Here is a 260,258-nt window from a genome sequence, read left to right on the forward strand (position 1 = left end):
AACACCTGATTAAAGACTGAGTTCAGAAAGCTGTGGAAAAAGGTTCTCTTGTCTCCACCATAGCAATTTTCTCATAATTAACATTTTAGCAAGGTCATTGCCTCCGTGCGCCACTTGATTTAACAGCACTTGTGTTTTCAAAGTCTTTTAAAAGAGAGGTGAAACACTTCCCATGTCTTTTGTTGTTGAAGTCAAAGGTTGTGCGTCATATCAAATATACTGTATTTTGGTAGAAACTTATCAAAATTGAATGATGCCAATATGGACATGACTTCATCTTCGAAAACCATCTAATTTTCAAAATGATTAAAGGGGTCCTTGATTATGATTTCACTTTTTTAACTTTAGTTAGTGTGTAATGTTGCTGTTTGAGCATAAACAACACCTGCAAAGTTACGACGCTCAAAGTTCAATGCAAAGGGAGATATTTTCTTTTATAGAAATCGCTTTTAAGGACTACAACAAACGGCTGGTAAGGACTACAGCAAGCTTCTTCCTGGGTTGGTGACATCACAAACCCTAAAATTTACATAAACCCTGCCCCCGAGAACAGGCAACAAAGGGGGTGAGGCCATGTTGGGCTGCTTTAGAGAAGAGGAAGAGTTGTTGTAGTAGAGTGTTGTTGCCATGCCGTCATTTTACGCCGGACTGCTTCACAAATGAGGGTCAATTCAACGCTGGATTTACACAGAAGATTAACATGACGGCACATGCTAGTCGATGAGTTGAATCAACTCCAGAACAACTACATAAATTCATCCACTAACCATTCAGAGATGTCCAGTTTCATTCTAAAAGTTGTAACTTCTTCCTGAGTCTCTCCATCAGTGTCCGACTCCGGTTTGAACAATGTAAGGCTGAACACCGTTACTGACAATCCTCATTTTGGTTGCGTGAGATTCTCTTGCTTTGTTGTTTCTGAGCAAACGAAGCGCGAGCTGTTAAAGCTCCACCCTCTACTGGAAAGCAGCTCATTTGCATTTAAAGGGTCACCCAGGTGAAAAAAAGTACACTTCTATAATGTACTTAAAGTACTCTATTTTCACACACTAATTTTGTACTTAATATACTAAAAATTCTTCTTTAGTGCTTCTTAAGATAATCTTAAGAACATCTAAGTGTACTCAACTGTGCTATTTTGAGACACCATGAAATATGAACTAAAATGTGCTTTTAATATACTATCTCTGTATTAAAATGTATTTAATTACCACTTGTAGTACACTATGGGTTCAAGTGTACTATAAGTGGTAACTAAATACATTTTTCAAATAGGCTACAGAGATAGTGGGGTATTTTGAGCTGAAACTTCACAGACACGTTCTGGGGACACCAGAGACTTAACAAAGTGTTGTAAATACTATAATACATACAGTATACTACAATTTACTATAGTGTGGTTCAAAAACACTATAGTATTTACTATAAATTACTATAGTATTTTTTTCATGTGGGATCAAATTATTTATCATATAATAGGCCTATACTTTTCAATAACATAAATAATGTCAAAAAAGAAAGAAAGATATGTGCTTTAAATATCAGTACGTTGTAGGCTACATCAAGGACGTTATGTCGCCGGAAATAGTCTCCAATGTGTAGTGAGTGAAGTGCCTGAATTCGTGAACAGTACACTATATACTTATTCGCGACCCAGATAGACGGAGCTGTTTTGAGACGCACCCATTATTTGTCTGCCCTCTAATACATCGCAATAGGCTTTGTTACTTTTGATATGCAATAAAGTCCTTCAAATTCGGTCAGATTTATCATGAAATTCAAACAAATAAATGTCGTTTTTTGGCGCTCTTTAATGTGGACGTGACAGACCGTTGTGGCGCCTCAGTTCAATCGAAGCGGCAGCGCGCAGCTCACGTGAACTGATCATCTCTTCCCCTTTTAGTGACATTACAGCACGAGATAAACATGGATGAACATCGGAAGGTAAGCTATGCTGAAAGATATGCTGTACGACCTACCGAAATGATTCATGTTTAATGTAATAGCTCAGTGGGTGTTTCAAAAGACGTCAATAAAACAGCCTGAAAACAATGTCACGTAACGTTGCGTATTTACCTCAGGAAAGCCATTCAGTGATCATAGCTTGATTGATACCAAGAAAAATTAACACTAGAGAGGATCATTTTGCTAAATATATGCACTGCATTACATATTTATTATATTTTTACTTAACCTGTTAAATAAATCTGTCATGAAAACACGTTTTTAAGAAAGCCACCGTTTAAATGTTTATATTTCAACAATGAATTGGAGTTGAAACATAATTATATCATAAAGATGTTGATATAAAAAATGCCTTGTGTACAATTTAAATGTTTATATAAAACTTTGTTGTGTTGATTAGTATATCTTAAAAAAAGTAACTGAATTTTGGTGAATATTAACCTTTAATATTATAGTAGTCTAATGCTACCAACTGACAGGGTTAGTTAAGAGATTGTTTTCCTTAAGAAAAACTGACATGTACCATATACCGCTTGTAAATCATAATCAAATCGACTGATGAAATCTGTGTTAATACCCAGCCCTAGTGTTGGGTCACTACTTGATGTCCAAAGTAAAATTTGGGTCCTGAAGCAAAACTAGTGGAGATCTGATGTAGATGATTCAATCGACTCAATTCCACCATGTTCTGCAAGATTTTCCATCTAATGTTTCTCTTCGGGCTCGTCTTCATTAGTGGCTGTTTTCATGTGTGCTAACAAGCTCATCCGTTTCGTTTCCAAGTCTGAATAGATGCAGTCCAGTAACACACAACTATCCCAGAGGTCTTGGCAAAGGGCTTTTCACTTACCGCCAACTTTTTAATGAGATGACCACTAAATATTTTCTCCATACAGGTCTGTTTTGTTTCTTAGAACTTGATTTGGAACAGTGGATGTCACACTTTTTACCACCTAGTCAATACAAAATAACATCTAATTTTGTCGGCATTGACATGTGCATAATACTACTGATGATCCAAATGATGTAACTGGCATTGGGAACCTCATCAGTTTTCCTCATTAGGCCTGAGTTCCAGTTTAAATTAACACTCTTGAGCTAATCGTCAAACAGGTGCTGTGTGGAGGCCAGATGAAAATAATGTCACTTTAACTGAAACAATGACGAAATTACCATGATGAATAGGCCTTGCTTAAAGCATATGGGTTTCCCATAGTAACCCGTGCTTTCTCTTTAATGACATGACACATTACTCAAATTGATCCGTTTCGAGGTTTGTGGAGTCTCATTGTCGTAAACTAATTACAGAACGTGCTCGTCTGCTATGCTAATGGCTCGACGTATTCCAGTCACACTAAATAAACAGCACGGCGTAATTGCAGCACTAAGGATTGGCAGACGTGATTAATAATATTCAGAGTGCTGGATTCTTATGTTAATTGAAGATCATGTTCTGTATTTGTTTCGCAGGTGCGAAAGTAATGATGGAGTGGCTTACGAGTGGTAAAGCGGCATAAAGAACAGAAATGCATATGGTTGCTTTTAAATAAAGTTTCACAGTTGATATGCTTTACTTTTATTTTTATTTACTATTTTTTTTGTAGATATGCCTTTTTAAATATCTTAAATAGGTCTGGAATGACGCGTAGACGTAATCGATTATGTCAGTTACATAAATTAGTTGATTTGCGTGGAATGCGTGGATTTGAAACACTGTATATGTTCCCCAATGATTCCGGCTCCCGGACATGCTGATCTAAATAGACTGATCTAAAGTGTGGAAAATTTTTAAACAGAGACCAAATAAAATGCGAAATAATCATTAGATTATGCGATTAATCGAAAAAATTATTGATAAATTAATCGTTAGTTCCAGCCCTAATCTTAAAGGCCCCATGGAACCATTTAAAGTCACCATCAAAATTGACAGTTCTTATTTTTTTTTAAAGGAAATATTGCAGTGTTTTTTATAAATAATTTATCCGTGCACATCATAATTCATGTGCCCTCGTAATCTTTCATCAAGTTCAAGTTCAAGTTTGGTTTATTTCTAAAGCACATTTAAAAACGGCCACAGGCCGGCCAAAGTGCTGTACAACAATAAGAAGAGAAATGTACATAAAGTATGCAAGAAACAGTTAAAAACAAAAAAAGCAGAGAAATAAACACACTATATACACAAAATAACTTCCCCTCCTTATTGCAGCATCTTTTCTTCTCTTCTCTTCTCTTCTCTTCTCTTCTCTTCTCTTCTCTTTTCTTCTCTTCTCTTCTCTTCTCTTCTCTGATGATGTGTTTACTGGCGTGAGGGCGGGGCAACCTGTCACTCACATGAGATCCACCAATAGCAAACCACAACCATTCAATCCATTCCCGATGGAAAAAAAAAAGAAGCCGTTTCACTCAAATATTTATCACAATATGGGAAGAAAAGATTATTGTAACTAATGACATTAATGCTGACTTTAAAGGGTTAGTTCACCCAAAAATGAAATTATTTTTTTGTTTTTGCGCACTAAAAGTATTCTTGTTGCTTCATAACATTAAGGTTGAACCACTGTAGTTACGTTGACTATTTTAACAATGTTTTTACTACTTTTTTGGACATTGAATGTGGTAATTTTGTTGCTTTCAATGGAGAAAATAAAAATTCATCAAAATATCTTAATTTGTGTTCGGAAGATGAACGAACGTCTTACAGGTGTGGAACGACATGAGGGTGAGTAATTAATGACAGAAATTTCATTTTTGGGTGAACTGACCCTTTAATGTACATATTTCCTATTGAAACAGGAAGTTAAAGGGTTAGTTCTCCCAAAAATGAAAATTCTGTCATTAATTGCTCACCCTCATGTCGTTCCACATCCGTAAGACCTTCGTTCATCTTCAGAACACAAATTCTTTTTGATGAGGTCTAAGAGGTTTCTGTCCATCCATAGAGATCAAATGCAACTACCACTCCAAGGTCCAGAAAGGTAGGAAAAACTTCATTAAAGTCCTCCATGTGACTCCAGTGGCTTAAACTCAATTTTTATGAAGTGATGCGAATAATTTGTGCAAAAACAAACAAACAAACAAACAAAAAAAAAAACATAATTTATATGGCTGGGTAAACAATATCGATTTCTCGATTTTAATCTATTCTCATTTTTACGAACCGATAACGATTCTTAAATCCCAAGAATCGATTAGTCTAGTCTGTTTTCAGTTGATGAATGAACAGAACATGTAGCGCGCCTCCCATCCGTCAGCGGTTCGGAGCGCCAAAGTCACGTGATTTCAGCAGTTTGGCGGTTTGACACGCGATCCGAATCACGATTCGATACGCTGATTCATTACGCTCCGAAGCTTCCTGAAGCAGTGTTTTGAAATCGGCCATCACTAAATAAGTCGTTATTTTGTTTTTTTTGGCGCTCCAAAAATATTCTCGTCGCTTTATAATATTAATATTGAACCACTGTACTCACATGAACTGATTTAAATATGTTTTTAGTACATTTATGGATCTTGAGAGAGGAAATGTCATTGCTCCCTATGTAGGCCTCACGGAGCCATCGGATTTCAACAAAAATATCTCAATTTGTGTTCCGAAGATGAACGAAGGTCTTACGGGTGTGGAACGGCATGAGGGTGAGTAATAAATTACATTATTTTTATTTTTGGGTGAACTAACCCTTTAAAAGAGAATTTTGTATGTGGAAATCTGCTAAAAGATGAGTTGCATGGTGGTGACCTCAAAACCATACAGACATGGAGTAAAAGCCACAAAACACCCATTTTAAGGCTTGTATATTGTTCCAGTTACATGAACTCTAAACAAACTTGAGAAAACTGAATTTTGTCATGTGATTGTGGAAAGCAAGGATGAATTATGGTCTCGTAAGGCCCCAGGGCACCAGCCAGCCTGATGCCATTTTTCTAAATATAAAATATTTTCCCCACATGTAAAGCCTGTAAGTCATACTGCTCAGACTAAGCAGTCGTCCATTGAGAAAATGTATTATATTTTTTTATATCGGAATTTATTATTATATTTATTATAATAATTTTTATAGATTATTATATTATTATTAATATAATTTATTATATTTATTTTATATTTATATTTAAAATACAAATACTTGTTTTTTATTTAATTTAATTATACAGTATTTATCATTTATTGAACCAAATTTAATTTAATAAGTTAAATAATTTATTAGATAATTTTGCAGTGTTATTTATGTATTATTTTTATTTATATTTTTATTTATTATTATTTATATACTATAATTAAATGATATAATTTATTTAATTTATACTATTCATGTATTTAATTGATTAAATGATATTATATGATTGTACAGTGTATATATTTTTTATCTTCTATCTTTATTTCTATCAGTGTATTTATCTCACATTTTAATTAATCAGTTTATTTTATGCTTGTAATTTTTTAATTCCTAAAATAGGCTTTTAATGTCAATGAAATCATTGTCTTCGTCTATTTTATAACGTCAACATGATGGTGTGTGTGTGTGTGTTATTTTTGGTCTTGGATGTGTTTGCAGTGGCAGCAGGCCCATCTAAAGAAACCGTGTATAAAGAAGCGTTAATGAATGTGCTGTTTCGCCCTGAAGGACGGAGTCAGTTATTGAATTTGTGAGCATTTTTTTGTAAACAGGTGATAAGAATAAGATCTTTTATGGTTGTTTTCATAGATTTTTGTTAAGATTAGCAGAAGGATGGTGGCTGAAATCACCCAAGGCTCTAGAGTCTTTGATGTTAAAAAAATCCACCTCGCAACCTGCCGAGAGAGTTTACTGATGTTGTCTTCGTCAGCGTGTAGCATTTGAGCTTAGACATTAAGTTTGTAATGCCTACAAGGTTACCAAACGGTCCTACCTGGGACTTTCAGATCTCACATCTGTACTGCATGTTCCCAGCATGCCAACTACTGTTGAAGTGAGAAAAATAGTTGCCAGGAACATAAAGTCCTGAGAGATTGAATAGGTGCTGTAACTATCTGTCCTTGTGTGTGAATGTCTTCATGAAAACCTACATGAGAAACTCAAGTATGCACTTAAGGACACATATGTAACATCTTTCCAGTTTGGGCAAGAAAACCATTGGTGATCTTGGCAGTGGATGACTGGATGAAGTATGGTGCACAAATACATAAACTGCACATAATATGTAAGATGCTTAATTTTTTTTGTTGTAAAACGTGCTTTTAATAGTCTGTGTTTAATAGTCAGCAACAAAAAAAATTAAGCATCTTACATATTATGTGCAGTTTATGTATTTGGATGATCAAAATGATTATACAACCAACACTAAACGTTTTTAGAAACATTGTGGTTTTCATGCTCTTATCTTGTCTTAATTGTATTAATTATTCCTCAAAAGTTCTAAGGATCTTCAGTAGAATCGTTAAGGGACTGAAATCGTTACATTCCTTGCGATTCCTGTCCATACAGTATGTAGCATGTTGATTTTGTAGCTCCAAAATCAATAACCTGAGCTGCTTGTGCTCCATTGAAAGTCTTGCAGGTGTGTTTGACAGGAATACCAAGCCTTGACGCTCCTGGTCAGTACTTTTGATGCATTTTTTATTAGTGTGTTTTGGCTTTATTTTTGACCTTGGATCACTGCGGATCATTTTCTGGTTTGTCAGAACATATCCAACTCTTTTAGATTATAAACTCTGCCTGGTTTATGCTTTTTGAAACTTGGTTTTCATGAGTTTAATAAACTCTACACAGATCCTAATCCCAGAGACTTTCACAGAGCAGTGAGATGGTGCTATACAGGAAGACAGTGGAGGCAGGAAAGGAAAGGAGTGAAAGAGAAATCTCTCTTCAAGAATAGCTCCAGAGCGGAGTGGCTTTTCCTGCTATAGGAAATCTGGAACGGGAGGGTGAAAGCTTTGCTGAAGCATTTGCTGACAGAAATTCAACTGTAATGGGAAAAAAGCACACTTCTCACAGCCATTACATGCCACTTTTCAGGAGGCTCAGCCAGACTTCCTGTTTCCTCCTGAGATACTTCCTGTGGATACCAACAAACCGCTCTACACATTTGAAGGGGTTCCCACCTCTTTTTGGCCCTATGTTCTGTTTTTCTTTCACAAAAGATTGGATCTTTATCTCCATCTGCTTTCTCTCTCTCATGCCCTCCACTTCCTCTTCCTAGATGTGCCCTGTATCAAGCGTTCATCTTTCTTCCGGACTCTACCATTCTGTGTTTATGACTTGTCTCTTTTTTTCCTCAGCATGTAAAGGGTCAAAGGGTCGGTGTCAGAGTTCATGGGAAGGAAGCTGAACCCGTCAGTGCAGGTGGCTGTGTTAGGCATTTAAAAGCACGACATTATGATTATGGATGCAAATTAAACATATTTTAAAATTAAGTTATATTATTACTATTGCAATTACATATAAAAAAAATATAATATTAATATAATACATAAATAGTTACATTAATACTTTTAGACATTTATTTTTATATATATTTATTTATTATATTTTAATATATATATATATTTTTTTATAATTTGTTTTTAACTCTTTCCCTAGTGTTTTCTTTTTTAAAGTTGCCAGCCACTGCCCGCATTTTTGTTTTATGAATATCTGAACATACAGTATACCAAAAGAAAGAAGTCTGCTTACTGTAGACATCTGACAGAAATAAAGTCAATCTGGTTAGTAATAAGTGAAGCTGGTAATGCTGTTTGTAGAGTTTTTTTAATCAGACCTTGAGAGATTTAATGTCTTCTTTTATCTCCAGTTGATTTCATCTAAGGCTGTGGCTTAAGTCAGTTGTAGCTCTTTCTCTTTTCTTCAGTGATTCTGCTTGTTAACAGCAGGTGTTCATCACTAATGCTCAATCATCACTTAATCACTTAATTATGTCATTAACTTTAACTCTGCTTCAGTGTTACTTTAACTATTTAGAGAGGGACCAAATGTACTGAGCAGAGTTGATTTAACTCTGGGGACTTTGTTGTGTTCTTTTTTTATCAACACTTGAATGTATGTTTCATTAAAAAAAGCAACAATTTGAACAAAAAGCTGAGAAAATCATGTTTTTGTCAAACACTACATCCGGATCGCATTCAGAACAATGATTAAGCCTAAAACATAGATGAAGTAGTTCAAGTCAATAAACACCCCTGAAGCTTCACAGTCCTAACCTCTTCCTGTGTCGACATTTCATTTGGTAACGTTAGGTAGTTCTGATTTATACGTATGATGTTTAACGATTGATGATCGCGCTATTTTACATGTGCATAAGCAATGCTTTTATCACTTCTTTCTGCTTCTTCTTCACCTGTATTTTGATCAGGAGATTCTGAATTCTCAAAAGATGTGTAATAGATAAAAGATAGCGCCCCCTATCGTATAACAGTTAAAACATGGATTGCTGGAAAAAATTCATCAATGGCGGGGAAAGAGTTAAATGAATAGTTCAGAATATTTCAAAATGAAGCTCTTTTGCATACATCAGCAGTTCACAATGACCACATTTGTCCAAAAAAATCTCACTAAAAAGGAACATGAAAGTAGTTCAAAATTATCCCTATATTCCATAGGTTATAGTGTGCCTTGTGACCAAAATGCTATTGACGTTAACAAACCTAGCAACTAAAATGTATCGAATGACTTCAGAAGAATGGAATAAGTCACCTGGACCACTTTTATGGTGCTTTTTTTGACAGAATTTTCATTTTTGAGGTAGTGGAAGTAAAAACAGCAACATGCATTATGTCCATATACTGCATGATCCCATTGTGTTTCTATTTTCGCTGGCCTAATTAAAGAGCTTGAGGCTACAGGAAATGGGAATCTGTTTCTGGTAAGATACTGAGTTATAATCTTTTTGTTTCTCAGTGTGTCAGTCTTGGGTTATGTAGATTGAGTCTTAGGCGGGTTTCATGCTTGGTTTGATTGATTGATTCAAAAAAAGAGCCTCGCAGGTCCTTTTTCAAGTTGTATTTTTACGTTCAAGCCATGGTATGTTTACCTTGTCGATGGATGTGAGCACTAGTGCCAGCTGTTTACTGATGAGAAACTGCATTACAGAATGAGGAATGTGACCAAGTGCATGCAAATGCAAATATGCAATTGTAGGCCTATGTCATCAATACTGGTTTGCTTTGCCATTTATGACCAATAGTTTTCATGCACATTGTGGATGAAAACTGCATCCCAAACCAAAGACACTCGGGTGTAGTTTGCTGGTGTTCAACCAAATTCGGAAAACTTATACACTAACCAAACAAACTGAACTCTGACAAGTCATGCTTTATCAAAAAGACGGATCAAACAGACAACATCAAAAATCTGTGGTGTGAAAGTTCACATAAAGGTGAAGCATATCATTCTCACAATGAATGACTTTTTCCTAGTACTCTCTTGTAAAAAAAAACAACAGTTTTCACTTTGTTTATTAGTTAAATGTTGATGCATGTTTACATTAATATGGAAAAATATGAATATATGTATTTTTTAATTTCTCATCAACTAAAATGTTCTTTTCATTGACTAAAATTACATCTAAAACTGGAAATAAAACTTAATCCAGAAAATGATTCCATGATGGGAGCCTGTTAAAGTTTAATATGAAGCACCAGATGGAACCCTTTAAGGTTCTATATAGAACCTTTTCTTCTCAGAGTGTAAGACTAATACAAAAAACAGTGTAAAAAATTAACACTGTTCTTTGCCATGCCATTGGTCAGAAAAATAGATAGCCACACCCACAATTTACTCTATTGGTTGAGCTAGTATTGCTGTGTCAGGCTAGTCGGGCTCAAACAAACAGCAACAGTCCCAGTGTTAAATGTCTTAGTCACTGCATTAGACCGGAATAGATGAAAGACATTGGGAAAAATCATCTTTATACAAAGTTCTGTCATGAAACTCTAGATGGCGCAGGCTAATAGGTTCTTAACTCAATCTGGTTGCAATCACATCATTCTCTATAGGGCACAGCTGATTGGTACCTGCTGTATCAGTAGCCAATGAGCTTGCTGCTCAACCTACAAATACTGGGTCAGCATTTGCTGTAGCAGTTGCAGTGCGCTTTCAGAAACCCTCCACCTTCCCTAGCTCCACCTGTATAGATCTGCTACAGGTAATTCACGTACGCTATATTGTACAGCAGCAGCATGTCTAACGGCTGATTCACATGGGGCGATGGCATTAACGCTTCTCATTTACTTTGAATGGGTGACGTCATGCATTGCCGAACCGAATTGTAGGTTCCGTTGCGTTGCATCACTGGCGTTGCTTGCGGCAGAAGTTGAAAATTTTTCAACTTATCAACCGCAAACACAGGCGCCACCTTATGCAAATACCCTAGTGCAGAAGCTAGCCAATTGCGTTCATGCAACACAGGAAAATAAAGGAACATCAAAATGGAGGAAAAGCTTATCACTGCGGTGGGTAGCACACTACAACATGGAGGCACCAGCGTGATCACTTGCATTTTTTTAACTTAAAATACTCATTTTTTTGTCATACAGATAATAGTAATACAACATTCCGGACAGTAAAGGGTCTACTTTTATTTGTACTTTTATTCGTCCCAAAACTTTTGGCAATATAGTGTATCTGTTATTCTTTTTGTAAAGTTGCATAGTACAGTAGGCTCAACGTATCCAATACCGAATCCCCTTAAACAAATGTACTTTAAAAATGTATCTTTAACACACACACACACACACACACACACACACACACACATGCACACACTATTTACTGTGAGAGGGGGGCATGTTTCTGCTGACAATCCTCTTGAGTTCTTTATTGAGGGCAACAGCTGGTTGTTCCCTTTGCCCATATCTCACACCCAGACACACCCTCCAGTGACTGATCTCTCTGTTTCTGTGCCTGTTTTTTCCTCCCTCCACATGGACTCTCAGCCCCACATGAGTGCACAAAGAGAAGTCTATTTCCCTCCAAATTAGATTTGCCAGAGGAAAGAGCTTTGCACTGTTGAAGCTCACCCAGACTGCAGTAATATTTAGCTTTCATCCATGTGTGTTTATAGTTCTGCGACATATCTAAACCTTCACGGTATACAGCGAACGATGACTAGTGTCAGTTTCGGTTTTAGCAATCTAGCAAACTGGATGCTGGAAGGTGCTGAATATTGCCACTTTTAACCTCTCATGATAGACTCTGGACTAAAAATGGACTTGAGCTCATGTTGTTGGAGGCTGAGGTGTTGTTCGGTAGGTGTCAGTTTATATTTATTAAGTTATTTGTGGAAGTTGAATGAATATTAAAATTGTATACATTTTTTTACTATTGTAATTAGATATATTAATTATATAAATACATAAAAAATAGTTACAATTAATTCCCCTGTTTTATATAATACTTTTTTTATAATACTTTTTATAATTATTTTATATACTTTTTCCCATGTAACTATATATTCATATGAATATTGTTGGCTCTGTGATGAATTGCTTTGTTCCTCTATTGTAGTTCGCTTTAGATAAAATCGTCTTCTAAATGCACAGGGTGAATTCAGGTTGATTGGGAGACTTTTTGCCTTTGAGATGACATGAAAAAAGTGTCCCAAACAAGCTGAATTCACCCTAAATGTAAAAATAAATGTAGAGTTTCTGATAAAATCTTCATGAAGCACTTTTGCATACACATATCAGCAGTTCACAATGACAACGTCTGTTCAAATAAGTTCCCAAAAGGTCAAATAAAGTACTACAAAAGTAGTTCAAAAGTAGCGCTATATTCAAAGTCATCTGAATTTAGTTCACTGGGTCTTATGCGACTTGTGACCAAAACACCTCAATCAAACCTAGCGACTTACATGTTGGTCTTTTCTTCACCACATACTTTCAGAAGACTTTGAGCGAATCAATAACGTGTGAATAAATTATCAACTTTTTGGCTGATCTGTTCATGTAATTCTGGCTTAGGGGATCTTGATATATCTAGTTGGCTGTGTGTTGCATTCATAAAAGAAGCATTATGCAGTGAACGGTATGCAATGTGATTTGCTAAGCAATTTACAAATGAATTGAAATTAAGTGTATATAAATTACGCACACATTAGCAGTTCCGCTGAGATGCGGCTCATAATCACATGTGATCATCTGAAGTGGTGCTGAAAACCACAGAAGTTCCCCTAATGGGAGAAACTGTGACTCAAGTTTCCCAGATTTTGTTGTGCGTGGGGAGCCGTCTGTTGTGGATTCCTGTGAATGGCAGTTGTCTGAAATAGCTGCAGGTGTGGGCCGCGCGCTGTGAGGAGAGCTGGCCCACTTTTGTTGTTTAATATAGACAGGTGGTGTAGACTGAAATGAGACTACAGCTGTTCCCCAGCCTCTCGACTTAATGCACATCTAATCTCATGTAAAGCGCGAGTGTGTGTGTGTGTGTTCGTGCATGGATGTGTGAACATGTTGGAGGCACTTAGGCAGCCGTTTGCCCTGGCAAATTCCTGTATTTCCCAGTGGAGGTCTTGCTGTGGGAATGTGCTGCTTCATGCTGATGCTAGCGTCTGCTGTCTGCTGTGGTAATCTTGTGGAGAACCGACCAGTCAGTCAATGCAGCGCTAATGCAGAAATTGCTAGTAAATTTCACAAATAATTCCAAAGAAACTGCGAGTAACACATTGAATTGAACATGACATTTTGAAGTAGAAAGACTGAAATTGTGTTTTCTTGTGAAAGGTATGCCAATAATCTATGCTTTGAAAAATAATTTGGTAACACTTTAGTTTAGGGTCCAGTTCTCACTATTAAAGGATTAGTTCACTTCTGAATGAAAATTTCCTGATAATTTACTCACCCCCATGTCATCCAAGATGTTTGTCTTTCTTTCTTCAGTTGAAAAGAAATTAAGGTTTTTGAGGAAAATATTCCAGTATTTTTCTCCATATAGTAGACTTCAGTGGGGTTCAATGGGTTGAAGGTCCAAATGTCAGTTTCAGTGCAGCTTCAAAGAGCTCTACACGATCCCAGCAGAGGAATAAGGGTCTTATCTAGTGAAACGATCGGTCATTTTGTAAAACAAATAAAAATGTATATACTTTTTAACCACAAATGCTCGTCTTGCACTAGCTCTGTGATCCGCACGCATGACGTAATCACGTTACAAAGGTCACACGTGATGTAGGCGGAAGAACCGATCCAGTGTCTACAAAGCGAACGTGCAATGATTAAGCCAAATGCACTTTACCAAAACAAAGGTAAAACAACGATATTGGACGATTTTGAAGTTGGAGGAGAAAATTAGATGAAGTTTTTTGCCCTACCGCAGTACTTCTGCCTATGTCACGCGTGACCTTTCAACATAATGCATGGCGCATCGCAGAGCAGTGCAAGACGAGCATTTGTGGTTAAAAAGTATATAATTTTTTTTTTTTTTTAAATGACCGATCGTTTCGCTAGATAAGACCCTTATTGCTCGTCTGGGATCATGTAGAGCGCTTTGAAGCTGCACTGAAACTGCAGTTTGCACCTTCCACCCGTTGAACCCCACTGAAGTCCACTATATGGACAAAAATACTGGAATGTTTTCCTCAGAAACCTTAATTTCTTTTCGACTGAAGAAAGAAAGACATGAACATCTTGGATGACATGGTGGTGAGTAAATTATCAGGAAATTTTAATTCTGAAGTGAACTAACTAGTTGCTTTTTGGTATGCATATTACTAGGATATTGGCTGTTTATTAGTACTTATAAAGCTCATATTAACGTCTTATTCTGCATGACCATATTTTATATCCCTTAATCCTACTCAATACCTAAACTTAACAATTACCTTACTAACTATTAATAAACAGTTATTAGGAGTTTATTGAGGCAAAAGTCTTAATTAATAGTTAGTTAACAGTGAAAATTGGACCCTGAACTAAAGTGTGACCAAACATTTTTACAGTGAGGGCAGTGAAGGATTGCATCTTTGGTGTTTTAAAGAGCCATGGTGACTTTCTGAATTCATGTAAAAATTGCCATGTCATGCAATTTAATTAGTTACTGGATTGGTAAAATATTGTTAATCTAATAATAATCCTGTATTTTAAACAGGATTTATTGGAGAATGAGTTTCACAAGGGATATTTATAACAAAAAAAATCTAATTTTTTTATATTATTTATTGCATTTATTTTACCAGTAACTTTAATATATAATATTAGCAAATATTATTTTTTATAATACTTATGTATATTCAGTAATGAAAATAAAACCAGTCATCTAAAATTAGTGGCATTGACTGTTTGCTCTGATTAACTTTGTGTTAATTTGGATACTTGTTTAATCTTTCAAAAGTTTGATACTATTATACTTTCATGCTTATTTGTTTAGTTGTTTTTCCCACCAAATTTGATGTCATTTCCTGGAGGATGATGTCATTAAGCAACTGGCTTTTGGCAGGATGGAAAGTGATGAGGAGATAAACTATTAGAACCATATTTAGAAGAAAATATGTTTTGTTTGAAACATTTTTATTTAGAGAAAGAAAAAAAAATATTAATAAATTTACTTTTTTTATATTATTGAAGTTCAACACGTCAAATTTGTGGGGGAAAAAGGGGTAACACTTTATTTTAGGGTCTTTTAACTAGTTGCTTATAAGCATGCATATTACTAGAATATTGGCTGTTTATTAGTAATTATTAAGCACATATTAATGCCTTATTCTGCATGACCTTATTCTACATTCATAATCCTACCCAATACCTAAACTTAACAACTACCTTACTAACTATTAATAAGCAGTAAATTAGGAGATTATTGAGAGAAAAGTCGTAGTTAATAGTGAATACATGTTCCCTATTCTAAAGTGTTACCGAAAAAGGTAATATCATTTTAATCTAAGTTTTATCCAAGAATAAAACAAATACATTAGCATTCAAAAATGTGGGGTCAGTAAGATTTTTTATGTTTTGGAAAAGTCTCTTATGTTCACCAAAGCTGCACATTTATTTGATAAAAAATACAGTAAACAGTAAAAATATTGTGAAATATTATTACAATTTAAAATAACTGTTTTCCATGCGAATATATTGCAAAATGTAATGTATTCCTGTGATCAGAGCTAAATTTTCAGCATCATTACTCCAGTCTTCAGTGTCACATGATCCTTCAGAAATCATTCTAATATAATGATTTGATGCTCAAGAAACATTTTTGATTATTATCAAAGCTGAAAACAAAATAGAAAGTTCAAAAGAACAGCATTTTTTGAAATAGAAATCTTTTGTAACATTATAAATGTCTTTACTTTTATTTTTGATAAATTTAATTAATTGAACAGTATTTGATCATCTTTATTATGCATCCTTGCAGAATAAAAGTAATTTCTTACCAAGAATACCAAACAATTTAATAATCAGAATATTAAATTCCATCCCTGAATATATTTTAAAAGATGCTGCCTGTGTGTGTGTGTGTGTGTGTGTGTGTGTGTGTGTGTGTGTGTGTGTGTGTGTGTCTGTGTCTGTGTGTGTACACAGGAGAAGAATTCAGACAAATTCAACCTTAATCTCTTGGAAAATCCCATTCTATAAATGTCCATCTGTGCTCTAGAGGAGGTCAGTAAGTGAGTTTTGACGTCACGCCCCTGCCTCTTTATAAAACGTCTTTGTCGGTTATGTGTTACTGAAGTATATGCATGTGTGTGCACATTGATTTCTAGCCAAAATTGTAGCGACCATCTATTTATCCTGTCCGTTTTTGCATCGCATTCCTATCAAACATTTGGTTAGTGTAAAAATATGAGTGTGTCTGAGTCTGCCCAGCATGACGGCGCATTACGGAACAAATTGGCCACTTTGGGACACGTCTAAATGACTCCCTCCGCCCCGCATTCACCACGCACACACTAAATAAGCGCTGCTTTTTGAAACGGGGCCATTAGTCCTGAGGACTGACCATTACCCACGCTGCAGCAGTGAGTTTTCAGTGCTCCCCCGCCTCGCTCCGCTGATTTATTACCACCAGTGATATTGACCTTGTGGTTGTATGGGTTTAGATTTGTGCTGGTTACTTGCTTTATCTCGACTCTAACTGAACTATTAGGCATGGAGGGTGAGGTAAGTGTGATATTGCAGTACTTTTTAATGAGTTACATGGCTTGGTAACCATAGCCATATTCAAAAATGGCCCTCTTGGTGCTGTTTTGGGATCAGGAGTCATCTACAGGACAAAATGCAAAGACCTTTTAGCCTTTAGATCCTGCTGATTCTTTTAATTAAGCACCTTATGTAATCAGTCTCACCCTGTTGAACTGATGAATGATGCAAACTTGTAAAAGACTCTAAGATCTCTCAAGGCGGTGTGTGTGTGTGTGTGTGAGTGAGAGAGAGAGAGAGAGAGAGAGAGAGAGGGAGAGAAAACACTTGGCTAATGTCTCTATGTGTTGTCTTGTGTAGCTTGCTTATATAATGTAGTTCTTCCAAAACTAAAAGTTTGTTTACATGTCGTTCCAAACCTGTATGACTTGCTTTCTTTCTTGGAACAAAATAGGATTTTTTTAAGCATCTTTACAAGCTTCAAAAATGACACCGTAAAAAAAAAAAAAAAAAAAAAAAAATATATATATATATATATATATATATATAAAAGACTTTTTATCTCATAATTTCAACTTATGACATAACAATTATGATAGTCATAATTATGACAAAAAACTAATGACATAAGTCGAAATTGGTTTAATTTGAATTATGAGATAAAAAGGCATTACATATGTCAAAATTATGGCGTCATAATTATTTTATGGCATAATTATAACTTTTTATGCCTGTAATTGAGATAAAGGCAATTATGAGATAAGTCTAAATTTAGACATGAGTTGAAATTATGAGACAAGTCATAATTATGACATTATCACTTTTTATCTCATAATTTCAGCTTAAGATAAAAACAATTATGACAAGCCAAAACGGTATTGAAAAATCATAATTATGTCAAAAAACTAATGACACAAGTCGAAATTGGTTTAAATTGAATTATGAGACAAGACATTACACAAGTTAAAATTGTTATGACAGTCTAAATGTTTATCACAATTATGCTTTTTTTTTGGTCATAATTATGACAAAATTAGGTATTAGATACTTTTATCTCATAATTATGACCTAGTATCTTTAGATTTGGTATCTTTAGACTTAGAATTTTTCACTTTTATGTCATAATTAACCATTTTTTAATGTGGTGTAAATGGGCTTCCATTATATTCCATGTCTTCTGAAGCTGTATGGTAGCTTTTCTGAGAAATACATCTTCAAAATGAACCCATTATTTTCATCTCCTATGCCAAAGATTTGAAATATGTTTCATGTTTGTGTTTAAAAAGTGTTGCACCATGTTTGATGTCATTGACTCAGCGTTTCAGACAGGCAGAATTGGAAAATACATTTTGAAAGCTGCAGTAAATAACCTTAAATGGGGTGTTGTTCTTTATAAAAAGCTGTTTTCGTGGCTTCAGAACATTTGAAATATAGTGAATGAGTTATTATAGACAATAATTTATGGCTTTTTTGGAGCTTCAAAACTGTGGTCGTTGTAAACTCGTATGAAAAAGTGCAACACTAAGATTAAAAAAAAAAAAAAAAATCTCCTTTGATTTTTTCTCAGTGGACAGTTTTGGAACGAGATGAGTTTGAGTAAATGATGACAGAATATACATTCATAGGTGAATTACCCCTTTAACTGGATACATTTCCTCAGTTCATTTGCAGAACCGGAGGCACTTAGACTCGATGTGATCTTGGGCTCAGATAGCGGCGTCTGTTCAGCCAATAAGCAGATGTGAAACAGATAGACTGTGGCCGCATCGATCCAGCACTGACATGAATGATAGCCGGGCTACTTTTTACCCGTTAAGAAGGAGCTCGAGATTCTGGTTTTCTGGGTGTGCGATTGAGTTTACAATCACCACTTGCTATCTTTCCCGCCCACCGTCTCAGGGGGCCACGATCCAGAGACGCCCCAGAACAACGTGTAAACTGGGAGTTTTCCGCTCTGAGATCAGTGAACTATGATAAGTGCATGAGGGACTGGCCGTGGGAAGACGATTGGCTTCGTACACGTCACATAAACAGACGTTTTTTGATGTGGTGCGGGTTCATCTCAACATGAGGTCTGAAGTGCCCCGCTAAATGATGCATTCATATTTCTCTTTATATAGAACCTTTTTGGCATAAAGGGTTCACTAGATCCCCACTGAACCATTTTTCTAAGAGTGTACTGCTGTAGTTGTGCTTTTAGATGTTGGAATGGGTCAGGATGGCTGACTAGTCATCCAACAAATGACTAATCAATTAGTAAGATCGGCTAGTTCTGATATTTGTAGTGGCAATGCTTTAAGAGGGCGGAGGCAGTGTGATACTTTGGGCAATGTTCTGCTGGGAAACCTTGGGTCCTGCCATCCATGTGGATGTTACTTTGACACGTACCACCTACCTAAGCATTGTTGTAGACCATGTACACCCTTTCATGGAAACGGTATTCCCTGGTGGCTGTGGCCTCTTTCAGCAGGATAATGCGCCCTGCCACAAAGCAAAAATGGTTCAGGGATGGTTTGAGGAGCACAATGAGTTTGAGGTGTTGACTTGGCCTCCAAATTCCCCAGATCTCAATCCAATCGAGCATCTGTGGGATGTGCTGAACAAACAAGTCCGATCCATGGAGGCTCCACCTCGCAACTTACAGGACTTAAAGGATCTGCTGCTAACATCTTGGTGCCAGATACCACAGCACACCTTCAGGGGTCTAGTGGAGTCCATGCCTCAACGGGTCAGGGCTGTTTTGGCAGCAAAAGCGGGACCAACACAATATTAGGAAGGTGGTCATAATGTTATGCCTGATATATCTGGAATATTTTTATTTTTTTTATTTTTTATTCTTTATTTTGTTTTGTTTTGCTTTAATTTTACAAGGCCATATTTCTACACAGTAAATTACTTGCACCCCAGTTTAAAAGCCCCTGGTTTATCACATCACTGCTCTGATTGGACTCGTTCTCCTCTGTACTCTTGCCTTTAACATGACTCATCTCATTTTTATTCCCATCTGCCACTGAATATGTGAATGAGTGACCATGCGTGCGGCAGGTTCGCTGTTGGTTCATTTATCATCCTCATCCATTCACCTCCTGGTCTTTTTCCTCTTTGCAGGGAACAAGAGATCCCGTGTTTCTCACTGGAGGGAGTTTCCCACCTGACTGGCCCGTCTACAGTGAGACTCTCATCAAACTCAGTGTCTACGGTGTGAATGACGGCCACCAGCAGACGGTGAGTGAAGAGACTGCTCTCAACATCAATCTGAGCAAGAGACTCGTGTTACGGCTCTTCTCGTTGTTTTGCAGATCTCAGTTTCTGGTCCGTGTGTATTTGTTGCGGCCCTGTCATTGCTGATTTGGTTCATGGGCGGCACTGATGGCGGCTTCTGGGACCCGAATGTTGTTTGCTAAACCCTGAATGTTTTTTTTTTTTTCTTGTAATTACCTGCATGATAATTTCTGTCACAAAATCATTCAGAGATGCAGCTTTAGTCTATAAATCAGACGTCGTCTTGCAAGTCACGTTTGATTATTTTGCGTAAAATCTGGCACATTGATGTTTTATTCTGCCACATATTGACAGCTCATTTAATTTCTGTCACAGCGGTCCATTCTGCAGACAACTCTGAAGAAATTAGATATTATTTCACAGACAAAATCTGAAAACAAAGCAGGATATGCAGATGCGCTGAAGAAATTTGCCAACTTTAAGACACGATGTGGACACTTTTCAAAGATCTTTTGTTGAGACATGATGCTGCGAGCCTCACAAACTTATTTTATCCATTATTAGTGCTCATTTTAACAACTTACTGACTTAAAAAGTCAAGTCACCTTTATTTATATTGTGCTTTTATACAACAGAGATTGAGAATGAGCAACACATTTCTATCTGGATATTTTAGATAGGTCATGGGCAATTTTTTGAGATTGTCCAATCAGAATGCTAGCAGCCGATCACGTGACTGGCTTGGAGATTTCAGAAAAAATTTAAACAAGATGGCAGCCTCTCAGCTGCAGTGGAGCTCAGAAAAGGAGAGTAAACGTATATCTTTTTACGCTCATTTAATGCTTAAAATACCAACAGGTGTCCAATTTAGTGTGCAAAGGATGTAATTTAGCCATCAAATGTTTTCAGTTAAATACTAAAAAGACGCATTCTGATTAATGTCTGTAGTGGCGTAGGCTGTAGGGCGTATGGCTCGTAAAAGTAGCTTTTGACGCAATTGACGCAGGTTCAAATCCGCTTTTTGCCGAACTCGCTCTTCTCCCTTTTCCTATCACAAATCAGATCAGAAAGGCATTTATATTTAATAAAAAGTGTTTATAATAAAGTATTTATTGGGTTGGCAATAGATTTGCTCCTCTCTGATTGGTTGCTGGCTGCCAACTGTCCATTACCCTAATTAGTTGCCCTGTGTCTCACCAGGTTGCCCGTTGACGGCAACATTGCCCAGCAACACTGCTCAAAAAGTTGCCCCATGTATCATCACCTTTACTGTGTTCTAAACCATTCCTGGCCAGTGCTGTGTGTGTGTACAGTATGTCTTGTTTATTTGCCCCCCTGAGAGAGTCGGGACCCTCATTATATTTACAAGGCTGTTAACTGAAAGGTTGTGGGTTTAAATCCTGAAGAGGAATGTTGAGCTGTCATCATTTTGCCCTTGAGCAAGACTGTTTGATTCATTTCCCTGAATCAGTTCAAACTGTTCGTTTCAGTGACTCAGTTCCAGTCCACTTCATACTGCCAAGCTTCAGGAAGCAGGACATTAGCAGAAGATGCTTAATGAGAGCGAGAAAGAGAGTTTTTGACATTCTGAGCAGATCCTTCAGGCTTCATTTGAGCATCAATTCCTCGCCCGCCTGTAGCTTCACACTTTAGTATTCCTATACGAGTCCTGCTTCACCTGCATGAATAAGAGAGCAGGAAGAGCGATGGGCAGACGGAAACACTTCCTGATTGCTCTCACTGGATTTGATCTTGCCGGAGGGCATGAAGTCAGAACGGACAGGTGGACTGCATGGCATCACATAAAGATAAAAATAATACCAGGGTTATTTCTGTTATGCTCTACCTTACAAATATAATTTGCAAGCTCAGGCACTTCAACTTTAATTACTGTATAACTTAATTATTTACATAATGGCAAGAAAATTAACATGATTTTTCATGGCCGATTCCGATTCTCTTTTTTTCTTGCAATTGCGAGATTTAAACTCTTAATTGCTCTTAATTATAATGTCAGAATTGTGTGTTATGAAGTCAGAATATTAGCCTACTGTGTATTTTTCAGACTTTATATCTCACAATTTTGACTTTTTTTCTCAGAATTGCGTGATATAAACACAATTGCGAGTTATAAAGTCAGCACTGCATGATATAAATTCGCAATTGTGTCTTAAAAGTCAGAATTGTGAGATATAAACTCACAGTTCAGACTTTTTTCTCAGAATTTCCATTTTATATCTCGCAATTCTGACTTTTTCCTCAGAATTGTGAGTTTATATCACAATTCTGACTTTATAACATGCAGTTGCGAGTTATAAAGTCAGAATTGTGATATAAACTCACAATTCTGAGAAAAAAACATGTCTTTTTTCCCTTACAATTGCAGTCGCAATTCTGACTGTATAACTTGCAATTCTGACTTTGTATCACGCAATTCTGACTTTATAACTCACAATTCTGACTTTATATCACACAATTCTGACTTTATAACTCGCAATTCTGACTTTATATCAAGCAATTCTGACTTTTTTTATCAAGCAATTCTGACTTTATAACACGCAATTCTGACTTTATATTGCAATTTTGACTTTATATCGCAATTCTGACTTTATATCAAGCAATTCTGACTTTATAACACAATTATGACTTTATATCACAATTCTGACTTTATATCTCGCAATTCTGACTTTATATCAAGCAATTCTGACTTTATAACTCGCAATTCTGACTTTATATCATGCAATTCTGACTTTATATTGCAATTCTGACTTTATAACTTGCAATTCTGACTTTATATCACACAATTCTGACTTTATAACTCGCATTTCTGACTTTATAAAATGCAGTTCTGACTTTATATCATGCAATTCTGACTTTATATTGCAATTCTGACTTTATAACTCACAATTCTGACTCTATATCGCAATTCTGACTTTATATCATGCAATTCTGACTTTATAACTCGTAATTCTGACTTTATAACTCGCAATTCTGACTTTATATCTCACAATTCTGACTTCATATCTCACAATTCTGACTTTATAACTTGCAATTGTGTTTATATCTCGTGATTCTGAGAAAAAAGGTCAGAATTGTGAGATATAAACTCGCAACTGAAAGAAAATGTCAGAATTGTGAGATAAAAAGTCGTAATTACCTTTTTTATTTTTTATTTCATGGTGGAAACAAGCTTCCATAATTACATGCCAAACTGGCCTTAAACAAAAAACATCTGTAGCCATTTGAAATTAGAGGCAACCACTACATTTTAATTATGATCCAAATAAAGATGCCACACATGTAACATTAGCAGTTGTGTTTTATTTAAATTATAAATTTAAATTATATTTCAAGATTTAAAGCAAAAGCAGACTTTTTTTGGTCTGACTTTAGCTTTGTGAAATTATGCTACATAAAATATACCTTCACGTAACAAAAACAGCAGACACACTGAATGTAATTGCAAATTCACTCTTTGTCAGTAGGTGGCGCTTATGGAACAGCAGCGATGTAGTGTTTCCTTGGTTATTGCTGTACACAAAGCAGCACTGCGCTTATTCTACAACTTTAATAATACTAAAAAAATACTACTTTAAAAAAAATACTAATTTAATAGTCATTATATGAAGGTAAGAGGAAAAGAAAATGCCATCGAAACATTTCTGAAGACAGTCAGTTCCCTTCAGAGATACGTTTATATAACCCCTATGTATAAATCCCTAACCCCCAGTACATCAGTATGTACTAATCTAATGCATCTTTCATGTTTTGCATCTTAAAAAATGAAGCTCAATGTTTTGTCTAGTACAGTTACACATGTAACTACACAGTGTAACATGAACGACCCACAGAACTACCAGAACACAATATTCTCAAGAGGTTGAAATTCCAGAAATAGGCTTTGTTTATGCACTATATAAAACTGCAAACTTCTGAACCCGCATGGTGGGGGGGAGGGGGTGTTTGGAGTCATATGGGCTCTGTTACTGTCAGGTCCAGCTCTGCGGTCTGAGTTTACTCAAGAGATTGATGTCTATATATAATGGCTTATCTGAAGATCAAAAGATTCCAGTCGGACATATTTGTTTTTGCTTCATAACTGAGATGGATCACATGGATAGATCTCCATGTTTTTAAATGCACAGCTTTCGTTTATAAATGCAGAACATGCCTCCTTATCACTCTGCATAAAGAAACTTGGAAAATTATGGAATGTTATTTTATTTATTTTTTTTATATTCTAGTAGCTTGTTTGTTTTAATATTGCATCTTGTTGATCTCTTTGCTCACTGGATATTAGTTTGAGTAATTTTTCATCTTTAAATGTCCGTTTAGTTTTGGTGGTTTGTGTTCTTTGGTAACCAGTCATTTTTAATCTTTTTGTAGTTTGGCTTGTAAATTTTCTTTTACTTTGTTGTTTTGTTCATGGATTTTGAGGATTAGGGATTGCCCATGTTGGCATCTCTCTGATTTGTTTTGTTTCTACCAAATGTAGAAGTTCATTAGCCTATTGATTTGACATGGTTTGACATGGTGTTATGATAGTTATGCACAATTATATGTTCAGTTGCATATTATTATTTGCATTTAGCATTATTTTTTCCCCTTTTGTCCATGACCCTGTCAGAACTGACCTGCGTTCCACAAGTTTAGTGTATTGACTTAAATTTTTGAACTCTCTAAATGATTGGAGGTCACCTTGTGAACAATCACAATTCAGTCTGAGATACTGTGGAAAACATAATGAGGCAAATAAAATGAACTTGATGAAACTGCATATTGCACATTGTGTGGGAGAGAGAGAAAAATAAGTGTTAGAAATGAGCAGGAGCATTCGGCCAATGCAGATAAGACTTCTCATATCTTATAGCACTTATGTACCTGATTTAAGAAGCACTTTGAGAGGCAAACTAATAGCTGAGCTACAAGTTGCCTGTCAGGAGAAAGTAATTATCTACTGTCCGCTGGACTACTGAACATGTCATAGCTGTCGCAGCAACGCCGCACTAGCTAATCAAGCGCTCCTTTATTTCCATTCACACTCAGAAGGAACGCGCCACCAGATAATGAAAGAATATTTTTATCACTTAGTCTTCATAAACCCGCCCCTTAATTTGATTGTCTTGATGCATGGAGGCGCTCATGGGAGCAAAGAAGTGTTCGCATAGTCACTGATTTTCCTAAACATGTTGAAAAGTATAAAAACTAGTTATTAAAGTTATTAAATGTGCATACAAATATGTATTCAGAGAGAGAAATGGTTAGGGACGGAGTCCAAAAGTAAATTTTTGCTATGTGCAAATAGTGAGTAAACTGTGAGTACATTTACCAGCCATGAAACTGGAATTTTGCAGTATGTATGTATTCATTTATTTATGCATTTATATACACATTTATGCATTTATTTATTTTAGCATTCATGCATTTATTTATATTAAAGTTTCCCTACTATGCTATTTTAAAGGCTCCTAATTTTGTTTTGAAGTCTCCTACAATAGTGATGGCCGATTTCAAAACACTGCTTCATGAAGCTTCGGAGCATTATGAATCTTTTGTCGAATCAGTGGTTCGGAGCGCCAAAGTCACGTGATTTCAGCAGTTTGGCGGTTTGACACGCGATCCGAATCATGATTCGACACGCTGATTCATAACGCTCCGAAGCATCATGAAGCAGTGTTTTGAAATCGGCCATCACTATAAAAGTCGTTATTTTGTTTTTTTGCCGCACCAAAAATATTCTCGTCGCTTTATCATATTATTAATATTGAACCACTGTACTCACATGAACTGATTTAAATATGTTTTTAGTACATTACTGGATCTTGAAAGAGGAAATGTCATTGCTGGCTATGCGGGGCTCACTGCGCCATCGGATTTAAACAAAAATATCTTAATTTGTGTTCCGAAGATGAACGAAGGTCTTACAGGTGTGGAACGGCATGAGGGTGAGTAATAAATGACATTATTTTCATTTTTGGTTGAACTAACCCTTTAAATAAATTGCCAGGTCTACTTAGGTAAATGGAAACCCTACTTAAAAAGGTTGTTCCACATTATTAAGCAAGTCATAGTTCTCATGCAATATGGGGAGGAAGAAAGATCTTTCTGAAGATGAAAAGCATGAAATGGTGCAATGTCTTGCAAAAGGCATAAAAACAACTAATATTTTGCAAAAACTGAATAAAGACTGTCGAACTGTCTCAACGATTTGTGAGTGATTTAGAGCACAAGAGAACTCGGTCAGATAAAGGCTTATTAGGGGAAGTTTCTGTCAAACAAATTAATTAAATTAAAAGGGCAGCAATAAAAAAGCCACTGTTGAGCAGCAAAGAAGTATTTGAAGCTGCTGGAGTCTTGAGAACCTCTCCATGCAGGCTGGCACTTGTGTATAAAGTTGCATTTCTGCCACCTCTAACCAAAGCTCACAAAGAGAAACATTTACAGTGGGTTTAGAAATACATTTTCAAACAGTTTTAGTGTTTTTAGATGTGTTTTTGCAGCATGGGATAGTGCATTGTCCTGAATGAAAATTCTTGTATTTCAGAAGGCACTATCCTTCTTTTTATACCGTAGCAGAAAATGGCCAGTTAGAAACTCCACATATCTTCCAGATGTCATTTTGACACCCTCAGAGACCCTAAAGGGTCCCAGTATTCCAGCCCAAGTCATCACCCACTAGCTCCTTGCTGACGTTACAGTCTTGTTGAAACGTGGTGGCCACTCACTAACCATCCAGAAATCCATCCATCTAGACCAGGGTTGTCCAATCCTGCTCCTGGAGGCCACTGTCCAGCAGAGTTTAGCTCCAACCACAATTAAGAGTCAAAATGTGAAGCTTGAGTCTTAGATCTTTTTAATGATGTATAGTTTGTCAACTGCACGTTAACACTTAGGCTATATAATATAACAAATATATTAGCCTATATGAAATGCCATAGAGGTAGGAATGTTCAGACGCTTTGCATCACAGAAATACATTATATTTTAAAGTATATTAAAATAGAAAACCATTATATGGTTAGAGACTTAAGACTTCTTTTTAAAAAATGTGTCTAATCTTTTGACTGGTACTGTAATTTAACATAGGCCTATACAAACTTTTCTTCACTTGATGTGCAATAATACGTGCATGCATGAGATCACAAAAATCATGTTTTTTTTGTCAAGAGTGGACATTAATCCTCTTATCAGCATGATCACAGAGGGTTTTTTCACAGCCTACCTGACTGAAAGAGCTCATTATGCGAATCTTTTGTCTTCTCAGGTGTGAATCACGGCATTATTCATGAAGATTCACGCCTCCATGCATACTGTGTTTCTTGACAAAAAATGTCTTAAAATTTAAATCTCTCTATTGTTTTATATGAACGAGTAGGCAGGATAATTTTTACATCATTTTGAAGCAAAAACTCTAGTCTACAACCTCCAATACCCAGAAGTCTTGTGAACACAGATTTAATATATATATTTTTGGCCTTATTTCAGTGACTTAAGTTTTTTGTTTTTTCAATAACCACGCGTAAACGTTATTCCTTCAAAAACACAAACATGTACAAACATGTTCCTCACATATTATTGTAGCCTAGTTCGTGCTGAATACAGTGTAATGACACTTTTGTCATTAATATGTTTATGAACAACTGAAAAAAGCACAAATGTCAGGGCATGTCAAAACTTCTCCAGGGCCCCAAAAATCCTCAGACCCCAGAGGGTTAAACACACCTGAACCAGCTAATCAAGCTTTTACTTGGAATACAAGAGACTTCCAGGCAGGTGTGTTGAGGCAAGTTGGAGCTAAACACTGCAGGACAACGGTTCTCCAGGACCGAGTTTGGACACCCCTGATATAGATCATCCATTTTAGTTCGACATTCGTCAGTGAATAAAACTATTTAAAAATGAGTCTGCAATGTTTTACTAAACCCAATGTAAATGTTTCTCTTTGTGGCCTTTGGTTAGGACTGGCTGAAATGCAACTTTACGCACAACTGCCAGCCTGCATGGAGAGATTCTTGAGACTCCAGCAGCTTCAAATACTCTTTTTATCGCTGCCCTTTTAATTCAAATAATTTGTTTGACAGAAACTTCCCTTAATAAGCTTTTATCTGACCGAGTTCTTCTGTGCTCTAAATCACTCACAAATCTTTTGAAAGTTCGACAATCTCTATTCAGTTTTCAGAAAATATTAGTTGTTTTCATGCATTTTGCAAAACATTGCACCATTTTGTGCTTTTCATCTTCAGAAAGATCTTTCTTCCTCCCCATATTGCATGAGAACTATGACTTGCTTAATAATGTGGAACAACCTCTTTAAGTAGGGTTTCCATTTACCTAAGAAGAGCTGGCAAACAATTTAACAAACCTGTCTGAGATTGATACCAGTTATCTAAAAAGATATAGAGAAATAAAACAAACACTTTCTTTGGAAAACTAATATCCGAATGTTTATTGTACTGAAATCCTACTGATATGTCACTTGCATAATAATTTGCGACAGTGTAGTGTTGCAGTTTTATGTTTCTCCAACTTCACGAAACGATCGCACCTTTAAATTTAGAATGATTAAATACATGTCTTTATTAATGAAGCCCAAGTAATATAATTTCACTTTTAGTTGTTTTGCTTTGATTCATGCTCAGTAGGCTAAGTTATCCTCAAGAGTCTTTGTAAGCCTGTAGTGTTGTTTGATGTTTCATAGTCATATCTGAAGTGTTTCGGTGTGTCTGGTTTGGAGGGATGAGTCCTAAGTGCTGTGGATGGAGACACATTTCAGTCCTGTCACCCGTTCCAGGGGTCATTGTGCTCCAGATGGTCCTGGATCTTCTGAGTTTGTGCCATCTCAGCTCCTCGTCTCAGCAGTTGGGTAGTTTATAGCTACTTTTAGCACCATTTTGTTGCCTCATTTAAAAAAACTTGCATAAATAAAAAGCGGAACTTACCGTTTAGCCAAAGCTTCTGAGTAGGAGCAGTGCTTCAAGTGTTTCTGTATCAGAGTAAGCTAATTATCTGAGTAGATATCATATATTGATACTTGTTGTTTGTTATATTATATCTGAAATGAATTTCAATCATGACAACTCTTATAGCCTTAGCATGCTATTGAATATGCCAGTGTTGATGTATTTGGTCTTGGCAGACTAGATCTGTTGCTGTAGATTATTGCTGCTGCAGAGCAAGTATGGACTTGCCACTGCTAATAGATACACAGACATGTTGCTGTGAGCATGTAAGATATGCTGCTGCTGCATAAATAGACACACATGAATCCTGTAGCAGATCTAGGCAGGTGGAGCTGGGGAGGTGGAGGGGTTCAGAGGAACTCTGATAGCGCACTGTAGGACTAGTTTACGGCAAACACTGAACCAGACTATTTAAATGTTGAGCAAGCAATCTCATTGGCTTCAGGATCAGCAGAGGCCAATCAGCTTGTGCCATGCGGTAATGATGTGATTGCTTGTAGATTGCATGTAAAAGACCTATTAGCCTATGTCATCTAGAGTTTCATGACTGAACTAGGTATTTATTACATTAATTTGTATCATAGGCCTACTCAAAACCATTGATATTCAAAAAGAGCAATCTAAAGTACAAGCTAATTTTAAAGTGCATGAGTGAACTGCAAAACAATTTCTTCTTAATGAGTTTTTAATTAGCCGTTTTTGACTTGGCCAAGATGAATTTACTTAAAGTAATAAGATATTAAGATTTGTTTTCATACATTGCATCTAGAATGTAACTATTTTTTCACTTGTTTTATCTTGCTTATACTGGAAACAAGTAATAAAATCTGTCAGAATAAAACAAAATACATGTGTTTTCAATATGCAATCTAATGAAAAACTTCTTTATATCTGTCCAGTTAATCTTGTTTTAAGTATTTTTAATTGGAAAATATTTATTTATTTAATTTACTTATCTATGTTTTATCTATTTTATTTATGTGTTTATTATATTTGTGGTTTTTTTTTACTTTTTGATAGAATTTTTCAGAAGGCTAAAGAATTTCTAGATCTTACAAGAGCAAAGAAGCGTGAAAATAAGGAGAACAAGCTGACAAAACTGTGGATTAATTAAATGTCTAACTTTTTGTTGCATTATTTTAACTAGAAAACAAGACAGAAGTACAACAATATGACTTCTTTATTCATTCTTGCTTTTTAATAGAAGTTTTAGAAGGCTATAGAGAATTACAGCAATAGAAGTACAACAAAAGGATTTTATTTTTTTTTTGATAGAAGTTTTTAGAAGTCTATGAATTTCTTGACCTTACTAGAGCAAAGAAATTGGAAAATAAACCAAAGTGGGCTGAACAAGCTGACAAAGCTGTGGATAAATTAAATGTGTAACTTTTTATTGCATTATTCCCAATTTCATTATCTTTTGCATTTCAACAGATTTTCAGTGTCAGATTTTTTAATCTAATTAGATGAACTTCACGTTATTCTCCTGGTGATTGTTGTCAAAGGATGACATAAAGCTCTTTTTCAAAGCCGTCAATGGAGAAAGACGCCCACATATGGTGTGGTTGCGTCACTTTTAGCGTTAGCAAACACTAACCCCATCATAGAGCTCTCTGAAGTTCACATCACACGCTCATGCTACTGTACATGTAGACCAGATCTGATCTGTTCAGAGCAGCATGAACACGAAACATCTGATTATCTCCAGAGACGTGACCTGTCAGAATCCATACATTTCTTTGACATCACATCTCATTTCATCATCCTGTTTGAAAATGATGTCGTCACGACTGCAGATGAAGAAGAACGTCAATTCCCATCCTTGCCCTGAAGGCGAGGCGTCTTTAATCCGGAGAGAAGCACAGATCAAAGCTGTACAAAGAGATAAAGATGAAACAAAGGCGGATCTGGAGCGAGACATCCGCATGTTTACACTAGCAGCTTCTGGATCTGTTTCAAACAAGGCACAGATAGTAGCCGCAGCCAGCATGAGTGAAGACAAGCACGCTGGTCTCCCACTGTGATATCCCAGCATCCCGTCTGCTTTTGGCCTGTAATCTAATGGTGTGCACCTGAAGACCTTCCCAGCATTCTCTGCAGGGAACCATCTATCCGTTTATGCGTGCAAGCAGCATACTGACTATCAGCACCTGCTCATCATGTGCAAGAAACAGCAAATGTGTGTTTTTCTGGCTCTGTTTCCGCCCAGTGCTACAAAAGACAGCAGGAAATCATTTATTTGCACAGCCTGTGTGTTTGGCATCCCTTTTTCAAGCATGCGCCTGTGTTTGTGTACTTGAGTTAACGAACAGACTTGTGGGTGGTCCCAATTTGAGGAAAAAAATGTATAAGCCAAAACATAACCAGTCACAGGTGAAGCGAATATCATTGATTATCTCCTAACAAGGCCACATATTAAGGTCTGGGTAAATTAGATGAAAAGCAAACAATCAGTTCTCATAATTATCATATTGGATGCAGGAGAAATGGGCAGGAATAAAGATCTGAGTGACCTTGACAAAGGCCAAATTGTTATGGCAAGACAACTGGGTCAGAGTATCTCTGAAATGACAAGGCTTGTGAGTTTCTCTCTGTCAGCAGAGGTGAGAATTTACCAGCAGCGGTCCGAGGAGGGACAAACCACAAACCGGCGACAGGGTGTTGGGTGCCTAAGGCTCATCGATGTACAAAGAAGCTATCCTGTCTGGTCCGATCTAACATAAGGTCTACTGTGGCACAAGTCACACAAAATTTTAATGATGGTGTGGCAAGCAGGGCGGGGCTGAGAGCTGTGGGAGCGGAGCAAGGATTGCTAATGAGCATCACCTGCACGCCACACCAGCCTAGAGTCTCACGGTAAGAGATCCGGAAGGATAAAAGGAGGAATGGCAATGGTGCAAGATGAGAGAGGACAAGGCCTGGACTTTACATTTTGTTTTATGTTTGTGTGGCAGTCATCTGTGATGGGCTGCTGCTTTCCTTTCCTTTTGTTGTTTGTTTATTTTGATCATTAAGGCTGATTTATACTTTTGCGTCAAGTGTACGCCGTAGCTATGGCGTAGGCTGTTTGTACCGCACGTAGCCAACGACGTAGCCTGACGTGAACCTCTTCAAAAATGTAACAACGCGTCAATTCTATGCGGACTGCAAGTGCTGTGATTGGTCTGCTAGAACCCCTCCCTCAATTCAAAAAACTGGCACGGAGCAATAGGAGAAGAGCGAGCTTTTTCAACTTCCATAGGAATGAAAAATGCTCTGTTTCAGGGGACACATACAGTCAAACTGCAACAAAAGTCGTTACCTATTTGCTGCTTCTATTTGTAAGCTTCTCTGACAAGGTACATGACAAGCTGCTGCTTCTTCGGCTTTTGCCTTGATACTCAACGGACACTGCCTACTAGTGGTCTGCATGCACATCGACGTGGACAACGACGCAGAAGTATAATTGAAAACAGATGCATAGCCTACGGCGCAGAGGCTCCGGCTTAGGCCTGACGCAGAAGTATAAATCAGCCTTTAGTTACTTTGAACGTTCTCCGGTTCCCGCCTCCTTCTTCCCTGAACTTTAAACCTTGTTACAGATGGTTATGGGAGGAATGTGTCACAACACACAGTGCATCACACTCTGCTGTTTAAGGGGTTGCATAGCCACAGACCAATCAGAGAGCCTATGACCAATCAGAGAGCCTGTCCACTGTTGAAAGAGCCTACAATGGGTAAGCGGGCGTCGGAACTGGACCTTGGAGCAGTGGGTTACCTGGTCCGATGAGTCCCATTTTCTTTAACACCACGTGGACGGCCATGTACGTGTGAGCTCTTTACCTGAGGAAGTGATGGCACCAGGATCACTGTGGGACGACGACAAGCCGGAGGAGGGAGTGTGATGTTCTGGGCAGTGTTCTGCTGGGAAACCCTGGGTGCGGCCATTCATGTGGACATATTTGACATTTGACTACCTAAACATTCTGTCAGACCAGGTACACTCTTTCATGACATGGTGTTCCCTGGTGGAAGTGGCTCTTTCAGCAGGGATAATGCACCTGCCACACTGCACACATTGATCAAGAATAGTTTAAGGAACATGATGAAGAGTTCAAGGTGTTGCCCTAGCCTCCAAATTCCCCAGATCTCAATCCAGTTGAGCATCTGTTGGATGTATTGGCAACATGCGGAGAACCAACAGCATATTAGGCTCATATTTTTGCTCACTGGTGTATATATATTTTGAGAGAGAGATATCTAAAGTTAGGTGACTGACGGATTGACGCTTAGCCTGTTAATTTTGATCATTTTACACCACCAAATGTTATTACTTTATTTTATATTTCTCGAGTTAGCAAACAGATTGTGGGCTTTGAATCATTGTATGCAATGTGTACAGTAGAAGACCTCTTTTGCACTTCTGTTCCATATATACTATATATAGATCTCACATTTTTCTGTAATTAATCGCAATTAATCATATATAACATTAAAAATTGTAATATATTTTTATATTGTACTGCATAAGTTCACAAATCTACAAATTAATGTAGATACAGCATATTCTATGACGCCAACATTTTACATACCAGTGAAATTTTACATTTTTAAAGAAAACAGTCAGTAGTGAAATTAGAACAGATAAACAAATGACAAGCGATAGCACAAATAAATACAACAGAACAAAAATACAAATCAAATAAATGGTGCTTTTTAGATTTTAGACACTGCGCAAACAATGATGTTGCCAAGATAAATTTCCTTAAATTTCTTTAGAGCATAAGACATTAAAACTTTCATTTTATTTGAGTTAGCAAACGTTTTGTGGGTGGTCTGTGGATACTTTGAATCACTATGAATGCTGCATGATTCAATACAGTTTAAGCAATGTGTACAGTAGAAGTCCCTTCAGGTCTTACGGATGATTCGTCATGTTCCTGACACACTGTACCGTCTCTCTCACCTTCCTGAAGGAGTGACTCAAGTGTCATGGCTCTCCTCTCCCGTAGGACTCTTCTCATTTTTGCCGATCTGATGTTGTCTGCATTCATTGTACGCATTCAAGCAGAGGATGATGTACGGGAGGCAGCCGGATGAATACAGACTACGATGCTGCAGACTGAATATAGTTATAGCAGCATCATAGAACTTTACAATAGAGCAGTAGTGAGATATTTGAATTGGCTGTTTGCCAAATTCAATCACTGACATATTTTATTTTTGCCAACTGTTTACACTTTCTCTTATAAAAATGTAAAGTATTTTGTATATATATTGGAGGCAGGTGGTATTAGGGAGATTGTCATCATAGAATTATAAAGAGCATTTTATTAGATCATAATATGCTCTTACGTGCAGAATGAGTCTTCAATATTTTTGGTCCTTGAAGAGAAAGACTGTACATTTTAAATGTTAATATTTGCCTTATTTCAAATATATTAGCCTCAAAGCTAAAAAATGTCAGTTTATATTTCATGAGGTCTTAAAGAAACTAGCATTTGCTGGTGGGTTGTAGGTCTATTTTTTCATCTTTTAATTTATTTTTTATTTTATTTTACAGTGATTTTTTTAGAACAGCTGTTTGAACTGAAGCACATCAGTATGTGATATACCTGCGGAGATTAGCATGGCACCAGTGGCATCTGAACCGGCTCCAGTAACAGGTGAACGGCCTGTCAGAGATTCCCAAGACGATCAGAGGAGGGTCAATGGAAGCAATTACAGCAGCGATGACTGCCGGGATCGGCTTTGGTTGCGCTCCGGTTTTCGGCACTGACCCTCGCGCAGGTGCTCCACGCTGATAACGCCGCCCTGTCAATCTAAATGAAAAGCCACCTCTCCCTCTTCACCACCCCTGCGCTCAGTCCTTCTCCAGTTATATTTGTATTTTAAGGCTGGAAAGAGAAGCAAAGGGCTTTAATAAAAGACCAGGACGAAGGGTTGACAAGTGAAGAGATTTCGGATGACTGCAGAGTGGTGTTTGTATTTCCTGCACGCTTCGGCCAGTGTGTGTGTGTGTGTGTGATAGACAGACAGAGAGATCATTAAGATGTCCCGGGCCACACACCATGTTGATTAGTGTGTTGTTCAGCGACAAGCATGGCGTCATTTCAAAACAGTCCTTGAAATATCCGAACTCAGCTGAAAGGGAATGCTTTATGAGCACGCATTTCTCATTCCCGGCTGCCAGAGTAATTCCGTGGCCGTCGCATTATCGCTCATTTGTTTATGCTAATTTTATGTTAATGCTCTGTCATTCAAAGGATTCTGGTGGAAGAAAATGGCACCGCGGCCGCTGGTTGCCGAGCGCTGCATGTACTCGTGTTTGTACGTGTGGAATCATTTCATATTCTATCATATTTCTCTGCCAGACCAATGACATGTTGTAAGATGACGAAGGGCCTGGGCTTCCGGTGAATTTCGTCTTAATTGTTCATGCCTTTATCTTGACAGGGTTTTCTACCTTCGTGGAGTAGTTTAAACCATTTCACTGTCATTATTTATTGATTTTCATGAATGTTTTAATTTGAGAGTGAGTTATGGCTTCAGGCAATTCAGCATACAAAGGAATCATATGGCTTCAGAAGATCTGTCTGGCATAAACCAGAGGGTTTCAAACTTGTCAGGGACCCCCGGATATGATGATTATGTTACTGCAAAAATATAAAGGCATCTATACATTTTAAAGTTAAAAAATTATGTAAATTGCACAAGACAGGTTTTGCATTAACTTTTAAATCTAATTATAAAATTATTACTCCAATTCATTTTTGAAATATAATCATTTACACAGTTACTGTCATAACTTGTTTTCATGACAAATTTATTTAAACATGTATTAAATAATTAAGACATTACTAACAGGTTAAGTAAATATAATGAATATATAAGCTAATATAGTGCATATATTTAGTGAAATGCTCCATTTAGAGTTCATTTCTCTAGTGAACTATCATGCTGTGGACACTAAATGACTTGCCTGAGGTAAATGTAATGCTACGTGAGATATTATTCTCAAACTGTTATATTGATGTCTTTCTGCATTTGAAACACTGGTTGAGAGATTACATGTAAACATATCTATGCACAGATTGTCTGTTCTTCTTCTTCTGCACTTTTTCCTGTTGTGGGAGTTAGTAAACATCGTTGACAGAAGACAGACCTACTGTGAGCTGCGAAGTTAGGGGCTTTCGCACTGGAGGAACCTTTTCATAGTTCCTAGAACTATTGGCTGAAGTACTCGGATTTTGCCATGTTCGCACCACTGGAACTAGGATTGATGTTGTAGTAACTCCTTTTGGGGTAACTAAATTAGTTACCAATTACTTCAGAGTAGGGTCTTAACCAGCACTATAGGAACTATCAGTGATATGAGCGTACGTTGATTGGTGTCAAAGACATGGCATGCGGCATTTTTTAAAAGCTGTGTAAACATATTTACTTCACGAACATGGAAAACAGCGACATTTACCTGTTGTCTGCAGAGTTGTGTTCTTTTCTCCGTCTTGATGATATGTAATACTGAAAGTTGTCATTGGAGATTTCGTCTCTTAGCCCCACTTTTTGCTCTTTCAGTCTCGTAAATTATGAATTTACATTTCATCTCTGTTATCACGAAACCCATCTACCGGTTTTTAGCATTGGTAAATGCAACGCTTAAAGACGCCACTGTTGGCCACTTCAGAGGTCCCATTCCCGGTGCGAAGACAACCAGGAACACGGCCCGGGTAAGAAATGAGTTCCCAGGGATCTATCCTAGTGTCTAGTTCCTATAACTAAGTTCCTAGAACTATTCAGTGCGAAAGCCCCTGTTGTTAATCAATGGTATTTGCTCCTGCTGAAGCCGTCAGCCTGCATGTTCAACAGTGGAATTCCTGGTATAAAAAAAAAAAAAAAAACTACATTACCCATGATGCTGTACAGAAAATCCCACCAATTAGAGAGTCGAAAAAAGCAGGACGTGCCAAAATAGCTCTTTAGCTCCGCCCACTCCCATGAAGCAATGTGAATGATGTAATCGAGCCGATCTCTATGCTTTCAAAATACTTAAAGGGTTAGTTCACCCAAAAATGAAAATTCTGTCATTAACTACTCACCCTTGTGTAGTTCCACACCCGTAAGACCTTCGTTCATCTTCAGAACACAAATTAAGATATTTTTCATAAAATCCGATGGCTCAGTGAAGCCTCCATTGACGACAAGACAATTAACACTATCAGATGCCCAGAAAGCTACTTAAGACATATTTAAAACAGTTCATGTGACTACAGTGGCTCAACCTTAATGTTTTGAAGCGACGAGAATACTTTTGTGCACCAAAAAAAACAAAACAATGACTTTATTCAACAATATCTAATAATGGGTGATTTCAAAACACTGCTTCATGAAGCTTCAAAGCTTTATCAATCTTTTGTTTAGAATCAGTGGTTCGGAACGCTTATCAAACTGCCAAAGTTACTCCCCCCAGTGGTGAACCATTGAAATTTTGAAACACTTATGACGTAACGAAGCCTCGTTTAAAGAAATCACGTGACTTTGGCAGTTTGATACATGCTCCGAACCACTGATTCGAAACAAAAGATTCGTAAAGCTTCGAAGCTTGAACCACTGTGGTCACATGAACTGTTTTAAATATGTCTTTAGTAGCTTTCTGGGCATTGAAAGTGTTAATTGTCTTGCTGGCCTTACTGAGCCATCAAATTTTATGAAAAATATCTTAATTTGTGTTCCGAAGATGAACAAAGGTCTTATGGATGTGAAACAACATGAGGGTGAGTAAATAATGACAGAATTTTAATTTTTGGGTGAACTAACCCTTTAAATGTTTGTGTGTATGTGTGTATATAAGTACACAGTCTTGTACCTTTGTCTTTTTGTCTGATTTCCAAAAACATTTTTTGCTTTAAATCAAAGTATGTATTGTTGTGATTCACCTCGTAGCTGATTGGTTTGGTTCATGGCTTATAACCCTTTCTAACAAAGACTTTTTTGACATCCCTATGGGAAAAATGAATGAAAAAAATACGTGCTGAAAAAGGGGGCGGGCACTAATGCACTCTGTAGGGGTCCATGGACATTAGTTTTGAATCTTCTGGTATAAAGTACTTTTATGGTGTTTTTTTTTTTCTTTCCCTTTTTTGGGCTTGACAGATGTGGTCACTATGATCTTTTGTTTGGGTGTGGAACACAAGAGCAAGTAAATGACAGATTCTTTTTGGCTGAACTATTCCTTTTATAAAAGCTTCCCCTCTGAGCGGTAATCACTGAACGGCCAGTAAACACTGTCTCCATGAAGCTGTGGAGGTGAAGAGTGATGAATTAGGTTGTTAATACAGTGCCATTGTAAACGGTCGCAGGGTTTTATACAGCGCTGAATATTAATAGCGATTTGGATGTCTGCTTCTTGATTTTATAGCGGTGGAAAGTGGCAAAGCGCCAGAACGTGAGCAAACTTGGCTGACTGGTTGTTAGACAAATGAAGCAGTCAAATAAAAGAAAGCAGCTGCTGAATTTTACGTGCAGACGGGAGTTAGTGAGAGGTGGCTTTGCGGCATCTGTTGTTTTAGCGCCGTGTGAAGTCTGTCACAGTTATAAAAGTGCCGAGGCGCCATGACAAGGGTGGGTAAGATAATATGGATGTGGCATTTGGGAACAACTCAAGGAGCCTTAAAGAAGCATGATGGAGTTCCATCATAGTCTGGCATAATGCAGCAAGCCAATTATTCTTGTATATACTGTAGCAATGATAAAATGATAAAAAGTGCATAACAAAACGACAAAAAATTAACATGAATCATTTAAAATATGAATAAAACTAAAATAGCACTGGTTGCCACTTGATGTCCAAAGTAGAGTCTGTGTCCTGAAGTAAAAGCCGACTCTTTTAGGGAAGCAAGCGCTTCTGTCAGGTATTGATGGACCCGTCTGGAGGTGCTGTGGTTTAGTCAAACATCACAAATCTTTTTAGAAACTCATTCTTCAGTCGTGCTCTTAACTGCTCCAGTCATCCCTTCCCTTTATAATCCCATTCCAGGTTCTACAAGATGGGATTTGTCCAGATCAATTTTGTAATGCGTTTTTTATTTTGAAATGTAATTAAGGTGGTCTCTCTTCTACCTCCCACTGATCACTGATTCATATTCTGTCACCTGGTTGTGCAGATTTGTATTAGTGGGTCAAGGGTGAGTTCAGTGCTTGGCTACCTCTAATCTCTCAATGTAAAACTGGCTTACTGTTACTTTAATATCCATGGAATTCGGCTCATGGCAGCTTTCTTTTGAAGTAGGGGTTATTCCACTGCTCAAACAGCCTCAGCCTTAGAGTTTGTTCAAGGTCCACCTGATGCGTTTTACACAGGCAGCACTTACCAAAATCTCTGATCTGATTGTGTTTACAAATCTTCTGGGATTCAGGGTCGCAGGATCAGTGCTTTTGAGAAAGAACAGAATTTGATTGCTCTATTTTATTTTTTTATTTTATTTTATTCCTGTCCTTGCACCGGTGCAGGCATTTTAAATTTAATTTTCTTTTATTTTTTATTTTTCCTTTCCTTGCACTGGGACAGGTTTTTGCATATGGACCTTACAGGGTAATCATTTCCTTAATCCATTGAATATCAAAGTCAGGAGAGGATCTTAAATCATTTATAATTGTGACATTATAAATTAGCTATAAAAATAAATCCATGTACGTCAATTCAGTATAAACTGAGTAACACGCCTCTCACATACAGCTGCTGATTTTCTTCATCAGATGTTTTAAAATTGACACACCAGGTGTCAAAACAACTTGTCTTACCATGTGCAATAACACTAATAATATCTACCAAGATTTTATGCTTGGCATATGCATGTGTTGACAGCATTGTTTTTTTTTTTTCTGGTCACAAGCATTATACAGACGGATACGTTTTTTAAAGGGGTCCTAATATGCTTTTTCACTTTTTCAACATTAGTTAGTCTGTAATGTTGCTGTTTGAGTATAAAAAAGATCTGCAAGGTTACAAAGCTCAAAGTTCACTCAAAAGGGAGAAATCTTATTTAACAGAATCCACTTTTCAAGAGCTACAACAAATGACTCATTTGGACTACAGCACACTTTTTCTATTCTTGTGAAGTCACAATGCTACTCATTTAAATAATCTCCGCCCATGGAATATGTTCTGTTGTGCTTTCTAGTAACAGTTCCAACCTTATATTGTTGCTACGATGTAAACAAATGGCGAAGCTGTTTGCCTAGCCTGCTAGCTAACATTACAGTGTTGATATAGTGTTTAGTGTAGCATTTGTAAAATTTGAGATTTTTTAAGATTGTTCACCGCCCCTCTGGAAAATTAAGCATTGTTTTGTGATCGATTACAGTTTTGTATTCAGGGCCGGTGGAAGCACTGGGCAAACTGGGAAATTGCCCAGAGCACCAGACCACTAGAGGGCGCCACACGATGAAGAGCACGATCGACAAAGTCTTTTCTGGGAGTTTGATTGACAGCCAAACTAACCAATCATAACACTGAATCCGCCGTTATGTCCGACAAAGCAGTCAGGAGAGTTAGTAGATTAACGTCGGTGGACTTGAACTTGAAAAATGGTGTACTGACATCTTTCCGTGGTTGAACCAACATTCCTTCTGATGTTCAGTCATGTTTATTTGATGCTATAAATTAACTAGTAGGAAGAGATGATCGGTTCACGAGCCGTTTGAACTGAGGCACTACCTGTCTCGACACATTAAAGTGCCACAAAGTGGTATTTATTGTTTACATTTCTTTAAAAATTACAAAATTTGAAATTTGAAACTTTGTTTCAACCTGCACTCTCTTCTCTGTCGACGCGTTGTCAGTGTTCTCTTTGCTCCGTGATGTATTTTTCACTCAGTGAGAACATGACGTGTGGTACGGGAGCGGCATGGCTTGTCGGACATAGCAACAGTAACTAAAGGGGGCGGGTCTTTGCGAACGGTCAAATTGAGCACCAAATCTATCACAAATTGGATTACTCCAAGATAGTTGAAGAGTTTGCAGCAGCCCAAGCAAGAAAGGTCCTCTTTTAAATTGCGAGTAAACTGTATTAATTCATTTCTCCTGTCTTAAGTCATCAGTAGGGGTCAATATGATAAATTGGCATTTTTTTCTCTTAAAAATTTGAACGTGGGGGCGGCATATTCGTATTTTGCCCAGAGTGCTGGATTGTCTTCCCCCGGCCCTGTTTGTATTACCATAGTTTTACGACAAATATCATGATTAAATGGTGTATAACATTGTATCTAAAATGTTGAAGAAAATTACAAAACAAAAAGCATACCACTCTGAAATGTCCTGTGAAATCTGTTCTGCACGATCCTTTTGTTCGTTAACATTTTCAGGGTCTGAATGTTGCTCGTATTGGATTCAAATTGATGCCATCCTTAATATTTACACCTGAGCAGATGAAACTCGTGGTTGTGGTAAGGGGCTTGGCATTTCCTGACTAACCGATCACAGGAAATTTCGCATTTTGGAAGGAAGGCCTTCATTAAACCAGAAACGCTGTGTTTGAGACAGACGGAAGAGAGGTGCTGTAATAATGGAAAATATGTGAAAAATAATGCGTTTTCTGAACAATCAAGCATGAAAACCTATTCTAGTACACCCCAAAAACAAAACCATGACTTCGTAAAAGGGAATAATAGGACCCCTTTAAAGTTTGAGTTGCAATTACTCATCTGTGATTTGATGTACTCATTTGGACAGATTGGCATCTTTGTAGTTAATGTTAAGGCTCATTGTGGGTGTAAGGTCTAGTGCTTATGTAGGCAGCATTTTAAATCACAAAGGCTGTTTTCAAAAGGTAGGCAGCATAATTTAACAAGCTCACTGAAAAATCCATTCAGACAAAGTGAGAAATGTTGATTTGTAAATCACCCAATACCAAAAAGTATTGCTAAAACAGATCTAATAAAAACTAGTATGCATCATTTTTAGACTATTTTACCTTATGTTTGAGTATGCTGTGTATTTTTATGGTTAGAGTATTGCGTCATATGCGTATCAACATGCTAATGCCAAATTACGGATCAGATGTGAATCTCCTGTTTGCTTCACGAGACGTGTATTTCTATGTTGCCGTATATGTGGTGTGTTCCATTTCAGTCATGTTGCCTATGTAGGCAGCTCACTAGATTTTAGAACAGAGCCACAGCACTTCCTTAATTGGACTTCCTGCATGTCAAAGAGACGCAGCATGATAGTGTCACCCGGAGGCTTGTGTGTTTGATGGCTCTTTCCTGACCAGCATCAATAGCGATCCCCCCTCCCCACACACACTGTTGCTTGGGTTATTTGAGGTGCATTCATTCAAGTGTATGACTGCGTGTTTGAGTGACTGTAAAATGACCTTGTGCTTAAAGTCTTCAAAGTTAAAGCGTATCACAGAGTTACTACAGATGTGTCAACCAGCCAGAAGCCAATCTGTTGATGTTGGTCAGCCAAATGTTATTTCTCATCGAGTGTAGTTCTGTGAAACTTTACACTGTGCTGTTTGTGATCTCTCTGCACTCGCTCTGAGATGATCAAGCCTGTGCATCTTCGTGTCATTGTCATTTTTATCTGCGAGCCACCCACCTGCATGCTTCAAAGAGACAGGAAGACGAGGAACGGGCAGAGGTGCGATTGTGAAACAAACTTATCAGTTTCTGTGACACACAGTATGTAAGTGAGTGAGATAAGAACCCTCAAACTCTGACCTTTGACCTCTGAACCAAACAGCCTCTAACTGATTTAATCATCTTGCCACGCTCCTGTTCTTAGAAGTGATATAATGAATGCTGTACCTACAACATAACAATATAAACTGCAGATAAAACATAGATTGAATAAAGATAGAACTAAGATTTTAGATTGAAAGCAGAACAGTTATATTAACCATATATTGGTTGCATGTATATATATATATATATATATATATATACCAATCAGGCATAACATTATGATCACTGACAGGTGAAGTGAATAACACTGATCATCTCTTCATCTCGGCACCTGTTAGTGGGTGGGATATATTAAGCAGCAAGTGAACGTTTTGTCCTCAAAGTTGATGTTAGAAGCAGGGAAAATGGGCAAGCGTAAGGATTTGAGCGAGTTTGACAAGGGCCAAATTGTGATGGCTAGACGACTGGGTCAGAGCATCTCCAAAACTGCAGCTCTTGTGGGGTGTTCCTGGTCTGCAGTGGTCAGTATCTATCAAAAGTGATCCAAGGAAGGAACAGTGGTGAACCGGCGACAGGGTCATGGGTGGCCAAGGCTCATTGATGCACGTGGGGAGCGAAGGCTGGCCCGATCCAACAGATGAGCTACTGTAGCTCAAATTGCTCAAAAAGTTAATGCTGGTTCTGATAGTGTGATGCTTTGGGCAATGTTCTGCTGGGAAACCTTGGGTCCTGCCATCCATGTGGATGTTACTTTGACACGTACCACCTACCTAAGCATTGTACACCCTTTCATGGAAACGGTATTCCCTGGTGGCTGTGGCCTCTTTCAGCAGGATAATGCACCCTGCCACAAAACAAAAATGGAATGGTTTGAGGAGAACAACCACGAGTTTGAGGTGTTAACTTGGCCTCCGAATTCCCAAGATCTCAACCCAATCAAGCATCTGTGGGATGTGCTGAACAAACAAGTCCGATCCATGGAAGCCCCACCTCGCAACTTACAGGACTTAAAGGATCTGCTGCTAACATCTTGGTGCCAGATACCACAGCACACCTTCAGGGGTCTAGTGGAGCCCATGCCTCAACGGGTCAGGGCTGTTTTGGCAACAAAGCAACCATCACAATATTAGGAAGGTGGTCATAATGTTATGCCTAATTGGTGTGTGTATATATATATATATATATATATATATATATATATATATATATATATATATATATATATATATATATATATATAATGTGGCATGAGGTGACTCAAAGTTCAGTTTGATTAGCTCTGTGGGATCACCAGGACCCTTCGAGGTCTGGCACTGGAGTGGGACTTCCAGCCGGGGACTCGATTCTGATCAGTCAGTTGTGTCATTCTGCAGTGAAGTATTTCTGTATAATGATGTTAAACTGCCTAATTGACTGATTTTCTACATAGCTGTGCTAGGTTTATGTCTTTCATGTCACTCTGCGGTCTCTTTCTTCCAGCATAATAGTTTCAACTCAAATCAATATTGTCCATTTATTTATTTATTTGGTAAGAAGAAGAAGCAGTGAGCAGGATAATGTACAGTCAGAGGGATGTTATGGCGAAATAAAGCCCTTTAGGGTGAGACCAGATTAATCCTGATCAGCCTGTCAGAGTTTGTTTTGTGATAATGACCTGCTGATTACATCATCCCTCACTGATCTACCCATGAGCTCTGTGGTTATAGTGTCTATCTCATCTTCAGAAGATCACTGAATAATGAAACAATGATGAACAATAGGTTGTGTGCAGTTCATGCATTTCCCATCATTTAGTTCATTGTGCTTTACATTTTACTTCCAATATTAAATAGGATGTAGAATTGTAATGCTATGAAATTCACTACTGTAACACATTTCATTTTCAGTATTGCACATAACCATGTTGTCATCATACAACATATGGGAAATTTCCAGAAACAGTAGCTAATATATATAATTAATATATATATATATATATATATATATATGAGTATTTATGTATATTTTATCATATTGTATATTATATTAATATTTACTAGTTATACTAGTTATTATATTATTAAATGTATTAAAATATATATTAATTTTAAAGTCAGTGTATATTTTTATAAAGTGACGACAATGTGTAATTTTTTTTAAAAAATCCACTTTGAAGGCTGATCATTGTTTTGACGCTATTGAATTTTATCTAGTGAAATGTTTAATCAGAAAAATATTTTGAAAATGTGTTTTGTCTGTGTTTAAGATAATGAAATTCCATTGAATTCATGAATTCTTCCTGTTCATGAGTTGGAAGGGAGCCAGTTCTTAAATTTTGACTTGTTCATCGCTGGCTGTTGTAATTGGCTTGTAATGGTCATGTGGAGGTTTGGGGCGAGCATGGGCACGTTGTGGAATGACTCTACACAACTGTTTTTTTCTTGTGTTAAGAGTTGTTCACTCACTTGTGTTTTAGTGCATGGAGTAAGTCTGATCAAGGATAAATCTACTGTATGATGCTTTAATTCAAAGGCCCGTTGCTGTTTATGAAGTTAAGAAGCATTATTGGGTCTGAAGCTCAAGTCGGTAGGTCACTCTTCATGTGTTTGTGCTGAATCATTTTGTTGCAATCTCTATACCATACTTGGTTAGTTGCTAACCATACTAACCATGCTCAGTAGAAGGTGTGTGCAAGCTGTGTTTCTCTGTTGAGTTGTAGACTTATATGTATACATGTATTAAGTAAATACAACCAGACCTTCAAGAGAAAGTGCACATACTCACATGACCCCACTGTTGCTTAATTGTCAAGATGTTAGTCTAGACAACATTATACTATATAAGAGCTTATGACTGTTTCTGTCCATGTGTCATGTTCAGTTACATCAGGTCATGAAGAGAAGTTCAGTCTCAATTGCTCATGCAGTATGTTGGTAGTAAACAAATTCCTACAGCATCTGAAGTATGCTCTTTGAACTCAAAGATGCGTTATCATTGTAGTATACCTGAATTTAGTTATTATGACTCTGTGTGTATGTGTGTGTGTTTTAAAAGTTGCTTTCAGTTTAAAGGCTGTTTACAGTAAAAGACAAAGCAGACTGAATTGACCAGATTAATCTTAAACAAACATGCCGGTATTGAAATTCTAGGCCTAGTGATGTGTGACTCACAGATATTAAATATCGGTTACATTTTATTTCGATGGTTCACTTTAGACACTCTACTTATATATGCAACTACATGTCAAATAAGTCTCATTATAGTTAGGTGAGGGTTAAGTGTTATGGTTCGGATTAGTAGAATAATTTGACATGTAGTTGAAAAGTTACTTATAGTTAGAATGTCTAAAGTGGATTTTTTAAATAAAGTGTTACCCAGATATCTGTATTACCCAGATGCTGTTGAAGCGACTGTCGAGCGCAGAAATTAAGAAGTTATTTTTTAATAATGTAATGTAAATTTGTCATCATGCAGTTCCAGTAGTGTAAAGGCTGATTTATACTTCTGCGTCAGACCTACGCTGGAGCCTCTGTGCCGTAGGCTATGCGCCTGTTTTCATGTATGCTTCTGCGTCGTTGTCCACGTCGATGTGCATGTAGACCACTAGGAAGCAGTCTCCGCGGTCATGTTGAGGATCAAGGCAAAAGCCGAAGAAGAAGCAGCTTGTCATGTACGTTGTCAGAGAAGCTTATAGGCAAATAGGTAACAACCTTTGTTGCAGTTTGACTGTATGTGTCCCCTGAAACAGAGCATTTTTTCATTCATATGGAAGTTGAAAATGCTCGCCTTTTCTGATTGCTCCGCGCCAGTTTTTTGACCTGAGGGAGGGGTTCTAGCAGACCAATCAGAGCGCTTGCGGTCTGCGTAGAATTGATGCGTTGTTACATTTTTGAAGAGGTGCACGTCAGGCTACGTCGTAGGCTACGCATGCTACACACAGCCTACGTAGTAGCTACGGCGTACACTCGACGCAGAAGTATAAATCAGCCTTAAGAGGTTATGTAACAGTTTTGTGCCGCCAGACATTTGATCATCAGACTGTACTGAATAAGCAGCTTATATTGGTTTAGACCCGTCCACTTAGACCAGAGGAGACAGTTTGATTGACATACATAGTGGCTAATCACAGTTTGTTTTGCTTTTACATGCAGTTTTCAATGTCAGTCGACAGTCATTGGTTTCTTTCATGTCCAGTGGGGTTTGTTAAACTCATATTAGATAAAGATGAGCAATTTGCAAATTTTTTTAAACATAATAAAAAAAAAATCTTAACTTGCATTAATTTATCAATAAATTTCTATTTTTGAATTTTGGGAGCGCTCTCTTAGCAGCTGCTGCAGACGATACACTACCGTTGCAACAGGTTCATGTACGGTAAACCAAGCTAATGTTGGTGTGAAACCTCAGTGTGAAGATGTAAGCTGCACTGAAAGATGTGTGTAGTATTTTTTTGTCTGAAGACACTAAGCCCTGACCAGTCTGCGAAGTTTTATCTATTTTGTTTTGACATCGCATCAAAGATAACTACAATAATGTAGCTTTTATTTGTTACTACTAACATTGTTCACATATTATTAATATTCACCTTCTTTTCAGACCATTAGTCATCAAATTATCTGTAAACACTGAAGCTGTCATAATAAAGGAGGTGCAGGTTTAGCTAAAAAAAAAGTGAGCTGAAAAACCAGCTCCCTCACAGATCATCATTTCAAGGTCATCACGATTCAAACGTGACCAAAAGTGGTGTTGCCTGAGTGGTTAAGTTGTTTACTCTAATTAGTCCATCCATTTTCACTAGTTTGACCTATTTAGACTGATTTTCAGGCTGTATGATCGTATTGACAGGGTAATCAGCCAATCACAGGCACTTCCTCCTCTCATGTGACCCTGCACTGGTATTTTTCCACTACATTTGCCACTGTAACATTAATAATAATTTATTAGTCTTAATCCCGACCTATTTCAAAGAAAATAAGCAATGCAGTAAACCCAGAAATCACTTTGTTCTGTACAGACTCTTTTCATAGACTGTGATGGCACGTTTCCACACTTATTATTATGCTTTTTCGTATATATTACCTTTCATGCAGTGTGTAATATAGCTGTTTGTTAATGTAAAAGTCTGCAAAGTTTTAAAGATCAAAGAGCACGACAAATAAAGTTATTGTCTCCTAAAAGAAAGAATCAATTCTGAACTGCTGAAATGAGTCTTCAGTAATTCCAGCCTTACTTCCTGTTACTTCCTGTTAGGTTTGTAACACATTTGCATAATGCCAGTCTATGGTCTTCATAGGCTGCCCGTGAAGAACGTCTACTTTGACCCTCAAACACTGTAAAAGATGTAGCTGAGGCTAGAAGAGTTTAGTTTGTGTTGTCAACATGTCGCGTAGATGCTCTTTTCTGCAATGCAAAAGCAAATCCACTTTTCATGCACTTACAAAGTATGAAGACTCGAGCTCTAATTGATATGGTAAACCGACGCCATTGTTACCATTTGTATCACTGTGTATCAAACGCTGAGGAAAATTTGGAGTTCAAATTCAGATACGGTAATGGGCATTTGGTATTCGATATGCGCTGTAAGCGCTCGACCAATCACAACAGACTGGGCCATCTGACCAATCAGAGCAGTCTTGTGGAAAGGAGGGGTTTAGAGAAACCCAATCCTTCATCAAACTGTTTCAGACACTGTGAGAAAAGAGCTGATGCTGCCATGTTTATTATGTAAAAATGTGTTTTTTGACCTTGGATGGATGTAAATCTATTGGAGGAGACTACAAAACAACATTAGGAGCCTTTAAAATAGCATAATAGGGGCACTTTAACATTGTAAATCTAGCAAAGATTTTTTGTATTTTCATTTTTTTTTTAAATTTAATGTACATTTATTGGACAGTGTTACATTACCATGGTGTTAAATTACAAAAAAAAAAAAAATAATGTGTCGTGAGTGTTTCTAATACAAAGACTAAGGGAGTGATTTGATCCCTTTCTCTTTTCTGACCAACGTAATCAATCTCTCGATATTTTGTTCCCTTTTATAAAGGCCTAATAATGCTATTGTGTAATTTTTCTTTTGCTTTTGGAGCAAACGGAAACGCAAACGTTATATTTGTTGGAGTTTCTCTTCAGCACTATAGAAGTTTCCCCAACTTTAATGACTGCCCTTTAAATAAAATATGGTTGATATAGTATTTAATCTAATGTTTTGTAATGTTTCTTTTGCTTTCGTCAAATATTTTATCAATACAATATATATTTTTGAAGAGGCACAGCCTCCTTTTTCCCAGAAAACATGGCTCTGGTGCATGTGTGTGTTTGTGGATTAGCTGTAAGCCTATAAAGCCTGTGAAACTGTAATTCCTCCGACTGCAGAGCAAACACACACAAATATCAGACTATACGGACCATACGTCATTCACACACACACACACACACGTTACCGCACAATCAGCGTCTGTTTGTGTGTGTTAATTTAAGTAGCTGTTGAGTCACTGACCCCTGTCACTGCTTAACCCGTGAGAGGTCTCTTTCTGTCTCACCTAGTTTTGCTATCGCGCTCTCTCTTTCACACAGTGTGTGCGCTCTCTCTCTCTCTCTCTGTTCCTTCCTTAATCTCTCAGTATTACACGCCTCCCCAGTCTTACTCCCTCCCCTTTCTCTCTCTCTCTATCTCAGTGTTTCTGGCGTCGGCTCAGAACTGCAGTGGTTTATTCAGTCGTTCAGTCGGGTCGTGTCGCTGCTCTGCGTGCGAGTGTGTGTGTGTGTGTTTGCTCGCTCCGGCTGGTATGCATAGACGTGAAGGAGGCTGCAAATGTACCAGTGCGCAGCTTATTCAGAGGAGATGTGGAGTCGCGCAGCAGCCCTGTGAGGCGGTTCTGCCCCGCGACAGCTTCACTAGGACACTTCCTCTGTGGACCTCTAAGTGCCAGCGCTACTCTTAACAAGTGAGTCTGCTTTCAAGATATCAACACGCAGCGTTTAAGTGTGTCTATGCAGGTATGGACATGCATGAGATTGTCTTGAGGGGTCTGCGCTTTGTCACACAAAGCAAAATTAACCCAACTCACAGGTGGGATGGACTGGTTGGTGCTGGACTGACATTGGTATGATCCGTGTGGGAATTGTGTTGGAAATAAGTGCTTTGGCTTGCGTTTGGGGATTTGGAGCGTGAGATGTGTCATCTTTGAAGAGCCACATGTGTGTTTGTTATAGTTTGGGGACAAAATTGTCCTCAGACATGAGCTAAATATGGCAAATTCTCCCTTTGGGGATGTTGTCAAATGATTTATAAATAAAGTGCATAATGTTTTTTGAATGCTAACATGCAGAAAGTTTCTTTCACACCGTTGGGTTAGTCTGGAGTTATAATTAGTTTGATATAAACAGCAGAAGTCTGTGGTATGTCTTCATTTAGACAGCAAGGTAAGTGTGTGTGTGTGTGTTGCATGCACACTTCCTCTGGTGACGAGGTGAGGGCATGTTCAGAAGTTTGTTTTTAAGCCTCCGACACAGAGAGAAAGTGACAGCAGCCAAAGATCATAACTCATTATGAATGTCAGGAAACTTCGCTTATCGTATTTTTCTTTCTCTCTTTTCACTGATCTGATCTGTTTGTTCTTGCAAAGCTGCACAATGTTAATTTTCCTCAGACATTCTGGTAACGTTTGTTCAACACTTGATATTAAATTACTGGATTTAATTCTGTTTGAACTGTTTAATGTTCTCCATTTAAAATGTATTTTGTCAGTAATTTCAGTGTTGGCTTTGCTAAGTATTAGCGGTCAAACAAATTTACATCAGACCAATATATCGGTGGCAAAATTGTTTTAACACAATGTTTACTTTATTAAGTATTATTAAAATGAAACAAAAATATTTGCATTATAAATGTGTGTGTGTATATATATGGTTGATTATCACTAGAACTGATAGATTTGGCCCAATATAGGCTGATTAAGTGGTCTGAACAATAATATTGGTCGATAAAAATCATCTCTCAAGTATTTTTGTAAACTTTATACCTTTTTTTTTTAGAAATTTGAGATTACATTTTGAAAATTTCCCATTGACTTACATTGATAGAATATTCAGTGTTCAAAATGTATCCAGCAGTGATGTCACTGCGATATCTATATGCACACTGATTGGTCTTTCTTGCATATATGTAACTGTCACATATGTTGTTTCTCATGTGCAGCTGATCAGATGCATGATGTGTCTGTGCTGCGTGACGTGACGGTGACAGAGCGTCTCTGATGCAGCATTTCATTCACACCGAATCAAAGACTAACACATACACTCACCTTAAACCATAACATCTTTTGCTGCCTTGATCATGCTGCCGTTTCCTTCAGGAAATGCTCATCAAGGTTTATGTTCGTCTGCTTGAATGACGAGCAGATTGTTCTACTCAATCTGGCTATAAACTATGAAGCTGAGGGGATGCATCTCCACTGTTTCTGCGTGTGTGTGTTTGCATCCATGCACATTTATTGCTTAATGCGCTGTATGTTTATATGTTACATAGATTCTGTGTGTTTTTTGTAGTATAAATGGCTTTAATAGCTTGTTTTTTGATGTAGTTGGTTTATGCACATGCATTTTGTGTTCATGGGTGTTTTATATTTGTGTGGTTATCTTGCAACGCACCCGAAAAGCTGATCTATTTGTGTAAAAACGCTGAGGAAGGAAGTGTTCTTGTAGAAGAGGTCAGTGCAAAGGATGCCCTTTAAAAGCAGAAAATTCCTCCACCAACAGTTGGAAAAGTACACGAGATAAAAACGCTCTCGCATGTGACTCATTCTTAGACTGAGACTATTTCTGCGGTGATGTCTGGTCCTTCATGAGTCGCCTTCAGCACGGAAAGAAGGAAGAAAGAGACAATACAGCATGACAAAAACTGTTACGTTGCAGGTGGTTTGTTATCAAGATTTCACACTGTTGTGTCTGTATGCAAGTGTGTTAGGAGGAAGAAAAGCAGGGTAACGCATGCAAAGTATTTATAAAGTACAACAGGGCTAAAGGCCGTCTGAGGTAAAAGGTCAGCTTGGGTTTTATTATTTGCTCTAGAAACACTAAATAGAAACTAAAAACCACCAAAGCACTTCCCTAAACACCTGTCTCTCTCAATGGATTACAGATATGGCCATATCAATGAAATGAATACTTGCTAAAGGCCTGGTTTTGAGTTTCATGTTGAGAATCCCTGATCACATATTTTATGAATTTCAGGGTTTTTTCAAGGTGATAAAATCAATAGTTTTTCAGGAACTATTGAGTAATAAAAGTTGGTAGAAAAGCATGAGAAAACACACTGTGGCCAAAATGCCACCAAAATACTGTTAGCAAAGGAGTAAGATGAGAACACTTGAAGTGCAATTCTTTCCTACCATTTTGAAGATAGAGATGTAAACCATACTGTACTTACAGCAAAATAATACAGGAGATTATCTTATACAATGAGAGGTTGTGAAATGTCAAAACTGGTTAGAACAGAAAAGTAGTCAAAGGGGTGGTTGATTATGATTTCACTTTTTTTTTATCTTTAGTTAGTGTGTAATGTTGCTGTTTGAACATCAACATCTGAAAAGATATGACGCTCAAAGTTCAATGCAAATGGAGATATTTTCTTTACAGAAATCACTGAACTACAACAAATGGCTGGTAGGGACTACAACAAGCTTCCTCCTGGGTTAGTGACATCACAAACCCTAAAATTTAGAGAAGCGGAAGAGTTGTTGTAGTAGAGTGTTGTTGACATGCCGTCATTTTACGCCGGACTGCTTCACAAACGAGGGTCAATTCAACGCTGGATTTGCACAAAAGATTAACATGACGGCAAATGCTAGTCGATGAGTTGAATCAACTCCACAGCAACTACATAAATTTATCCACTAACCGTTCAGAAACGTCCAGATTCATTCTAAAAGTTGTAACTTCTTCCTGAGTCTCTCCATCAGTGTCCGACTTCAGTTTGAACAATGTAAGGCTGAGCACCATTACTGATTCATTTTGGCTGCGTGAGATTCTCCAGCTTTGTTGTTGTTGAGCAACCGAAGCGTGAGCTATTAAAGCTCCACCCTCTTCTGGAAAGGGGGCCGGGAGCAGCAGCTCATTTGCATTTAAAGGGACACATAAAAACAGTGTGTTTTTGCTCAGACCCAAATAGGGGCAAATTTGACAAGCTATAATAAATGATCTGTGGGGTATTTTGAGCTGAAACTTCATAGACACATTCTGGGGACACCAGAGACTTATATTACATCTTGATAAAAGGGACATTATAGGTCTTGCTGAGGTTTTTATTTCCAAGTATGTACTTAAATGTTGCTATTTTTTAATTTAAAGTATTTGCATATGTTGTCATATCATTAATGCACCTGTATCTAGAATAAATATCACTATAATGTGTATTTAAGGCGAAGGACGGACACATTTACTCGATTTTGCACAATGAAAGAAATCTCATTGTCATATACAGTAGTAAAGGTGATCTAAATAAGACTGTTTGAAACAGTTAAAACCAGTGAAAGTGTTTACAAGCATGAATTTTGCCTATGCACTTATTGGCATAGTTATATGCAGATAACTAGCCTCAGCGGATGTATCACTTTATCTCATTGCTCTCTGAAACTGATTCTGCTGCATGGACAGAGTTTTTTTTGAGTTGCGCGACTGATCTCTCTTTCACACTTAGCATACTGTTCAGCATATTTTGGGGAGTAATGACGCCTGAGATTGTGTTCCTCAAGCACTGCCATTTTGTCAGTTTTGAAAAGAGACATAGACCAAGACAAGCTAGAAGAGTATTTGTACACTGAATGATACAGTAGGTATAGTGTTCAGGGTATATGTACAGTATTTAGCTATTATCTCGACTCACATCCAGCTCTTTCACTCAAGTCTTTGTCAATACTGTGAATTGGCCCGTAACCTTTTCAGCACATGTAAAACATCAATAAATCACTACCCACTCTGTTTTAACCTCCCATAGAGTGGCTAGTGACCTTCTTATTTAGCCAAATTAAAGCGATGATGATGCTAAACCAATTCCTGCTCAGGAATAAACGCTCTTGTTCCTAATTATCCCACGTCTCTGTCAGAGCAAAGCTGTACACAGTATTCCCACGCATTTCATCATGTCACGCACGACCGTGAGATCCCGTCTTGATCTGTGACAACACTTATGTCTTGGTAAACACCTTATGCATGCCGTTACAAGTAAATCTTTATTTAAGAAAGGCAAACGGCAGGAACATTTAGTGCTGCTCATGTTTGCTTTCCAGTGATTTTAAAGTGAGTTGGATTTGTGGAGGTGAGGAACAGTAGAGGAATGTTGTTTGAAACACAGTCAAAACTAGGGTTTCAAAACAAAGAACATGATGCTTTCAGCTACCAATAAGAGTATAATGACCTGTTCAGAACTTGTTCAGAACAGACCTGCTTTGTTCTGAAACAGGACTTAAAGGGTTAGTTCACCCAAAAATGAGTGATTGCTTGCAGATTGCATGTAAAGGACTTATCAACCTGCGCCTTCTAGAGATTCATGACTGAACTATACACACACACACACACACACACACACACACATATACATATTAAACATGTGTACATCAACTTTACAGCATTTCTGTTTGGGCCTGTCTTTACAGTGAAGAACGTGGCACAGTAATTAATTTTTGAGAAATGTCGAGGGATTCCTGTGTGTGTATGTGTGTTGTAATTACTAATTAAGGCAGCGTAGAGGGCTGCATGTCCTTGGTATGACCGGATCTCTCTCAGCGGGAAAAAAACCAGAGTGATGAACACATCCAGTCCACATTTATGTCTCTGTTTTCTCATTATGTTGCTTGACAAAGCAGTTGTGCTTAAGCTGCTGTATCCTTCTGAGAGCAGACATTTATGAACCGTCACTCCTCCTAGAGCTTTCAATATAGCACGGGATCTGTCTGTCAGCCTCCGTCTGTGTGTCTGTTTGTGTAGCTGCTGCCTAGTGCACTGGCACACTTTAGAAACCATCTCACAACTCCTTAGCAACACTATATAAACCAGTATGAACAATTTAGCAACCAAAATCTGTTTTTCTGACTGTACAGCATGTAAAAGCTTCAAACTTCCAGCTAAGTTTCTGCTTTTTGACAAAACTTTGATTGTTCTTGTTCTCTCTCATCAATATCTGTTTCTCTCACTCTTCAACTGTCTTCCTTTCCTTTACCAATCTATTTTCTGTTTCCTGTCCACTCTGTGTGTTTGTGTGTGTGTTTATTGATGGCTTGCTCTTGCTGGTTCTTTCCTTCAGTATGTGTTTATGCATGCTCACTGCATCCATCCATCCATCCATCGGCCTATCTATCCATCCACCTGCCTATCTATCCATCCACCTGCCTATCCATCCACCCGCCTATCCATCCATCCACTATTCCATCCATCCATCCATCCGAATTTCAATTCTGCTTCATTACATTCAAAATTCGAATTACAGTTCTACATCCTGTTTGCTACCTCAAATTCAGGAATTGATTTGAAATTTAAGTCAATTGTAACACTGAAGGTCGTAGTACAGTTTAGACAAAGTGACGTCTTTAAAAGGGTATGTAGTAGACTTTTATGATGCACGTGTTCAACAGGAGATCTGTACAGTTGGGTGACGTCTGCGTTCATTTCATTTCTGTGTTTCCTCTTTAGAGCAACTTCTTGGGAAGTAGCAGCTTCTCCGTGGCTGATCTCCTCCAGTCCAAAGACCAGCAGCTTTCTCTCAGCCTGAGGTGAGTTGCATTGTGTGCTTTATCTTTCTCTGCAGCGCTGTCGTTTTATGGTGCAAACTTCATTTGGCGTGTTTCGTGCACATGCGATGAACTCTCTGGAGGTAGATGATGTCAGGCGCACACAGCTGATCAAACAGGGCTGAGACTCCAGTTGAAAACAGACCATCTGCTCCTGTTTTTGGCACATATTTAGTTGCCACACAGCTCGGTCTGACTGTGCAATGAATGCACAGCTTGAGTTTTTATTGTATGGCAGGACTGGGTGGGTGGTAGATTCGTTTATGTAATTACGTAACATGCGAAAATATGGAGTAGGACATTTCCCAGAACTGGTTAAGACATAGAGAGTTTAGTTGTTATTTGGGTGCAGAGAACCGTTGCACGTTCCTGCTATTTTACAGCATCTTTGAATAAACACTCAGAACTTTGAATTCAAATCTTTGAATTTAGACTCAGAACTATCAAATTTAAGATATTATTTTTACTGTTTTGATGATTTTGTTGTTAAAGGGTTAGTTCACCCAAAAATAAAAATGTTGTCATTAATTACTCACCCTCATGTCGTTCCTGAGACCTTCGTTCATCGTTGGAACACAAATTAAGATATTTTTGATAAAATCCGATGGCTCAGTGAAGCCTCCATTGACAACAAGACAATTAACACTTTCAGATGCCCAGAAAGCTACTAAAGACATATTTAAAACAGTTCATGTGACTACAGTGGTTCAACCTTAATGTTATGAAGCGACGAGAATACTTTTTGTGCACCAAAAAAACAAAATAACGACTTTATTCAACAATATCTAATGATGGGCAATTTCAAAACACTGCTTCATGAAGCTTTGAAGCTTTACGAATCTTTTGTTTTGAATCAGTGGTTTAGAGCATGTACCAAAGTGCCAAAGTTGTCCAGTGGTGAACCATTGACATTTCGAAACACTTATGACGTAATGAAGCCTTGTTTACTGAAATCATGTGACTTTGGCAGTTGATACACGCTCCAAACCACTGATTCGAAACAAAAGATTCATAAGCTTCGAAGCTTCATGAAGCAGTGTTTTGAAATCGCCCATCATTAGATATTGTTGAATAAAGTCGTTATTTTGTTTTTTTGGCACACAAAAAGTATTCTCGTCGCTTTATAACATTAAGGTTGAACAACTGAACCAACTAACCCTTTAACTTGAGTGACGTGAAGCTGTTTTTGTGGACTCATCAGTTTATGAATAATTTTATTTCATCCATCAAGTTCCAAATATAAGGAGAAAATAATCAAATGGGATAAAGTATCTGTCATTTGTCATTTAATTCAGTGTAATTTAATTCACTGTATTATACAAAAATAGATATTCAACACATTTTGATTTAATATGTGAACCACTGTTTTGTTGAATTTTCCAGCAAAAATGACAGTATTAATATATTATGTTAATATAAAATATTTTAGTAATAGCGTCCATCCTTAATGTATACCAGTTTGGATAGTTTTGATGAAGTTAAGGGGCTGGGCTAACATGAAAATTGGGTAGTGTGTTGTGGATAAAGTCAGGTAGAGGACATTTTGTGGTATAATGGTTATACAGTAGATCTGGTTATGCAGTCTAAACGATTGTAGGTTCAAAGCCCACAAGGTTTGATTCATGAATGATGATCACCATTGTGCTCCTCCCAGTGGGGCTGTTCCTGTAAATGTACTGTAAATCATATTTAAGCACCAATTAAATGACAAATTGGTATTCAGAGCTAAATTAGTACAGATGGTGCAGGCAGGACACATTCATATCCAGAAGCCTCTGCAACATGCCAACAGGACTTTAAACCAACAGTTTTGTTGCCTTGTTGTCATTCACTAAACAATTTCCTATTCAAACAGCTGCTCCAGTGCAGTTATTCTTTCCTGTGTACACGGACACACTGGATTTGCTCCAAAACTTAGTGAGCTGACAGCATTTTAAAGCTCTACCAAACTGCTACCTTAAAAGATACCTTGTTTTGGCCAAATTGGAGGGTTGTTTGCTTAGTTGCTGTCTGAGAAAAGCACCCTCATAAGTCTCTTGGCCGTTAGGATGCTTTGTAGGCAATACACATTAAGAAAGCTTCCTGTGTTTTGGAGCAGAACTGGTGTGTCTCGACACCAGCGAGGATTGCTGCTTAGTCATAATTGATAGTGTTGTGTTTGTGAGTGACAGCCGGAGGGATTCCCTGCATACCGCAATGTGGAATTCTATTATACATCAGTATTAATATTGATTGTTGTTTCCCTTTAATTGGCCTTTTGGTCATGTTACGGTGTAGACACTGGCCCTTGCTTCTTGTTGTTTGTTCTGTTTCGCTGTTTCTGGCTGGCTGTTTGCTCTCTGTCACTCTTTCTGTCTCCCTTGATGCTCAGAATAGCGCTTCTCTTTGGTGAGGAGCAGCAGAAGTACAAAAGCACTGCGCTGTCTCTTGTGTAGTGCAGCAAGACGTACAGTGCTTGGGGTCCAAGAGTCTAGGGCTGCCAATGACTAAAGATTTTTCTATTCAACTATTAGTCATTCATGTAAGCCATTAGTTGACTAATTGTATGTTTATATTAATTTAATTACTTAAATATATACTGAGGAGATTACTGAACCATAATGAGCGTTTAATATATTTAGGCGTAATGTAGCCTAATCAGTGCTTAAGCACATGCATAAAGCTTGCCGCAAAGCACCAGCAAAAGTAATGATTATGAATGTGTCAGGGGGAAAATAGCAAGGAGGCTTTTTAATTATTTATTAATAAACTAGTGTTTTCTGAGTCAGTGTTGGTGAAGTTGATGATGCTGCCTCGCGCCATCTTCGCAGTATAGTGAACGCTTTTATAGAGAGAAATGCACCTTTCATACGGATTACATAAGCAGAGAGTATTTATTTTTTACTTGAATTGGTTCATTTAAAAGTAGATGTTTCAAGCTTTCTATAGATCTCATGTCTATGTTTTGGTTTATTTTTTTGACGCGTTCAAGTTCACAGAGACCGAGACAGCAGAAAGCACATGTATTATCTTATCTGCATGACCAAAAATGACAAAGTTTTTTAAGTTGTTTCCGCTGTTATCAGAAAAAATGCAAGTGATCACGCCGGCGCCTACATGTCTTGCAGTAATCACGCTATACTTCATCTTCCACACTCCGCACAAACACTTGGATATGCGCCTAATAGTGCACATTTATCTAGGTTAACATTAGAGCGAGCAGCCATGTACAATTGCTACTACTTGTTTAAAATGGTAACCCATATTTGAGGTCGATGGATGATATCAAACGTTTGGATTTCCTGCCCGACATGCTGTTATTACCACAAGGACCCACCATTAGCAATCTGTCCTTCACATACTGCATGACTTTGCCACAAGGTTTTTTTTTTCTGCGACTAACCGACTAATAAAATTTTTATTGACTAAGCCTCTTCTTGTTGACTAATGATTAGTCAACTATTAGGGGGCAGCCCCAAAAAAGTCTGAAGCCGCTTGCAAAAATGCCATTTTTTCCATATTGTTAGAAGTTGGATCGGAAAAATTAAGATGAATTTCAGATAATGACAGCAGCACTGAAACTCAAGCATGATTTTCCAAAGAGCATCTTGAGCTTCAGTGGAAGAAGAGTCTTTTTTTAAGTATTTAAATAAAAATAAAGTTTTAGATTTCTGAAAATGCACAAAAAATTTCAAGGTCACTAATCAAATAAATAAATAAATGTACTCATTTTATATATGACCTTGAAATAATGTAGATATTTTTTGTGTGTGTGTGTGTGAATTTTTTAGAAATCTAAAAAAAAATTTTCTATTTAAATACAAAATAAATAAATAAATAAATAAATAATACCTATGTTTAAAGTGGTCAGACTTTTGGACCCCACTATATATTGCATTTGTTCACATACAGGTTTTTTAAAAACATTGGTCATACATTTTGTTCTTCATTTATCTACATTTAAATTTATCTACATTTAGATATTTTGTAATAAATTCAATTAATATTTTAAGTAGTTATAGCCATCATTTTTTATAATTTTTATTTTATTTTTTATATAATATTTTTATATATTATATTTTATATTTTTTCACTGCATACATGTTACATTTATTATTTAGTTTATTATATTTTTATGTTTTATTTTCATATTGTACCATCATTGCTGATTCGATTGTATAATTTGCATTGCTTTATTAGTTATATTTATCAGTTTATTTATTTATTAGTTAGTAATTCTCATTGCTTTATCATTGCTATATTTAGTTAATTAATTAAAGATTTAAAGAACAGAGTCTATTTACCGTTGTTGTTTTTTCCAGATTTTTCGAACACTAACTGTTTCAAATCAAATGTTATAATATTGTGATTTATCTCAGAGCTTTGTTTGGATTGTGGCATAGAACTGGCTCATTTTCTGAAATGCCTTTGAAGAACAATGGAAAACTTTCAGAAACAAAGCTGCTGAAAAAAGTGGGCGGCACTCTTGAGCTCTACATCTTCAAATGTTCATAATCAGCACTTCCTTTTAGTGTCTAAATGGAAAAAGAGCTTTTCAGCGAAGATTTCGACTCGAGTTGTTTTTGGTGTGAAAATAATAGGAAAGCAATGTATCCGTAACGTGTGTTTGTGACTCTGTTGCTCGCTCCGGCCGAGACCTTTCACACAGTTGTCAGGTTTGCAGTGCTGTGTTTCAGGAAGTCTTGTCTTTCCTCTGTTCGTCCCCTCACAGGTCACCTTTTCATGTCTACCTTATCTCTTTCTCTCTCTATATCATGACACATTCAGTTATTTATAGATCCTTATCCAAGCAGTCTTAGATGCTCGGAGTGTAGGGCAATAAACAGCGGTCTGCAGTAGAGATCTTTGAGTATTGAATTCAATCACTTTACAGTCGGTGTATTGATTGAGAAAGAGTTTATGGGTAGGCTCTCTTTGAGACGTGCCGTACCCATGGCGAATGAAATCTTGCGTCCTCTAAATGTTAGCAGGTTGGTCTTACACTAAATGAAATTTCTCCTGCACTTAATGAAAGTTCCATCATGTGTGAGTTTAGGCTGCAAAATTACTGATTTTTTTCTTCACCTGCTAATGCCAGCTGAATTTTTTTTAACTATAAATATTTCTTAAATATAAAAATAACACTATACAACAAGGTCCCATTATTTAACATTAGTTAATACAATAACAAAAATTAACTAACAATGGGCAAAACTATGCGCTTGAACCCGATAATTGCTGCTCGCAGCTATATTTCTATTATATATTTGCAGCAAACATTTCCTATACAGTCTCACTATGAAACCCCACAAATCACAAAATCATAGAGACCCATAATTTAGTTCTTCATATTTTTGTTTTGGTGGTTAAATTACTAGTTGGCTAGTGACATTTATTTTATTTGCCTGTTTACCTGCTTGTTTTTTAGATTTAGATATTTTGTCACTTACCACTCTTATAAGAAAAGGTTCTATTTAGAACCTAAAGGGTTCTGTCAGACACTTCATATATACAGTCTTTTAGAGGTTCCATCATGGGGTCATTTTATTTATTTTATTTAGTTATTAATAATTAATTTGGTTTTAGTTCATTTTTAATTGTAATTACATTTTATGAAGTAAACAGCTTGTAAACATTTTATCACTAGAAAAAAAAAATAGAAATAACCTGTTAAACCTGTTAACCTGAGACATTTCTCATTATATAGAACCTTTCTGGCATAAAGGGTTCTTTAAAATTGAATCATATAGAACCCCACTGAACCTATTTCTAAGAGTATATTAGCAACTGTAGTTGTTTTTCTGTGAAACTTCTCCTTTCACAAAAACTGAAGAAGATGGATTGTGTTTTTGATAGTAATATGTTCGTTATGGTGGCTTAATGTGAGGAATACTCTACATGAGTTGACATTTAGACACTCCTTCTTGCTGTTTTCTTTCATTTTAATTTCTTATAATTCGACTTGCAGGATGCTAAAGCCAATTTTTCAAAAAAAAAAAGAAAAAATAATAATAATAATAATTTGGCACTTACAACTAGCATCACACAAAAATGTGAGACATTTTATTTCATGTCAGTGTGGGTGATTTTTTTTTTAAAGTACCAATCATTTTTTTTAGGAGTAAAACTTTTTTTAATGAAGAAAAAAATGACTAAGTGCAGCTTTAATTATGGACCCTGTGTGGGTTAGATTAAAAGTACATGAGAACATTTAGAAGAGAAAAGTGTCTGGTATGCAAGTATTTAAGGGGACCGATTATGTCTTTTTACAAAGTCTTGATTTGGTTTTGGGGATCTACTATAACAGGTTTTAATGCTTGAATGTTCAAAAACGCATTATTTTTTACATATTCTCCATTGTTGCAGCACCTCTCTTCCCAGTCTGTCAGTAACGCTCTGTTTAGTTCCTGTCTCTATTAAGCCCCTCCTTCAGAAAAGCACAATGTGCTCTGATTGGTTGGCTGGATCAGTGTGTTGTGATTGGTCGACCACTTCGAGTTCATTTTGGAAGTGTCATGCCCTTTAACATAAGCGCAAGTTTCAACACACTACTAACTAACTCAACCAGGCCTCGCCTCCTTTCTTTGCGTATGCCTTGTGCGGGAATTATTTCTATAAGGTATATTGTGACATGTTATTTCGCAAAAGAAAACTCAAGATTACAATCAAGGCGTTTCAGGGAGTTCAGAAATAGTGTTACTGATATAGAGCATAACTTCTGCTGGAGTGACTTTGTGCTTTTTTTTTTTTTTGCACACCTTTTTTCTCACCTTTTTTAACTTAGCAAACCTTTTTCATGCTCAAACATCACACACTAAAGAAAGCATAATAGTCCCTCTTTAAAATTGCAGTAGGGAGTCCAACCAGAGGCCGTTTTTTAATGGGTGTCAATAGAGGAGAGGCTTCACTACGCTGAATAAACTGCTTTTGTGCTAAAACAGAGTAACATTTAATGAACCGACAGTCCATTGGCTAATTTTCAAGATGTTTGCCTTTCAACATTCATTTTGGATTGATCTATTTTTACACAAAAAAATTCTGTTTTATAAGAGAAGTCAGATAATTTTGCTACATGTTGGATTCAGTTTACAGCACTTCTCATTCATTTCTATGGTATCTGCAAACAGTGATTGACTGTCGTACAACTCTGAATGAAATTCAATGACGTCAAGGCTGTAATGTGATCGGTTATCAAGGCATGCTTGATCCGGGTTGACCGTTACGCTTTCTCCAATGGTAGAGACACAGACCCTCACATCTCATAAAAATAAAACCATCTCTGCCAGTTAATGGATGATCAGGAAGGCAGTTTTCTGATCTTATCCCATGCTTTGCTCACCTCACATGACCCTGTCCCTTTCATTCCAAATTGTCATTAGATAAATAATAAGTAACGTTAACCCTCATTTTATTAGCACTTAACCAATCATCACTCAGCATTGCTTTGTTCACACAATCATCTGTTAGTGTGTATAAGGAAGGAAGTGTGCTTTGATAAATGAGTGTCTTTGGAAGTTCATCCGGGTCACCAGAGGATTTCAGGAAAAAGTGTTCAGAAACATCTCGGGCTGATTTATAAAACGCACGTATGATCAGATTTGACGGGGAGCTTGAGAAGACAAGAATAATTTAATACGGTCGTATTTCAATTATGCACTTGTCACATAAACACCTTGTTTTGCGTCTCTCCTGTAGGTGAATATTTATGCATATCTGTGAGATGTGCAAGATCAGCTGGAATATGTCAAGCACAAGGAGGAGAGAGAATCATTTACAACCTTAAATAAAATGAACATAAATCAGTATGCAGATGAATGAAGTCCCGTAACAGGCTTGTATTTAGAAGGGTTACTGGCCTACATTTCCCCATTCATCCTTTAGCCTCTCGTCTGCTGTTGTTGAAATGAAAATGAATGATTTTATTAAATTAGTCTGCTAAATGCAGCATAATAAATGCCAAGAGCAAACAGAACACAGTACAGGGAAGAAAACATTGATGTCTTGGTTTGTTCTGGATCTATTAGCATGTGTACGGAGTATTGCAGTAGCTGAACCTATATTTGGACTAAATGTTTAACAGGAATATGGACTGTGATTGGAAAATATGCATTTATAATGCATTGAATCACAGATTAACAACTAAACTTTTTGTATGCGTTATATATTGCATTCTATATAGGTGGAGTGATAAAAAAAAAAAAAGATATTTGCAATTAATAATCATTTGTGCGTACAGACGTTTTTAAAATTCTTTGTAGGAATAAAAATAAAATGTAATTGGTCTTATTTTTGTCTTTCAATGTTATGAAAAATATATATATATATATATATATATATATATATATATATTATCTCACAGAAGTGAGTACACCCCTCACATTTTTGTAAATATTTTATTATATCTTTTCATGTGACAACACTGAAGAAATGACACTTTGCTACGATGTAAAGTAGTGAGTGTACAGCTTGTATAACAGTGTAAATTTGCTGTCCCCTCAAAATAACTCAACACACAGCCATTTTCCAGCACTGCCTTAACCCTCTTCGGCATGGAGTTCACCAGAGCTTCACAGGTTGCCACTGGATTCCTCTTCCACTCCTCCATGACGACATCACGGAGCTGGTGGATGTTAGAGACCTTGCGCTCCTCCACCTTCCGTTTGAGGATGCCCTACAGATGCTCAAAAGGGTTTAGGTCTGGAGACATGCTTAGCCAGTCCATCACCTTTACCCTCAGCTTCTTTAGCAAGGCAGTGGTCATCTTAGAGGTGTTTTTTGGGGTCATTGTCATGTTGGAATACTGCTCTGTGGCCCAGTCTCCGAAGGGAGGGGATCATGCTCTGCTCATTCATGGTTCCCTCAATGAACTGTAGCTCCCCAGTGCCGGCAGCACTCATGCAGCCCCAGACAAAGACACTTGACACCATCTGAACCAAATAAGTTTATCTTGGTCTCATCAGACCACAGGACATGGTTCCAGTAATCCATGTCCTTAGTCTGCTTGTCTTCAGCAAACTATTTGCGGGCTTTCTTGTGCATCATCTTTAGAAGACGCTTCCTTCTGGGACAACAGCCATGCAGACCAATTTGATGCAGTGTGCGGCGTATGGTCTGAGAACTGACAGGCTGACCCCCCACCCCTTCAACCTCTGCAGCAATTCTGGCAGCACTCATACATCTATTTCCCAAACACATCCTCTGGATATGACGCTGAGCACGTGCACTCAACTTCTTTGGTCGACCATGGCGAGGCCTGTTCTGAGTGGAACTTGTCCTGTTAAACAGCTATATGGTCTTGGCCACCATGCTTCATGTTTTAGGGTCTTGGCAATCTTCTTATGGCCTATGCCATCTTTATGTAGAGCAACAATTCTTTTTTTCAGATCCTCAGAGAGTTCTTTGCCATGTGGTGCCATGTTGAACTTCCAGTGACCAGTATGAGAAAGTGAGAGCGATAACACCAAATTTAACACACCTGCTCCCCATTCACACCTGAGACCCGGTGTCATGTGACACTATCGAGTCACATGACACCGGGGAGAGAAAATGGCTAATTGTGCCCAATTTGGACATTTTCACTTAGGGGTGTACTCACTTTTGTGGCCAGTGGTTTAGACATTAATGGCTGTGTGTTGAGCTATTTTGAGGGGACAGCAAATTCAGACTGTTATACAAGCTGTACACTCACTACTTTACATTGTAGCAAAGTGTCATTTCTTCAGTGTTGTCACATGAAAATATATAATAAAATATTTACAAAAATGTGAGGGGTGTACTAATTTCTGTGAGACACTATATATATATATATATATATATATATATATATATTAGGCTTGCTACGGTACTCTGTGTTACCGGTGTTACCGGTGTTCAGTCGCAACACCGGTTTCATCACTTGCCCACCGTGGCACCGAGGTTAATTTTTTTCCCATTTTAACGCGTAAAAAATATTTGCATTTAATGCAATTAACGTAGTATCCATTTTCTGCATTATGTGATCAAGCTCTTATTCATGCTAATGCTTTTAAACCATTCAAGCGCGACAAGGCAAAAGAGAATGCGCTGTCTGTGAATGTCCTGCCTATGACACACACACACACACAACGCGCGCGCCAGTATCGAGTTCTCTTCTGCTCTTAACGAACCATAACACACACAAATTATGCCAAAATGTCCGTTTTATCAAGTGTTTTTCAGTAAGAGTAACCCACCATTCAAGCAATTGCCGTTAAAAAAATTTGAAAGTGAAAGTCGGCCTTTCCGTAACAAAACATCGAAAGCTCAGCCGAACAGCTGATCATAGCTATACAGGGCGGGTTTTTATTTTTCATGTCAAAAACATTCCTTATCGCGGAGAGCGCAGTTCATGCAAAGACTATAGTCTTAAAGGGACTTTGGTTCATGGTTGCATAGCAATGATAGACGCCACAGGAGCACAAGCGCTTTGGAAGGAGAAAGCGACGTGGCCGCGCTTTCCACGCATTTTTAGACGCAATATGTGAACGGCCCCATTAAAAAAAAGAGGTAGAGGCCCCGCCCCCCGGTGACACCGGTATTACCGGTGTTGTCACATGTCGATTAACCGGTGGGAAAATTTTCTCACCGTCACATCCCTAATATATATATATATATATATATATATATATTTATCTCACACCAGCTAGCGTACCATACATATTCACACATATCTACACCAACAAATAACACATTCAGTGTTATTTTTATAACACTGTCTCTCTCTCTTCCACCCTCAATAAACTCAGAAGAACATAACCTGGGTGTAAACAAGATGTTGGGTCTGTTATGTGCCGCGGTCAGTATAATTTCATTGCTTTTCCAACACTGGCCAGAATTAGACCATAACTTGGTGAGTTTTAAGCCCTAATAAAACCCATGATGTGTTTGGGTGAGTGTTGATCTAGTGGTTTTGGTTTAGAGACCTTTTACCTGTCTGGCACTTTTCAAATAACCCCCCTAAATGAAAGTTTGATTAGACGCACAGCCTTTGATGTCAACAACAAAAGAAATGAGAGGCGTTTTCTATTTTTGAAAAAAGTTGATAAGCCTTATTTTGCAGGTCTGGACTATGATTATATTATTTAAGGTTACTTATGGTTTTATTATTTGTATTTAACAGTTTTTCTGCTGTTCAGGACCCCATCAGATCAGACCTGTGACCCATTTACAGGGTGCAGCCCACCAGTTGAGAAACACTGCATTAAACACAATGAATTACTCTAAATGCTGCGCGTAATTGTATTTTTGTTTGGTTGCAGCTAATGTGTTGCTTTCAGTCCCTATAAACACTAATTTATATGAAATGAAGCTTGAAAAGTGACATCTCTATCAACATTGTTAAAATGAATGTAATTTCCTGAATAAATCAGCCTGTTGGTTTTGTCTGTGATGTATGTTGATGCGTACACACTCCTTGGGTGACTTTGACATTTTTGAACTTAAAACATTAAAAGAATACAGTCTGGTTAAAATATGTGCTTTCAAGACGGCTCTGTATTCATTTAACGCAAACATTCTGGTCAAGGATTGTTCTCTGACAACCAGTATTAAACTTCTGCAATCAGTTCAGCCTGAATCTAAAGGCTTCTTCTGATTTTGTTTTGTAGATAGTTTCAGTCTTCACTGGGCTGTTTTTGTTTTTTAACATTGTGCTTTATAAGAAATGTAACAGTTAAATTTGAAAATCTCAGATTGACTTTAATAAGCATTCCAAAAGGAACTACAGTGATGATGTCATTGTGATATTTGAATTCTGAATTGCGACTGGTTTACTTCTTTGCGTTTATTTGCATACTCAACTGTGAACAGTTGTTTTTCTTCTATTTAAAGTGCAACTTCACCGATTTTCAACCCACTTTATATTGTTACAATGTCAGAAGTATATGTAAATGAACAAGGTCAACTTGTTCTCTGTTCTACCTTAAAGAGAAATTCACATTTATTTGTCAGCAAAAGTCTTTTGACAGCTCCAGGGCTTTCGTGAAAACTACAGATTGTATTTCCGCATTTTTGTATCCCCGCCCACAGACAGTCAGATCAGAAGAGGGTTATTATCAGAAGAGTTATTGTAATCACTGAAAATTGAATCGTTCTCTGTCTACTCTTTACGGTGACTGCGTATTGCTTGGGGGGTTGTGCGGAACAGACAGAACAACCGTTTCTTTCAGTTTTTCCCCTATTTTGGCCTAAAACACTGTTCATGGTCATCTGGTTTGAAGTGCTGACTACAAGCTAAGTGCGTGTTCACACTTGGTGTTTTTTTGAAGCTGCCAGCATCTGTTTTACATTATGATCCTATGTACCGTGTTTTCAAAAAAGCACTTTTTTAAACACCATCACTGACATCTTTTTCTGCAGCTCAGAGTGTCTTTTCAAGTTGAAAAAAAGTCAAGCGCCTTTTTGACACCTGACCAATGACAAACAAGTAGCGAGACCTGTCGTTTCCATAACAACAAGAAAAAATGGAGAAGGTGCCAGTAGATGGACTTATTGTACTAGTGTCTGTGCAATGATTTGTAGCAGGTCTTCAAATTGACTTTTGTTTAGTGTAAAATATGCCGCAAACCATGCATCATCCAACTGGATCTCCTGGACTGAATTATCGTAAGCACCATACTGTTTCCTTCCCCATATAATGTCGCACACCCACAAACGTCATTGTAAACCGACATTCTCCTCCCCGTTAACTTCAAAAACCAACGCAAGAGCCAACTTCCTCTTCCTTGACATTTATCTCTGCACCACACAGCACTCTTGTAGCAGCTGTTGTTATAGCAACAAAAGATGCCCTCGGCTGCTATTTGGAACCTAACGTTGCCAGACCCTTGTCAACTTTTTATTGTCAAAAAAGACGCCAAGTGTGAACACACCCAAAGAGGTTTTTCAGATTTTCCGTCACGCCGTTCTCTCCATATTTACGAATCTTTGCAGCTTTTAGCCGCTGCCTACAACGTGCTGGATCCTTTACTGAAAACTGTAACTCACTCCTGTTAAATGTTTACTCTTTGAATTCTTGCACAAGTCAACACCATTATGACTAAAAGTTTGCTAAGCAGTATTTCCTACTAAAGCGAGGCATTATTGGCTATGGTAAGCGCATCCATAGTAGACTGGTGGGAGTGGCCTTGAATGGCAACATGCCCAGTGCATTATGGGTGTTGAAGTTTTCCTACCAATTTGGCAAAAGTGAAAACCACTTTTCTCTAGTCACATAGCACCTTTTTTTTTTTTTTTTAAATAGCCTTCCTACTGCATTGGCAGCAACGTTTTATTGAAAGCCTATTTTTCCAGTGGTGAAATACCCCTTTAACATCTGCAGAGTCGCTCACATTGTGTTGATTCTCATGCACAGCGTGATGACAGTGTCAAACCAGCTCTGAAGCAGCATTTTGTTTAGGCCTGAAACATAAACTTATTAGTAACATTTTACTATAAGGTATCATTTGTTAACTACATCAGTTAACGTGAACTAATAATGAAATATACTTCTAGCATTTATTAATCTTTTTTTGTGTTAATTTCAACATTTACTAATGCATTTTTAAAATTACAAGTTGTATTTGTTAACATTAGTTAATGCACTGTGAACTAACATGAGCAAACAATCAACAATTGTATTTTTATTAACTAACAAAAAAAAATGAATAAATGTTGTAAACAAGTATTGTTCACTGTTAGTTTATGTAAGTTAATCCAAAACAAATGAGACCTTATTGTGAAGTGTTACCAACTTATTTAAAACTTTTGCACTTTTTTTTGCCTCCGTGCTCACACTGCCATTTCCTTCAGGAAATGTGCATCTTGTTTCAATCTTCAGAACTTAATATAGAATTTGTAATTCAGTAATCCTAAACTCGAACTGGTTAAAGGTCTGAACACTGCAGCAAGCGAGTGTCTGTATATTTGTGCTCCATATACCGAGATTAATCTGAGAACTACTTAACTCTTTGCCTTGGCTTCTACTAGTCTGCCTATCACAGCACTGCAGCATCTCACACACAAACACACACACACACACACACACACACACACACACACACACACACACTTAAGGCCAGGCTTATTGCCACGGTGATGGAAAAGCCATCAAGTATCTGATCCAGTGAAATACGGAGCCCAGCAGAAAAAGGGATAGGTGCTGCTGTGCTAGAGAAATACTGACATGTCGCACTTTACTTCTGATGCTGCAGTGTGTGTGTGTGTGTGTGTGTGTGGCTTTCTCATCTCCCTCCCTGCGTTATCTGCTGCTAGTCACCACTTGTTACACACCGCAAGCTCACAAGCATTCACTGAGAAAGTAATATCCATGCTGGGATGCAAGCAGAGGGCCGTTGCTTTGCTTGGGTTTGATGTTGTGGGGTTTCATGCAGCGTGCAGACAGGGGCGGCTGATTCCAGCCCATAGCTGAAGTGTTGAGATTTGTGATTTGTTATATGACACTTGCATATGTTACTTACTGGATGGATTAGGCTGGTTGACTTTACCTCATTGTCATTTAGTGCTGGTTTTCATGGATTGCGATGGAGCTGGAACTATAATTCGTTGACACAAATTCACATGTGCACATTATTCTAGACGGGCTAGCGTGAGATTCACATGCTTTCTAGATCATGTAACATATCTTGTTCTAGCTGTGGCCTTAAAAAACTTTCATGTTTGAGACTGTGGTTTCAAAACCTATATAGACAGCATTAAAAGTAGTTTTGCACGCTCCTGATGCCGAAATATAGGCAGCATAAGTATTTTGCATTAATTATTTTGGTAGGCAGCTTTGCCTGTATGTTTTGCAGAGATGATAATCCCATAATGCATTGCAAAGAGCGAAAAGAAATATTAAGTCTTAAATGTTAAAACTAATTTTAATATTAAGTATTAAATATTAAAACTTATATTAATATTAAGTATTAAATACTAAATATTAACATTAAATATTAAGATAAAATATTTGGAATAATACTTAATAGTGCTTTTCATGTTTTAAATAATTTTTTCTATTTTTAATTTATTTATTTTTTTTACTTAAATGTCAGGATTCAATTGTGCATAATATTAAAATGCAATAATTGTTTAATTATAAAAAAATAAAAATATAAAATATATTTTACAACACTCTCTTGAATCTGATCATTCATAAATTTCTGTATAATGACTGTTTAATTGCATATTTTAACCCTCTGTCAGGGTTTATATTATGATAATCACAAGTTGATTGTACACATAATCATACTGATTATTCATTGAATCATTAATATACATTAAATATGACTAAATAGCAATGCTGTGTATTTTTTATGCTTATTGGAGTGTTGTTAGCTAATGCCAAACTAGGTTTTAGCGTCTGTATCTGCACCATACGCTGTTGTTACGCTTAATGAGTTTCTGTTCATAACAGTTTCAAAGTGCAGGCCGCTCGCGTGGATTACATGGTAAACAAACAGCGACCTGTTTATTGAGGTGAGAGAGCAGGCAGCAGCCGATCCCGCTTTGACATTTAGCCCCCGGCGAGCGCACTGTCAGAGGAGCGGCACCATTTTTCATTGCTCTGACATTTTTCTCATTGTTAGTCTGGAGGTATTAGACAGAGCTCCTCCATGCTGAGTTAAAATGGCTGACAGAGGAGATTGTGCGGAGGAAGTGGGCTCTGACACCGGAGGGACAGGGATAAGCTTGGCTTGTCACCGTCTGACACGTGGGCCGAGTTCGAGGAGCAGCTTACTGTTTTAATGACCACCAAATGAGAAGCCTTTGGTCGACAGCGTGGCACGCGCATTCATGTCTGCAGTGTTTTTGGGAAGAAGTAGTCTGTTTCATCTCTGACAGAGATGCAACGCGTGGTGATTTGTACAGAGCGGATTAGAATGGAAGCAAACAGGCAATCAGGCCTCTAATGATCGTTTTAGAAGCAGCAGTGTTTACAGGAACAGCCATTAGACGCTTGATTGCATGTTACACTACTAAAAATAAAGGTTTCTCATAGGTTCTGTATACAGAGTTCCCACGTTTATGGAAAACCTGGAAATATAAGAGAATTTAAAAAACTGTGTTAAAGCAATGAAAATATTTATACTAAATATAAACCCTAAAAAGTATTTGGATACTTTTTGACACTTAAAGGGTTAGTTCACCCAAAAATGCAAATTCTGTCATTATTTACTCACCCTTGTGTCATTCCACAGGCATTCGTTCATCTTTGGAACACAAATTAAGATATTTTTAATAAAATCCAATGGCTCAATGAGGCCTCCATTGCCAGCAAGACAATTAACACTTTCAGATGCCCAGAAAGCTGCTAAAGACATATTTAAAACAGTTCATGTGACTACAGTGGTTCAACCTTAATGTTATGAAGCGACGAGAATGCTTTTTGTGCACCAAAAAACAAAACAAAATAGCAACTTTATTCAACAATATCTAGTGATGGCGGATTTCAAAACACTGCTTTATGAAGCTTCGAAGCTTTACGAATCTTTTGTTTCGAATTAGTGGTCCAAAGTCACATGATTTCAGTAAACGAGGCTTCGTTGCGTCATAAGTGTTTCGAAATTATATATATAATTTTTTTTTTTTATATTCATCTATTTTATGCAATCCTTAGGCAATTTAATGGCCAAATATAAAGCACATTAAAATCATCATATTGCGTAATATTATTGCAAAAAAATAAAAATAAAATCAATTGTATTTATTTTTAATTAAAGAAATTATTGTTATTTATAATTTATTTAGTGTTTTAAATAAATTATTTTAATATTTCAAATAAAATAAATCATTACAAATATATTTTGAGTATTTAACATATCGTGTGTATTCTTGAGATTGTTTTCTAAAGAACTAGAAAATACAAAGTTTTTTTGTGAACATCAGGCTATAAAGAGACTTTTTTTTAAAGATTATCAAGAGCTGTTGTTTCTGCGGTGTAAACGCCCACGTGTTCATGTTTTAGTCATGTACCCAATCCATAGTCTTTTGTCTCAGTAGTGTGTGTTATAATGAGAGTGGCCTGCGGATTAGTGGCAGTTGTCGGAGGGCATCCCTGTTGCAGTGCTGGGATTGCATCAGCTCTGATGAATCTAATCCTGGTGACTTTCAGGAGCGAGCGGGCGGAATGCTAACAGCCCAAACTGTCAATATCAATGACTCACATCAACATCCCAAATCCTTCCTGCCTGAGCCCAGTTGGCCCACAGCGCACCATATCCACACGTCAGTCTTTGCACTGCCGATGAGACACAGATGACACTCTGAGCTTCTGTTTGACTGGGCTTATGACAGACTCACTGCAAGCTAAAGTGGTTTACATGTACTAGTAAACAGACAAATCGCATAAAACTTGTCAAGAAGTTTTGTCGACTGTTGTGGAGTGACATTTTACCCCATAATCAAAACAAATGTCTTATACTATTTTAAATATTATTTCAATTATATTTTATACTTTATTATTATTATTATTACTATTAGGACTATCAAGATTTTTGTATTATTATTATTATTATTATTATTAGGACCATCAAGATTTTTTGCATTGTGACATTTTCATGACAAACTAACTGAATTTCTCCCATATACTTATTACTTTAATGTAATAAATGAATTATAAATAAATAAAATGATATTGTTGGTATTGTATTAATACCTAATGATGTTTTGTCTTGTACTCTGTTTATTTGATCACAGTAATGAGAATCATATTTGAGAAGAATGGGAGTTACAAACAAATTCTGGATGTATTACAGTATGAGATTTTAGGGAGGAAATATAATTAACATGAAAATAATGTCAAAAGCATCTTTATTGTCTTAAATAATTGTCCTAAAAGGCTTAACTTAATATAGCAAAATATAGTTTCTTATTTCTTCTTTTGGTATTTTAGGCTAAAATAAAACATGGACATCATGAGATTCACTCTTTTAGATTATTTTGCATACAATGAAAAATGATGTGAACAATTTGTTATTTAACATGGTAAACTTAGTTTCTGTATTTTATATATTCTCAGAACTTTGGCTAATGTTCTGGCAAGGTTATGAACAAACACTCTTCCAGTAACGTTAATTGAATGTTCATTCAAAGTTGTCTGGTCTTTAATAATGTTCTCAAACTGTTAGCACAAAAACATTATTTATATGGCGTTCATGGATTCGTTGAATGTTCGTCTAACTTTTTTTAAATTTTACCACTCATTTCGTAATGTTCAGAGAACGTTAAAAAAAAAACCCTTCCTATAATGTTTGCAGAATGATCAAATAGAATGTTCCCTTAACATTCGCATAACCAAGAAAAAAACGTTAAAACGTTTTGAACATTCAGAAATAATGTTTTCACAACATAATGGGAACATTAGCAAAACATCCTTAGAACATTTTTTTAGCATTAGGCCCTGTTTCCACCTGGTATTAAGATACGTTTTGGTCGATCGGATCACAAGTGGATGATGCTTAATACAGGTGTAAACGGGGGGTAAAACGTTTTGAGCTTGTCCACTTTCAACCACTTCCAGAGGTAGTTGAAAACGTATTTGACTGGATTGCTTTTGTAGTGTAAACACTCATGTGTTCGAACAGCCACTAAAGATCGCCTACTGACCATAGACTGAAAAAAAAAGATGGACGACGCACCTTCACTCTCTTCCATTGTAGTAACTGAAGCCGCTAGTGTGTCTATATGGCGCTGACATCTGGAGCCTTGAGTCTGCGCATAGTGAACTTGGAGCCTGAGTCTGCGCAGTAGTGAGCACGATATCAAGGTCCCGCCCAAACTCAGAAAAACTTATTATGTCGGTGTGAAATAAACAGTTATGGAAATGTAGAAATTAAAGTTAAAGCTCCAATCAGCTCGCGAAGATCCAGAAAAAAGTCTGTTTGCACTTCAGTGACTATTTCACTCAGAGAAGCTGTCAATCTCAGCTGTCAATCATGACGTCACACCCCTGTTTTTATAGCATAAAATAACTAACTAAAACCTTTTTTAAAGAACGAACATCTGAACTAACACCAGCATGATGAAAACTGCCTAAAATTATAGAAATTGTCTTTGAAAAAAAAAATTGTTCGAAGTGTAATTTGATTGTTTAGTTTGTCTCACGTCCCATTACATTTCATGGAGAGGGCGGTGTTTATAACCTATACTGCTTCCAGCCACCTGGGGGCGATCGAGACGCTTTGGTTTCATTTGAGCGGCACGCTTGCTACTGACCTAATGCATAAACATTATGGGATGAGAGCTAGCTGGACGAGATTTAAGCTGAAGACCCAAGTTTGGTTTGAAGACAAAAATGTACCAAACACAATGTTCTCTCACCAAAACAAAACAAAAAAAAACATACATTTACCCGCCCATAGCCCCTGCCCTTGAAGAAATCAGGACAGAAGTGGTTGAAAGTGGACAAAAGAAACCAGGTGTAAACGGTATGTGTCTCCCTCGTCCACATGTGATCCAATCGACCAAAACACATCTTAATACAAGGTGGAAACAGGGCCTTATAATTACATAAAGATTCTGAAATTTTCTTACCCCGTTTGAAGCAGATCCCTTATTAATTCTTATGGTTTTAACAATAGTACTACACTACTGTACAAAAACAATCTAGCTACTGTGTTATTTTGGTGGAAATTGTGGTTAACACTGACCCACATGTGACATGTTTAGGACAGCTTACATATAAACCGATAATGACTGACAAACGTTTCTTTTGTAGGTGTCTTGTACTTTCCATCACACAGAGCGTTTTGAATGCTTCATTATATATGTGTGGGTGAGGTTTAAAATATTAATACTTTGGTTAGAGGCATTCTTCACAGACACTAAGGCTTTTAGAGTTTCGAAAAAATGCCATGTCCCGACCCGCACATCTCAAGCCTTATTTTTAAGACAGAGAGCTTACCTTTAAGCTGTTTCCGTCCAGCCCCACAAAACAGGGTATTTATAGTCTCTGGTACCTTTTGCTCTCATTGCTCTGCAGGAAGCTTGACATTTTGACTGGCCTGAGATACTTTCACATTCACGACCACAGGGCAGGACCTTCAGCTGTGAGGGTGAGCTTGTTATTTGCATCTTCAAGAGTCGAGCGGTTCAGATATAAAAGGGTGCTGGTGGTCTCAGTGGGTTTGGGAGAGATTTTGACGTTTTCTTAGCTCTGTGTTGGACTTTTTAGATGTTTTCGACACAGAAGCGCTAGAGGATAGAGATGTTGTGGAGTGTGGTCTGAGGGAGATAGACTGTCACGGTTGTGTTCTGTTTAGTCTATTGTGAACTTGCTGAGCTGATAGAACAACTAACTTGTGAAAACACATTTTCTGCAGCGTTGACAAACTGTGAAGAGAAACATGCAAGGCGTCTTTTCTCAAGGGGAGCTGCTGAAACATGCAGTGATGAGTCACTGAATGTCAGTAAGAGTTCAGTGATGTTCCAGAGACTGTTGGTGATGTGGGCGTGTCCACTTACACCTCATGCAAATGAGCGGGTGATGTGCCGACTACCAATAAGCTATTATTATTATATAAGCTATTAATTTATTATTTATACACCACCACTGAAATGCCATAAAATGTTCTTGTGATCGCTTTGTTCACAAATAGCGGCAAAACTTTTCTGGCAATTATGTAATTCCTAAAGCCGGCAAACTGCGGGATCTGATTTGAGAGCATTTTGACAGCGGTCCTATTCACACTAGTGTTGCCAAAAGTACTGACTTCGATATCAAGTCAGTACTGAAATTTTAAAAATGTGACGCTTTGAGTGCTGTTGAGCGGATTTGTAAACACCTCTGATTGGCCGTTGTGTTCACGCGCTCATCAGATATGTCTGTGATTGGCTACAATGATCAACGCACGGGAGTGCTTGAAAGCACACGGAAAAAAAAGTGTTTGAAAGTGTTTTGAAAGCAGGAGCGGGGGCGTTTGAAAGCAGGCGTCTATCAGCAGATCGGTCAAATGCTCCCGTGTGTATCTGTGTAAGCACTCGGTAAAAAGCGTCAAAGATGTCTATTTACAACATGTTTTTGAAGCATTGATCATTGTAGCCAATCACAGACATATCTGATGAGCACGTGAACACAATGGCCAGTCAGAGGTGTTTAAGATTCTGCTCAACAGCGCTCAAAATGCTAGGGAGAAATGCTGGTATGGTCACATTTTCAATATTTTAGTACCAAAGTCGGTACTTTTGACAACACTAATTCGCACATGACCTACTAACAAATGTATATGAAAATGGTTATCAACCAATATTTTTTAATATTATTTTATATTTTATTCTATATTTTATACTATTATTTATTTTATTATATAACATCAATTATTTTAATATTACTATTTTAATGTTAATGATCTATTTTTTATATTATCATTTTTTTTTTAATATTTTATATTATTATGATGTTTTTTTTAATGTATCACACCATTTATATAAATATTATTATTTTGAGGTTATCAGCTGGTATTTTTAGTATTACAGTTTATTTTTATATTTTATTTTATATTTTATATGGTTATTTATTTTATTATATATCACCATTTATATTAATGTTGATTGAAATTTTTTATATTACAATTTTTTTTACATTGTATTTGATATTATTATTTATTATAATATATCACATGAATTGTTAATATTATTATTTTAAGGTTATGATTCTATATTTTAAATAATATTTATACATTTTATATATATATATATATATATATATATATACACATTTTATATATATATATATATATATATATATATATATACATATATATATACATTTTATATATATATATATATAATTATCATTCCAATCATGTTTATTTTTAAATGCTGGAAAATAGAATTGCAAAAATTATTTCAATTTTTAGTTTTGATTTTGGATATTTTGATTTGAGCAATTGTCAGTTAAACTTGTTTTTTTCCCCATTAAATGACTAATAACTGCTCAAGCAGAAAATTAAGAACATGAGTAAAAATATGGGTCAAGCCAATTATCATTTTAATTATTTTGTTGAGTTTATCAAGCTAGACAGATTGCACATCTCTAGAAATACTCGACCCTTGACTGTTTATGAAAAATTTAAAAATATTTAATATAATTATTTTGGCTAATTTGATTGTGCTTTCAGCTACCAATAAGACTGAAGTACTCTCTGCTTGGTTTAACACATTTTACCATTTTTTAATACATTTTTAGAATTACAGATTTTTCTACAGATTGGCCCAAAAAAATGGAGAAAATGTGAGAAAGTCATCGTCATATTCCATCTGGACCTCCTCATGAGCCAATTCACAGCTCGCTTTTGAACGTATTATCTCATAACGAAATAACTGAATAACACAGAATTACCAGGTACAGCAAACGTACGATTCTAGTTGATAACAGAGCACAATTACTGCGCTGGATTGTGATGAGGTCAATGACTGGCTTCCTGTTTTCTGCATCAGTGACTGGCTCTCTCATTCGATTGTCATTGATTGGAGCTTGCCTCACAAAATGCCTTTGCAAATTGACTCACAACCACAAGCAGGGCGTACATAACGAACCTTTATGGAAATGAAAGACTGCACCAAACACAGAGCCTGGATTCATGAGCCTCAGTAGAAGCTGTGCGACATAAGATTCTCAAAGAGAACGGATTGTATTGCCGGGGGAGTTTAATCTCTAAATGTTTACCTTAATTCACAAGTTTATACACTTCATTTTAGCATGCGGTGGGCGAGTCTCATGAAAACATGTCCAGATCACATTTCCCCTGAGAATCAAACACAAAAAGAAAGTTGGTTTTAAAGACCATTTTAAAAATACAAAATATTCTTGCTAAATATAATTTCTTATTTATTTTTGGGGTTAAATAACTTTAAAGGGGACATTTTATGAAAATCTGACTTTTTCCATGTTTAAGTGCTATAATCAGGGTCTCCGGTGCATCTACCAACCCAGAAAACGTGAAAAAGGACAACCCAGTAACTTTGTTTTGGTAAGCCTTTCTCTGCAAGCATGTGAAAAAACAAGCCGCTCAGATTTCGCTCCCCTATTGACGTAGGAAGGGGATCACATTACCGTCTCTTAATCTGCACGTTTCCACCCATGGCGCCGCCATTTTGTTTTCGCAAGAGAGGCAAAGCTGCAGATGAAGAAAGCAACTGAAGCACGAGCTGTTAAAGCTCTGCCCTCTTCTGGAAAGGGGGCCGGGAGCAGCAGCTCATTTGCATTTAAAGGGACACAAACAATGTGTTTTTGCTCACACCCAAATAGGGGCAAATTTGACAAGCTGACACCAGAGACTTATATTACATCTTGTGAAAAGGGGCATTATAGGTCCCGTTTAAAATTGTTTTAGGATTAAATAACTGTACTTTAAAATAAAAAAAAACTTTTTCTTATTCCTTCTTTTTATTTTTTATGGTTAAATATGACCCAGACATGTTCTTGACAGCTTTCATATTCATCCTAATAATGATCACATATACACACACTGCCCTATTTCTCAATTACCCTTTTTAAAAGATCACCACCTTTGTAGAATGAAACAATGGTCTGTAATACACAGTTATAGCACTGAGTCTTCAGACATGAGCTTCATAACATGACCTCGTTTGAGGCTGAGATTTTAACAGCCCTCGGAAATCAAGTGACGAATGACCTTTCACAGCGCTCAGCAGCATCCATCAGCCGCCGCCTTAATACAGAATAATACTGAGCGGCCAGATAAACCGCCGGGCAAAGGCCTCTCGACGGAGCCTGCAAATGCTGCATGATTTTTGAATGAATTCAATTAATTTTATATGTTCTGCTGTAAAAATAGCAAGGGAGTTGGTTGTTCATATTCATCAATAGCCGTTGCGTAGCGTCTGTTTAGAAAGGACTGGAAATGCTCCAAAACAAGCATCTGCTCAGTCGATCTCTGCCGCTTTCTGTGCAGAAGCTCAGTGTGTCGACTAGCTGATTGAGACAGCCATCCAAATACAATTACTGCTGAGTCATGGGAAAAACAGAGGGAAGAAAGGGCTGGTTCATTTACAAGGATCCAGAGCAGCTCTCGCTCATCTGCTCTCCACAATTGTGCCAGCATTACTCATAGAGACAATCATAAAACTGCTGAGCTATTTTTAGCGCCGTCCAGCTTTTTATGTAGGTCAAAAATCGGAGGATTTCTCCTCAGGTGGGGTGAGATGTATGGGGTATCTCATCAGGGCTGAACTTGAGGGAAAATAAGGCAGAACAAGAGCTTCACAACTGCTCCATTTTGACTGATCATCCATAAGAGGACTCGACTAGCAATGTCCGATTCATGAATGAATTGCTCTTTTGAGTCGGATCAAAGCACTCAAGAACTCAAGCAGTTTTTTGAGTGAACTTGTGAGGGGAAAGAGTGAGAACAACGGTCTCTTACAAATGTTTCTGATTGAGTCAAGAAACAAAACCAAGAATCAAGACTGTATGACAGTTTTATCAACATGTGTAAGAAACAAGTTGGTTTTAATAAACAGTATTTTATTTAAACATGCTAAAACTTTTTCAGTCAAGGATGTAAATGAATGTCAGTATTATTGTATTTACTTTAAATGTATATTAGGTGTATATATATGGGTTTTTAAATCATTTTATTTTGAACCTGACTGGAGCAGCTCATATATGAACAGTATATATGTTTTATTTTAAATTTTATTTTACTTTTACTTTTAGTTTATTTATTTATTTTTTTAAATTTAATTTTGTATTTAATTTGATTTTTAATTAAGCTTTGTATTTTATTTACTTTATTTTATTATTTAATGTAGTTTTGTATTTATTTTTAAATGAATGTCAGTATTGTTTTATGTACTGCAAATGCATTTTAGGTATATTGTTTTTTTTATGATTTTTTTTATTTATTTTTAACCTGACTTGAGCAGCTCATACATTTTCATACATTTTATTTTATATTTTATTTTATTTTACTTTATTATTATTATTTTTTATTTAGTTTAGTATTAATTTTAGCGTTGTATTTATTTTGTTTTAAATTTAGTTTTGTATTTAATTTGATTTTTTAAATTTAGTTTTGTATTTTATTTATTTTTTATTATATAATTTAGTTTTGTATTTATTTTTATTGTTTTATGTACTGTAAATGTATTTTAGGTATATTTCGTTTTTTTTTTTTTTTAAACTGACGAGCAGCTCATACATTTTATTTTATTTTCCTTCATTATTTTTTTAATTCCATTTTGTATTTTATTTGTTGTTAAATTTAGTTTTGTAAATTCATTTATTTTATTTTATTTTGTATTTAATTAAATTTTGTTTTGCATTTTGTTTTTTATTATTTTATTTTATTTTTTTTATTCTTTGACGGCAGTCAGGGAAAAATAAACTGTGAAACTCAGTGACCTTAAGCAAAGACAGCAGATTGCAAATGACATGCTTCATCCGAGAAACTGCATGGGAATGCTAACGGATGACTCTCTCCAGGTATTACAGACCCTTTGGTTGACACAGACCCAGAGTGTCGGCAGGTGAAGAAGTAAGGTTGGTTTCGTGTATTCCACTCAAGTATTTCTTTTCAATATCACTCTTCATTTAGCTTTTCACAACTCTTGAATATCATGTACAAATTCAACCTCCTTCAGTCCTTTTGTGAGTGGCAGCACTATCAGATCCTGTCTGTGTGGAAAGCACCGTGTCCTTGAGATGCCCTCTAGCTCAAAATAAAGACATGTATGTATTTTTGAGAGAAAAATATTAATTTTACCTCTCTTAATTGACTGTGCTGTTAGTCACAGTGGGAAATAGTGTCACAGTCAGCTGTGAGTTTAAAGGCATCATAAATCATCAAAAGCCTTGTGATGCTGTATGTGAAAAGATTTATGATCCTCACCACTGCTGCTTTCCTTTGCCCCTTTTTACACTATGCAGGACTTTGGTACATAATGCGTGTATATAACTAACTTAAAGGGGACCTATAATGCCACTTTCACAAGATGTCATATAAGTCTCTGGTGTCTCCAGAATGTGTCTGTGAAGTTTTAGCTCAAAATACCCCACAGATCATTTATCATTTGGTGTGAGTAAAAACACACTGATTTGTGTGTGTGTCCCTTTAAATGCAAATGAGCTGCTGCTCATTGCTGCTTTCCAGAAGAGGTTGGAGCTTTAAGAGCTTTGAGAATCTCACGCAGCCAAAATGAGGATTGTCAGTAACGGTGTTCAGCCTAAAGCCTGGATCACACCAAGCCGACAGTCACCCGACTATAATTTCTCAGTGTGTGCCGCACCGTCGGCTGAAGTTGGTCCTCGTCGGCTTTTTTCGGCCGATTCGACATGTTGCGACTGAATCACCGTCTGAGCTTGTCAGTCAGTCGGGCCATCTGATCATTCTGATTGGCTGTTCAGCTACTGCCACCTGCTAGTACGGAAAGGCATTTCTTCTTACACAGGCGCAGAAGAGACGTGCTATTTGGCCACTGAGTGTCGAGCGTCGGGTTGGTGTCAGGGCAACTTTGGACCCAGACGCTGCCGACGTGAGCCAACCCCGCAGTCTGCTTTCGTCGCCACTAGTTCGCCGGCGTCGGCTTGGTGTGTACCGGGCTTTACGTTGTTCAAACTGGAGTCGGACATTGATGGAGAGACTCAGGAAGAAGTTACAACTTATAGAATGCAACTGGACGTTTCTGAATGGTTAGTGGATAAATTTATGTAGTTGCTGTGGAGTTCACATTAAGCGTGCAACGACTTGGGCTATTTCTGAGAAGTTCAAAGTAACAAAGAAGCAGCAACACTGTGTGATAATAATTTTATACAACAGGTTAGTGAACAAAAACTTAATATTAAGTAACTTACATTTTAGATAGGCTAAAATATTGCCAGATACATTTTTTTTTGTTTATTTCTTTGTTAGTTTCATTTTTTCTTGTAGTTTCTGAATGAATCAGCGTTTTGAGCAAATCGGTTGAATGAATGATTCAGTGACTCCCTCATGAAGACACTCACTTGATTCGTTCCTGAGTGAATCTGTGTTTGATAACGAATCAGTTGAATCAGTGATTCAATTATGAACACAGTCATATTACCAACTGGCGTAACAATGTGACTTTTCATCCACGAGTCATCGACTATATAGTATATGTGTGTAGCGTTCAAAAGTACGTTTTTCTAATTATTTTTTGAATGAAGTCTCTTCTGCTCACCAATGCTGCATTTATTTGATCAAAAATACAGTGAAAATGGTAATATTGCGAAATATTATTACAAAATAAAAGAATTTTCCATTTAAATATATTGTAAAATGTAATTTATTCCTGTGATGAAAGCTGAATTTTAAGCATCATTACTCCAGTCTTCAGTGTCACATGATCCTTCAGAAATCATTCTAATATGATGATTTGATGCTCAAGAAACATTTCTTAGTTTTATCAATGTTGAAAACAGTTGTGCTGCTGCTTCATATTTTTGTAGAAACTGTGATACATTTTTTTTTCAGGAAGATAGCATATGTAGTGACTCTGACTTTGAGATAAAAATGCAAGCTAGTAAAAAATAGTCCACAATGTCATAACTTGCACTGCCTCTGAAAGGACTAGCATCATAAATGCCTCTTACTTTATAAACCCCTCAAACCATCAAGCTCTATTTTTTGCTTCATAATGACTACATGTCTCTCTCCAATTAATCCTCAATGGATAAAAAGTCCCTGCATTTCTTTCAATCATTAAATATCCTGTTTCACTCAGAAATGTGTCACATTACAGAAGTAAAATGTGTTGCTAACGGCGTCTCATTCAGATCTATTAGCATACACTGCTAGCTCTTCTCATAACAACACTCTCTGATTTACTGTTGTCATAAAGAGACCCAGGGCCAATTAGATTTGTCTAGGTCATGTTCATGGATGGGTAATTTGCCAATGTACCTCTTAAGGCTGACTGGATGTCTTTTTCTCTCCTCCATGACTCAGTCGAGCATCAAAGTTAATTTGAGGTCAATCATAACCTCAGATATCAGACACACTCCAAGTCTGCTGGCACGCAAACAGCCACAGCTGGGGTTTGAGCTACTTGTGCCAAACCTGTGGCTGGTAACTACTGAGAAACTGAGTAATCTTCCTTAATCAATGGTAATGTCTACAGGATATCAACTACGGGTTTAGGTACCTTAGTGAGGCTGCAGCATCTCTATCTGAGTCGTTTACATGAGATTTTTTTATCTGATCAAGCTACACTGTAAAAAATATCCCTGCAAAGTTTACGGTAAAAAAACGGAAGCTGTGGTTTCCAGAACCTTACCGTAAAAAATACTTTAGCAACATTTTAGGTTTTACGGGACAGCACTTGGTTTACTGTCTATTTTACAGTTCAAAACCGTATAATTTAAAGTTTTATATTGTAATAATTACCGTTCATAACTGTTTATTTTACACACTGTAAAAAAATAATTAAATTTAAAATTTACGGTAAAACAAACCCGGCAGCTGTGTTGGCCAGAAATTTACAGTAAAAAATACGGTAGCAATATTTTACGTTTTACAGATTTAACTTAAATGTACAGTAAAAAAACATTTCATGAACTGATATAATGTTAATTTACCAACCTATTGAAGTACTAATATCTGTTTTGAACCTATAAAATACACTGACAACCACCAAACACAATGATAATGAGAGTCACATGATGAATCAAAGCTTATCACAGGCTGCTTTACCACAAGCTGAGAAGGACAATACTAATATATGAAAGGTGCACACAGTATCATTCACACAAACACTGAACACCATCATGGTAACTCGCATGAAATTTTAAAAATGCAATAAACATGAATTAACAAGATTAGATGTAACATAAAACCCTAATGTACATAACTGATTAGACAAAACCAAGAAAAACTAAGAAGAAACAGAGTTTTTTCAACGAAAATACATCAAATGTGAAGTGTCACGCAGGAAATTGCGGGAATGTCAAATTATGTTTTTTCACTGTAAATTATACAGTGACTTATTTTTCACTTCCAAAAGCTGTAAATTTAATGGTATTTTACTGTAAAATTACATTAAATGTTCCATTAGATCTATTACAGTTATTCACCGTATATAGTACGGAAACTTTCTGTAAACCAGTTAACTGTTTTGCACCGTAGCATTTTTACAGTCTTTTACCGTTAAAATCACGATATTTATTTACAGTGTAGAAATTAACAAAAAGAATATTTTGCTTACATTCCCATTAAATGTTATTTCTGAATGTTCTTAGAATGTTCAAAAAGTCCTTTTTTTTTCATTATTTAAAAAAAAGAAATCTTGTTTATGTGAATGTTAAGGGAACATTCCATTTGATCATTTTGCAAACATTATGGGAATGTTACTTTTGAATGTTCTCTGAACGTTCTAAAATGTAGTAATGTTTAAAAAATGATGAACATCCAACTGAAATGATGTTTCAGAAAAAAACATTCCATGAAGGATGTATAAATAAAGTTATTTTTTAAACACCAGAACAAATTTAAAAACCAGATAACTTGGAACGAACATTATATTAATGTTACTGCAAGAACGTTTGTTCATAACTTTGAGAGAACCTTGCCAGAACGCCAAAGTTCTGAGAACATTTCTTGTTAGCAAATATACAAGACTAGAAAATGAATTGGATCAGATTGTAAGGATCGAACTAACTTCTTGCTCTAAAATGTGGAGTTTTAATATGCTTTAAGACAAACCATGTGCAAATTCATCTGTCAACACCATTGCTGAGTATTTTCTCCAGTTTCTGCAGTAATCTAAAGACGGTTTCAAAAACACTGATGAAACTGTCCGTTTTGTACCATTACAAACAAGTAACCAATCTCATTAACATGCGGGACAGGGCTTTTCCCCACTGACTTTCAATGATGTTGAAAGCGTTTCTAAGGATGCTGATTTTTAGAAGGCAGCTGTCTGACTCTGAGATGGTGAACGGGAACATGGTTTGGGTAACATTAGCAACACATTATTAGCTGTTTGATAACATAGTCGAGCAAAAGGCTAATCATGTTATTTACTGTTATTTGACATTGTAGAGAGCAATACATAAAATGTGTTACCATTCTGATACATCGACTTGTAGACGAGCCTGTATTATTCACTCTTCCACTTCTTCTGAATCAGTTTCTGGTTCAATCATATACGACTGAATTAAACCAATATTTCCACTTGCTACTGTGTAGCATTTACTAAAGTTGACCAAGTGGATCAGGTTTGCATATTCATGTATCCACGTTTACTAAATGAAGCAAGGGTGTAGAGTTACATTCAAGCTATTTTAAGGCAGGAAGAATTTATTATCACGGGGGAGGAAAAAAAATGTTTAAATGTGTAATTTTAGTGATCAAAGATGAGTTTTAAGGGATAAAATTATTGACTGCAGGGGAGCTTCAATATGAAAACATCTGGACGTTGTGATTCATGTTCATATTAGCTTTAAGCCCTTGACACAGGTGTACCGAGACTCATTTGTCATTGTGTTGCTGTGTTTCAGGACAGCAGATGATTCAGCGACAGTGGGCACAGTGGTGGTGAGCCGGCTGAAGATGGGTGAGATTGAGGATGGCGAGGTGGACCACATAACCGCCGACATGCACCAGAAGGTAAGTTGTGTATTACTAGCTACTAGCTCAACAACACTAGTAGTTCAACTACTTTCAAAACACAGTTTAGCTTTTAAAGAGTATATAGGCCTTATATACAGATATTTATTGTGGTCGCACCATTCACAGATCAAATAAATGATTAATGATTTCATTTAGTCTTCTTTAAATGCAATGTTTCAATGTTGTTTGTATATTACAACACGACCATAGTTAGCATATTTACTACATGCTAACTATGTTTTCGAGAGATTCGCTTGAATGTAGTTGAACTACAGTAAATTAAAAGTGGCTTGTGTCGTGGGAAGTTGTCTTTTTTTGTGCATGTGCATGCAGTTTGTAAGGGGTGGTAATGGAAAATCACCTCTCAGGACATGTCTCCAGTCAAAGAGGGAAAGCAGAGGGAATATTGAGTGTGGCATCCCTGAAATTCAATTGCACAGTTGACTGAAGAGGTAAAGCATCCGTTTGGAGAGTGTTTATAGTGCATTTATACACACACATTTCAGCTCTGCAGTACCTCTTGAACCTATTGGCAATGTCACTTCCTCGAGGATGATGTTATCAGGTTCACTTAGTTGTGCTATTGTGATTAAAGAAAAACAAAATGATTCACATCCTCTAAAATTGTTAGTTGAATATTTTATCCAGTATATTTAGACATGGGCATGTGGATATGAGCCATATGTGTGTCTTCAGACTTTGCGGTCCTGTGTGTCAGGGAGAATTGAGCATTACTACGCTGACAGACAGCACGACACCCTTCATGTCCCCTTAACTCGTTAACTTACACTGACACGACCATCAGCAGAACCCTTTAACCTTCATTAATCAGCATGAAAGAGACTGGCAGAACATAAGGAAGAAAACCAAAAGGGTGTGAGTATTATGGAGATGGATGTAGGGCATGAGAAAGGAAATGGAGGGTATTTAGACTATGAACCATTAAGATTTGAATAGAGAACGCCTCATAAATTACAGTTCTATTCCTGAATTTGAATTAAGGCATCAAACAAGATTCAGAATTTAAATTTGACTAATTAAATGAAATGAATGGAACTGGTCATTTTTAACTTGAAAAAGAAAGATTGTCAAGACAAACTTTGAATGTTAGATTGACCAAAGCTTCACACCGGAGGAACCTTTTCATAGTTCCTAGAACTATTGGGGGAAGCGCCCGGATTTTGCCATGTTTGCACTGCAGGAACTAGGAACGATTTTAGTTCTAGGAACTACTTTTGGGGGAACCAAATTAGCTCCTCCTTCAGAGTAGGGTCTAAACCATCACAGTAGGAACTACCAGCGACGCAAGTGTATGTTGATTAGCCGAACGCACGCGAAACACGGTACCCTCCATTTTTTTAAATAAAGCCACGTACACACAGTTTATAGCTTATATATTTACTCCACAAATTAACTCTACAAACATGGAAAGCAGTGATAGCTGGACCTCTCAACCTTTACGCTAAGGAGAAAATCCAACGCAACTTTGGACCAAAGCAAAACATGATTATGTACTTCTGCTCAGCTAGCGACATTGGGCATCAACCACATGGCAAACGCAAATCATTTTCAATATACTGTCTATTTTCTTTATATAACAGTTCTATCTAATAACGTATTAGAAAGGACTGTTCATAAACAAATGGAGGATGTGAGCACTGTGTACTCAGGCTCAGGCGTTCTCACAACAAGAAGCGTGGATTTCGTCACTTCCTACTGCCGGTGCAAATGCAACCAGGAAAACGGCCCTAGGGGAATGTTAGTTCTTGGGGAACCACCCTGGTGGCTAGTTCCTTTCTATAACTAAGTTCCTAGAAAGCCCCTATAATAACACTTTTAAGTTTTAAATACCCATAAACACATTGTCTGTTTTATCATACACGAGCTTTTTAAGTAACATTTGTTTGTTTGCTTGTATGTTTGTTTATTTATAGTTTTGTATATTTATTTTTATATTTTTATTTAAACATTTATTAGATTTTTATTATTTACGTATCATTATATATATATATATTTTTTTTTTTTTAATGAACTACAGTGGAAGAACAATTCATTTCCTTCAATTCCCGGAATGCCTTTACCTGTTTCTTGCAATTCAGTAAATTAAACCGATAGATAGATAGATAGATAGATAGATAGATAGATAGATAGATAGATAGATAGATACACACACAGATAGATAGATAGATAGATAGATACACACACAGATAGATAGATAGATAGATAGATAGATAGATAGATAGACACAAACACAAACACAGATAGATAGATAGATAGATAGATAGATAGATAGATACACACAGATAGATACACACACAGATAGATAGATAGATAGATAGATAGATAGATAGATAGATAGATAGATATTTCATTCAAATTGGAAAATAAATTGCACAATAAGGTCTTTTTGTTCTTTACTGTAACAACTGTCTGTCTGTTTATTGGCTCAGAGCCGTTGTTGTTTTATTTGATCTGTGTGCTTCAGAAGTGATTCACTTTGTTCTTCATGAGGGAATGTGGGTCAGGGCTGATATATGTTTGAGTAGGATCTGATCTGCCACAGAACATGACTGTTCATAAAACATGGACCAATTGCAACTCTCTTTTTTGGGGGGCTTTTTTTTTTTTTAGCTGTATGCCAAGAACAGTCTGGAAACTCTCATAGACCCATTCAAGGTCATGAGACCTAATGAGACGTGAAGACTCATCCGTCATCACACTAAACCCTGATGCGGGGTATGCATTTCAAGTGATTAGGCCACAAGCGCCGTGGGTGATGTTGATGGAGGATCGTGTTTGTCTTGAGCTGCCGTGAGGGTCTCTCCTCTCCTGTATTGCTTACATTGGCGCTCTGGGATACTTGGAGAACTCCTCTATTATCTGAGCAGTGGTGCAGGTGACAGCTTGTCACCATTCGTTCGGCTCATGAGACGGAGAGAGAGAGTCACGGGATGCTGTCGCCAACTCTCTGATGTCGTTGGTCGTATTTAAAGTAGTAGTCATTATGTTGACGTCTAATAATCAGTGACAAATGACCTTCAATCTCAAATGCACAATCTTGTTTTTTTCCCACAGTGCACGCTGGTGTACGAGTCGTCGCACGGAACCAATAATGACAAAGATAACGGACCAATAATGAATGCTGGTGAGTTAAAGAATGCTTTATATGTTATGGTTTTTGGCTTTTTGTGATTTAATATGGCATTATTTTCATCAGCGCATTATTGTAACGCAAAAGCACATCCATGTAATGCGTGAGCGTGAATCTCTCCACTCGCTCTCACACAAAACCGGATGTGCGCGCTCAAATATTCAGTGCTCTCTTATGAAATATTGCTCTCTTACTGATATTGTGTGCTCAAACTGTGTCCTGTGCACTTGCAAATCTCTCCATGCTCTTGTACTAGAAATAATTCGCTTCTGGACCGTCAAACACCTTCAGAAGTTATCAACCAATTTCAGAATAGACGACTAGTCGATGAAAATGCTACGTGGAATCTTATTGGCTTAGAGTGAGCTGCACCTGGAATTCTTTTGACAATCAAAGATCTAAAGAACCTTTTTCTAGGTTCCATAGATGTTTCAAGGTTCCATAGATGTTAAAAGGTTCTTCATGGAACCATTGATGCCAGTAAAGAACCATTATTTTTAAGAGTAGAGTATAATGTAATGGAATCCTTCCAATTTATGCCATTAAGATGTATTTCAAGATGGTCATCAATGGTGAATGGAGATGCTTTTTGCAGCCATCAGCGGTTATTGGGTCATGCTAACCAGCCAAGCCTTGATCCCATAATTCATACAGAATTCACTAATACATATGATATAATTTTCTATATAGGAATATTTTATTGCTCAGGACTGGTTCTTCACTTTCTTTCAAAGAGTTATATTTCATTTATGAATCAACTTTGTCTCAGACGTTTCTTGTGGAATTCTTTAGAAGAAATACAAAATGAGGCAATTGTTGAAATACAGTCGAGCTATAGAGCTATAAATGAATGTGGATAGCAGCTCAGATCATTCAGGCTTCAGAGAATCTGATGAGAAATTTATGAGTTCATATTGAGTTCGTAGGCTTTTGTTTTGGCAGATTCGAGCAGTTTGTGATCTGTTCTGAAACTCTAGAGATGATGCATGAGGCCTTTTTCTCTGGAAAGCAGGAATAAACATCTCCATTTGCTCACTGTTTCATCTCTTTGCCGTCGAGGAAGCATCTTACTGTAAAATTTGGTTATGATTGGTTATGAGTATGTACACCCAAGAAGTGACTCTTTTTAAAGCATGATGAGAGGACGAGTAAATAATCTTGTTTCGTTTTCTTAATTTTAACACAAATTGTAGTGTCAGTTCGCCTACGTTCTTTAGTGTTTATTCCTAGACTTTTTCAGGCTCAATTTTCCAAAAATTTCCTTTTGTTGGAATAAACGGTACTTTAATAAAGAAAAAGACTGAATATGTAATCAAAAATAGTGTTGTTTTAAATTAACATTTTTGTTTATTGTATTCTTGGGTCCAATTATGCGGGCGAGCAATGAAATAATCAGTAATGGAATCATTAAGGAATTGTTAAGTAGAATCGGAAGCAGAATTGTTCAATTCCATTTGATTCCCATCCGTATTGTTGAGATCATGAAGTGGATTCGGTGGCGTCTGATTGCCGAACGGTGTGATTGCTGTGCTTAAATAACTGCCAGCAGTGGTGTGAAGTGCGGCTCATTAGCTTAATTACCTCAGGTAACGCAGCAGGATAAACAGTATTGGGAGAATTGTAAAAGACATCAGCTTTTATGCCATTTCAATTTAGTCAATGTAAATTTTTTCACAGTAAGAAAAAGAGAGTTTGAATGTGTCGAATTGTTTCAGCACATTATTAGAGAGTGAATAGACCCAAAGTCTCTGAAAGTTCCCTGAGAAACAAAGACTGTAGAAGGTCATTTCTTTATTTATGAGCTGCTGTGATGTGATGGATGGAGGTGAAGTCGGGAATGGCAGACGGATCTCTCCAGAAGTCCAGGGTGTTCAGTGTTATCTTTATATCTGATGTTTCACAGTGTTTATTTGCTGGTGCTGTAACCGTATTAAATGTCATTGCGGCGTTGTTGATGGCTGTTGTTTTAGTCATGCAGCTTCTTGTCAAAATATGTTAGTCTCTGCTACTTCTGTAAGACTGACTAATGAAATTTGTGCCCATCACCCCAACCCCTGGACATCCGCTGTGCTGCAACACTAACGCAGCGCAAAGTCATTTCCCTAAGAGCTTGAGCAGGCAGAGATGCTGCAATCCGATTGGCTGTCGGATTAGAGGGCAAACAGGAGGGCGGAGTCAGAGGTTAATCCTCTTCTGTGAAGAACACAGCGCTGGATGGGGGAGTTTGTGTCCAGTTCTCCTCCTCTGGAGGTCACACGTCCATCTGTCTTCACTCGACATCCTCAGCGTACTACCTCTCTGTACTTTCTGCTTCCATTAAGGACAACTAACACAATGTTTTGGTGGTCATGAACATTTTTAAGTAAAAAGGAAAATACATGTACGTTTCCAGAGAGAGCTTTGGTTTGTTTTAATACAACAATTTTCATTAGTTAAAAATGTAAAAGTTTTAAATAAACATGGTTTTTTTTTAGTATTTGGTGTGTCCTCTTTTTGCACTTAAGCAGAGGTACTGTCACAAATTTGCCTAAATAGTGCAAAATCTTGAAATATTTGAAGAATTCCTCTTCATTTTACTATGTCTGAAACTTTTATTTTCAGGTTTAAAAAAAAAAAAAAATCCCAGATTTTCAGTGAGGTTACAGACTTTCGGATCCCAAAATATTTAGTTTAGTTAGTTCACTCAAAATTAAAAAATTGTCATCATTTACTCACCCTCATGTCGTTCCAAACCTGTAAGACTTTCGTTCATCTTCGAAAAACAAATAAAGATATTTTAAATTAAATCAGAGAGATTTCTGTTCCTCCGTTGACAGCCTACGCAACTACTACTTTGATGCTTCAAAAATTTCATCAAGAGATCGTAAAACTAATCCATATGAATTGAGTGGCTTAGTCCAAATCTTCTGAAGAGACTCGATCACTCAAATGTGCTGCGTAACACATGAGAATGAACCTCATTGGTTCTTGTGGAAGAGAATGAACCTCATTGGTTCTTGCAGAAGCTCAAACGTGCTGCGTAACACAGGAGAATGAACCTCATTGGTTCTCGTGTGTCAAGCAAACATGTTTGAGCTTCTGTTTACCATAACTGATGTGTGAGTTGATGAATGTTTATATGTGAATAGAAGCCTAAATGAAATCTGTTCATCATATAAAGCATGGTAACATGGTTGAATGGGTGAGCTTGATTAATTACAATTTGTGCAAATCTGAGAATTTGAGATTATTTGCTGTAGACATGGTCCGAATGATGTCACTTCCTGGCACAATTTTATGTTTATTATCCTTCTTTTTTTTTTTTTTTTGTGAGAGAGAAAATTTGTTAACATTAGTTAACTATATATTATTACTCTTACTCAATGGCAATTTCAACATTTACTAATACATTTTTTAATCCAAAGTTGTATTTGTTAACGCTAATTAATGCACTGTGAACATACTTAATGAACAATCAGATTTTTACTAACTATTGTTAACAAAGAATAATAAATGCTTTAAATATATATTGCTCATTGTTAGTTTGTTATCTAATGCATTACGAATTAGATCTTATTGTAAAGTTTTAACAAAATAGGTTAATGCAATAAATACAGTAAATAAATGTTAATACAATAAATTAAATATAAATTAATAGATTATCTCAACATTATAACATAATAGTAATTAATAGAGTGGCTACAGTACAGACTTGTTTACAATTGGCTACCATTCATGCTAGGTTCATTTTATGATAGTTTTATTTTTCTTACTGTTTAGCCAATTTTTTAATGCAAGTCAGACTTTTCCACTGCATACAGTATATACCCACATTATGTATCAAAACCCCTCGTTTAAGCTCTTACTGGAGTTTTCCCCCCCTGTGTATTTCATAGGAATCTCATGCTACAACCATGACGATCAAAAATGGTGAAAACGGCCCCTATTTAAGCAACTCTAGCATTAGAAAAAAAGTGTAGAGTAAATGACACTTGCAGATTTCCTCTCAGAAATGAGTGCACAGCCTGCTGGGTGTGCGGCCTGCTCCGTCGACTCGCTTGTGGAGCGAAGCCTTGACGAGAAGCATGATTTCATGCTGTAGAGGAAATAACTTCTCCTGCCACCGCCTCACCGCTGATAAGAACATTAAACACGTTCTGCGGTCTCATTCACGGCTATCTAGAAATGTTTTCTCACCGTCTCTCTTCATAGGACTTAGTTAGCAGGTCTTAAAGCAGTCTTAATAGCACAGTGGAAAGTAGAAGGCACACTTTAAAAGCTAGGAAAGAGTATAAACAGGTTTCGACGACAAAAAATCACCACGAAAGTGTGCACACGTGTGCTATATTCCCAAGTCTTCTGAAGTCATACAGTGCTTTATGTAAGGAACAGGCTGAAATTGACCCTTCGCCGGGAGTTTGATTGACAAGTGATCTAACCAATCATAACGCCGAATCCGCCATTTTGTCCAACAAAGCAGCCAGGAGTTAGAAGATTAACCTTGGTGGACTTGAACTTGAAAAATGGTGTGTACTGACGTCTTTCCGCGTTTGAAACAACATTCCTTCTCATGTTCATTCATGTTTATTTGATGCTATAAATGAACTAGTAGGAAGAGACGATCGGTTCACGAGCCGCTTGATCTGAGGCGCTACAGCGATCTGTCACGACACATTAAAGAGCCACAAAACGTTTTTTATTGTTCGAATTTCTTAAAAAATTACACAGTTTGAAAGCTGGGACTTTGTTTAATATCATAAGTATTGTCTCTGTATTGTCTATCGACGTGTTGTCAGTGTCCTCTTTGCTCAGAGATGTATTTTTCACTCTGTGTGGCGTGACAGCGCCATGGCTTGTCGGACAAAGCAACAGTAACTAAGGGGGGCGGGTCTTTGCAAAGGGTCAATTGAAGTCGTTGTTCACTGTACTTTGTAAACATCTCTCACTTAATGTTTCTTTCTCTCTCTCCATCAGTGTTTAAGAACGCGGTGTGTAAGGTGTACAGGTTTCAGACGGTGGACAGTAAATGGATGTTGGTGCGGGAACAGATGGCGGAGTGCACACTGTCCTTCAGCATCCCGAAGCAGCTCATCGCCCTCTACATTCAGGAGGACACCTGCAGGTAAGATTCAGACCGATGAGAGGACTGCTGGGAAACAGGACAGGAGGAAGTAGTGAAGGAGGCAAGATCATTAAAGCCGCACCAAAAGTTTTACACCCAAAGAAACAAGTCTTGGGTGTAACATCAGGAGTTAAAGTGCCTACTGTATAAACATCTGTTCTAGATGTTTAATGCAGTATCTTGACAGTGACAGTGTAGTATTACTGTGAAATTAATATATTGAAAATGTGGAAGAATCAAACCTACTGTATTGAAGTACAGGAACAGCTTGTACTTGCATTTTAATAGTGACATTTTTAGCATTTGCAGTGCAGTGTAAATCATATGAATGCCTCACTGCAAACAAAATGGCGGCTAAAGTATTGTGACCTTGTTGTCTCGTAAGATCCCTGGCGATTCCCGCTCCTAGAAGAACCGGTTCAAGTGTAGGTTGGGCGAAGCTGGAATTGTTTGGAAGAACGAGTGCGACACAAAAGGCAGTAGGAGTGAGATGCCGTGTGCTCGTCGAGCGAGGGTTTATTTCAGAGATGGAAATGGCTGTTTTAGAGCTATACTTAGCCTGCACTAAATTATTCAAGGATGTTTAACACTTCAAAGGAGAGCGCCTGTCCTCTCTCTCGGAAACTCAACCACCTCTCCCTCTCTTGCTTTTCTTTCATTTTACCTTTGCTTTCTCTCCTGCCTCCATCTCGTTGCGGGAGCGTTGTTACCTGAGCGTTAAAGACAAAATCTAAAAGAGAATCGAGCCGCGTGGAATCGCAAGGTGAAAAGAACAAGGGCGCGTCGCGGGAAACCTTCAGTGGAAAGGTTTCTAAAGCACAGCAGTCAATAATACACTCCAACACAGTGCATAGATGTTTTTTAAGAACACGGTTCCTATGCGGTTCAATCAGATGAATGTGTGATCACACAAACATCTGTGGAAGAAAGTGGACACAGAGTGTGGTTGCAGTCGATGTTGCTGTAGAACTAGCATGTCTTCATATGGTGCAGCAGCAGATGTTTTGCCGTTTATGATGATTTTACTGACAGCCGATGGTAGACAGAATGCGTTGTCCGTGTGCGCTCGGACGTGTGATCGGAACTGAATTGAGAAGTTCCTTTTTTATTACATATTAAGACCGTAGTTTGAAAGTAGGGAAATTCATATGTCTACAAGTATAGTATTGTGTTTATGATCATATACACACAATAATCATCAACACTAATTTAAGATATTATAAATCAAATTTTAATTTAAAAAATGCATCAAAAATAAGTTTTATATATATATGCTTTTTTCTATATTTTTAGTTATTTAATAATATTTAAATGTGTATTAATATTATTATATTAATATTTTTATTTATTTTTATATTATATTTTTTAAGTATAGTATTGCATTTCTGAGTATATATATATATATATATATATATATATATATATTTGTGCTGTCAAATGATTGCGATTAATCACATCCAATATATATATATATATATATATACACACATACATGTATGTGGGTTTATTTATATATACCTAATAAATATACACACATACTGTATATTATGTAAACACAAACTTTTATTTTGGATGTGATTAATCGTTTGACAGCCCTAATATATATATATATATATATATATATATACACACACACACGCACATGCACACACACACACACGCACACACACACGCGCGCACACCTTTATGTATTTTTGCTTTTTATTACTTATTTTTAAATGTTTTATGTATTTAATAATATTTAAATGTGTATTAATATTATTATATTCATATTTTTTATTTATTTTTATATTATATTTTTAAGTATATTAAAGTAGGCTATTGGATATTGGACTTAAAATATGCCTAATTAGAAAACATATGTTCTGCGTATCAGAGGATAAATAGGCACAATTAGTAAAATGAATTACATACTAAAGCTTCTGTGTGATTGCGCGGAACTTCTTTGAATTGAAATTCAATGATTTCCACTTCCTGTCATCCTAGTTCAACATCCTGTTAGTTACGTGACCAGTTGAATTCAAATTAACATTTGTAAATTGAATGGAATCTGTTCTTACATTCAGGGTTTTGTCTAATCCTAGCACTAAACCCCAGACAAAAACTTTGACAACTGTAAAGCATTTGTGAGCTTGTTTCTCACTGCAGAGCAACATGCTGAAAGATCTCACTGCTTAATTTGCTCTTTGTTTCCTGCTCGCGGTCTTTCCCCAGAGCTTCTGGCTTTATGCACATGCAAAACACTTCTCAGCACGCACCATTATCTACAGCAACTTCCCCAAAGTCGACAGATATTAGCATAGACATGTTTTCATCTACTACAAATCATTGTAAGCCGGACCAGGACGTGTGTGTTTGGCCATTGAAGAATCTGAGATCATTAACTCGGCGAGACACACATTCCCAGACTGGAGCTCCCATAGATCAGACCCTGCTAAGCAATTATCATCATGTGTGCATTATTCAGGGAGGCTATTTGGCCTCAACACCTGCTCTCGCTGCTACAGACAGGTAACTTAAGCAGCCATCTCTATCCCTAGACATCTAATTATCGGCCCGAGCACCACATTCACCTTTCAGCTGCTTTTGTTGGCTCTGGTTTAACCACAATTGCATACAATTCACTTAAAAGAGGTTCAAGTCGCAATGTGTTTGAAGAAAACTAAGAAATCTCTGATATTGTATCATTAGTGTTTTTTGCTAAGCATCACTGTTTCTGTTAGTCATACTCAGGGTTTGTGACTGGCTTCCTCCCACAGCATCCTAACTTCATAGCACTGAACATTTTTTTCAGCAATTGTAAAAAGCTAGTGTTTATTTATTATGAATGAGAGACCTTTTGTTTATCAGTGTTTATTTGCGCTTTCATCGGACTGACGTCCATGCAAATTCACTGTGGAATCTGCTGTCATTCAGTGCATGTGTCCTTCAGTCAACACGACGTCCAAATTGAACTTATTTACTTGCTTAATGCACATTCCTGCTCTTATTTATTTTGCATGATTCATCAGTGCACCTCATTTAAAAAAAAGTTTTCATAATCTTCATATGTCTTCATAGATTTTTATCAAAAACAAATAAACTCTTCACCTCTGAATTGACAAAAAGTATTTTGTCCATTCAAAAGTTGAGCTAAAGTAGCCACGTATTCTGAAGAAATAAAATAGATAAATTTTTTATAGATGTTTTACTAGTGTCTTATATTTGTCTGTCTGTCTATCAATCTATCTATCTATCTACACTCCATCCATCTATCTACACTCCATCCATCTATCTATCTACACTCCATCCATCCATCCATCCATCTATCTATCTACACTCCATCCATCCATCCATCCATCCATCCATCCATCTATCTATCTATCTACACTCCATCCATCTATCTATCTACACTCCATCCATCTATCCATCCATCTATCTATCTACACTCCATCCATCCATCTTTCTACACTCCATCCATCCATCTATCTATCTACACTCCATCCATCCATCTATCTATCTATCTACACTCCATCCATCCATCTATCTATCTACACTCCATCCATGTATCTATCTACACTCCATCCATCTATCTATCTACACTCCATCCATCCATCCATCCATCCATCCATCTATCTATCTACACTCCATCCATCCATCTATCTATCTACACTCCATCCATCTATGTATCTATCTACACTCCATCCATCTATCTGTCTATCTACACTGTAAAAAAGAATTGTTGGTTTAACTTAAAAAAAAAGTTAACTGGTTGCATTAATTTTTGCGGAAGCCTTGAACCGCATGGTGGAAGAAAAAAAAACGTATCTCGTTATTTCGACATAATAATTTGTTATTTCGAGATATTAAGTCGTTATTTCGACATAAGTCGTTATTACGGCATAATATCTTGTTATTTCGAGACATGAAGTCATTATTTTGACATAAGTCATTATTTCAACATAATATCTCGTTATTTCGACATAACTCGTTATTTCAACATAATATCTCATTATTTCAACATAACTCGCTATTGTATATCAAGTTTAATAAAAGACACAATTCAGCGTCTTCAGTGGCACAACATTTATGTTGAGATATTACATCATAATAACAACTTTGAATTAATGACTAAATATCTCGAAATAACGACTTAATATCTCGAAATAACGAATTATGTGGGGTGGGGAGAAAAAAAAGAAGAAAACTTATCTATTTTTACTATTTCAGCATAATAAGTCATTATTTTGAGATATTAGGTTGTTCTTTCGACATATTATTTCGACATAATAACTCGTTATTTCGACATCATAACTCGTTATTTCGACATCATAACTCGTTATTTCGACATATCTCGTTATTTCAACATAATAACTCATTATTGTATATCAAGTTTAATAAAAGACTCACACAATTCAACGTCTTCAGTGGCGCAACATTTATGCCGAGATATTATGTTGAAATAACAAGATATTATGTCGAAATAACGACTAAATATCTCTCGAAATAATAACTTAATATCTCAAAATAACGACTTATTATGTCATAATAATGACTTATGATGTCGAAATAACGAGATAAGTTTTCTTTCTTGTTTTTCCCCCACTATAAGTTTTTTTTTTTTTTTTTTTTTTTTCACCATGCGGTTCAGGGCTTCCGTAATTTTGAGTTCATTGAAATTAAAAATTTGAGTTAATACAATGAAGGCGATTGGTTTAATCAACAGAAACTCAAAATATTATGTTATCTGAACCACATCTATCTATCTACTTGTTTTTTTAAATTGACTTATTTTTTTCCCTGTCTGCTGTTTTTGAAAAATTTGAGCAATGGACATTTTTGTCACATCATTTGGCATTTATCACCCAATTTATATATTTTTTTCCTTTGTTTTTAAGTCAATTAACTCCAAGGTCAGTGTATTTTGTAGTTCCATCATCAGTGTATTACTTTATCAACCTAAAATAATGTTTTTTTCCCCCGCTAACCTTAATATCAGTGCTTTGGAATGACTGCCAGACAGATGAAAATCATCAGCTTTTCTCTTGATGTAGCCGAGCATAAACTCAAGTGTCAAATGTGTCCGCAGACGAATAAGAAACGTTATTATACAAGCGAGTGCTCATCAAGACTAGTCTGCTTTTACCGCTAGTGTCCGTCACTTGAAGGTACAGTTGTTAATTACTATTCCCTTCACATTTCTGGAATTGACAGCAGACACAAAGCCTCCGGTGATTTAAAGTGAACGGTGGTCATAACGCACCATGAAATGAAGGCTTCTGAGTGGCTGCTTCCTCGACGGCCCGCCGTACCAACATCTAGGCATAATTCCAGTGTTCTCCTCTCTTGTCTGCCAAAATATTGTGTTTTTTTTTTTTACTCCAATACCACTCTTAGATCTATTGTTTCAGCTGTGCTCTTTATCAGTGTGTCTTTCTTCCACTCAAACCCCAATAAAATATAAAACAGAAGTTTCCTCCGCTTCCTCTCCGTGTGCGTTTTTTCCGCTACAAATCTCTCTTTTATTATCGCCGCCGCTCCACCCAAAGCACATTCTGATAAAGCGGCATTACAATTCAAGTCTGAGCTTTTGAACAAAACAAGATGGTAGATATGATGCTTTTTTAAGTGGCTCGACAACTTCGGCACAAAATCTTCTCAGATTTTTAACAGCTTGGGCTCGGCATGAAGTAATAACAATTCCTTTTCACCTATTTTCCTTAGATAACCATTGTTTGACAGTGAGAACGAGACCAGAATAGATCATTCTGAAGGCCTCTGGGTCTATTGAAAGAGTCTGACTGATGGCTGAAGCAGAAATCTTTAAATAACCTGCAGTAATTTGTACTTGTAATAGCCGTTTATCCTGTTAAACCTCAGTTGAAACCATACATGTCATTTCAGCACATTTTTGAAAACGTCTCTTAAGCTGGGTGTACACGGTACGTTTTTTGCTGTCATACGAGCTCACAGTCAATTTTTTTCTCTCCGGAGAAATGGCATGGAAATCATTAATGCTCGTATGGTCGTGGCTCACAATATGTGAGAGGAATTACGAGCCAAGCTGAGTACCTTACGAGCAGGGGTTGACATTAACTTTTTTGCTCACCAGCCACTGTGGCTAGTAGTTTTCCAAAGTTACTAGCCACTCAGAATTTTCACTGGCCACAATTTTGACATCGATATCATGGGGAAAAACTGCCATATAGATATTTTTAATATTATCTCATAATTTGGCAGCAGGTATATTAGGCTGCTGTCATTTTAAGACCTGACGCACGGATCCATTATACTGTTACACATGCGTTTTCTTTCTCAACTTCACTTAAAACATAACTGACTGTGTTTACGTGAATACTCGCCAAGACCGGCATTTTGATATTTTGTGTGTATTTGACTGTTTAAGCGCAATAAGCAGCGAAAAAGAACTCAATTTAGTTTTGAGAGGCGGTTTTATATGCGCGCACTTCAGGTGTGAGCACAAAATCTGTTTGAATGGGTAAAATTATGCGAAATACGTGCAGCCCCTCTCCAAAATTCAAGCCCTGTAACACCAACAATATTCATCCTGAGCAAATGAAAAGTTAGTGAGGGGAGGCGGGTTTGTGTGTCAACTCACTGTTGTAGGGCCCTTTGAAATCCGCTTTATTTTTTTGCCAAATTACGTTTTATTTTTTCCCAAATTACGTTTTTTTTTGGGTTTTTTTCTGTTTTAATTTTTCTGGATTCTGTTTTTTTCCGTTTTATTTTTTTTTTTGGACTCCATTTTAATGGTTAAATTAAATTTTAGTAATCAAAAAGCATGTCTAATTAATTGAAACTTATCCAATTTACCAACAATTTATTAAAAGTTTAACAAAAAATTACTTTTTTTTAGGGCCCTATGATATACATCTTTCTTTCTCCTCAAATTCGGTTTTATTTTTACCAAATTTTCTGGATTCCATTTTAATGGTTTAATTACATTTTAATAACCAAAAAGCATGTCTAATTAATTTAATTCTTAAAAACAACAAAATTTATTAATTAAAAATGTGTTTTTATGGTTTTTATGAAATGGTTTTTTTTTTTTTTTTTCAGAAATTCTATTGCATGTTTGAATTTTTTCGACAATCAAATGAACGCATACCATTTAATTTATCTTTTAACCATGAAATTAAACTTTTTTGCCAAACAATGTGCTGCACAACAGAGCTTTACTGTTCAAATTAAAACATGGAAGAAAAACTGAGATTAAAAATATAGTTTTAATAATTTATTATTAAATTAATTTATCTAAATTCTACTGTACAACACTGATATGTTTCTGTCAAGTTAAATCGAACTTTTATTTTGAAAGGTTGCCTAGAGCTTTGAGTTTCTCTGCGTTTATGAGGATAGTTTTCTCAAACGTAGCGGTTAAATGCTGATGAAGTGACTTTCAGAGTGGCTCTGGAGATGAATTTCGTGCGTTCATTTCCTCATATAGTGAGACGACAGAGGATGAAAACACCGCAAGCGTCGCATGTGCTTCTGTGTGTGTGTGCGTGCGTGCATGCGCGGGTGTATGTGTGTGTGAGGTAAATGAAACAGCGCGCTTCCGCGTCGTTCATTTCAGAGGCACACAGACATGCAGGATTCATATTTAAATAGTCTTTTTGCGTTTTAACATTCACGGACACTAGTCTATATAGCGATTTGATTTAAGTGTACTGACCTGCTTTTTATTCATTCATCAAAAATTTGACAAATTCCGTGACATTCCGCGTATACTAAATTCCATTTTTATGACTGGATTCCGCGATTCCGTCCACGTTTTCTGCATCGTGGAAATCATAGGGCCCTGCTGTTGGAGAGATGAGAGAGAGAAAGTGCAGCTGGTATCATGTATATATTCTGCAGAAAATGAGTATTGGAAGCGTTTCAGATATTTCAAAATCTGAAAAATCGATTTTGACCAGTGTATAGGTTGTTCCCTATTGCCAAATCATACACAACTACGTCACTTAGGCTATATCTATGAATATTATTATAGCCCAGTTTCTGCAACTCTACAGAGTGCACATACTCTGACAAACACACACACACACACACACACACACACACTCTAGTTGTTTTGTTGAAAGCAATTGCTGTGCAATTCCAAATCTTTTGCACACTAGTCTTTTTATTTTCTTTCTTTTTCTAACTGAAGCTATAGCAGCAATATTGAAAGCTCCAGTCTCTGTGTTTAGAGCGAAAGCTCATGCGATTGCTGGCGGCTCAACATGTGCAGTACAGTCGTGCCATGTACCAGCTGCTTCAACACCATTATCAGGTTAACTGATAATGAAAATATAGTTCCAAACCTGTATGACTTTTTTCTTCTGTGGAACATAAGTCTGTGATACTCCAAGCCGACCGCCAGCCAACGTCAGGGCCATCGATGAGAGAGAGCACTCTGATTGGCTGTTCAGTTTAGCGAACAAGTCAGTGCATGAGAATAAAAGTGATGAAAGCGAACAAAGAAGTCAAGACGGCACAGGGATGTTCTACTTTTACATCATCTTACCTGAGAATTTCAATGCATGAATATTTTCATAATAACATGAGCTGCCTGGAATGAAGAAAGTGATCAGCATGATTGATATTCAAAATGGTAATCAAGCGCTGCATTGTTTACGGTTTGTATATTTGCAGTCCTAGGTTTGGTTTCCATTTTTGAATGACAAAAAATAGATTCATTGAGATATAGACAGTTATTTACTTAAATGCAGGCGCAGAACGCTCATGCTAGTTGACAGTCACCTGTAGTCCTTCTGCTGTGTTCAAGCACAGATTTTTGGCTGAAACTCCAAAGAATCGAGGTGACAACACAGTCAGCTTTTGTCGCTGCTAGTTCTTTTACGTCGGCTTGGTGTGTCTCAGCCTTAAAAAAAGATATTTTGAAAAATGTCTTTGTGTTTTTTTTTTTTTTTTCATGTTCATAGAATGAAAGTCAATGGGGTCCAATCTTGTTGTTTTGGACCCCATTGACTTTCATTGAATGAACAAAAACAGCTGAAACATTCTTTTGTGTTGTGTGATAAATGACAAAGTCTGACATAAACTTAGATCCAGTCTTACCCAATGGTGTTTCCAGGCCCATATGTACATTTCAGACATCAGACACACACTGTGGATTACGTTTGCCCCGTTAATCAATGCTTAAATCACATTGTTGCACATTACTTTAATTATGAATTGAAATGACATTTGCAACTTTAATTGTGGTTAGGGTGTGGTTGGGATAAGAAAAGCATATAAAATTGATTATAAATTATAAATGTCTTTGCTGTCACTTTTTATCAATGTAATGTCTTTGCTGAATACAAGTATTGATTTCTTTAAATACAAACTGTAGTTGTGCACATATATGTTGATATATTGAAAGCAATTATAGAGAGCGGGACTCTCTTTGGCAAAAACAATTATCATTATCTGTTGCACATAAACCCCACACTTAGGCTTTAAAATGTAGAGGATAAGATCCAGGATTATTGGAAAAAAATATTGGGACCTGCTCTTAACAGAGTTCAATAGAAACAATAATCTCTATTTTCTGCTCATTTCTTTCAATTCTGCAGCTCTTGTCACCTTTGCTTCCTTTTGAAGATGCTAATCACATTGCTGAAATTATTATTAAAGTATCACAGAGACTTTGAATTTACATGAAAATGAATGATTGTTCCCTTTGGAAATTCCCTCCACAATTAAAGATCCCTGAGCCTTTTATTAATGAGACCTGGCTCTGTCAGTCTGTGTGGAGAGATAAGAGCCTGTAACGTATTAAAATCTACCGTAGTGTTACGCAGCAAATAGCTGAAGACCTCACATGACAACATGAAAGACACAACAATTACTCCAACACACAGTAAGTCAAGCAAAAGAACCTCTCCGCATGACATGAGAGACGCAGAGAAAGTCTATGTATAATTGCTGTTGAAGAGAATTTCACCTGATGAATTGCTCAAGGGTACAAAAATAATCTGTGATCCCTTTGAAAGACCCCATGAAAGAGTTTCGTGGCTTTTAGTCCCTGCATATACAGATTTGAAGGGGTCATATGATGAGGAATTTGCTGTTTCTTGGTTCTTTGAGAAAACATACTGTAGCATTCATTACTCAAAACTACTTCCCTAGTGAAAAATAAGCATTTATTGAAAGTAGGCAGCAGAAACGGCTCATTTTGTACTTCTGCGACTTTTTGATGTCAGAAATGCTAGTAAAGTTGAATTGAAGCTTATTTTTAACAATATCCCTGATCGTTTCAGTCTGATCTTAGCAGTTTGAGCACGGGGTGTCTGATGAATCTATTTGAGCGTGATGCAGGTTTTAGGATGGAGCAGTTAAAACTATATCAGATCCAACAGCGAACCCGCAAATCACGATTTAGTGCAGTAAAGCGTTTCACATGTTTTCATAGAAGCCTTAACAGCAAAAAAAAAAAAAAAAAAAAGAAAACTCAGAGAGAGCGTAAAATATGTGTGAAAACCTAAAATATGGCAGTAGCTTCTGTTAAAGCTCAAGATGCTCAACATCTCATGCTCGAGCAGGTTTTGATCATGTCAGCTCCAGTGCTTGTCATTACAGCAAAAATTAGCATTTTGAATGCAAAGTAGAGGTTTACTCAGTGCTCTCAGACTTTTGGATGTTGTATTTTGAACTGGAACAGTAATTGTATGAGCATAGTTTAAAGACAAACTTGATGTTGGCTTGACAATGCCTTGTCTGAAAGTTTAACTTTTAGCAGCTTGAAGTTTTAAGGTTTTACTCAGAGAAAGTCAATGAAATGTTGTTAGCATGTTTTCGCTCATTGTTAAAATGTTTTACCATGGTGCTAGTATGTTTCTATCTTGTTTAACATGTTGCTAGCACATTACTAGCATGTTTAGCACATTACTAGTATGTTTCTAGCATGTTTTACCATATTGATAGCATTCCTCTAGTTACAACACAGTTAAAGTTTTAACATGTTTCTCATATATTTTAGCAAGTTATGTTTACCTTTTTTAAAACGTTTCTAGCACATTGCTAGCATGTTACTAGCATGTTTAACGCATTACTAGCAGGTTTGTAGCATGTTTGAGCACGCTGATAACCTGTTACTAGCATGTTTAATGCATAACTAACATGTTTTAGCACATTGATAGCATGCTTTAGCATGTATTAGCATATTGATAGCATGTTTAGCAAATTGCTAGCATTCCTCAGCATGTTTAAACACAGTTAATGTGTTTTAACTTTGTTATCATGTTAAGCTTGTTTCAACATGTTACTGGCACATTGCTAGCATGTTACTAGCATGTTTAACACATTACTAACAGGTTTGTAGCATGTTTGAGCATGCCAATAGTATGTTACTAGCATGTTTTGCACATTACTAGCATGTTGATAGCATGTTTTAGCACATTTCTAGCATTCCTCTAGCATTTTTAACACAGTTAATGTTTTAACATGTTTCTAACATGTTTTAGCACATTGTTATCATGTTTAGCTTGTTTTAGCATTACTAGAACGTTGCTAGCATGTTTAACACATTACTAGCATGTTTGAGAATGCTGATAGTATGTTACTAGCATGTTAAGCACATTACTAGCATGTTTTAGCACACTGTTAATGTTTAGCATGTTTCTAACATGTTTTAGCACACTGTTATCATGTTAAGCATGCTGTTAACATATTGCTATCATTTTTTATGCACATGGCTAACATGTTTTAGCATGTTGCCTTACATGTTTCTAGCACATTGTTGTAGGCTAGTTGTTGCTTTGTATGAAAGTTTTCACCCCCTCAATGAAAGCCTATGGAAATTTGGGCCTGTTTGGATGTCCGATATGGGAATACTGTAAGTCAAGCCAACAAAATCGTGATTGATTTATGTTGTGTCTTACAGGATACAGGAGCTGAAAGATCTGGGAGAGCTTTCTCCACACTGGGACAACCTACGGAAGGATGTGATCTCTCGTTACAACCAGATCATCAAAGAATACCAGGACACGCTGGCGGAGCTCGAGAAACTTACTGGTAAAGGCTTCTGATGCAGTGAAGCATGCCCTCTCACATACATAGCCAAACACATAATATTCTGCCTTCTCTCATTTTGCATGCATGAGAATTTTTTCCAATGCAAACAGTTTCCGCAATTTGCATGCAATCACACAAAATTGATCAGCAGTGCCATCATGTAGAAGCATGAATATTTTTTTTTATCCAGCCGCATTCATGCAGAATTTCTTAGTTCATCAAATTTTTATACGCAGCTCACAGTTTGCTGTCACATTCAATGCGATGTTAAACTCGCATGGTTGCACATGTTGTAAAGGAACAAGCAGGCATAGAGGTGCGCTTTTATAACTGCATTCTATTGCATTAGAATGTATAAAGCCTGTTTACAGTAAACACATATTTGTCACTTTCAATAATAAGACGTACTGTAGTGTTGCGATTGCATGCAATGCCTTATTTTTTTGCGCAGGAGCAATGCAGCCATAGAAACTAAGTTAGAATTGACTGAAAAAAATGGACAAATGGACTGCTTTTCAGATGCACAAACACACACAGCGCCTAAGCCAAAATGACAAATAAGACGTTGCCGCAGTGCGTTTTGCAATAGCGATCGCCATATAAACGTGATATGTCTCTACCAGTTGACACATTGCTACTGTCGCACGGTATATCCCGCCCGGCTCTAGCCTGAAAACATGATCTATATCATTGGAGAGAAAATAAAACGGAGCACAAAATGCCAGTATTTGTCAGCCGTGTCGCGCCTCACACCAAGCAAAAATAGTCATTGATGATCTTGCCCTTCTAATCAGTCGTGACAGGCTGAAAAAACTGATCTGCCTGATCGATCGGCCCATTACTGAGGCTAATATTCAGGGATGAAATTCTGAAGGCTTGTGTTTTGCCAGCTGAGCGGTGTTGACGTGTCCGTCCCTGAAGGAGGAGAGGAGAGATGGTAAGATCTTGGGTTATTCTGCCTCTCGACAGCCCGCGAGTGCCCAGCTGCTACATTGGACTCTAATCTTGTTTGCCGTGTAGCAGACGCCCTGTTCCCTCTCAGCCGTTCCCATCTTCCCTTTTCTTCTCGATACGAGGGATATGCAGAACTATTTATTTTTTAAATCCATCTGAGTAGTCAATCTTTTCATTTTGAATTCTTAATATGCAATTGAAATAAGCTATTTGTAGGTTGATAACGGGAACTTCGTTCACAGCAATTGATTTGTCAGTTGTTGTCTTGAAATTTGTTGAAGGCCATGAATTTGTTGTTTTGATAGCAGTGGTGGCTAACGCTAATGCTAAAGCCCCACGAAATCAATAGGCAATTCCAGTTTACTTGATAACTTATTTTCTCTTGAAACAGGAAGTTTGGGTGGGATATATCGTATCAGCTTGTCTCTTCTTTGTGGACTTGTTGCGTCACAGCAGTGAACCTTGATTTGCTACGTGCTAATCGGCTACAGGGTTGTTATATGCTGAATCCCAATTAACCTACTTATACTACACTCTAAAAGTATGTACTCTTTTTGTGAAGAAAAAGTACATATTTTTGAGTGTGTATCAGAAGAGAATGCAAGCTTTGGGACATACACTACTTCGTCATCTTTAACGGACAGCTCTGTTGCTTAGTTACATGCATCCTGTCACCGTTTAAACCACCCTGTCAATCATCTTGTCACAGTTAAAATCCTCCACATACAATTTAATTTAATTTCCTACCCTTTCGGAAAGAAATGTAGTAGCTTGTTGATCTGCCAGTCCTGGGTCTTTCATGCCGAGAACTCTCTTCATGTGTTTGCAATTTAAATATAATGATGCTTTTAAAAGTTCATGGCCAAACATATCATTACAAAAGTTCACAATGCTGTTGCAGATGAAATATAATGTGGATAACATTGAATAAATATCTTTTCTTCAGGTTAGATACTGATAATTAATCACTCAAACCCCTTTATCTTAACCGCTCTGCTTAACCGCCGGACTCACACATCTGCACTGTTTATAGTTTGTAGTTCTAATTGAATCCTCGCCCAACATGCAGTGGGTTGTGGGCTAATATTGTGGGCAGTATTAGCCGTTGGAATACTAATTTTAACATGTTACGATTTGGGACGTACTAATTCTATTTTCGAATACTAAGGACTGATAATATGCGAATTGAGAAATACCGATAGTTATCTAAAGCTAAATCCTTAAAAAACATACTTGAAATAAAATAAATGTTAACTGGAATAAAATAATACATATATATATATATATATATATATATATATATACTGTATTTATATATATACTGTATATATATATACTGTATTTATATACCTAATTCAAAATATGAATAAAAACGATAATAGTAGCTCAGGGGTGAAGGTGGCTTAAGTGTGAAGGAGATTCTTGAGAGCATTTGATTGGTCAAAAATCTTTTTAGTGAAGGTTGAGTCATCAATACCTTTGACCTGTTTTCCTGGATTTTAAATTTGGCTGTAAAATGCATATATGCACAGCAGCATTTAAATAATCTCAGATACACATGGACTGAAAGCCTCAAAACTCCTTTTGAGTTTGTGGGGTGTTTTAGTGACTTCAGAGAGTGATGTCATGTTAACATGCTAACACAGGGCATGCTAAAACTTCTGCATCCTTTTTTAAAGCACTGTAGCTTAAATATGAAATCTTAAAAATGAAACCTGTAAACTAAGCTAGTCAATGTCATTAATGGATCATTTTCATAGAAGCTGTGTATGTCCTGTGGGATGTTGTCATAATCCGCACACCGCAGTGCCACTGCAGAGTATTAATTATTGATATCTAATGTTATCAGTTATAACAAGGTTGGCGACTTGTGGCTTGAGAGGGTGTTTGGTTTTCAGCAGTCATTTCTCAAAAGGGGAGATCCGTTCTTCCATCGCCCTCTTCACCTCGGGGCGGGTATTGCAGTCGTTTGGCTCTGGTCTAAATTAAAAAATAAAAACTTCTGTGGTGTTTAATTCATTTTTAATTAGACAAGGCTGACTCGGGATACTTCAGAGTGTGTTAACTAATGAATTAATCATTTTGTGTTAGCATTGTTTGCAGCCGGTGGAATTAGAGGCACTGAGAGCTAATCCTGTTGTTTGTCAGTCCTCCAGCGAATTGTGAAACCCACATACTCACTCGCCCCATCAGAGAGAGCAAAGCAAGACCAATCCAAGCGAAGACCGCACCGAGCCACGGAATGAGTAATTAAAATCATTAGCGAAGAAGCTTTCTGGACTTTTCTTTAAAGGAAAATACGGTCATCATTTACTCACCCTAATGTCAGAGCAAACTGTTTTTTGCTGTGGATCGCAAAATGAGACATTTTGAATCATTTTAAACATCTGTTTACCATATAGTGACAGTTCAAAGTGAATTAGTTCATCTGTCAGGTTCTAAAAAGTTTCTAAAAAAAACATAAAACACCATAAAATATCATTAAAATAGATATGCTGTATATACACTACAGTTAAAAAGTTTTATATTATTTAGCCATCACAGGAATAAATTACATTTCAAAATATATTCAATAAGAAAACAGTTATTTTAAATAATATTTAACAGTATTTCTGTTTTCACTGTATTTTTGATCAAATGAATGCAGGCTTAATGAGCAGAAAAGACCAAATAAAATCAAACAAAGACATATGACAGCTTTATGTGAGGAACAGAAAGAAATGTATTATTGATTTTATTATTTATCAATAATCTTCCTAATTAAATGTATTCAGATTCAAAAATGGCACATCACGGCAGATTTTAAAGGTGCAATATGTAAGAATTTTGCAGTAAAATATCCAAAAACCACTAGGCCAATGTTATATATTTTGTTCACTTGAGTACTTACAATATCCCAAATGTTTGCAACTATTTGTAAATCGTGAGAAAATTGCAATTTTAACCAAGGCTCCAGGACGTGTGAGGAGTCGCCTGTCAATTGCGTCATGCCCGCGTTACCCTCGGTTTCCGGTTTTATTTTGTAGAAACCATGGAAACACCAAAGATGCTTTAATATAAATAATTATATTACATGTTTTAATAGACAGGGGAACAACTGTTTTGATGTATTTATAGACAGAAAAACGAATTATTGTTATATAGCTCAACACGTTTAGTCTTATTGTTTAAATCTAATTTTCTTGATTTTTTGTGAGTACCATGCTTTACCATGCCTCAGAGAAAAACACTATTTTGTGAAGTAGCTAACATAGCATAATCAGATGCAGCTTTATTTTTAGTAACAGTAATACAGAATTTTCTCCATCATACAATACATTTTAAAATTAATTGCATGCTATTTATCAACACAAGCCATCCGGTATTTAATATGATATTCTAAAATCGATCTATCTTACTGTGTAACAGTGTCTCACAGCAGCCGCCGAGCGAACGCACAGAGTAACATTATAAGATTTTCAACACACTCAAATGTATCTAATATGATAAACAGAGCTGCGTTACCTCATACTCATGACCGGAAAAGCGGAAGCGGCGCCGGCGACTGTGACATAATAAAAGCTCCAGCGCTCGCGGCGTGTATTGCTCAATCGCTCCAGCGGCCTCATTCAGCTCCCACAACACTCGGTCCTGCTCTGCTTCATACTACAGTAACATTAATAATCACATCCATGAACATGATTTCTTCCCGAGTCCTATCCCAATTGTTTTCCACCAACCGTTGAGGTGAAGACCACATGTCCCAAGATTCTGTGCTCAAACTTGGCGTCATCAAGCTATGCCTTTGTTTTGAATAGGCCTCTAGCAACCTCTAGCGGACAGAAAATTCTACATATTGCATAAAGGAAGGTAACATTTTCTGTCAATTACGACCTAAATTTCAATTTTTTACTCACTCAAAGCTGTTGCTTGACTTCAGAAGACTAAATATTTTACTCTATATTTTTATGATACTTTTATGGTAATTTTGGCAGCCTCTGGACACTGTTTTTTAGCGAATTCCCTCTTTAGCAGACATAAAAGTGTCTGCTATATGCATAAATGTAAATATGATTTTGTTGTTTGGAAAAGAGCAGTTTGGACATTCTGTTAAACATCTCCTTTTGTGTGCCGTGGAAGAAAACAAGTCATACGAGTTTTGTAACAACATGAGGGTGAGTAAATGATGACTTTAGCTTCCTTACATAAGCATAAAAACAGTTTAATAAGCCTCAGATGCTGATTTGTTTCCCAGAACCATTGAAAAACCACAGGCCGTCTGCGCTGTATGAGCCTCCAGGCCGCAGACACCACAAGTTACTCCTGCTGCTGTTGTCCTGGGATTTTTGGTGCCTGTTTGACGGGAGGAAAACCCTGATAATGCTGGCATAAGAGACCTACTGCGAAGCAGGAGAACATCTGAATCAGTCAGAGGTGTTTGTGCCGACAGCTAGTTTGTGTATCGCTGTGCCGGTCGGGAGACATTTGTCTCAGTACTTTCTGAGATTGAAGCAAGGAAACATGCATGATGGCACTCGGCACCAGGGTTATTGTAGTTAAAGGTAGGGTCGTTTTCAGAGAGGCTAGCAATAGCAAGCTAGCTTGGAAAGCATAAGTTCACACCCTCCCTTCAGAGCGTCTCCAAAGCCACAGCCCCTCCAAAACGCATGAACTTGTACAACAGGGAGCTAAAAAAAGCGCGACAAGACGAGAGACAGCGTTAAACTACCTCATGTCTCAAAGTGGTACTGATCTGTACCACCTGACTGCTGCAGATTCATTTTGAAGACTCACAGCCCATTTTCCAAAATCGATGAAAAGCAGAGGAATCATGATCGGCTGAATCAGCTGATGCTTTATTTTGAGGTGGTTTGGGCGTTTACAGGTTAGCGTGCCTCGCACATGGACGATTTGTGTGTCAAAGGCTGCGTTGCGCATGGGTGTGGTCACATTACAGATAATGAGGCCAGGCAGGGAAGATTGTACCTCTCGTTGGTTTCATACAGATTACATAAACGGAGAATATTTGTTATCAATATGACTTAATTTAAAAGTAGACACTCCAAGCTTTCTAAAGACATATCTCTCATGTCTGTGTGATAAGTATTAGCTGAGTTTCAGTTCATTATTCAGACATGTTTCAGAAAGTTTCTTGCATTTTCTTTATTTTACAAAAAAAAGTTTTTTTTGTTATTGTGTATACACAAATAAAAGTAGACCCTTTATATTTTATAATGATGTCTTACACTAATCTGTATGGCCAAAACTGACAGAGTATTTTAAGTTGTTTTCGCTGTCATAAGGAAAAGTCCAGCAGAACGCGCCGGCACGTTCACCGGGCTCAGAGGGTTAAAGGGGACCTATAATGGCCCTTTTACAAGATGTAATAAAAGTCTCTGGCGTCCCCAGAATGTGTCTGAAGTTTCAGCTCAAAATACCCCACAGATCATTTTTTTTAACTTGTCAAATTTGCCCCTATTTGGGGGTGAGTAGAAACACGCCATTTTTGAGTGTGTCCCTTTAAGTGCAAATGAGCTGCTGCTCCCGGCCCCCTTTCCAGAAGAGGGTGGAGCTTTAACAGCTCACGCTTCGGTTGCTCAGCAACAACAAAGCTCACACTCACGCAGCCAAAATGACGATGGTCAGTAACAGTGCTCAGTAAATTTATGTAGTTGCTGTGGAGTTGATTCAACTCATCGATTAGCATGTGTCGTCATGTTAATCTTTTGTGCAAATCCAGCGTTGAATTGACCCTCGTTTGTGAAGCAGTCCAGCATAAAATGACGGCATGGCAGCAACACTCTACTACAACAACTCTTCCTCTTCTCTAAAGCCTCACCCTCACCCTCTTTGTTGCATGTTCCCGAGGGGAGGGTTTATGTCAATTTTAGGGTTTGTGATGTCACTAACCCAGGAAGAAGCTCGTTGTAGTCCCTACAAGCCGTCTGTTGTAGTCCTTAAAAAGTGATTTCTGTAAAAGAAAATATCTCCCCTTGCATTGAACTTTGAGCGTCGTAACTTTGCAGATGTTTTTTTATTCTCAAACAGCAACATTACACACGAACTTAAGTTAAAAAAGTGAAATCATAATCAACCACCCCTTTAAAAGAACCATTTTTCTTAGTGTGAAGAACATTTAAATAATCTAAAGAACCTTTTTCCACTATAAAGAACTGTTATCCATTTTGTGGAATGGATAAAGTTCTTTGAATGTTAAAGGTTCTTTATTTTTAAGAGTGTAATAAGGTATTAGTCATAGTGTCCATCCTTAAACCGTGTGGACGAGTGGTCAGTTTTCCCGGGGTTTCCTTCGACAGCACCTGTACGGGCAGATGGTGTGTGTGATGGGGCTAATTCCTCCGCCATGCCTGGCTGGCCCACCTCCATTAGCCCGTGTCCCAGGAGACAGCACATCTGTCAGACTGACAGACCCATCTCATGACTCATGCTCAGAGCTTCAGATGCCACACAGAGCATTCATGGAGATAACGCTAAACTGCCCGTAAGTGCTCAGCATCAGTGTCGCTTAAAGATCATTCATTGTCCTCATTAGAAAAAATTGTACACAATAAATGAAGAGCTCCTTTGATTAATGTATATTTAAATGATGCACCGCATGTATACAGTACATGAGATTAAAACTCCAGACATATGAGTGGCCTAATAAAAGCCGTTTTATTTTTACACGAGGCGGGTTGCTTTGAAATTGTAGTTTACTAGGCTACAAACTACTCTTAATTTAAAGTAGTTAAAGTCAACATGAAGTGCAGTTTATGTATTTTGTACTTTAATGTACTTTAATTTAAAAATAAGTTTTTAAATTATTTTTTAAAATATACCTGTCCAATGTCCAATTATTTTATTTATTTTATTATTTTAAGAGCAGTTCTTAAATTAGTCTTAATCTTAGAGTGATTGCATTAAACTTTTATTAACATTTACACTGAATAAAACTACTGTATATAAAACACTCTAATTCGGTTCATATTTTTTCAGTATAGATTTTTTTTCTGTGCTTCTGGCTGCCGTTTCTACCCACCCAACATAATGCTGTGGAGGTGTAGTGAATTTATGCCTTGTTAAAAGTTTCACCATGTACATTTTCATCTTAACAAGGGTCAAACTTGCAGAAGTGATAAAATGTTTGGGCAAAGGTCATGTTTCAGTGTGGATAATGCTCTTTATTTCTTTACTTTCTCCTTCCTCAGTATGTTTTGTTATAAATAAAAAGGGCATTTTGTCAAAGCAGTGTCAGGTCTAATCTATACTTGCATGTTATTGAGCAGTATCTGAGCTGTTGTTGTGGCCGCTGAGATGGGAAGCAGGTGAATTGTGCTGTTCAGTGGGCTGTGGTGGGGGTGGATAACCTTTCATTGATGTTCACAGGCTTTTTAAGCACAGAGCCTTTGAGTCTGATCACATGTAATTATCACCATACTTCACTTTTTCAAGAGTCAATTTGTGCTTTTGCTGTTGATTGAGAATCTGCTGTTACATGTTAAAGTGTTCACACACTATATGGGTGAATCCCTCATCATATTTCACACCAGAAATATCTAGAGGAAGAAATTATATCTTTGCATCAAATTAAAGGGATAGTTCACCCAAAAATGAAAATTATCCCATGATTTACTCACCTTCAAGCCATCCTAGGTCTATATGACTATCTTCTTTCAGACGAACACAATCAGAGATATATTTAAAAATAAAAGCGGTTCTTAGTCCTTCAAGGTTTATAATGGTTGTAAAATGGGGGGCCGTGTTTTGAAGTAAAAAATAATGCATCCATCCATGAAAAAAAGTACTCCATACAACTCCAGGGGGTAAATAAAGGCCTTCTGAAGCGAAGCGATGTGTTTTTGTAAGAAAAATGTCCCAATTTAAAACTAAATTCAAATAACTAGCGTCCGGTGGACGATCGTATGAAGAATGTGAAAGTTGACTCGCGCCAAATGTGTAATCCTCTGACGCGATGTATGACGCAGGATGTAGGAGTATTGTAAGCTTAGACGCCTCTCTCGGTTCAAACAAATAGAGCTGTGCAACAAATTTAAGCTCTTCTTCTCTTATATCGAAATCCTTTGACATTTCTTTTTAAAAATTTAAGACTTCTAATTTGTGACCGGTGATTTGTTTTGTTTTGCTCTATCCTCCTCGCATACGCATTCATCATTACTTTGTGCGTCAGGTCAAAGGATACTCTTCCACCGCAAATCGACTTGCGCATTCTGCATTATTTGATTTTATAAAGTTTTAAATATGGGTATTTTTCTTACAAAAACGCATCGCTTCGCTTCAGAAGGCCTTTATTAACCCCCTGGAGTCGTATGGATTCCTCCCCTTCACTACCATTATAAACCTTGGAGGACTAAGGATATTTTTAAATATATCTCAGATTGTGTTTGTCTGAAAGAAGATAGTCATATACACATAGGATGGCTTGAGGGTGAGTAAATCATGGGATAATTTTAATTTTTGGGTGAACTGTCCCTTTAAATAAAAGGCTGTTATCAAAATGAAGCCTATTTTAAGGCCATCACAGATTTTTGCTTTGTGTGCCATTATTTTCATGACAATTTCCTCCAATTTATTAGTTTAAATGTATTTATTTATTTATTTATTTACTTGTTTGTTTGTAAAGTGCTTATACATAGTAGTAGTACTCATTTCATTTAAAAATGTCAGTATTTTTGTAAAATAACTGTATTACAGTAATGAGAATCACCATTGAGAACATATAATTAATTTATGCTTAATTCCTTTTTGTTTTGCATCAAATTAAATGAAAAAAAGTATTTTATCAAAATGAAAATTTCCTATTTTAAGACCATTACAATTTTTTTTGTATTGTATATTTGTATATTTATTTTTGTGTCATCAGTTTCACACAATTTAAATATGTATGTATGTATTTATTTATTTATTTATTTATTTACTTATTTTTAAGTATTTTTGTAATATAGATAAATACTGTATTACGGTAATGAGAATTACCTTTGAGAATATGAATTATGAATTATGAAAGCAAGATAAAGTAAGGGATTACTCTTAATTTCTGTGTAATTTAATGACAGTTACTTCTGATGTAATTGCATTAAATACTGTATAGACTTAAACAATAGTGGATTTAATATCAAAATGTAACATCTGATGTTAAAATGTATGTTTTTAATGTAACCTTCTCCCTTAAGTTTAAGAGTAATTTATGCAATTTTATGTTATTTATTTGAAATATCTACCCTTGTTTTGTTCAGCTGGTCGAGGTTGACATGGGATTGAGAAAGTAATTAGTAATAAATAATCCAATACTTTTTAATGGGAGAAATTAGTACAGTAATGTAATCATACTGTTGAAAATGTACTTCGTATCTAGTAATTAATTACTTTTTTAGAGTAACTCAGCCAACACTGTACTTAATTCATTTTAGTACTTTTGTGATATAGAAATAAAAAGCTGTATTACAATAATGAGAATGACCATTGAGAATAGAATATAAATTTGGAGGGGAATAATACTTATCATAAAAAGCTTGCAAAAATGCAATATTTATTTTTGTAGCTGTCTTTTGTTATATGAACCCAGCATTTTTACACTATCATTTATTTATTTATTTATCATCAGTTTATTTATATTATTTCTTTGTCTACTCTTAGCACAGTTGCTCAGATAATTTGTAGAGTGTGAAAGTTCTTAGGAGTGCTGATAACGTTTCAAAGAGTCTTTGTTGGCTATATTTGCATATATTACATTGAAGGGATCAAAAGCCTGCCGTGTGTCGCTGGGCGATATTTGCTTCACCATAGGAGCTTACAGTATCCGTTTCTTAAGATTTTAATTGGGTTGTTTTTGTACAAGGCAGGTGGTGCCTAATTTCAGCAAAATCCTGTGCTTAGTGGATTTTAAGAATAAATGAGCTGATATTTGGGAGAGGGATATTTGCAACAGCCTGGTCTGTGATCAGATTGTGATGTTTTGATGCAGCGGTGCGGCTCTCAGCGGTCATTACTACAGCCCGAGTCACTCAAGGTCATCCAGGATTTCTTTCATGTGTCCTGTGCAAAAGACGCTCCCTTCACACGTCTAAATGAAAGGCCTTGCGTGAAGGCTCTTTGCTTTGGCTCTCGCTTTTAATTGATGTTTAATTGCCTTCTTTTTATTAATTTAATCAGGCCAACATGGCATTCATTTGATCAGGTCGTCGCTTTGTACTCGAACGCATTCAAATGCGCCCCTATAATGCATCGCAACCAATGCATACAGACTCAGAATAATAGTAAACAGAGCTGTAATTCAATAGAAGCAGATGGCAGAGCCCGCGCTGTTTGTTTGTACTCTTCTGCCTGTTTGTTTTGTTCTTGAACGATGACTAAACCAGATTATATTTAAACGCTTGGCTTTTCGTGATCTTTCCCAGGCCCGTCGTTCAAGCCCAGCTGCAGCAAAGGCCAGAGATATCTGGAGTTCATTCCCATCAACCTGCACACACAGAGAATGCGGGTGACATGTCCAAGAAAAACAGGTGCGTCCCATGCTTTCTTATTCTCTCTGTTCATATTCTCGGGCTGTGTTTGGAATTGACTACTAGCAAGTGTACTACCTGCTGCATACTGAATACACTCTGTACCGCTTACATATTAATATTTATAAATATTTCAAACAGTACTATGCTTCTTTTGTCACATGATCTCATCCCATTGCATATTTGGTTTAGGGAGTTATCTATTTAACAAAAGAATAATTTTGTTTATTTATAAAGTTTTATATTAACATACACTACTGCTCAAAAGTTTGGAATAATTAAGATTTTTTAATGTTTTTGAAAGAAGTCTCTTCTGCTCATCAAGGATGCATTTATTTGATCAAAAATACACTGTAAAATTGTGAAAAAATATAACAATTTAAAATAAATGTTTTCTATTTGAATATATTTTAAAATGTAAATGATGGCAAAGCTGAATTTTCAATTATTGCTCAATTATTATCAGTTAATATTGGTACTGTTTTTTTTTTTTGTTTTTTTTTTTAATTATGAATTATTAGTGTTAAAAAGCTTAATATTTTTCATGGTTTCCACCAAAATATTAAGCATTACAACTGTTTTTAACATTAATAATAATCATAAATGTTTCTTAAGCATCAATTCATCATATTAGAATGATTTCTGAAGGATCATGTGACACTGAAGACTGGAGTAATGATGCTGAAAATTCAGCTTTGATCACAGGAATAAATTACATTTATTTTACAAACAGTTATTTTAAATGGTAATAATATTTCACAATATTACTGATTTTACTGTATTTTTGATCAAATAAATGCAGCCTTGGTGATCATCTTCATTCCAAATCATTAAAAACCTATTGCAAACTTTTGACAGTTGTGTATATTACTAAAATAATTAGCATTTATATTTGTATTTATGTATTTATAGGTAATTTTATATATATATATATATATATTTAGAATATATATTTATTTCCTGTTTATATGTCATGTAAGCTCAGGTTGAGAGCATTGCATTGTGGTATATGGTATGCAGTGTTGTATACTGCACAGATTGGTAAATGCAGTCATGCTATACCTACTGTGCACTATATAAACTATATACAGCAGTAGTAGTTAACGTAATATGTTAGTATGCGATTCCGAACCTAGCTTCTCTTTCTCTTCCTCCCTCTGTATCTTGTTTCTGGCTGTTTATTTTGTTGTGGGAAGCAGTGCATGGTGGTCCCAAAGATCAGTACATCACCCTATTAGCAAAGTGCAGTTAGCCCCGCCGCCCTGTGATGCTCCATTTCACACGTGTCCCAGTGGCAGGTGGTGGTACAGTCAGTAAGGGGTCAGCAGGGAGATGTTGACAGGTGCAGACGTGCACTGAGACGACTAAATGAGGATATGACAGCAGTACACTTTCAGCACAGCAGGAGACTTAGTCCTGATTGGACAAGATGCATGGCACAATAATAGCAAGCACTTCAATTGTGAAGATGTATGGATGTTTTACAAGTACTGTCAATGCATCAAGCTTGACATATCGATTTTAAATGCTTAGAGTAATGAACCTCTTTATTTAGTCATTTAAAATAATTAATATATATATATATATATATATATATATATACTTTATAAAGAAAAAATGTAATTATGAATAGGTGATTGATCGCTAATACTAAAATTATGAAATTATTTAAAATTATTTATGTCTAGAAGAATGTCTTTTGAAATGCACAAAACTTGCATCTTCAGCCCTGACAGAGAGTCTGATACTGAACAGCTGAATGACAGAATGAACGTTTAAAAGCCAGACATCATCTCCTGATTCAAATGCATTCATGTTGTTAATGGTGGTGCGGCTTTAAGGACACAATCTCCTAGAAAGCGGTTTTGTTTATAGCCCTTAACAGAAGTCCTGAGGTGACAGTCATGGACAGCACTTTACAGACTGGCCTTCAGCGTTTGCTTGTTACCAACAAAATGCCATGGATGTTTTTCTTTTTGTTTTTCTTTTTTGCCTAGTGGTGACAAGCCACTCAGCTGCTCTTAAGTACCATAACATGTCAGATATATAAACCTGTTTTGAAATGTTGGTTTTTAGAAATATGGAAGTGTTTTGTAATCTTTCTAAAGCTATTCACACATTCAAATGTCAAATTCCACCTTACGTTTATCATTGAATATCCAATTTCTCTTCGAAATACGTTGCATTATAGAAGATTGAGGTGCAAAAACCATTTCACATTGACTAGAGCTGTCAGTCAAATTAAAATGGTTAATCTAATTAATTACATGTAATTATTAATTATATAAATAAACTAATTGCAATACTGACAAAAAGGCCAGAAACATGTTGTGTAAAGATTAATGTACATTGCAACAGACCAAGTATTGAATTGACATTATGAAAAGTGACTTTAGATGTCAATATATTGTTTCATATTACAAATTAATATTCTGTCATAACCATTTACTCACCCTCAGGTTCAGTGTTTGGGGTAAGGCATTACAAGGCAAAATTATGTATATTACTTTTTTTCAAGTAACACATTTTAAATTTACAACAAAATATCTGAGTGACTTTTTCAAATAAGTAACACAAGGTACTTTATTTTCCCATGTATTGACTGACAGCTCTCCTGTCCACATGCTGAGAGAAATCAGGAGGAAGTGCAGAGCGTTGTGTGCTCTGTGTGAACATTGTGGGTATTTTAGTTCTAGACTATCAGAATATTACGCAAACCTGCAACCATACTAATTAGCAAAAGTGACTTTAGATAACTAACATTAGGAAAAAGGCATAATTTCAGTTTGGGGGGAAAGCTTTTGGCTTGTCTCCTGAGTCCACAAGAGGGCACAATTAGCAAAATATTATGCAATGAAATGAGTTTTGTATACATGACTCTCTGTATACAAAAAAGTGCCTAACATTTAAAATAATGTTTCTAAATCAAATATAATTTCATAAATTGCATAAACAATTATGAACAAAACAGCATCATGTGTTAATGCATAGTTTAATACAAAGAATCAAAGCGCCTTGAGACATTTTATTTAAAAGTTAAACTTTTAACTTTATATGGCTTTCTAAACATGTTGCGAGATGTGAGAGCAATGGTCAAAGATGTCCGTCTAGCGCCTGTTTATATAGAAAACAAAGAAAAAGCAGCACAGAAAATGCGTTTTGTGCAGAAAATGTGGTTTTGATGCAACCAAGATCATCTTCACATTGAGCTTCTGTATTTCTGCAATGTTTTAAGTGAACAACACAGCAGAGCCGCATCAAGTAGGTTCAATTGGATAAGCTAAGACAAACATTAAAATGCAACAACTCTTACATCATCATCGCATCTTGATAAGGCTGCCTGACGCACACATAAAACTCAAATGCACCATTTTTTTTTTTGTATTTGAATGTGCATTTTTATTTAAAATTTTGATAAATATTAGAAATTTTAATTTTAATTTGACAGCCCTACTGCACTCTCTACAGGCATGAAATTGCCTTTCCTTTTGAATTTTTTTGTTATCAAAAAAACCAAAACAAAGCAAGCCCAGCCCAAGTGAGAAAAAATAATGCAAATGTAATGTAATTACTTTACATAAAATGTAACTAAGTAATGCAATTAGTTACTTTTTAAGGGAGTAACGCAGTATTGTAACACATTACTTTTAAAAGCAAATTTTAAAAGGTTGTTCCAAACCTGTATGCATTTCTTTCTTCAGCAGAACAACAAAAGAAGATATATTGATGTAAACAATGATGTAACCAATGTTAGTAACCAAACAGTTTTAATTCCCATTGACTTCCTTTGTGATTTTTGCCCATTCAATGGAAGTCAATGGCAACCAAAATTATTTAGTCATCAGCATTCTTCAAAATATCTACTTTTATGTTCCACAATAAAAAAAAAAAAAGAAATAACTACATACTTGAGGGTGAGTAAATGATGACAGAACTATCTTTTTGGGTGGACTATCCCTTTAATGGCATAGTTGTATATATTTTTTGCGTATTTTCGTACAGTAAGGAATTAATCGGAATAAACTAATGTGTTGAATTGACAGCCCTACTTTAAAGATTTGAAGTCCTCTGCAAACAATTCATCTCCACCACTGAGAGACACAGGTTTCCTGAGCCCCTCGGATCAGAGCCTCCATTTATAGAGACTGCAAGAACCTGCACAAATCGCCTCCAAATTGGGCCATGCGTGACGGATGATCCTGACCCGTATATATGCCACTGTATTCATCGTGTGGGTACACTGTTGTGAAACAGCCAATTAGATGCTCCTGAATAGTCCGGGGAGAGCCGAGAGCGTGAGGGTGGGATGTGAGTTGCCACACGAGAACCTCGTCGTCATTAGCGAAGGAACGAAGCAGCCAAGGAGGTCGTAGCACGGCCGGCGTCACGATCCCGGTGTTTCAGGGTCAGCGTGTTTGAAGGGGCCTGAATCATTATTTGCCATTTAATGTTTTGCGCTCACTTCCCGTGGAGCCGATTGACTGACCTTGCATATATCTAGCAGAAATACTGCAGATGCAGTGTATGACCTCCACAGTGACCGCACAAGATATTTCACATTTATTTTCTCCATAGGTGGCTTTGGCAATCGAGGTGAAATCATGAAAATGGACCACAATTGGTGTAAAAATGGGTGTAACAATAAAATCACTGCAAATTTCATGCGTGATTCATTTTGTCACCACTTTCTTTCTGTGCATATTGGGTGATAAATGTCAGGAGGTTGTGATATTTTTTCATATTCTCCACCGCAGCACATTAAGGCTTTAAGTACACGCCTATATAGCTTGTACACTTTTAAAAATAAAGGTTCTTTATTGCCATTGATTGTTCTATGAAGATCTTTTGACATCCATGGAATCTTAACATTCCACAAAAGGTTCTTTATAGTGGAATAGGGTTCTTTCCATTATTGAACTGTTCTTTGGGGAAGAAAAGTTGTTCTTCTAAAACATTGCTTTATTTTTAGGAGTGTAGGACACAGAGGCCCTGTAAAGTAGAGAGTTTTAGGCCTCGAACCAAAGCAATCTGGTCTAAGGTGAATCATTGGAATGAATCTCATAATGTCTACGTGTTCATTTGTTCAATGAATTGTATTGTCAGAACAGTTGCAACAAACACAACCACACATTTTATAGGATATAAAATATACAAGGAATATATTATTGTCACAGTTATTGGTTCATGGAGTGACCCATTTGTTCCTCATATCTAGCATACAGCGCTGGATGTTTAGTGGACTAATGACGCCTGAGATTGTGTTCCTGGAGTACTGCGAATTTCTGCTGAAGAGACCATGAGCTGGTTTTGATGTAATGTTCAGACAATATTTAAATAAAAATGACTAAAATACAAAGAAATCAGTTCACATATGGTATTCAAAATTTAAACAAAGTGGTTTTGTGTGTGTGTGTGTGTGTGTGTGTGTGTGTAAAATAATTATAATAATATATTATTAGTATTGTTTAATGTAAATTGTTTGTAAATCAGATTTAAACTAAACTCTTAAAGAGATAGTTCATTCTGTCATCATTTACTCACCCTCATGTTGTTCCAAACCTGTATGAGTTTTGTTCTTCTGTTGGAGCCATTATTTAAAGTTTGAGAACTATGAATTTTGTGTAGTATTTGTATCTGTTTGACTATTGCTTCGAATGTTATGAATGGTGACTCTAATTGGGGTTGTGTAAAGAGTATTTAGAAAGGGTTGTAAGGGTTAAGCGGGGAGTCCAGAGTTAGGGGGTGGATTCAGTTTTCAGACCGTGTTTGGTAGGAAGACAGCTATGGCACGGCTGTTTGTGCTTTTGACATTTTATTCATTGTTTTTTTATTCTCTCGATTGAATAAACTTCAAAAAAGCCTACCCTACAGAGTCACACGTCTATTATCATGTGCATTTTTCAAATTTATGCGCATCTTGCCATTTCCATCCAGCATTTTTTTATGAGTTATCCCAAAATGTGCATAAAAATATGTGGATTGAAACATAGCTACTAATGACACAATTTTCATTTTTGGGTGAACTATCCCTTTAAGGGACTGTATAAAAATAGCTTGTGATAGATATTGTTCAGGATTGTGGGTAGCGTAGCACTGTGTAGTTACTGGAAATTTGGCTATAAAATGCAAGTTTTCTGATCATATTGAAGCATATGCAATCGTCTAGTTCATATCACTGGTGATATTCAATAGTATTAACTCTGGAGCCTTCCTGTTGCGCAGACTCTTTCCATACTTGAAACACATCACACATTTAAATACGTCGTTCCACACTGCACCCTGTTTAATATATGTATCACAGTTCTTCAGCTGGAACAGGCTGTTTGGATCTATTCACAAAACAACAGGAAGCACATAAAACAAGACGAAATATAGACGTAAATCGTGCGCCGTGGGCTTGTTTGTGATTTGTGAGGCCTGTTGAAGGATGTTTTCTGTTTCCTCCGCAGATTCCTTCTATGATGTGGTCACAGTAGGAGCTCCGGCAGCCCATTCGCAAGGCTTCAAGAACGGAGGCTTGCAGAAACTGCTCAGCAAATACGAATCCGAGAAGAAGAGGTCAGTCTCCACACGTATGCACACACCATGTTCATGTGTATCACTTCTGATTTTTTTTCTCTTTTCTTACACCTGTTTTAAACCATGAAAGCCTCCATCTGTGCATCAGACACTCACCAGCATCCTCCTGTAGAGATATAAACTAGGGAAGATCGCTTTTTGAACACAAAATATGTCATTTACTGTATGTCATTTGCGCAGATACGATTTTACACAAGATTAATTTGTCAACACGAGACCACTGAGGAGTTTTTTCATTTAATGAGATATTATAATTTCATGTAATCCTTGTCATCCGTGTCTTTATTCTGAGAAACGAAAGATTGGATATTTTGAAGAACATTATTTTGAGACCACATGATGTCAAGCTCAGAGTAAAGGGTGGCAAAGCACTATAAAAACACTATAAACATATTGCATATTGACTTTGTGTGATGCACATAGTGATAGTGATGAGTCTCAGTACTGTGTAAATTGATTATTTTGATAGAGAGAAATATAAGCCGCATGAGCTGCAGCACATTTAGATGCGTTTCTAGGGAATTGTACGAAGGTTGCATCATTGGGAAGCAGAACGCTAATCCACATGCGCACATTTTTATCTTTTTGAAGTTAATATTGTTGATGTTTTTTTTCCTTTAGGCTCAAGTATTTTCCCTCATTAAGACTCTTTAAGTTGATCAATCGGTTAATCCGGTCAAATCCAGTTGATTTCACAATTCCACACACATTCCAGTTGCCCTGATCCGTGAACCCGATAGCACTATGATTTTCTGCCATATTGATTTTGAATGAAGTCTGGACTTACAGTTAAGCTGGGATTTCACATTCATAGGCACACTATCCGAGTAGAGGAAACTTTTGACCGTATACTGCACAATCACAAGAAACACATTCTGGAGGGGAATGGACTTTGAAACTTGAAAAGTTGAAAATTGACATCATTTACTCACCCTCATGTCGTTTCAAGCCTGTATGCATTTCTTTCTTCTGTGAAGCACACAAGAAGATATTTTGAAGAACTTTGGAGTCCAAAACAACTTTGAACCCCACTGAATTTCATTGTATAGACAAACAAGGGTTTTTTTTCTTTTTTTTTCCTGAAATAAATGGATAAACAGTTTACCAATCTGTTTCTAATATGGATTGGTAAACTGTTCCAAACATTTAAAAAAACAAGCAATAACACTTTTAAAATCAATTCTAATGCGGACTGGGAGCTAATGTAAAGACATTAAAACAGGAGTAATATGTTTGCGTTTGCGAACACCGGTTAAAAGTCTTGCAGCCACATTTTGGACCATTTGTAATCTAGATAATAAAGAATTGTTTCAAAGTGCTTAAAAGAAAGGAAAGTCTTCACTTGAGCCAGCACTCTTAGTTGGTAAAAACTTGATTTGACAACTAAATTTATTTGCCTATCAAATTTAAGTGCACTATCAAATAAGACGCCCAGGTTTTTTAAACATGATTTAACTGAAGAAGATAAAACACCAGAATTTAAATGACAAATGTTTGGGATTTCAGAAGAGCCAAACATGATAATCTCTGTTTTACTCTCATTTAGATAAAAAATTTAACGACATTCAGGCTTTGACATCGGAAAGACAGGCACAGAGGGAGTCTAAAAAATTTTTGTGCTTCAGGGGCAAATAACGTTGAGTATCGTCTGCATAGCAACGATAGTGCAAGCCATGCTTTTCAAAAATAGAGCCTAAAGGAAGCATATATAGAGAAAACAAGAAAGGGGCCAAAATAGAGCCTTGGGGGACCCCACAAGTCAAGGGGACCACACCCGAATGGCATCCTCCTATGTGTCAAATCTAAGGTGTTCTGAATGGTTGAAAGGCAGTGTAGGTGGTTGCTAGGGTAATGCTAGGTGGTTGCTAGAGTGTTCTGGGTGTTTTATTTGTGTGTGTGTGTGTGTGTCTGTGTGTGTGTGTGTGTGTGTGTGTGTGTGTGTGTGTGTGTTCTGGGTGGTTGCTGCAGTAGATCAGCCTTTATAATCTTTACAGTGGTCTTGCTTGAAATGGCTAAAACCACTTTGCAAGTCTGGATGTGCAATGATTGTACTGTCATGAGTAATCAGTGTTCACTTGTGATTGCAGAAGTTTAGCTTCAGTTACATTAGCATAAGTTTCAAATTGTTGGTGCTCTTGGAATATACAGTAATAGTGGTCTTGTTATTTCCCTCTCTGGAGTCTTTAATGACTTTAATAACTTCAGAGTCTGACATTTTCTCAGTTGGATCCCATTGGCACAGCTCTGGAGTCTCTCCCTGACATGTTTGTCACTCTTAAATGAATTGTGACCGTCTTTCTCTCTCTCTCTCTCTCTCTCTCTCTCTCTCTCTCTCTCTCTCTCTCTCTCTGTCATCCATCTCCCACTCCTTCTCCTTCATGTTCTGTTCAGTTTGTACTCACAGAGATGTTTAATCAGAAAGCTCATGTCTTGACTGTAGCAGTCTGGCAGTGGCGGTCATTGAGCAGTTTGTCTGTCCTTGCCGTCACACCAAACAATTAAAATGTGGGTGTTTTTTATTCTCAGCCCTCTAAAGAAGAAGGAAAAGCATGTCATTTCAGCCCCCTTGTGAAATCCATCAATAAAGAGGAGTTCCACAACACAACTTTCTTTTATTCAGTTCTTTGCATTTTTGTACTTTGTGAATGATCACAGCTGGTGTGGATGCAGTCTTGGAGTCTTAGGGGGTGATTTTGTCGACGCGAGGCTGATCATGTGAACGTGTCCATTTTTTATCATTTGAGTTGTACTCAAACCCTCTGAGGACAGACTTGTTAAAAACCATGCAAAGTCCAATTATTTTCTTTACAGTGCCTGGGTTTTTTATGTTACTGAGCCTGACCGACAGAGGAATACTAGTACGAAGAAATTCAACATCAGCCTCCAGTGGAGGGAAGATTTATCAGCCGAGTGCACCACTGATATGAGGCAAGGACATTTGCCTTTTCTACCAGGGAGAAATCAATTTCTGAAAGAGCGTTCGCGCTGCACATTAATCCAGGCTGATACGGGCCTCATTTTGTTTCCTTTCTGACTTGGCTAATGTTTTACTTCATGCTCAGATTTTCCTTTTTTACTGCCTCACTAGCTGAGTGAGTCCTTCCTTTTTTAGAATTCTTTCTATTAAAACAGGGCTGTATTAAATTTGCATATAAAGTTAAAGATGGCTGTTAAAAGGAAAGTTCACCCAAAAATTAAAACTGTCATAATATACTTGGTTACACTTTATTAAGGTGTCCTTGTTACAGTGTAATTATACATATAAGTACCGAGTGATATTAAGTAACTACCTGTACTTACTATAGGGTTCAGTTTGGTTTAGGGATAGTTGCATGTAATTATGCATAATTTACAGTTATTACTATAATAACAACATGTAACATGTGTAACAAGGACACTGTAAAATAAAGTGTTACCATTTACTCTCCCTTATGATTTTGGAATGTAAAATGTGTTTTAAAGATTGTACTTTTACGTGCAATTGCAATGAATGAAGACTAAGACCTTTGAGTTTGAAAAAAGGTGCAAAAGGGTACAATTCGGCTAAGCAGAACTATGGCAGATAGAGTTTCGGTTTCAGACTTTAAATTTGGTCTGTTGTACACAAAAAGCTACTTTCAAAGACTAGGCTACTTTTCATGGTACTTTTATGGTAAAGGATTAGCTCCCTTTAGAATTAAAATTTCCTGATAATTTACTCACCCCCCCCCCATGTCATCCAAGATGTTCATGTCTTTCTTACTTCAGTCGAAAAGAAATTAAGGTTTTTGAGGAAAATATTCCAGGATTTTTCTCCATATAGTGGTCTTCACTGGGGTTCAACGGGTTGAAGGTCCAAATGTCAGTTTCAGTGCAGCTTCAAAGGGCTCTACACAATCCCAGACGAGGAATAAGGGTCTTGTCTAGTGAAACGATTGGTCATTTTCTAAAAAAAGGAAAAAAATGATACACTTTTTAACCACAAATTCTCGTCTTGCACTTGCTGTGTGAAGCACCACGCATTACTAAATCACGTAGGAAAGGTCACGTTTGACGCCTTTACAAAAAAGGGGTAAAAACAATAAAACAACGATGTCGGACGATTATGAAGTTGGAGGAGAAAATGAGTTGGAGTTTTTCACCCTACCGCTGTACTTCCACCTACGCGTGACCTTTCCAAAATGATTTTGTAATGCGTGGCGCACCACAGAGCAGTGCAAGAAGAGCATTTGTGGTTAAAAAGTATATCATTTTTATTTATTTTTTTTAGAAAATAACTGATCATTTCACTAGATAAGACCCTTATTCCTCGTCTGGGATCGTGTAGAGCCCTTTGAAGCTGCACTGAAACTGACATTTGGACCTTCAACCCAGTGAAGTCCACTATATGGAGAAAAATCCTGGAATGTTTTCCTCAGAAACCTTCATTTCCTTTCGACTGAAGAAAGAAAGACATAAACATCTTGGATGGCATGGAGGTGAGTAAATTATCAGGAAATTTTAATTCTGAAGTGAACTAATCCTTTAAGTTCTTTTTGAAGCCTAAAAGTTCTAGTCATCATTCATTGTAGCTGCATGGAAAAGTGTGACCAAAGGCATTGTTCAAAGTTTTATTTTCTACTGAAGAAAAAGGTTTTGAATGACACAAGGATAAATAAATAACGCAAAATTTTCATTTTTGGGCGATTGATCTCTTTAACTTCCATTCTAGGTTGTTGTTTTTTTATCTCTGAACACATAAAGGGGGAGTTCACACAATATTCAACAATGACAAAGTAGTGCAGCAGAACTCGTGTGCGAACGGACAATGAGAGATGACCTCACGAGCAAACCCATATTCACGCACACATCCGCCCAAGCCTTCCTGGAAAGCAACCTTTTAACTTTTTCTTTGTTTAGAGGACAAATAATAGGACAGACGTGATTCTTGGCCATTATTAATGTATCACAGGAAAAAGGGTGCTAGGGAAAAAAGGACGCTGAGAGCGAAATGAAAGAGCCATCTGTCTTTTCTTCTGCCTATAAGAGCGAAGCAGGGAAAGTGGCCAGGGAGCGATCGGACTGATCCATCAGGTCAGGGGTGGACGCGCGGCCCAATGTAATATGCAGCTACAATGGCTTTGATTGGCCTGCTATGTGAGCGCCAATCAATATCCATTTCTCTGGTTCCCTGAGGCCGCCTCCGAGCCTAAGCATTTATTTCTCTTTAACATCCACAAGCTTTTTATTTGCCTTTAATTTGAGCGGGTCGGCATGACTAGAATGTTCTGTCGTTTAGCAGTCGATTTGCTTTCTGTACAATGATAATCGTCTTCTTCCAGATGGCGGGATCGGGTGTTTTTGTGGTGGATTTGAGTGTGTACTTTGACTACATCCCAGCTAACAGGGAACGTTCTCAGAACACTGGCTAATGTTCTGGCAAGGTTCTCTGAAACGAAAGTTCTGAACAAACGTAACTGTTCCAGTAACATTAATAGAATGTTTGTTTAAAGTTATCTGGAAAAAGTCCCCATGAAATCAAAATTGAAGTTTTTAGTATGAATATGGTAGCCTTACTGTTATTTATAAGCAAGTGTACTCCAAAACGAAGTCAAAATTCACATTTAGAAGATGTAAATGTTCAAAACTTAAAGTCTCATCACTTCCGCCAATATGGATCAATGATTTTGATGACATCACATTGCACTTCTCATCAGATTTTCTGTCCAATCAATTCAGACTTTTTTCAACAATTTTTCCTCTTCCCTGTCAGTCTTCTATGCAGTTGATGCAGTGAATGCAGTGCAGAGCTTCAGTGTTTACGTCCGAACGCCGGTTTGTAAGGCCTGGTCTGATGTAAACTCTTGCCCTGTGGCGTAAATGTTTCTCTCTCTGCCTTTATTTTTGTACATTTAATGAGAGATACACCAGAGACGTGGGCCTGATTGCACTGAGGGGCATGGCGTTTCCTTTTTCTCTCATTAGCATCATTTCTATTTCCATTGATCATTTATGAATATCCAGACTGCACATTTACAGATCTTCATGATCTGTTTATGGAGGATGTGGGTAATGCTCTCCTTTGAAATGTTTCCTGCTGTTCTGTGGCGAAATTTCCCCCCATGCTGCGTGTGTTTGATGCTGCGGTGTAGATTATTTTAGGCTAGTTACGCACCCTTTTGAAGAATTGTAGTTGCTAATAGACTTTAGAGTAGACAATATATTTAATTTAATGACAATGAGGCTTTGGGGAAGATGCTTTAATGCTAATGCTATAATTTAATGTTAATGCTAATGCTACTGGTAATTTAAAGTAGTTCAATCTAGAAAAAAATAGTTGGTCTCAATACAAGCAAACAAATGTAGCTAACTATGCTATAGTTACAAAACAGACCATATCTTGTAGATGATTTAATTATCAGATTTTATGATTGTTAAAAAGGGCAGTATGTATCTGGCACAAACACAATAAGGATATCAGTACCCTTAAAAATACATTAAATGTAATGTTTTTAATTTACTCTTACCTAAGAAAACCTTTTTTTTTTTTTCTTTTTTTTCTTTTTACATAAGATTATTATTAAAAAAAAAAAAAAAAAAACTTTCTGTATCACAATTGACTGGCTATTGAATTGGTTCTGTGAATCATTATTTTGAATCATTTAATTAAAATGAACCAGCTGAACGAACTGACATGCTAAAATCAATCTGACTACTGTGCTAATCAGACTATGCTATTTGCTATATCTCTCAATGATATTCTGAGTATTGTCTCTGCCTTGTTTTCAATATGCCATCTACTTTGCCCACTTGTAAATGAAAATGCAAAAAACATCTGCAGCTTCCGCCTGGGCTTTGAGATTGGAAACAGTGGCTGGAGGGCTTGTGATGAATGAGTCGAGTGTGGCACAAATGCTGTTTCTTGAAGCCAGGTTGATAAAGAACCTCTTCAGACTAGATCGGGTCTGGCTCTCCTGAGGTGTACGACCAACAAGTCATTAGCCATCGTGACAGGTCTCAGATGGCATTATGTCCCTGCCACTTCCTGTGAATCACATCCTAATAAGTGTTGTGATGAAACGCCACACCCTTTCTGCCTTTCATTTGTTTGATTTATAGGATACTGCCATTAATCGATTTTAAAATGGCCTTGTTTCATCAGTATCAGAGTTGTTCTGCTGTCACATTTTGTACAGCTACTCAATTTAAAGTAGTTGCAGTGAAGTTAAGTAGTTACAAATTAAAAGTATAGCTAATGGCACAAAAAATAGGATCTGATTTTTTTTTAAATAGTTCTATATAATGTATATTCATGCATTGTAAATATTGAAATGTTTTACTAAATATGTATTGTGCTACCAAACAATTAAATTACACTACTACTGTACATGACTCAAATGAATCTGTGAATCTATTTTTAAACTATATGAATGAACTGAATCACTAAATCAGCAAAGCAACTTGTTGAAATGAACTGTCTAAATGAACCATTTTGAACACATTTAAGTGAAGACTGAAAGTAATCGGCAAATCTTTTTAAACCAACTTATAAACAAATGAGCTGCCTGAATGAATCGGATTTGATCAAAACAAACTCAAATGAATCAAATTTTGTAAACACTATAGCAACATTGACTCAAATCAATTAGTGAATCTATGTTTTGCCCCAGTTCTTGAAAATGAACCGTCTGAACAAATTATTTCTCTAAGACTATTTGCAGAATCTTTTGTGAATACTATTAGTTGATTAATCAAAAGAATCAGTGGTAATCAATTAATTGGTTCAGTGAAACAAATTGTCCTTACCAACCGATTCACTGTAAAGAAGTAGTGTTTTGTCAAGTTGTACTGCTAAATTTGTTGGAAAAACAAAAATGTAGTTAAGTTAGTGAAGTTGTGTTACTACTTTTAGCTATTTGCTCCCCCACACTGACATTAACCATCAGTTTGACTTTTTAGCCTTTTGGAGCATATTCCCTGCTGTGTTGTGTCATTATAGACCTCCTAAATGAGTCCGGTGGCTTGTGTTATTGATGTTCTCTCATATATTTCACTCTCCTTTGGTGTGCGGCTCGTCTCTTTAAGCAAGGCCTTTTATTTGCTCAGAGCCATGATGGTTAGAGATCCTCCCGGGAGCCAATTATCTGAAGCCATGAGCCTCAGCTCTGTGAGTCTCGCCCGGATACGCTGATCCAGGATCAGGAAACTAACGCCATCTCTAATCTCCAGCATCACAAACAAACTTACAGACCGACTGGTGTCCAGCTGAACGAGCAGGAAAGACGGATGTCACCGCCCGGCGAGACCGCACAGCTTCTCGTCATTATGCACTTGGCCTTTTCACCTTGTCGTTCGAGTGTGGATGGCGTTCTGTGTTTGATGCCATCTAAATAAATCTCACGACTGCCATTAATACTGGACATGAATTGGATACTTGTGTTAGAGGCGCTTTGTCTTCAGCCGCTAGAGGACTTTCTTCAAGGCCTTATCTAACATCCAAGCACTTATCTTCATGTGTTCGTTCAAGTGGACACATTTATGACTATATTGTGAGAAACTGGAATTGTTGCGACTGTTGTGACGGTGCCGCTGTAGCCGGTTGAGTTCAATACATATAGCAGAGCTCTCATTTATGGAGAAATATTTTCAATGGCAAATTTATTATAAATGAAATCCAGATGGGACTAATAACAGTAAAGTCATTTGCACCCTTTGTATGGCTGAATTGAATTATCATAAAAGCACAATAAGTGTGATTATGAGTGAAACACGGTCTGTGAGTGTCACAATAGAGAATTACGCTTATAATGTCAAATTATGCAATTTAAGGTTAATCGTGTTAATCGTGTTATTCATTTGTAAGAAATTTGATTCATTAAACATGTTTAACAAATCAAATTTCTTATAAATGAATAATTTACCTACTGCATTATATTATATTACATATTATAATGATATATATATATAGTTTTCTTTACCAAGAAAGCGGTAAGATGAAAACCACTATTTTCTGTTTCAAACTTTCACATAGCATCTTTTGCTTATAAAACATTAAAAATTCAAATCTAGATTTTGATTTTCAAAGGTTTATTATAAAAACGGATAATTTTTTCCCCAAAATGCAATATATCCATGACACGTTTTTTTTTTTCAAAATGCAATTAATCCATCAATATAAAAGTTATTTTTCACCGCACGGGTAAAATAAACACATTTGCCGAGTACATTGGTATTAAAAAACGGCTTTTAAAAACTGTCCATGATTCAGTTTTGGGGACCGTGACAGAAGTTTGATGCTGTCGTGGAACAAGCAACAGCCGGCATTTTTCCTCCTCCCGACTCGAGTGCCTCATCTTCTTAATCTTCTCACGTAAATGATTACATTTCGATGACTTGCGTTTCTTCCCCACCGCAGAAACCACCACAGGTTCATCAATGTCGTCAAAATTATTCATTTTTCTGTTTTTGTTGATCACAAAGTACAAAGCAGATAAGGAAAACTAGGAAGCCGGGTGTATTCAGAGCACCGCCATTACTGTTTACAGTGCGTGGAATGGTGCGCTGTGATTGGTTGAGCAGATATATCGCATTCTGCAGAGAAGGGAGACTGGCGTTTGTCGTGTTTTGGAAAGAAAGGGAGAAAACATGACAGAATAACCTGACGGATATCACATTTTACGCAAAATTAATTATATTAATAATATTATAATATATAATAGATATAAATATAAAAAATAAAAAATAGTTACATTATTTATTGGAATATTTTTAGTAATATTTAATATTAATATTTTAACATTTATTTTAATATATACATATTTATATTGTTGTCACGTACTGTTTAATGACTGGTAAGTTGATAAGTAATTCATGTCTGGCATCATTCACTTTCAGTACATTTTGAGACATGTCATCATATTTGCAGACAGAAGTCGTATATATAAACATCCCGAGGGTCAGAGAGAGTTTAATGCATCATGAAAAAGTAAATTATGACTTTTTTTTGGCAACAAACTGTGTAAGTGGCCATCAGGGGGAAAATGACCAGCTAAAAATGCATGATATATTCCTTTTAAAAGAGCAATTTCTATTGCCTACCAGTGTCTCCTGAGCTCAGATGAAACACAGGCCGTGATGTTCAGGAAGTGAGCAGTATTCACGCAGGGATTATAATTGGTTCGGCTGGGTTTATTAGATATATTTCCCGTTCAGATTGCTGCATTGATGTTGTCACAGTGTATTTTGTGCACAGTGCTGTAATCACACCTGTTTGATGATGAGCTAGATGACTCTTTTCATCTCCCTGCTGTTATTAATTCAGTCTATCTCTCTCTGTTGTTTCCCTCGCTCCTGTTCGATGTCCACCAGCTACAGCACAGCGTATCAGTGCATTTACTATCCTCCAGATCAGACGGCCAAGGCCAGGGAGATCCTGTGTGTGGTGTCCCAGCTGCAGCCTCACATCTCTGCGCTGGCCGATCAGCTGCTCCAGGCGGCCCAGCACTGCTGCACCGATGCTCTGAGGGACATTCTCAAGAGCCTGGAGGAGAAGGTGAGACCTTAGTCTGTGTCTTCAGGGAGTTATATTGACCGAATGTGACAGGAAAGACATTTATAGTGTTACAAAAGATTTCTATTCCAAATAAATTATGTTCTTTTGAACTTTCTGTTCATCATAGAATCATGAAAAAAAGAGTTAATACAAAAATATGAAGCAGCACAACTGTTTTCAACATTGATAAAAATCAGAAATGTTTCTTGAGCAGCAAATCATCATATTAGAATGATTTCTGAAGGATCATGTGACACTGAAGACTGGAGTAATGATGCTTAAAATTCAGCTTTGACCACAGGAATAAATTACATTTTACAATATATTTAAATATAAAGCAGTTATTTTAAATTGTAATAATATTTCACAATTATACTGATTTTACTATATTTTTTGATCAAATAAATGCAGCCTTGGTGAGCAGAAGTTTCAAAAACATGTTTCAAAAACATTTAAGAAAAATTCCTACCAACTTCAAACTTCTGAATGTGTGTGTGTGTATTTTAGCTTTATTATAGTTAATTAAAACTGAAACTACAAGCAACATTTCTCGTTTTAATTTATTTTAACTTGATGTACTAAAGTAACTAAAACTAAAACAGAAATAAATATTTTTAAAAAATAATAAAAAAAATAATAAAAAATCTAAAACTTTAAATAAAATTAAAATGAAAAGGGAAAGTATAAAAAATGTAAAAAAATTATTTAAAATATTAATAAATATTAATTATAGCCTTGTGGGTAGCGCGGTGACATATAGCGCAGTTGCGCCTTCAGCAACCCGAGTTCGTTGCTGGATTTATAAATTCGATTTATAAATTCGTTCTCCGATTTATAAATCATGCGCATGATTTAGTAAATCGAGGGAACAGTTAATAAATCATGCGCACGATTTAGCCTACTATTTTTTTTCTGCATGTCATGTCCAAGGCTCCGTAAATAAAGGCACACACACAAAAAAAAAAATAATAATGAAAAAAAAAAATTAATAGTATCTCAGTAATACTAAAATAACACTATAATTATTTATATATTTTATAAATATATAAATCATTTTAATATAATATAAAAAATAATTACAAATATTATTATTATACTTGTTATATTGTATATTAATAATTATCTTATTATAATGACATATAGTTAATTATTATTTAAATTTTTTCACAGTGTTTTTTGGGTGTGAGGTATAGGTAACGATTCATCATGACTCATCAAAAAAATCTTTGAAAAATCTTTATGTGAAGTGTCCTTGAATACCCGAGTCAATTAGGAATTACATAAAGTTTTAAAGCAAAAGTAAAATTTAAATCAAGTATTAATCTTCAAGTCAGTGGAGTTTGGGAGTATAAATGTAAAATGAGTCTGAATCATGTGGCTGATAGTGGGTCTATTAATAGTCCTGCAAATGTTCATGCTTTAAGGGCAAATATCTTTTCTAATGAAATACATTACTGTCACACTCAATTTATTCATATTCTGAAGCTGCTGGTGAATCAGTGACAGAAATGTGTTTCTGCCAGTGACTAACACTCACCGTCTGTGTCAGACAGAAGTACTGCGGCTGTACCGTGGTGCAGGAATTGTATCAGATGGTAATACCATGGTGCTTTGATGTTTATTGCTCTACTGTATAATTACCATATTCATACAGCATAGTTGTTTTAATGGCATTACTATCATGGAAAAGCCTGAAAACATGGTATTACCATGGTACAATGAACAAAAACCATGTAAACCATATGCTCAATCAGTACAGCACTGAATCTGCTCTGTTGTATCACGTGTTTCTGTGGACAAAACCAGATTTTGCATCAGCAAACACAGCATGTTCATGTCATTAAGCCATGTCGTCCCGTTCACTGAGACCACCAAGTCTTGGCCTGAAACGGGTCAATTTGCAAACATCGAGGCTCTTTGACAAACGGCCATCGGTCTGTCACGTTCCCCTCTGCCAAATCCAACAGAAGCCACCAGGCCGAGTGTCTCGTTTGGAGGCCTTCATGTTTTATGTTTGTAATTAATGAATTACATCTGGTGCCGTCAGTGTGCAATCTGTGACACAGAGATTGTTTCTGCCACAGAGGAGTATCGGCAATCAGCCGCCTTCATTACTTAATTCTCTCTGCCGCCTCTCTTCACCTCCTTGATTAGAAGTGTGACGGCCACCGCATGATCAGACGCTGAAGCTGCCGCGCTTCTGCTGATTGAAATCTCCAACCGTGAGCGAGTGTTTGTGTGGGTGCGTGGTGATGTTGCATTAGATCTCTACATCTCTGCATGCACATAGTCTAGGGCGGTGACAATTATTTTGTTTTATTTTTTATTTTATTTTATTTTATTTATTTTACTCCAAACAACAATTTACAACCAATTTACAACAACTAATTTATTTATTTATTTATTTATAGAGCTATCTATCACATTGACCAAACATCAACTGTAACTGATTTGTTTAAAAAATGTTTTCTTTTGTTTTTCTTTTTTTTATTATTTATTATTTTGACCAAACAGCAATTGTATCTAAGTTTGTTTAAAATGTTTAGGAACTATGTAGTTTGTTTGTTTGTTTGTTTGTTTAGAGCTATCATATTAACAAAGCAGCAGTTGTAACGAAGCTGATTCAAAATATTTTTATATAATTTTATTTTATTTTTTCATACCAAACAGCAATTGCTTTGTTTTATTTATATTTTTTTTTCATTATTTTTTTATTTATTATTTCAACCAAACAGCAGTTGATTCAAAATATTTTTTATTGTTTTGTTTTATTTATTTTTTATTTATTTTTTTATTTTTTACAACCAATTTACAAACAAGTTATTTATTTATTTATTTATTTATTTGAGCTATCACATTAACCATTAATTTATTTTTGTTTTTTCATTATTTTTGTTTATTATATTTATATATGACATCACATATATATATATATATATATATATGTATATCATTTTGACCAAACAGCAATTTTAACAAAGTTGAATCAAAATATTTATTTTATTTTATTTTATTTTATTTTATTTTATTTTATTTTATTTTATCATACCAAACAGCAATTGTTTTGTTTTATTTATACATTTTTTCATTATTTTTGTTTTATTATTTATTATTTTGACCAAACAGCAATGGTAACAAAGTTGATTCAAAATATTTTTTGTTTTGTTTTGTTTTATTTATTTATTTTTTAGTATGTTTTTTATTTTATTATTTTATTTTATTCCTAGGATTTACAACCAATTTACAAACAACTAAGTTATTTATTTATTCATTCATTTATTTATTTATTTATTTATTTGAGCTATCACATTAATCATTATTTTATTTGTTTGTTTGTTTTTTCATTATTTTTGTTTTATTTATTATTTTGACCAAAGAGCAATTGTAACGAAGTTGAATCAAAATATTTATTGTATTTATTTATTTTTTTTTCCATTATTTTTGTTTTATTATTTATTATTTTGACCAAATAGCAATTACATTGCTTCAAAATATTTAATTTTTATTTTTAAGGTTTCTCTAATTTAACAGATGTAAGAGTGATTTTAATCATTTTCATTTTGAAGTGCATCTAGTAGTTAGGAACTGTTAAATTGGTGAATATAAATGAAGATAAATCAAAAGTAAAATGTTTTCATGTTTATTTTCTTAATGTATGGCAGGGAGGAGGCAAACTTTGAACATTTATTGAAGTGGCAAAAGAAAGTCTGCGTATCTGAGCTCTAAACCCCTATGATAAATGTCAGAACAGCTCTAAACAAGTCTATTCACCTTTCGTGCAGCTGTTGTCACTGTTGCACACGTCTGAGAATGAACGCTTGGAACAAATTCCTGTTCTCAGGAATGTGGGTTTTCATTATGACACGGAACATTCAGATGCCGAAGCGTGATGAGGCATCACTCACAATGACACTGACAATGAAAAATCATCCTGCAGGAATGCCACCTCGCTGCCAGTAACTCAGAGCGGAGAACGTGAAGCCGACCGGGCTTGTTAAAATGCCATTGAGCTTAAACATAGCTGCATTAAAACATACCGCCATTTCAGACAGGTGAGAATCCAAACAGAAGAGTCGTAGAAGTACATTGCTGGAGAATTTGATGAATTGTGGGATGTGATTATCATATCTACAATAATGATTGGTGGGGTCGAGAAAAGGTAACAGGAGTGTTGATTTGGTGATATGCAAATGTCCCATTCACTGCTATTAAAGTAACAGCAGCATCTGTTCAATTCCCCCTGAAAAATGAGCTCACGAGTAAACCTTACTGGTGACGGGTGGCGAATTACATTGGAAAAATAAGCGAGGCCTAACTGGGTTCTTTTCTGCTTTTTTAAGCAACGCCACAGCTCTTTGAACCCCAATAGTGCACCTTTAAAAGTTACATCTCAAAGCGCTTTACAAGAAGCAAAAGTGAAGTTAATCTTTAAAGTGAAGCTAATCTGTCAGAATGGGTTAGCACCTGCAGTGTGACAAATGTGTCTTTGTCATAAATGAAGTTATTATAGCAGTATGCATAGTAATTATAAAATAAAATTGGCAAAATCATATTAGTTTTAGATGGTTAACTTCCCAAAAGTATTTCCTGTCCATTAATATACACTTGTATTTTTATATATATAGTGTACTATTTGTTATATGTTAAAAAATGTATATACATTTGTAGTGTTTGTACTGTAGTTTTATTAATACTAACAGCATCTAAAATGGAAGCACTTGAACTTTAGAGATGTCTAAAACTTTTGAGGTTCATAGAATAATTGGTGGATTTTATTGTACTTAATTAAACAGATTAATATGTTTAACAGTTTACGTTGGAATATGTTTATTTATTGAGCTTTGATAATGAAATTGAGTCACATCTTGATTTCATTTATAAATAAATTTGACATTAAAAAGTTCTTTCTCAGATACAGTTTCTCCATGAATCATAAACAATGAGATTTTCATTGTGAAATCAGACTTTTGGACTTTTAGATGTTGCCTAGATGTGTCAGTTTCTCAAAACATACAAAAATATACATATGTACAAGTACCTACGAATATGAATGAGGTCGTCCTGCTCTTTCTGTTTTTCTTGCGATCTTTTCAATATCCCAGCGCTTCTGAAGATTAATTGAATCATATATTGTTGTTGTGCTGAGACCTTGTTTCAGAAGAACCGGCGCGTCTTTTGTGTCTCTTTAATTCTTCTTCCTCTTTCTTCTGCATTCTCATACTTCACTCTTCTTTTTCTATCGACTGTGCCATCACTGTTTGCTCTTGTCTGCTTATTAGTTTTCTGATATGCTTCTCGTCCCCGTCCCTTTAATCTTTGTCACACACTCTTATGCTCCGATGTAATTTAATGAAATGTTGGTTATTAAATGCTGGGTTATCAAACGCACCTCTCTCTCTCTCTCTCTCTCTCTCTCTCTCTGCAGACGGATCAGTTTGTTCACGCTCTGAAAGATGAGCTGGTGAAGAGCGCCCTCCTAGCGCTGCATGCTGCCCGTCCCGGCTACGTCAGCAAAAGTCAGCCCACCACCAAAACTTCTACTCCGTCCAGCCCACCCAAGGCCGACTCGCACCCAGGCGTGACTGAGGAGCCGCACACCGTCTGCAATAATGTTGATGGCACTCAGACGCCCCCGAAAGAAAGCAAAGCATCTCCTCTCCGCTCGGACTCCATCCCGCACCACAAAGAGTACGACGAGGAGGAATGGGCAAGTCTTGTTCACTTTTGTGTGTTTATTTGTTAGATAGGGTTTCAAGTCAATCATTTTTAATAGAAGAGAAGTAAATAAATCACTTTTAAAAAAAAATTTAGAAATTAGGGCTGTCAAGCGATAACTTTTAATCGAATTAATAACCTTAAATGTGCTGATTAATTAAACTAATTAATTGCAAATTAATCACACATCAATTGTGTTAGATGAGAAAAGCTTTGAATAGACATTACAAAAAGTAGCTTCAGAAAGAAATGTTTTTTTCAAAAGCTACATCTGAAATGGCATTTAGACAGATTTACACAGGCTGTTTAATGTAGCCCAGAAATGGTATGAATATGAATGAAAAATGAAATGACACACTAAATATGAAACTAAAGCTGCCAGAAGGTGGCAGCAAGTCACTGTCTCAAAGGATTAGTTCACGTTGAAATGAAAATTACCCCAAGCTTTCCTCAAGCCATCCTAGGTGTATATGACTTTGTTCTTTCTGATGAGCATAATCGCAGAAATATTAATAAATATCCTGATGCATCCAAGCTTTATTATGGCAGTGATAGGAATCAATGAGTAAGAGCTGAAGAAAGTGCTTCCATCCACATCCATCCATCATAAATATGTGCTCCACACGGCTCCGGGGGATTAATAAAGGCCTTCTGAAGCGAAACAATGTGTTTGTGTAAATATCCATATTTAAACTAGTTATGAAGTAAAATATGTAGCTTCCGCCAGACCGCCCTCCGTATTGAAGTTACGAAGAAAGTGTAAACTGGCATCACGTCAGTTACACTTTTTCCGTAAGTTGAATAGGGAAGGCGTAGGACGAACCGTAAGCTTTGTGAACTGCGAGAGTTTTACACTTTCTGCGTACGTTGAATACAGAAGGCGGCTCGTGTGGAAGCTAGATATTTTACTTCATAACTTGTTAAATATGGATTTTTTTTTTTTTTTTTACACAAATGCATTGCTTCACTTCAGAAGGCCTTTATTAATCCCCCAGAGCTGTGTGGAGCATATATTTATGATGGATGGATGTGGATGGAGACACTTTCTTCAGCTCATACTCGTGAACCCTGTTCACTGCCATTATATAGCTCAGATGCGTCAGGATATTTATTAATATTTCTGCGATTATGTTCATCAGAAAGAAGAAAGTCATATACACCTAGGATGGCTTGAGGGTGAGTAAAGCTTGGGCTAATTTTCATTTTGAAGTGAACTAATCCTTTAAAGAGTGAGTCATTGAATCATTCATTCAACCGATTCATCCAAATGGCTGATTCATTCAGGAACAAAGCAAGTGAACATCTCTATTAGAGCTGCAGGATTAATCGTTAAAAGATTCAAACACCCATGCAATCTCATTCCTAAATGACAATGTTGGCGCTGCCGCTGACCTAGAGAGTTGGATCATATATACAGTTGTCATATACAGGTATGAAACAGTTTCACAAACAGTCTTTTCAACCACGCAGTATCATTATTTCTGTGTTACAAGTATTCTTATTATTATAGAAGTACTGGGATAAAAGTTTATAGTTCAGATATAAACACTGATGTGTACTGTAGCGATCAAAATAGAGCAAATCACATTTTGAAAGTAACTTGGAGCTTCAAATAACCATTGTATCAATACATCGTTTCACCAGTAGGTGGAGACAAGTGACTGTTAAGAAGTGTATTTGTCATTGAATCATTCATTCAAGAGATTTGTTCAGAAACGCTGATTCATCCAGTAATGAAACAAGTGAAGTATTTATGAGTCATTGAATCATTCATTCATAACTATTTTTTTTAATAACTCTTTCAAATTAATTAAACGTTTTTAAATAGACAGCATCAATTACCATTTTGTCAGAACCTTTTGTTTAATTGTCTGTTCAGAATCGTGGGAGAATCACGATCTCTATTTGAAACAAACAAACAAACAAACAAAAAATCGTAAATCTAAATTTATCCAGAATCATCCAGCTCTAGTCTTTATGAATGGGTCACTGAATCATTGGCTCACTTGATAACCCGATAACCCATACTGGAGCCTTTTTTGCCCTCATATCTTGAATTTTAGTGGCACTTTAACTGCATTTTAATAGGCTTCATCACGCAGTCAGTCATTGCCTTGCATCATGTTCTACTACTGCATGAAATGACAAGATGACCTGCCGGTCTAGGCATGCAGCGGGGTGTGTTAAAAGACTTATTAATTTTTAACTTAGTAATTTTGCATGGGCAAATACCACAGATTGTCTTCAGAAAATGTATACTAGTGAATGAATACTAATACTATATAACTACATTTTGTTCATAAACACTGTTTTAAGTGGTGTTTGCTAAGACAAATAGCACTTTTACTATTTAAACAAACCCTATAGTATTAAACTGAACTGGTTCCTTTTGTAAACTGATATTAGTTTCGAGTCTTGCTCCTCATGTGCTGCTTGTCTCTGCAGCTCTTCACAGAGAATGACAGAAGCAGCTGTGCTCTGATGTATTTGATAGGATTTTGAGAGGTTGAATCATTCCACAGGACTAGAGGCGAGACAGGGATACGGTTAACAACCAAGCCAGTGGCATTAGCACATGCGGCAAGCCACCATTAGCATCTGTTAGTAGAAACCTTTACCACAGTAACTGAAGGATGACCGCAAACTACAACCTCGTATTAAGAGGCTCAAGAATGTGTTCTGTTTGTTTAGTCAATGCTGGATGAATTGCCTTCAACATTGTGTGTGTGTGTGTGTGTGTGTGTGTGTGTCATAACCATGGCTAACAGGAGAGGATTAGAGGCCAAGATAAGACAAGCATCTCTAATCAATGACAAAATAACTTGTGTTCCCTTGAGCTCCACTCACAGAGGGAAGGAAAAACGAAGCCTGAAGTTTGCTGTACTTTAAGCTAGACTTCTCCCAATATTCATAGCGGATGTATGTTGTCATTTTTCTCTCAGCCAATAGAAGTTGCAAAAACAACTTCGCATAAACGTAGTAGCGAGCAGCAAGTGCTTAGTTAAACATTATGAGAAGTTGTTTTATTGTCCCTATCTCTCCATAAATAGGTACAATAAAATGGAAAACGCAAACTCTTTTTTTTTTGGAGGATATTTTACTTCAAAGGCTCAAATGCACTTGTTTCTTTTCCTCCTGCATCACATCTTTTTTCATTTTGGTGCAAGACAATATTCCAGAGTGAAAAAATAGTTTTTGTGGTAACCAGCAACATATGAGCTCATGTTTAACTTTATCTGACAGTCCGAGCAGTACGTTTGTGTGTGTGCAGCTTCTACAGTGTTTTTTAATGAGACCCCGAGCCATATTACAGAAACATCCTGACTTTGTAACCATGCAGAATTTCAATTAGGATCTATATACGTTCTGTTGAACTCATCTAGATCTTAATTTAACATTTAAGATAGGAAGTTTCTGCAATAAAGCTCCAGAAGTTGAAAACAGGCGAACGGAAATATCATCTTTTGGTTGTTGAAGAAACTTGTGGAAAGGAGTGAAGCACAGGTTCAGAAAATACATATCTAAAATCTAAACAGTCATTAAAATCCTTAAAATGAATTAAGCATATAAAGTAACCTTTCAAAGCTAATCTGTTAAATATTAACATTTTTTTTACTTGTATATAAAATAGTGTTTACCTTGCTGAAGTATGCATTAATCAATCATTAGTATAAATAATAATAAAATTATAATATATAATATATTATAATATATAAATGATATAATACATATAAGTATACAAAATAATTTAATTTAAAATTTTTGTTACATTTAATAAATATTTAAATGTTTTGTATATTTGTGTGTAACAAAATTAAAATCACATACAAAATTATATAAAAATATATTTAAATATTATATTATATATGTGTGTGTGTGTGTGTGTGTATATATATATATATATATATATATATATATACACACAAAGGTACAGTATGTTTACATTTTAGAAGTTTGAGTCCATCATCAGTGTAAATGATACAAATAATTCTACTAATATAATATATACGTTTTATAATACAAGGAGATATACAAAGTATACGAAGTGAAATATACAAATTAATTTATTTTAATATTTTAGTCATATTTGCAAATTTATAAATATACAAAATATGCAAAATAATTTATTGTAATATTTTAAGTATATTAAGAATATTAACATTTATTTAAAAAAAATGTTTTTAATACTTTTTTTTATTGAAGTTATATTGTTGTCACATACTGTTTAATGACTAGTAAGTTGCAGGAAATTAGTCAAAAGACATTTTCCTGTCGGACTATGAATGGAGGCCTGAATTCATGTCTGGCTATTTTTAATTTTGGGGCCTTTTGCCCCAAAAAGATACCAAAAATAAAAAAGTCTGCTAATGTTTGCTTTGACTCTTCTAGGACAGGGTCTGGGCCAGTGTGGCGAAGAGTTTGAACTGTGTCATTGCCATGGTGGACAAATTACAGGAGCAGGACAACAATAACCAGGAATCAGCGCCCTGCCACACGCTCGCTGACGTCATCACCTCACACAGTCCCGGTACGTCTCTGTCCAACGACAAACCAATGCTCAAATACCCAAATGGTCAGTCAGAAGCTCAAGACTGCTTAAAGGGCACCTATAATGCCCATTTTCACAAGATGTAATATAAGTCTCTGGTGTCCCCACAATGTGTCTGTGAAGTTTCAGCTCAAAATACCCCACAGATCATTTATTACAGCTTGTCAAATTTGCCCCTATTTGGGTCTGAGCAAAAACACGCCATTCTTGTGTGTGTGTCCCTTTAAATGCAAATGAGCTGCTTTCCAGAAGAGAGTGGGGCTTTAACAGCTCACGCTTCGGTTGCTCAACACCAACAAATCTGGAGAATCTCACGCAGCCAAAATGAGGATTGTCAGTAACGGTGTTCAGCCTTACATTGTTCAAACCGGAGTCGGACACTGATGGAGAGACTCAGGAAGAAGTTACAACTTTTAGAATGAAACTGGACATTTCTGAACGGTTAGTGGATAAATTTATGTAGTTGCTGTGGAGTTGATTCAACTCATCAACTAGCATGTGCCGTCATGTTAATCTTTTGTGCAAATCCAGCGTTGAATTTGTGAAGCAGTCTGGCATAAAATGACGGCATGGCAATAACACTCTACTACAGCAACTCTTCCTCTTCTCTAAAGCAGCCCAACATGGCCTCGCCCCTTTTGTTGTGTGTTCCAGAGAGCAGGATTTATGTAAGTTTGGGGGTTTGTGATGTCATTAACCCGGGAAAAAGCTTGTTGTAGTCCCTACCAGCCTTTTGTTGTAGTCCTTAAAAAGCGATTTCTATAAAAGAAAATATCTCCCTTTGCATTGAACTTTGAGCGTCGTAACTTTGCAGATGTTGTTTATGCTCAAACAGCAACATTACACACTAACTAAAGTTAAAAAAGTGAAATCATAATCAGGGACCCCTTTAAATATTAAAATAATAAATCAGATATGCCAAACGGATGCTGGAATGATCAATTAACTGCTTAAAGGTGATTTAATTTCCTTTTATGGTGAAGCATAAACTGTGAGAAAAGAAAAACAACCATTTAATTAATTTAGTTATGACATTGCTCGAGATTGATTATGAAAAAAAAAATGTTACACTTCATGCTCCCCCATTATGAGGATTTGAAATTGCATTTGATTTATCATTTGAATTTTGTTCTGAAAAAAGAGAACAGTGAAGATGAACCTCTCAAAAATGATCATTTTGTTCCTCAAAATTTGAATAGTAATAATATTCCATGTTTCGCCAACTTTAGGCATGCTAGATAAGCTTCTGATGGCAAATTTTCCACTTTGACTCGAGACTGTGAACATTTTTCACTATACTTTTCACTGGTTTTACTCTTTTTTTCACACTTTAATAACAACCCATGTCTTTTTTCCCAAGCACATGTCAGATCTGTCAGTTGAGAGATGACTATTAGCAGCATCCACGGATCTTCTGTCAAACAGGAATAGTTAAAAGCAACTTCTGACACCCAGTGCTATTAAAGTGTGAAAAAACTGTACAAGCGATGACAAGCAGTGCAAGTGTGCAGTTTTTAATACAGTCGATGCTGCCATCATTTGGACACCATCTGAAACTGCACTTTGATGTACTTCCTGCTGCAATCCACAGTAAATGAATTTACATTTTCTAATGAATTTATAGATTAGCAATTACACGTTTTGTTATTCTAAACTCATTTTAAACTTAATTTCTGATCATTTTCCATATATTTATAATTTAATATCTCAGTCTTTAAGTAAAGGTTAGAATTCTAAGCTAACAGGCTAAACCTTCAGAATTGGTTATTGATTCTTTATGATGTAAACAGTTTAATTTTCACTTAAGAAATCTTGTGTGCTTTGTTAATGTCTAAAGTAACATAACTACTGAATCGTTTGTTTATAAGAATGCAAATGTGTGCTAATGTTTTCTTCTCACACAAGATTGCATCTTTGCAAGATCTTTCACAGCAGTATTTACATTTTGTGTGACAATGTTAACATTTAATTGCAGTATAAAATGCTATTGTGTCATGTGTAAATACTTCACATTACACAAGGAATTGTCTTTCCTTCAAAGGCATGATGAAATGACGTCGGACCGGTTTAGGTTGATGCCTCATGTCATGCACATAAACAATTAATTTACTGAGCAGCAATTCAGATCAATAGTGCGAATACACCCAGGGTGGAAACAACACTATTAAAGTGACTCTGCTTTTGGGAAATGGGGTCAATAAAAAAAGTAGTTCAGTGCAGATGAGTATAATACTGCCAACAATCTGATGACTAATGCAAAACACATTCAAACACGGATCTTGTTGCAAAACAAATGCTCATGAAAGCAGTTGAAGTGCTTTTTTCATGCACTGATTTATTATGATTTACTGAGATGAATGACAAATGGCAAGAATGACAAGCTAGTTCATGTGTATGTGCATTTTTTTATGAGGCAAGTGTCTTAACATGTCTTTCCTCTGGTTTCACAGACAAGGCTTAAGCTAGTCCTAGACTAAAATGCATGTTTGAAATAATTTTCACTGACTTATCTTAAAATATGTCAGTGCATTGTTTTGGCTCAAGACTCAAACTAGTAATCAATTTGCACACCACAATTTTTTTCTAAGGCATGTTTATAAAAGTTACTTAAATGTCCTAACTGAACTAAGGCCTAATCCTGGCTTAATCTAAGCCTGTCTGTGAAACCAAGCCTTTATTAAATAGTTCTTTTACATTGATTAATAAAATCATACATATAATGTTAATTTATATAAATAAATATCATCATCATTTGTATTTACTGTGATTAGTGATATATAAAGCATATCAAAATATATAAAAATATTACAATTCATGAGCAAGTCGTTGAATCATTTGTTTACCCAGTTCGTTCAGAACTGCTGTCTTTTTGAGCGAGTCATTGAGCAATTTGTTCAGAAGTACTGATTCATTCAGAAATCAAGGAAGTGGCTGCCTGTACGAGGGAATCATTGAATCATTTGTTGCACCGATTCATTCTGCAATGAATTAAGTGACTGTCTTTATGAACGAGTCACTGAATCATTCAACCCATTCATTTCAATGTGCTGATTCAGCCAAGAACAAAAAAACAAAAAACAAAACAAGTGGCTGTCTTTATGAGTAAGTTGCTGAATTATTAATTTAACCGATTCATTCAAAAACATTGATTCAATCAGGAATGAAGCATGTGACTGTCTTTATTTGTGAGTCATTGAATCATTAATTCAACCGATTTGTTCAAAAACATTGATTCAGCTAGGAATGAAGAAAGTGACACATCTTTATGAGTGTGTCTTTAAATCATTTGTTTAATTGATTTATTTATTATTTAAGTGAATGTCTTTATAAAGGGGAAATCAAATTGTTCTTTCAACTGATTAATTTTAAACGAAGAAGAAAGTGACTGTCTTTATGATTGGGGCATTGAATAATTTGTTCAACCAATTTGTTCAAAAAGTTGATTCATTTAGGAACAAAGCAAGTAACTGTCTTAATGAGTCATTAAATCCTTATTTCAAGAGAATCGTTCAAAAACAGAAACAGCACTATACTGTGTTTTGCTTGGAGACTCTATACTGTGTGTAATATGTACCATGTACTCTACCAAATTCTTGTTTATTGATCTGTCAAATTGAATTATAAAACAGCTGTTGTTTGAACCCAACTTTTGGGAAGTAAATTGGCACAAGATGTTTATATATTCCAGACCACGTTCAGACAAGCAAGCCGAGACTTGGTTCCCAGTGACCCAGAGATCATATCTGTTAACTTTGGTCTAATTCTGTCTCATGGCTCTCGAGAATTTGATAAGAGATGTAGTTCTTTCAGTCTGTAATTTAGATAACAAACAGACTCGTGAATGCTGCAAGCATTAAACGCAGCTTATTCAAATGCTCTGATCCGCTTTATGCTGTGTGCTTTTTAATTGCATTGTAGTCTTTACAGCAGGTAGGCTATAGTTTTTCATTCCTTTACAGAACAAACTCTCCCTTTATGTTGTTTTAATTGCAGATTATAAAACTGCATTAATTGTAGATCATAAAACTTTAACATTGAATTCACTCCCAAATATAAAACCAGCAAGGAAACACAATGCTAAATGCAAATAATACAATGCAACTAACCATGTAGTTTTGCAAGCATAAATAAACCGGCTTATCAACTTTTATGAAAAGGAAATGAAAACGCTTCCCATGTTTTTTGTTTGTTTGTTTTTGTTTGTTTGTGTGTGTGTGTGTGTGTGTGTGTGTGTGTTATCTGTCACTTGGTAGAGGAAAGTAAGATTAGACAGACATAAACATGGATTGGTTATGTGACATGGCATCATCCTCAAAAAACATTTAGCCACTTGCTAGCAACTGCCTTTTACAAGACAAGTAAGAGCTTTAACAAGAGGGTATTACTGATGTATTTTATATCATAGAATAACCCATGAAAATATCTTGAGCTTGTGTTCGCCACAGACCTCATTTCAGGCATTTAACCAAAAACCCTTTTACTTCAGGACAATAGAACTGGTGCTAAACTGTTTTCCTGGGTTTTGGCTTACAGAAGTACGTCATCCCTGCAGAACTCTATAGCTTAATGGCAAATATCCAGTTCTGACACACAGCCAGTCACTCTAAATTGTCTTTTGGAAAGGCAACTGGGAACTAGGAAACTGGGTCACAAATGTCCTTTTTTTCCTCAGATCGTCCCCTGACAGTTGTGGATGGGCGGGATCAGCTCAGTGTCCTGGTTCAGTCCCTGAAGGACTGTGTGGCAGCAGTGGCGGAGCGAGCCAGGCGCTCGGTCATCTTCGTGCTGCTCCAGGAGGCGGCGTGCAGCACAGCACAGGGTCTGCAGCTGCAGCAGAGACGAGACACGGTCTTCAGCCAAGCTGTGAGTGACCAAAACAACAAACTCTTATCTCATAACAGACTTATTTAAAAGACACGTAAAGGTCAAATATGGACTTTTTTTATGTTAAAATCCATTCTCTCAACCTAGTTTATTGTTCATTGACTACTATTAATATGCCATTCAAGGGTTTATCTCCCCCAAAAGTATAAACATTGAGCCTCCTAAGCACCATCTAAACATTGAGGGTGGTCCACAATCTGTCAGTCTCTTTCCAGCTCAGCCTTAGCACAAGCTCAGCATGAGTTTGGGGCATGGCTACTGTAGCAGGCTGAGTGCAGACAAATAATAATAATAATAACCTTTATTTTCTATAGCGCCTTTAAATGTACATCTCAAAGGGCTTTGCAGAAACAAATAGAACAACAATAATACACCACACAATATAAAATTAAAGTTAAAGCAACAAAATACACCATATAAAATAAACACAATGAAAAATTTATACAATTATTAAATTAAAAGTTACCCTAAAAAATGAGTTTTAAGGTGAGATTTAAAAATGCTAAGAGATTTAGCTTTCCTTATCTCAATCGGTACAGAATTCCAAAGTTTTGGGGCTAATGAAGAAAAAGCCCTATCTCCCATCAATCTTAAACGAGGGAACAGTTAAAAGACCAGTTTCAGATGAACGAAGGTCACGCGTTGGAGTATAGGGAATTAAAAGCTCGGACAAATATTGAGGTGCCAACCCATGTAAGGCAGGGCTCCAGACAAAAAAATTCATTAAGGAGCCATTGGCCAAATATTTTTTTTAAGAGCCACACAACAATGAACTTAAAATTTTAAATCACTTACTTTTAGTTGTGTTTATGTCCCTTTTACAGTTTCAGCTTTTTCATCTTGTGACTTTTCTAGGAAATGAATGTGACTATTTTCGATTAATACTATTATAGTTTTTGTTAATATTTTGAATCCGATTAGATTTTTATATTTTCTGGTTTCATTTTTTGTTAAGTTTTAATTTTTGTTTTTAGTTTTATTTTTTGTTTTTAAACATGTCTATTTAGTTTGTATAATAGATTTTTATTTTAGTATTAACATTTATTTCAAGCAATAAAAAAAATGTTTTTAATGGTTTTAGTTAACTATAATAACCCTGATGCTAGTAAAATCTTTATATTGAATAATATGTGTCAAATAATGTTCTTAGTCCTCCCTTTCTGAAGTTACAACAATTTACTTTGAATCAAATGAAAATAAATATATGGAAATAAATATATAAATATATTAAATTTGGTTTGTGTAACCAAATAACAAACAGGGGCAATTGATATACATACTGCTTGACTTTGATTACTTTGAAATACAGCGGGACTCTTATTTTGAAATGTCTGTGCTTTACTTTTGCTGCTCATTCAAGTTCAGATGAGGATTAAAAAATTACGTTGGTACAACCGTTTACAACACAATATAATATAAATAATATAAAGTAAACTTTGTGATAATTGATCAGCATTAGTTCATAAGCAATCGGTTGACAAATGTGCGCTAATCATTGAATGCGAGCTGCTCTGAAGAACGCGCAACAGCGCCATCTTTTGACTTTAAAACATGCAGCGCTCACATTTGTTTAATGAAATTAATAATAATCACATTAGGGAGTATCGCAATTTGTTTTTCCATCCACAAAATATAAGACACCTTAAAATGATCGTTTTTACTCTTGTTATACTGTTTAAGGCACTGAAGACTTTTAATGACCTTAAATTTATCTGATGAGCATGAGCGGAGTGGAATAATTAAAGTGATCAGCATGATTGATATTCAAAACGGTAAGCAAACGCTGCATTGCGTGTGTATCTGCAGTCTGCAGAGCCGGTTTCCCCTTTTGAATGCCGAATATAGACGAATTTATATGAAGAAATAGCCAGTTGTCTAGCAGAACGGTGTGTTCAGATGCAGCTGTTTTGCACCGATGCAGGCGACAACACAGTCGGCTTTCATCAGCTCTAGCTCTTTGGTGTCTGTTTGGTGTGTGAAATTTTTCCCTACCTGTTTTCGGCGCTAACTCAGTGAAACATTCACACGCAACATCTCATTTAATTACATCAACACAGCAAATGATGTGGTAGGCTACTGGTCACGGAACACGCAAATAACATGCAAATTTTACAGTCATAACGTGTGAATTTGTATGGTCTCCAATGGCGACCTCAGCAAAAATATCACTCGCAAATTAATATTTTTAGTCGCAAATGCGACCGTTTTAGGCGCAGTCTGGAGCCCTGTAAGGCCTTGTAAGTAAGCATCAAAATTTTAAAGTCTACCCTAAACCTGACTGGGAGCCAATGCAAAGACTCCAAAATGGGAGTAATATGATCTCTTATCCTAGTTCTAGTAAGGATTCTAGCAGCCAAATTTTGCACTACCTGCAGTTTATTTAAGATTACAGTAATCAATACGTGAAAACACAAAAATGTTAATCAGTCTCTCAGCAACAGTAAAAGACAGCATTGGACGCAGTCTGGTAATATTTCTAAGATGGAAGAAAGAAGTTTTAACAGTATTTTGGACATGTGGCTCAAATGATAAATTAGCATCAAAAATTACCCACAGATTCTTCAATTTTGTTTGAAACTCCACATTTGAAACAACAAGAGTTAGAGTGACCGACCCAGCTTTGCGTAGTTGGTGGGGTGAACCAACAAGAATAATCTCTGTTTTTTCACTGTTGAGACAAAGAAAATCCAATCTTTCATCTTAGAAATACATTCTGAAAGAAAATCAACAGGCACAATTTCATTAGGTTGAAAAAAAAATGTAGATCTGAGTATCATCTGCATAAAAATGAAATTTTAGACCATGTGATCTCAAAAGCCGGCCAAGTGGGAAAACATAGATATTAAAAAGCAGAGGACCCAAAACTGATCCCTGAGGGACGCCAGATTGCACAACATCAACCTCAGACCTAAAACCACCCATGGCAACAAACTGCTTACGATCATTGAGGTAGGACTTAAACCAATTAAGAACAGTATCAGAGACCCCAAAAACAGTTTCAAGACAAGTAATTAAAACCAAATGATCAACAGTGTCAAAAGCGGCACTGAGATCAAGAAGGATCAAAACTGAAAGACAATCTGAAGCAGCCAACAAATCATTGGTGACCTTAACCAGAGCTGTTTCTGTACTATGGAATTTATGAAAGCCAGATTGATTTTTTAGGTACTGGGGTAATCGCAGCCGTTTTAAAAGCTGTTGGGACAACCCTAGTACACGGAGAGTCATTTATAATGCTCAGAACAATGGGACACAGAGAAACAAAACATGACTGAAACAGACCAGTCAGTATGGGATCTAGTAAAGAAGTGGCTGCTTTCATTTGAGAGACCTCCTCTAAGAGAGAATATGAGTCAAGTGTACAGAATTTTGAGAGAATAGTACCAGAATAAAAAGGAATATAAACAGCATAAGAAGACAATGAAGAAGAAGCACAAAAACCGCTATGTACATTATCAACCTTAGTGTGAAAAAAATCCAGGAACTTATTACAGAGATGATCAGAAGCAGTAACATGAGAGACAGTTTTATGATTCAGCAATTTGTTAATAGAATTAAAAAGTTGTCTTGAATTTCCTTGATTGTCATTAATCAATTTAGAAAAATAATCAGATCTGGCAGAAACAATTCCAGCCTTATATTCTTGTAAGCAGTCTTTCCATGCTTGGTGATGAACAGTCAGACCTGAGAGACGCCACCTACGCTCCATTTTATGGCAAGATGTCATCATACGCAAATCCTCATTATACCAAGGAGCAGGACGAACAAATGAAACAGAACGTGACTTTTAAGGAGCAAATAATTCCAGGCCAGAAAAGAGTACAGAATTTAACATAGAAACCTTTGTCTCAAGAGGATTAGATGGAGAGAAACTGCTTAATGAAGAGCCAATAAAAACAGAAAAGTCAGAAGGGTCAACTGATATCCATTTCCGGTATGTCAAGATATGAGAGGAGGCAGTGTTGGCAACAAGTATATGCATATCAAAAAAGATTGCTAGATGATCAGACAACCCTAAGTCAATGGTATACAACTGAGACACAAAAGATCCATTAGATATCACAAGGTCTAAAATATGTCCTTTGTTATGTGTAGAACAGTCAACAGATTGATTCAAATTAAAGCACTCCAGCAAAGACAAGAAGTCCTTTGTTAATGCTGAGTCTTTTTCGTCCATCTGGATGTTAAAATCCCCCCCAAAAAAACGCCGATTTCAACAGGCGCGTGGACTCAGAAAACACCCATGAGTGGTCTTTGTATGTAAGCGCAAGCGCAAGACAAGTTGTTATAGTTAATCCCAGCAGGTCTATACAGCAGCCTGGCTTACGAAGAAATGCAGGATAGGAAACAACATCAGATGATGAATATATAAAACTGCGCCTTGAGGAGCGATGTAAGTAGCGCTTACGCCGGAGTATTCCAACATCTCCACAGTTAGCATAGGTATCATGTGCCAAATAATAGTTCTGTTTTAATTTCAACAGTTGGCAAGCAGTGTACCTTAGAGCCATGCAGGAGGAATCCACAATAGCAGTCTCGCAGAAGTGTAAGTCCTGAGCAGGGCAACAGGACAGTTGGTTCCAGCAGCAGACTCTCAGAATTAGGAACAATAAACCAACGGGTAAAACGTAATCCCACATCGCAATACAGTAAAACAAAAGATTCTTCAATCTTCAAATGCTCCAAAACCATTGTCACACAGTAGCATTGATAATTAAAACAAACCATCAAAGCGGGAGAAAGGAGCGGCAGCCAAACGCGCCAGCGTACCCCTTTAAAACCAGATATCCCCTTCGTGCTCTTTGAAAGTCCCTTTCAAAGAAAGTCTGTTCACTCAATGACCATATTTTCAACGCCTCTGGGCAGCTATTTCGGGCATCCAAGACCAAGTTCTATATCTCTTTGAATGGAGGAATCCTGAAGTCTCAAAAACTGCTTGCCGAACTCTCAATTAAATAACATATTTCACATCAGAAATGTTGTTTCTTATGCTCAAATAGCGTTAAAAAAGCTTATTTTTCAGTCTAGAGAAGTCTAGCCAATGCACATATGCAGTCCTAAGCACAAAAGACCGCCTACTCTCCGCCTACTGACCTAATGCGTAAACATCATGGGAAACGCGCTAGCCAGACGGGATTTAAACTTTATCGGCTGAAGACCCAAGTTTGGTTTGAAGACGAAAAATGTACCAAGCACAATGTTCTCTCACCATTCCTCATTTCTAACACACGCTCACTGTGTTCTGCCGGTCTTGCAGCTATCAGAGCAGAAATGAATGCTGATGCTCTCCGTATGTTTTTCCATCTTCTCCGGTCGCATTCATATGTAAATTGCGTATAAATTGCGTGAGCTTATTATGTTAGCTTATCAGTGGTTTAAGCATTTTCAACCCAAGCCATCAAACTGACGTCATCAGGGAAGGAACGCCATTCCAGACCGGAAGTAACTTTTCAGATTTTGATTAAAGATTACCACAACAAACAATTTTTTTCACATAACAAAAAAGAAGGGGTTAGACTATAGACAAGAGAGCACATGGCACATGGAAACAAACATGACAAGCTCACACCAAACAAAACAAAAACACGAGCACAGGGCCAGCGAACACAATCACAAGCCATGTGCTCAAACAAAACAAGACACAAACACACAGCTAACGAGAACACTCATAAACCACGTGTTCAAACAAAACATAATAGGATAAAACACAAGCCGCTTGCTACACAGAACATGACAACACAAGAGTGCCTGTCCATTGAAAACAAACACAGCATGGAACCTGTGCGCTCACACGAGAGAAAAAACGCGGAGCATGAGTGTCCGAACCCTGCCACGGAACCCGAATCCAAACTAGACATGATTCAGATATAATATATGTGGGACAAGAGAGCGCATGGCTCGAGCACACTTGAAACCGCATGCTCACACACAGACAAGACAACATAGGAGTGTCAGGGCTCTGAACAATACCACACTGTAAAACTCAATAAGTTCAGAATACTCAAAACATTTGAGGAAACTTATTAGACACAGATGTCTCTCATTAACAATCACGTCACCGGCATCATCCCACTCATCATAATATTAAATCCCCCTGTAGTCAATAATTTAATCCCTTAAAACTCATCTTTGATCACCAAAAAGACATATTTAAAGTTTTTTTCCATCTAAGTCTGCCTTCTAAAAATCAGCATCCTTAGAAACATTCCTTTGAACAACTCAGAACGTCAATGGAGAAAGGCAGATAGTTCATCATAACATCTTAATATACATCATACACCCGCTATATTGCTAAATCTACCCGATTGCTCATATCAACAGAAAAATATACCGGGATATATTCTCTAGAGACTCTCCTGCTTCAGAGTGGTCATGGTTAATGATATGCTAAAGCCCGCCGGCACATTGACATTATTGGTTACAAGGTAGTTTGTGACGTCAGAAACACCAGCGATTTCCAACCGCGGGTTTGAGACTGTCTTTAGATGAGTGCCATGTTAAAGAGAAATTACTCAGCAATGGTGTTGACTGAATTTGCACATGGGGTGTTTTAAAGCATATTAAAAACACCACGTAGACATATAAACAACAAAAACACTTGATTTTCACCACAGGGAGACTAATTACATACAGTTCATTTACATAAACATCACATTCAGATCTTGATTAAATATAGATGTCAAATAACATGCTATTATAACTAGAGACTGTTATTATAGACTTGCATGTATAGAATAAAACAGAGAATATATGTGGTTTAAAAACTTTTGCAGCCCATCCTCAACCTAACCAAAGGCTCTACTCTTCACCACAATGGTAACCCTAGAAAACTAACATAACAGAAGCCCCTGTAAATCCCAACATAACACAACATTAAACAGTAACTTACTGTATGTCTCCCTAAGTTCATCTTGTGCAAAAAACACACAAAATAACACTTAATTTCTACATTTATTTTCCTTATACAGTCTGATGCAAAGTATGCTGGGAATTAGAAATCTGCTGCAACTCAATTATATAAAGTTCAGCTTACTACCATCAAATTTTGAGTTCACACAGCTTTTTTCTATTAAGTACAATGAACTTTCATTATTATTCGAGTGAAACGAATTAATTAAACTATTTCGTTTAATTAATTTCACTGTTCGGTTTTACAGTGCAGAGCGAAGTGACTGAACCCTGACACTTATATCTGAATTGAACTCGTTTCAAAACTGACGAACTTTGCACTCGTACTGGATCAACACAGAACCGACTTGAGCTGATTAATGACACTATTATCTTCTGTAGAGCTGCTTTATTGTTGCTTTATAGCTTGCTTCAAAACTAATGAACTTTGCAACACTGACATCATCATTGAAGTAAATTAAATCAACACTGAACAGAATTGAGCTGAATAATGATATCTAGAGCTGCTTTGCAGCTGAGTATGCATTCATTTCATAATTGAAGAACTTTACAATATAAAAACTGCTATTTTCTTATTACCGTGAAGCTACTGTAAAGCGCTATGTAAATAAATGGCTGTTCTTTTAGTCAAATGTGTTTGGGGGAAAAGGGAGTTTTGTTCTGACTTTAATGCAAAACCGTCTAGAACAGTTTGTTATTGTTTTGTCCATGTCATTTTGGTGATAATGCAATTCCGCTAATGTTAAAAAATCTGTGACACTAGCCTGGTAACATTAAAAGTACAATTTGACAAGAAGTTTTTGTTTCCACATCTTATTTTGTAGATTTGTGGATTTGTCATGTGACAAGGCATTTGTAAAGATATATGTGTGTTGTGTTCACAGCTGGCTGCTCTGGCGTGTGGATTTGTCATGCGATTATACGCAGGTTTGGAGGACAAGGGCTTTCTCAGACAGCTGCATGCGGTCGGACTGGTGGCCCAGTTTGAGAGTCTGCTCAGTACTTACAGTGAGTGTCCTTCATCAGATCATACTACTATTCAAACATGATCATGAATATTAATTGTCATATAAATGATTGTGATTAACAGTTTCGTTTTGTTTTGTTCATGTCACTTACATTGTAAGCCTAATACGTGATTTTTTTTTTTTATTTTTTTTTTTACGTCTAATCATATATATTATAAAATAATAATGTAATAAAATAGGCCCTTATGATTTATTTAATGCTTTGAAATTTAATAATATAATATAGTATAATATAATGATTAAACTCACAAACCTTTCATTTATTTCATATAAATATCTTTGTGTAAAAACAGTTATATATATATATATTCTTTATTCCTTCACCCGAAAAGGAACCATACTATTGTGCATTTTTATGCTTTTTCTGTAAGCGCTTAAATTTCCTTTATTTGGATGTCAAAATGTAATTGATATTTAAACTGCACAATTATTGTAGTTATCTCAAATAACTGCAATTAGATTGATTAATAATAGTGACAAGCCTAGTTGAGGCTAGATAAACATGCACATACAGTATGAACATACATTTCATATTAAATGCCAAGTTGCTTTGTTGCTTGGCAAACAATGTTAATTTAATGAAATATATTACATGTGATTATTATTATTAATAATAATAAATATATACTATTTATTGCAATTTGGCATACAATAGGATACAATATGGTATTGATACTATATTGGATATTAGACAATATTTTTGAGTTTTCATTTAAAAAAAATCGGTATCAGGTGATATTTAATTGTGTATTCTCATTTCTCTTAGATGTAGATTTAGACATTTAAGACATCTAATGCTCACATAAAGTTATTACATTTTATTTTAACGATCTAAGCACATGGTCTAAAGCACACGGTGCAAGTGCACTTAGGGCGTGTCCAAATCCACTTTTGCTAGTTTAATGATGGGAAAAATGGTCAGCGCTAGGCACATGGTCTAAAAGGGTTGTTCCTATTCTCTTAATGAGTAATGGGTGTGTTTTGGGCGTAACGTGCAATAAACCAATCGGAGTCTCATCTCCCATTCCCTTTAAAAGCCAGTTGAAACGGGGTGTGTTCATGTGCATTGTTAGCGTGTTACTATTCTGAGGCAACTGAAATAGACTGCGCCATTGACAAACTGAAACCTGGTCTAAAGTCAATGCCGCAGTCTATTTCAGTTGCCTCAAAATAGTAACACGTCAACATGCCAACAATGCGCCTGAACACACCTCGTTTTCAGACCAGCATGCCCATGGGCGCACAAATGGGTGCAAATGCATTTGCTATTTAAACTACGTGGCGCTGGACGTGAAAATGATAACTGCGTCGGGCTGAAACTAGCAAAAGACACTTGCGTCATGCCTGGCGCCGCATTGCGACGGGTGTATGATAGTGCCCTTAATCTTTAAAAACATAATGATTAAATAAGATTGATAAATGTAATCTTTACCAAATCTCAAACTGAGTATCCATTTTTCATACTGTACAAAACAATGTTGTGATGCTGAAATTCAACTAAAGCATTATTTCAGTTGTTAGAGTTTTGTTTTTAGTTTATATAACAAAATAGTATAGAAACTTTATTATTAGTTAATATTTATATTAATATATAAATATGTATATTAAAATAAATATTTATATTAATATATAAATATGGTAACACTTTAGTATAGGGAACACATATAAACTATTAACTATGACTTTTCTCTCAATAAACTCCTAATTTACTGCTTTTTATTAGTTAGTAAGGTAGTTGTTAAGTTTAGGTATTGGGTAGGATTATGAATGTAGAATAAGGTCATGCAGAATAAGGCATTAATATGTGCTTAATTAGTACTAATAAACAGCCAAAATTCTATTAATATGCATGCTAATAAGCAACTAGTTAAAAGACCCTAAAATAAAGTGTTCCTATAAATATTTATATTAAAATAAATGTATATATTAATATATAAATATTAATATTTATTGGTTATTGGTTGGGCATAACATGAAAGCAATTTTCAACTTATTGGTATCAGCCAGAATTGTAATATCGGTGCATCCCTATTTTACATGTTGCTATTAGACGTGTTTTATTGAAACAATAAGCCATTTGAGGCTGTGTTCATGGTTTAACTGACTGTAATGCAGCTGTGAATAGTTTATTGCTCTGTCTTACGCTGGAATCTTAGTTGGTATAATCATTGCATGGTTATTTATATAGCTGTTTCCCACAGCAACCAAACTTTGAAGTAAACACTTCCAGCTGCACGCGCTCTTTACAGCTTGTACCTGCATCTCAAGGCGATAAAGATTTTGACCTAAGTTCACTGCTCTTGCCGTGTTGAAGACCTCGAGGCTGTTTTGATTGTTTGATGAAGTGTATGTGAATGACTCATGAATAATTGCAGTTGTTTGCAACGCTCAGGGAAAGCGAAGTCATTGCTGAGATTATTGTGTCAACAGTGTACCCATGTAACAGTTGAACAAATGTTTAAAGAATTAAATGGGTTACGATAAAGTACAGCATGTTCTAGGATCAGCATTCCTACCAGCTGGTCAGATGGGGGTTGTTGACAGGAATGTTGGAGTTAGGCAGTGTTACTGGATTTGATATATTAGTTATTTTTTGTGTGTGTGTTGCTTATCTGCTGAAGCATTCGGTTAGAGCATTACTGAATGTTATGATCATGGGTTCCCAGGTGCACAAGTACTGGTAAATATTTTGGAGGAAGTAACATGTAAATGTTAACTTAGCTTTACTTTAGGGACCAAATTTACCCCTTGAGTTAGTGAAACCTGACAAAACCTCCCTATGGACACGTCCTCAGTGGTAAAAATGATTAAAAAATAAAACAAACAATGGCTCTGTTCCATATCCTCCAGCTATCTATGTAGGCAGCAATCTCATAATGCATAAAAATTGTAAGAGAAATGTTGATTAAAAATGTATGCCACCTTATAATTCAATACTAAAAAGTATTGATATGTACCATACAATTTATGTAATTAAGCATTTGTACAATATACATTTCCATTTGGATGCTTGTATTGACTATATTGCACATCAGCTTTTAAGTTTTGTAACATAATTGCAACTTTATACATACACTATTGCCAAAAGTATTGGGACATCCCCCCAAATCATTGAATTCAGGTGTTCCAACCACTTCCATGGCCACAGGTGTATAAAATCAAGCACCTAGGCATGCAGACTGCTTCTACAAACATTTGTGAAAGAATGGGTCGCTCTCAGGAGCTCAGTGAATTCAAGTGTGGTACTGTGATAGGTTGCCACCTGTGCAAAAAGCCCATTCGTGAAATTACCTCACTACTAAATGTTCCACGGTTAACTGTTAGTGGTATCATAACAAAGTAGAAGCAATTGGGAACAACAGCAACTCAGCCACGAAGTGGTAGGCCACGTAAAATCAATAGCAAAAGTCAATAGCTACAGATCTCCAAACTTCGTGTGGCCTTCAGATTAGCTCAAGAACAGTGTGTAGAGAGCTTGATGGAATGGGTTTCCATGGCCGAGCAGCTGCATCCAAGCCTTACATCACCAAGTGCAATGCAAAGCGTCGGATGCAGTGGTGTAAAGCACGCCACCACTGGACTCTAGAGCAGTGGAGACGTGTTCTCTGGAGTGACGAATCACGCTTCTCTGTCTGGCAATCCGATGGACGAGTCTGGGTTTGGCGGTTGCCAGGAGAACGGTACTTGCCTGACTGCATTGTGCCAAGTGTAAAGTTTGGTGGAGGGAGGATTATGGTGTGGGGTTGTTTTTCAGGGGTTGGGCTTGGCCCCTTAGTTCCAGTGAAAGGAACTCTTAATGCTTCAGCATACCAAGACATTTTGGACAATTTCATGCTCCCAACATTGTGGGAACAGTTTGGGGATGGCCCCTTCCTGTTCCAACATGACTGCGCACCAGTGCACAAAGCAAGATCCATAAAGACATGGATGAGTGAGTTTGTTGTGGAGGAACTTGACTGGCCTGCACAGAGTCCTGACCTCAACCCGACAGAACACCTTTGGGATGAATTAGAGCGGAGACTGTGAGCCAGGCCTTCTCGCCAACATCAGTGCCTGACCTTACAAATGTGCTTCTAAAAGAATGGTCAAAAATTCCCATTAACACACTCCTAAACCTTGTGGAAACCCTTCCCAGAAAAGTTGAAGCTGTTATAGTTGCAAAGGGTGGGCCAACTCCATATTAAACTCTACGGATTAAGAATGGGATGTCATTAAAGTTCATGTGCATATAAAGGCAGGCCTCCCAAAAACTTTTGGCAATATAGTGTATATATATATATATATATATATATATATATATATATATATATATATATATATATATATATATATATTAGTGCTGTCAAAATTAGCGCGTTAGTGCATGTGATTAATTTTTCAGTTTAACGCGATAAAAATAGCCTATTTAATGCAATTAACGCCATTCAAGCACCACAAGACAAACAAGAACATGCTGTCTGTGCATGTTGTGTCTGTGTGACACACACACAACTCGTGCGCACAGAAAGATGCTCATCAGTATCGAGTTCTCTTTCACACTTGAACAAACAATAACGCAGAGAATTATGCCAAAATGGCCGTTTTGTGGAGTAAACTCATAAATATACAGTCTTAAATGAGTTAAATAACGTCTTAAATGAAATTAAAGAGTTGTGAGAAAATGAGATGCTTGTCAGATCCACGTCATGTTCGGCAGCAGCAGGTTTTAAAGTGACAGCAGCCTAATAAACCAGTGTGCTTATAATGGGGAGGCAGGGAGGGTTGCGAGCAGTTTGAGCATACTTGCCGAGCAGTAATGCCACGTATACATGTCCCCAGTCTAATAGGAGTATGGTAGTGATTGGAGCGATTTGACTGCTGACCGCACAGCTGGTCACAGCATTATGCCTACGTGGCCTGACTGAACTAACGCTGCACTCGATTAATACTGACCGTCATTCATAACAAGATGCCATCGAACAAATATTTAAAATATACTGTCTTTAAGTTGTTTCTACATTAATTTGGAGAGTAACTGTGAAATTATTACAATATAAAAATATTAAAAACTAATTTTTAATCACGATTAATCGCAATTAATTGCAGAAAAAAATATCTGATTAATTAGTTAATTTTTTAATCGATTGACAGCACTTATATATATATATGTGTATGTGCAATAAATATGCTGTACAAACGTCGACTGAGGCAGGTTTCCGTGAGAACCCACGTGCAGCTTTATTCCAAATAAACATAAACCAATAAACAATGACTTTGCTTGACAAGAAATGTGAACTTAATGTAAACTCACATGTAAACAAATGTGAACAGCGGTACAGAGAACAAAATGTATGTAATATTAACAGATCTCTGTCACACAGGTGAAGAAATAGGAATGCTGGAGGACATGGAGGTGGGGATCTCTGACCTGCACAGAGTGACCTTCAGGATCACAGAGGCAGCGTCTGAAGAAGCAGTCAGCCTGCAGCCCACCATCAGCGGTAGACGGTGAGAGAGACCCCACATACACACACACACACACACACACACACACACACACAGGGTGTATTCATATACAAGGTTCCCACAGTCATGGAAAACATGAAAATATCAAGGAATTTTAAGTATGATGTTACAAAAGATTTCTATTTCAAATAAATGCCGTTCTTTTGAACTTTCTGTTCATCAAAGAATCCAGAAATTTTTTTAACAGTTTCCACAAAAATATTAAGCAGTTGAACCATTTTTAACATTGATAATAATCAGAAATGTTTCTTGAGCAGCCAGCAAATCAGCATATTAGAATGATTTCTGAAGGATCATGTGACACTGAAGACTGGAGTAATGATGCTGAAAATTCAGCTTTGATCACTGGAATAAATTATATTTTAACATATATTCAAATACAAAATAGTTATTTTAAATTGTAATAACATTTTACAACTTTATGCAGCACAACTTTATGCACAATGCAGCCTTGGTGAGCAAAAGAAAAAGAAAAAAAAACAGTGCACTCTTACAAATAAATGTTCTTTATCAGCATAGATGATTCCATAAAGAACCTTTAACATCACTGGAATCTTTCCATTCCACAAAACATTCTTTATAGAGGAAAAAAGTTTTTTTTTAAATGTTCTTTATACTAATAAAAAAGGATTCTTTTAAGAACTGTTCATTACAAGGTTCTTTGGGGAAACAAAAATCTACAGCATCACTGTGAAACTCCCTTTTGGGACCTTTATTTTTAAAAGTGTAATGTATAAATATATATCCACTTTGTGAGTCCATTCTCTCTAAAATGAATTTCAAAGGGAGGGGCAAGGGGAAGGACTGTAAAATAATCTGTGGGAACCTGTAAGTTGAGCAGCTGCATTCTGGTGTTAACAGAGTTGGAAATGTGACCGTTTTTTTTTTTTTTTTTTTAATGCCAGAGACCGTTACACTGTCGAGGTGCCTCTCCCACATCATGCCTTCCAAACGCTCCCGGACGAGCTGCGTGAGGGCAAGCCGCTACGCGTGTTCCCCGTGCTCTTCAACGTGGGCATAAATGAGCAACAAACCATCGCTGAGAGGTACAAGTACTGGCTGATAAACATGAAACACAATCCCTGCAAGCCTGAATGCTCACCAAAACACACAACGGAATGCATGTCTGAGCTGATAAAAGATTATTGTGTTCCCATTCAGTCGGTCACGTTCGACGTACGTCGGACAGACCGACGAATAGGAATCTCGCTAGAGAGGCCAATCTACTTCGAGTGTAACTACAACGAGCCAATGCACATTGGCATGCAATCATATGCATCAGCTGCTCGCCTCGCAGCGCGGGTATATAACGAGCAGCAGGTGCGTTGCATCTTCAGCTTTTCGCTTCGGAGCCGAACGGTGTTGTTCCTGTTCTCTGCAAGCAAGTGTCTGCTAGAAGACGAGTCAAGCTTTTTGGTTGAACTTCTCTTTTTTTTCGAGTGCGGGCGAACAGCACAGCAGCGGGGTCGAAGTCCTCTCTTTATTTTCTGTTTTTTGTTTCGTTTGCCGTTATAGAGCAAATAGCTGTTTTGACAGCGTCAGAAGGCTGTTCTCACGGCCGGTACGGTGCGCTTCGAGCGCTGAAAGCCGTTTTTACGGCTGGTAAGAGTGAGCGCCTTCAAAGAGAGAAAGAGCACACGACAGGCTGCACACAATCCCTGTCTGTGTTGCGGCGGCCGTTCCCCTGCGTGCTTCAGCACTCTAAAAGAGTAAAGTCCCTAAAAGAGCTTACACAAATAGAGCTTGCGTCTTTTTAAAGATGACATTCTATTTGTGTGTTTCTGGATGCGGTCGTTTCCTGTCCTCACTGACGGCCACGATCACTGTTTCACATGTCTGGGCGCGTGCTGAAACGATGTTCGTGGGTGGTTCATGTTTTCGTATGAGAACATGATCACGTCGACACGCCGGTCGTGACTCTTCTTTCTCCGGGAAGCTTGAGTCCCCTCTGTTGTTGGCCAGCTGCCGCTTGTGTGTAAAAGCACAGCCGCGGGTCTGCCCGACACTCTGGGAGACCGCGGAGATCAGCGAGAGCAAACCTCTCGCTCCTCTGCGTGTCGTGTGCCGTCGAGCTGTCGGGCTGCAGCGCGGGTTGTCACGGCAACCCAGCGCTCGCTCGGCGCTCTAGATGCGCGGTCTCCTTGCCTAATCTCCATTGTAGCGCCCTCTCTGGTGCACCAGAAGAGGTCTACTTTGGTGAAATGGCTTGGGTGTCTTGAGGTTGAGGGGTTCCTTCGGGGAACCAACCCCCTAGGGCCCCTCCCTCTAGCGCATTACATGCTGTGCAGCTTCTGGATTGGATTGCTGGTCCTCTTCATAGGGGAACCTAGCATTCCATTTAGGGCTCCAGCTGAGGGTCAGATGTCGATTGCAGCATCGGAGAGAGGGCTGTTATGCTCTGGAAATGAGGGTGACGCTGCCCACTGTAATGGTGTGTGCTTATGCTGACTCAGATTCAGAGCTTACAGCCATGCTTTCCCGGGTGTTCCGGATGTGCATGAAAAACTTGGCAGTATGGAGCTATATTGGTGCCATAAATATGGAATGCCAAAAGTGCCAAAATCTGCATAAGTTTTTACTCTCTCACTACCCTTATGGGTGGGGTGGCTGTTCACAGACCACACCCACCCTGCATGTGAGGCCAAGGCACTCTTTATGCATGAGGGTAGTTCTGAGCCGGGGTTGAGCTGCGCTTGTTGACTAACCGTGATCAAAGTCACGGCGCAGGCCTTCGGCCAGACGATGTCCACCTCAGTGGTCCAGAAGCGCCCCCCTGGCTTACCTTGCTGAGGTGCAAGAGATCGTCAAGCTAAACGCTTTTTCGACACTCCCATCTCACAAGGTGGCCTTTTCGGTGACACTGTCGGGGACTGAGCCCAGCAGTTCTCCTCAGTTAGTGGCAGACCGGGGAGCCTCCCCCGACAAACCATTGAGTTCCTCGTGGGCCCTCAGTCTGCTCGTCGCCAAGGGTGTCGTCCCCTGCAGAATAAAAAAAAAACTCCGGCCCAGTCTGCTCTACTGTGTCCGCTGCAGGAAGATGACACCTCCCGTCTCTGCTACTGTTTAAGTGGTTAGTGAAAAATCACCCCTGAGACGGGTGACCCAGAGACGGGTGGGGCTGCTCTCCCCCCCCCCGGAGGAGGGCCGGGTGGTAAATCCTGTTGGTTGGGTTTGTTTCTGTTCTCCCGCTGGTCCAACAGCCAGCGGTACCCAAATTTTCAAAAAGAGAGCAGTTCCTCCATCTCTGGGTCTGAAGAGGGCTCGGAGAGCAGTGGGAGGAGAAAAGCCTCACCACTCTCATCCCCCTCTTCCTTCGCCAGAGGGCAGCAGCGTGCAGTCGAAGGCAGCAAAGCCTCTCCTGCGCCCCCTGCCCAACCGTGGAACCAGGTAGGTGTTGCACAGCACACTCTGACCCCGCTTCGGGCCGCCTCGCAGAGAGAGCCTCCCGAGCTGCGTCCCTGTGTTCCACCTCGCTGCCTCACTGCGGGTACGCCTGCGGTCCCTTTGATCCCGCCTGTACGGTCTCTGTGAGCCTGGTTAGCGCTCCCCAGTCCGTCTTGCTGGCTCATTCGGACCATCGGGCTCGGCTATGCGATTCAGTTCGCCCGGCGTCCCCCCAAGTTCAGGGGTGTCCACCTCACTGCAGTGAAGGCTGTCGATGCCCGTGTCTTGCGTGCGGAGATCGCGGTCCTACTGGCGAAGGACGCGATAGAGCCGGTCCCTCCAGCCGATATGAGGTCAGGGTTCTACAGTCCCTACTTCATTGTACCCAAGAAAAGCGGTGGGTTACGACCGATCCTGGATCTGCGAGTTTTGAATCGGAGCCTTCACAAGCTACCGTTCAAAATGCTCACGCAGAAATGCATTTTCGAGTGCATCCGTCCCCAGGATTGGTTTGCAGCGATCGACCTGAAGGACGTGTACTTTCATGTTCGATTCTTCCGCGACACAGGCCATTCCTGCGTTTTTGCGTTCGAAGGTCAAGCATATCAGTACAGAGTCTTACCCTTCGGGCTGGCCCTGTCTCCACGAAGGTCGTGGAGGGAGCCCTTGTTCCCATGAGAGAACAGGGTGTTCGCATCCTTAACTATCTCGACGACTGGCTCATTCTGGCACAGTCCCGGGATCAGTGGTGCGAACACAGGGATTTGGTGCTCAGACACCTCAGCCAGTTGGGTCTTCAGGTCAACTGGGAAAAGAGCAAACTCGCCCCGGTGCAGAGGATCTCTTTTCTCGGTATGGAGTTGGATTCGGTCGAACAGATAGCACGCCTCACAGAGGAACGTGCTCAGTCGGTGTTGAACTGCCTGAATACGTTCAACGGCAGGACAGCGGTTCCACTGAAATTTTTTCAGAGGCTCCTGGGGCATATGGCAGCCGCAGCGGCAGTAACCCCGCTCGGTCTGCTTCATATGAGACCGCTTCAACACTGGCTCCACGGCCGGATCCCGAGATGGGCGTGGCAACGCGGCACGTTCCGGGTGGCAATCACTCAGGAGTGCCGCCAAACCTTCAGCCCGTGGTCGGACCCCTTGTTTCTTCGGGCTGGAGTACCCCTAGAGCAGGTGTCCCGGCATGCTGTGGTATTCACGGATGCCTCTGCCACAGGCTGGGGTGCCACGTACAACGGGCATGCAGTGTCAGGGGTTGGACGGGCCCCCATCTGCATTGGCACATCAACTGCCTCGAGTTGCTAGCGGTACGCCTTGCCCTGAGCCGCCTCAAAGGGCCGCTACGGGGCAAGCATGTACTGGTCCGGACGGACAACACTGCGACCGTTGCATACATCAACCGTCAAGGTGGTCTACGCTCCCGTCGCATGTCGCAACTCGCCCGCCATCTCCTCCTCTGGAGTCAGAAGCATCTGAGGTCGCTTCGTGCCATTCATATTCCCGGTGTGCTCAACCGTGTGGCCCACGAGCTATCACGAGCTGCGCGGCCAGGAGAGTGGCGACTCCACCCCCAGGTGGTCCAGCTGATTTGGAGAGAGTTCGGAGAGGCTCAGGTAGACCTGTTTGCCTCACCAGAAACCTCCCATTGCCGGTTGTTTTACTCCCTGTCCGGGGAACACTCGGAACAGACGCACTGGCGCTCAGCTGGCCCCGGGGCCTTCGCAAATATGCGTTTCCCCCAGTGAGCCTACTTGCACAGACCCTGTGCAAAGTCAGGGAGGACGAGGAGCAGGTTCTGCTAGTTGCGCCCTATTGGCCCAACCGGACCTGGTTCCCAGAACTCTCACTCCTCGCGACAGCCCCTCCCTGGCCCATTCCTCTGAGGAAGGACCTTCTTTCTCAGAGACGGGGCACTCTCTGGCACCCGCGTCCAGACCTCTGGAAACTCCATGTCTGGTCCCTGGACGGGACGCGGAGGTTCTAGGTGACTTACCCCCCGAGGTACTTAACACCATCGCTTCGGCACGTGCTCCGTCTACGAGACGGGCTTACGCCTTGAAGTGGAACCTGTTCGTCGAGTGGTGTTCTTCTCGTCGAGAGGACCCCCGAAGATGCTCGATCGGTGTCGTGCTTTCCTTCTTGCAGCAGGGGTTGGAGCGTAGGCTGTCCCCCTCCACCCTCAAAGTCCATACTGCTGCTATCTCCGCATATCATGACCACATAGATGGCAAATCTGTTGGTCAGCACGACCTGGTCGTCAGGTTCCTTAGGGGGGCGAGGCGGTTAAATCCTCCTCGTCCTCCCTCCATACCCTCTTGGGACCTTGCTCTGGTGCTGAGAGCACTTCAGATTGCTCCCTTTGAGCCCTTGCAATCAGCAGACTTAAAGATTCTGTCTATGAAGACTTTGCTGCTGGTTGCATTGGCCTCCATCAAGAGGGTAGGGGACCTGCAGTCTTTTTCGGTCGACGAATCGTGCCTGGAGTTCGGGCCGGGTGACGGCCATGTGGTACTGAGACCCCGGCCTGGCTTGTGCCCAAGGTTCCTACCACTCCCTTCAGGGACCAGGTAGTGAGCCTGCAAGCGCTGCCCTCGGAGGAGGCAGACCCAGCCCTGGCTTTGCTCTGTCCAGTTCGCGCTTTGCGACTGTACATAGACAGAACTCAAAGCTTCAGGACCTCAGACCAGCTCTTGTCTGTTACGGAGGCCAGCAGAAGGGAAAGGCTGTCTCCAAGCAGAGGATGGCCCACTGGATAGTGGATGCCATCGCCCTGGCTTACCAAGCTCAGGGCGTGCCCTGCCCGCTCAGGTTGCATGCGCACTCCACGAGAGGCGTCGCATCTTCCTGGGCGCTGGCTCGTGGCGCCTCGCTACAGACATCTGTAGAGCTGCGGGCTGGGCGACACCTAACACGTTCGCTAGATTCTATAGCCTTCGTGTTGAGCCGGTCTCCTCCCGTGTTCTCACCTCAGGTCAGAGGCACGGAGAGGCCCCGGCTTAGTGTCGGCTTGCTGCGCTTACATGCGCTTTTTTCTCCAGAGAGTCCCTACAAGGCAGACCCTGTTGAGTCCTCCGATCTCCCTTCGGCAGCCGACGTGGCGGAACGTCTGGCGCTAGGCCTATACTCCGTTGTATCCTTGAGAACCGGGTTTAGGCTGGGTACCATATGTGTGACCCTACTGGGATCCCATATGTCTAGTTCCACGGTTGCTCCTAAACGAAGCCCGTGTCTTTCCCTCTGGGAGAACCCACCTCTCATCGAGTTGGAGTCACCCCAGTTCTTCCATATGTAGTACAGCCTACGGGTTAGTCCATATGTACTTCTCCACTTAACTCCTTCGGGAAGGATGTGGCTTCCGCAGCGTTCCTTTCCCAGCGGAAGGGTACGCTTTCCCAGCGTTATCCAATAGTCTCACTGAATGGGTTTTGGGGAACAGCAGTGATTGACACTCTCTGTGTTAGCCCTGTCCCACCGTCCGTAGGCAAGGGGGTTCAGGTGGCTTACAACAGAGCGCTGGAAGAGGGCAGCCCCTGTGGCGCTTTGGTAGGGATTCCTATTCGTCGGTCTGTCCGACGTACGTCGAACGTGACCGACTGAATGGGAACGTCTCGGTTACAAAGGTAACCCTCGTTCCCTGAAGGAGGGAACGGAGACGTACGTCCCGTCGCCACAGTCGCTGTACCCCGCTGATGCTGCCGCCTATCCGGTTCGGCTCCTCAGCGAAAACCTGAAGATGCAACGCACCTGCTGCTCGTTATATACCCGCGCTGCGAGGCGAGCAGCTGATGCATATGATTGCATGCCAATGTGCATTGGCTCGTTGTAGTTACACTCGAAGTAGATTGGCCTCTCTAGCGAGATTCCTATTCGTCTGTCTGTCCGACGTACGTCTCCGTTCCCTCCTTCAGGGAACGAGGGTTACCTTTGTAACCGAGACGTTCTCTTTGTGCTCTCTCCCTCTCAGGTTTGGCGACATATCTTTACAGGAGAGAATAAACCAGAAGAACTTCGAGATTCTAGAAGGTTACTATAAATCCTTAACCAACACAGTGCCGTCTGAATGTAAGTTCAACACTCAAGAAACTGAGCTTTGTGTTTTTTTATATTACATTTACTCATTTAGCATACACTTTTATCCAAAGCGACTTGCAAATGAGGAGCATTGGAGACTATTTATTTAGAAACTATACTGATGTTAAAAATGCAACAACAAAAAAAAATACTTTATGCAACATTCGGTAACACTTTTTTAAGCTACACACCTTACATGTACTTGATCTAGTGATAACAGTAAATTATACTTAATTACAAGCAACTAAACCAAACCCTAACACTAATTATATAGTAAGTACATGTTACTATTACTCAGTACTTAATTGTATAATTACACTAAGGACACCTTCAAATAAAGTGTAACCGAACATTCTAATTTCTCAACATTCTTATTAATCATTTCAGTAACACTTTACAATAAGGTTCCATTAGTTAACATTAAGTATTAATAAAAACGGAGTGTCTATTTACGCTAAGTTGCCCTTGTTGGCAAACACTATTTACACTAGCTCCGCCCACCAGTGTCTGGTTGGGCCACTCAAGTTTTAAATAAGACACACAGAATTAAACATCTTCAGTGGCACAGCAGTAGCGAGTAAGGCTCGCAGTCCTGGCTTTCAACGCGATCGACGCGAGGTTCAAATCTGCCTTTTGCCGAGCTCACATTTATTTTCAATAAAAATGAAAATAATGTTCTAAAGTGGAATAAATGGCGACCAAGTGTTTAATAATATTAAAAGTGTTTATTGGGTAGGGTTAGGGGAAGTTGTAGGGAGGGTTTTTATTCTTCCAATAAGGCAGCATCCATTTAATAATTGTATTAAATATAATAATTTGCACTCTATGATATTATTGCATCCTGTTAATGTACAAAAATACTGAGGTACAAATAGTATCAGCCAATATAAAGTATAGATAGCATCTAATTACTATTTACACTTACTGCAAAGAACTGATACTTTTACATGGTATAAATAGAATCTATTGCTTTTTTCACTTAGTGTAAACAGCATCTGTCGCTAAGAAAATATGCTATTTTCACTTAGTGTAAATAGCATCTATCGCTAAGAAAATACGCTGTTTTCACTTAGTGTAAATAGCATCTATCGCTATTTGCACTTAGTGTAAACAGCATCTGTCACTAAGAAAATATGCTATTTTCGCTTAGTGTAAATAGCATCTATCGCTAAGAAAATATGCTGTTTTCACTTAGTGTAAATAGCATCTATCGCTAAGAAAATACGCTGTTTTCACTTAGTGTAAATAGCATCTATCGCTATTTGCACTTAGTGTAAACAGCATCTATCACTAAGAAATATGCTGTTTTCACTTAGTGTAAATAGCATCTATCGCTATTTGCACTTAGTGTAAACAGCATCTGTCACTAAGAAAATATGCTATTTTCACTTAGTGTAAATAGCATCTATCGCTATGAAAATACGCTGTTTTCACTTAGTGTAAATAGCATCTATCGCTAAGAAAATACGCTGTTTTCACTTAGTGTAAATAGCATCTATCGCTAAGAAAATACGCTGTTTTCACTTAGTGTAAATAGCATCTATCGCTAAGAAAATACGCTGTTTTCACTTAGTGTAAACAGCATCTGTCACTAAGAAAATATGCTATTTTCGCTTAGTGTAAATAGCATCTATCGCTAAGAAAATATGCTGTTTTCACTTAGTGTAAATAGCATCTATCGCTAAGAAAATACGCTGTTTTCACTTAGTGTAAATAGCATCTATCGCTATTTGCACTTAGTGTAAACAGCATCTATCGCTATTTGCACTTCAACATTTACTGATACATTATTAAAATCAAAACTTGTATTTGTTAGTATTGCATCTAAGCTAACATGAACTAACAATGAACAGTTGTATTTTTATTATAACTAACATTAACAAAGATTATTAAATACTAACAATAGTATAGTTAGTTAATGTTTGCTAATGTATTAACTAACGTTAAGTACTGGAACCCTATTGTAAAATCTTACCATAATTTCTTATTTCTTTCTTTTAATTTTGGGGTTGAACTGAGATTCATTTTTGCATAAAGTCCGATAAACATATTTAAACAAGGTAATTTTATTAAATGGGACTTAAAACCTCTGATAATGGTCTGATAAGGAGATTTAAATCAGGAATATGCTTGTCTCATCATATTTTTGTCTAAAGTCTCTGTTTATCAACTTGTGTTTTGTGGTTTCTTGAAAAGGAAGTCATACCAATGAGGTCTTGAATGATTATGAGGCTTAAAATATCCTACAATCACCTGATTTTGTTCTTTGTTGTGAAAACAAAACTGTGTTCAGGTTCAGTGCGGCACTTCTGCAGTATTTGTGCAGAGCACAGAGTCTCATGTTTTAAGGATTTGAGTGCAGGAATTTATTGTTCTCTGATATGTCAATCATGTCTATGAAGCGTGAAGGCTTTGTATGATGAATGCTCCCAGCAGACGGATGCCAAGCTGCATCACAGCGTGTCACATCTTGTCTTCTTTCCATCTCTCTGTTTATCAAAAGATAACATGTCCCCAGACTTTTCAATCTCATCTTTAGTGCTTGTCGATACAGGGACCAACAAGCCCTCTTTAAACTCGTTGATGCATGACATCTGAAGTGTATTCTGTCTTCGTCTCTTCTTTCCAAAGGCCTGCCATGTTTTCAGACACAGATGGACATTAAGGAACTGCTTGACACCCTCGGACAGAATGTGGTAACCAAGAAGAGGAAGAATGTGGAGATCCTGTGGCTTGCAGGAATGGTGAGGCTGAACTTGAGTTTATGGAGTCTGTGCAGGAAGTGTGTGCAACTGTGTTTCATAACCTCACATTTGCAAAACATTTGGTGATTTGTTACATGTGCTGAAGTTGTATTTGAATTAGCCTCCAAAAATCCTTTTAATTCATGCCAAACTCATGAGAGATATTAACCTGAAATGTCTTGGACTTTGAGAGGGTAATTTCTCCCAAGTTGAATTGTTTGTTTGTTTTTTTGTTAGTTTGACCTAATTTTCAGAAGTTTTGGGTCAGTAATATTTTTTTTTTTAATAGGGGTGTAACGGATCATAGTTGATTCATACGCACGAAGACCCACATGTGATTCGCAGATTAGTTGCAAAGTTTAACCATCATAGAGTGAAAGTTTATCGTTTGCACATTACTGAGTCTTGCAAATTTACACATTCAAGCAATTTTAAACCATTCAAGCACAAGAAGTGGCGAAAGAGAGCTAAATTCAGTACTTGCATTCTGTTTTCTGTGCGCACAGCCGAACACAACCGAAATATAATCCAAACTGTGAGTTTTGTGATCTATTGCGCCACTAATCAAAAGTGATAATAAAGACAAAATATATTTAATTTTTTCCTTTCCGATCTACCCCAAAATAATTGCTCTATTCTATGGAAGCTTGTTTACACCAAGAAATAAAAATAAAAATAAAATTCTCTGAATTGTGAGATCTAAACTTGTAATTGCGAGGAAAAAAGTCATTTGTGTCACATCCTCCCGAGTCCAGGGTTGGGAATGTCAGTGACAAGAATAAAAAGAAATTAGGGACTATAATTTTTATTGGCAATGTCCCCTCTCCTGTCCCAGCGCACACACAATCGTTACAGGGTGAGAGTGTAGTCGCAAGAATGGCTCTTTGTTCACAAAGCAACATAAATAACAGGAAGCATAAATCTCAAGGAGGGGTTTATGCTAAAATACGGACTTGATACTTAGATAAATTTTTCCACTCAAACTACTGTCTTCTGCTGCTTCTGATTGCTTTGAGACGGAAAAGCTGCCCATAACTGCTGGTCTGTTTTCTTTGTAATAATAGCATATTAGCGATATATATAAAAGAGTTGGCAAACGATTCAGTTGCGTATCTGTGTTCGCGCTCAGGAGAATGTCAAATTATTCCATTTACAATGTGTTTTCGCAGTGGTGAGCAATTTAGCCAATCACAGGTGTTTAAAGGGGTCATGAATTGAGAAATCTAATTTTCCTTGAGCTTTTGATATATAATAGGTCATCATACTACAAGAATATACTGTAAGTTTCAGAACTGAAAGCTTCCTTGTTAATCCAAAAATTGTTTTTATTGAAACCAAGCCCAGATTACGACTGGTTGTGGAGTGTGCCTATTTATTATGCCATAGAGAGGTGAAAGACCGCTTCTGCAGAAGATCAACACCTACTTCTACATCGTTATCACTGTAGCCCCACCCACTGATTCACGCGTGACAAGTAGTAGGTAAATAACAGAGGTGACGCTAACACTGGATCGAGCAACTAAGCAATAAACTTGTTTATTAAACTTGTTAATCTATTATTTAAACTGTGATTAAATAATATATAGAAAGCGATCAAAGAACACTCTCTTTACAATCGCTGGAGCTGTCAATCAAACAGTGTGAGTTTATCAGTGACTGAGTTTTGGACTCTTGCCAAAACTCCTGTTAGAATCTGTTATTTACATTATTGTGTTTGCAGTGTTAGTTATGATGAAAGCATATGATAGTGTGCAGAAATCGAATTACAATGACGAGATCACTGCAACATTTCATGCCACGATTTTAATATAATGCTATAATCAACACTTTTCACGATTAGTAAGTTTCATAATGGACTTAATCTTGGTTAAAACCTTGAATGTTTTAATCACTCTCTTTCTCTGTAGTTTAAGTAGGGAAACAAAAAACACTTACCAACCCCAAAAGTTTGAACGATAATGTATGTGTATGTATTTGCACGTTATTTTATATATAATTCTTATTATATTGTATTGCATGTTATGTTTTTATGTTTGGTGTGGATTTTCTATAAGTCAATCAACCATCAATTCATAAATACCACGCTTTATGCTGAGGCAGCGAAAGTAAAAACAATCTGTCACGTCTCTCCTCAGATCTGTCGACGGATGAATGGTATCCGCTTCACCAGCTGTAAAAGTGCCAAAGACAGGACGTCTATGTCAGTGACGCTGGAGCAGTGCTCTCTGCTGCGGGACGAGCACCAGCTCAATAAAGATTACTTTGTTCGTGCTCTGGACTGCATGCGGAGGTAAGTGCCCGCGTCACCCATCCTCCGGTTCAGACACGTCTGTCCTCCTCATGCATGCATGCATTAACATTTCACTTGACCTTTAACCTTTTACTTGACCTTTAATATCTCATTCTGATAATAAAGTCTGTCTTATCAGTTTTAATGTAATTAGCATAGTAACAAGCAGCATTATTACCCAATATATCAGCATTATGCAATGATTAGGGATGACATGAAATCACACAGATAGAAAAAGGGAGAAAGAGAGAAAATAATTATAAAAATATATGCATATATGTTTTTTTTTTCTCTCCTATCTACCCCAAAATAATTGCTCTATTCTATGGAAGCTTGTCTCTATAAATAATAATAAAAAATAAAAAAAAAAGACTATTTTTTATGCGGAGCCCCTAAAGGACATTGTAAAATAAAACGTTTAGATGGGAGGAAAATAAATTATGTCAGCACTTTTGCGTTCCCATGAGAAACTTTGTTCACCCACAAAATTTTGGCATTTTCCCAAGAATCTTTGCATTCCTCCCATCTCGTATTTTTTTCACCACTCTAAACAAAAATGGTGCTAAATAGCACTAAAAGTGGTTCATTGGCTTGTAATCATAGGGGAACCACTTTAAGTGCCATATAGCATCTATCTTTAAAGGCTCTATACTGCACCTTTGTCAAATGGTGCTATGTAGAACCATGAGAGTCTCATGTGGGGGCCATGGAATATTTCCTAATAGGGCAAAAAGGTTGAGAACCACGTTATCTTCAGGAAATACGCTGTATTTTAATGTAATTTTTAATCCTGTCCCCAATTACTCTGTAAAAAAATAAATAAATAAATAAAAAATAAAAAAACAGTAAAATGCATGGCAGCACATGGAGCCAAACGTTCACCATTAATGAAAATAATGGTTAATGATCGTTAAAACTGTCAATGACTGGCAGAAACATCTGCCAAACTGTAAAATTAAGGTAACATATCCTGGGTTTTTTTTTTTATGTTTTACAAAAACGGTTACCTTACAGATATTATCCAGGATTATTATTGTGAAACATTGTCTGTAAAATGTCAATCTCTTGCAATCAAGTCTTTACAGCACACATGCATGAGTTAATATAACTATTGTATCAACAGTTACGCAGTTACTGCCTTTAAATAAAGCAACATGCAGCATAACATCAGTGTTTCTCAGCCCATCATTGACTGAAGCACAGGGTCTACTCTCCAGCACAATGGTGACCCACAAAACTCAGACAACAGAAACAGAACATTAAACTAACAGATCTCTCTAGAGCTCAGCATCTTCACTTATTACAAATCAGTATGTCTTTATTTCTTTTATACAAAACTTCTTAATGGCCTGGTTTCACAAACAGGGCTTAGCTTAAGCCAGGACTAAGTATTCGTTAAATTAGCATATTTAAACCGGTTTTGCCTTAGAATAAAACATTACTGGTGTGCGTCTTGAGACAAAAGAATGGCACTGACATATATTATGCACATTTCTTACAGCAAATACGTTGCAGAGGAGAATCAGATAAGATTACTTACTGATAATCTTAGTTGCTTGATGATGATACACTCATCGACTTGCTGATCTCATCTGGAGTCTGTTCTCTGATATAGTATTCAGATTAAGTTATTTCGTGTTATTGTAGCCCTATAATACTACTGCATATAATCCTGTCCTGCTCTGATATTTTGAAAGCTTTTAAGCTTTCAAGACTAATGTTAACACTCAAGGGTCAGGAGTCCAGCTAAAGCAAACACTCAACTCCATGATGGTGACATCAAACTTTATTATTGAAAATAATAAAGCATTTTTTTCTGTACAAAAAAAGTGAATTACTGTAATTTGTCATTAATGTCATAATACTTAAAATAACAGTCAAGTTGTTAATTTTGAGATAATTTTTGACTACAATTTAAAATAAAAGAAAACTTGAAAAAAAAAATCACGATTTTTTTTTAACAGTGTACAGTGTATTTCAGTGTATTTTAGGTCCCCAAATCTATAAGGAAACATGGCAGGGCGCCCACAGGAGACTCTTGACAAAGACTCTTGCCTTTTGACAAAGGTGCTGTAGAGCCTTTAAAGATAGGTGCTATATAGCACTTAAAGTGGTTCCCCTATGATTACAAGCCAATGAACCACTTTTAGTGCTATTTAGCACCATTTTTGTTTGAGGTTACCATTGTGCTGGAGAGTAGAGCCTGTGCTTCAGTCCAGGAGAAGAAGAAGCATTACTTTGTGTGTGTGTGTCTGTAGTTAAAACCTGACATGATTTATGGCTTTTTTCCTCTGTAGTGTAAGTAGGGAATCAACTAAATATTTTGTCTCAGAACAAAACAGGGAAATAATACATTTAGCAGCTGTCAGTCTGGATTTATACAGTGTTGGGGAAAATTACTTTGAAAAGTAATGAGTTACAGTATTGCATTGCTCCCTTAAAAAATAACTAATTGTGTTGCTTAATTACTTTCTAACCCTCTACTGCACACTGTTGTGAAATAGAGGTGTATGTTAAAAATTTTTCACATCACTTTGGGTGTTCCTGCACACCCAGGAACCCTGCATCTTCCCTTCTTATAACACATTATGGCCAATGTGAGGTATTGTCCAAAACATCCTCAAAAAGTACCCCTTGTCGCACAACGTTGCCCTGAGGCAATGAAAAGAAAAACTGAATTTCTGAACATGCAAAATAAAAAAAACTTCATAAAACCTGACAAAAGGCTTCTCTACACCTTCATACACACACACACACACACACACACATTTTTTTATGTACAGTTCATGTCATTTTAAATAAGATTACTAAAGCAAATAATCTTGCCGCCTTCTCACACCATGTGCTCCTGTGACCATGTATCAGAACAGGACGTCCCACCTTTAAATGGTGCTTGATAGTGACTCCCACACCTTACTGAACTGTTCTTTGGTACATTCTGAACCTTTCTAATTGGTTGTAATCATTTAAAATCTACTAAACAGGGCTTAAGAAAACTTTCTGTTGCCTGAGGGCAATGCTGTGCTGTAGAGGGTTAAGAAAAGTCATAAATTATGTTACTTTTGTGTTACTTTTTTCACATGGGCAGGGCTTGTTTTTTTATAACGAAAAAGGGTTCTATTTTTGGACACATGTAGGATGACCAGATATCTCATGGTGGAATACAGGAGGAGTGGGCAAGGGATGGGCAATATGACCATGATATGAGAAATTTTATTTCACTATATATATATATATATATATATATATATATATACAGTTGTGGTCAGAATTATTGGCACCCTTGGTAAATATAATCAAAGATGACTGTAAAAATAAATCTGCATTGTTTATCCTTTTGATCTTTAATTCATAAAATTAGCAAAAATCTTACCTTTCATTGAAGGAAAAGAATTGAAAGTGTGGGGAAATCACATTATAAAATAAATGTTTTTCAGATGATTTAGACACACGTCCTCTTCCAGGCAGATTTGTAACATCTTTAGTTGATTGGAACTTCTTAATTATTGCCCTGATGGTGGAAATGGGGATTTTCAATGCTTTAGCTATTTTCTTACAGCCACTTTCTATTTTGTGAAGCTCAACAATCTTTTGCTGCACATCAGAACTATATTCTTTGGTTTTACTCATTGTGATGAATGATTAAGGTAATTTGGCCTTTGTGTTTCCTAATGTTTATACTCCTGTGGAACAGGAAGTCATGGCTGGACAATTTCATGTTCATGATCACCCTGGTGTGATAAAAAAATGTAAATATGAATGGGAATATACTTAAGAGATATTTTACTCATAAAAAATTCTAGGGGTGCCAATAATTGTAGCCAACGTGTTTTGGAGAACAACATTTATTTCATAATGTGATATCTGTATATATAATTTTTGTTATATAAAAAAGAACTTTACAAACAAATTACAAACAATATGACAAATACGATAGAGATACAAAATAAACTTGTTTTTCAGATACAGTAGGTTTATTTACCATGTATACATTTATTTAACATCTTTTGTTGTTTGATTAACATTAATGACAGACAAATATTTAATTAGGCTACTGTCCCTTTACAACAGAATTTATGTATGTAATATACTGACACACATCCGGTTTTCACCATGCTGTTTACATCTACTTAAGCCATAACCGACTGTATTTACGTGAGATACTCCACACGATGGACATTTTGGCAACTATGTGTGCATTTGACCATTCAGGCGCAAGGAGAACTGATCGCGCGCAAGAGAGAGAGCGCTTCTGGTGTGCGTCAGCATGATTCCACCTATCCCGCCTTCACTAACAGCAAGTTAATCGATAACAAGTTGTGATTGGATGGTAATTTTGTTATACGACAAATTGATTGGGCTGTTCTCGCGTGACAGAACACAACTAGACTACTACTACTACTCAGTCTATCACCCAGTCGTAAAGAAATTTTAGGAAAGTTGAAGTACGGGACAAAACGTGATTTTTTTCTTAGTAAGTCGGGACACTAAAAATAGAGCTTAAATAATGGACTGTCCCGGGAAAAATGGGACATCTGGTCACCCTAATCAAATGTAACTTGCGTTACTTATTTGAAAAAGTAACTCAGATATTTTGTTGTAAAATTAAAAGTAATGCGTTACTTTACTAGTTACTTGAAAAAAAGTAATCTGATTACGTAACCCAACACCGGATTTATGGATATGAAACTTGCCTTAAAAAAGCACACAATTTTAACAGCATTCTCCAATCAGTATTCCATAACAGAAACAGACCCATTTCTTCTTTGATTTTTAAATAAATTATTAATTATAAAAGGTAAAAAAAAGAATGTCTTGGATGTTTGGACTTGGTTGTGCCCAAAAACAAAGATGCAGCAAAAGTCACCCATGATGCAATAAAATATTTCCTAAGTATGTTACGAAACGGATCCCTTATCTCGAGCAGTATGTGAGCACTCAGTTTGGTTGAAATCCAATCTAGTGTAGCTAATGGGTGAAGATTAACTGATACAGAAGCTAAAATATGTGACACTTGCTTCCTTTTCATGTTTGAAAAAAAAACAGGCCCAGCACTGAGAGCCTCTGAGTTCAACATCTGTGTCCACATCCAGCATGTGTAGCACATGTGTCATGTGTTGAATTGTACAGCAACAAGTTTTAAGAGCTTGACCGGTCGTTGTGAAATATAAGCGGCAGGAAGCTTTCGCCACAAAAGAGCATTGAAGCAGAAGCTGCCCATATAGGCGAGAAGGCTTTAAAAGAAGTCATGTGAAACAACTGGAAACTTTCAGTGGCAGCTGAATATTATTACAACACGTTAACAATTATAGTATTTCACTGCCAGCTGTTTGATTAGGAATAACACAGAAACAAACACAGTATATCCCAAATATTCCCAAACAAAGGCTCTTTCAAAGAGTGTAGGTCTGTGCCGCCTACTAACATACTTTCATTTCAAGTTCAAAGGCAGCATTTATCGTTTAATCGTTTTAATCGTCGTCACTCAAGAGTACACACCCAGCTAACAGAATTTTGTTATAACAACGTTCTCTAAATATTCAGTGTTGGTTCTGGGAACGTAAAAAACGTCCAGTTTTCTTGACGTTAGAGGAACGTTTTTATAAGGTATAATGTTCCTTGAATGTTCTTTCAACTTAATTTTGATTTAAAATTCAACATTCTAGGAACGTTGATTTGCAACATTCCAAGAACATAAAAATGTCTAGTTTTCTTAATGTTGGTACAATGTTATTTAAAGGTTAGTATGATGTTCCTGAAACATTCTTTCAATCATTCAAACACCTGCTGTGAACAAACACTGAAAGAAAAAGAAAATAAGAACACAAACTACAACTTTCTTCAGCCACAGCCTTAGATGAACTGAAGATAAAAGACATTAAATCTCTGAAGATCTGATTAAACAACTCCACAAACAGCATTACCAGCTTCACTTATTACTAACCAGACTGACTTTATTTCTGTCACACATCTACAGAAGCTCTTATTGAGAATTAACAGAGGTTTAGATGTTGATGTGTTATTGAAAATGTTTCATTTGAGGTCACCATCATGGAGATGAGCATTTGCTTTAGTTGAGCTCTTGACTTTTGTTGAGTTGCTTCTTTATGCAGCTTAATTTTTTTGATTGTCACCATTGTTGAGGTTTGTATGATAAGTGCTGATGTCTAAGTGTGTTTCTAAGTTTCTAACTTTTAAATAGTTTTGGACAATCTTACACAAATCACTTCAGTGTTACAAATGGTTTTTATCATATCGTTTGAGTTTATTACTTTTTTCATATAACACTTCAATTAAAAAAAAAAAAGCAAAACCACAAAAAAGCTGTTATGTAAGACACTTTAATGCAATTATTTGTCTGTTATTAAAACAGACATGTTGGTCTGCTTTATCAGTGCAGAAAAGTTTTCTGAAAACACCTGCAACTGCTGATAAAGAAGCGACTCAACAAAAGTCAAGGGTCAAGAGCTCAACTAAAGCAAACACTGATCTCCATGATGGTGACTTCAAACGAAACATTTTCAATAAGACATCAACATCTAAACCTCTGTTAATTCTCAATAAGAGCTTCTGTAGACGTGTGACAAAAATAAAGTCAGTCTGGTTAGTAATAAGTGAAGCTGGTAATTCTTCAATTCATTAATTCTTCTTTTATTGTCATTGTAAAATACATACAACGAAATTATAAACTTTCCAACATATACGTAAACAAAGTGCTTATGCTATTGCACATAAGTGATAAATATAGAGTGCACATATGTTATTGTCATGAATGCATGCTCTGGAATGTCAGGAATGTGTTGTAGTTGGGCATTGTTTTTTCATTTCAGAGTTCAGTAAGGTAACAGCGTTTGGATAAAAACTGTTCATGAATCTTGTGGTGCGTGTTTTAATAGACCTGTAGCGTTTTCCAGATGGTAACAGTTCAAACAGATGATGGGCAGGGTGATGTGAATCCTTCAGAATGTTGTGTGTTTTCTTCAGGCAACGTGTGATGAATATGTCTTCCAGGGCAGGTAACTGTTGGTTTGTGATGATGTTCTCTGCAGTCTTTGTGACTCTCTGCAGAGCCTTTTTGTCAGCTGCAGAGCTGCTTCCATACCACACCAGCATGCCATGTGTGAGTACACTCTCAATGGAACAGCGATAGAATGACACCAGAAGCTCCTGTGACAGGTTAATCTTCCTAAACGTTCTTAGGAAGTACAGTCGCTTTTGTGCCTTCTTGACTAGCGCCATGATGTTTGTAGTCCATAAGAGGTCCTCTGAGATGTATGTTTCCAGAAATGTAAAGCTTGACACTCTTTTCACCTTCTCCCCATTGATGTACAGTGGTGTGAACATCCTGTTTCTTTCTGAAGTCAATGATGAGTTCTTTTGTTTTCTTGATGTTTAGAGACAGATTATTCTCTGTGCACCACACCATTAACCTCTGTGCCTCCTCTCTGTAGGCAGACTCATCGCTTCTGGTGATCAACCCCACCACAGTCGTATCATCTGCGAATTTGATAATGATGTTAGTATTATAAGATGGTGTACAGTCATGAGTATACAAAGAGTAGAGAAACGGGCTCAGTACACAGCCTTGTGGGACTCCTGTGCTGAGTGTCAGAGTTGAGGAGTGATGTGAACCCATCCGCACCGACTGTGGCCGCTGTGTTAAGAAGTCCTTAACCCACAGGCAGATGTTGTGTTGTATGCTTAGGTCTGGCATCTTGGAAAACAGTCTGCTAGGTATGATGGTATTGAATGCAGAACTGTAGTCCATGAACAGCAGCCTTGCATACATTCCTTGATGTTCCAGGTGGCACAGTACAGTGTGGAGGGCAGTGGAGATGGCATCATCTGTCGACCTGTTGGCCCTGTATGCATACTGGTGAGGGTCCAGAGTAAATGGAAGAGCAGCCTTGATGTAATGCAGGACCAGCCTCTCCAGACATTTCATGATTACAGGTGTCAGTGCAATGGGCCTATAATCATTGAGGGATGTTATGGCAGCCTTCTTTGGTACTGGCACTATTGTGGATGTCTTCAGGCATGTTGGAACAGTGCACTGCAACCGAAAAAGGTTAAAGATATTTGTAAATACCTCACCCAACTCTGCGGCACAGTCTCTGAAGACGCGCCCTGGGATGCTATCTGGACCAGCCGCTTTCCGTATGTTGATTTTACGGAGAATGTGTATCACCTCAGTAGGTTGGATGATGAGTGCCTGGCTGTTGGTGGCAGGAACTGGATCGATAGAAGTCTCAATCCTCTCCACCTCAAAGCGTCCGAAGTACTGGTTGAGCTGCTCTGCTTCTAGAGCACTGCTGTTCAGAGGTGTAAAGTCCAGGGATCAGAAAGTAAAAGTCCTGCCATATTTTTTATTCCACCCACTGAAGCGGTGTTAAAAGTCAAGGGTCAAGAGCCCAACTAAAGCAAACACTCATCTCTACGATGGTGGCTTAAAAATTTTGATTTTCTCCTTTGGTGATTCTGCTTGTTATCATCAGGTGTCTTCAATAATGGTCAATCATCACTCAATTTATCATTTAATTATCTCATTAACTTTAATACTGCTTCAGTGGGTGGAATAAAAAATATGGCAGGACTTTTACTTTCTGACCCCTGGACTTTCCACCTCTGCTGCTGTTAGTTAGACTGCTGATGTTATTCTGCCCAGTAATGTGACGAATCCCCTGCCATGCCTGTCGGGTGTCTGAGTTGCTGAAGTGAATGCTGTTCGTGGAGTTGTTTAATCAGATCTTCAGAGATTTAATGTCTTTTATCTTCAGTTCATCTAAGGCTGTGGCTGAAGAAAGTTGTAGTTTGTGTTCTTATTTCTCTTTCTTTCAGTGCTTGTTCACAGCAGGTGTTTGAATGATTGAAAGAATGTTTCAGGAACATCATACTAACTTTTCAATAACATTCTACTAACATTAAGGAAACTGCACATTTTCATGTTCTTGGAATGTATCAAATCAACGTTCCTAGAATGTTGAATTTTAAATCAAAATTAAGTTGAAAGAACGTTTGAGGAACATTATACCTTATAAAAAAAAAGTTCCTCTAACGTCAAGAAAACTGGGTGTTTTTTACATTTCCCAGAACCAACACTGAATATTTAGAGAACATTCTTATAACAAAATTCTGTTAGCTGGTCAATTACTAGATTTAAAGTAATATTATTATTTTGCACACTTTGACTCAATAACATTGCCACTACTCATTTAACATCAAGAAATTATTTAAAGTCTGTAACTTAACATTCTGCCAAGATTTTTCTGCATACGATTTTTTATTTTAAGGTCCTTTTATGCCTACTACATGTTGAAATTGTTAGGAAACAGTTCAGGGAACACATCTGACAAATAACATTTGATGTTTTGTAAACTAATGAGGTTTGCATCACATAACCAGCTCCATATGTTTGGCTTTTCTGACATGGTTTAGAACTGTAGCCCACTTGTGGTGATGAGGGCTCGGGTTCTGGATGTTTTATTTCATATTTGCAATGCAATAAAACATTCACGTTCATCTGTTTTGGATAAAACTGATCATGCTTCTAGCGCCACTCACTGGACATTTCACTTTGAAACTGTCGCGAAACGTAATATAATTTTGCAGAAATGTTGACGCATATTAGATCCGTAATTCTGTCTTTAATGTTAATGTTAATGTTAATCAAACAATAAAAGAAAAGAGGGAATCACTCACTGCTCCTGACTGAACAACATTTGAAGCATTCCTGGATTCTTTCCTGGATTTACTCCGAATGTTAAACAATAGCCCAGAAAGAGATAATGAGATTTTCAATTGATGTTTTATATATTAACTCATTTATATTTTAATGACATTTTCTGCTGATATTTCATTTTACTTACAAAGTTATACAAATCATGACAGTGAACTGACTCGGTAAATCAAGCTCTTGTGGTACCCCCATTCATTTAAATGTTTCATGCTTTTTGGACATGCACATCATAATAAATAGACTTGTTTACAAAATTTTAAGAAATAAATGTGTCATATATGACTGAAAATGGGAGAATCTTAGCTTTAATGTGGTATATGGCACATAGTCAGGATAATTATGGTTCAAATGTGTTGCAGTTTTAAAAATAAGCTTGTTTTTACATCGGAACATGATTTTCTGAGCCCGAAATTGAGCAAATCTTTGACATGGTCTTGCTGTCAATATCAAAGATATAAAGATTATAATTTCACAGATTATTCTTTACATTTATGTATGATGATTTTTAGAAAACAGGGAATCACAAAAAAAAATGTCTTTAGCTGGGTTTTCACTGGCAGGATCACATATCATTTAAGACTGATATAAAATTATCAGAAATTATCAAAAATTTTACTGATATAAAATTATAATTAAACTTTATTAGAAGTATTTCTTGATTGCACAATGCACATTTCTTAATATTATGCTTAAAAAGTGTTTTAATATCAATATTAATAAGGATTGTGTGATCTTTGTATAATATCAGTCTTTAAATGCAAGATATTGAAAGTGTATCTAAAGTATAAAATTGTAAAGTGCAAAATTAGTTGTTTCAATTTAGCAGACTTTAAGTATACCAGTTTGGTATACATAAGTACAATTACAGGGTATTTTTATTTAGCACATAAATATGTAAATGTATTTGTAGTATACTAAGCACATAATATACGCTGCGCCAAAATATGATTCATTTGCTATATATACAGTCAAACCAAAAATTATTCAGACACTAGATATAATTTTTTATATATTTTTTTACTAGTGGGTGCAGGACACTATAGTTCATTTATGTAAGTGAGGATAGCAAAATAAAGTAAACTGTGACATATTATACCCAAAAATTCTTCATACAGTGGACTGCCAGTAAAATTGATAAAAATATATTAACCCTTTTTTTAAACTATAGTGAATAAACTGTATTAATGAATGAAATGTTCAAGGTGTCTGAATAAGTTTTGGTTTGGCTGTATATAACTTAATTATGGTAAATGTGCTCCAGCTGTGATGAAGGTCTTGAGTTCAAAATCTGCATGTCAGTCTGGTTTATTTAAGAAAAGTCGTTACAGTGCAGGAAAATCATTGGCGATATTCAACACATTTGAGCTTTGCTGCTACTTCCAATGTAAACAAACTGCCTTAAACAAACAGCACTGCTCTCAAGATTGGTGTAACCCTATAAAACATCTAGTTAACATGGTAGCTCAGCTGTAAGGTAACACTTGAAACTGTAATGTGTTTTAATACGGCTTTGTGAACAGAAGTTCCAAAATGTTGTGTGTTGTTATCATGTATAGTTACATGTAAAAATACTTGTATGGAAGATTTCCTCATTGCTACTGGTTTCAGCACATATTTGAGAAATTAGGAGTTCTTGTCATTTTTGAATATTTGAAATGCTATAGTGAGGCATAGACTTTCTTTTCAGAGAAAATAAGCACAGTGATTTGCAAGTTTCCTTCCCAAATCCCCACAAAGACACCAGAACCTGCTAAAGATGCTCATGTGGAGTTTGAAGTGCCTGTGATGGGCGATTCTCTTATTAGTTTTGTTGGGTGTTGATGCCCTGAAGGCTTCAAGTTTGTTTGTTTTGCAATGGCAGATGAGAAGGCTGTTGATTTTACGTAGCAGAACCGGTCTGCGGAAATTGTTTAAAGCCAAAAGAAAGTTGAGCTGACAAATTTGGATTGATGTCAACCTATGTGAGATTCACTCAACTGTATAGATTTACTGTGACATTTCAATGAGACAAAAACAAAACTCTTTCATCCGTTTTCAAAAGAGTATCAAAAGACAAAGAACGTTTGTTGCTCTTGGATTCCTGAAATCAAGGTCACCTCGATTGACCTTTGCGTGCATCTGTGAAACCCTGGATTTTCACTTTTTTCAGCTTTAACTTTTTTAAGTGGTCAGAAAGTAAAAGTCCTGCCATATTTTTTATTCCACCCACTGAAGCAGTATTAAAGTTAATGAGATAATTAAATGATAAATTGAGTGATGATTGACCATTATTGAAGACACCTGATGATAACAAGCAGAATCACCAAAGGAGAAAATCACAATTTTTGAGCCACCATCGTAGAAATGAGTGTTTGCTTTAGTTGAGCTCTTGACCCTTGACTTTTTAATGTTAGATTTTGTTTGGGCTGTTTTAGCTAAGTTGTAACAGCTAGACAAGCAAAGAAAAAAAGATGGTCAGGTGGTGTTGGTTATGTTTTTAAATAATTGTTATTTTACCTGAACTGAACTCATTTGGAGCCCAATCTCTGAGTTAAATTTACATTATTGATTACAGCAGCACTGTGATTCTACAGCAGAGGATCAGCTTTATCAATATGATTCAAAGGATTTCACAAAGGCTGTTCTGAATACAAAAAAACAACAACTTTCTTTTAGGCATACAGACATCAAGAATCAGAGTATGAATCTCAACAACGGTGACAAGCAACATATTCTGATAAACAGATCAACTCTGAACATTAGAAAACAAGCTACTAAAAATACATAAAAAAATAAAAATAAATAAATAAATAAAAATAGTGAGAATAAAGGAAATTACTAAGACAATTAAGCTCATAATTTATTCATGCAGCAATGCATGATGGGAGCCATGGATGAATTTTGATTGGTGGCTCCCAGAATGCACTGCAACATGCTTTATTATCCGCACCACTGTTGAGATTCACAGACTGATTCTTGATGTCTGTGTTTCTGAATGAATTACTTCTTTTTTTTTTTGGGGTCAGAACAGCTTTTGAGAAACTCTTCAGATTATATTGAAAAAGCTGATCTTCTGCTGTAGAATCACAGTGCTGCTGTAATCAATAATGTAAATCTAACTCAGAGATTGGGCTCTAAATGAGTTCAGTGATTCAGATCAAATAATGATTATGTGAAAACATAACCAACACCACCTGATCATCTTTTTTTTCTTTGCTTGTCTGGCTGTTATGACTCAGTCCAGCTCAAACAAAATCTAATGTTAAAAAGTCAAGGGTCAAGAGTTCAACTAAAGCAAACACTCATCTCCACGATGGTGGCTTAAAAATTGTGATTTTCTCCTTTGGTGATTCTGCTTGTTATCATCAGGTGTCTTCAATAATGGTCAATCATCACTCAATTTATCACTTAATTATCTCATTAACTTTAACACCGCTTCAGTGGGTGGAATAAAAAATATGGCAGGACTTTTACTTTGTGACCCCTGGACTTTACACCTCTGCATGAGAGCTACACATTCCAAAAAAGTTGGGACAGGTAGCAATAAGAGGCCGGAAAAGTTAAATGTACATATAAGGAACAGCTGGAGGACCAATTTGCAACTTATTAGGTCAATTGGCAACATGATTGGGTATAAAAAGAGCCTCTCAGAGTGGCAGTGTCTCTCAGAAGTCAAGATGGGCAGAGGATCACCAATTCCCCCAATGCTGCGGTGAAAAATAGTGGAGTAATATCAGAAAGGAGTTTCTCAGCGAAAAATTGCAAAGAGTTTGAAGTTATCATCATCTACAGTGCATAATATCATCCAAAGATTCAGAGAATCTGGAGCAATCTCTGTGCGTAAGGGTCAAGGCCAGAAAACCATACTGGATGCCCGTGATCTTCGGGCCCTTAGACGGCACTGCATCACATACAGGAATGCTACTGTAATGGAAATCACAACATGGGCTCAGGAATACTTCCAGAAAACATTGTCGGTGAACACAATCCACCGTGCCATTCGCCGTTGCCGGCTAAAACTCTATAGGTCAAAAAAGAAGCCATATCTAAACATGATCCAGAAGCGCAGGCGTTTTCTCTGGGCCAAGGCTCATTTAAAATGGACTGTGGCAAAGTGGAAAACTGTTCTGTGGTCATACGAATCAAAATTTGAAGTTCTTTTTGGAAAACTGGGACACCATGTCATCCGGACTAAAGAGGACAAGGACAACCCAAGTTGTTATTAGCGCTCAGTTCAGAAGCCTGCATCTCTGATGGTATGAGGTTGCATGAGTGCGTGTGGCATGGGCAGCTTACACATCTGGAAAGGCACCATCAATGCTGAAAGGTATATCCAAGTTCTAGAACAACATATGCTCCCATCCAGACGTCGTCTCTTTCAGGGAAGATCTTGCATTTTCCAACATGACAATGCCAGACCACATTCTGCATCAATTACAACATCATGGCTGCGTAGAAGAAGGATCCGGGTACTGAAATGGCCAGCCTGCAGTCCAGATCTTTCACCCATAGAAAACATTTGGCACATCATAAAGAGGAAGATGTGACAAAGAAGACCTAAGACAGCTGAGCAACTAGAAGCCTGTATTAGACAAGAATGGGACAACATTCCTATTCCTAAACTTGAGCAACTTGTCTCCTCAGTCCCCAGACGTTTGCAGACTGTTATAAAAAGAAGAGGGGATGCCACACAGTGGTAAACATGGCCTTGTCCCAACTTTTTTGAGATGTGTTGATGCCATGAAATTTAAAATCAACTTATTTTTCCCTTAAAATGATACATTTTCTCAGTTTAAACATTTGATATGTCATCTATGTTGTATTCTGAATAAAATATTGAAATTTGAAATTTCCACATCATTGCATTCCTTTTTTATTCACAATTTGTACAGGGTCCCAACTTTTTTGGAATCGGGTTTGTATAATGCTGTCAACATAAATTAACCCTTAAAGACAAAGATAATTTTTGGGGCTTCTGAATCGCCTGCACTTTTCTCTGGTTTTCTAACCCATTCTAGCAGTCAGCATCAAGTGCCATATATCATTTTAAACAGGACAACTTGAAGTTTCAGTTTAGCTCATTTAAAGTGCCAATTTTACATTTATTTTGTCTGAGAATGGATAAAATTCCCAGAATTTAAAAAAAACACCAGCAGAAATCTAGTGTTTTTCACTGTAAACTCACACAAAACCTCCTGAAGTTTGAATTTTTTCTTTTAAAAAGTTATATTTGGATGTTTTAAACTTTCAGATGAAATTTTGTATAAATTTAACAATCTCTAAGCAAGTTATAGCCATTTATTACAATATTACTCTAGATAAAACTACAATATTACTCTTTAGGGATAAACAGGTATACTTTATTTATTGATGATGTGTGTCCAAAAAAGACCAGGGAGTAAAATTAATACAAATGTAATACAACAGAACACTAAAGCAAAAGTGACTTATTAGAGAAATATATTTTCAATCTGAACATGAATAAAAACAAATAGTGTTGCAAGTAATGAAAACAATTATGAAAAGTGTCTTGTGCAACGAAAATAAAAACAGTGCAAAGTTTTTTTCACAAAATACACACAAAATGAGAGAGAAAAATAAGTAGTTCAACTGAATTACTAATGTTAATGATCTTCACGAACTATAAAATAAGTATTTAGATAATATAACAACCAAACAGAGCAGTCCTGTGGCTGTACTCCTCACGTTCGCGTCGCATTTGATTGCACCGGTCCACTGCGTAGAGACACATTTGAAAACATAAATTGCAATAACTTATCAGATGTGAAACTGTTTTATCCTCATTTTTGTTTCAGGTTATGTCAAAGTCATGCTTTGTAACATGAGTGTTCTCATTCAAATCTGTTATTTTTGTTTGTTTTCATACACGCAGATACACGCGCACACAAATACTTTCACTTTGCGCTTATTAATACTTCCAAAGAAACATGACAGTATTGTGGTTCAAATTACCAAAACCTATGTGTTTTGGTTGAGATGATGATGGTTTGAACCAATCTGGGCATAGGAGGCGGGACTAGGCATCAACAATCGTTCCTGTTTGGCTTAGAGGAACAAACCACATGCATTGCCTTAACGAATCAATGCTGCAGATTTTGATGACGTAACCAGTCTTACCACGGAGCCTCTGAATGTCAGAATGACATAAATGCGAAATCACTGGAAAGCCGAGAATCTCCTCTTTAGGGTACATTTTATAGCATACAGATTGGATTAGCGGTTCAAAAGTTATTAAACATTTTAGAACGATAGTTATTTTTGGCCGCCGGCGGCCGTCTCAGTTTTTGAGGGTTAAACATAATTGTGCTCTTGAGAGTGTTTGGTGTTGAAAAAAAGGAATCAGTTTATTGATAGTGAGCATTTAAAATCTATTAACTTATTACTTGTGAGGGAATTTTTGGGAAACTTGTTTGAAAATGATGATTAGTTTTGCAATTTAGCAAGTCAGCAACAATCTGACTGATGCTGATAACTTAAGACTGATTTTTGAGTCTCTCATTCTCAAACGCATTCAATTCAGACTGCAAACAAGTCAGCTGAATTTGTTTATTTGCTGTTACTTGCAATAGATTCAGTACCGGATTATTGTAGTGTGGAGTTCTGTCCGCATCGGTAGAAAAATATTAGTTTAGTTCATTTAAAGTGTCCCTTTTATGCTTTTTCAGATATTACCGCTCATGCAGAGAAAGACAGAATTGGATTGATTTTGAACTGCCGAAACGAGTCATCAATAATTTCATTTTCACTTTCTGCACGAACCTACATAAATTTGTAACACATTTGCATCTGACCAATCAGAGCAGAGTTAGTCTCAACATCAGACGTCACGCCCAGGGACCGTTGGCTGAACGTCTGGTGCATATGGCACACTTATCTGGAAACACTTCAGGAGTTTCAAAGTTGTCATCTGGTTGGTTAAATTATACAGGATGTCCGGGAGATGTGTTTCTTTAACGGTCCGCCTGGAAACAAATGCCGTGACACCAAACCTCCCCGTAGAAGAAGAACGCGGTTGTATTTACAATCGCTTACCAGAATCAACTAAATGCTGGATTTTCAAAAGTATGTGAAGTTCGCGGCTCCATTGTTGCAGTAAACTTGGACAACAGTCTTGAATTAATCATTTATTAGATGCACGCCGATCTGTTATTGTAGAGACATTACATTTTCACGCCCCTAAACATGACGCGGAACAAAACAAACTGTGATTGGTTGTGTTACATGTCAGTCAGACGTCCTCTTGGGCGGTCCTTGGCCAATGAATGCTGCGATAGAGTCCAGACCTTCTGCCGTCAGTCTGAAGGTCTGGCTATGCGAGACTACGAGACTACGCAATCACAACAGACCGGGCTATCTGACCAATCAGAGCAGAGTAGGCTCACAAAAAGGAAGGGTTTAGGGAGATTGAGTCAGATCAGTGATCACATAACTGATAGATATAAACATTCAAGAACCATTAAAAGGATAGTTCACCCAAAAATGAAAATTCTGTCATCATTTTAAGTTATTCCAAACCTGAATGAGTTTCTTTCTTCTGTTGAACACATAAGAAGATATTTTGAAAAATGCTGGTTACCAAACAGTTGCCATTAATTTCCATAGTAAGAAAAAAATACCATGGAAGTCAATGGCTACTGTCAACTGTCTGATTACCAACATTCAACAGAAGAAAGAAACTCATACAGGTTTGGAACAACTTGAGGGTGAGTAAATGATGACAGAATTTTCATTTTTGGGTGAACTAACCCTTTACCAAGAATATTTTCATCCTGCTTCTGGCATTTTTGAAGATTTTGGAGTTTTTGTCACCATTTACCATTATTTTTGTCGTCATTTTAAAATCGGTGTGTATTAGAATTTTGTTGAATGTGTTTGTTTTGTATGTTGAAATAACCCATTTCACCTTTTCTTGAGTTTGTTTGTGTTTCCAAACTGACCTATTGAACTAACTTCTTGTTGGATGTGTTTGTGTGTTTGCTTTTCTCTCTCTCTCTCTCTCTCTCTCTCTCTCTCTCTCTCTCTCTCTCTCTCTCTCTCTCTCTCTCGTTTCATCTGGGAACGCTCAGCGGTCGCTTGGCCCAGGGAGATGTTGCCCAATGGGACGACCCTGAAGCGGGCTCCATAGCTATTAACAAGCCGGCGTCCCGCCACTTCTATCCAATTGCCCTTCTGCTTGTCAGCTCCCACCTGCTGGTGGTGTGGCTCATTTTAAGTCTTGTTTTTTTGCTTGCAAAATACCAATAAACTGCTGATTATGCCATAACCAAGCTGCGTCTAACTTCTTACTTGCTTTCTTAAATGGTTCTCTCGGTCTCCACCAATAACTTTTCGTACAGGAGTGGATACTGTACGTTTACGGGTATTTGATGTTTTACCACTACTAACAACTAACAAGTTGTAGTACTTTCACTTTGAGCACCCAAACTGATGTTTTTGGTAATATTTTTTTGTTCAAACCCTCATGTCTTCCACCCTCATGTTATTTCCTTGGTGAAGCACGAAATGTCACATACAGGCTTGGAAAGGCGAGGGCGAGAACAGTAAACAATGCCTGAATGTTCATTCTGGGTGAATCATTCTTTTAAAATAAAACCAAAACCAAGATGTTTTTTATTGATCTCAAATTCAAAGCCTTTTAGCAGATGCATGTTTTTCCGTCAGAAGGAAGTGAAGATGTTTTTGTTTTTGACATGCTCCAAATGCACCATGAACGTCACAGTTATCTCTTGCATTATGCTTTGAAGTGTCATTTATTTGGTACAATGAAAATGTTTCCTCATGCTTTGCATATTAACTGACAGGTAGAAACACTGAGGCCTTTGCACTGTTGTTTTGGTTATTTTATGATTTAATCCTCCTCCTCCTCCTCCTCATCATCATCCCTTTTCTTTCTTTCTTCATCTTCCCCTCATCAGAGAAGGCTGCCGGATTGAGAATGTGCAAAAGAATATAAAGTGCAGAAAATATGCTTTCAACATGCTCCAGCTGATGGCCTTTCCCAAATACTACCGGCCACCTGAAGGGACGTATGGGAAGGTGGACTCATGAAACAGCACTTATTATACACAGATACAGTGGGGTTCAAAAGTCCACATTGAAAATCATGATTTAAAATTAAAAAAAAAAAAAAAAAAAAAGTCAAACAAAAAACAATGATACGAAATAATGCTTGGATGACAGAAGCCCTTGAGCAAAACCTTATATACCAAATACTTCATTGCTCGGTTTCACAGACTAGGCTTAAAGGATTAGTTCACTTTCAAATGAAAATTACTCCAAGATTTACTCACCCTCAAGCCATCCTAGGTGTATATGACTTTCTTCTTTCTGATGAACATAATCGGAGATATATTAATAAATATCCTGACCCGTCCAAGCTTTATAATGGCAGTGAATGGGATCAACGATTATGAAGCTGAAGAAAGTGCTTCCATCCATCATAAACGTACTCCACACGACTCCAGGGGGGTTAATAAAGGCCTTCTGAAGCGAAGCGATGCATTTGTGTAAGAAAAATATCAATATTTAACAAGTTATAAAGTAAAATAACTAGCTTCTGCCAGACCACCTTCCGTATTCAACTTAGGAAAAAAGCATAACTGATGTCGTGTCAGTTACGCTTTTTCAGTAAGTTGAATAGGGAAGGCGTAGGACGTAGCGTAAGCGGTTTCAACTGCGAGAATTTTTACACTTTCTTAAGTTGAATACGGAAGGTGGTCTGGCAGAAGCTAGTGTTAAATATGGATATTTTTCTTACACAAATGCATCGCTTTGCTTCAGAAGGCCGTTATTAACCCCCCTGGAGCCGTGTGGAGTATGTTTATGATGGATGGATGCACTTTCTTTAGCTTCAAACTCATTGGTAACGTTTACTGCCGTCAGATGTGTCAGGATATTTATTAATATAACTCCGATTATGTTCATCAGAAAGAAGAAAGTCATATACACCTAGGATGGTTTAAGGGTGAGTAAAGCTTGGGCTAATTTTCATTTGAAAGTGAACTAATCCTTTAAGACATCTGTGAAACCAGGCCATTTCCTTTTATTTAAATTTACACTCAAATCTCAGACTTTTGAACCCTGCTGTTGTGTGTGTGTGTGTGTGTGTACGTGCACATTACAGCCAATGAAGAGCAGAAAAGTTGCTTTTTTTATGTTTTTAAATGTTTTATGTTTTAAATGTGCAGAATATGTTCAAACAGAAGGTCTACTGAAAAGGACATAGTCTTTTTTTTATGGTTTCAAGAAACAATGCAGTGCATTATTTAAAAATAATTTAAAAATACTAAATGTATAGTAAATATACATTTTTTACATACATGTCAAATGTGTAGAAATGTTTTCTATTGAAAGTTAAAAGGCGAGAGATTGTTTTGCAGGAACAGGAACTGTCTGAATATGTAGCTTTGAATGCCAAGTAGCTGTTTGCACCCCTGTCACATTCATCACATGTCTGTATATATGTGTCTCAAGACCAGAAATATTTTGTTATTGTTTTGGTTTTTCTATTGATTCTGAAAGTGTGTACTGTTTGCTTTTATATTTGTGTATATAAATACATTTCACTGTCATTTATGTTTTTTATGATGATTCCTTGACATACAGTCAAACCAGAAATTATTCAGACATTTTTGATATATTTTTACTAGTGGGTGCAGGACACTATAGTTCATTTATGTAAGTGAGGATAGCAAAATAAAGTAAACTGTGACATATTATACTCAAAAATTCTTCATACAGTGGACTACCAGTAAAACTGATAAAAATTTGGGACCAAAAATTATTCAGACACTTTGACCTGACCATGTTTTGCTTAAGTGTTATCTAACATAATTAAGATTAATTTTTTCTGACACAGTTTAACTCTGAGATCTTGTCATATTTTATTACCATTTTTTTTAACTATAGTGAATAAACTGCATTAATGAATGAAATGTTCAAGGTGTCTGAATAAATTTTGGTTTGACTGTATATCCATAACAGTTTGTAAGTTTTGCACGCGATGTAAGCTTACTTAATGTGCTCTATGCTGGCATCTCGTAGCTGTAAACGAAACTCGCTCTTTGTGCCACAGACTCTGATCTTATCAAATGTCACTTTGGAAGCTTTTATTTGCAAATTTGTGATATTTTTAGATGCTTATTTTGGCGTGTGTGCGTGTCCCCCGCAATTTTAATAAAATGTAAATTCGTCCCCCGCATTTTTTTCGGGCAAGATAGTCTACGCATGACCTGTCGTTTGAGGCGATCTAAACATTATGGAGCGCTCACTCTCGTGTAATGTTTCATTCATACTGGAAGCCGGAGGGCGCTCTCTCGCAGAGAGTCCAAAACGGTTTCGTAGCAGTAATTCAGCTATTCGCTCTAGCAGCAGCTGAATAAAATGCAGAAAATATGCATTGACTGATGAAACGTGAGGACAATAAACACGCAAATGTGACAAGATATGGATTATTATGTGCTTTTCAAGCCATCTCAAGGTATTTATTGACAATAACGTATATGAATAATGCAGTGCTAATTGACAACCTTTTTAATGTTTTTGAAAGAAATCTCTATGCTTGCCAAGGCTGCATTTATTTAATAAAAAAAAATACAGTAAAAACACCGCTCGACCTGCCACTCAACCCGTCACCGCTAGGGGCAGCTGCCACTCGACCTGCCACCATTATTTGCGCCTGCCACGGGAACCCATTACACAATATGTAAGGTGTTTTTAAACAAAAAGCAGCACGTGTCCCCTGTATCCAGCAAGATTGCTCTATTTGTCATCTTAACTTATATTTTATTCGCTCTTTTTGTCCATAATGGAGCGTGTCTCGTGGCTTCTACTAGCGTCGCGCCTGCCTCAAGATCTCTCACTGTTTTACAGCTACCAGACACTCCGATTGATGCACGCGAGCTAACGGATAGATAAATAAGAGCAGGATTGCACTATTTGTCATTGGTGGATCCAAAATGATCAATATTCATATTCATGCATTTTATTCGTATTTCATGTTAATCATTTATGGCTTATGATTTATCAATATTACTTTTGATTTCATATATTCATGTACTTCTACTCCATATATTAATCCTCATCATATTTTCAAGTATTTACTCTTTATTGTACTCCTTTATGGTTATTCTTCTTTTATCTTTAAGAGCACGTATGCTTGCTATATTCAGTTGTTCTTCAAAGTGTTTCCGTGTGACAGGTCATGTTGACACATTTGTGGTTAAATATTGGACGCCTGCCAAGTACTGCAGAAGCGATGGTGTTTTCAGAATTAGTTGCTCATTTGAATTTGATGTACCTTTTATATCAAAATATGTCTGTTTCCATTTCTTCAGACGTGATAATGTAAGATCTACAAAATTCCCTTAAGGGTGTCAACACCTATATCTATTTTCATCTATCTTTGACATTTGACCAGTCAAACTGACCTAGCTGTTACACCAACTATGACATAATGGATAAGTCTGTTTGACATTTTCTTATTAGACCAAAACATGAGTTTGAGTGGGATGTAAGTTTTCCTGTGCTTATGGTATAAAACGGACTGGGTCTTTGATAGTTTAGCTTTTCTTTACTCTTTTGCTTCTCGCATCTCTTCTGCTTCTTCTCTTCTACCTCTCATTTCATTCTGCAAATGTCTTAATTTTGTTCCTTCTTTCTCTATATTCTGATCTTCATCTTCATCTATCAGATACAATACTCTAGATTTTATTATTAAGTATTAATTAATTAATTTGTTTGTCTCTATAATTTTTAATTAATAAATTTGTTATTCCTTATTCAAATTTGATCTCTGCCTGGATCTCATTTATCTCAAGTTTTTGCATCAGTCATCTTAACTTATATTTTATTCGCTTTTTGCCCATAATGGAGTGCATCTCGTGGCTTCTACTAGCGTCGCGCCTGCCTCAAGATCTCTCACTGTTTTACAGCTGCCTGAATCTGATACACTGGGACAAAGTTGGTTTGACGTTGGACGTTCAATATACGCAAATTTAGGGACCGTCTCAAAGTTACATACGACATTGGTATACACGTTTCTAACTTCAGTAAAACAGTGAGAGATCTTGAGGCAGGCGCGACGCTAGCAGGAGCCACAAGACGCGCTCCATTATGGGCAAAAAGAGCGAATAAAATATAAGTTAAGATGACAAATAGAGCAGTCCTGCTGGATACAGGGGATACGCACTGCTTTTTGTTTAAAAACACCTTATATATTGTGTAAGATCGCGAGACAGGTGCATATACCCGTGGCAGGCGCATATGTCCGTGGCAGGTCCCGTGGCAGGCGCAAATAACGGTGGCAGGTCCCGTGGCAGGCACGTATATCCGTGACGGGTCCCGTGGCAGGAGCAAATAACGGTGGCAGGTCGAGTGGCAGCTGCCCCTAGCGGTCACGGGTCGAGTGGCAGGTCGAGCGGCAGCTCCCCCTGCCACGCAAAGATTTTACTCCTACTGGACTCCAGTCTTCAATGTCACATGATCCTTCAGAAATCATTCTAATATGATGATTTGCTGCTCAAGAATTAGAATGATTTCTGAAGGATCATGTGACACTGAAGACTGGAGTAATGATGCTGAAAATTCAGCTTTGACCACATATATTGTACATTTTACAATATATTCACATAGTAAACAGCAATTTTAAATTGTAATACTATTTCACAATATTACGGATTTTACTGCATTTTTTTGATTAAATAAATCCAGCCTTGGTGAACAGAAGAGACAATTGTACAATTGTAATGTTTCCAAACTTTTGATACTGTAGGTACTGTATGTTCTGCAATCTTTTTTTTTTTTTTTTACATTGTACAAAATTCATAAGGACTTAAAGCACAAGTGTTTGTAGTACATAAACCAATCATAAAATTGTTATAAAATATAGGGAAAAATAATAGATATTGTTTGTTGTTCAGCAGTGTATTTGATTTCTTATTAAAAGCGAATTGATTTCAAATTAAAAGCAAGAGATGAGATAAAAAAATAAATAAAATCGATCAAATATTCAATGGTCAGATAAAAACTGGTATTACACCCAACACTTCTGTCCGCCTCACTTTTGAAATGATGGCTACACCCCTGGGTGGACCAGATTCAAAATGATGGTTGTGTTGATCTGATTATTCTTGCCTGGTCACATTCATGTTTGTCATCGGTCAGAACAGAATGTCTCTCTGGAACAAGTCACCTGCACGTTTAAAAAAAAACAATCACGCAGGTGCATCTGAATCCAGCGGAGTGCACGTGCGACTAAGTGACAGTCCATCATGCACCACTGCACTAATGCCGATCAGTATACGCAGCAGGTTCGCTGTGAAGTTGATTCATTGTGCCGTTGATCTTTTGCTATCACATTTGCTTTAACATTAAATAGGCTAATACCAGAGATTATTGTTGTCATAATTTGTATGATGCTGTTTTAATCGTGACGTTGCAGAAACCGTTTATAAAGTAGAATTACCTGTCGTGCGTCTCGTATCGCGACTTTTTTAAATGCTGCGTCCCAGTTCGAATACTATCCGTCCAAAATAGTATTCGAAATTAGAATTATTGTGTCCCAAAAAAAACTACAAACATGACGGATGTGCGAGACAGACGGTTAAGCAGAGCGGTTAAGATGAAGGGGTTTGAGTGATTAATAATCAGTATCTAACCTGACAAAAAGATGTTTATTGAATGTTATCCACATTATATTTAATCTGCAACAGCATTGTGAACTTTTGTAATGATACGTTTGGTCATCAACTTTTAAATGTATCATATGCAAAGATGGGGAGAGTTCTCCACATGAAAGACCCATGACTGGCAGATCAACGTGCGACTACATTTCTCTCCGAAATGGTAGGAAATTAAATTTGGAGGATTTTAACTGTGACAAGTTGATTGACGGCATTTAAACGGTTACAGGTTGCGTAACTAGGCGACAGAGTGTCCGTTAAAGACGCAATTATGACAAAGTAGTATGTCCCAAAGATTGCATACTCTTAAGCTACACACTCAAAAGTATGTAGTTTTTCTTCACAAAACAGTACATACTTTCAGGGCGTACTAGTATAAGTAGGCGAATTGGGATGCAGCATAAGACAAAAACTAAAAAAAAAAAAAACACACGTCGCCTTGGTGTGTTCCTGCCTTCAGAGATGACAACATGTGATGTTTTATTCCTCTGACTGGGAATTGACCCGTCGCAAAGACCCACCCCCCCTTAGTTACTGTTGTTTTGTCCGACAAGCCATGGCGCTGTCACGCCACACAGAGTGAAAAATACATTGCGGATCAAAGAGGACACTGACAACACGTCAACAGACAAGACAGAGCAGGTTACTTATGATATTAAACAAAGTCCCAGCTTTCAAATTGTGTAATTTAAGAAATTAGAACAATAAAAACCGTTTTGTGGCTCTTTAATGTGTCGCGACAGATTGCTGTAGCGTCTCAGCTCAAGCGGCTCGTGAACCGATCATCTCTTCCTAATAGTTAATTTCATAGCATCAAATAAACATGAATGAACATGAGAAGGAATGTTGTTTCAAACGCGGAAAGACGTCAGTACACACCATTTTTCAAGTTCAAGTCCACCGAGGTTAATCTTCTAACTCCTGACTGCTTTGTCGGACAAAATGGCAGATTTTGCGTTATGATTGGTTAGATCGCCTGTCAATCAAACTCTCGGCGAAGGGTCAATTGACCATAGCCGTTCGCAAAGACCCGCCCTCTTTAGTTACTGTTGCTACATCCGACAAGCCATGCAGCTCTCACACCACACATCATGTTCTCACGCGGTGAAAAATACATCGTGGAGCAAAGAGGACACTGACAACACGTCGACAGACGAGACAGAGCAGGTTACTTTTGATATGAAACAAAGTCTCAAATCTTGTAATTTTTAAAGAAGTGTAAACAAATAGTTTTGTGGCACTTTAATGTGTCGTGACAGGTAGTGCCTCAGTTCAAGCGGCTCATGAACCGATCATCTCTTCCTGCTAGTTAATTTATAGCATCAAATAAACATCAGAAATAATGCTGGTTTAACCGTGGAAAGACGTCAGTACACACCATTGTTCAAGTCCAGCAACATTAATCTACTAATCCCCTGACAAAGATTCGGCATTATGATTGGTTAGATTGCCTGTCAATCAAACTCCCCACAAAGGGTCAATTAAGCATTTCTATGGCACCACTATCAACGGTGGTACAGCAGTCATGTGGTACAAGTAGGAGCCCTTAGACCATTCCCATCTTGAAATAACGTAAACAGTAATTACATTGTGTGAATGCGCCTACACATACACAGACATCCCATCAAGTTTTTGCAGGGGGTTGTACTGTTGTTTGAGTTAGAGACTCTTGAACAAAAGGCTGTAAGTTCGAAAACTGGAGTGGCATTTACTTGAAAGAAAAGCTCCAAAAGTACTGGCATTCATTTGTACTAAATGAGAGCTTGTTCATTCATAAGCACAGCAGTTTTTAACTTCTTGACTGACAGTTCAAGGCATTCCTCACATTGCTGACTCAGGATGGTGTTTTTCCACACCTGGACATTCAAATCAAATGAAGATCAATGTACTGTGGTGCTGGAGGTCCTTTGAAAGAACATCATGGAGGTCAACAACGGGCCAGATCACTTGCAGCATCAACCACCTCAACATCTGGTAAGCAGCTAAATAACAAACGCTGAAATAATTCAACCATTATTTTCAACTTATTGATTTATATTACACATATGGTTAACGTGACATGAACAAGTAGTTGTGGAATGGCACACATAGGGCAGATATGAGATTGTCAGCGTCACAGAAGATTTCCACAGGAAATTCCTTCTTAGAGAAGCAAAACAATAGAAGCTAATTCTTCCGCAAAGTTAAAAATAATGATATTGGCCATTATGTTTGCTTCAGACCGAGTCATTATTAGTTGTTCCTCAAAAAAAAAAAAAAAAAAAAACCTTTTAAGCCACTTCAGAGCAAATACATAAGTACTGAAACGAAACCAATCCAATTAACCTCAACATATCAACAAACAACTATTTCTGTTAATAAAACATGCTTTAATGTTGCAATACATGGAATATAAAACTATATATAAAAGCTATGTTACATGAAACAATTTTTTATATTTCACCTTAAAATTCTGTACTTTTTTGAGACATTCACAGTTAAACAATCATTCACAAAACCCCTTTGTTACAAAATATATTCTTACAGTATTAACAAAGTGACACTTTCAGAGTGAAGTGATATAAATATTAATAAAAAAAAAGACACTAGCATAATTTAAAATGATAACAGATAAATGAGCTTATTGTACATGCAATCAGTAAGATAAAGTAGGATTCTAATCACATACTACTTCTATTTTTTCTCCTTGGCAAAGTGATGACTGTAACTGGAGAAATTCCTTCATCGTCTTAAAGAAATTCATGGAATTGTCGAGTTTCTGTAGTTCACAGTAATATTGTTGTCTTGCACAATTCTATGGGAGCAGTCCAAACACAAACTCATTACGAACATGAACATCATTTATTATTATACATTACAGGGATACACATCATTCAGAATTGAAGAATCATGACTGAATTTGAATTGGAATGGCAGGACGATTCGGTTAAAAATTCATCAGCACAGTCGCACACCAGGAATTTGATTAGTCCAAGTTATGGAACAAACTTTAACTAATTGCGCACATTTATTTTATGATGTTATGAAGAATTACTTATCAAATGATAAGACATTTTTCTTTACCAAGTTCAATATTTTCAAACAATAATCAGCCATCAAAACACAGAAAAATGTCCACCATATTGTTTTCAGAGATAATTCTATATTATATATATATAATACATAATATAAAGAACATTAAATTAATAAATATTATATAGCTATAATATTTCACACAAGTGTACTACTAATAAACACGTTTCTATCCAGGTCCAAAAAAGAATATATTTATAATATATATAAATATATTTATTAAATACAAACTTTTGCAGTGCCATTTCAAAGGTTGATTGTTAATGTAATCTAATGTTTCTGGAAATAATCCATATGTTGTGTGTACAGACATGTTTGGAAGCTTGTTTCCGTCACTAAATAAAAAAAATTAAAAAGATAATTGTGACTCTTTATCTCACAATTCTGACTTTTTTCTCATAATTGTGAGATATAAAGTCAGAATTGCGAGTTATAAAGTCAGAATTACGAGATATAGTCAGAATTGCGTGATAAAGTCAGAATTGTGAGTTATAAAGTCAGAATTGCGAGAGATATATAATTCAATTTTTTGTAAATTCTGAATGATGCACAATCCCGACACACATTGTAGTTATTGCTTACTTTTGACTTCTCTTTAAATGCTTCTAAATTTCCTTTTATCTTGAAAATGTATTCTGGTTTTGTTGGGTCTTCATGCAACAGAACGTTCATCTCCATCAGAAAACAGTCGATAAACTTGTATGTGCAATTCTGCAGACAAACACAGAGTTCAGTTAGCATTGGATTTGGCTTTGTGCAGAATTTGTTTATCACCATGCTAGTGTTACTTAAGTTCATTCATTTTGAATGCATCATTTGTTGGCTTATATTTTGTCCAATTATTTTCATTTTCTTTAGTTATATACTGTAAGTGAACTTACTTTGATATTCCCAATATCTGGTGTGTACAAGCGTGCATCAGACCTCTGGAAAAGAAGATGTTTAGAAATTAGGATTCTGACTGGTTTTGACAGCAGGGAAATGAATGCACAAAAAATAAGATAAAAATTGACTTGCAGTTTCTCCTTAAGTTGCACAACGCATCAAAATATATTTTACCCTTACATTGAATAATTGCTCCGTCTCGTCTAGTGCTTTCTGGAGGTCTTTCAGTGCCTGCATTGCATGACCTTCAGCCATTGGCAACAGAGCACTAAGACAGCTGAACACACAAAATAAACAGAATCATATGACATCAGGTAAAAACAACATGCTCAATAATCCTGCAATCACAAGAAATTATAGTTGCTTAACCTCCATTCGACATCCATTTGCAATGCCATGTGTCTGTGATTTCAGCTACTGAGGCACTAAAGTTGTCCAGGGAGTGACAGACATTTTGCCGTTTTAACGTTTAGTCAGTTTTACTTTATTCCTGATGCCCGTGTTTCACTGTACTCGGGTGCTCTTCTGAATGTGTCTTGTGTAATCGGCCCAAAAACATTAGAGTTTATATATCAACATTATGCAGCATATTGGCTCTGTTCCAAAACCTATTAAACCAACAGGCTGTCTACAGTTACATCCTAATGAAAATGGAACTTTGTAATCGACTGATTTGGAACACTCTCCGTTCAAAGGTTTGGGTTCAGTAAGATGTTTTTATGTTGTTGAATTCAGTCTCTTCTGATCACCAAGGCTGCATTTATTTGATCAAAAATACAGTGAAAATTGAAATTTTGTGATATATTATTACACTTTTAAATAACTGTTTTATATTTAAATATATTGTAAAATGTAATTTATTCATGTGATCAAAGCTGAATTTTCAGCATCATTACTCCAGTCTTCAGTGTCACATGATCCTTCAGAAATCATTCTAATATGATGATTTGATGCTCAAGAATGTTGATAACAGTTGTGCTGATTCATATTTTTGTGGAAATGATGATACATTTTTTCCAGGATTCTTTGATGAATAGAAAGTTTAAAGAACAGCATTCATTTGAAATAGAAATCTTTCGTATTATTATAAATGTCTTTACTCTCACTTTTGATAAACATAGTACGTTCTTGCTGAATAAAAGTATTCATTTCTTTCAGGAAAAAATAACCTTATTGACCCCAAACATTTGAACGGTACATAGGCAAAGCACTGGTTTCAATGGAGGCTGGTTTCTAAACTAATGGCACAATCATCTAATAAGCATAAAAAAATACACAGCACACACGTTCACCAAAATATTCCATTTGTAATTAGATTTAGCTATTTTCATTGATGCTTTCTTGGTATTGAATGAACCGTAAGTATTTATGATCCACATTTCACTTTTTTTTCAATGAACTTAATGCATGATACATTATAGCGTCACCTTCTGCATGTGCAGTTTGGCCAAAAGAAGGTATTGTAGAATAAAGTACACTCTTAGAAGAAAAACTTCAATATAGAACCTTAAAGGGTTTCTGTCAGGCAGTTCATATATAGAACCTTTTAGAGGTTCCCATCATGGGATCATTTTATGGATTTAGTTCAAAAAAGTCATTTTGTTTTAATGAATTTTTATCATTTTAATTCATTTTTATCAGTTAAGCAGCTTGTAAATATACTTTGTCACAAAAAAAAAAAAAAAAAAAGTAAAATAACCCTAAACGTGAAAGTGTTATGCAATAGTTTAAGACATTTCCCCCAGAATATTTGCTTGTATAAATATCTGAACATGCAATACATTCAAATAAAGAACAGAGCCTCGGCTTTTAAACAAAACATTCTTTTTTTATCAACACTAGAATGTGGATGAGTTTCATTCTTTCAAAAGAACAAAAAGCTGAGAAAAGTGTTGTTGCCAAAGACTACAACAGGCATAAGCAATGCTTCTGGCTGAATCCCAAACTTCTATACACTTTCGGTCTTGTGGACTTAATGGAAATGCACTCGCGGCAGCCATTTTAAGTCCGCGAGACTGTAGGGTGTCCCTTTCATCATTTTAGCTTCAGAAGGGTGCACGCGAGCGCCCCCTTTGCGGCCGCTATGTGCCCTCGATGCGCACTTCAGCTGAGCCCGCAAGTATGCGAGCTACGCAGAGGACTGTACCCGGCAGTCAAAGCGGCATTACGTCACGAAAGACCGTGAGGGTTTAGGGTGCCATTTGGGACCGGGCCTCTATCGCTTGTTTCTGCTTCTTCTTCGCCTGTGTTTTGATCTGGAGATTCTTTCAGAAGATGCGTAATAGTGCCACCTACCGTAACACAGTAAAAACATGGATTGCCGGAAAATTCCGTGAATGGCGGGGAAAGAGTTAAAATTGAGTCAAGAATGCTAAGGTTCTATATAGAACACCTTTTTTTCTAAGAGTGAATAAACTTTCAGCCTTTCTCAGTGTTTCAGAACAGAGACTGTGTACAGTAACTACAGTACGCTGGTTTCAGTGGCAATATAGATGACCTAAATCAAGACATAAACAAATCAAACTGACCAACTTTTGTATGTATATATATACACACACAAAAACTTTTTCCGAGTTACTTTCACCACCATTATGATATCAGAGTTAGAGTTTTAAATGCTGTTATCTAAACACTTTCAAGGTCAAGATTCTCCACCCTTTTCATTGTAAGAAAACTGAAAAGGCTAAACAACTTTGTGCCATTTGCAGACAATAGTGTTGTTTGCTACAGTTACAAAAGGCAGAGATTGCTCTAATAGTGGATTCATATTACAAGTGGTGTGGAAATTTCTTTAATAGTGCTCAGAAGACATGCACTCTTAGCTAATGCACTCTGTAATGGGGCGGCACCAGATAAAGGGCCATTTACATTGGACTTCAGAAATCTCAGATGTATCAACGCATCTACTGCGTCACATTGCTCAAATAAATCACATGGTGATGTTGTCACAAGGGCTGTATCTCAACAATTATAAACTCGAACTATAAAGAGTCAAAAGTCCAATTAGACAAATGTGAGATTTACTCTAGAGTATATATAGTCAACTATAAAGGTAGATCTGAATTGTGTTGTTCTTTCATAAATGTCAGGTCGGGGAAATTTGTCACGTTTTCTATATTATAATTTTATATAAATGACTCAGTACAACTTCTCATGGCCAAAACCTCATGGTTTTCCTTCTATTTTTGCTGATTCAAGAATTGTTTTATGTTTCATACAGCTTATAATTCATTGTGAAAACTTACCCCATAACTAGTGTCAACAACTATTGTGTCAATAGTAAGTGTCAACAGTGTCAAAAACTATTGCCATTTCTTTGTAATTATTTGTGAAATTTACTAGGAATTTCTGAAACGAAAATTGTTTTAGTACAACTGGTTTTGCCAGATTTACACAGCAATCAGCAAAAGAAATAAGCAGTCTAATTTCTTAGATATACCTCAGAATTAAGATAGAATTCCAAACCTCTGAGTTCAAAAGGCATTCCATGTGATTCTCAAAGCACCAAGGGTTACAAACACATCTTCCAGTTCTCTGTAAGAAATCATACACTTTTTTTAATACACAGAAGGCTGCAAAATGCTGCAAAAATCCCAGATAGAGAAGTGATTCTTCCATTTATTAGAAAGAATAGCAGTTCCAGGAAGCAAAGTGCACAGTACGTGGAAACTAAAACACAATACTGAATTACTGTGAATACACAAGGGTTTAAATCTGAACTGATCATAAACCACATGAAACTAACCATGCATGCCATTCAGCACTTATTATTTGAGAAACACTGTCAAGGCAATAACTTTCGCAAATGACCATGCATGTTTCTGGCAAGCCATTTATTCCTTAAACCTAACTAGTATCTTTATGCTACTGATACTTCTTGTTAATTACTAGTAATCAGTATCAATTTCAGTTTCACTAATAACTTTTCATTTCATACTAGTAGTCACACATTAGTTATTACTAGTTATAGCAACTAGTGGTAACAAAGCCGTTGCCATTGAATTGTAGTTCAGATATCAACTATTTACTTGCAATTTTTGTTTTACCAGTAACTATAAGTACTAGAACTTATTTATTAGTTATCTTCATTTAAATTTATTTTGTTAACTGTTCCAGTTTTCCTAGTACTAATCAAGACAATAAAACGCACAGTAAGTAACATTTTAAAGCTTAGTAAAAAGTAAAAGGCATTAGTAAAGTGTTCAGTTGAACTATAGAGTAGCTAATCTGACTACTCATTAAAACATGCAACAAGAATTGTTACTAGTACTATACAACTGGAATAATTACTAGTATCTAACATTTAAGAAGCCTACTGCTACCAAATAAATAGTACAGGACTGGACAAAACTAGTCAATAGTAGACACTCACAATTCCCCATAAGATTCATTGTCAAAAATTTGCAATTTGTTGCCAGTAACAGTGGAATAGTCACTAATGACTTGTAGCATTAAAAGGTACAAATAATTAGTGTCTAATAAACAGTTAGTAGTGAAATTAAAAACAATACTAGTCACTAGAGATGCACCGATACTAAATTTCTCTGCCGATACCGATAGCCGATTATTCAGAATATCGGCCGATACCGATAGTTTGGTTTTTCTTAAGGAAAAAAAAATCTATCCCAAATAATGTTGCAAACTATACAGGGAACCCTCTCATCTGGTACACTACAATATTAGAGGTTACAATTAACAGCAGAGGTATTATATTCAGCTGCTGTTTATTTTCAGATATAATAATTACACTCAAATAAAAATTGTATAAAACTTAGTATCACGTAAGGTAGTTTTCATAAGCACCTGTCTTGCAAATTTGCACAAACATATGATTAACAGTAAATAAGCTCCTCTCTAGTGGAAAACATTCCAGAGGTAAAAGTGACATGATGTGACATATTGTTCACAAGCTGTTTTATTGACGTCTTTCCGCGGTTGAAACACAAATAAAGTGATGACATGAGACATGATACATTCTGGTAAGTTGTACAATATATTTCAACATACCTTTGATGTTCATTCATGTCTTTCGAGATATAACTTGTGCTGAAGAGGAAGAAAAGACTCGCCCTCCGAGCTGCCGCCTAAACTGAGGCATTACAGCGATCTGACACGTCACATTTAAGAGCGTCAAAACGCCATTTATTGTTTGAATTTCATGATAAAATGGACAGAATTTGAAAACTGAAACTTTTAATTCTTATCATAAGTAATAAAGCACATATCTTTTTGCGACTGTTGGATGGGAGGCGCTACAAATAGTATTTGGAAAAAAAAAAACGCAGACCTGGCAACCCTGGCTTGAACTACAGGTGATTCATAGGGTCAAAAAGAGCCTGCTTTAACGTCACTATTATTAAACTGTTAATGCGTTAAAATTCAACACAAGAGTGATTTTCTTCACACACAGTATGTATGAGTTGCAGTCTGAACACATCTTTCCGCACCCTTTTGATTGACAGGATATAATCGGCTCTGACCATCGGCAGTTTTTAAACAATTGGCCGATAGTGATAATAATAGCTTTTATTAGCCGATACATCGGTGCATCTCTACTAGTCACTATAGTATTACTTACTAGTAATTAAAAATAAGCACACCATTGATAACAATACAGTTTAGTTTAAAAGAATGTGCTAGATATAAAAATGGCTTGCCATATAGACAGAAATTAATAGTGAGTATTAATCAATATTTCATGATCATCAACCGATGTGAAATCATGTCTTTTTGTAATTGATAGCAGGTGATTCAACAACGGATTACATACAATGTAAAGCGTGCCAGTGCGCGTGCGTCTGTAAGTTTGATTGCCAATTTCACATGACTAACACATGTAGTATTTGTAAGTTTTCATCGTTATATGTAATATTGCATAATGCGTCAGTGTACAATGTGCTCACTATAGTCTGCTGCCATTTTTGTAAAGCAAAACACAACTGCGTATATATATACTAGCCTATATAAAGTAAAATGGTCAAAATATATTGCTAATAAATGCCGTAAAATAGAGTTATATAAATGACATATTTAGTAGTTTTGTGCCGCCTTCTTACAAATAATAATATAAATGTATGTCAGCAAGAATAGAAAATGTCTTCCCTGCACATTTTAAATACGTTGAAATTTGACGTTTTACAACTATGCTTTTCGACATATATTTACAACATTATTTTGTAGATAGATCATCTGACATTTCACTCACAGTGGGTCATTCATGATAACCACTTTCAACTTATAAATACATGAGCTGACAACCTCTGAGTGGCATTAAAAACAAGAGAGCCCAAAACTGCCGCGAGTGCGCATTTGTTTCCTACCCTTGGTTTTAGTTTTGGTGGCCTTTTCCAAAATCCTACGATGAAGGCGAGGAAGAGGGTCATTAAAATCATCGAAGCGAGATTGTTGGAAGGCCAACCACAACAGCTGCGTGAAGTTCACATGTTCTCGTTATGTAGAAGTCCTTGCAGTATTTCATGGAGGTATATTAAATCCTATTGATTACTCTAGATGGGGATTAATCCATGAGTGCACGCTGAAGGCGTCTTCCTCTATGCACGCACTGATTAAATCAGCTACTGAAAACACTCACACACACACAGAGAGAAACACACCGCCCATGCAGCTCTTTCACTTTGACATGCGTCTTTTCTCTCGCAAGTGCAACGCGAGTCCTCTTTCTTCTGTGTATCTCAGCAACATGTTTGTTTGGCGTGTTAAACATACATTAATATCGCATAGCCACATAAAGAAACGAGCTAATGTAATCGAATCGCTGTTGGAAGCGGAAACATAGGTTAAAAGTCCACTGACATAAAACCTAAAGATAAGGACCTATAATTAAGTCACAGATGAATTGTTAAATATGTCATTTGTGGAAAGAAATGAAGAGCCATTTGGAAAATTACGGTTAAAGTAATTTTCCACTCACATAAGGCGAAGACTCCAGTCCTCAATCTTTAACTTGGGGAAGCAGTTCTATTTTAGGCTACATGGAGCGGGTCGGCGCCTCATGGGTACTGCCATGTTGACTTCACGTGACCAGCTGTGTCACTCAATTTACGAGTAGAAGACGAGTGGGGTAAGATGAGCCAGTGGGTAAGTGGACCTACCCCATTTTTCTTGGCAACTGTACACTTTTGTCATGTGACCATATATTTTGGGACCACCCGTCATTTCCGCAAGACTGGGATAAGCACATGAGAGGAAGGCACATATTTACTTTAGAAACTGTTTGTTGGCTTGTCAAAGTAAAATTTTAACATAACAGATGTAATGGCTGTTACATCAAAGCAAATTTGTCCAGGTCTAAAAATATTTATGATCCATTTTGGTGAATTAAGGCAAAGAGAATATAACTGCACACTCTCTTGAGCACATTTTATTATTAACGTTTCGGCATAACAAGTAGCCTTTGTCAATGTATAATAACATTGGTGATGAAGCAATGCAAATCATTTAGCTAGTTTTTATTTTTTTAACTTACCCCACCATAAGGCACTGTAGTTAGGTTAAATCTCTTATAAACTGGTAGAATTTCAATATTACGCAACTGGTTTAGTTTATCATTTATTTATTTACAAGTACGCCATATCCTTTTGTGATACAAACCATGTTTACTCATATATGTTTCCACCTTTAGTCCCTAATGGCCTAACATGTTCGACACTGCAGAAAAACTACCAAAGCACCTTTTGACTAAATTTATTAGTTTCAGTGACATTTATTTATTCATCCTAATTTAGTTTTTATTTAATTTTACTCAACAAACTCTGTTTAGTCTGTTTTTGGGAAGGATACAACTTTGGTGTTCCACATATTGTTTCAGAAATGTAAACAATTAAAGATATTGAAATTTCAACTTCATTTGCTTGGTTTTATGTTGTTTACGTTTACAAATAATCGTATTTAACTTAAAGGATAGGTTTAAAGAGGTAAATTATCTTCAAAATTTCACATGGGTTTGATTCAGATTCAGTTAGATGGTCAGTTTACACCAAGATGGTGCAACTTACCCCTAACCTGGGGTAAATTGAGCCACAGGGAAAACAATTTGTAAGAAGCCATATTTTTAGAACCCTTTGTTAGAGATGTATTCTGATCATTTAAAATGATAGGAAACATCCTGAAGTTACTTTAGATACTTTCATTGTACTTCTGCTTCATTTTCTCTTATCTAGAGGACCACATAAGTAAAAAAAATCCAGAGACTGAATCATAGAATGACTGTTATATTATTGTGTGTAGGAGATGGAGGTTGAAAACAACACCAAAGAAACAAACAGCTTTGATGTGAAGTGGCAGCAGCTAGTAAACTAACGCAAATACTGACACCTACTGGTGTGAATGCATTAAATACAAAGCAATTAGGCCTACTGTTAATGCATTACAAAACAAACTACTTGGTGTGAAATTCTGAACATGAATTTCTTATAGTATGTATTTGACTATATTTGAATACATTTTCAGCACGTCACTTTCACAAACCCTTGCACTGTTCCTGTACATTCCTTAGAAATCAATAAGACAAAAAACTAATTGTTGTGGCAAAAGTCAACACTGACTCTACTGCATAAGAGATGATGACTGTGTCTGCTCCGGCACTTCCTACAGAAACAGACTTTTTGCATTAGTTTTGTCAGCACAAACTGAAATTCAAACCACAGCACCTCAAAAATCATCTTCCACCCTGAACCAATAACGGGCATCTGTGTAGATTGTCACAATTTTGTCAGTCATCAGTTTACCCGCTCCAGTGAGGGTCACAAGCTCATCTGCTTATGCCAAATAATAATTGAAGGACAGCAGCCCTGAAACTAACACTTCACATTCCATGGTCACAACTTATCCTTCACAATTCAGGCCTGTTGTTTTGTCTCTGAAGGCAGAGCCATCTACAAACAACACGTCCTCACAGTTATCAGGTGGTTTGTCTAGCAGGTCAGGTCACGGTGTACAGACCTGATCAAGGATGGTCAAACAACAATGATGTTTCTATGTTCTCCCACCAGTCCTTCATACTGTGAATGTTACTGGGCTCTCTAGATAATTTTTATTGACAGTGTGTCACTGTTTCTCTGCCATCAAGTCTACAACATTTTACATTTATCATTGTGACCACACATAGCTGACAGTGTTTAAATTCAGACCCTCAGTTGAAGTTAGACAAGGGGTTTTAACCCATGGACGGCAATCTTCAATTTTCCAATTCCAATTTACATAAATGCCTAAACATACTAATCCAGAGAGTAACTCAAATCAACATCATAAATGACAAAAGTAGTCATAATTACCACTAGCAGACAGAGCTGGATAAGCAATCCACTTAAAGCTCGTCCCATGTTCTGTATGGTCTTTTTCATCAGATTCAATCAGAATTATCAGTTCGTTTTTACTTAACCCATCTGTAATGCTAAAACACTCATTCCAGAGGTTATATACTCTTTGCTTTGTTTTGTTTAAGCTTTAACAGGCTGATAACAGACAGACAGACAGAGTATCCTTGCCTCTACCCCAGCAGTCTCCCTCTCACTGCACAAATAATCAATTCAACAGCCTCACAAGACTGTAACTTAGACTAGGAGCATTTTTAAAGTTATCTTTAGGTTAAATGCTGAATTCATTTAACTTTCTCTTGAATCTGCAAAATCAGTCTTCATCTTTAGCCCCCACCATGTCTTGGAATTATCCTCTGCCATGTCTAATGACCTGCAGGAGTAAAACTATGAGAGACATATTAGTTCAAAATTCAACACAGCCTCATGAATTCAGGGATTCATCGTAATGCTGAATCCTAAACTTCTATACCGGTTTTTGCCCATAAGACAACCAACATCATGTTACTAAATTTTACTATGGTCTCCCCAGAAATGACGGACAATCACCCCATGGTCTCAGTCGGCTTTTGAAAGCTCATTCCCATCAGCTCTCTATCATTAATCTTTTCCCTCAGGGTCTTGTCCCCTGGCATAGTTGCATCAAGTTGTGGACACTTGTCACAATGAAAAACAAGCCATCCTAGGAATGAGGTTTCTGGTGAGTGGTATAGAGGAACATTTTAGGGGGCAGACTGCTGTACCTTCTCACAGGTCATCTCCCCCCTTTAGATGCTGCTGGCCTCACAGACCTCAGAAGAGGATCTTACCCGTCATTGAGAAATCACCTCGTGCACACTGGTAACCGCTCTTTCCCATCATAAAATCTCTGACAGTTTTCTTCAACAGAATTTACCAAATCACACTTATTTCATTCTTAATCCCAAAATTACAAACTTACTCTTAATTCCCCATAAAATTTAGATTTATCTCTTACCAGAGAGTCGTGTAGCCACCTGGGTTCGTTTATGGATTCCAGTGGTGTCCCCTTCTGGACCCTGGCGGTCGGCCCCTCATCCCTTAATCTATCCGGGGTAGGGCTGAGACTACTACTAAGTCCAGGATGATCAGTCACCGTCCGCTCTCGGGTCCAAAAGGCACATCCAAGGAATCCCACTTTCTGACACCAAATTGTTGTGGCAAAAATCAACACACTCTCTTTCTGCATAAGAGATAAACACGTCCAATTGTCTTTCAAAGTTTTATTTCTTGCAAGAAAGGTCAAACAGTCAACAGAAACACAAGTAGCTGCAGAGTGTAAGACAAAGAACGAAAGCTTCCCCTCACTTTTATATCTCTGACCTCCAAGGTTGAAGCCTCTGTCCTTTTACCATATTAGGAACATTTCTTAGCGGCTGTAACTTTCCACACATTGTTAGCACAGACATGTTTTTAACATACATCTTGCATGTTCCCATACCATATCTTGCTCTTTCTAACATCTACGTTAAACACTATGTTAAACATCACCCCTTAAGCAAACATCATACCATGTTCCATAAGCATTATATTTCATATGAATACAGCTAAAAATCATATGAAAAATTAAAATTTCCACAACACAAATGTTTGTAGGTGTAGTGTGTAGGTGTCATAAGAGCTGTGAAGTTGAGTCTGGTCTGCGTTATTATCTTAAAAGGCATAAAAATCCTTTGAAAAAAATACACAAAACAACTGACTTTTAAAAATATTTCTTCAGATATATTTGCAATTCAAAAATGTCAGACAATGTCAGATATGGCACTATTATGCACACATTCATATCAATGCAATCTCCTTTTCATTAAGCACAAAACCTTAATTAGTACTTGGCCAAATATCTGACGCTTGTGACCGCACAGCTCACGTTTTTTTTATATCTGAATTTCTGACTCTCATCTACATCTTTTTATTAAGTGTTTCCACTTGCTCCCAAGCTCAGATTAGAGAGTGAATCCTCAACCTCAGGAGCGTCTTCCTCCTCATCGTCATCATCATCTTCCTCCTCCTCTTCATCATCATCATCATCATCATCAAAGTCATCGTCCTCCTCAATATCCTCCTCATCTTGGTATCCCCCTCCAGATTCCACATTTTTCCAGTAGGAGCTGTATCCAGATGCACCATATCCATCTTCATCTGCGCCACTCTGCCGACCAAATTTATGGTTTCGGGCTGCAAGAACATCAAGCAAAATCATCCGGTTAGTACCAGAGACCTGATTGCCACTGAAACTATTACTAGGAGCTGTGTAAGAGCTGTACAACTTCGTCAAAAAGTAATATTGTGATTATTTTGACACATACTGCAGTATAAAAACATATTTAGCTGCTTAGATGATTAGAAAGAAAAAGAAAGGGAAAAAAGCACTACTTATGAAACAAAAAAGAGCTTCATAATGATTCTGTATCAGGTTACACTGAAAAATGACAATAGGTTGATAACATGAGGATGGGTAAATATTTTCAACTTAAAATAAGCAAACAAACTCAGACCCCTTTCAGATCCCAAAAGTGAAAAAGAGTTCACTTTGCATTCACATTGTACATGGACATGAAAGTGGATTCTTTTCGACTTTTATTATTTTTTTTTATTTTTTTTGGAAGCCAGTCAATATAAATTATACAACAGTAATGTAAAATAAAAATTAATATTAAATTGTATATGTAATATAAAAACTAAGCTATACACTGTAAACCCTAATGCTCAAAATACTTAATTGGTTTGAGGACAAACTTAAATTAAACAAATTAGTTCAGTCAAATTAACTTTTATGAGTAATTAGTACTTTCTTTCTTTTTTCAAGTTCACAGAACTGATATATTTCAAGTAAACTGAACTGTTTCATTGTTTTGAGTTGTATGAACTAATTTCTTTTAATTTAGACTAACAAGTTTAACTGAAACTGGGCTGGGATTTCTATTTTCCAGCTTGCTTTGCCCAAGGCACTCGAAAGGGAGAGTATATGCTAAAATTAAGTGTTATATAAGGTTTTTTGTGCAATATTAAATGTTAAGGAAGATTTAATAGTGATTAATGTTTTGTTCTGCTAATTTAGAAGAGTTTCTGTTAATGTGTGTTTTTGGAGAGTTACCATCATGGTGACAAGCGGTACAGTATGCATGCTACTGTTTGTGAACAGGTAAGTTACATGTTTTAAGTTCCTGTAGTCATTCAGTAAGTGCTGTACCATGCTATTGTTAACATGTTAGCAAATTAGCAACTTGGCATTTTCTGAATTAGTTTGTTATAGCTAGCAAAATATTTACGTTGAGATAACCTGATGGTTTTAAGTTAAATGTATAAATTAGTGTACTCAAATATTTCAAGTCAAGAACAATAAAATGTACAAAATAAAATCTTACTTAAACTGAGTTTCTTAACTTAAATTCTCATTCAACTTTGAGTTCTGACAACTTATTAGGGTTTACAGTGAAGTAAATAACTCATTTGATTTGCAAGAACTCAAAATAAAAAAGTTAATTAACTAAATCTTTTATGTTAATTGCTATCAAAATGTATGAGTTGGCTAACTCAGTACTTCAAGTTCTTCATTAACATGCATGAGTACTACAAACTCAAAACTTGAAATATTTTGAGTTAGCCCAACTTATTCGGTTTACAGTGTATTTGAATTAAATATTTTATATTTAATTTTAAAGTTTAAATTTTTTATAATTTTAACTATTTTATTTTGAATAATTGTGCAACCCTACACTACACAAAATAATATGTCTCAATTTGGATGTCACAAAATACAGTTTAAACAAAACAGACTATAATAGATGGCAGACGGACTCACTGGACATGCTGAGATCTTTGGTCTCCTGAGTTTCATGTCCACACTTTGGGCACGGCGGAGCCTTGCCTTTCTCCTGCTTGAACACTTTGCTTCGAGCGTGATCGTCACAGAAACAAGCCTAGAATGACAGGATTTCAATTGTAGTTTGTCCAAACAAAATTTTTAAAGAAGGAAATCAGACAGATGAAAATCCTAACCTTGCATCGGAGACAAGAGTGCTGACCAAGACGATTACAAGATAGACCTGAAATTGGGGCAGAGGTCATTAAATGTTACAAAAAGTCAGTTTCAAGAATTAAAATATTCATCAAACCTTTCAAAATGAGACGTACATTTATATGTCTCAGATTCCAAGACCTGGCAGCTCGCCTGGTGCTCAAACTGATCATCCTCACACAAGAAGTTGTGGCAAAAAGAGCAGCGGAAAATGCGGCCACCTGTACGTTAGACAAGCAAACGGGATTTTATTGGTTTCTCCAACAATATTAAAGTGCTTTACATTACAGTAACTGTTTGTACAGTACTAGACATGAATTCTTGCTCTTTACCATGTTCCCAAACACTGCGGTCGCATTCAATGCAGTCTGCATCACAAAGAGGACAGGAGCAGGCGTGGGTGCTCAAGCACTTCCTTCCATGGCACACCCAAGCCTCACAGAAATCACATATGGCACCCTAATTGTCACAGACACCACTGCATTAGCTACAAAGCCACATGTTCACAATCAAAGATTCTTCTGTGGTCACTCAAAGCAATCCTGATAGGAATGAATGTTCTCAGTGTTACTTGCAAGAGCTTATGTCAAATGCCAGTGTTTTCAGTTTCTTCCACTGATTTAATGATGACGCAAGCGTCAGCTCAGCACAATGGCAAACAACTTTCTTCTGAAATAACAGGAAATAGAACAGACAGAGAGTCTTTTTCAATCAGTGACCCCAAAAAGTATTTGGAAAATCAAGGTGGGGTTATTGATTGAAGTTCACTGCATTACATAACAAAATAAATGAAGCAGTTCTTTCTCAGAACTTCACTTTTCTGAGTCATATGTGCACTGACTTCTAATAACTGGTAAAAAGTTTGAATTGTAAAAGAAACTGTGGGTGTGTCTCAATCAGCTCTGTAGATCCTTGGGTCATGAATCTGCATATCTGCATATATGTTAGGGCTGGGAGAATACATCGATTCTCGATTGATACAATGAAACTGGACATTTTCCCTCTTGAATCGATTCTGAGCTTAGTTTTAACAGAAGATGGCACTCTAGGCTAGTTTTTAACTGCACACTCAAATCCTCACGAAGACGACTGCTGGACAGCGATCGTGCGTTTGGTTGAGTCATGTAAGTGGTTAAATATACTTAATATACCCATCTGTTTGCTCATGGGCGTGCTGGTCTGAAAACGAGGTGTGTTCAGGCGCAATGCTGGCGTGTTGCTATTTTGAGACAACTGAAAACGACTGCGCCATTGACCAACAAAAACCTGGTCTAAAGTCAATGGTCAGTTATTTAAGGGTGCGTTAGTAATATGTGCCTATAGGCGGGTGCGTAATGTGCGTACATTCTGCTTGTTACACACACAGGGACGCACAGCAGCACACAAACATGCCAAATATTTAAAAAAAAAGGATTACAATGTAAAAGATTATTATTGTGTACATAAAGATAAAAATGCCTACATGTCATAATGGATAGTCATTGCATATAATCAGAATTACCTATTTGCAGTAATGACGAATGAAATTGACTAATTATTTGACCAATTGTGGCAATACACACACATATTTAAACTGACTCGTCACATTAAGGGGATCTATATTCCGCCATGTATATAGCAATCCGTCATGGTGCAATCACTCCTGGCTTTTAAAGGGAATAGGAGATGACACTCTGATTGGTTTATTGCACGTTATGCCCAAAACACACCCATGACTCATTAAGAGACTAGGTAGAACCCTTTTGCGCCATGCGCTTAAATCTTTAAAATAGGGCCCATTATGTGTTGTGAGCAGTGTTAATTTTGACAGCAAATTTTGATTTAGTTTTAGTCATATTTTAGTCATCGAAATTGTTTTAGTCTTAGTCTAGTTTTAGTCGACTAAAATCTAATTTAGTTAAATTGTAATGCATTACGTATTTCTCTAACAATACACAGATCCTATACACTGATATAGGTACATCTGATATTCCCCAAACTGTTTGTTCACCCAACTGTACTTTGCTCGCCAAAGCGAATGGTTTTTGACCGTTCAAGTGCAAAAAGACACGAAAGAGCAAAATTCAGTACTTTTCAAGGATTGACACACTTATCATTGAGGTACTATTATAGTTTTCGTTTAAAATTTTGATTAGATTTGATTTTTAGTTTTTCTGCTTTCATTGTAATTTTAATTAAAAGTTTTAGTAATTTTTTGTGTGTTTATGTCTTTCAGTTTTTGCTTTAAAATGTCTACAAGTTTTTATTTCTGTTTGTTATTTTAATACCTCAGGTTAAGCTAAAGCTTAGAAACTAGATGAAATAAGTTTACATTTTTTATATATTTATTTTTTATTTCAGTTAACGTTTATTTCAAGTAATGAAGATTTCTTTGGTTTTAGGTTTAGTTAACTATAATAACCCTGATACTTGTAAAATATATTGAATAATGAGCATCCTGAATAATTTAGCAACTACTCACAATGTGTGATGACAAACACAAATCATGTCCTTCATTATAAATGAATAAAACATTCCACAAAAATGTCATAGAAATCAATGTAAACCACATAGAAATGTGCCATAACACCTGGAGAAAGCTACTGGTTAGCATTCCCATGCATCTCAATGACAGTTGCTTGGATCGCTGTCCAAAAACAGTCATTTCTTAGGTATAAAATGTGAGATCTGTGAGGATGTTTCCAGTCAACGTTTAAGGTAATGTTCATACTTACCACCATGCCCATTCCAGTGCTGTGAATGCCAGGATGTTTTATGACACAGTCTGAAGACTTCATACATTTTGTTTTGCCTTTGAATAAAGAAACATACAATATAAAAAATTAATATTTCTTAATTTTCTAGAAACATACTGCTTCTTTTTGTGTAATGCACTAATTGTGACTCATCTCTGACTTTTCTCCAGCTATAACAAACTGATAATCACAGCTTAAAACATTTCTGTAGGATATCCTGTATCCTGCCTTTAGGGAAACTCTTTTATGATACCATTTCATTTCTTATTTCACTTTTCCCCTGAAATTTACTTATAATGCTGCTGCTTCTGTGCACTTCGCGTGTGAAAAGCAGCCACACTTTGTTCCCAGTCATTACTTATCACTTGTTCTTTAAAAAAAAAAAAAAAAATAATAATATCTTTTCCTGATTTTTTTTTTTTTTTCCCACATTACTGCACCATGTTTGGACAGGCCAAGTTTCAGAACACTGGACAGACGGCAACTGAGCAACGTTTGCCAGAAAGAAAGAAAAAAGCACGATCTAAGGGAATGATTGTGATTGTGGTCAGTTATCATGAGGATGGAGGGTGTGTTGGGATTCAAAAGGAGGAAGTCCATCTCACCACACTGTGCACACATGGGAAGTTTCTGCACCGAAGAACAGAAATAGCAGAACGCTCTGTTCTTTTGTCGCCTGGCAACAGAAAAGAATATTATGAATTATTAAAAATTATTAAAAAAAGAAATTATTATGTATTATGACGTTTAAGTAAGGTAAAGTAACGGTTTTGACTCTAAGCAGCAATTATAAATGGGTAAAATTACCTTTGACACTTATCACATTCCTAAAAAGTAAAAAAAGAAAAGGGTTAGATCAGTGCAATGTACCAACAGGAAACTTGAAGCAAAATTGAAACATGTTGAAAACAGCCTCAACACTAGTCAAAAATGCCAAAGTTTCCTGTAGGTTACATCCAAGTTGATAGAAATTTCCAAAGGACCCTAATGTGATTTGCTGATAGAATAGATCTCCTGAAACCTGTCCATAACGGAGTCATATCTCACAAAAGAAAAAAGTATAAAAAAAATATTAATTTGCATTAAAAACTAAAGTCTATTTTAGTACTTTTAAGATTGTTTTTTACATCAAGATATTGTTTTTATTACAATTAAGCACTCTTCCTCCCAATTCTGATTATTGCAATAAAAAAAAAATAAAAAAAAATCTCATTCGCATTACTGTAATGTGATGAAAAAATATTCATCCACCACAGTAGTATTGGTTCGTACTGTATTTAAAGTCGGCATGAAATGGAAGTTGCAATAATCTTAAAGTGATAGTTCACCCAAAAATGAAAATGATCCCATGATTTACTCACCCTCAAGCCATCCTAGGTGTATATGACTATCTTCTTTCAGACAAACAGAGGATAGAGCAAAACACCGATCATAAAATAAGTCTAAAATGAGATTTTTTTTCCAAGAGAAATGTCTGGATTCTGATATAAGAGAAGAGGAGCTTGAGTTTTTTGCCCAGCCCTATTTGTTTGAACAGTGAGAGGTGTCAAAGCTTATGATATTCCTACATCACGTCAGGGGTTACTCTTTTGGCGTAAGTTGACGTGCACGCAGCTGTCTGCCGGAAGCCAGTTATTTAAGTTTCTGAAGTTTTAAATATGGATATTTTTCTTACACAAATACTTCTCTTTGCTTCAGAAGGCCTTTATTAACCACCTGGAGCCGTGTGGTTATCTTTTATGATGGATGGATGCACTGTTTTGGGCTTCAAAACCTCATCCTCTATTCACTGCCATTATAAAGCTTGGAAGAGCCAGGACATTATCTGATAGAAGATAATCATATACACCTAGGATGGCTTGAGGGTGAGTAAATCATGGGGTTTTTGGGTGAACTATCCCTTTAAGGGTCTTTCACAGACACTGAGCGTGATTAGCGATTAAGCGACACGAATGTACGACGCTACAACACTCTTGAATTTAATTAACAGATCCCTACGGAGCTATTCACACCGGGCACGATCACTCGCGTCGCTACAAAAATTTTCCCCATCGACCCGCAATTAAACATGCCGTTCAATTAGCTTTGAGCTTTAGATCACATGCCCGGAGCTGCTGATGTTGTACAAAAGACTGAGATTGATGGCATGGTTTTGAAATCCAGTGTAAAAACACCAAAGAAAAGTATTCGGGAAAGGAGAAGAAAATGGATGTTTTTGTTATCATTGGTGTATCAAGAGATTTATTCTCGCATTTGCTTCATATTTCTTTATGCAGAATAAAATTTTTATTCTTTTTTCTGCTGAATTGTGCGATCTGAAAAGCTTGACACAGCATACAGAGCGCCGTGTGTCTATTTTCTTCCTAGTGCGTGTGTTATGAGTCAGAGAGGGCTCATTCGCTCTACATCTGTCAATCATATTACGTGATCAAAACTCCTGCCCTTCCCGAAGACGATGTCCTGTACACTTCCTCGTTCTGAGTTCCATATATAAATAACTGAGAGAAATGTTTCTACAGACAAAACATGAAGCCAAATAGACATAGGATTACGAAGATATGTGTTCTGTATGTGTTTATCATGCGGCTCGGGGTATTTTTATAACAATATAGGATGTTTACATGAGAAATGCTAAGCAGGTGTAGTAAACTCAGTCTATTATAAAACACTACAAATACTGCATGTCTGTCCTATCATATAATCAAAATTCACTTTAGATCACAAACGGAAGTTATCTGAGCAAAAACGTTAATAACCTCATAAATTGTGATGTGTAGCTCGATGCTAATTGTAGCTCTAATGCACCTGTTACCCACCTGCGATTATATTATTTTTTGATGTATTTGGTCAAAAGAATTCTTGTAAGGTCTCGAAAGCATTATAGATAGTTTGTATTTCTGGTGTAGTACCAAAGTTTATTTATAGTAATTTACTGTTGTATGTTGTGCAGCGGACAAGGTTAAAGCCAAATGAAAAAAACAGTGATACACATACATGAGGAAAAATGCATTCTCTCTCAGCGCCACCTATCGTGCAGGTGTGAATCAGCTGTATTCGATCAAAGGTTTCGCATTCAGTGTGAAAGCACCGTTCGTCGGCGATTTATCACGCCACGCTCAGTGTAAAAGGGCCTTTAGATAGTGATAGTGCAGTAGCCCTATTGACCGTTTATCCAAGTGAAACGGCTTCTCGAACTAGAAAAAAAGTGTAGGGCGGGACTTGATTTTTGTCAATGAGGAATTGATTAGATGGTTGTGGTTTGCTATTGGTCGATCTCATGTGAGTGACAGGTTGTCCCACCCTGGCGGCAGTACACGTTATCAGAGAAGAGATGTCGCTGTAAGGAAGGGAAGTTATTTTGATTACAGACATGGATAAATAATTAATAATATAAATATACAGCATTAATGAGAATTTGAATAGTAGGGTGTGCTGAATAATAATGTAAATAATAAAGATCCTAAATATGCGTAATTATCTATTGGAAAATACAAATCAAGTAAAATTTCGAAGACCTAAACAGGTTCCAGTTTTGTAACGAATTTTTTTAAGTTTAAAAGAAGAGAACGAGAGCTGGAATTATTTGAAAGCCTTTTTTAATTTATTCTTATTAAAATATTCTTTAAACAATTACATTTTGTAATCCTTTAATGTAGTATTAAAAGGCGGCTGAGATGACTCTTACCATGGTTCCATTACATGGGTGTTTGGCCACATCAACAGCCTCTCGATTGGCTCGACTCTGTTTCTCTCGCTCCTTTCGGCTCTCGGCCTTCTTACGAGCGCCAGTCTTCTTCTTAGGCATCTTTCACCTCCAATATCAAAGACAGAATGCAAATCTGACACATTTAACGTTACTCGATTCAAGATAAAACACGTTGCGATTTCCCGTTGACTCCGCGCTGCTGATTTCCACTGGACTTACACGAGTGACCTGACACCTCATTAAATGATCTTTAATACACATCTCAGCTTAACAGTCACTTTTACAAAAACTTCTGTTTTTATTTACAGCTCAACGCCATCCAATTGACGGCGTCTGTCGTATAAAACTTACCGGAATAAAGGTTTAACCACGTAGAAAGCAGGCAGTTGATCACAGCTGATCCCGGTGAGTGTGTAACAGTAAATCGTACCGGTAGGAAACTTAATTAGGTGCTGTTATCAGTTCCACAAACATTTACTTTGGTGTCTTTTGTGTGGCGGGAATTGTTTAGATTGTAATATAATACAGATATATCCTATTGAAATATGTATATATATTAAAACCCATATAGTCTATTTATTTAGAAGAATTACAGTTGATGCAGTCCCACTCCATCACAGAGGAGGGCAACGCACATGTCCTGCCCTGTCCGAAACGGAGCGGTTGCCAGGTACTCTACCAAATCGCTTCATACACTGTAACTTAAAGGTTTAAAACATTGCCTTTGTTAAATATATGACGATAACTATTAAAGTAAGAGAATAGTCATTTAGCAAAAAAAAAAAAAAAAAAATTGTAACGATATAAGCTTATTTTTATTGTTTTTGAAGAACAAATAAATCAAGCCCTATCTAAAAAATCTGAACTTCTAAATCTGCTAAGACTGTGTATTCGTTTTATTTAAATTGCAGATAATATATTTATATAATATTTTTCATATTTATATTATTGCACCTGGTTTTTCTTAATCTACATTATTTAATTTATAAAACGCAAAGTTGATCAGCGTCTTTCTATCTTGTCGCGCGATAGTTCTGTTGTGTTGATTCCGGATAGTTTTTATTGTTGCTGTTATTATTAAATTACAAAATGACACGTTTTGAGTCCCTTATTGCTTAATATAGAAATCTTGTGTTATACTCCAACAACTGCATGATTTCACAACAGTGTAGTTTTAGTAATAATAACTGGCAACCTTTATGGTCCGTCGCAACAGACGCAAATGCTGCTGGGTGAATGATGGTGGACTGCACCTATAAGCCACTTTTAAAGGACGACGGAGTTGGACAGAGACATGTTTCGATCTAACGACCCTCTATTTGTGTTGTGGGGTTGCCAAGTGATGCCGTACTGAAAAAGAAGCGGGATAAAGACGTTCCCCAGCTTCAAAACGGTTAGTTTGCTTTGGGATAATTTCTGAAAACATGGCAATGTCCCTAAACCAAGCCTGCCGGAGTCTTGCCCTGTCTACATGGCTGCTGTCGTTTTGCTTCGTACATTTGTTGTGTCTGGACTTCACAGTGGCAGAGAAAGAGGAATGGTACACTGCCTTCGTCAACATCACTTACCTGGATCCAGTGACATCCGAAATAAAGACAGACAAGAGTGAATGTGGGAGATATGGGGAGCACTCTCCTAAAAGAGACGCCAGGGGCTTTGTGTTTATGCCATCACTTCTGCAGGACAGACAGGCATGTGACAGTAGCATTAAATTCTCCCTTCCCCATCCCAACATCCCATGGATAGCACTGGTAGCCAGAGGAAACTGTACCTACAGGGAGAAGATAAGACATGCTGCGGCTCTCAATGCATCGGCTGTGGTTATTTTCAATGTGGGCTCCAGCAACTCAAATGACACCATTACTATGCCACATTACGGTAAGAGGACACAACTCTCTTTTCTTTCCTTTCTTTCCTCTCTCTCTCTCTCTCTCTCTCTCTCTCTCGACTATTAACATATGCTAAAAGTACAAGATGTGCACTGTATCCCAGGTTTATGAGGGCACTTTCATTGTACAGTTTCATTGTCTCTTTCACTTAGACTGCAGTCACACCTTTACCATTAAGGGACAGTATTTGCCCCCTAAATTGATTTTTTTCCAGTGCATATTTTTACCTTTATGAATAACTTTATAAAATAAATAATGTTTTAAATAAAAATGTTCAATAGAGAAATATACAATGATGGTAAAACGAAGTGATACTTTTAAATATTAAACTAAAACCGCCAGTAGGTGGCAGCAAGTCACTGTTTTTATGAGTGAGTCATCGAGTCATTCATTCAGTAACGAAGCAAGTGGCTGTGAATGAATCATTGAATCATTGACTCTCACGATTCGTTCAGAGCCGCAAAATTGTTCGCGAAATACCGACGTGTGTTTTAGTTCTGCTGTGGTTTTCGTTAGAACTATTATTTCGTTGCAAAATAGATACTGACAGTACTGTGTTTAAAATGTGCGTTTTGTTTTTTAACCAGTTGTATAATAAAGTCACGTTTGCAGTCATGTGGCTATTTGGGAACAATTGCATTCTTGCTTGTTATTATCATTAAATACAAGAACTCACACAAGGTATGTTTTTGTATCGGAGAAAGTTTGAGTCTTAAAGGGTTATTTCACCCAAAAATGAAAATAATGTCATTTATTACTCACCCTCATGCCGTTCCACACCCGTAAGACCTTCGTTAATCTTCGGAACACAAATTGAGATATTTTTGTTGAAATCCGATGGCTCCGTGAGGCCTACATAGCCAGCAATTACATTTCCTCTCTCAAGATCCATAAAGGTACTAAAACATATGTGAATCAGTTCATGTGAGTACAGTGGTTCAATATTAATATTATAAAGCGACGAGAATATTTTTGGATTCATGATTCGATACACTGATTCATTCGATACGCTGATTCGTAATCGTTCCCTTGCTGTGAGCTCGGACAAACACTTCCTCTTTAATGTCCCGCTGGCTGGCAGTAGTGTTTCAGTTAGTAACATACGTTAATAATGCACACAAATAATGCACAGCTCTTAGAGTTTGAACTTGTTGGACTCAAATATAAAGAAATGCAGTCAGTGCTTATGTCAAGCAGTTCAGTAAAGTTGGCAATATATTCACAGATTCGAGCTTCCCGGATTAATAACTCGTGAGCTAAATGTTGTTAAAACACAAATGCAGCTATTTCCAATCATAGTAACCTAGACAACAAGCTACAACAACCCAATTTTCTTCAAATATGCTTTATAATAAATTGGTCTCTGAGCAGGCGGCGGAGATACACGTCTGAAGGGACCGTCTGAAAAGTGCAAAACCCAAAACCCTTTTGCTCATTTTATATTATGAAAAATACTCAATAACTTCACTGTAACACACTGTACTGGTTGTACTGGAACACTTAGCTTGATTTAAAAAAAAAAGCATAACTTTTATGATTATTAAATAAAATCAATAACTTTACTGTTATTAGTAAAAATATTAAATAAATTGTAATGCCATCAAATCCAGTAAGCAATTATCATGCAAAAGCTGTTGTAAGTGTGTAAGCTGTGTACCAACATAATTTGTGTAAAGAAGGTGCTAAAGTTTATGTGCTACTTGCCAAACTAAGTGTTGTAGTAGCCTACCTAACCAGCAGGAGAGCAGTGATGTATGAACTAAATTTGGTGACAGTACAGTGTGTTACAGTGAAGTTATTGAGTATTTTTCATAATATAAAATGAGCAAAAGGGTTTTGGGTTTCGCACTTTTCAGACGGTCCCTTCAGACGTGTATCTCCGCCGCCTGCTCAGAGACCAATTTATTATAAAGCATATTTGAGGAAAATTGGGTTGTTGTAGCTTGTTGTCTAGGTTACTGTGATTGGAAGTAGCTGCATTTGTGTTTTAACAACGTTTAGCTCACGAGTTATTAATCCGGGAAGCTCGAATCTGTGAACTGCTTGACATAAGCACTGACTGCATTTCTTTATATTTGAGTCCAACAAGTTCAAACTCTAAGAGCTGCGCATTATTTGTGTGCATTATTAACGTATGTTACTAACTGAAACACTACTGCCAGCCAGCGGGACATTAAAGAGGAAGTGTTTGTCCGAGCTCACAGCAAGGGAACGATTATAACTTTGAGAGGGAACGCAAATAACTTTGCGTGGGAACGCAAAGTTTCTCGGGGGAACGCAAAAGATTTGAAAAAAAAAAAAAAAAAAATCCTCCTATCCCAATAAATGTTTTTTTCCACGTCCCTTTAGGGGTTCCGTATAACTCAGATCGTCTGAAGCAACAGATGTTTTACAGCATGATTACTTTCTCAGCAATGGAACGGAAAAGGAATGCAATGATGTTGAAGTTTCAAATTTCAATATTTTATTCAGAATACAACATAGATGACATATCAAATGTTTAAACTGAGAAAATGTATAATTTTAAGGGAAAAATAAGTTGATTTTAAATTTCATGGCATCAACACATCTCAAAAAAGTTGGGACAAGGCCATGTTTACCACTGTGTGGCATCCCCTCTTCTTTTTATAACAGTCTGCAAACGTCTGGGGACTGAGGAGACAAGTTGCTCAAGTTTAGGAATAAGAATGTTGTCCCATTCTTGTATAATACAGGCTTCTAGTTGCTCAACTGTCTTAGGTCTTCTTTGTCGCATCTTCCTCTTCAAATGTTTTCTATGGGTGAAAGATCTGGACTGCAGGCTGGCCTTTTCAGTACCCGGATCCTTCTTCTACGCAGCCATGATGTTGTAATTGATGCAGTATGTTGTCTGGCATTGTCATGTTGGAAAATGCAAGGTCTTCCCTGAAAGAGACGATGTCTGGATGGGAGCATATGTTGTTCTAGAATTTGGATATACCTTTCAGCATTGATGGTGCCTTTCCAGATGTGTAAGCTGCCCATGCCACACGCACTCACGCAACCCCATACCATCAGAGATGCAGGCTTCTGAACTGTCCTCTTTAGTCTGGATGACATGGCGTCCCAGTTTTCCAAAAAGAACTTCAAAATTTGATTCGTCTGACCACAGAACAGTTTTCCACTTTGCCACAGTCCATTTTAAATGAGCCTTGGCCCAGAGAAAATGCCTGCGCTTCTGGATCATGTTTAGATATGGCTTCTTTTTTGACCTATAGAGTTTTAGCCGGCAACGACGAATGGCACGGTGGATTGTGTTCACCGACAATGTTTTCTGGAAGTATTCCTGAGCCCATGTTGTGATTTCCATTACAGTAGCATTCCTGTATGTGATGCAGTGCCGTCTAAGGGCCCGAAGATCACGGGCATCCAGTATGGTTTTCCGGCCTTGACCCTTACGCACAGAGATTGCTCCAGATTCTCTGAATCTTTGGATGATATTATGCACTGTAGATGATGATAACTTCAAACTCTTTGCAATTTTTCTCTGAGAAACTTCTTTCTGATATTGCTCCACTGTTTTTTGCCGCAGCATTGGGGGAATTGGTGATCCTCTGCCCATCTTGACTTCTGAGAGACACTGCCACTCTGAGAGGCTCTTTTTATACCCAATCATGTTGCCAATTGACCTAATAAGTTGCAAATTGGTCCTCCAGCTGTTCCTTATATGTACATTTAACTTTTCCGGCCTCTTTTTTGGAATGTGTAGCTCTCATGAAATCCAAAATAAGCCATTATTTGGCATGACATTTCAAAATGTCTCACTTTCAACATTTGATATGTTATCTATATTCTATTGTGAATAAAATATAAGTTTATGAGATTTGTAAATTATTGCATTCCTTTTTTTATTCACAATTTGTACAGTGTCCCAACTTTTTTGGAATCGGGTTTGTAATACTTTATTATGCTCACATTGAAAATGTATTAATTAGTGTCATCCTTAGAAATAATATTTGAAACAGATAAGTCCTTCCAAAGTAGAAAAGAGCGAATTTGACCTATGTCAATGTTTAACATACTTGAACAGCCTAAGCACACCATTTGGCTGTGTTACTGTTCAGTCCAGCTGGTCCTGATTTTGAGAATGAAATGACTGTCTTTCTCAGAAGCAAACATGAAGTTGAGTCTAGAAAGACTGGAACGCTGAGCTTAGCTGAGATGTGTGAAGTCTTCAGTTTCATATGGTAAATATTAGATGATGCTACATGTGTCCTACAGACTTTAAAAGAATGGTACAGAAGACATTCATTGAAAAACCTCCTTGAAACAAGCAAAAGACACAAAAACATAGTTAAAATGCATAAATATCTAACCACTTAAATTTTTCAATGAATGGAATTGCCCAATTCAGTAAAAAAAAATATATATATATTAATATATAATTATATATTAAGAAATTTAAATGTAGGTTTACAAATTCACACTATTTGTTGTGATTGCTTTTGACGGGGTTTTTTTATATATATATATATTGGATGGATGGATACTAGACGGACGGATGGATGGATGGATGGATGGATGAGACAGATTGATGGATGGATGGATGGATAGACAGATTGATTGATAGACAAAGAGATGGATGATGGATGGATGGATGAATGGATGGATGGATTGATGGAATGACAGACAAACGGATGGATAGACAAACGGATGGATAGACAGACGGATGGATAAGACAGATGATGGATGGATGGATATATGGATAGATTGATTGATAGACAAAGACATGGATGGATGGATAAGACAGATTGATGGATGGATAGACAGATTGATTGATAGAGAAAGAAATGGATGGATGGATGGATGGATAAGACAGATGACAGACAGATGGATAGACAGATTGATGGATAGACAGACAGACAGACGGATGGATAGACAGATTGATGGATAGACAAAGAGATGGATGGATGGTTGGTTGGATGGATGGATAGACAGATTGATGGATAGACAGACAGACGGATGGATAGACAAAGAAATGGATGGATGGATGGATGGATGGATAGACAGATGGATTGATGGATAGATAGAAGGATATATATGTGATAAAATACAATCAACTTGTTAACACGCTTCACAGCGCCACCCAGTGCTTTTAATCATAACTGTGAGTTTTAGTGCTTGGGATTTAATATGGATTCACTGCATTTACGGCCTGCAAAGCAATGTAAAATTTGAATAGTATTTTTATTTTTCGAATAATAATTACAGATCGAATATTCAACTATTCGTGCACACCCCTAATTCAGTTACATTAAGTTTACAGATCTGATCAGGAAATGCAAGCGAAGGCTTTTCCAGAGATTTCTAGAGATCAAGAGATTCAGTCAGAATCTAGAGTAGAGCTTAACTACACGCTTAGGAAAAAAAGGTTCAGTGGGGTTCTATATAGATATAGATATATAACCCATGGTTCTTGACTCTTGACTTTTAAAGAACCCTTCATGCCAAAAAGGTTCTACATTAGAAATGAGAAATGACTCAAATCAGTGGTTCCCAAACTTTTTAGAGTGGCGTACTCCTGAGGCAGTTCAGAATCGTTACAGTACTTACAACATGGCGAGAACGCAGCATTAGACTGCAGTCACACCTTTTCATAATTTTGCATAATGTTTAATGGTTTTAATGTTTAACTCATAAAAGGTTCTACATATGAAGCGCCTGACAGAAGCCTTTAAGATTCTATATAGAACCTTTTCTTCTAAGAGTGTAGATTTGACATTTAATGATTAAGGATTGTGTTTGACAGTGCAATGGCCAACAACTTTGACTGTTGGTGTGTTTATACATTGAAGTATGTCATCTCTGTGCCTCTACTATTATTTTGAGTGAATCATTTGAGCTTTGAATCATTCCTTTAGGTACCGGCGATGTGGTGGCTATCATGATTCCCGAGCCCAAAGGTCGTGAGATCGTGGCCCTGTTGGAGAAGAACATAACCGTGGCCATGCACATCACCATCGGCACGCGGAACCTGCAGAAGTACGTCAGCCGCACCTCAGTGGTGTTCGTCTCCATCTCCTTCATCGTCCTGATGATCATCTCTCTCGCCTGGCTGGTCTTCTACTACATCCAGAGGTTCCGCTACGCCAACGCACGAGACCGCAACCAGGTGCTGTAGAGTCACGCTAACTACACCAAATAATGGGATTAACCCTACACTTATTTTACACCACATGCATTCAGAGGATCAAATCTGATTTAAAATGAGATATTTCAATGAAGCATGTGAGGGATCTAAGGATTCTCAATAACAATCTGTGTGTGTGTTATTTTAAGAGAGCAACCATACATCTGTGTTGTGTTTATTTACACTCTTTTTTTTTTTACATGATTTAATTTTATAATCATTAGTCATTTATGTAGTCATTCATTTATTCATATTATTCTTATTTGATTGACTTGCATCATTTGTTCATTTACATCATTTACCATTTATATAATTATATTATTATTATTCATTTAAGTTTATTATTCGTTTAAGTTTTTATGTTTTATATTACTTATTATTTCCTTTCTGTTGTTGTTTGATCTTATGATTGTGTGGTTTGAAGGGATGTTTGTCTTCACGAGAAGGAGATAGGAGAATGTCTCCATTTCGAGGTTTTTAACGTCATTAGACGATGTTGTGAAGCAGTTTTTCCCTTGGTATAATAACATGTGTTGGTCAGACAAAGCCAGAGCATTGAGCATTGAAACATCCAGACAAAGTCTGAGCATTGAAACATTCGCAACTAAGATTATTCAATTAACTCTGCTCTTTTATTATCATGACTTCGTCTCTTGCTTCTGCTCTTCTCTGGCTTTCTCATTTAAACTCTCAGGCTGATAGAAGACCTATATCTTCTGGCAGTGATTTGGCATCCGGGGTCGAATTTAATATTTCTGACATGGAGATCCATGACTAGGTTTTGCCCTGATAACATTCTGGCATTGTCGACAGGATGGAATAACAAGCAACTGTTATCTCCATCAAAAAATCGAAGTCTATGGAGGGACAGAAAGCTCTCAGATTTCATCAAAAAAAGATCGTCATTTGTGTTCTGCAGATGAACGAAGGTCTCGCGGGTGTGGAACGTCATGAGGGTGAGTAATTAATGACAGAATTTTCATTTTTGGGTGAACTAACCCTTGAACTTGACAGTTGAAAGAATGTTTTAAGATCAAATGAGCAGAAGCAGTATTACTTGATTAATACGTGCTAAAAATAATCACAGTGCAGAAAGGTGATCTCAGGTAAACTAATGACATTAGAAAAGCTGAAGGGGTTTTTAAAAAGGTGTTTGATTAAAAGAATTGAAAGGGTTGAAAGTAGGACTTCTAAGTTCTAAATGTTTGGTTTTTGATGGTCAAAGGGAGTAGAGGATGATTACTGGGATAATTGGATGTTCTGAATGTTTCACTTTATGGAAAAAAAATACTGAACAAAGTCTCAAGTATGTTTTCTATGTGATGAGCACATCACTTACTGTAGTGTAATCTCACTAATCTCACTGATGAGTTACAATAATAACTGCAAAAGATGTACAGTAGCATGATCAGAGAGTGCAGGCATCCTCAAATTTAGTGTGAATCTTGACTGCAGATTGATAAACTCCAAGAAAAACCTGGAGTAACATTACATGCATTAAGTCAGATATTAAACTCTGGAAAAATAATGTTTAGACCCAACAGAAAATTAACAAATCCATTTGCGTTCCAATTTTGAGTTATGACAACTTCTAATAGAGTAGTTTCAACATGGAATCAGTTAATCTTATCTGAGTTAGAACTAACATGTAAATTAATGAATAAGTAAGATATTACTTGTCACTGGCATTGACGCAGTCATAGAGCGACATACAGTGTAGGCAATACTTCAACATAACAGAAACTCTTAAATGTCAAACATAACTGAAAATCAAATATTAACGGGTCTTTTCCTTTTCTAAAACACATGAAATAATACTTCATTCAAATCAACATGTACTCTCCTTATCCAGTCCTATGAAAAGAATGCTGGGAACTAGTTAAGTTAAATTAATGATTAATATTATTATGTCAACATAACTCATCAAAATAATTCTTCAGAATTAGGAAGAATTAAAGTCTTTCTCACATAATCTTGGTCAGTTTTCTCAGCTTGATAAACAGCGGTGTGTGTGTGTGTGTGGGAAAAGAGACAGAAGGAAACCTAAACACTGGGAAATAATCATCTTGTCTCAGGCTCTGAGAGAGAGCGATTCAGTCAGGTTATTTTACAGAAGTCTCAATGATATGAGAAACTGCTCATTTTAGAGAGATTTTTGTTTAGAGATTAATTGCCATTTGTAATTGGCTTTGGTGAGTGTTACTAACTTTTTACTAGATTTCTACAGGTGGTTTAACAATGTAACTAATGTTATCATCAGTCTTTGAAAGAAGAAAAATTTAAAGATTTAGATTCAACATTGATAGGGGTGTTAGATCACGTTTAATTTCTAAACCTTTCCAAGAACTGAGATTTATTTTGGGAATGTAACTACAGCTGTAGTTGGATTAAAAGCTATGCAGAGAAAATGCGGCTTTAAACAGGTTTCTACAATTGTTGAAAGCTCAGGACGCAGTGACTGGACTCCTGAGGCTGAAATAGTTATTGAGGAGTTGAAATAGGTACCACTTGCTATAGGTTTATCAATCAAATCTTTTGGATTGGTTTGTGACATCTGTGTCAACCCAAGATCGGAGTGATCAGAATAAACTATAACTATGGGGTTTTATTCAAAGTAACCCACCATGACTCAAGGCCCTTGGCTTCCTTATGAACAGTTATAAGAAAGCTATGCTATCAAATCTAGTATACTTGTGAACTAATTCCAGATGGTCAAGACGGTGCTGAGATAGTGAAGGTTTTTAAGGGTAAAAGAACAATTTGACACTCTAAGTTCTAATTTGACTTTCTACACTGTTTATCTTTTGTGGACAATGGGGAATGCAAGTCAGGTTGAGCAGCAACTACAGACTGAGAAGTCTTAGTTTCAGACTGATTAGGCTGCTAAAATGTAAGTTGGCAAACGGCAAATCAGCTGACATCTACACGGACTTTCATTATGCCTTTGGTGTTGGGTTCATGACTTCATGAACCCTTGGAAGACTGAAGAACCCTTGCTGACCAGTAATCTCCACTGCTCAGGCATTCATTTGCACATTAAAACACCTCTCACAGCTCACAGATAAAGCCAAAGTGCAAAATCTGTGGATTTGGATTTGTTCTAAAGTATCAAATGGATAATACACTCCAAAACTTGCTTACTTATCTGGTCACAAAGAAAGATATACAGTGTAGGTGTTTTTTAAATGTGTTCATGTGTAAATAATATGGGTTTTTACGAAATACGGAAGCATTTAACGGATGCGTGATGTCAATTTGGCGATTCTGTTCAGTTGGGAAAACCCAGCACCCTCAGGACAGTTTTGTGAACTGCAATGGAATTTTATTACTCTTTCTAAAATACAAGGATTATCAGGATGTTTTAGTTGATAAACTCTCAAGGGGGGTCGACGTTTTTACCACCAAGAAAGGCACTGCTGTCTTTACGATTAAAATACTGGTTTGAGACATAAGATGGGGAATGTCACACATTATTGTTTCTGATCAGGGAACACACTTTAATGGTCAGGTATGTCAGGAAGTCTGTAGACTTCTGGAGATTCAATGGCATATTCATTGCCTAAGACAACTACTATAATTGGGCACGGTTGAAAGAGTTAATCGCACTCTGAAAACAAGATTGGCAGAATATGGAACGACAGGACAGGACTAACATGATTAGATACTCTTCGTTAATTCTGTGTAGTATCCGTTCATCAGCTAACAAAGAAACTGGGATGAGTCCTTTATCACAGATTATCACAGGTCAACCAACATCATTGCCAGGCACAGATCTTGCTGAGGCAGATGTACATTTAATGTCAGATTTTCTTTTAATGGATAGTGTGGTTTTGACTGAAGCAATACAAAAGGCACAAAATCAAGTTCAGAATGCATAATAATAGTCTCCAGAGGGGGGACATGGACATAGTTTTGTGCCAGGGCAAAGTTTAGAACCAAAATTAATGGTTCCTATGTAGTTTTATTAGTCACCCCTTCACCTGTAAAATTGTTAGGGAAGACTAGATTTATTAGTTATCTAATCTATTGGTTACACTTATTAGTCATTTTAAATGAGACTGGTGAAATGCTGTAGGATGGAGTCATGGGGAAGATCCTTGTCTTTTAGTGACTTGGGGGCCAACCTCATGATGAAGATATGGTGGGTGGAAGGCTAAGTTTGTTAGCTTACACCAAACTACAGTTTAGTTGCCAGCCAAATTGGTTTATGGTTTATGGCCAGCTCTATGGTTGTAACGGAGTCAACATAATTCCAACAAAGTTTAAACAAACTTGTTTTTCAAAAAGAGCGGACTCTGTTTTCCGTTCTCTTGTTTTTATGTTTTCACAGATCGATTTCGGCGGCCTTCAAGAAGTTTGCTGAGTTCAAGCCCTGTCATACAGAGGACACTCTGTGGAAACAACACTGGCAGACAGAATAACAGGAACTGTTATTCGGAAATTTCACAATCTTCAATTTCGAGATGATTCTTCTGGAGGAACCATCTACTGAGAGATTTCAAGAACAGAGACATTCTAGGCTTTTAAGGTCACAATTAGAGACAATTAAATTTTTGTCACATGACAGACCTATATAAGCAATGGGCTTTACATCTTTTTAGGATGATTTATGGGTGCACCACCCTGAAGATCGACCAAGTTGGACTCCAGCTATGTGCACTCAGTATTTGATTTTGCTTTCAATCCACATACGTATTCATGTAAACACAGTCAGTTATATTTTAAGTGAATGTAAGCAGTTGCAAAAAAAAACAAAAACGCATGTGTAACAGTATAATGGATCCATGCGTCAGGTTTTAAAGTGACAGCAGCCTAATATACCTGCTGCCAAATTATGAGATAATATTAAAAATATCTATATGGCAGTTTTTCCCCATGGTATTGTTGTCAAAATTGTGGCTAGTGAAAATGCTGAGTGGCTAGTAACTTTGGAAAACAACTAGAGACAGTGGCTGGTGAGCAAAAAAGTTATGTCAAGCCCTGCTCAGATCCATTATTCCATCTATGGTTGCAACCTCACAATATATAGGTGCTCAATATATCCAATTGCTGGGTGTGTTAATATTTCCCTCAGTCATCTACATTATGGCCACTGTATGCACATCCGTTACCACTATTTGATTTGTTTCCTTTAACTGGACAAGTAACATGGGGAGAAATAACGGCATATTAACTGATTTGGAGATGGACAGCCCTGCCATTCAACCGTCTGGGCTGCATTAATTAAAGTAGTTAAGAACTTCTTTTAATTAATCTGTTTGAGATCGAATTAATGCCAGATAAATTATGGACATGACATCTGTGGACTAATTCTAGTTATTTTGCTTTATTTCCAGATTCAATCATAGGCTTCTTCTCACGTACGCATATGTGCACCCTTCAAAAACTCTTGACAAACTAAAAGACATGCATGAAATGTGTATATATTCAGACTGAAAGATATAGATTGTATTGAGCATCAGCTTGCTTATTTTGATGAACTATGCTGATAACGAAGGAACTTGCGACCATAGTTAGCTCACAATGCTTTTGGGAATCTGAATGGTGCATGTGCACCCAAACTGACGGTTCTAGTGTCGAATGATAAACCTGCCAGACTTGCTTAGAGTAAGAGTATTAGAGCATAGAATATCCTATTGTTGAGACTACAAAGGGATGTTAACACAACAAATCGCCAAATGTTGGAAAAGGTTAAAAAACAAACAAAAAAACAGGCAATATGAGGTGGTTTGGAAATTCCAGTTGTACTAAATTACAGGGTGAAACCTCCTAAGGGATGGAAAAGTAGAGAGCAACCATCATTTATCATTATATTATTTTATTTATTTGTCATTTTATGTTTTTATATTTTATATTACTTATTATTTCCTTTCTGTTGTTTTTTATTCTTATGATTGTGTGGTTTAAAGGGATGTTTGTCTTCACTAGTAGGAGATAAGAGAATGTTGTGATGCAGTAATTTTCCATTGTTTTTCCCTTGATATAATAACACTTGGAATTGCACTGGTCAGACAAAGCCACAGCATTGAGTATTGTAACCTCTAGATGAAGTCTGAGCATTGAAACATTCGCAACTAAGATTATTCAATAAACTCTTCTCTTTTATTATCATCACTTCGTCTCCTGCTTCTGCTCTTCTTTGGCTTTCTCAGTTAAACTCTCAGGCTGATAGAAGACATATATCTTCTGCCAGTGATTGGGCGTCTGAGGTCGAATCTAATATTTCTGATGTGGATATCCATCCGATCTAACATCTTAGCACAATCTAACACACATTTCATGTCTTTTGCAGAGGCGATTGGGTGACGCTGCAAAAAAGGCCATAAGCAAGTTACAAGTACGGACCATCAGGAAGGGTGACAAGGTTTGGTTTGTTTCGTATTTTTTGGCAGACTTCTTGGTTTATGAGTACTGAGAACATTTTAAAAACACTTCATTCAATGCAATAATGTGATAATTATAATGAAAAATAATGCAAAATGGGGCAAAAACACATTGTCCTTCCAAATTTAACTTTTCTTACAAAAACATTTATCAGTATACTTAAAGAACTTTATTGAACACTACACAACCTTTTTTTTTAATGTTTCACCAAGGCTGTATTTATCTGATCCAGTAAAAACAGTAATATTGTGAAACATTAATACAATGTAAATTAACTGTTTTCTTTTGTAATATATTGCAAAAATGTAATTTACTCATGTGATGAAAGCTGAATTTTCAGCATCATTAGTCCAGTCTTCAGTGTCACATGATTCTTCAGAAATCATTCTAATATGATGATTTGATGCTCAAGAAACATTTCTGATTATTATCAAAGTTGAAAGCAGTTGTGCTGCTTGATATTTTTGTAGAAACTGTGATGTATTTTTTTTTTTGGATAGAAAAAGTTCAAAAGAACAGCATTTATTTGACATTGAAATTGTTCATAACATTATACATTTATTTAATGCATCAATTTAATGCATCCTTTCTGAATAAAACATCTAAATAAAACATCTTACTGGCCTCAGATTTTTGAACACTGGTGTAAAACGTATTGTTCTGATTCTAAATTCTTATTGCATGTATCACATTTGAAGAGAAAATGATTTAAAAAAACATACATTCAAAAAATGACTCTCCAATAATGCTTACAACATGTGACATTTCAGCATGTCTTTTTATGGGGTATCTTTGATCTGATTCCTGTCCTTTAACACCCATCTGTGATTCATTCTCATTAGACATGCTTTACGACTATATGTTCCCGTCTGCTACTTTTCCTCTAATGGAGATTTCAGGGAACTGTACACATATATTCGCCCACGTGTGGTTACTCACAACATTATTTATCGGCCCCCTGTTTCTAGGAAACTGAGTCGGACTTTGACAACTGCGCAGTGTGCATCGAAGACTACAAACCTAATGATGTCGTCAGGATCCTGCCGTGTCGGTAAGATTTCAGGCAAACATTACAAGACATAAAAGTAGATTGAACTGATGAATTCTGATTCTCAGAGAAATAAAATGCTTAAAACTATAAATAATGCATTATTATTATTGGTATAGTTAGCGTTTATGTGCCATATTGAAGTTCAAACAAAAACTATTGAACTAAATGAACTATTCCTCTAAAGCCATCATCTTTTAATCTGAAAAACTGTCATTTTTCCCAATAGTGCAGCATCAAAATAAACATTACTATGCCAAAGCATTGCTTACAATGTGTCTACAATGGACAGAAATAGATCACTGTTAGAGCTGCCAACTCTAAAGTAAAACTTTATAAGTTCAGAATACTCAAAACATTAAAGTAAACTAACTCAATTTTTTAAAGTTAGTAGAACTAACATAACAGAACCCTCTGTAAATCCCAACATAACACAACATTAAACACTAACTTGCTGTATGTACCCTATGTTAATCTTGTGCAAAAACACACAAAAATAACACTTAATTTCAACATTTATTTTCCTTATACAGTCTGACGCAAAGCATGCTGGATATTAGAAATCTGTTGCAACTCAACCATATTAAGTTCAGCTTACTACCATCAAATTTTGAGTTCATGCAACTTTTTTCTATTAAGTACAATGAACTTTCATTATTATTTGAGTGAAATGAACTCATTTCATTTAATTAATTTCACTGTTCGGTTTTACAGTCTGTGGTAATAATTGTATTTTTGGATGAATTAGTTTGTTACCTCATGTTAGATTTTACACAACAGTGTAAGAATGTTTTTTTTGTTTGTTTTTTTGCTAAAATAGCCAATGCAAAGTCACATTTAAAAATGTATTAATTGCATTAAGGAGGACCTATTGTGCCCCTTTTACAAAGTCTTGATTTTGTCTTGGGGGTCTACTAGAATGTTTTCATGTTCAATGTTCAAAAAACACATTGTTTTTCATATATTTGACATTGTTGCAGCTCCTCTCTTCCCAGTCTGTCAGTAAGACTCTTAGTTCCTGTCTCTATGAAGCCCCTCCTTCCAAAAAGTGCAATGTGCTCTGATTGGTCATCTGGACCAGGGTGTTGTGATTTGTCAACTCTACCAGACCCCGCCCATTTATTTAGCATACACAGCAAAATCCCCAGAGTTAAATAAACTCTGTTTAGAGAACATATATGGTCTCTCTCTACATAGAGTTAAAATAACACTGAAACAGAATTAAAGTTAATGAGATAATATGCTGTTTGTGGAGTTGTTTAATCAGATTTTGAGAGATTTAATGTCTTTCATCTTCAGTTGATTTCATCTAAGGCTGTGGCTTGTAGTCACTTGTAGTTCTTGTGTTTCTCTTCAGTGATTCTGCTTGTTAACAGCAGGTGTTTATCACTAATGCTCAATCATAACTTAATTAATCACTTAATTATCTCATTAACTTTAACTCTGCTTCAGTGTTACTTTAACACTATGTAGTGAGGGACCATATGTAATCTGAGCAGAGTTTATTTAACTCTGGGGATTTTGCTGTGTACACCTCAGGTGGGAATTATTAAAATGAGGAATGTTTTGACATGTTCATTCCCAGAAGAAAGCTCAAGACTACAATCAAGGCATTTCAGGGAGTTCAGAAACAGTGCACACTGATATAGAGAATAACTTCCTTTGGAGTGACTTTGTGCTTTGTAGCTTTGCAGACCTTTTTCATCCTCAAACAGCAACACACTAAAGAAAGATGAACATGAAAAAAAGCATAATAGGTCCTCTTTAAAATGTGTTTGAAAAGTGTAGATAAACACTATTTTTGGTCTTTTTGTGTAAGATGTTTCTCTGCTTAATGTAACTGTGCTGTTATTGTCAGTCATGTCTTCCATAAGAACTGTGTGGACCCTTGGCTACAGGACCACAGAACCTGTCCCATGTGCAAAATGAACATCCTTAAAGCCCTGGGCATCCCGGTAAGAGTAGAAACTAGCTCTTAACATTACATATGGCCTTGTGTTTTGCTATAAATAAGCTGTAATTTTCCATTCAAACAGCCCAATACAGACTGTTCTGATGACATCCCTCCTGATTATGAGATGTCCGTCAGCGGCCCTCCCACCAATCCTGTGACAGGGGCGAGTGAGGTGTCAGTGGGCGAGAGCTCGGCGGTTCTGGACCCAGCTGTCAGAACAATAGGCCTGTCACACATTTACCACGAGATGGACTCCTTCCCGCCAGCCGGAGAGAGCCACCACATCGCCAGCAGTGAGTATGGATGAACGGCCATATGTCTTGCATTTCATGAACTGTAATCTTGACATTTTCTTGAGAAAATAATTATGTATATTATATTTATTTATTAATAATTATGAATTAATTAAAATGTATTGCCTCTGAATAACTTTCATTGTGACATACACTACCATTCAGAAGTTTTTTTTTAATGTCTGCATTTATTTGATCGAAAATTATACAGTAAAATCAGTAATATTGTGAAATATTAATACAATTTAAAATGACTGTTTTCTATGTGAAAATATTGTAAAATGTAATTTATTCCTGTGATCAAAGCTGAATTTTCAGCATCTTCAGTGTCACATGATCCCTCAGAAATCATTCTAATATGATGATTTGCTGCTCAAGAAACATAGTTAAAACAGTTAAAAACTGTTGTGATGCTTCATATTTTTGTAATTTTTTTTTTTTTCAGGATTTTTTGATGAATAGAAAGTTCTAAAGAACAGCATTTATTTGAAATATAAATCTTTTGTAACATTATAAATGTTTTTACTGTTACTTTTGATCAATTTAATGCATTCTTGCTGAATGAAAGTGTTAATTTCTTTCAAAAAAATCCTACTGACTCCAAACTTTTGAATATTAATATTAATAATTCACGATTCCCACTATCAAAGAAAACCTTGAAATATTAGGACATTTTAAAATGGTGATTTCCAGTTCAAGTTCATGGAATCATGGACATTTTATATTGAATATTGAATATATGTTTTTCTAGTTACGTAATTGCTATTTGTGAGTCCAGTCTGGATAAAATAATTTTTAAAAATCCTTGCAACTGGGCAATTTATAAAAAATAATTAGTCAAAAGAAGTGGGAATATAGACCTTTTATGTTCTTATTTTTATGTTTTTAGTTCATGTATAAAATGAAACACAAAAGAGGGTCTATCAAAATGGGAAAATATCCTAATAAAGAAATGTTTCCGAATAATGCAAGGTTCTGTGTAAAGAATGCTTAGCAAGAACAAATATAAAAGGAGTTTTAATTCCAACATGAAATTTCCATCTCTCACATTGACCTACACATCTCGTGGATCTGGATTTGATTATTTTAGTCTGTTCTAGTGGTCTTGTATGTGACCTACTTTCAGCTCTCATATATTTAGGTCATTTTTTTTTTTTGGTACCAGCAGCAAATAAAAGCACAGCCTGTCCTGGTTCTCCATTGCAGCTCTGGTCTGATCCTGTGCTGCTTCTGTAGCCCGTATCAGTCCTTTTGTCAGCTTATAAGATTTGCTGCTCACAAGCACTGTGAATAAGTCTGTCAAGCACTAGAAAGGACAAAAAAACACCATGAAAGTAATCCATATAACTCGTGTGGAATCTTCCAAGCCATTTGTCCTACACTGAAGCTCTGAAATCGTATTCACATTTTCATTCAGATTCAAAAATGATGCCTCACACCAGGTTTGGTGCCAGAACGTTATTGGTAATGTTCTTTGTTGTTTCAGGTGAGCACCAGCCCTCCATGAGCAATGATTCAGACACCTCACTCATCATGCCAGTGGAGCTCGTCCTGTCTGATGTAGAACTTCAGTCCGATCCAGAACAGGACGATGTGAAGTCCTGAAGATTACTGAATGACTCTTGGTGCCATAAATGGAGCAGGACTGCAGCGGGACAATAAAAGAGCATGAGAAATAGCAGCACAGGTGTGCAACCTCCTTTTTTGACCTCATGGTCTCTGTCACCGCAGCTTGCTTGTCCTCTTCCTCTGGCTTTATTAACCTCAATTTCATGTCGTCTTCTGTCCCGAGCTTGTGTTACCAGACTGGAAAAGCCACATGGTCCTACAAGGGATGTTTTCGCTTTTATTCTGGAAAATTTTGACTGTTTCAACTTCCCTATGGGATCACTGCCAGTACACACCAGGGTATTCTAAAATGAATAGACGTAATGTAAATGTAACTTACATTTGCTTTGAGTGTCTAAAGCGGTTTGCGTGTGCTCTAACCAGCGGTCCAATGTCGTCTCACAGATGCTCTTAGTGAAGTATCACCAGTGCTTATTGTATGCAGGACACTATTTTTGCATCTTCTGAAATGTGATGTGTCATATCACACTACAGCGACAAGATCTTCCCTATGAAGTCGAACCCAGCTCATGATATGGTGAGTGTTTTAGCAGCCGTATCCAGAGACAGTGTGTCAAGGCAGTACTTGTGAATCATAATGCCACAAAAGCAGTTAAAGCACATTCTTTCCACTAATTTTGTCTTGACAAAGTGTTGTCATGTATTCCACTAGGGTTTCAGGCCACATGCACACTTCTAAATTCAGTGTCACTCCTGTTTGGAGTGCTTAAACCTGCTTTGTACACAGAGGTTTGTTAATTACAGGAGTGACAATTGCATTCTACAACCAAAATGCAGGTAGTAATGATTATATTTTCATGTTATGTTGCAATTAGCTTGGAAACTAATTAATTACAACTTGGAACATCAGAAATAACTAAAGGCCCATTCACACCAACTATTAGTGATGCACAGATTTTTTTTTTTTTTTTTACCAGAACACCGAAATTAACACAGAAATTAAAGTTTTCATTTTTTCAAACTTAAAAAAGTTCATTTAATAATCTATTAATTAATCTACCCCAATTCGTTGTTGAAATATAAACATTAAATAAACAGTGTCTGTAATAACTTGTCATGACAGACATTTAAAAAAACATACATTAAATAAAGACAACAGGTTAAGACTAAAATATAATGAATATGCATGTAATATAATATTTGTAATATAGTGCATATATTTAGCAAAATTAGGTATTTTTCCTAGCTAACTACAGAATTATGGACATTAAATGGCTTTCCTGAGGTAAATGTAACATTATGAGACATATTTACAAGCTGTTTTATTGACGTCTTTCTGCATTTGAAACACTGATTTAGCGATTACATGAGACATGATACACTTCAGTAAGTTGTACTGATTGACAGAAACTGAAAGCTGAAATTTTCTTTCATATCAAAAGCTACAAAGCACAAAGCTTATTACGAGGCACGAGGCACGCTACAAATAACGTTCAGTGAAGTTTTGTTTCATGCATTAAATGAATACAGCGTAGAAGTCGTCGATATGGTCAACCCAGAATTAACGTCCACACAGCTTTACCTGTTAACTTCGTGCACTCAGCGTGAAAACAGTCAAAAAACGCCATCAGAGAAGCAAAAATTTCAGCCATCCAAAATTGTTTTGGGCAAAACCGAATATTCATATTCCTCCGATTGAATGTCTTTGATTGTCACAATTTTGGCGCGTCACTACATAACATTTTAATAATCATCCTAATTCTATGAGAATAGCTAAGTCCACACCACAACCATATCATTTGAATCCCTTTGATAACGATTTTCTTTCCAGCTGATGAATGATAAAGATATTGATATAGAGAACCAATCAGAAACCATCAAAATTTAAAGGGCTCGAGCATTTAAAGCGGCAGATGACATAACTGCGTTATAGACCTTATGTAGTCTCGCGTAACCAGAACTTCAGACTGATGGCAGAAGGTCTGGACTCTATCGCAGCTTTCATTGGCCAAGGACCACCCAAGAGGACGTTTGACTGACATGTAACGCAACCAATCACAGTTCTATTTGTTCCATGTGTTGTTTAGGGGCATGGAAACAAAGTCAATGTCCCTACAATAACAGACCGGTGTTTATCTACTAAATTATTCATTCAAGAACGTTGTGCAAGTTTACTACAACAATGGAACCGTGAACTTCACATACTTTCGAAAATCCAGTGTTTGGTTGATCCTGGTAAGCACTCATTGTCACAGTTACAGCTCATAAACATGATGGCATTCTTCTTCCATGAGGGAGTTTGGCGTCACAGCATTTGTTTCCAGGTGGACTATTAAAGAAACGCTACACAAACATCTCCTGGACGTCCTGTAGAATTCAACCAACCAGATGACGACTTCGAAAATCCTGAAGTGTTTCTAGATAAGTGTGCCATATGCATTAGACGTTCAGCCAACGGTCCGTGGGCATGTCGTCTTAAGCCCGGAACACACCAAGCCAACGGTTTTTTGTTTTTGTTTTTGTTCATCGGCCGACTAAGTTTTCTCAGTGTGTTCCGCACCGTCGGCTGAAGTTGGTCCTCGTCAGCTTTTTTTCGGCCGATTCGACACGTTGAATCGGCATCGGAGCTCGTCGGTCAGTCGGGCCATCTGATCATTCTGATTGGCTGTTCAGCTACTGCCACCTGCTGGTACGGAAAGACATTTCTTCTTACCCAGGCGCAGAACGGATGTGCTACTTGGCCGTCGGGTGTCGAGCGTCGGTTTCGTGTGTCAGGGCAACTTTGGACCCAGACGCTGCCGACGTGAGCCAACCCCGCAGTCTGCTTTCATCGCCACTTGTTCATTGCCGTCGGCTTGGTGTGTTCTGAGCGTAAGGCTGAGACTAGACCTTATATAGCCCCGCTCGTCTGTAGTTTGAAATGTCGTAAACGTTGTATGCAATGTGACTGCAATTACTTTCTCTGTTATATTTACAATGTTATTTCCTATTTCACTCTTAATAGTCTATTTATAAACGCATTATATCTCTTTAACCAGATCTATTGATACAATCACGACCGAAAACAAAAACAGCATTCAGTCATCGTCCTTCAGTCCCTCAGCTAAAATTAAATGATAACCCTAAACAGTAGGTGGCGGCAAATCATTGTTTTAACAAGTCAGTGATTGAATCATTTAGTCAAAGGTCCTGATTCATTCAGTCCTGATTCATTCATGGACAAAGCAGAAGTGAATCGAGTCGTCGAGTCACGGATTCATTCAGTAACGAAACCAAAACTGTGTTGCTCGCAGACACTCAATGGCTCTACTGTTTGGAATTTGGCAAATTAGAGGAAAAACCGATAATATTGACAATAATGTGTCAAAAATGTAAGTCACCTAATAGCTTATTAACTTACTGTTTATTGAATTGTTGTATAAAATCAATCTTACATTTGCAAACGTGCTGATATTCGGGAAAATTGCACTTTTGCTGTTGTGATATTGCTTATAAATATTAAAAACAAGAACTTATACAGAGACTTTTTTGCAACATATCTTGGATTTTGGGGCAGTATTTTTGGTGGCATTTTTTTTGTCTCAAACCCCCGTTAATTTTCAACCCTGGTGTGTGTGCGCTGTGTAATGGCGGGAGGCGGGGCTCTTTTTTGAGCACAAGCGGAGGCCCCTTTCGAGGGAAATGGGTGAAACATACAGAGGCCAAGGTCGCTACTGGAATGCGATAAACTAGTATTTCCTTGTGAACACAGTCTGAGTCAACCATCATGAGGATCGATTCACTCCCACAATTAATTAAATGCAGTTGTCACTCCCTAACCAGTGCAGTGTGCCATATTTTATTTTTATTTATTTATTTATTTATTTATTTTGCCAATAACTTGCTGAGTTAATGTCTTCAGAGGCTTTTATTTTTAAAAAGTTAGTCCCAGTTAAAAGTGGAGTGTGTAATTTCTGCTGCACCGGAAAGAATTGCGATCTGAACGGCTGAATTGGGCCGAACAGCTCAACTAGCGGCGTGAACTACCTGTTCCTCCAAAAACTTGTTCTTTGTCATTATTTTTGCTATTTTGTTTGGTTACTGCAGAAATTGCACACATAAATTTTATGGGGCGCTTTGCTCAAATTTAAGCTGCTCACAATACATTTGCAGAAGGATAGTACCTTACTGACAAGCCTGTTTTAAATAACCGTTTCTTTTTATCATGCACAATAGGAAAGTGAAAGACTATTGAATGGTTATTTTGATATCAAAGGGTTTATTTTTCTAAAAAAGACAAAAGAAAAAACAAAGGACGCATGGAGATAAACATTGCTGAAACACCCCCTTTTAAATATTTATGTTTTATTATTATTATAATTATTATTATTATTATTATTTCACTAAATAGTTTTCCCTTATATACAGTATATTAATATTGTGATCATGTAGCCTGTTAATGTTGAATACAGACTGACTGTTTACAGTGTGTCTGTGTATCTGCCAACTTCAAATATGTCTTTTATTTATTTTAATTATTAAAACAATAATGATATTAATTATTATTAATTTTATTAGGTATAAAGGCATTTGTACTGATGTTTAAATATTTTTCTCAGTGAGATAGTCTCAAATGTACTTCCCCAGTTAAACACGCTCATACCCAGAATGCACTACTGCAGTCGGATGGACTGATGAATGTTCAGCACACTAAACCAAAGCTTCAGCATATACTGTATGTCTGCATATGTTTCTGATGTTAGGACATGTGAAAATGGTGTGTGTTCACATCTGTCCTGCACTATGGTAATCAATGATCATCGTGATGGATGTAAACGTGCGCAGACGGACTGAACTGGGAGCAGTCGTAGAGCTGGGGTCTGTGATCCTGATATTCATATTCAGTAATATTTAACATAAAGGCTTGTGCAGTGTTATGTGCATCTGTCGGCCAAAAAGCACACAAGATTTCCCTGAGATCTGCAGATTTATTTTATTGTAACTTTAGACTGGCATGAATAAAACTGTTGTTTAGAGGAATTTTATAAGATTAGATGATTACGTACTTATGATTTGGTGCTTATTTAATCATTGTAACATTTCTTGTGGCAAAAACAGTATGACATTGTGTTTTCTTTCTATGATATCTGTGGTTGATGAAGTCGTCTGTCTAGGAATCATTTTGTGTGTCCATTAAAGCAGTCATTTCATGCATTTGTTGTTTATTTTTTCCCCTTAGGGAATTCATTTACAATATTTGTGTCCTGTGCCTTTATATGGAAGCTTTTTTCATCATGAAATAAAAAATAAAAAAGGTAATTGCGACTTTTTATCTCACAGTTGTGACTTTTTTTCTCGCAGTTGCAAAATATAAATATATACATTTGCAAGTTATAAAGTCAGAATTGCGAGTTACAGGGGTGCACATGCGTGGTAAAAATAAATTATGCGTACCAGAAAACATGGAGGGAAGCGTTTTTGAGTACCAACATTTTTGGGGACAGGCCAGGGAGACGTTTACTTACAGGAGTACGAGTAGTTTTTCTCCATCTCTGGTAAGATAGTAATCATGACGATAAGTGTGTTCATTAATTATTAGGGGTGCGACGGATCGCAGTTGATCAGTGATCCGTACGGACCAGGCCCCAAGGTTCGGCATGCATGTGATTCGCGGACTAACTGCTAAGTTTTACCATCATAATGTGAAAGGTTATCATTTGGACGTGTTTTGTCTCGTCAATTTACACATTCAAACTATTTTAAACGCGGAAGAAGAGTCGAAAATCGGGATTCACGCGCCTCACACACCCGAAGCGCATGTACGCAGAGAGAGAGGCTTTCAGACAGAGCTCAAACACCAAATGAATTCTTCATTCACGTTTACTTGCACTTGAACGGACACATACACACAACATTTTGTCAAAATACCCGTCTCGGCAAGTATTCTCTCCGTTATGTCATAAGTGAACGGTTGAGAAAGAAACTGGATGTGTGTCAGTATATTCGGTTCCCGCTTTCGGTCTTAAAGTGACAGCAGCCTAATATTGCTGCTGTTGTCTGCGTCATTAGTGCTAATAAAATAAAAATAAAACATCATCATCATCTACCATGTAGAAGATAGCGAGGAGAGCAGTCAGGAGGAAAGTGATGATGACAACTTGTAGGAAAAGTGTGTTGTGTAAAGTTGCTGAGTACCTAACAGCATCTCCAGGTGTTCCCTTGAGAACCAGACCAAAAAAGTTATGTGCACCCCTGGTTATAAAGTCAGAATTGTGAGATAATTGCGTATAATAATCCAATTGTGAGGGGAAAAAATGTATTTTTTTTCCTCAGAATTGCAAGTTTATATCTCACCATTCTGACTTTATAAGATGCAATTACAAGTTTATATCATGATTCGGACTTTATAACTCGCAATTTAGTTTATAATATATGCCCGCAATTCTGAGGGCAAAAAGTCAGAATTGTGAGATTAAGTCAGAATTGCGACTTTATATCTCGCAATTTTGACTTTATATCACCCAATTCTCACTTTATAACACGCAGTTGCTAAAGAAAAAAAAATCTGAATTGTGAGATAAAAAGTTGCAATTACCTTTTTTATTTTTATTTTTTTTATTTAGTGGCAGAAACAAGCTTCCATACTTCTAAGCCTATGTAAATGGCCTCTCCACATATGAAATGAGCAGCAAGGCTGCATTTGAACACATTACAAAAACAGCTGGTGCTGAAATCTTGCTCAAAAAGTATTGAGTTCTAAAAGTTCTCATCAAGATGATCAAGGAAAATGATTTACCTTATATGATCCCTTTATAGGAACTGATCTGTCTATGTGGTGTTGTGGACAGTATTGAGTGTTTGTTTGACTGCTGTTTATTATTAAATAAATTAAATCAGATTGTTTTTGTCATGCACTGGACCTGAAAGCTCTGGTGTAAAGACTGATTTAACAAGCTCATAATTTATCATTTTTCTTGTAAAATGATTCAGTGCTATCCAGGTATAGAATTTGGTTGATAATCTTCCATAATTTATGAACACAGTTGACCTGACTTTGGTTTGCCATGAATGTGGTTTTGCAGTAAAATTATGTGCTTTTTTTTTCAGAGCAATAAAATTATAACTGTGATATTCAATTTTGCTGAATGCCACTAACCTAAGTAACTTAAAATAGACTTCATATTTAATACTGGCCGAAGCTCTCTGTACTTCTTGATGCAAGTCTGGTTTCCGTCTCAGCGCACCTATTGCACAATTTCCACATTTTGCCACTTCAATGTTTTGAAGAGTTTTAGGAATTGTATTTAGTTCTTGTTTTCCCATGAAAGCACTTTGTCTCATTTCTGAGGAAATATGCTCAGAAAATGTAAAGATGAAGTGTGTCATTAGTGCACCACTAGTGGAAACAAATGGAATTGCAATCTGAGTCTCACATATTGTATCAACTTGCTGTGGTTTGTTTGGCTGACCGTTGTTAGACATTATTTTTGCAATTATGTTTAGTGCTGCTAAAGGCCCAGAAATGACACACTTCACCTTTGACCTCTCTGATAAACTGATCAGAATGAACGCTTATGCCAGCTTTATGAAATAGGGCTATTAAATCAGATATGGCACATGATGTGTAGTACAAGTCGCCCTTTAGTAGGGTCCGCACTTTTAATAACTGTTGGTCTGGGAATTGTCAGTTAAAAGGGTTGTATACTGTCAATCAAGCAGAGATCTACAGATTTTTTTTATGGAAGACAATTTAAATATATTCAGTCACAGTTATAATACATCATTGCATGTCCATGATTGTGAGGGACAATAAAATTCATTGGAAGTATTTCAGCCACTATTCACTTTTGTCTTTGATTAAAACATTAACCAGTCCAAACCTTTTGAGTGACTGTGTATGAATTGTACAAATGCAACATTTGTTCAAATATCTGAAGTGTTTAAATCATTTAGATGTCTATATTAAAAGAAGCTGAATGTGACCTCTTACTGTGTAGAATAGATTCTTGCAATTAATATATTTTATAACTATTAATGTATATTTTATATTATAATTTTTTTTGTTTTGTTTTTTGAGCTAAGAAGCATTCAAGAATGGTGAGAGGAAACAACACCCAAGGCTTTGTGTGTGTGTCCAACAAGCAATTATTTCCTGACATTTTATTTGCTTTATGATAACACATGATAAGCCTGGTATAACAGCCTGCTTCATTATTTAAAGGTGAAGTGTGTAAATCTAGTTAATCTTGCCGTTTTGTCTGGTGTCGATAGTGGCACAGAATGACACGTCTCACCTTTAATGACTAAATGGTTGCATAACTGCCATTTGTCTACTTCTAATGCTGTTCATCAGCGCAGAAAACGGCGTTGTTTCCAAGCAACAGTTAACATAAAGATGACAGACTGGACTCTTTAGCACACGCTGTATGGATCTTCATTTGTGTCAGCCGGCTGACATCTGCTGTGGGAACCATTAAACACAATCACAAAGCTGTGTCAACAGAGCAACCGCCGCTTGAAGATGTTTCCATCATATCGACGGATGAAAGGTGAGAATAATAAAAGAGACCCGGGTATGAATGCTGTCTGTCTTCATGCTGCTTTTGACTATAAAGCACTTTTAGTTGCCCGACTTTAAAACGTGTTAACTTTTTAAAGCCCCCCACCCTTTTGAACATGGAAGTCAAAATGCACTATAAAAACTTAAATACAGTTATAATTCATGAATGCGTTGTAATACCGACCTAAGGTCTCTATTTAAAGAAGACACCCAACATTATTGATGAAGTGAAAGCGCTTAAAAAAAAAAAAAAAATAGGCTATAAAGTTGCATAAATTTATGCTTGCTCTAAAGCAAAGGTAGGCCTACTGTATTAAGCATTTAATTAAATACAAAATAATTTAAAATTGCTAGAAGATAAAAGCCATAGTTGTGTTCCAAATGTGAAGCTGATGTCATAATAATTGAGGTTCCTGTGGGATTTTGTTTGGGCGCTCTACCAAAAATAACCACTGGGTGACACCCACAATCCACAATATTAGTTCTCCTGTCACAAATGAATACATTTCTGTCACAATAAAATTTGAAACATGATACCACCCACTAGGGGGAGAAGCAGCCAAGCCCGGTTTTAAAGCACAGTTTCCATGTTAACGCGATGTCCAATTTCAAAACGGTTTTCACAGGATGAATTATGAGTGTTTAAGCTTTCGAGTTATTCTTAGGTTAATCTAACGTTCCCTTAACGTTATTACAACATTAGTTTTTGGTTTGTAGAATGTGATTCTAACGTTAATGTAACATTCCCAAAACAGTAGTTTTTGGTTCCCAGAACATTAAGTTTTGTTTAATGGTTAGCCAGGAAAGTTTTCTTAACGTTCCCAGAACGTTAGTTTTTGGTTTGTTGAACGTTATTCTAACGTTAATCTAACATTCCCATAACGTTATTTTTGGTTCCAGAACGTTACTCTAACATTCCCATAACGTTATAATAACAATCCCAGAATGTTAGTTTTTTTGTTCCCAGAACATTATTTTGTTAAGGTTTGTTTTTGGTTAGCCAGGAAAGTTTCTTAACATTCCCAGAAGTTTTTGGTTCCCAGAACATTGTTAAGGTTTGCTTTTGGTTAGCCAGGAAAGTTTTCTTAACTTTCCCAGAACGTTATTTTGTTTGTAGAACGTTATTCTAACTTACCTCTTTACTCTGATATCATTACCCGTCAGTAATCATCCAGCACACCCGCGACCCAGGCATGGAAAATAGATCTGTATGGACACCTATAATCAGTATTATTAAAAAAATATATATCTTGTTTTTACCTATTGTTTAATTAATAAAATCATCTGAGCACGTCAACCATCACATGTAAGATTAAATAAGATTCAGTGTGTTAATTAATAGCCTATGTAAGATTACGGGACACATTTCTTCAGCACCAAATATGTGCCAAACATGTTCTCTTCAGTTAAGTTCGTCAAATCCCTTCGAAGTCATATTTATTCTCATAACTATATTAATTTAAAGTAATCATTCAATAAAGAGGTCGATAAACGAATGAGTCAGTCAGCCAGTAAAACGAAATGACCGTTAATTTTTAAATTCCGCGAGCGCGCGTCTCATTGAAGACAGTTGTGGCGCGTGCTGGAGGCGCGTGCTGGAAGCGCGTGCAGATCAGAGGCACGCAGTAAATGAAGATAGAAACAAACCAACGTTACTGTTATCATCACTATGCTTAAACCCTGGCCTAATATTATCATTCAAAATTTTTGATTTATCTAATTAAATGCTGTAAACGAATTTCAGGGCTCTATCATTACACAATATCATCTGCGACCTTTTAGTTGGAAAGATTGTTTATATGGTTGTAAAAAAAAAAATGTTATTTTTAGGTTATTTTAAAATAACCTAAAATTACTATTAGCGAACAATCTCTAAAAGTTATTTTTTAGGTTATTTTAAAATATTCCCCTAAAGTATTTTTTAGTTCCCAAAAAATAACAAAACGGGAACCAAAAACTAACGTTAGGGGAACTTTCTGTGTTTGCTGGGATGTGTCCCTCTACACTGACAGTTGTCCTGCAGTTTTTGTCCTAACAATAACCTGGAGCCGCGTGCTTTGCTCCAGGGCATTAAAAGTGCTAAACATCATTCTGAACACCATTGTGTAACAAGTTTTGGATGTACAAACACCTCTTACATTTTCTAGTTAGTGCTTTATCTTGCTAGTCTTTGAAACATCATATTTAATTTCATTCAGAATGTGCCTCACCCTATTCTGGGGAAGACGTGGTGTTTTTAGACATGACAGGACTGTTAGGGTGGATACCAGAATGTTTCCTAATCTCAGAGACATCAGTATCAAACTCTTGCTTGATATGTAAGTAGTCTTTAAAGTCTTTTCCGCTCTTCAAACACAACCTCTGCTTTATAGGTTTATCCTTTAGTTATGCCATGAGGATCTCGGCTTTGCACAGGCCGTTCTAACCCAAAAGCATGGCCTCGATTTCCAACCTGTTCCTTATTATAGACCTACAGCCACCCTGCTTATGCTCTCACTTCAACTTGATGGTTATGTAATGGTTATGGATGTTCAAACCAGATTTCTCTTGTTTAACTAAAAAATTAGTTGTCAGCTAGAAAACCAAACTTCCTGCCAATTTCTGATCTTGAACTTTTCAACGTTTTGTGTTTGATGTCAATAACTCGTCTCAACGTGCCCCTGCCGGTTCTGTTATCAGGTTATCCAGCATTGTTACCCAATGCAGGCCGCTGAGCTGTTTGGCTGCAATCCACTTCATTATTTACTGGTATGCTTGGGGTGCAGTTTTGATGTGATTCGGTTTCCTCCTCAGTAACTTCCATCCAACATGCTGATATTACCGGCGATTCGAAGTGATTCTGTTACCCTGATCTGCTGCCAAAAGTGTCAAGGTCACCTGTCCAGCAGCAATAACGTCTGTTGGATGGTGCAGCCACCCAATGTGGCTGTTGTCCTCAGGACCCATTGTACTGGAACACAATATAGTGGAAATATTTACTCTTTCAGCAAAATATGTCTTTTAATAACATGTGTCACTTAAAATCTAATATATATATATATATATATATATAAAGAGTGTTGGAGAAGCTACTCTGAAACTGTAGCTTGCCAAGCTACAAGATAACCAGTCAAAAAGCTAGTTAAATAGGCTACTACCCAGCCAGCACACCCGTATGGGGCCACAAATGGCCCTATCATAGTTTTTTGTGGGACCACAGTGGGTGAAAATAATTGTATTATTTTCTTTAAAGATTCCAGTGGGTCAAATAATGAGCTATGCAAAACTCACTTTCAAACCACTCAAACTCTGTTATAATGTTTTTATAAACCTGTATCTGACTCATTTGCAGGGTCCGCTGCTGCACATACATGTTTGATTTGGCATCCTGATGCCTATCCTGATGCAATCCACCGCTGGGTGATCTTGTGAATGTGCTGGGACACATTCACAAGATCTCCTACAGAGGACTTGGCATATCCTTGAATGCATCGTAATCCTGAAAAGCTCTTAATCCTGGGCCTGTACAGACAACTCAGTAATGGGAAACCTAACTGGAGCCCGCATTGAGCCCATCAAAGTGCCCATTCTGACCTCACATAATCTTCTTACCCAACCCACCCATGTTTGGCTTGTGTTTTCCCATGTTTTGGTTTGGCTGAGAGGGCCTCATAGATTACCTATGTGGGTACTACCTTGGGCCCATGTCAGCCTATATGGAACTAGTCATGTTTGCCCATGTCTAACCCATTTGTTAAACCAATATGGCCCCATTTGTGTTGCCATTTTGAGCCCATGCACGCCATTCTGACCCACATAGGGAGAGCACCTGTTTTCGCTAGGGATGCACAGGTACCGGGCCCGATACCAAGCTCATTGTACTTGTACTCGTAAAAATACTCCGGATACCAAAGACCGATACCTCACGGCAGCAGCAGAAACAATGTCAGCCTCAGGGGTGTGGAAATACCTCAAAATTAATGATGACAACCGACACATTGCGAACTGCATGTAAATCGCGCTGAATGACAGACCAGAAGCGCTCTCTCTCGGCTCTCTATCGTGTGGAGTATCTCATGTAAATACAGTCGGTTATGGCTTAAGTGGACGCAAACAGGTGGGTGAAAACAGGACATGTGTCAGTATAACATACATGGATTCGGTCTTAAAGGGAGAGTAGCCTAATTAAATATTTGTCTGTCATTAATGTTAATAAAACAACAAAAGATGTTAAATATATATATATATATATAATATCGTGAAATAAAATTTCTCATCTCATGATCATATTGCCCACTCGTCCCGTATTCCACCATGAGAAATCTGGTCACTAGGTTGTGTTTACATTGGTTCACAGTCATGTTATAAACATTTGTTCTGTAATATTTGTTTAGCAGGTTAAAAAAGACTTGATTTTTTTTTTTAATTATTTTTTTTATTATGACCTTAATAATTATGCCCTTTGAAGGTTATTGGTTATTGGTGAAATTTGTGCTTTAAGTTTGTGACAAGCACATAAAAATTATTACTTTTTTCATTTGGAGTAATAATAAAGAAGTTGACCTACATTCATTAGTCTCACTGTGTTGTACTTGGAAAACTGCCACATTCCTTACAATTGCTTACGATTCCTTAGAACGAATGTCTGTTCTTTGCAGATGCCTCTGTTATGGCTGCTGTTCAGAATATTACTTTGACTATTACCTAAAGACACACTGCCCTCTAGTGGACGCCACTTTTGTTTCCCACATCAGCACTGAACTTTAAAATATCTTGAGTTGTATGTCCTTTTTATCATTACTTTCAACAGACAACTGACTTAGCCTACTTTATTATTGATACAGTTACAGTATTTTATCATCGTCTCTGTATGTCATTTATTTACATCTTTGTACATGTTTTTGTTTCATGCATTGTAGGCCATAGCAAAGGGTCTAACCCTGTTTGATCTTAAACTAATTTTGTGAAACAAACTAAACCAAAATACAATGTGAAGCACAGCTAAAGTTACAAAACTTGGGTCTATGTATGTATGTATGTATGTATCTAGCTAGCTATGTTGACTTGCCTTGAAGTTAAGGGGTCCCTTACCTGAAAAAGGTTTATGGTTAGCATGTACAGATGACAGTGATTTTCCCAGTGTTTTACAGTAGGACATTTCACTGTAGTATTGTCTGCTGTCATGAGGCGTGTGACATCACTTCTGCATCTAACATGGGTTCATCAGAAGTGAAACATCCATGTAAACAACAAAGTTGTCGTGTTGTTTAATATTAACTAGGTGCAATATTAGGCCATAACAGGAACACTCTGATTTCATTGTCTCAGATAACTGTTCTACAGTCTGATTGAGGGCATATATGAGTCATATTCATATAGATGAGTCATACAAACAAAATTAGAAAAAGTACAGATTTCAGTTTCATTCTTAGTATTGTTTCTGTGTTTATGAAGTGTGTGGTGAAAAGACATTAGAAGGGGAAAGTCATTAGTCATAAAGAAATCCCTCAAAACAACCCCTAACCTTATGTACATGTTCAATCAAAGTTTTTCACACCATGCTTTACCTTGACAATATGCATACATAATATACACCGATCAGGCATAACATTATGACCACCTTCCTAATATTGCGTTGGTCCCCCTTTTGCTGCTAAAACAGCCCTGACCCGTCGAGGCTTGGACTCCACTAGACCCCTGAAGGTGTGCTGTGGTATCTGGCACCAAGATGTTAGCAGCAGATCCTTTAAGTCCTGTAAGTTGTGAGGTGGAGCCTCCATGGATCGGACTTGTTTGTTCAGCACATCCCACAGATGCTCAAATGGATTGAGATCTGGGAAATTTGGAGGCCAAGTTAACACCTCAAACTCGTTGTGCTCCTCAAACCATTCCTGAATCATTTTTGCTTTGTGACAGGGCGCATTATCTTGCTGAAAGAGGCTGTTTCCATGAAAGGATGCACATGGTCAACATCCACATGGATGGCAGGACCCAAGGTTTTTCAGCAGAGTTCATCAGACCAGGCCACCTTCTTCCATTGCTCCGTGGTCCAGTTCTAATGCTCACGTGCCCACAGTTGGCGCTTTTGGCGGTGGACAGGGTTCAGCATGGGCACCCTGACTGGTCTGCGGCTATGCAGCTCCATACACAACAAACTACGATGCACTGTGTATTCTGACACCTTTCTATCAGAACCAGCATTAACTTCTTGAGCAATTTGAGCTACAGTAGCTCGTCTGTTGGATCGGACCACATGAGCCTTGGCCACCCATGACCCTGTCGCCGGTTCACCACTGTTCCTTCCTTGGACCACTTTTGATAGATACTGACCACTGCAGACCAGGAACACCCCACAAGAGCTGCAGTTTTGGAGATGCTCTGACCCAGTCGTCTAGCCATCACAATTTGGCCCTTGTCAAACTCGCTCAAATCCTTACGCTTGCCTATTTTTCCTGCTTCTAACACGTCAACTTTGAGGACAAAACGTTCACTTGCTGCCTAATATATCCCACCCATTAACAGGTGCTGTGATGAAGAGATGATCAGTGTTATTCACTTCACCTGTCGGTGGTTATAATGTTATGCCTGATCAGTGTATAATGGTACAGATTGACCACAGTATACAGTAGTAATATTCAAACTGGCTAAATTAGTTTAGGTTGATGTCAGCAGGACATCCAAATCAAGCCTTTCTAAATACTGTCATGCTGACTTGAAGTTATTTTACACTGATGTAATGCTTGCAACCTTTCATTTAGGATTTTTTTATGTTTCTGAAAAGGAAGTTAGTTCTGCATGTAACATAGAAAAGTCCCACATTATTTTTATGAAGTGAGAAAATGGATGACTTAGAAATGAAACACAAATTAGTCATTCAGATCTGACAGAATCTTCAACTGACTACCACAGACTTTACTTTTGAAGGGAATTTTGTTTGAATTATTTTATTATTTGTTAGAATTATCAAAAAAATTGTCCAAGTTGACTTGAGAACACACCATGCCATTTCACTTTTACATCCTGCTTAAAGTCACAATGAAATCAAAATGGATTCAAAATACTTGTTAAATGGATCTATCTGTGGACATCTTTTTTATTCATGTGCCTCTTAATCTTTAATCAAAATAACTTCCCCTTCCTCTTGCAGCATCATCTCTTCTCTTATGGTGTGTTTACTGGTACGAGGGCGGGGCAACCTGTCAATCACATGAGATCCACCAATAGCAAACCACAACCATCCAATCAATTCCCCATGAACAAAATCAAGCCCCACCCTACATTTGTTCTTGTATGAGAAGCCGTTTCACTTGGATATTCGTCACAAAATATATTCCTCACAATATATATTCGGCACAATTTGCATATTAATTCAAAACATTGTTTTCTTAGCTTTAAGCAAATCTATAAACTAATCTAAGCAAGACTGCACAACGGCCCGTGAAGGTTTATTTTGCATTACTGTATATTATCACTTATTCTAAGTTCAAAACTCTTTCCTTCACAGCCCCCTCACCTCCGCCAACACAAGCTTGTTTGTTGTCTGTTTTCTTGCTGTGGTTTGGCTTAGGAAAGAGCTTCATCTCTCTCTCACCTACCAGCGGCTGACAAACCACACCAGCAGCAGCTCAGTAATGGATGCTTGATGCCGCTTGCACCTCTGTGTTCCTGCTGTGAATCTATCGTTGTGGTTGTTTATGCGGTTGTTTTGCTACGTCCTTTTAAACTTTAACCTGTCCCAAGTGTCATGGCGAGCAGGGGTGTTAACCCTAAATGACACAGCGGTTAGCCACATGGAAAAATACTCTGCATATAATCCATCAGATACGAAACCCACCTGACGGGGAAACACCTCCTGCAAACATCAGCGCTGTTTTATTTACTCAACCTATTTATGAAGAATGAGGCTTTACACTTCACCCATCTGCTTAAAAGTCAGTTGCAAAAATAGAAACTGTGTCCTTTTGTTGTAAAATATCAATTGAAAATTTGTGACATCATTATGTATTTGACTATATCATGATAATCAAGCACAGGAGTTGTGAACTTTTTCTGAGTGAGGGATCCCTGGCCCAGACTCTGCACAATACACAGAGACATGTTATATATATATATATATATACATACACACATATATTGCATTTCATTCATCAATTATTTACATGATTAATGATTAATTTTCATCACAACACTGTGTTGTCTGACAGAGACATAT

The 260,258-nt window shown here is 37.0% G+C and overlaps 4 protein-coding genes across 9 annotated transcripts; 2 read left to right on the forward strand and 2 right to left on the reverse strand.

Annotated features, from left to right (window-relative positions):
• The first annotated feature begins 12,025 nt into the window (after nucleotides 1-12,025).
• inpp4b (inositol polyphosphate-4-phosphatase type II B) lies at nucleotides 12,026-196,364 on the forward strand. 6 transcript variants are annotated; one of them, XM_051909733.1, is made up of 20 exons: nucleotides 12,026-12,181; nucleotides 20,108-20,224; nucleotides 55,513-55,592; nucleotides 86,062-86,170; nucleotides 89,249-89,318; nucleotides 94,278-94,425; nucleotides 106,298-106,428; nucleotides 117,777-117,881; nucleotides 124,331-124,439; nucleotides 134,787-134,970; nucleotides 140,396-140,677; nucleotides 145,075-145,213; nucleotides 149,907-150,097; nucleotides 157,912-158,035; nucleotides 163,416-163,542; nucleotides 164,466-164,606; nucleotides 170,917-171,014; nucleotides 173,655-173,767; nucleotides 175,903-176,057; nucleotides 193,860-194,694. In XM_051909733.1, the coding sequence occupies exons 1-20, from the start codon at nucleotides 12,119-12,121 to the stop codon at nucleotides 194,035-194,037; spliced, it is 2,664 nt and encodes an 887-aa protein (XP_051765693.1). In that variant the 5' UTR covers nucleotides 12,026-12,118; the 3' UTR covers nucleotides 194,038-194,694. The 6 variants fall into 6 exon arrangements, with proteins under 6 accessions (XP_051765693.1, XP_051765702.1, XP_051765712.1 ...); XM_051909742.1 differs by lacking the exon at nucleotides 193,860-194,694 and adding an exon at nucleotides 194,709-196,364 and having other exon boundaries at nucleotides 12,028-12,181; XM_051909752.1 differs by lacking the exon at nucleotides 12,026-12,181 and adding an exon at nucleotides 16,871-17,020.
• Nucleotides 196,365-202,822: 6,458 nt separating this feature from the next.
• il15 (interleukin 15) lies at nucleotides 202,823-211,290 on the reverse strand. Its single transcript, XM_051909817.1, has 6 exons — nucleotides 210,752-211,290; nucleotides 207,871-207,965; nucleotides 204,612-204,708; nucleotides 204,428-204,472; nucleotides 204,129-204,257; nucleotides 202,823-203,268 (listed from the first exon to the last, which is right to left on the reverse strand). The coding sequence occupies exons 1-6, from the start codon at nucleotides 210,821-210,823 to the stop codon at nucleotides 203,131-203,133; spliced, it is 576 nt and encodes a 191-aa protein (XP_051765777.1). The 5' UTR covers nucleotides 210,824-211,290; the 3' UTR covers nucleotides 202,823-203,130.
• Nucleotides 211,291-215,484: 4,194 nt separating this feature from the next.
• Nucleotides 215,485-224,833, reverse strand: znf330 (zinc finger protein 330). The gene is made up of 10 exons (XM_051909803.1): nucleotides 224,595-224,833; nucleotides 224,223-224,349; nucleotides 221,345-221,364; nucleotides 221,143-221,213; nucleotides 220,517-220,593; nucleotides 218,135-218,261; nucleotides 217,919-218,023; nucleotides 217,784-217,830; nucleotides 217,587-217,704; nucleotides 215,485-215,959 (listed from the first exon to the last, which is right to left on the reverse strand). Exons 2-10 carry the CDS (start codon nucleotides 224,340-224,342, stop codon nucleotides 215,697-215,699), a joined length of 948 nt encoding a protein of 315 aa, XP_051765763.1. The 5' UTR covers nucleotides 224,343-224,349; nucleotides 224,595-224,833; the 3' UTR covers nucleotides 215,485-215,696.
• A 582-nt stretch (nucleotides 224,834-225,415) lies between these two features.
• On the forward strand, nucleotides 225,416-248,844 carry rnf150a (ring finger protein 150a). Its single transcript, XM_051909793.1, has 7 exons — nucleotides 225,416-226,121; nucleotides 232,012-232,262; nucleotides 238,573-238,644; nucleotides 239,633-239,715; nucleotides 241,571-241,667; nucleotides 241,749-241,959; nucleotides 243,446-248,844. The coding sequence occupies exons 1-7, from the start codon at nucleotides 225,668-225,670 to the stop codon at nucleotides 243,562-243,564; spliced, it is 1,287 nt and encodes a 428-aa protein (XP_051765753.1). The 5' UTR covers nucleotides 225,416-225,667; the 3' UTR covers nucleotides 243,565-248,844.
• The last annotated feature ends 11,414 nt before the right edge of the window (nucleotides 248,845-260,258 follow it).

This window comes from Ctenopharyngodon idella, chromosome 1 (assembly GCF_019924925.1).
Source record: "Ctenopharyngodon idella isolate HZGC_01 chromosome 1, HZGC01, whole genome shotgun sequence".
NCBI classification, from domain to species: Eukaryota; Metazoa; Chordata; class Actinopteri; order Cypriniformes; family Xenocyprididae; genus Ctenopharyngodon; species Ctenopharyngodon idella.

Excerpts from the sequence above, each read along its gene's own strand:
- inpp4b (XM_051909733.1), top strand. The coding sequence starts at position 12,119 with ATGATAGACTCTGGACTAAAAATGGACTTGAGCTCATGTTGTTGGAGG. Across the intron at positions 20,225-55,512 it reads ATGACGGCCACCAGCAGACG|AGCAACTTCTTGGGAAGTAG; the intron begins GTGAGTGAAGAG and ends TTTCCTCTTTAG. Across the intron at positions 176,058-193,859 it reads GCTCTGGACTGCATGCGGAG|CGGTCGCTTGGCCCAGGGAG; the intron begins GTAAGTGCCCGC and ends GGGAACGCTCAG.
- il15 (XM_051909817.1), bottom strand. The coding sequence starts at position 210,823 with ATGATTTTAATGACCCTCTTCCTCGCCTTCATCGTAGGATTTTGGAAA. Across the intron at positions 207,966-210,751 it reads CACCAAAACTAAAACCAAGG|AGAACTGGAAGATGTGTTTG; the intron begins GTAGGAAACAAA and ends GATTTCTTACAG. Across the intron at positions 204,473-204,611 it reads AGACGGAGCAATTATTCAAT|AGGTCTGATGCACGCTTGTA; the intron begins GTAAGGGTAAAA and ends CTTCTTTTCCAG.
- znf330 (XM_051909803.1), bottom strand. The coding sequence starts at position 224,342 with ATGCCTAAGAAGAAGACTGGCGCTCGTAAGAAGGCCGAGAGCCGAAAG. Across the intron at positions 221,365-224,222 it reads ACCCATGTAATGGAACCATG|GAATGTGATAAGTGTCAAAG; the intron begins GTAAGAGTCATC and ends TTTACTTTTTAG. Across the intron at positions 215,960-217,586 it reads CAAAGATCTCAGCATGTCCA|CCCGAAACCATAAATTTGGT; the intron begins GTGAGTCCGTCT and ends ATGTTCTTGCAG.
- rnf150a (XM_051909793.1), top strand. The coding sequence starts at position 225,668 with ATGGCAATGTCCCTAAACCAAGCCTGCCGGAGTCTTGCCCTGTCTACA. Across the intron at positions 238,645-239,632 it reads CCATCAGGAAGGGTGACAAG|GAAACTGAGTCGGACTTTGA; the intron begins GTTTGGTTTGTT and ends CCCTGTTTCTAG. Across the intron at positions 241,960-243,445 it reads GAGCCACCACATCGCCAGCA|GTGAGCACCAGCCCTCCATG; the intron begins GTGAGTATGGAT and ends TTGTTGTTTCAG.